Consider the following 288358-nt stretch of genomic DNA (forward strand, 5'->3'; position numbering starts at 1 on the left):
TCAGCGAGAAATGTATCTTAAAGTCGAATGTGATTGTTTACTTATTTTGTATTTATAAATGTCAACGATATCTTTGAAATGTACTCGATAATGAAAGAATATTACATTTCGATAATTCCTGCATTAGGTTTATTTTTGTAATTTAAATTTCATATCGTGTATACTTTTACTTTACTAGCTCTATCTTCATGAAGCAGTATTTAACCCTTTGGCCTATGATATCGTGTCAGATTCGAAATGAATATTTTAATGTGAATTTAACAGACTTAAATATCATTTACCTTCTTTTGTATAAATTGAGTATTACTTTTCTATTGCCAATCGTTAACCTGTGAAATATAGCCTGATAAAGAATCAGTATCATATACTTCCCTTTTTTTAATGAGTTATTAACGATCAAGTAGCTTCATCAAGCACTGTTCCGAAAGAAATCATAGGGACAAGGGGTTAATCATAACATATTTCTAAAATAGGTTACATTATTATTATTATTTTCCATATTATTAGTAAAAAGAATCGTCTACACTGCTCTCTACAAACTAACTATTTCTTAAAATGCATTTCAAATGAAATATCGTAATGATACAGAGTTATCGATGAAAAGATCCAAAAGAAATTCGAGGCTCAAAGTGTTGAAGGCAGTAAATTCCTATAAACGTTCGCATATCTAAATCCAAGCTTAATTGCCCTCGTCTAAATTTCATTTTAGAATTTTTAGACAGTTTTATCGCGTCCGTTCCACCTAATGGGGTTAAATTAAATCGGCGCACGGTAGCCCGCGGAAGACGGATCGTGCGAAAACTGTAACAACGCGCGAACAAGACTTTCACTTACGCGCGAATCCCCCATTATGCAATCGCGGCCGATCTTCCCTTAATTATGGCCCCCAGATCCAACAGCGAGATACAACAAATTACCGGATCTTAATTTTCTTCTTCCTACCGCGCGGGTTTCCTCGATCTTCACGCTGGCGAGGATAAATACGGCGAATGTGAGAATATATCGCGGCCTCTCGGTGAATTTCATCGACGTGTGCGGCAAGAAACCCGTACTTACACGCGGCTACACTGTTTCCATGTACGGCGTTTAATTGCCGGCTGCCGGTGTGCCGAACTGTGAATCGTGATCTACGGAAATTTAAATGGCAGTCGAAAGGCTAAGTAACCATGAAACACCTAGGTACACGAGGAGTTTTTTTTTTTTAATTATTGTTATTACCACGTTCATCCGGTTCTTTCGGAAAACATATAATCTTCGACTTCGAAAGAATAGTTGCATATCGTATTTTCAATTAAATAAGTATTCATTCTAGATACTCATTCGTTTCAATAATAATATTGGAAACAAGGTATAATTTAGTATAATTCGGAGTGAACCTTGTAATCATTATTTTCACGATTATTATATAAAATGGATGTTTGCCGAACAATGAAGCGATATTAGCGTAATTAGACTACATATGGAAGTTCTGTGAATTTTCGCACAATAGAACCGCCTGATAGCGTAATTATCGGACGTTTACATGTAAATTCAAATTTTGTTTATGGCCGCGGAGTTATACCGGTTCTTCCATCGTTAATAAACGATCATCCTCGACAGAAATCGTTACGTTCGATATAAACGATAATCGATTTTTAAGAGACAAACGTTTCAAACGATTGATCCCGACGTTCGAACGGTGCTGCCGAAACAACTACCGACGCGTAAATAATGTTAACCGGACCGCGGTTATTGCTCGTTCGTGTCAAACCAGATTATCCAGAATTCAGAACGCTAGAAGAAATACTCGCTAAAATTTCATGGTATATTCTTTAATGGACGGGATAAATTTCTGTTCGTTTCCAGTTTCTGTCAATTAGACCAAGAAAATCTATATTTACATAAACGTCCGGGGTCTAGTAATGTAAATGAAACGTGTTAGCGATTCAGATGACCGTCGGCCGTAATATTAGATAAATTAGTACGATGGACGAGGCGGGGGAGGGGCGGGGAGGGGCGAAAGATCCACAGGAAGATTCCTAAGCCACCATATTTCCTTGTTTACGATTGAACGCGGTTGAACGAGTATTTTCGCGAGAGATTCTTGGCCGCTGATGCCGAGAATCGGATGGCGTGCTCGGAAGCTCAGGTCAAGGGTATGGTTCCCATAAACCTGTCACTTCTTTTCTGGCACTTGGTTAGGGTGGTTCACCGGGATACTTCTCTCTTCTTTCTCCTTTTTTCTTTCTTTTTTTGTTTTTTATTTTAGATACGCACCACAGTGGGAAAACCTCCGGCTACAAATCATACCCTTTTTTTCTTCCTGCAGGACCACGGCGAAGAAAAATGAAGAGGAAGATTTTTTTCATGATGCATGGTGCTCGTGAAGTTTGTACTTCTTTCGCGGGGAAGTTAATAAACATCTCGCCAGGTGCGTCAGCGGAATCAGATAAATTACTGAGCTTGAAGGATTGCGCATTCTTTCTGTATATCCTTTTTCGTTACCGTGGTTGATCATTTGATTTATTTATCGAGCCACGAATATTTACTTTTCGAAACTCCTGAATCTTTGAATAAAATGACCGAGGGTTGACATACATGCACCTTACATCGGAACCACAAATTTCCGGAGACTATGGAAATTATTAATTCGAGTAATCCCGCTCACCGTTTCACGCGAAAAAACCAACGGAAAACATTCCATCCCCTATCACCGCAACCACACCCCCCATAAAACTCCGCGCTCAATATCTCAGCGTAATTAATTCGCGGCTGACTTATATTATTCACATCTCCGTAACGCTAATTAAATTTACTCAACCTTGGAAACGTAATGAATCGATCCGGACCGATCGACCGGGAAGGGGGAAAAAAGTTGTAATAAATTGTCGACGGAAAGGCCGGCCCGCTAACGAACACGGATACCCGTCGGTCCGCCATGATGGAAATCCGTTAACTCGCGAAAGGCCGAAGACACAAACGATAATAATATCCGTGGCGTGGCGAGTTATCGCGAGCTAGTTTCTCGCGAGGCGAGACCGTGCGTCGGGCTCGCACACACAATCTCATCTTTTAATCGAACGAAACGAGCCGTGAATAATCGATCCGGCTCACGTGATCGGGGAAAAAGGCGGTGAGAGCAATTTTCAGCGCAGCCCGGAGAGGAGGTTCGTTTCTCGAGGGGCCTTCGAGCGACGATAAGTTTATAATAAGATTGTAATTACTTGTTTTAATAAACTCGACGACAAACTGGTTCTCGGGAGCCGCGTCCGTTCGTTCGATCGATCGATCCCGGCGTGCCGGGCTCGGAAACTTCTTATAATGCCCGAGCTATTTCAATTAATTCGATTCAACGCCACGGCTTCGCGTTTCGTTCCGTTTCTCTTTCTTCCACGGTACACCCCAACCTTCCCCCCAGGGGGACGCAAAGGGGGGAGAGTCACGTTTTACGAGCCTCCGCATCGGGTTCGATTCCGTCGTTAACGTCAACCCCCCTTGATCGCCGAGACGAAACAATGATCGATATCGATTTAACGACTGAGCACCGTGGGAGTACGGAATTTAATTTTACCGAAAACTTTCCGGCTCGATCTTGTGCACCCTGTATGGTCGGTGTGTCAATGAATATTTGTTAACACGTCGACTGTCACGGTGGGTGGCTGACGATGACCGGAGCTTCGACATTGTACAATTACAATAAGAAAATTCGTGACGAATGGAAATGTTTGGTATAAGTAGCTGGATAATGGCGCGATATGAGTACTGTGATACCAAGATATTAATGATTATTTCTAATCCAATTCGTCTCTTTTATGAAAGAATGAGTATTGGGATACAAAACGCTCGTAACTAGTGGCAGTCAACGTGTTAAGCATGTATGATAGTATATTATACCAATAAATGTTCCTTTATTGTTACTTACTATCATTTTACTAGGTTGATTTTGATCGATCCGCACGAATATATATTCTAATCGTGTATTTTCGAACCTCTAATTTTTAAGACTCAAACAATCATATTTTCCTAGGGACGATAAGACAAATTGAATAATAAATATCTTGAAACCTAGTGTTAACTACAGAGTGTTCAATAAATGATGTAACAGTATATTTGTAAGCTTTGAAAGAGGTGGTTAATGTCTTTGTCGTCGCAAACTCATATCAATTAATTATCCTTCGAAGCGAGACCATAAAAAGATTTCGTTTCAATAAAATTTTACTCGCGAATAATGTGTTACGTCCTTTTTCGAGTACACGATGTATATACATATTTTTCTCGTGCGTTTAAATGCGTTTCGATAATCAACTTGTTTCACGGATGACCTCTCGATCATGAGAACATTCGCCGGGCAATTAAAGGCGAAAGGAAATCTTCGGGGACCACTTATCCCGTAATGAGTACAGGTACGACGTAATTAATATTGACAGGGGTTCAATAATACAGTCGGGCGCAGGAATAGGCAACTAAATGGAATAACATTTAATAGAATATAATAATAGTTAATTAGAAAACGCTGGTGCTTCATATAAATTAATTCTTCGGATAGATGTAGCCAGTAAATGAAAAATATTTAGCGGGGGGGGGGGGGGGGGGTAATAATCATGCTCGTTTTTCATATCGAAACGAGCTCGTTCGAATGTAAAAAGATATCGTGGCGCGCGGTCGGTTAGCGGACCTGCCATTCGTGTGTTTCCATTCTCGTAACAAAATATTTCTTCATCCTCCATATCCATCTCATTTGCATGCGATTTTTCTTGCGATCGGTAAGATTATCGCCGGCCGGCAACAAGAAAATGATGTTGTTCGTAATTTTCCGCGACGTTATGGAAGTCAGATAAAAATACGTGACGTTCTAAAAATTCTAAATCTAATTAAAGAAGCGAACATATTGATTTTATTCATTATAAAACCGGCCGCGTTCGATGAGTGGCTCGGAATAATCGTGCGCTGCACTCTTGTTTGCGGGCTCCCGAGAAGAAAAAAAAAGGTTTCGTGAAATGTTCTTGAATTAATTAAACGTTACAACGTTATGAATAATTTTAATTACCGTTGACTATTAATATTAATAGGAGTTCGACTATTATCCCGAGCCAACCCCTTCCCCTGTGGCGTCGCGCCGATGACAAATCTGAACGTTTTCGATTTATTTTTAATAAGAAATATCACTTCGTCTATTATCAATCTTTATCCTTCAATGTAAACATAGACACAGAATAAGCGACAAACTCTTTTCTTCCTCTACTAAATTCTTAATAATAAAATCGTTCCGTTTAGCATGTTTATGAGAGAAATCATAGGGAATCAACGGGTTAAATGGAGAACAGTGATTCGAAAATATTCTGGGACGCGAGGATCGCTCACAGTTTCCAACTTTGACAGCGCACTCGCCGTGTTCACGAGCAATGCGGATTTCTTGCGTACGCTTTTTTCATACATCCATAAATAACAAAGATTTACTATCCATTTATGTGCCCCACCCTGCGCGTATATCCTCGTTGACTAAGGCATTACGACATCCCGTAAGAAATACGGTTTTTCCTCCCGTATCTTTCTCGTACAACTAATCATTCTCATTTTCCGTCTTGTTACTGTAGTTTGCATGCTTCTTTACGCGAAGCTACTAACAAGCGTAATAGTTGTTACCCCGCCGGCTCGGTACACATTCCCCGTTGCCGTAATTTACCTATTCCTCGGCGGGAACGTAATCGGCCGGACCTCGTTCCACGTTTAATAAAACAGCGAATGCAAATCATTATTCGAAACGGTATTTATTGCCGTAACCGCGGACGTTCCTTGTACCGTTACCATTCTTTTCGCCTTGCCCCCGAGGAAGATTATCCGCGAAGTCGTTCCCCGGGTCCGAGCAGCCCGAAGAATCCTGCCGACGAACGAACGACGTTTCGAGGAAAAGAATACCGCGATAAATCTCCTGGATCGATGATGGAATTCAATTTACCTGAACATTTGTTTGAAATCGAATGGAACGGCTACGATCAATGAATCTCCCTGGGAATCACCGTTTCCCTCTCCTATCGGGATTTAATTAAACGCTTGATTATTATTGCCTTCGAATAAAACTGGTTGCCTTCTATTGGTACATCGCTATCGGCTGTAATTTAAACAAATCACTCGCTCCGCATTCTACAACACTATCAACGCTCGCGGAAGGCAGTAAAGATGTTATCAGCCGCAGAATCACGGATACATTAAACGAATTTCATCGCCGCAGCAACTGAGACTTTCCTAAAAATTCTCCAGAAGCAAAGTGCGCCTGAGAGTATATTTAAAGACAGTGATGCAGAGAATTCGGTGTACTCGCGTGGAATCGATGGAGAATAAAGAAACCAATTTCTCAAGGATCGAACGGCGATGAGACTTTAAACGTGTCAGTGTAAAAAGGACATGACAACTTTAACTCCTTCGCGGCGAGTGTTGTCCGGCGATCCATCCAAGGATCGTCAGGATGTTGTTAAACGGAAACGCCGGCCGATTTCGCGGCCGGTGTGACGAGCGTCGCGGGGCGCGGGTTGTTATGTATTTACGACGCCCACACACGGTGCGCCAATCTTAGCAGCGTGCGCGCAAACTTTTCTTTTCCCCTCGTCGCAGCGCAGCGTGTCGAATAAATCACCTCGGTTGTCCTTCTGCTTGCCGATCACCAGCGTTCGGCACGTTCGAATTCGAATGCCCGAGGCTATCGTTACGTTGGATACGCGATCGAGGGACTAGTTAGCAGATCTGTGATCTTCGTAGACAATGGATTTGATTGTTATTACTTTGTAGACAATTGTTTGGCATTAGAGTGCTAATGTCGCTGTGAGCGACACTGAAAAATTCTGCAAATACCACGGCCACCAAGGTTTTAAGACGTTGATATACATAGTAACATTTTTATAGACATATTCTGTGAGCTGAAAATTTTTTGTGAAATGAATTTCACTGAAGTGGCAGTTTTCGAAAGAATTTTAGCAATTGCTAATGGCACTCGAAGGGTTAAATTTTATTCTAGTGGTTCAAGTTTTACTTAGTTTTGATGTATTCGAGATGTAACAGTAATATTGATATTTTATTAATCTTTCGCGGAATTGAGTGTTTTTGAATATTCTAAACCTTCAACAGAGGAAGCTAAATTATACATCGAACTCTTGATATTAGATAGAAAGAGAACTGTACGTCGATCTGTTGTTAGTTGAATGATTAAATTACTAATTTGGAGTTTTGCATTATAGAAAAGTTTTGTCGCGAAGTGACATTTGAGTCGCTTAGGAGCCACGCGGTTAAGTCTAGAAAACAAAAATTAAGGAAATTAATGTTTCAGCTTCTGACTGATTATACAACATATCCAGAATCTATGAAAAGAAGAGCTTTATAATCTAGAACAAACAAAGAACTGAGTAAATCCTTTAATAACTAAAAAGAATATTATGTATTCCATTAAAATTTACAAAAACAAAATATTGTTATTATACAGTTTATTCTATTGTTCCCAGAAAGATTGATGTTCATCCGTTTAGATCTAGGAAATCAAATGTTTAAAAATCTATTATTAGGAACCACAATCACATAATTGAATCAATCAAAATCGACTCAAACATTTACCAAATCATGTTTATAAAATTCAATACGAGTCAAACTGACTCGTTCCATAAATCTAGCGTTAATAATCGCAAGATTACAGTAGAAAATGGAACTAGTTTATAAATCAATCCTCAATTTTCAATTAGCAAGTATAAAGATAAAGTTTCCAGACTTCCCATTCAAACTATTGCAACGAAGTCGCTTAATTCAGCGATTGGACTAATTAAAACCCAACAGAATTGCAAAATGGCCACGTCACCAGCGTTACCATACTCGACGGCTCCGACTTGACCCCGACTTGAAGCTCGATCGATTCCGCGGTGCCTACCCCCTTCTCCAGAGGGTCCATTAGGCCACCGGGTGATACACGGCGTGGAAGAATTACCGAGTTCTTCTTCCTGGGCTTTGTGCTGCTCCTTTTCGGTGCTGGTGAATTACGGCCAGGGCCCGGAAAGGGGTGACGGATGGAAGATACAAGAGGTGAATTATGTTTGGTCATCGTTTCCACCGTAGTCTTCTCGGGGGCGTGGTTATTATTCCTTGTTATTTATCGCTTTCGGTATTATGTATCTGATATCATTATTAGTTTAGTGGATTCCATGGCGCTTTGGCTAAGAGAAATTAAGCAGCGAAGGGTGCGGACGCAGATGAATGTGATCTTGATCCTGTGGTAAGTGAAATATCCATGGGATATTTCCAGGAAGGAGGATTTCTTAGATATTATTAGACACTACAGTATATTATCTCCTTGAAACACTTGGGAAATTTGACAGAGAAGAATTGTTAATACCCTGCACATCACTTCGTATATCATCGCTTTCAGTAAGAGAGTCGAGATTAAATTTAAATGTTAACTCTTTGTACTCTAGAGGCGCCTGTTAGTTGCCAAATGATTTGACATAGCAGATCTGTAAAGTTTGATGTTTAATGTTAAACTTCGTATAATGCGACAATATATGAAATATTGGAAGAAAATAGTTTTGCGCGATTTCTCGGCAACTCAATATTGGAAAATATCATCTGCATCTCATTAGAGAATATTGAGTATTTCCAGTGAAAAACTTCTGGAGTGCAAAGGGTTAAGAACTCAAGTATTGAATTAAAAAATGGAAAATATCATAATATTCCAAGCAAGGAGATTATTACATTAATATTCAATGATCTTTTATCATCCACCCATTAATCAGCCGCGAGTAAGTTCAGAAACGCAGACGTAGCACAGATTTCTTACGAAAACAATTACAGTAGAATACGAGAAATCATAATAAAATTAATCGAAGACAAAGAACACTTGATAATTAACACTAGAACCACGTACCAGTCAAAATGGCCGGTTTCGATTTGTTTGATTCGCGATTGCTGATATCTTGAAAGCATTCAATATTCGGAATGATCTTGAAAATATATAGTTTCATTTGAACGCTATAATGAATCTCTGGAGAAATTGAAACTAATCTATTGTTACAATTTTTATAGAGATTGCACATTGGATCGTATTAAATGTTCATTAGTTCTAGTATTAAATGCGTTTCTCACTGTGACACAGTTGACAATATTACCGTAGGTAAATCAACAATAAACCTTTAAAAAATTCGAACAACGTGAATCTCGCGTTGCTCGAGTTAAATACAAAAGAAAGCCATAAATTCAATTCACAAGAAAATTCAAGTGAGCCAACGCCTCCGAAAGTTCTTCAGCGACTCGTAGCATCTCCTCGCATCCAGTCTAAGGCTTCAATTCCTCCGCCAGCCCGCGAGCAGCCGTCAGCGCGTCTTTTTTCGCCGTTAAAGCAATCACCCGACGAGGCTGTCGACGTTTAAACGACCGCGCAGCGTTTTGCTCGGGACGGTTTTTCGCGGATCGTTTTGCTGGCTCCAGATTTTTTTCCGTTTCCCGCGTGTCCGACGCTGCCGGGACAGATTGGGTCGAAGGTGACCGGGGCCGGGTCGCCGCGGGGTTCCGACGGATCGTTTGCCTGTCAACGAGAGGAAACATGCGTGTCGCAGAAGCGACGCCCCGAAACGGAAGACATTTCCCTGAATTGTTCCCACAAGTGTGTATACACGGCGTTCTTTTCCATCTTTCTCCGGGCGCGCTCTTACTGGAGCGTCGCGTCGCGTCGCGTTGTCTGCGCGTTATCGCCGCAACAAGATGGCCTTTATCGTCGCGTCGTCGGTGAAGTACACCTTCCGTCGGTGAGCCGCGAGATAACGGGACGAGTTAAGGGAGAGCCGAAATTTTGTCACCGGTCGGAAACCTTTTCGGCAGCCATCCACCGTCGTAATATTTCAGGGCCCCGTGACGCTTGTATCTCGACGTCCATGGAATTTATTTGTTTATTCAATCGCCACGAATCTCTTTCACCGATTGATAACACGCTGAAAGGAGGACGTCAGGCATGGCGACGGAAAGTGGCTTCCATTTAGGCAGCGGGACGCTACCGTGGCGTTTCTCAAATTCGGGAGAAACTCGCTGGAAATAGAACGCGCTATTGACATTGTACCTTCGAGGGCTCGTGTATTTTGGACACGAAATTGTGTAGGAAAAAAGTACTATACTCCGATTGGTATTTTGAATTGTTCTGTATTCGTAGATTCATCTAATTCTTGAATTTCTTTGACATAGCTGGGAGAACTAATAATCTACTCGATAGAACACTTCTAACACGTTGAATGCCGCACGATTTTGATAATACGCGAAATGAAGGAAATACGACATTAAATTACTTAATTGAATCGCGCTGTTATTATCGCAGGTTTATTTTGCCGAATTTCACCGCATTTATTGACAATACAGTAACGTTTTCAAATATTCATCGTTTAATTGAGGGAATTACAGTAATTTCTCTCGCAACGATTGCATCCAACGTGTTAATGTACAAACAGACATAAGGTACAAAGGTATCTCGCATAAGTCCAGCACGCAGAATTCTAAAAACAAATACGTAACCAAGAATACACGGAGATTCGAACTTCGCGATGATTAATACTTCTTGCCACGCGAGTCTCGCATCAATCCGGCTTCTTTCGGAAGAACTTTCCTACACAGAGCCAGCCGAAATCGGGCGAAATCAAATTAAAGTTGGAAGCGGACAGCTTCTTTGAGGCTGGAAATTCAAAAAATTCCTTGTCCACAAAGGCGCGGGGAGGCAGGAATTCCGCGAACAAAGAGGACACCGCGAAGCGATGCTCTGTATCCTGGCGGATTCCGCGTGTTCAATTTGCCGTAATCGCAAAGTGGATCCCGGAGCAACGGGAGATCGATCGTCGTGAACGGAAGCCGGTCCCATTGACGGCGAGTTCCGGCGGCGGAGATCGCGGAAGACGCCGCGGAATGGCGGCCGGGAAAGAGTGTAGGAGGAGGAATAGGTTTGATCCGCGTGTATCGGGTCTATATTTAGCGCGGCTTACGATCTGTTGATGTCCGTGCGCGCAGCACAAATTCTGCGGATCGATCAGTGGGAGGACGTCAATGACCGGGGGACGACGCGTTCCACGGTAGATCAGGCTCCGCGCGTCGAAAAACAACGATATCATAAGCCCGTGGCCCGGGTTACGACGTGGCGGACAGCCGCCCCTGTGAAAATATTGTTTCAACGGCCGCGGAGGCTTTCCCGGCCGCGGGACCGGTAGGTATTATTCCAGAATAGAGGCTGGCTCGTCTCGTTCGCCTGTCGCGGGACAAATGCGGGATGATCGTGAGTCGATACATTAGGGGTGAGTTCCGAGCTGAGTGTTAGAAGATGTGATTCGACAGGGTTCGGGGTGCAATGCTTTTTGGGCTGGAGATTTATTTTGGATCGATTGGTTGAGTGTTTTTATGTCTTAACGTTGAATCTACTAGATGAGTCAACATTGGTCATTTCTGATTTCTTCGTTTGTAGTGATTAACACTTTGCACTCGAAAGTTTCTTGCTAGAAATATTCAACGTTCTTTGATAAATTGTAGAGGCTGGCTCGTTTCGTTCGCCTGTCGCGGGACAAATGCGGGATGATCGTGAGTCGATACATTAGGGGTGAGTTCCGAGCTGAGTGTTGGAAGATGTGATTCGACGGGGTTCGGGGTGCAATGCTTTTTGGGCTGGAGATTTATTTTGGATCAATTGGTTGAGTGTTTTTATGTCTTAACGTTGAATCTACTAGATGAGTCAACATTGGTCATTTCTGATTTCTTCGTTTGTAGTGATTAACACTTTGCACTCGAAAGTTTCTTGCTAGAAATATTCAACGTTCTTTGATAAATTATAGGGGATGCTTGTTGTGAATAATGTGAATAATTTAATCGATAAATTGAGGGACAATAGTATTTTACTTTGATATTAAACATGAAACCTTATAATTTTACTGTATCAAACCAAGTGGTGACTAAGAGTCACCTTCTGAGTGCAAAGGGTTAAAAAGGTAAAGGATGTTTAAATTACGAATCAATTGAAGTCTTGATAGATGCACTTTTGAGATTGTTATAATTTTGGGAAATCAATTTAACTGCTCGGTAGATTTAGTGTTAATGGTTGGGCATTTTTTAGTACTTGCTTTGTTCACATGGCAATAGAGTGTTGGTTAACGGCTTGATTTCTTGCAATTGTTTCGCGTGATGTGTTATTGATACAATTTTGTAACATTTGAAACAGAGAGAACAACACGCTCGACGAAACAATCGAGTCACCCGGTAGCTCGCTCGAGACATCGAGCGCAGAACCTATTTAATAGATCAATAACTAAACTATGTAACAGTAGCCATTCCTAACCTCCATTGATACCGTACAATTAAACCACAGACGTTCAAGTAAATTTACGTCCTGGACGTATAATTTACAACGTAAGCTAGATGGTCAAATGATTGTTTCACGGAATACTCTTGCCCTACAAACGGATAATGAAGTTTAATTATGTCAAATGAATTTTCTTCAACATAACGCTCGCATAACACAAAATTAATTACAAAGCTATACAAGAGAGTCCAAAATCCGTAAACCGAAACATTTTCAAATTGCACCTTACTCAAACTCCTTAACATATAAAACACCCCCTAATTAACAATCCACCAAAAAAGTGAATTTTTCCCATTTCAGGGAAAAAATTTCCCCTCACGTCCAATCAATTCAAATTCACCAATTATTTAGTCATCGCCGAGCAACAAAGACACCGATGAACGTATTAACGACAAATCCGGTATTAATATCCCGCAGGTCGGATTAAAACCCAGGCCATGAAGCGTTCCGCGTTTCCGCCGCTTCCCAAAGGGAAACTCGAAAAACCGGACCCTCGCGCGACACAGCTGCTAATTAATATAATTAAAGAATAATGGGACACGGAGGACCACCGTAGCGTCGCGTTGCGTCGTTGCCTGTTCCCGTTCCAGATTCCACCCAACAAGGTATTGACGCGGGAATGACGAATGGATGGCGGAACAGGGGCGCGTTCGTTTAACCCGTTAATCCGAAGACGCAAATAATTAATGATCAGCTGCGGGCCGCGCCGTCTCTCGCAGCTGTTGGCATTGCAAAGGAGGATTAACGGTACAAGGGAATCTAATTTGAATGGAATCGGAGGACCTTCGAAATGCCCTTCCTCTACTCCGCATTATGCCATCGTTCTCTTCGGGCCGAGCGTGCCGATCCAGCCTCGAGAGTTACGCCCGTCGGGTCGGTCGATGACTATCGGCTGTCCCACGACCCGTTCTAGGGGTAAATCCGTCCCGGTCATCGCACAGTGGCGTAGGGAAATAGTTGGTGAGACCTTTTCATGAAAAACTGAATAACGAACGCTAGAAATGGGAGAAAATTGGAGAATATCTGCTTGTGCCGATTTTTTCGAATTCGGGTCGGGTTCTCGTGATTTTTTAAATTGTAGGGGATCGAATATGGAGTGCAGATAGTAAGAAAATATTATATTTGGTTTCTTTTGATGGAATTTTCAAAGTTACTGTTAGTTAACAGTGAAATTACAAATAGTAACAGATGTTTCTCTGAGAAACTGATGGAGAGATTGATTTAGCAATTCACAAACTGAATTTTGAATCAATTATGGTTTTAATAGATACACTCTCAGTTTCTGTAGAGGAATTTCGAAAAGTCAATGTAACCGTGTTTACTGTTAAATACGATTCTTTCGTGTACAAGTCAGATGTGGACAATCACAGAAATAAAGCATTTTTAAGATTATTTAGTGGAGAGTGGAATTTCTTTGTTTTTACTATAACATCTCTCTTAGGTATAGGCAAAAGTGTAAACCTCGAGCCACAGAACATCGTGAGTCGCAAATTTTTGAAATATAATCCTACTGTAAGACTTGATTTCGGTTACACTCGATCTGCAATGCGAAAATGCATGCAAAATGATAAAACGATTAATGAGAGTAAAGCTTTGAAAATTTTTGTCGGGTAATCCGACGATCTACATAGACCGCTCTGTTTCAGTGGTTTCACGGTGACCACGGGCGACTGGTCGCCATGCTGTTTATGGTCACCGGAACTATTCGTTTTATCGCCGGCGAAAACCGTTTCCGCCTTGAGCAGCGAGCTTTCCGCTCTTATAGCCCGAGACGTCGACGGCCACAAATCCGGGGGATTTTGATTTTTCCCCGTCCGCTTGACGACGCATAAATAACGAGATTTCTGACGTTGCTTGAAGAATCCTCGCCGCGCTCTTTGCCTTTCCTATTGCATGCCGATCTTCCCCGGGGTAAGTGTAATCGTTTTGGATTTGGAAGACTGTAAGTGGGATGTAATAAAGTGTGTGGGAAGTAATTTCGAAGGTCTAAGATTTTTTTGGAGAGAACATAACTACCGATTCGCCTTTGGTCGTGTTGGGTTTTCATTCTGTCAGTTTCTGTATATTGATACTTAGGTACAATAATCAATATATTATAGTATTCAACCCTTTGCACTCGGAAGCTTTTCACTAGAAACATTCGACATTCTCCGATGAAACATAGACGACCCTATATAAAACGAACTAATGAGAAAACATGTCAATTAAAAAACACAGCAATTTTATATAAATATTTCACATACTGATGCATTATACAAAACTTAATATTATAGACACTTCGTGATTTTGTTACATCAAATCAAATGGTGATAGAGTCACCTCTCGAGTGCAAATGGCTAATATAATAGTAATTAACCCTATTCAATTATAATGCAGCTTCTACATATTGGCCAATATATTAAAAACAATTTCTTACGTACAATTAGATAAATAATCTATAATAATTGAAAGAATACAATTATATTAGAAAATGATTTTTTGTAATAAATATTCTAAAGGACACTAAATTTTGAATATTTATTTCCTCATATTGTATGCACTTTATGCATTTTATGCACTTTAAAATTTCTCGTAAATGCATGAAAAACCGCACTCTACTTATAAGTTACCGCAGGGATAATCTAGTTCGCAGGTATCATCCTAGAGAAAGCTCGGCTCGCAAAGTTCCACCGGTAAATCATCCAGCAGCCGGGAGGCAAGGCGCCGATGAAAAGAAAATTCAATTTACGGTCTGGTATCTTAATATGCGCTTCTGGTAATTTATATAGCAATAGATTATCGTCGCGAAAACGATTAATCTCCCCTCGGTACGAACGCGAGGAGCGATCCGAATGCTCGGACGACCCTTGACACGCCGATAAGGGATGGTCCTCTGGTAACGTTCGTAAGGCATAAATTGACCACACGCGCAAATATAATGAGCGACCAGATAACGGGCAATCGGACTTCGAGCTGGCTTTCCGTCTCTGTCTCGCGTCGCGTTCAACGATACAACGGCGTAACCGTGGAAAAATAACTTGTCCGACGGTCATAAATAAGATCTGTTGAAATGTGACGGGAAAACATGATAGAAAACACAAAGAATAGAAATAAAAATCATTCCGATGAGCAAACGATGCTATACATTCGAAGAAGTTTCTTAATCTTGATCTTGTTTGGAATATGGTCGCATGTTTCTAACGATGACAATAATTTTATTACAATTACTGATAATTAACAACCTATATTTAAGACCCATAATCTATAAAATTCAAAATAAAGAAATACTAAAACAAATATCTAATATTCCTTCTATTTTTAAATATTTCATAACCAAACACGACATAGTTATACGATACAAATTCTATGTTATCACATTAACAATTCGCAGACTTATATACTCAGTGAACATCTGTTCAACGAAAAGAATTCATCTCTCACTCGCTTATAATATTCACGAACCAGCGTAACAGAACTTCGTTTGGAAAACTCTAAATTCGAAGAACTCGCTTCTGTTGCTCATTAGCGGTATAAAAAAACTTTCCGGCCAACTGTGGGGGTGATCACGTTATTCTCCCCGGGCGGCAGTAAAAGTGGCGCGATTATTATGACTGGCCAGATCTGGAGAAAACGACCGGCAATGAGCCGTGTATCCGAGGGAAACCGGGAAACGGTAGCGCGTGCACGCCCGATACGATCTAATGTTAGACAGCCGGGCCAGGGGAAACCGACGAAAACTCCGTTCCCCGCCCACCCCTTTTTTCCGCGCCGCATGGAAAACGTTCTTTCGCTCGACAAACAGTGAGGGCGGCGAACCCCGGGCCCCCGCCCCCGTAAATTAGTTTTCTCAGGCGCAATTAGTCGTCGTCGATCACGGCTCGCCGGGGACGACCGCCGTCGTCTCGCGAAGCGATCGGCTCAGGGCCTTTCGGCAAATCTGCTCGTAAATCGTTCCCTGGAACGCGGCATCTCGGTAAATAATGGAACTCGGGGATCTATTTCTGAAGGGCTGCGGCTTAGAGCGACACGCGCCGCGCAATTTGTAGAGTCTCGGAATGAATCATGATCGAAGCAAGAAGAACGCTGGGGGTGGACTGTTGAGAAGGGTTGAAACACTGTTTCTTAGATTAGTTCTATCGTTTAGGGTGATACGTGTATCTGGTAGCTTCGAGGATCCTCTGGTGATTGGAATATAAGCGTTGTTCATTTCGCCGATGTTTTTTGTGATGATTCTTGTTTTGTTCTTTGGAGAATGTGCTTTGAGATGGAAGTTTTATCGAAACGATGGAGTAAATGTATGTGGATTCTTCTTTGTTCGTTGTTTCTTTAATTGGAATTTATTGGAGGGCTGTTGTAATATTTATAAGGAGATTCTTGTAATCGATTCACGGCGGAAAAGAATTATTGGGGTGTACAGTATATTTTCCCAAGCCACATGCACGCAGCGTGAGATATTTAAAAAAAGAACGGAGGAACATTTCGTGGCCCCAATCATAAACTTTTCAAGTATCGGCCAGAAACGACTGGTCGGATTTATGAGGGTGGCAGACACCAGACTACCCTTTATCCCTCCATCAAGAGCGCTTCCGTTAAACACGCGTGAATTTATCGTTCTGATAAAGTGTATCGTACAGCGAGTCAAAGACGGAACAGAAACTTATGCGCTACCTCCTCGGACAAAGCGACGCAACTCGATAACTAAAGGCATATTTACAAATTCTAAAAATATAGTCACCCAATCTTCACCAAATATTCTCACTATTCAATCATCTTAGCTCCTTCAAATTTAACCCTTTGCCTCACGATTTAATTTCGTAGGTGCATTTGTTAGAACTATTTATCATTAATAACGCACCAGTAAAAGAAAACATTCCATGCTCTATCTACGTCTGGATTCAGTATAAACCATACAAATTGCTAAGAACAACAATATTTCAATCTAAACTTAACACAACTCAGTGACATTTATGTTTGTTAAACCATATTAGAAATGTTCACCCCGTGTCTGACACGATATTGTAAAGCAAAGGGTTAAAAGAGCAGGAAACGCGTTCTCGCGATCGTACAACGCAAAGCAACGCAACTCACTAACGAAATGCATATTTACAAATTCTAAAAATACAATCATCCAATCTTCACCAAATATTCTCGCCATTCAGTCATCCTAACTCCTTCAACTTTAAAACAACACGAAACGCGTACTCGCAATCACACAACGCAAATCCCCAACTCACCTACCCACATCCCAAATATCCTCATCGTCATCCGCATTCGAATAAGCTGCCGCCGCACTGCAGGCGGCAGCCTCTTGAACAATAAGACCCAGTATACGAAAGTAGCACGGACCACCAAAGCAGGAGTCACCGAAAATTCCGCTGGCGGCCGTGAAACATGACGCACGCCGAATTAACCGAGAAGATTAGCGGCGTCGGCGTAGTGGACGGGACAGGACACGCGACTCCCGCGGATGAACAAGATGGCGGCCACGCGACCCGTGTCACCGTTGCGTCGCATCGGTCCCTGGCCGCAATTAGGGAAATCAACGCTCGGGGCCGGTTAGGCGCAACGAGCGAATGACTAACGGAGATCCTTATCATCCGTAGCGGCCACGTAGGGCCGTAAACGTCCGCTGGTTAATATGGTTTGTTTATGGCAGTGATACTCGAGGTGCAGCGGCGGACCATAAATTCGTCGGCGGCGGGGTGGCTGGTCGTGTTTGACCCCCGCGGGCGATGTCTGCGCCGCAGGCAATGACTCACGTTGAACAAGGGGGTAGGTTTACTTAGGTGCCGGGTTAAACGGCGATTTTCGCCGGACGATCCGTAACGTCGTGTAAATACCATCGTACACCGCGCGGAACCGCGGCCGTCTGAGTTTACATTAATTTCCAGCAGCCAGCGAACGCAGGGAAACGTTATAAACAATCCCATCCCGTTTCTCGGCAACTTTTCTGCCCCCCCCCCCCCCCCCCCCCGCCGGCCCGCTCATCGGCAGTCTTTAAGACGGATTTATCTTGCCTAATGGATTCGCCCGGCGGAAAGCGCGAAATTTCGGTATCAACCCTTTGAGGTCTGGACTCGGGAGTATTCTTAGACGATACGCTCCCCTCCTGGCGACCGGCTGTTCGAGCGACTTCGATCCTTGGTTTACGTGGCTTTTTTGGGGATTTGACCTGGGGATGCTTTGCCTTTGGTATTTGGGGGTTATTTTAGCTGATTCTGAAAGCTATTCGGATATTAGGGTATTTTGTTTGTTATTAAATCTGGGAGGATATGGTTGTTTCGTTTTGCTGAGAAGTGAGTACATTCGAGGATTTCTGATATTGGGGAAAGCCGTGTTTTAAGTCTGCGATCGAGTGATTTTAGATGAAAGCAAGGATAGTGTTAGAGGATGTTTTGAAACGTCTATTTTTTCATGTAAATTCTAATATTGTTTGTTACGTAAGTACAGACGCAACGGTTCAAGCTTCAGGGTTCAGGAAGCCCTTTAGTGTTGCAGGAGAATTTAAAAAAGTTTACGCAAGAAAATTAAACAGAAGAGTTTGATCTCGGACGGCAGAAAAAACATTTCAAGAATAGCTACTGCACTCGACGAACGAAACTATCATTCGTGCTTGAAATCGTTTCACGGTCGCGCCTCTTCGCGGTCGGGATACTCTGTTTCGCTCCCAGACGGAAGAATGTAGCCACTTGTTCGAACCACTTAAACAGAAGGGACCGTTTTTTTTTTGTTTTATACAAACTGAAGTGCGGACCTCCGGAGTCTCTGTTTATATTCGGCCATGATTTAAAGCAGGAAATATTTACTCAAGCCTTTCTACATTGAATAAGTATGCGCCTGGTATTTCGCCGATCACAATACAAACATTTTTCTGTTGACTGAACGTCTCCGCGGAAAGCAAACAGTTCAATTCCTTAAAAATATTAGTTACGCGCGCGTAACAAATGCTCAAATCACCGAGACGTTTCGAAGTGCAAATCAAATAGAAAAATCAGTATAAACCACTTACCTTCGGTCATGTTTCGAACACAATGTATTCGAGTTTCCCGCCAGACAATGACGTGGCAACCGCTGTTCAATCGTCACGCAATACATCGATAGTAACTAATAACTCTTAAGGACAGGCTGGGATATTCGGGTGCGAAGAAGAAACGCAAGGAACTTAAATAATAATAAAGTATATTAAAAATCGTATACAATTTTGATTTCAGTATATGTATATATATATATTTATATAACGATATGGTCATCGGTCGTCGGTTATTCGTTAACTACTATGGCAACGTAAAGATTGTACAAAAGACGATCTCGAGGGTCCGCGTGTTTTCAGGGTGAAATGTGAAAATGTAATTAGTAAAAAGAAAGAGAAAAAGAAAGATAGATAGAGAGAGAGAGAGAGAGAGAGAGAGAGAGAGAGAGGGAGGGAGAAAATAAAGACGAGGAAGACATAAAATCCAAACGAGGGAAACGTACAAATCAAAGATCAAAACCAATGAAAACGCGTTTTCAAAGCAACAACAATTATGCGGAAGAACCAAAATCGTAGAAGAAACGCATCGAGAAGCCGGTCAACGTGGGTGAAACCGGAACACACTCGTGTACACACAGTATTTTCAATTTTATTGACAATCATCGTGACAAAAAGTGGCTTACAAATACTCGTTATAAACTCCCTCTCTTCTAAACGTCGCGTTCGTTCGTTGAACCGGGGCCGCGAAATGGCGCGGTTGTAGTCCGCCATTTTCTCTTTACAGTCGCCATATTGTCGGGCGACCGTTCGCTTACCCGCGATCCACCGATCGTCGGCCCGAAACGAACGCGACAACGTCCGTGTTTCTCTTTTAATTCGCTCGCCTGGCGTGATATGTGACACTAAAAAGGTTCTTTTACTTTTCTCACTACTTTACAACATTACACATGTACGTTTCTCGTTTGGCAGGGATTCCCCGTACCCGGGACGCGATACGGCTCGCGGTTTCCGTCTCTTTCATCCCTCCCTCCTCCGCCCGTTCATCTTTCCCGTCGTTTCCTCCGATCCGGTTCTTTTTAAGAATGCTTTTTCCCTCGATTTTTATGCGAGTCCCGCTCGAGGCGGTTAAACATTTCCCAGCCCTCTCGTCGATCCTGTCCCGTCCTCGCCTGTCCGTTAGATCCCCGATCGCGAGTGGAAGGTCCGTAACCGCGGGACGATCGCGTGACCCGATGAAATTTTCGGCGACGCTCGAGAAACAAAAGCAACCGGATACCCTCGTTTCCCGTTCGACTCGTCGAATTTTTAGTCCGATCATTACGGGCGGCCCGACGATCGAGAAATTGCATGCGGAGACGATCCACGGGACCCTGGTGATGTATTTTTCGCGCGGCCGATCCGAAGAATCGTGAGAGATATCGACATCGTTCTCGCGAAACGCGCGCGGGCACGCGCCTCCTCGACGTTATTTATACCTTTTATATTTTCGTATTTATAATATCTGTGATATATTCATATGTACGCATACTTAAATATATATACTTATATATATTTATATTCATTTTATATATACACATATATATTTACGTACTCGACGACGATTCGTGCGTGGCAGTCGACGCTCTCCCCTTCCCGCCGCTGTTCCACCGGAGAACAGCTCCGCGTTCTCTAGATCGCGCGTACACGGACTTTTTTACTCTTTAATATTTTTCTTCTTTTTTTGTTTTTGCTTTTTATCTACGATACTCGGGGTACACTGAATTCATTGTCATTCTACGGCGTGCATGTGTACGGCTGTACGAGGGCGTTCGTTTATGTATGAGTCTTGTGCGTGTGTGCACGGCTTGGGTCCCTCGGTGTCAAAGATGAGGAAAATCCTTTCAGGGACGAATGTGTCTCTTATCCGTTTACCTTTCGAACGATTATCATTTTTAGAAAAGTGTAAATTTATAAAAAGTCGGCTCGTAAAAATGGAAGAGTGTGAACTTTTTAACCTGTTAACCAGGGAAGACGGATTTATTTCGCGTTCTTTCTTCCGGTTTAAGCTTGAGGAATTCTTCGATCTAATTTCATCGTGCTCGTGTGGCTGCAGGATAAATTAGATCGCACTCGTACGTGTCGTGGAGTTTAATCACTATAAACTGTTTCACTCGGCAGTTTCCATTGCACTCGTATGCGTGCTTATACGATCGCTCGATTAACAGGTTAAGCGTAATGTATGAGACGAGTAATAGATGCTCTGTTGATTGGCGGCTCGAACGAGTACTAATGAAGTTTTGCTCATCTTTGTCGGGCAGTCGTGCGAGGTACAAAAAACAGGTGCCGTTTAGAATCTCTGGCGGTATCTATACAGTTTTGAATGCTACGGTTCGAGACGCGTATGTATATACATCGTGTCAAAAAAGTACAGAGACGTCTTTATTTTAACTGTTCTAGTAAGAGGTATTTAAAATTCTTTTTTCCAGAAATTAGTAGGACCGTAAACTATTATGGCGCGGAGTTTGAACTCGATTTGTCGAACAGTTTGTTTATAGCTGTCGATTTTGTCAGTCTACCTCAAGAGTACGATTTTTACCATGTAAACAGATATCAAACAAAGAGTTTGCTTGAAATAGTACACAGAAATCGTCGTTCGAATTTAATTTGTGTCCTAGGAATCGATTTACGGTATTCTGCTTGATGTTTGGGGCATGAGACGTGTCCAAGCGCGACTTTTTCCGAAAGAACTCAGTTCTTTGCAAAGAGTTCACCGGGAACATCGTGCAGTTCACTCGGAATTCCTCTTACAAAGCCAAATGTTTAGTAAAGAGTATTATCTGAGTGTTGTCAGGCGTTTGTTGGAGAACATACGTCGCAAACTACTCGAATTGTGGAAAGTTTTCGTAGATTTTGGACCAGGACAACGCGCCATCTCACAAGCAACCGTTGTAATCGAATTTCTAGCATAAGTGTATTGGCTCGGAAGGGCCTATTTTAAAGGCGACAAAATAAATTTTGACGATAATTGAAAACGTGTGTGTTTATTTAACATGCCCCGGTATGTTTTTGACACAATCTATACGAGTACGTGATATATAAAACGATCAAGGGGCGATTCGATTCGGCAGTAGAAAATTGTTTTCGACGCGAACTGTTGCGTCGTTGCTAACGTACGTGCGCATAACGTTATATATAATATATCACGCTCATTCTGAATGTGCACGCCTCGTGCAAGGGACTCGTGCCGCTGGAAGACAACATGGCGCCCGTTGCTCGGCGTAGTTCTAAATAAAACTTTAAACATTTTGAATATTCGACTAAGAGTTTAACGTCTCATAAGTCTGAAAAATAAGAAGAACCTCAACTAAAATTGATTTAAGAATATACAGAACTTTTTCGTATAAATTAAGAGACACTGATTCTATAGAAGAGAAAGCAAAATTTCTTTCGATTGATAAGTTTAATCGATTTTCTTCTTGCACGAAAGAAAATGAAAAAACTTGTAGCTGTAGAGTGCAAGTTAAGGAGTTATCGAAGTGTACTTCAGAACTAGCAACATCAAACATCGTCAAACGCCATAAAACATCGTCAAACGAACGAAATATTCGAATTTCGACTAAAAGCAGACACCATAACTGTTCTGGCGAGGCTCGAATCCATTGCTCCAAGCGTACGTTGTCGATTCACGCGTTCCTTCGTCCGTGGCAAGACTAGCGGCTCCATCGAAGCTTCCTCTACAGCGACACCGATCGCGAATCGGCGATCGATCGGATCTATCGTTTTTCTTTACACGGCGACACGGGGGTCGAGGGACGACCGATTCTCTCCGAGCTATTCGAGACGAATTGAAAGGCTCCACGGACTACGGTCGAGCAAAGGAAAAGGAACGCGCGTCCACCGCGACCGTTGCGTGCTGTACACCATCGGTAGATTTCGCGCCGATCCCGCGAATCGATATTTTGATGATCGTTCCTCTCCTCCAATGTATTTACAGCGGTTTCACCTAACACCTAAGAGTGATATTTACAGTTACGTCGGCTCCTCCCGAAATCGCTATACAGTTTCGCTCGCTATAAACCGCCGATCGACGACGACGATCCAGCATTCGGGCCGAGCGCGCCAGCGCCCCCCTACGAAAAGGCGCGATCTCGATCATAGAAAAACGAAACGCTCATTCTCTCGACTAGCGACACGACGAATCTAAAAAATAAAAAGGAAATGCAACGGAAAATCGCGCTCGGCGAATGCTGGGTCCCCGACGTCGGCGTGCGAGCATTAAAAAAAAGTTGTGAGAGAAGTCGTGTTTTACACCTATACTCATCAGTTTACGGCTAAGTTAGATAAATAGACGAGACGATACACGTTAGACGGACATGCGGACTGTACGAGAGCTCCGCTACGGTATATAAGTAAGAAAGTGATAGAGAATAGATACGAGTAAAGAGAACTCACACCGTCCATTCGCGCAACCATTCGCTCGTCACCACTTCTAATCGGCGCACTAGATCACATCTCGCTACGGCGCAGCCCCGAGCGTGTTCACGTCCTCGACGCGGCAGTCCTCCATCGCGGTGCGCGCGTGTGGTTCCGTTCGGCGTCTCCTGTCGCCGATCACTCCAAAACCGCGGACACAATCCTTCCGATCACCGATCACAGAAAACTTTCTTCCCAAAATCTCACCGGTCATCGTCGATCAATGAACACACTGGTCTCATCTCGTCGGTCCATTCCTCGGCGTTCAAGGCAGAAACGTAGAAGAAACGGAGCAGCTAACAAGAAGATCCAGCGCTCGAAGCGCGCCTGTCCTGACGCGTCCAAGCGAGTACGTATATTGGTTAATCGAGAAGCACCGTCGCGAGTCTTCAACAGTGTTGAGGAACGTCTTGAACAGCCAGCTAGGTACATCGAAGATACCCAGGGCTCGCGGGTCGAGCGTTCTCGTTCCTGGACGCCGCGACGGTCCCAATCGTTCGGCAAGTTCAGACTTCGGTCGCTTGCGTGTAGGAGGGGGCGAGCCCGTGGGCCGGCGTGAGAGGGCCCGTGGTCGACGCCAGCGACCTCCTCGAGTATATGGTGGCCGCGGAGTGCGGCGTGTGTGGCGCGGTGTGGGGCGCCTGGTGCGGCGTGTGCCTGCGCGAGGCCGAGGCGAAGGGCTAAATGGGCCCGTAGTTGCTAAGGGCGGAAGGCCTCTCCTGCTGCTGCACCGACTGTTGCTGTTGCTGCTGCTGCTGATCGCAGCCAGCGGTGTTCATGTCGCCCCCCGCCGACTGGTGACGTCATACGTGCGAGAGAGGCGGCTGCTTGAGAACGTGATGATGAAGATGATGCTGGGAGGCGCTGGCTACGCTGCCCGGTGGCAGCAGAGCGCTACCTGGCCCCGGTGCCGGCGGGTACGGTACTCCGACACGTCCTACGACGCCCTTGATGCTTGTGCTGCCGATTCCGCCGCTGACGCCGGTCACGCCGGCCACCATACCGGCGCCACCGCCACCGTGGCCGGCGCCTCCGTTCCCGCCGAACAGACGCCTCCACAGGCGTTTCCACGAGTCGACGGTCTTGCCGCTCCAGATCCACACGCCGGACGTGATGCCGACCGCGAGCGCCATGAAGTACTTTAGCATCAGGACGGAGTACAGGGGCCGTTCCCTCGTCCGGCAGGGGCAGGCCAGCGAGGCGAGCCACTCGTTTCGCAACGCTGTCTCGTACATGTGACACGCCAGAACCACCCCGGCTGGCAGAGTGTACAGAACGCTGAACACGCCGATGCGTATCATCAGCTTCTCCAGCTTGTCCGCCTTCGCTCCTGGCTGCCTCTTGATCACCGAACGAATTCTGAACAGACTGACGAATCCCGCCAACAGGAAGCTCGTCCCTAGTAACAGGTACACGAACAAGGGTACCAGTATGAAGGATCGAACGCCATCCGGCGCTACCGTGCAGACTCCAGCTACTGGGTCCCCTGCAACTCCGCCAGCCATGTACGCTGAAACTGTCTGCACCGTGGGCGCTAGCCAGGCTGCTAAATGGAAGTACTGAGAGTACGAGGCGATCGCCTCGTTGCCCCACTTCAGGCCGGCCGCCAGGAACCAAGTGAACGCTAGGATCACCCACCAGACCGAGGACGCCATGCCGAAGAAGTAGATCATTAGGAAGACGGTGACACAGGCCCCAGGTCCCTGGGCCCCGGCCTTCAACGCTGGACCGTCGCACGCGATCTCCTCGTGGCCGAACATGCTCCTGGATAGGTAGCCGATCGACACCACGAAGTAGCACGCCGAGAGGAAGACGATCGGCCTCTCAGGATACTTGAAGCGCTGGGTGTCGATCAGAAACGTGGTGACGGTCACGAGCGTGCTTGCGGCGCACAGGCCGCTCCACAGAGCCAGCCACACGGCCGCGAACTCGCGCTCTTCGAGGGTGAGAAACGCGCCGTGGCACGGCAGGGCGCAGTTCGGTACTCCGGCAATGTCCTGAATGATGTTCCGGGCGATGTTTATCGGCGGCGCCGGAATGGCCCCACTTACGGCCATGCCGGCCAGCCCAGCCCCGTTGCCTATGCTGCCGGTGCTGCTGCCGCTGCTTATCGGTCCCGATAGCACTGTGCCCCCCGCCCCCAGGGGTACGAGGGGTGCTCTGCATCGGCACGCGCAGTCCCTCGTCCTTTCCCCCGGGGGATGCTGGCAGTTTTTTTGATTCTTGCCTGGCTTGCATCGTTGCGGCTGAGTCGTCTTCGACGGTCGAGTTGGTCGAGGCGGCGAGGCTGGTGGCATCGGGGCGCTGCTGGCTGCTCCGCCATTGCTGGACCCTGGTCCAGTGCTACTAGTACGGTTGTCCTGCTCCATGCAGAGATTGTCCGGGTCACCGTGGGTCGGCAGCCTCTCGCAGGCCATTCGTTCTGGCCAGGAGAAGCCGTATTGCTGCATCAGAGGCGCGCAACCCGCTCGCGCTCGCTCGCAGACACTTCGGCAAGCTGGCAAAGGCTTCGTGTACTCCGGCAAGCAGATCGGCGTGTACATGGAGCACAGGAAGAACTTCAGGTCCGGGGAGCATTTGATCTCTACCAATGGCCAGAACTGATGCACCTCCATCCCAGCTTCCTCCTGCGTGTCGTGGTTCAGCTCGTTCGGCATCGCTGTCAGGTTGTAGCCGATTCCGCGGCACATGGGGATCGTGATCTCCTCGCATCTGCCGTTGCCGTTGGTCGCGCCGCTGCTCAACGACGAGTGCCCGCTGCTGCTACCACCCCCGCCGGTGCCACCGGCCACAGCGCTGCTACCCGGGCCCGCCATGCTGCCGGAACTCGAGCCGCTCCCGGGCACTACGCCCACCATCAACGAAGACGAGCCGGAGGACGAAGAGGACGAGGACGAGCCGCTCGACACCGAGCCCACGCTGCTCACTGGACTGATCGCTGACTCGAGTCGGGCGTTCGGCAACGCCGCGAGCAACAACAGGGGTAAGAGCGACGACATTGTCCGGCTTGGTAGCAGCTTCGTCCGTCGAGCGGGTAATCCCATCGTGTGTGACGAGCGGTTTACTCTTGCGTGGCTCGCATCACTCCGATCTGCAACGGAAATGACGTAGGTTCGTTTTTAGAGATTCGTTTGGGAAGCCTGTCGAGATTCTTAAGACAAGGAATTTTTATTTCGCTTTCGATTCTTTTTAAATTCGTCTGGGTGTTTCTGAAGTGATTCATTCGCGAATACGTGTGACATTCGCAAACGAATTTGTTCTTCATGCTTTAGTAATACCTCTATGATCTATGTGCTCAATCAAGATCGAAGGTACCTTAGTACACCACAGAATTACGATACCAATTTCTCATTCACAAAGATAACAAACGCATTCCTCAAAGTTCGCGTAGCGGGAATACAATCACGTTCGACACATAATGCGCTAAAATTAGACAGTGATTAATATCCCCAGCTACTCGCTCGCGCCCATTAAAAAATCGTATACACGTCCTCGCCTCGTTCAAGCATCCAATTACCCACCTATCCTACAGCCTAACTTTCATATCCTCCAATTTTCACGTGCAGCGGGAGAAAGTTTCCAAACAGGTTTTCCTAACCGATACACCCAACAAGTTCCACGAACTCGGCCAATCCTTTCCGCCGAAAAGGAAACAAAATTTCCGAACTTCTGCTCGAAAACCACGGGGCTTCAAAGGAAGGGGTTGAAAAACGAGAGACATGGTAATCTACAAATCCCAGTCGTCCCGGCGACTAAAATACGCAAACCGGAACTGGAGAAGGGAAAAGAATGGCGTCTGGACCCGGCGTCAGGCCCGCTCAATCCTTCCGAGCTCCGAATCGGGACGCGTCCCCGTTCCTGCTGATCCTTTCCTCGCGCGTGTCAATCTTCCCGTCCGGCGGGCAGCCACACACGTAGACCGTGCGTCTACCGTCCTCCTCACGGGCCCGAGACGCATCTCCGCTGCAGCGTAGCGGCTCTTATAAATAGCCCGGCAGCGCGTGTCGGGGTGCTAGCAGTTAACAAACGGTAAAACTAACACTGCCTCCTACAATAACATTTCGCTCCGGTCACGTGTTTTCCGCGGCCCGACTATTATAAGATCCATGACTGTCGTCTCGTGGCTTCCACCCCGCGCCCTCGCCTTCCTCGGCGAACCTTCGTTTTCGCCTGGTATTCGCTCGTCACATATCGCTCTGTAACCCTTTACTAATTCGTTCATCTCTAATGATATCTTGATCTTCCACAGTTGACCAAAACATGGTTACATAGTATCCCTTTAAGATAGTTTTCTTGATTTTCCACTTTAAGAAATGGCTCAACACTAAAACTACCACATGGGTCAAAATGACTGGTTCCGATCTCTTTGTTTCGCAATTATTGGTATCTTAAAAGCATAGAATATTCCAAATGATTTGAAAAATACATACTTGAATACTATAATGTTCGAAGAAACCGAAAATCTATTATTACAATTTGTATAGAGGATACATAGCAGTCGTATTAAATAATCGGTAGTGTTAAAGCTATTTGATTCCACTATAGTTCAACACACCATTTTAATAACTTATTAACCCTATAATGACGAGTAACTCGTAAGGAAGATTTCCAGCTCGGATGAAAATCAGTCTTCCCTATTATCAATAACCAACTATCAACCACAATCCACCACAATCAGTTCAATTCCAATTACAAACTAGCAACAACTAAAGATCATAAAAGATACCATCTTATTGAATCAGCTAAACCCGAATGATCCCAACAAGCAACCAAATTACATTTTACCCAACTCAGTGTCCGGATCGCTCCATCCTCTCTCTTCGTTCGTCTCACTTTTTTTACGTTCCGACGTCTGGAGATCTAGCCAGCGATCTAGCCGGTTGATTTATGCGTGGCCCATTGCCGCATGAACCCAACCGCGCGCCCTTGTTCGTTAAGGTCGCCAGACGTTCGGGCCTCTCTTTCGGCGGCGGCCACTTAACGAACCAGCGAATCGAGCGGTTCGAGAAGTCGGCGGGTGGTTATGCAAATACGGGGCCCGATCTTCCTTTGGTTCTGCTTGTTATATAATGGCGACGCTAGTTTGGCCGGCCGCGGGCCCCCTCCTCCACGCCGGGCCTGCACCGGGCCCCGTTTAATTAGGACCACCGTACGCGGACACGATCGCGTTCACGGTACCCTCTTGGTGCAAGGAGAAATGATTACATTCACGGGGGAACCGTAGACGATCACTGAGAAAGATAGGTGACACTTCGAAGAGAGTTTCTAGTTTCTTCTTTTCGTTCCTCTTTCATCGGTCCTCTCGGTTGATTCACCACGATCATCGATGAAGGAACGTGTTTCCGTACGGTCGGTGGAACGGCTGTGTCGCGTTGGAATTATTATCGAATAGGAACGAAGTCAGAAGTTTATCGTGCAGACGAAGTTGAGACGATAACATTGTGGCAACCTCTGTCGCCCGACGCGACGAAACGGATATGTTGTCCGCCAGTCGGACGGACGATATTGATAAGTATCGAGAATTGAAATTGTAGATGGAAGCGTGCTCTCTGGGTTTCTAGAGTGAATAGGGGACTATGAATGTCGTAAAATGATAATTTCCACGCCAGGGAACATACTGTGATAGAATTCTTAATAACAAATCAATTTCTAATTATATTAACCTTCGAAATGCCATAAAACGTCTACTACACCAAGTTACTCCTACAACCATAAATCGAAAGATATAATCCTACTAGATACAAAATCTCTACATTCCGAAACACTACCAATAATATTCATCGCGAAGTCTATAAGCCTCAACTTGAAATATTACCTTCAATAAAATAAACCTCTCAATACTCCGCGAATCAATAATGAAATCCCTAATTACCTAAAAGCCGAACGTCTAGAATCCGCGTCGCAATAATGGCGGGTCGATCGAAGCCGCGGTCTCGGCCCGCGCAAACGTCTAAAAAGCGGCGAAGAAAGAAGCCTGGAGGAGCAGGGAGAGTCGCGATCCGCAAGTGGGCAGCCGTCTCGAGACGCCGAATGGCCGCGTGCCTCGTCGGCGCTGTTAATGAAGGAGAGGAGGCACAGAAAAAAGCGATTCTTAGCCCGGGACAGCATTCAAGTACTGAACGGGAATTCGATATTCATGGCGGACGCGGCTCGGTAACCGGCCTGAATGCCGGCCGTTTAATCGATCTCTCTCTCCCGGTGGCCGTCGACGACGTCCAGGGGGTAGTTCACCCCCGTGATAATTCCGAGGGACACGTGACTCACGCGCGCGACCCCTCGGATTTACCGGGACAGACCGATGGGAGACGCGTGAGTCTGCAAAGGTGCACCTTTCGGTTAATCGACACGTGGCTAATGGATCCTGTATTTTTCTTCCGTGCCGGCAGCCATTCGCTCACCCTCCGCTGTCGAGGCTCGAGCACCCGGTCGAACTCTCACCCCGCTCCCCCTTTCTTCTGTGTCACGATTCGAGTTTCTTCGTTAGGGGGTTGGAGTCGTGACTTTGTTCGCGGCAGGCTGATGACCCGTGAGATCATTCGAGCTTCCGCAGCTTCGGGTTCATTGAAGTCGAAACTGTCAGGGTGACGATTTAATACATATATATATTTTTTGTTGCAGATTCACCGCGACATTCTAAGAGCGGGATGATTGAGCTGAGTTCCGTGCGTAGGAATGCTTTGGGGTGGAGGATCGTGAATGGAGGTAGCGTTAGGGGATGGTTATTGACCTGACGATTGGATGATTTAGGGGTAGTTGATGTTTCACTTCGCTGTTGGAGCGCCTTTTGTTGACATGTCACTGGAGGTTTAAGCGAGGCCTTTGTGAAATGCGGACTCCTTTGTTTATGATTGACCAATGCTTCGAAGAATTATTGATGTACATTAGATTATTTTTCTTTGTTATATCGTTGACATTGGGAATTGCAGGAGTCACTTTTCTGCTGTCTGTGCTAATATAGAATTTAGTGAATATTTCAGAATATAATAAATTTAATTCCTCGCCCTACAACATCGAGACAGAATCATGAAGATTTCAAATGGAATACAACAAACAAATATTATTCGATTTGTTCGAATGAAACTTACATGTTATTCCTCTATTATCAATGATTACACCTTACAGCACACGTTGACGTAGAATAAGACTGGAATTTTCTCTGACTTTCAATAAATCATTAATAAAGAGGTAGTTAGATCGATCACAGTTCAGAAAGAAGTCATAAAGGGTTAAATATAAACAATGCTTATTACCTCGATTCAAGAATAAGGAAATCGACGCGATTAAAGTGATCGTACGATCATTTCAATTCTTTCAAAAAAAGAAATCCATCGTTATTATTTCTTTATTCATTAATCAGAGGTAGGCAAAGTAATTTCCTACATCTCTAATATTTCACTCGACCCAATGACACACATAAATCGCGGGAAATCGAGGAGGCGCGAGTCGAGGAAACGGATCCGTACGCATCGAGAGGCAGTAAAACGAGCGAAAAATTTTAAGGAAGGCAGTTTCGCGGTAAGACACCCGCGACGGCCGCGTAGGCAGAAAAGAAAAGGGGGCGAAGCAGAATTTACATGCGAGGAGTGTAAATCATAACCCGAACAACGCTGCCAGCGGGTCGCGTATTCCTGGCAGGGGCGAGGCCTTTAAAACTGATTCATTACCCCGACACGATCCATCCTGCGCCTCTTCCTTCCCCTTTCTTTTATTTTTTGAAGACCGGTTACATCCCGCGAAAATGTTCCTTAATGGGAAATTATAGCGCGAGTGGAAAAGGGAAAAAGGCGATCTTGCCACGGCCAGTCACGTAGAAGGAAGCGCTGTGAGACTGGAATAATAATCGTCTGTTCCCGGGACTATTGAGCGTGGCGATGGAACTTTGATACTCTAACTCGAAAGCATTAAACAAGACAGCGTAGAAATTGTCCTTAAATCGATATCAATTCAAAAATATTCGTCTCGACGAATAGATAAAACGAATGGAATTAGATCGGAGACGTTTAAAGACATATCTATTCACTCTTAATTCTCCCTAATCACCCTTTTCCAAAATTAAATTTCGACGAAGCTGAATAATTGAGAAACTGATATTTAAAAATTTTAAATAACGCATCAATTTCTGAAGGTACTTTAAACTAACATTCAATATTACTCATCGAACAATTTTCCAATATCCTACCGAACTCATTTCCGATCTAAACTACTTCGAAGCTACTTCAAAACAACTTCCACTCAACGTCTCAATCGCCCAAAGCGATGCAACGTATCCCAGCCGAAAGACAATTGGAGAACGCCAAAACAACAATCCGAAAGTGAAATACCGAAGTTCCTCGTGTCCAGATTTTCGATTGATGCTGCCCCAGGCCCGTCCGGCGCACCGCGGCTAATTGGGACCGCCTCGCGTTTTCGAGCGCGATAATTTCCCAGCGGTGCGGGCCCCCGGCTCGACGCGTCAACAAGCGGTGCACGTTGTTGTCCGACGATTAACGATCGATCGGTTGTATCGCGCGTGACCGTGTTCCGGTATAAGGCTCTCGCCTGGTCCCGGCATTCGTTCGTAGCCGGATGAATTACGATGACTCGGCCACGTGGCGATTAATAATCGAAAAGGCGTGCACGTACCGCGTGTCTTGCACGGGCAACACGCTCTCGCGATCGGGAGAAGCCGCGCTCGCGCGCGCACGGCTGGGTGTTGGCCGGCGTTGCGAATGTTAATTAAATCGTTCGCGACTCGCGCCAGCCTTTCCACGGGCGTTTCACGGTGAATCGATTCCACGGATCGATAACCGGCCGGTGGAAACGCTTTTCTGTTTCGAGACAGAATGATCTACGGTGAGAAAGAGCGAGCCGAGATATTGACTGCGGGTATATATTTAGGTATTTCCGTTTCGAACGGTCACGTCTGCGCTCTCGCCCGACTTTATATACGCTTGCATCGATTCAGCCGAGCGATAGCTGGAACTTGTGCTTCTGAGAATGTTCATTGTTCTGGTATTTTTGAAAGCTACTCGAGAAATGTTTTCGGGAGAACGTAGAGCCTCGGTTCTATGTAGTAATAGATACTGCGATATGAAGTGCGCTGTTTCAATATAACTTTCGGAGAATTGTTTGGTAATAATTATAGTTCACTCGAGGAGATTGGAGTATGGATAAATTCTTGATGTATCGACTGCCACGAATAACATCAACGTTTTATGTAGGAGTCTGCAGTGAAGATAGAGGAAGAATTATTCATTATCTGATGTGATTTTTATGTTACACTATTATCTAGTTGTCCATGTTACCGATCATTTTTATTCATCAGTTATCTTACAAGTGATAGTTTAGAAGGTGACTCTAATCATCGGTGACCATCGTGGCAGACGTGTTAATTCAAAAGACATTTTCAAACATAGAAAAGGGGAGACGATAAGTTCACCTCCTAAATGCTTCAAGATCAATTTCTAAAAAATATATACTTCCTAACAAAATTCCCATTCAATACTTCTTCTTCCGATTCGTCACACGAATCCAAGCGTATACATCTCCATCAATCAGAGCCATCAATCAGAATTAAAACCCGCTGCAAGTACCCAATTCGCAAGCACAAACTATCTCATCAAGCGTAACGCCGTAATACACCGTGCCAAATATACTCTCCAACACAATCGCGTCCAGTGTCTTCCCGCCAATGCCACGGGAACTCCGACAACCGTCCATCCAAACAAATTGAAAGACGCCCGACAGCGATACGACCCAGTTCGTTACAAGCTCGCGACCAACCCACCCCCAGCCAAGAAGCCGGAGTTTTGATCGCGCGCCGGGCAGGGGGCAATTTGTCGGCGTCAAGGCGGCGAGGGCATAACTCAGAGAGGAACGAGGCTCGTCGACAACGTCGACGGTCCGCGGGCAACGAGGAAAAACCGCGCGAAAGGAGGGAAAGGTTCGAGACGCGTTTGAAGCGGCGCGGTTTGCTCGTCTCTCGTGCCCGGCCGTCGAGAAATTTTTTAATTCCGACACGGCCGACGGTCAAAGGTAACTGGTGGTTCGTTTGCCCGCGGGGCGAAACGAGACGAGAGGAAAAAGCGTCTGCAAGAGAGGCGAGAGCGAAAGAGAGAGAAAGAGAGGAGCTCAAAGAAGAAATCCTGCGCGCGAGGCCCCAAAAGATGCATAAATCAAAGCGGTCGCGGAGATTTATGGCGAGGTATGGATAAGGTACGCCGTCGTGCTCGCTCGTTAGTTGGCAAAACTGACGGCGCTCGGTGTCAGGTTTTATATCAAATCGCGCGTCACCGGCATTAATCATGAATTCACCGAGGTGAACCCCGCGAGAGAGGGTTGCCAGGCCGGTCGGTCGGTCGGTCGGTCGGTCGGTTGGTTGGTCGCTGCAAAATCGCTCATTCTCGCTTTCCATAGCGGCCGATGCACTGCTTCCTGTTGTCTCCACCACTGGTTTATCTCGTTGCGAGCGGGCCGGGGTAAACGCTTTCGAGCTCGCGAGTTGAATGCTAATGCGTTATCCACCAACAGCCATTGAACCGTTTATTGAGGATTGATAATCGATGCCCGGGGATCTCTTAATCGGATTTTCAGCGATAATAGTGATTGCCAGGTTGAATCGGCGAATCGCGTTGAGTAACATAGTTTTATTAGTGCATGGATGCAGTTATTTGAAGAAGATTATAAGGCTACTTTTTAATGGAAGATTGTAAGTCACCGGACAACCTGTTATTGGACGCGTAGTGGTAAGATGTTGATAATTAGAGTGCTGAAAGTCGTAATGGCGTCGTTTAAACGGTTACTTTAGTTGCTGGAAATACAGCAGATGTAAGTTTCGATAAATATAAGGTAGTTAGTGCGCGATTCGATCGTAAAATAGCATCTTCCGTAATGGTTTAGTAACGAACGCGGGAATTATGTATTTTAGGGAGGCAGAGAGATCGCGTAGTTGCTGGCAATTGTTGATTTACGTTGCTGTGATTGTCAGCGTGCCAATTAAAGTTCGCGGACTCTACGAGCATCGGCTCCGGCGCGTTGTCTACGCCGAGACGAACTTGTTAGCGAACAAGTCTCGCTGCGCGCCGCTCGATAATGGAGTCTCGAGGTGTCATTGTTTGTGGCGCGACGGATCAATGGAATTCGGATTCTTATTATTCGCTCGTTAACGCTGTTTCAGGTTTCGGCTCGCTCTTTTTTCTTCCCGTCTTTCCGTCCGCGCGGGGAATCGGGGAAACTGGTTTGGAAAGTTACGATACACGATTGTGGGAGAATAACAGGTGTGACGAGTTCCGTGGGCATTCTTTATCTAATTTAGTGCTTAGCCGCGCACTGAAACGTGTGTTTCACGATTTTGCTTGCATTTGTCTCCTTTTTCTCATTGGTGATCGGTTTTCTCCGAGACATTGCGTGTTGCTTTCGCGAAGAGTGGGTAAAATTAATTTTCAGTTACCATCACAACTCCTAATACGATCGAAGGAATGAAATCGGCGAAATATTCAGAAAACATCTGCATTATATTAAAAATCTTCCAAATCTCCCGAAACCTCCAACATTCAAGTTCCATTCCTTCAAATCCCAAAAACTCTGCTCGTAAATTCCATAGTAAACCGCCACAGCTCGAACTCAGCATTGAAAACAACCCACAGAATTATAAACTCGATTATCCAACCAACTCATCCTCCACCAGCTCAAACACAAGGGACGAAACCCCTCTATGCCATAAACCCGATCCCCAATAAAGAATCGCGCGAAACCCGCCGCACAACTCAACGCAAAAGAAACAACGCTACTCCCGTTCCCTCAAAATCAAAAACCCAATCGCACAATTCACGAGCGGTCCCGTCATTTCCCCGAAGCGGCGCGCGCGCGCGCGGCCGCTCGATCTCCTCCATCGCGGCGGGGCCACTAAAAAGCCAGGACACGCTCGTAAGAATCGTAATTCATCGCGAATAAACACGGGGACAAACGCGCGGAGCGGAGAGCGGAACACACGGGCCCCCGTAAACAGCCGAAATGAATTCCTTCCGAGAAGACCGATCGGTGGCCAGAGGAGGCCGCGTTAATTATAGACGAAACGGCCGCGCCGAATTCGTTTTCCCGTTCGCCGGGACGCGGCGCGGCTCCGGAGGCTGTCGCTACGGAGCGGCTATCGAAATCGGCATCCCGCCGCGTCGTTGCATGATGGATCGAGCGGGGAACAAGCTCCGAGGGGGGAGGATCACCGGGAAAGAGAGATGGCGAGCCGGATGACCTACGGGTTTCGGGGAAGCGCGAATAAATTCTGTTCGCGCCCCGGCCCCCCCGTCGCCATTTTTGTTGCATAAATTATCCCCGGTGCCGCGGGAGGTCCGGCTTCCCCCTCCCTGATAGGGAAAATATTTGCGAGCGTGTCGAGGATAGCTGCCGCGCGCGTGTATCCGGCGACAGAACCAGCCGTCGTTTTATTCCTCGCCTTACGGCCTCTTCCCGGCCGTCTTCATCCCCCTTCCAACGGCCGCTTCGTTCGCTCCGTTCTTTTTTTCGCGTCGCTTCGTTTTCGGGGCTCCGGAGGACCCTGACAGCCCGCACGAGAAATATACGAGCGGAGATATATATTTTTCGGCTCTTTTTTCTCCCCCTCCTTCCGTCTCCGCGGACTCTCTCTCCGGCGCGATGCAGTTGTAAAATGTTCAACAAGATAAGAGCCCGCCGCGCCGGCCCGTTCTCCTTCGCGCCGGCTACCCTATCTGTGTCGGGGGTGTTCCGTGGACGATCGTTATCGGCGCCCGGGTGTCGCCGTGAGATCCTGTTATGCGGCCTTTTAGGAGTGTGTTGGACAGCCTTGTTGCGGACCTGATTTGTTTTTAATACCGGCCGGCTGAATTTGTTGCAATCCTTGTAGCCGAGGCGAGCGAGTTTCGGGAGGAGCGATGAGCTGTGCGGAGATCGTTCGTATCGATGGCTGGGCGGGGTTCGGTTTTGGAGGTTCTCGGGACTCGTGGATTTTTGGGGAATTCGGTAGTTGACGACGCTTCGACGGGGCGAGTGTGGTTTGGTTTTTGTTTGGGATTCGGGGTGGTTGGGGTGAAGAATGGTGTGCTTTATTGGGATTCGGTGTTGCTGTGACGTTAGTGAAATGTCGACTGTGGTGATATTTTATATAGTAACATCTTTCGATTTACTGAAAACTTTGTAATATACAATAATTGTATATCCATTACTCGCAGCGAATGCAAAATACCCAAATAACTCGGAACAATTAAAACTAATAATCGGAAAAGTGAAGGTAGAAAGCTCCCGAACAAGCGTCGCGAAAGCCCTGTCAAACATTCGCGAATCCCGAAAATCCCCGAAAATCCGACAGATCCCGCCGGTGTGACAAAAGCTTCCGATTTATCAGCGTTCGGTAACTCGACTAGCGAAAGGTTAAAAATACGCGAGAGTGCGAAGGGGTTAACAGGCCGGGTCCCCGGGTCAGAAACTCTACACCTCCGCCCGCGATCACGTTTCACGACTATGTTTCAAGTCTACTGTATTAAAAATAACGGGCAACAATAAATTAGCGTGTCAAACGTGCGCGGCTCGTATCGGAAAAGAAACCAGAGCCGGCCGAACGGAGATACTCCGAAGTTCCCGGCGGCCGTTTATCACGAAATATAAAATTCAAGAAAAATCCCTCCGGGGGAATCCCGATCGGGCTAACTCGAGTGGATCATCGGGATTGATCGGGATGAGAGGCACTGACGCGACTCGGCCGGGGCCCGGGGGACGACTCGGTGCGCCGGGAGACAGGTAAAATATGTCCGCTGTCGCTTTAACATTTTACACGGGACGAAGATATACGTCGATGCCCGGGACGGGACGTTACGCGATCGCGAAAGAAACGCGGGCCTCACTGCTCGGGACACGTGTGCACGGCTCGATGAAAAATGTCGTCGCGTTTCTTCCCGTCCTCCCTCGATCGATCGTTCCGCGACGTCGAATCCCGCCGGAAGTCACCGCGAACGGTCCCTCATATCTCCGGAACGACGCGTTCCCAAGGAGAAACCCGGATTCCCCCGGACCGTCCGCCGTACACTCCTTTTTCCTCCGATTCGACGGGACACGATGAAATCTCGTCGAACGTCCCCGTCCCGAGCATCGATCACTTTATAAATCGTTCTTATTGGCCGACGCGGGGCCGTTCTTATGGCTTTAAACGGATGCAACAGATGTCCAAGTTGTTCGAGTAAGAGACGGTTGTCGGTGCTTGATAGTCTAATCTTTGAGCCGAGCGGAAGATATTTTTGGAATTTCAACGGATAGAATTTAAATTGGACCGCATGCGAACGCGGTTGAAATGGGATTGTTGGAGCTCCGTTGTGCTGGGCTCGCGCGTCGGGTCTGGTTTATTTAAATTTAATTGTGTTCCGTGGTAACTTGAAACATTTCTTGATCGCGCGGCTGGAATTCAATTCACGGGATACATTCAATGGAATTGCTGGGGCAAGTTTCTAATTTCATGACTCAAGTTCAAGACGTCGGATAACTCGAGCCCCTGAATTTTTCTCGGGACAGTAAAAGCAACGCGCACTGTAATGTACACCGGGTCCAAGGAGGTTAACATAAAATCGGAGATTTTACATACGTAACTTAGTCAAACAAGTATGATATTCCGTTACGGATACGCTCGGAGGAGCAATAATAGTAAAAGTTTACAGCCGTTTCGCGATACATACGCGCGTATATTTGGAAAAATCGCGTACGAGAATAACGCCGTGTAACCGAAGACATTATTGTAAATAAATTCGAATTTACACCGTGGCTTCGTACAATTTGATTTATTTATATTCGGGGCATGTTGAAAATAAATATCCGCGGATAAAATGATAAATCAACGGACGGACGATTAACGGCGAGCCACAGTTCAATGTTCGAACATTCGAATATATTACACCGCAACCGAATTAATGCTCGTTCGGCCACTGTTAACAAATTTACAATCGTTTATTGTCAACGACGACTAAGTTATACGTATTCATTGCGAACGCAGAAATGAATCAATGTTCATGTACCTTAATCATTTGCAATCCAAAATGTTTCTAGTATTCTACTTTAAAACGTGCTCCAATATTTCATTTAATTATGGTTTAACATGGCACTTGAATTTAGAAACATTTGAAAATGTATTAAAATTATACTTATACATGACACTTGCAATATCAAGAATAATTACAATAAAAATTAGAAAAATATTTAACTATTCAACATAAAGTAATGCCTTCACACTTCCTTTTCCACTTTGTTTTTTACTCAGTAATCAACTACTTTCCCAATTTCTACTATAATTATAATAATTACTTCATACTTTTAACACTTTGTTCCACACCCAACGATCAACAATTTTCCCAATTTCCACTACAATATAATAATTCCTTCCCACTTCATTTCCACTTCATTCTATTTCCATTTATCTTCTCAATCAGAATTACGAACGCTCCAAACTACAATTAGACCGAACCTTTGTCAGACCGAGAAACGAAGTAACGCCCGTTCGATGTGCAAACGCACCGTTGCCCGACGCGCAGCGTCAACCTCGTACGCAACGTAAATCTTTTCATCCACTTCCGCGAAGCTCCATAAACGTGGTCGCGCCGCGTAAACGTTACCGGCACGGCGCGGCGCGGCGCGACGCCGTTAAATACCTGCGCGATTCGAGCAGAAACTCGGTCGCACGCGAACGCGCCGCGCCGCGTCCCCGCCGGGCATTAAACTCACCGAATGGCGCGGCCGCCCGTTTTTTACCGGGTGGTCTCGTAAAATACTCCGCGGAAGCGTGTCGTCGACGCGCGGGCCGCGGCTATTTAGCGATCATTAACGCGATTTGTGTAAACACAAATCACGATCCGCGTTAATAACCGGATATCCGGGTATTAATTAACACTGTCCAGGGGGTGGGCGAGGTGGCGGCTAGAGGGAGAACGGGGTGTGGGCGTCGCGCCGGGCTGTTCCGGTGCGCGACACCGCAGTGGCCCGTAAATTTGAATTAAAACGAACCGAATTACGCGCTGGAATCGCGACTACCGCGCGCCATATCGGCGGAATCAACCCCTGGAAATCTACAGCGCATTGCCGTATGGCTTTTTCGTATCATAAACATGCTCGCCCACTCTAAAACTTGTTGGAATTAAATAGAAAATTGGAAATTTGATTCGCTGTCATTTAATAGTTCCACTTTAGTTGTCCCCTTTGCGCGCGTTTAAATTCCAATTGATTGCAGCATAGTTTTCAATGATTTTACTAAAATTCCAGTTGTTACAACTGCGTTACGTTGGATTTCTGATATTTTTCTGTTCGGTCTCAGCGATCGTGGTACGGAGTAAACATAGTTGTTTCTAGGTCGAAGAGTTGCACGTATAGAATAATTTTTGTATCGATCGAATCTTGATCCGATTGTCCAATTAGCGAGTGAGCGTAGCTGCAGAATCGAGGTGCGGCGGGAATAAAATATTTCTAATCGAATTTGAAGATACCGAATAGGCCAGAAGTAAATGAGGATAACCGGAAAATCGCGGAAAATGGATCGGCGGGATAGAGTCGGTTCGGCGAGCTTATAATTTACGGCGGTCCGTGCGATTTCGCGTCGCGAAAACTGAAAAGAACGGCCAATCCGGTGAATTCCACGTGAGGCAATCGCGCGAGCGATCGATCCGCCGCCCCGCTGATACGGATGGCCGAGTTCCTCGTCCCGCGACAGACGCGGGTATCGATGCTCCGATTAAAATGGCAATCGAAACGGTGAGCTCGGATCCGGTTCAATACGCGCGCGCCCGGCACATTCAACGATTCGGTGCAAGGGATTCGTTGCCGACAGTATCGACAACTATTCGAGCAAATTGGAAGTTCATTTTGATAACTGAGGAATAAAACAAAACAAACACGGCTTGCGCGTTTGGCGAGAGGCTTTCGTTAGTTGCAGAGCAATATTCGGTCATTGCGTTCGTTTTTTTGGTACTGATATATTTTGAACAGAAAGAATTCTATTGTTTGCGTATGCTTTTGCTTCATTTACGTATCGAATATTGATAACAGGATTGGTGCATTTAATGGTTATTCGTTTGCAAAACCTTTTATCTATTTTTTAGATTTCAGATATAGAGTATTTTGATTGCGATGTGTTTTATGTATAGAACGCCATTTGTTTTTAGAATTCTCTTCTTTTCTCCGGGAAGTGTCACTCGATTCACGTACGTCGCGTTCCTGTACGCTCGCGCTTTGTCTATGGTCACGCCACGTATGACTCGGACGCGATTACACCTAGTGGACTCAATTTATTTATCGTATTGACTGACGGCTCGATTAAACCTCGCAAGGCGACACTTAAGTGTCAGCGCTAACAACTACATAACTTCATTACTTGGCGGAGGCGACAATGAGACGCGCTTCCAAGGAGAATATATACGGCCGGATGTGAAGAAACTGAACGACGATCGGGTACGTTTACGAACGGCGAATACTACAATTTCAAGTGACTCATTATCATCTTCCAAAAACAAAGGGTTAATCATCCCCTATAAGACAAATACCAAACAATCTTATAGATACAAATTACAACGAATGTCGACATCCTGGCAAGATGAAATGTTCATATCTGGAAGCCTAAGTGCAGACAAATGATTTAGTTACTCGAACAGTAAGAGATCACGTAGTTTCCTCTTATTCTGTTAATTAAGCAACTGATATAGAATTTAGCTTGATCTGCTGATGGTGTTCGTATATTTCAGAGAATCTTCGTCCGCGAAGTTACATGTACAAACTGCTAAAATCCTCTTGTATCTTCGAACTCTTCATTATACCACATTACACGCGAAAAGTATATCAATCCCAATTTCAAAGCCTACCCCTATTTCCAAAAGGAATATCCTAACCATCCGCAACATCCTCCAACGCGCAACCTACACGATTCTTCTCGATCTCCAAAAAACATGCAAACGATCAAACCGATCGAAAGATTCCCCCGTACAACCCGTTCGCGAAACTGCACCGCGAACGCGTCTGAAAGTCCCAAAGCTGGAATCCGAAGATGCTGAAATCGTCTCTGCCGACTCGTCGGTGGCTGGGAGCCACGTTCTCCGCGTCGAACGTCGAGATCGTATTTCAGCCCGACGTGGGCGAGTATCAGGAATACCTTCCGCGGTTTTTATTAGCCGGTCCATTGGTCGCGGCGCGTAATCGCGCGTTCCGTGTCCACGCGGTGGAAAAAGGAAGGCTCTCTCGCCCGCAGCCGCGCGCATGCCAGCGTCGCCTCCCGTGGCCTGTCCCCCGGAATAAGATATATAGAGTTATTAGCCGTGGCCGCGGGTCGACACTCGGAAACGTATAAAGCGTACTTTATAATCGCATAAAAGGCCCCGTGGTACATCGTTCGCCGCGAACGGCGTATCGCCCCGGGGCTCTAATAAATAGTTCCGGTTATCGGTCCTTTCGCGACTTCAGCTATCTCTCTCTCTCTCTCTCTCTCTCTCTCTCTCTCTCTCTCTCTCTCTCTCTCTCTCTCTCTCTCTCTCTCTCTCTCTCTCCCTCTTCCTCGCTGCCTCTCGCTCTATCCCTCTTTCTCCCCCTCCTTTCACCGTTGCCGAGGCTTTAATAAACTCGTCGAGCAACGGCGAAATCGAGGTTTTCGTATCCGAGGCCATTCTACCGGCGCAGCTCGCTCGGCAATCTTAGAAACGCTGCGATGCAGAGCGACGCGCCTCTTTATGTGATAACGTCTACACCCCCGACCGCCGTGCACCGCCCTCCTCTCCCTTGCCAGGGAGGGTGGACAGGGCGGGCTTGACAATTTTCGTCGAGATATCGCGACTCTATTCGTGTAATATGGAAAGAACCGCGGGAGGGAGGCCGGGAAGACTCGACGCCCGGCAGATGCTCGTGAAGAGGGTGATTTTCAGATACTCTGGGGAAATGTATATGCCTGTATTGTTTCTATCTGCCGTTGCAGGAGGCCGGCTTTCTTTGTAAACGGAGGGTTTGCTGGGAATTATGGTGTGTTTTTTGGTTTCGGGGGTTGGTTAATATTCGGTACCGGGAAATGGGAGTCTTTGGGATTTTATGTTAAGGTGTTTTGGTGTTATTAACATTGGAACTATCGAGCACTTAAACTGACTTCCAGATTTCTTTATAAAACTTATAACTGTTTTTATGAAGATTCCAATTGGTTTATATTTCGGTGTAGGTATTATTAAATCAGCTTCTTTAACGAATTTGCAGAGAATCTGTACCTTCTCAGTAATTGGATAAAAAGAAATCAGGAATGGGTCATTCTGACCGATCTTGTAGTTCTAGTGTTAATTGGTGTGATTAACAACGATGAGTAGTACGTGACAGAATATTTTGTGAAATTGTTTGATCTGAGGGGAGTTCTAAAAGAAAAAATAGAAAATTATTCGACTGCATGGTATCGAATGAGACAACGATTCTCTGTTCAATATCGGAAACTTTTTCACTGAAAAACCGTCCCGTTAATCTCAACAACTACCCCTATCGATCCACTCTTGTGTTCTGCTGCACGCAGCCATATTGGACTCCGATATTAACTACTAACCCTCTGTCTTATAATATCGAGTCAGACTTGTTACGAGGTTTATAAATAGAAACTGATAAACATTAATATTATACGCTCCCATTAACGGCTGACTTCGTATTTTTACATTGTACAATCGATAACGTCTCTATAATTATTATTTAATCCACAGAATAAATACAGTACAGCAATAAACATTCCCTTTGTTTTCCAGCGAACATTTACAATAGAAGTCCTAGAAAAACTGACTTCCGTTCGACAAATCAATTTCATTTAAACGATACGATATTCACGTTCAAATCCCGCGCAAACAGACATCGAATATTGAAAAACAGAACGATTCATTTCCATAAGAAACGACAACCGCCTCTCGTTATTTCTATCAATATTCATTGCACTCCACGAAACGAGCACCGCCAATTTCCAAAATAATGCCGTGCGCACACCCCTCGAGAGCTGCTCGGTAATTGCAGAACAAGAAACCGAAAACCACTCGCCTCGCCGGGGCACGGTAGTCCCAGCGTTAACACCCGAGCCCCGAAATAACGCCAGCCATCAATCTCTCCCGAAAAATCAACATCGATCTTCCCATGAAAAAATCCGTTGACCGCAACCGATGGTTCGTTACGAAGTGGTCCCAGGGGGGGTGGGACGGGGGACGGGGGGGACTCTTTCAAGGAGCTCCTTTATTCATCCTCGCATTCATCCCGGGGTAGTGTTTCGCGATTAACAAGACGGGCCCGGAGGAGAAAGGAAAGAAGGTGGAAGGCTGAACCGCGGCGGCGGCGGTGGTGTCGCGTGATCAGGATGCAGACGAGGGCCCCGTAGAGTAATCGCACACCGGAACACGCAACCGGTATTTTCGGCGGGAACCGTCGACGTTGCTCTCCCCGCAGACCCCCCTTTTGCCAACACCCTAACGAGACGCAGAAAACGGGGCTAACGCGAGAGGTGTCAACTTTAAAGTGGATCCCAATACCACTTCCTGCGCCCGCGGACTCCTCGGGTTTCACCATCGTCGGATTCGTTCGGCCGGACACAAGGAGGGAAGGGGTTGCTGCTCGCCTGCACCTCGAACCTGCGAAGCCGTGCTGAACAGAGGGCGCTGTCCATTCGTTCTCTTTCTTGTTCCCCCGTTCTCTCGTCCGCTGTTTCGCTTTCTTAGTCCGGTGAATATACGACACATTACCCATGCCCAGAACCCGTCCGTAGGTACGTACGTACGTCCGTCCGTCCCTGGTTAGCCTCCTGGACCGTAACACGAATACGTGTTTGTTTTCTCGCGGCGTGAATACGCGCATCAGCCCATTGTCGTATCCAGTTCCACGAGTCGACACCGGATCGCGGCCATGCCGGACCCACTCGCAGAAATAGACGACCGGGATTATTTCGCACCTACCGAGGTGGCATCTATGAGGCGAGAAGTTTGCAAACAACCCTATTCACGAGGCCCGTGTCTAGGAGGAATGAGGAACGGGCTGCTGCGGGGATTTTGAGAATGATTGGATAGACGAGAATGTTGTTTCTCTAGACTCGGTAGCTGAGATTTTTGAGGATTGGATCTTTGGGGATGATACTTTCGGAGTTTCTGGTGTTTCTGTAGTAGTTCTGTAGTGTGGTTGGAATATTATTATTGAGGTAGACTTAGAAATCTTAATTCCTACGATATTACAAAATATTATTCGATAATAACATGTTAGTATTATTCTCATAGACGATCACTCATCGATAGCTTGATCTCCTAATAAATTCTTACGCGGTCGCTATAATTCTTCTAATTATCCAGTGATAATTACTTTCTGCGAACAACTGACAACCTATAATTCCTCGAATAACTTTCATGCACACTATGCTAATCATGCTGCAGAAACACGTGTATTGAATAACGAACGGAGACAAGTCCCGCCGGGTCACGGAATGTTCGAAACTCTCGCGTGCAGCCGAAGAGGATACCAATTTTCCCGTCAAAGGCTGGCATCCGAAGTTAGCGTCCCGGCAAGCGACTGTCATTTCACCGCGAACAATAATCCAGGGGTTAATAGCAGCGGGCTGCCGCGAGGCCAGAAGCGGTTCGCAGCCGCTTTTGTCCTAGCTGGCGAGTTTACAGCTCGCTCTCGTCTAGCTGGGCATGAGTAAACGTGGCCAGGAAAGGATTACAGTGGCCTGTCACGCATATCACTCTCTCCTTCCCTCTCTCTTTCTTCCACAATCTCTCACTCCCTTTCTCTCTCCTTCTTTTTCCATGGTTCCGCTCGTCTCCGCTAGCGCGAGACCGAACGCGTTACCCCTTTCTCCTTGCGAGTACGCTAATTAATTAGAAGTGAATTATGGATTCGCGGGCCCCGTTAATTGGATCCGTCGCTCCTCCCGCGGAAACGACGCCGATGCGTGTCCGCTTCTGCGAGTTTCCTCCTCCTCCTCCTCCTCCTCCTCCTCCGCCGCCTCCTCATCTTGCTGTTCCGTGCCCCCCTTCTTCTCTCTCTCTGCCCCTCCACCACCATCTGGCGAACAAGCCGGGGCCGTGACTCCTTCGGGGCGGATGCGCCAAACGACCCGGTGTACGCTCATAACTCGTCCGCGATATCGACGTTATCGAGCGCCCCTTCGCCGGGGAGAGACCTCTCGCAGGGCCGCATCATCTCGCTGGCACTCGTGAACTTTAGTGTTCCGCCGGATCTGATTCTCTTTTTTATCGCTGAGCGTCAGGTGCTCGCTCGAGTTTCTCGGAGGATTTCGAGTTTTCTCCGGGACGTTTGAATTGAGACAGAAGAGCAGTTGTTGTTGGGTTCTTTTACTGATCAATGTTCTCTGGGTCTTTTTCGGAATGATGGTGTTTTTATTGGTATTGTTGCATTTTAGTGTATTTGAATGTAAATAGAGATAATTTTTGCAGATGATTTGTGTTTGAAAAGTGTAGGGATTCCAAGATTCGATTGCTAAGTCTGTGCTTAAATATTTATTGCATCGGATGCTGGGAACTTTTAAATAGAGTCGTTTGGAAGAACTAAGCAGTAACATCTCGTAAGATTATACCTCTATCATTGGATATCCAATTTCTAAGATGCTACTATTAATTAATAATCAATGAACCAAAGAACTGTCGCAAAATACTAACACCCACATGAAATCGAAAACTGAATCTTCAGAATAGAATCATTAAAATCTCTGAGCAGAACCGCAAACACCCTCACCAACGAAAATCCCCCGAATCCCAAAGAAACTTATCCCCAAACTTCTACTCCTCCGAAAAAAGTCCTCGAGAAGCCCTTCGTTCCGGACACCCTGTATAAGCGCGCAGGACGGCTTAAATGGCCCATACAAGTACCGCAACAAGCCGTTCCAGGAAGCAAAAGGAACGAGGTAGCGGAGCGCGTCCCTGTTGGCCAGGCCTCGATAGAAAGTTCCACCCGTTTTACCTGGTCTCCGCGTTGTGTTCCCTGGCTCTATCCCTATCTCTATCGTTTAGCCGGCGGGGGCAAAGAGGGGGCTAGGGGGCGGGGTGCAGCGACGATGACGCGCGCGCTGGCCAAGTCGTTGGCCACGGCTCCGCTGTTTACTTTTCACGAACGGCCTGCTTGCTCGCTAGCAGGCAAGCAGGCGAGTAAGCAGCAGGCAGGCCAGACAAGCAGGCAAGAGGCGCAGGCGACCCAACCAGGCAAGGTAGGCAACCCAAGGCAAGGCAAGGTAAAGGCGTGCACCGGTCGTCCTCTCGCTCGTATATACTCCAGCGAAACCAGCTCGGAAGATCTGGCCGGTGGTCAGGTAGCGCTCGCTCGCGCGCACGGCTAAGAGAAGGAAGGTCCTGGGCTCTCGACCTCGCCGCGATAGAGGCGAGTTGGGAAGAGTCTCGAGACCGTAAATCATCGTCCCACTCTACCCGGTCTGCTTCGAAGATGACGCATCTGATGGAAAAGGGAGGAAACGAGTAGGAAGGGTGTGCGCGGCGGGAGGAGAAAGGGGGCGAAAAAGGAACACTAGCGAGTGAACGAAGACTCGAAAGAGGAGGAGGAGGAGAAGAAGAAGAAGAAGAAGACGAAGTAGAGGATGAGGAACTAAGGGTATGGGAGAGACGGATCCTCCGCCTCGTTAGACCTCTCCTGCTGGCTCTTATCCGCGACGATCTGTCTCCTGCCCACACGGTTAACCTTGAACCCGGGGTGCGAGAGTCGAACGATGGGTCTCCGGTAACGACACGGCCGAACCGATCTCTCTCCTGGATCCCCCTGTTCCTAGACGTTCGAGCAACAACGCTAGCTCACGGGGGACCAGTTTCGGAAGAACATTCGGCCAAGGTGTTGTCCACATGTGCCCTTAATTAGGAACCCCGACGTGGGCCGATTTACTGCGAGGACATCGGCCGGATCCCTTAATGAGGGGGTGCGCGGAGATAAACGGTCCGCCGTGGATCGTGTTTACAAGCACTTTAAACGGCTCGTTGTCACTTAATTAGGTTCCGCGGGCCGGCGAGCGACGCGCGTACACGCTGGTTCAGGTGGAGTGATGAACGAGCGTGACGTCGCGGAATATTCAGACTGTGAACGCCGATAGACGGACGTTGAATCGGATTGGGAACAATGTTCCGGGGGGAAGCTGGAGCACGATAGATACCGGGAGGACACGATAAATGGAGGCGCGCGCACGCGAGCGCAACCGTGCGGCTTAGAGGCTCCGCCGGAGAGAGTAAACGGCTCCTGAAGCGCGTGGGAAGCGTGGCTCGCGAGACAAATTGCTGAAGTTGTCAAAGGGAATGCGCAGAATCCACGTTCCGCCCGTGAAACCCTCTCCGCGTCTCCCCCCTGTCACTGTTCACCCTCGATTCGACGCCGGCTACAATGGAATTTATTTTCTGATGGCTCTCGGATGCCGCGGGACTTCGTCCCCCGGATTACTGGATGCCATTTCGGGGGAGGGCTAACTATAGTCCGGATCTTGTCGGAGTCCGACGTCTTTTAGGTTGAGCCTTCCCGTTGTTGACCTCTCGCCGCGGGATTTCATGGCTGGCTTTGTGGCAGTTGTTTTATCGTTAATAATTCCTCGGTATGGAGAGGAATTATATGTTTATTACGGGTGTACGCTCGCCGTGAATGTCCGGGGCGCGGGAGTTTAAGACGGAATTAGTGTTCGGTTGATATTAACTGAGGAATATTCAGATTTATTCAATTCCGCGCGGAGTCTTGCGGTCAGTTCGCTAGTAACGTTTTAACGTTTTGGTGATAAAATTTAATCCTCGGAGTATGGGAAATTTTTAAGTTCGGCGGTAATGGACCTGCCACTGAAATATTATTTAACATTATTTGGACATTCGTGGAACGTAAATCTGTCCAATTCTCATCAGTAAATAACTCTTCATAGAATAATCAAAGAACTATCTCCTATATATCAAATAAATAAATACCAATTTTCACAAAGAAGACCTATACCATCTACCTACAGTTAATACATTACTCGAATTAACCCTTCGCACTCGGGAGGCGACTCTCAATCGCTACTTGATTTGACACAGTAAAACTGTATCTGATATTTGATATTGAACTTAGTATAATATCTCGAAACGTGAAAGATTAGAATAAAATAGCTTTCTTCCTCAATACACCTGCGACTTCCCTTGAGATAGTTTCAAAGAATATCGTCTTCGCCTCGTCAAAGAATGTTAAATATTTCTATTGAGAAACTTCCGAGTGCAAAGGGTTAATACTATCCTCCAACAATCTCTCCCTCCAAACCCCTCCGCAAAAACAATCCCAAAAAGACCACCCAAAAAATTGCTCGATAACCAATTCCTGCTTGCAGAATTCCTGAAACCCAACCACCTCGAGAAAACCATTTTCTCCCGGCAAACAAGAAACTTGTCCAAAGAGTAAACCGCGAATCGCAATTTCCACCAGAATTCCCTGGCCGTCACCCAAGAAGTGTCCCCAGGTGGTATCGAGGTAACGGTAAATCGTTTAATTCCCGACCTTCACGGTGAGTTTTTGCCGGCGTCCCGGGGGACCGGGAGGCAGCGCGGCGCGCTGGATCCAGAAGGACGAGAAGAGAGAGGCCGAGAACGGGCGAGCGCCGCGCCGTCGCTCTCGACGCCAATGCAAATCGCTACCGATGCATCACCGGGCTGTCAACCGTTCGTTGCTTCGCGATAAACTTTCCCGCTCGTCCGCTCGAACCGGTAAGGGAGAAAGAGGTCGTGCACGACCGATACGCAAGCCTGGGCCGCGTGTGCTCTAGCACGGCCCGAGCGCAGCAGCAGCGAGCGCAACAAGAGAGCCGCGAAATAAAATTCACGCCGGCGTGAATGGCGGAACAATGGCCTCGTCGGGCCGGCAATGGCCGATCAGTGGCCGCGCGCCGCGAACCGGCCGGGTTAATCACTCGGGGGGGTTAAATTTAGTCCCCAGGCCGAGGCGAATATCCCCCGAGCCCGGATTTATCGGAAAGATTCCGATAATCCGACCCGCCCTATCTGCGTTTCGAAGATTACAATGGCGTACGCCCGTCGAACGTATCCCGAGCCATCGAACCGGGAATCGATTTGTCGTGTGGAATAAATTGGGAACGATTTTTCGACAAAATCGACTCTCCCGAGCGACAATTTTCGTTGATTTTAGTTTCGCACGGGGTTTTATGCAATGGTTTCGTTACGAATTTACAGTGGGACGTTTCTTCGCTTGATTTTTCGGTTATTTCTCTTGGATAGAATCGCTGCGATGATTTTTAAGAGATTTCTGTACGAAATCGATCCTTACAGAAGGATAATTCTTCGTTTTATTCGATTAATGCTTGTCTTTGTAAATGGATTATGTCGATGTTTTTCGAAATGCTTTGTAATGGGAGCTGTTCGCCTTATTTACTTTCGTGTACATTTCCCCTGCAAATCGTCATACCGATAACACGGAGTTTGTCGAGCAAATGTAGCCAGCGTGTCCGACGTGCGCAGAAACAGAAGAGGCCTTGTATTAATATAGAGGTATAGCGATTCTTTATTAAAAAGCTACAAGATAGGGTGCCCTGGGAAAAATAGTAACCGGTTTGTCGCCGATAGAAGCACGTCCAATCGACGATGTTTATCTTATCTGTTTATTCGAGCCGTATTTACTGTTTCAGATGATCAAGGTGGCGTTTCAGCGGATTTGCCCCGAAGGTAGGCAGACAGTAGTTTCAATGAAAACGTACAACATCCATCTTTTCTCCTTATCCTCCCCCTTCCGACACTACACTCTCCTTAAACTTCAACAAATCATTCTCAACCACTCGCAGAAACTCGATTCAAAGAAGAAAACTAACCGAACCTACAATACAAAACAATCGCGAACATCCGAAATTCTTAATTTCAAACTCTCCCCTCAAATGCCAACCAACTGAACCGTTCACAATCTACTCGCAGCTTCCTCTAAAATCGTAAAGCAAACTATCTTATCGCCACAAGCTTCGACTTATCAGCTGCCTCGAATATCAACGCCGCGACTACTACTTTTCCCTTCCTTTAATCGCCTCGGACGTGTGTCCTGGCTCGAATCCTATCGATCCCCCGCGTTCGCAGACGCCGCGCCGCTGATCTTTTACCGGGGATTATTTCGCGCCGACGCTTTCAAGTAAATGCGAGTTTACAGGTAACGCTCGCTCCCTGAAGGAAGATGCTCTCCGGCCCTATTCATCGCGATTGGAAAACGCGGCCCGGCGATGAAAAGCTGATGAAGGCCTCTCTCGCTCCCTTTGCCCCCGGCCGCGCGCGTCGAACTGGATCGCGGCCTTTATTGGACGGGATAATATGGCTAGAGGGACCCCGGACAGAGAAAAAAAGAGAGAGAGAGAGGAAGAGGGGGAGAGTTGGGGCACAAGGCGCACGGTTGTTCCATATTTCCCGGAAAAGTGCTAACGCCGGACCCATCGACCGAACGGGAAACGCTTCCTCGAAATCTGTCGCGATTCCTTTTAATTACGCCGGGATCGATCGAACCCCGGCGAACGTTTAATCCTTTCCCCGATCCCTCCTCCACTGGGCCACCGCCAGTCGCTATCAAACTTTTCTACGACGCTGGAAATGTCGAGTCAGATGCTACCTCGTACGGTCTCAAACGCGATTCGGCGGGGACACCGTCCCTTCCAGCCGGCTCAAGACACCTGTCCAATTAACTCCGTTCTTGGGGGAGTCGGGAATTCCTGGCGCTGCGGGCTTAAGGTAATCGGTCTAGGAAATGCAACGGGAACGATTCCTTTTAGTGTTTTCGGCCGAGTGTGGGAAAGAGACGGGGCGCGTTTCATGTGATAAATTGCGAGGGTTTATAGGGATTTTTATGGAGCTGCTCGCGGGATGTTGGATATTAAAGTTTCGAGACCAGAAATACGATATATGGTTGTCAATGCTTCGCCGCGTGTGGTTCGAAGAAAATGTGTAATATAGACGGAGGAGAAATAGAATTTTAAATAGCTACTGTCTATCCAATAAAACTATTTTCAACGATCCAAATTACTAAGGCCATTCCACCAGTACTAATTCACAAGATCAAACAAGAACTTTCTATCCAATGCAACTCTATGTTCGAAAAGTGCGCCGTCGAGAACAGAAAGAAGTCCAATTTCCATTAAGATCAGCCACCAGACATTCATATTTATTCACTCCAATTTTCAAATATCCGCTACTTGTACAACTCCAAATCGAACAGTCGATAAACGATTCAGCCGCGGAACTCTCGTTCCTCAAGGAAATAAAGTAACCACCCGATCAAGCGAATACAGATCAAATAACCTCAATTCCGCGTCGACTGGCTTACCAAACGGGTCCGTACCGTTGCGGGCCAGCCCCGGCGCGCCCCTTTTTCACCGTCGACGAATTATTCAAATGTAATCGACGCGTATCGATCGCCATCGGCCGCCTAACAAACAAACAACCCGGTCTGCGCCAAGTACGGTGTCTTATCACGAGCCAGAAACGGTAGTCGACCCGTTCCGAGCCGTGCAACTACAACCTAAAAACACCGCTCGGCGGCAAGTACGTCATTATTTTGCGGCTCGCTTAAGGAAACGGTCGGTTTTTCGAAACCGCCCCGGAAAAAAGAACCTGTTTCGCCGACGGTCCGTCTCTCTCTCGCTCCCGTCGCCGCACACCGTCCAGCAGGATACGTATGCAAGCCGCGGCAGGACGCGACCGGAATTTCCTGCGAGAAATTCTTATTTCGCCCCTCGACGCCGACCGGAATCGCGTTTTCCCTCTCTTTCCGTTCCCCTTTCGGTTTCTTTCTATTCCTCCTTCTCCCCACGCGACCTCGGCGAACAGAGGTCCGCCGACCGAGGAGTGTTTAATTGATCCGCGGACAAAGCGTACTCTACCGATCCGTCCCGTTGACCAATAGGGGAGCCACGAGGCCGTTTCTTCTCGAGCCGCTTCTTCTTCTTTGGACCGCTTCGCGGGGAAAACATTAATTAAGACTCTTGTGTTCCGCCGATCGCGTTTCTACGGACCGGATCACGGTTATCACGAACAACCCGTGCCGACGGCGCCCCATACCCCTCGGCTCGAACGTGCTAAACGGATCGGCTGCGCATCGAATGTTCGCGTTCGCGGAATTCGAGCGAGCCTCGAGCTGTAGGGGAGGTCTTCCGATCTGGAATGATCTGGAGGATTTTTCTTTAATGGAATCAATGGAACGAGGGGGAATGGATATCTGCATTGGAATGCGTTTCAGTCTTTGATGATGATTTTGGATGTTGATTAGTGGTTGACAGTTGTGGTATTGATATAGACTGTAGCGTAGTTTTGATGGTTATGTGTAGAGATATTTTTGATACCGGAATTATATTGTTTAAGATTGTTTAAAATATAGACCTGTTAAGTTAAGTGCAATATTTTCCACTTGTACTGTTTTGATTGGATTAATTGGTTGGACGAATATGAATTTTGTAATATTGAGGTAGTTCTAGTTTCCGCTGTTATGGCGGATGTATAGATGCAGAAACATGTATTTAAACATAATCAATTTAATCACTTCCAAGAAGAACCTATGGTTTCTGGGGCAAGGCTAGAAAACTATGCTTCTAGAACACGCTCAACGTTTTGCAAACCGTTTGAAGAGGAATAGTCGACCAGCAATGGCAATCACAACGTGCCTTTTGTTCTGTCGCTCCAAGATATTTTTAGTATTCGGTTCGAAAGGCACTAGTATCACCACTCCATAGGGGTTAACGTGTTGTGCGCGTTCAATGTTTTCATGGAACTTCGAAAACCGAGATCCCTGGTTTATGGGATCGTTCGAGGTCGTAGGAAAAGTTTTACGGGCCCTTCACGGCATCATGATTTTTCGAATGGGTTCTCTCGGTGAGAGGTCTTGGGAGATTTATTCGATTCTTGAATTTTTTAGCGTGAGGATACCCTGGTATCAAGGAATTATTTTTATGGGGATGTTTCGGCAGTATATATCCGGAATTACCGTCTGAGAGTTTTATGAGGAATTCGGAGTACAGAGCTTTAGCAGGGGAATTTTCATTAGTAGTTTCTACGCCGCATATTCGCCCTCGAATTAAACCTATAAATTAAAGCCACGCTAAAATATCTTCACCAGAGACAAATTTTTGTATGACGACCTCATCACTAAACCTTTAATTACATACTTCACATATTAATAATATTTTCCAACTCTAAACAATGACTTTATTACGTGTCACATTCCTAAACATTTGAATCTTTCGCTATAAGACAGAAAAGATACACAATTCCCCTAAGAAATAATTAGAAAACAAATTTAATAAGTCTAAGTCCTCAAAACTCTCAACCCCCAAAAACAGATTTGCTTAGACGATTCTTCACAAAAGGCCATGCGCCGAAAGAATATTTCAATATAAACAAAGCCGGAACAGTTCATTCATATCGGTTCAATGTACGGTATATCCATTACGGTATAAATCGCGGTTTAATCTAAATCCCATTATCAAACGCGAAGTAGTAGTTGAAATTCTCAACCCCTTTCAACCGGAACTCGTTCGTCGAATAAAGTCTAAAGGTTATTGAACGTTAAATAGAATCCCACAATTTCCACAAAGATGAATCCCTCAATCGAGCGGATCGTTCGAGGGATTGGATTCAATGGGGGATGGTATTGATTCGGTGGAGAGAAGGGAAAAAAAGAATTCGAACTGTCGGCAAGGAAATATGCGGTATCCTCGCAGACACCACACGCCGTCGCGAGAAGGGAAGACCCGTCGAGCAAGGGAAAATCTTATGGTGCCGGTGACGACGTTCCTCGTTGGCACACGGTCGATAGGGCCGCCACTCCACCACCACCGTCATTCCGCCCACCATCAGGGCTCCCCTTAGAGAAGCTTTCCGACCGTTGCCAGTGCTATCGACCCAACAGCTTCCCCCGTCGCTAGCTGAACGCAAAATTTTGACCGAAACGGAAAATCTATGGCCACCCAGGAAAAACGTATCAACGACGCCAGCGAACTCTTTTATCCGCGCAGGGGACACCGTTTCCGATTTAAATCCCACTTATAATGCAAATGAGAGGCGAGATTGCCTCTAGGGGGTTGAAATTGTTTTTCTCGATCCCCGCATTAAGATAAAAATATATACCGGTTCATCTGATAAAGATTGAGCGATTGAGGAGCTGCGTGCTATTTAGTGGAATGTTTGAAATTGTTTTGTCTTCGAGGTACTGGGAGGGGGTGAGTTTAAGAGCTGGAATTCTGGAATATGCGAACTTTTATGGGTGTCTTTAGGTGTTTCGTAAGTTTCATTTGGAAGATAAAATCAGTTGTCAGCTCTGTGAATATGATTACCTTGGAGAATTGAGATTAGGTTAAAGAAATTCTTATTATACCTCATATACTGTAACTAAATCAATTGTAATACAGTATCGTCACCAGTGTCACTAGCTATTGTCTCAACTAAAACTGTTCAAACACAAAGGAATGTAATAACAATAAACATTATATTCAAAGACAGAAAACGATGAGATAATCTGCAACATTTTCTTCGCCAACCAAAAACAATTTTACTCCCACCTAAAAAATTTGATCTCAGTAAAGAATTCAACACGTTAGCCGGAGACATCAAGCACCGGGTCAAACACAACTCATATATTATTATGTAATATACTTTAAATAGCTGATCAATTCGAATGAAATTCAATATTGCTCGTGGACATCGATATTCGTATCTATTAACAGATTGCTAATTTTCAGGGAACTGAATTCTGCGGATGGCACTTTTCGAGGTCAACTTATATCACTATACATACAGAAACTCGGGTGTCGTATCGTTGATGTAATATATTTTAAGTAGACAATCAATTCGAATGCAATTCAATATTTCTTTAAATACCGTGGTAATTAGCAAAGTTGCACAGCTAAGTGTCTTCGCATAAAAACGAGATTTCTCGTTACCAGTAGGCAATGTGTTAACGGGTCTCACGTACTCACGAACTGCGTCGTCGTCCACGAGCCTCGCGCAAAGGATCACCATTGAATTTCAAGGATCGGGAAGGCGTCGCGCTTCAAAAGAGCGAAACGCGATCCTCTTCTTTGATACTTCGCGGTTCGTTCTCGAGTTTCACCTTTTCACCGGTTCCGCTTTCGATAATTCTCGCGCGGCGTCCGTCGTCTCAAACAGGCGAAGCTACTTATTTCGAGCGCAGGGGTTTCTCGGAAACCAAAGGCGAAGACAAAGAGGAAGAAGCGCGATACCGGCCGGGTGGGGGGCATGTATTATCGCGGCGCGCGTACTTTTTTCCAAGGATTCCCGCGCGTAACGTGACACCGCTCGGAAAATACCCGCAAGTTTCACCGGGTACTCGTCGACGCTGCCGGCCGACAAAGTGGCCGCGATCCTTATCTCGCCGCGCGTAACCCCTTGCTCGCAGATTCGCCGGCGTATTCGCGAGAACCTTAAAAAGCCCTCGGTAACGTTTAGCAGTTTCGTGTTACCGCGGCCAGAGAAGTTCCAAAATGGCCCGCGGCGCGTGATCGGCCACTTAACAAATACGACTGTTGGAAAGTTTCCTGATCGGGCGCGGTAACGCAAATGTATTAACCCCCTTTCACTCGGAAGTATTTCGTCGGAAAGACTTAACATTCTCTAACTAGACGAAGACGATATTTGTTTAACCCTAATCGGACCACGATATGACTTCGAGTCACATTTGAATTTTTCACTTAAATTTTTTGATTATTTCATATTGCATTGCCAAAAGTTCTTTTGGGCTTTCAAAATTTGACTCCTATAAACAAAAACTATAACATTTTAATCATTTCTTTTATTCTTATAAGCGACTGAGAGTGACGTGGTGGTATGATTCGTAATAAAATAGGTGGTACGATTAGGGTTAAATTAACTCAAAGGAAATTGCGAGTAAATTGAGAAACAAAGCTATTTTAGCCCAACATTACACACCGATGCATTATACACGGTGCAATGTTAAATATCAAATTTTATAGTTTTACTGCATCAAATCAAGTGACAGTGCAGAGGGGCTAATATTCTTATTTTTGAAGCATGAAGTGTTTGTTGTATATATTTATATTATGGGACGAGTATAGAATCTAGTATTATACGTAGTTGGACGTCAGTAAAATTTGTATGTATTTTTAGAAGAAACCAAGGGAAGGAACAAAATGTATAATAGTATGTTATGAGGATGGTACAGTTTCATTTACAGTGAAGGAAGAATACCTATTAGCATTAGGTGACTTCCATAAGCATATTAGTGTAATGAATTTACATATGTACCTATATTAAAATTCATAGGAACGTAAGGAAGCTTAGACTTCATTGGTATTTCCAAATTCATTGAGATGTAAATCGTTGAATAACAATGGCGGATCTAAAATGTTAATCGCATGAGACAATTGCTGATCAAACATCCTGTATTAGAAGCAAAACAGGGTGAAATAAGAAATGTGACATGCATGTCCTGAATTAGTATTCATCCCTTTCTGTTTGTATCTTAAACTAACAAAACCAAACAGAATTAAATACACTTTACATTAACTACAAATTTTATTCACAACAGCATTAATAAAAACAGTACTCGGAAGAATACTTAATGTATACAATAAAACACTTAGCTTATCGTTTGCTGAGCAAACCAATATCAGGAAACCTATACTATACAATTTCTGAGTTCTATTAACTCGACACACGAAACCATACTAAACGTCCACCGATTCAAGACCCAACCCTAAGCCAACTCCGCCACGAGCACATCCGCCCCATAAAAACGAGCTGCCACAATTTTTCCTGAATGAACGCGAGCCCCGGTTTACTCCATTTCTCAGATTTCATTCAGCATCCCCGATCCACGGAAAGATCCAGTTACAACTGCTCGCATTTGGCCGGAAGATCCAGGGACCGTTCCAACAGCCAAACCGAGCTCGCCGGGCAGCGAGCAAGGATCGAGGGATCGGCGAGCGTACCACCGGTTCGCCACAATTTCCATCGCGTGTCCCCGTCGTCGCTGGCGCACAGGAGCCACCGGGTAGACAACAAAGGAACAATTCTTTCCCTTCGGCCGCTATCTCCTTTATTTATCTATCGTTCATTCGTGGAACCGAGCCGAACCGGAGGATTCCCTCCTCCTCCGAAGAGTTACGATCGCCGATCTGGCCAGGATTCACGGAGCTCTCCTGACCTTTCGAAAGGGGACCTAACCCTCTGTCTCCCTCGCTCCTGCCCGCCTCTCCCTTTCCCTGCCTCTCTGTCCCTCTTTCCCCGTGTTCCGATGCAGATTCCAGCCGGGCTTTCTGCTCGAAGCACGGTGGAGAACGAAGGAGAAGAGGAGAGAAAAGAGTTGCGGAAGGTACGGGCGACGGAGAGAAAGAGAAACAGGGAGAAAGGAGTCGAGAAACTGCCGGCAACCGAGACTAGAGGGAGAGCGAGAGAGACGGATGGAGAGGGAGTCGTCTCGCAACTGGTGTTAACTCGCATGGCTCCGGAGAAGACGACCACGACTACGACGACCACGAAGAGAGGAGAGCGAGCACGGCGCGCACGGCCGGCCCGGTCGGCCGGCCATACTCTTTTTTTCTCCTCTCTTCGACCCTTTTGCGGCGCACACCCGTTATGCAGATACATACGTGGTCCGCAAGCAGTATTCCGCGAATCGTGTGCGGCCCACACGGACGGGAGGGGGCAGACACGGCGAACGGGGGCCGCGGGATCGCGCAAATTATGCGGAATTGTGTAACCACGGGATGAAAAGTGGGCCTCGCGCGTAGGAAAGCCGCGTGGGTGGGTAATCGAGGCGAGTGTCGCGAAACCGGGTGAAAAATTTTCACCGGGAGCCTTGTTTCTAACTCCCGATGACGCGACGGGCAACGATCTACCGGTCGGCCGGCCACGGTAAACTGGTCGCGGGTCGTTGCGCGTACACGCTGTTTATGACTTGTAATTTGACGTTTTTCAACGGCATTTCTGGGAAATTCGTCGGTTAGATCCCGTCGGCGGCAGGATTGCGGAATTTGGCGTTGTCGGTATTTAAGTGGACGTGTACCGGGACTGATCGTTAGTGTTGTTTTGGGGATATTATGGTATTGGTAGTATTTAGAGTGAGAATCGAGAGTATTAGAATAACAAGAATACAAGCTTGTTTGTAATTGATGTAATTATATGTAATCCGAGTGATGAATAGAGAATTTAGATTTTTGCTAACATGATACTAATGAAATAGAACATTTAATTAGATTTTAGAGAAACTAGAATCTCTCTTCCAACTTCTATCTTCCCAACATTGTAACGGAACAAATTCAACGATCCAATCGAACTCCCCACGAAAGTTACAAATAACATTCAAAATGAAGGACATAAACTTACAACTCGTGCATAGAACAGTTATTACAAAATCACCGACACACACCTCCACGTTACACACCGAAACCCACCAAACTCTTTCCAGCTCTCGCCTCGCAACGCCGACACCATCCCACCGCTGAAATCGCATTACCAAAGACCGCTGTCCGACGCAACCGCCATGCCCAGTCGCCGATGCAACCGAACACCGAGCACGGCTCATTAAAACGAAATCTCCGACAAACGAACTAATCCCGCCGCGGCCCACTCGGAGAGTCGCGCGCGGCCATCAAGCGGCGATGATCCGCGGGCATCCGAACGAGGCCAACCACGCGAATGAAAGGGAACAGTCTCCGCGTCCGCCGCCCACCGGCGGGCGCCTCGGCCAGCGCGGCGCGGCGCGGCGTCGGCGTCGCGACCTCGCCGAGCAACCGTCTCCGGCGTCGTCGTAGTCGTCGCAATCCCGGTGTCTACACGATGCGTATTTATTGCGTTAATTACAACGCCCCGCTTTTCCCTTGTTACGACGCCCGGCAACCGGTTATTGTGAGGCTCGCATTGGCGAACACGCGGGGGACAAAAAAGGGGCGAAACAGAGACGCAACGGACTGAAGCGCGGGAGTAACGACAGAGGGACAGAGAGATGGCGAGAGTGGGCGGTTGTGTATCGCCACGAGGGTGGAAGCTAGGAGCGGGGGTGTTGAATCGGGGGTAGAGATCTCGCGGTTCTTGTCTAGCCCCGGTGACTCGCGTTCTTTTTTCTTTCTCGCACATCGTCGAAGCATTGTGGTTAAATGAATTATTTTTTAACGAGGCGGCATTATGCTCGCGCCGGCGTTGTTCCTCGCCGTTGTTTCGCGGAAAAACTTGGCGAACGTGTCTCGCTTATACGGGACTTTTTCCCTTCTCCTTTTGCTACCCACCCAACACACGGGCGCACACCCCCGCGGAGTGAACGCCGAGCGCTTTTCATGTCGCGTCAACCTCGCCGGAGCCCAACCCTCTCCCACCACCCCCCCCGTTTCTCCTCTTCGTCTTTCCTTTCCTTTACCAGCAACCACCCCCGCCCCCTGTTCACCGTGCCCGGTTTCTCTACCCTTTCCGGCGAGAGCATAGTCGTTTGCCGGGACCCGCGCTCGCTCGCGCACACAGGGAAAGCGAGAAGAAGCGTATACGCGACACCGTCCCTTTGACTCTTCTCTCTGGTGGGCAGGTGAAACCGTAATCGACGTACGCCAGGCACAACTACCGCCTGTGTTCGCGTTTCCCTCTTCTTCTGCCGACACCCCCCCTTAGCCTGCCCCGCAGTCTCGCGATAGAAGCCCGCAGACGGTGGATTAACCTTTCCCCGACGAAGACGAGCCGAGCGACACCGGGAGACGACGTTCCCATCCCCGCGTAATGAAATCAACGTGTTTCAAGGACGAATGGACCGCGACGAGGAATTAATTGCGGGGGACGCGGACCGGGACGCTAGTAGGAATAGAGTTTACTGGCGATGGAGTGTCTTGCTAGGCGAGAGGGTGGAAATTGATGGTTATTAAAGCTTGTGGAGGTTCTTCGAGTTGACCGGCTTTGAGGATTTTGAGTTGAGATGGGATGGAGATTTTTGTAAATTCGAGCTTTCGAGGTGGTATGGAATTATTGATGCTGCTTTGCTTAGTGTATTGGTAAGTTTGGTGGGATTTGTGGTAGTTGTAGATGTGGGTAGATGTTATGGTATTGAGTAGATTTTAGACTGTTTCGAGTTCGTGGCAATGGAGATGATGCAGCTGATTGATTTTACAATGAAGCGTACAACGGTTGGAATATTGAATTAAAAATAATTCCAGTTTCTCAGGGATCAGAATTACGACTCACCGCGCGATCAATTCAAAATCACGAACGTACTGCTCCGCAGTCCATCCTTCTACACGCGAGTGCAGCGAAATACAACCTCATCGTTGCAGATGATTATGCATAATGCTCAGAATCGTTAAAAAGCCGATACAGGGAGGATAATGAAGGGAATACGGAGACGATGAGAAAAGCTTTCCCTCCATCGAGACGGCTGAATCATAAAAAGTGTCCGTCAAATTGTCTTCAATTAGAGCTCCATCGATGTTGAATAAATTTATAAGCACCGAGGCACCCCCGCGATCGATACCAGGCGGAAGAAGCCGAACGGTTTCAATGGAAAAGGCGATCCACGGACTCAAATGATAATGACGCGAGGCCTCGGTTTTCCCTTTTTCCCCAGTACCCTCCCCCGCCCTATTTTTCCCTATTTCCCCTGCTTACCGCGGACCGTGAGCCGGGATGGGCGCAGTTTTCAAGAACAATCGGTCCGAAGGCACCGGTGTAACCATTGTCCGTTAGTTGAAAGCGTGTCACGGCCTCGAACGCGGCCGTTCCGTTTCCGTTTCGCGCCCTTTCCAAACAATTTTTCTTTTCTTTCATTAAGCGGTCTTTTCACGCTGACTTCGGGAGACAGAACGCAGAAGGCATAAGAAAAGAGAAAGGGAAGAAAGAAGCAAGGGGAAGAAAGAAGGAGAGGGAAAGAGACGGATCCCGACCGTTCACCTTCGCCTTTCATGGGGTTTCACGGGTCGGGGAGTCGCCGAGGGTGGACCAAAAAAGGCCATGGATTCACCGGGAACCCGTTCGCATAATGGGAGCCACCTCCAGATGTAGGTTTACCGGATACTAAAGCGTGGAACGCGGTTTTTTGCCCGGCCCAAGTGGGACGACGCGCGAAACCACGTCGATAATGACTCGGCCGGGTCTATTCGAGCGTGTGCCTCTCTCGATCGCTCGATTCACGATGGAATCATGCCGGTGGAAGAGGGAGGGGTGAAATGAGACGGCGAAACAAGCAGCGCCGGAGTGAAACAGGGGCAAGAAAAAAAAAAGAAGAAACAGAAAGAGATTACAAATAAAAACTAGAAAGTTCAATCAAAGTAACAGGTTACGCGACGAAGATCACGCGCGATCGAGCGATCTCGCCGCTTTCTACCGAAGCTCCGGGAAAAAATTTCTTGACATCGTGTCCCGATCGATGTTAAAGCGTCGTACGGATTCGAGGATCCTCGATACCGGAACCCACCTCGCGGCAGAATGTTCTCCGGCGAGTGGTACCGAAAGAACGGCGACAAAAACCTTCGAATCGAATGTTTCTTGAACTGAGAACTTAATTCCGGACGTCTCGGCCTTGAGGACGCCCGTCCCGCGGATTTTATGGACCGTCGATCTAATAAATTGATTTCGATTTATCGGCCCGATTATTTCCGAACAATCGTGGTTCATTATGGTAACTAGTTTTCTGGATATTAATCGCAACAACAAGAATCCGTCCGTGCGTCGAGAAAAAAGTACGTTCAACTCATTAGGTAGTTTTCGGTGATCCCAATATGATCGGCTACTTATAAATTATTGATAATAAGACTATCCGTTTCATTCCTTCCGTTTCTTTTTCTTCAGTTCCCGTTTCTCCGATTTTCGAACGAGGCCCGCTAATTACCGGCGTATCCTACTCTAATGAATTTAGAGTGTCGGCACAAAAGAATCTCTCCGCATGCATCCCTCGCGTGCTCTCCAGCCGACAAATTAGTACTCGGTGAACGGACCTGGATCGAACTCGGCAACCGATAAACGAAAAAATCGCTCGTCGGTGACTGGATTTCTTTCCGCGCGGAATGTCGGCATTAAATTAATTCTCATGGTTATACGTTACGAAAAAAAGAGAGAGAGAGAGAGAGAGAGAGAGAGAGGAAGAGAGAAATAAAAGAATACGATAAAAAAGCCCCGGGGATTCGCCGCTGTCGGATCGAATTAACTCGAACGCCGGACGGGAGAAGTTAATTTCGCATTTCTACCCGAACATTAATTTTCAATTCATTAAAATCCCGCGGCCGGTATTATTAAAACCGATTGTCCGATTAATTCTGCACTAACAAGCATAATTACAGCGGGGAAAAACAAAAAAATCAATTAGTTAACAGGTATGCGCGCGGCGACAGGCGCGTTTCAATGAAAGCGAACGCATCATCCGGCGTAATTGAATAAAAACCGGAAAGCCGCGGCATCCGCGTCGCCGCCCGTTCTAATCTAGCTAGCGGCGAACAGAGACGAAAAAAAAAAGAAGAAGAACAGACGAAAAGGAAAGAGAGGGGAGACAGAGACGAAGAAAAAATAAAAATAAAAGAGGAATCCCAGTGTCGTTTATCTCCGGGCCTTTTTACGACTATCGTTGCGGCTTCCTTCCTGCCCTGTGTCCCGACGCTCTCGTTAAATTTGCACCAGGCTGCGTGCGCGCGCGACTGCGATATTTGCGGCCGTATATTTTTTCTTCGCCCCGAGACGCTGCGAGCGAGCGTGCGTCCGCGCCGCCGATATTTATACCCCGCGTGTCGTTCGAACGGAAACGCGGGACGATAAATCGCCGCGTTTTCTACGGAATCCTCTATCAGATACTCGCGACCGTCCACGATAAGACTTCGTAGAACCTTAGATTACAACGGCACGCTTGTAAGAACGACGCTCGCGTTCGCTGCCTTCAGGTGAACCCTGAAGTTCTTTCTCGAGTTCCTCTGGATCAATCCTCCGGGACGATAACTGCAGCTTATGTGTACTTTTGTTTCTCTCGCGGGTTATCGTTTGGTCTCTTCAAGCTTGTGGCCTTCGTCGTTGGAATATCGAGACAGCGAGACGAGCTAGATTTTATGAATTATTAATTACTTGGGTTTCATGAGTATACGTTTTGGAAGATTTTGTGTTTGACAAGTTTTCAGGAAGGCATTAATTTTAGTTATTGAGAAATGTGAAATTGAGATGGGTCGTTCGGTGGTTCAGAAAAGATTGAATCATATTTGATAATTCCGCGCGAAATTAGACTTCATTGTGATTTCTTCGTTTCGAACAATCGTTAACAGTGCTAACTCTGCGGAAAAATAGAAAAGGTAACCTATTTAATACACAGTTGCTTCAATACGCCCACTAAAGAAACCAGAAAAGAAAATAGAGGTCCATAAAAGTTCATGTCATCTTGGTTCACCGAGAGTTCAGCGTTCCAGACACAAACGAAAAATCCCTAACCTCTCGTTCACCCCAATTCTTATCAAATCATTTTCCCAATTGATTCCCTTTTATCGCGACCGATTAAGGAGGTCTGTTGTAACCGGCACGATAATCGTCATCGACGCTCGTATTTAGCCGGGTCTGCGGCGAAGAGGAGGGAGGGGAGTTCGATATATCGGGCGCGCTGCGAAAAAGGAGCGAGAATCGCGCGAGAACGGGCCGGTTCTCGCGCCGCCCGGTTGTTTGCGTGAGAAATTACGGGCGGGAAAAGCGTGCGCTGCTGCAAAGGTAAACTAGACGGCACCGAACCGGGACAGCAATAATTAGTCATGTTGCTCGAGCCACGGTCCCCGTTGCCAAGCCAATAAGAAGTCGATCCCCGCAGCCGCTCCTTTCGCGTGATATATCGTTGCCCAGGTGGGTGATGTCTCGGCCGGGGGAAAGAGAGAGGGAAGGGGGACGGAGAAAGAGAGAACCAGCGAAAACTCCTCGCGATCCTTTTGGACGTTTCGCGTCGAGGGTGGAGAACGCGACGAGATGAATACGTTCGGCGTGACTACCTCATTCTTGCCGTTCAACGTTTCGCTGTCTCGCGCGGACCCTTCTTCTTCAACGGCCGATATTTTTATTTCGATTCGGCCAATCAAAGAATTCTTTCGTGACAGGAGCGTTTCGTTTTCGTGCAGTTTTAAATACTCGTTTGTAACGGATGCGTGTCAAGTAAAAATGAACCGTTTGTACTCCAGAAGCATTCCGCCGGAGATACTCGACACTTTCTACGGTGGATGCGGACATTTTCTGAAACTAACTTGAGAAATCGACAAATGGAACAGTTTTTATTCCAATATTTCCGATATTGATGCATTGTACGAAGTTCCACAGTGTTCTACCGAAGGTGTCGCAAGACGCTTTTTGAAATTTTAACTTATAATTGTTTTCTGGGTTTAATCATTTTTCCTCCATTTAATTTCGAACGTTTCCTGTAGTTAATTGCATAATCAGTTTTATGCTTTTATTGGAAATGTCGAAAAGTCAATTCGAAATGTCCAACTAAACTTGGGAAATAATTTTAGGATCAAATTTCAGAAGTGACTTTTGACACTTTCTGTAGAAATAGTATTAATAGTCAATTTTAAGATTAATATCGGATTTTATAATTTGGATGGGTTGAGTCAGTTGGTGACTAAGAGGTGTCTCTGGAGTGCAAAGGGTTAATAGTGTAAAAGGGAATAAAGTATTCTGAATTGCGTATAAAAATGAAGCTATTTGGAAGGGATTGTATTGTTAGTAGTTTCTTTTTTAAAACTAGATTTACGGACGTTGATTCTACAGTTTATTCTACTGTTCATAGAACACTACACGATCGTCTCTATAAATCTTGAAAATTCTATCTTCAAGACATTCGAATATTTTAATGTGCATTCGCATAATTACACGAATCCAAGTCGACTGAGACTGTTACTAAATAACGTTCAAAAAATTCGATATCCATCACATTGGCGGGTTCCGTGGATCTAGTGTTAATTAGGATTTGTTATCGTGTAAAGAGGTTGATATAGTGTACATATTAGTGAGTCATGTTTGAAGATAAATCGTTTTTAAATGAAAAAGATTCAAGGTATTTTCTAGTAGATATTGAATTATGGTACATGAATTTTAAGTACGAGTTGATGAAAAAAGGCAGGAGGAACTGTAATTTATATGAAGATCCACAGTCTGCTAATTAGTGTCCTTTATGCGTACAGATTTGACATTATCTCCGTTTTAAGCATTAATTAAGAATTTCATTCGAAGATACTGGATAATTAATTTACGCTTTATTAAGTTTTAAGGTAAATTTCACGTGTGTAATCTTCGCGTTAACGATAAAATACTGAGATAACAAGCTCGAGCGGAGTGAAAATATTGTAAATTTAATCTGATACCGACGATGGTGCTTAAGATAAGGTGTTAAAGAACCAATTCTTAATTTGTGTGATGTTTCATTACAAACGGTAATCTGGGAACGAGTTGAAGTGACCTGATAGATTGTGTCACGCAATATACTCGAATGCCTATAATGTAATTTCGATGACTGCGGATTCCATGACGGAATCAAATGAAGGATTCTCCAATTCATTAAATAAAACTGAATAATTGTTGAATATATGCTAAAGGATATACTTAATAGAATAGAAACGAGTCAAATAATTTCCCTCGATTGATGGATCAAATTAATTCGGAAAGCCACTCCTGAAATTCAATTTCAATGTTGAAATTTTAATCAAACATGACTAAAAAGGGGTGACTTCCTCTCGAAGCTTCGATTAAATGCCTCAAATTTTAAGCGATGCCATTCTACCGATAGGAAATCTGTATTAATATTATTTCTACTCGAACAACGTTGGCACTCAACGTTCAAACTGTACCAATCGAACGATAAACAGATAATTCTAGATTAGTTTATGTACAAGACGGGGTGAAACGGACGTTTCAAATAATAAACAGCAGATAGGGAGAGATTAAAATTGTGTACAGGAACGAGTGAAATATGTGTTTCAAATAATAAATACCAGATAGTACAAGCCTGGCCCATTGGACAAAACGTATCTGTCAAACAGTACTAGGAGATAACTATGTAGATAGTCAGATTAGGCTGTGTACAAATCAGTCGTAACACAATGTCGGGAGATTACGGAGCTCGTCGTGTTATTTGAGAATCACTAGAAAGGGCTGCTTTCTAAAAAACATGCAACAATTCTAGAAGCATACCAAACCGCTCAACAATTCTATAGAATAATTGAATTACCAACGAAGAAATTCTAACAATAAACTCATTAATCTTCGGTACCTCTTGCTACAGTAACGAAATCTAAACTGCAGGCAAAAATAATACAAGAACGGACTGCGATATATCACCACTTGTCCGCATACTAGAATTCCAAGTTTCCAATCAATTATCTCATTCGCAATAAGTAATACATAAATTCCAACGGCAAACTTCGTTACACTCCCCTTGTAATCGTCCCAATCCATTCCATTCGCTAACACACGTTCCTATGCAAATCGCACGAAGAAGCAAACATTTACAACCGGATACTTAAATCTCCGCTTTCCCGACGTACGTGTATCGAGCGATCATAGTCACGGAGTACAGCTAATTTCCACTGAAAGAATATATTATGCAAACGAGCCACTTTGCAAATCGGTTGCCAGAAGGATCGCTCGAACGGCCGATCCCGCATAAAACCTCGTAAAGCCGCGGGACAAATGCCGAATCAATCTTGTTGCGAGACTAAGAAACGAATCCGTTGCGTCTCGTCTGGTCTCGTTGTTATGTGATACAATGTCTGTCCGCGGTTATTTGCATAAACGTACGCGCGTGGTCCCGTGCAGACGTCGAGGAGAGCGGCCTTGATCGAAGTCCTTATTCGAAACGGAGCTCATCGCGTATGAATAGCAGGTACGCAATTACGAGAGCGCGCAGATGTCATCGGCAAGCAAACTTGACATGTCTCGTTCGCCATGCCGATCGTTCGGTGCCCCGGGACGATAGAGGAGCAACCGGTGCGCTCCAGTTGCCGTGTCGCAACTCGTTTGATGCAACAATGTTACAACTAGACCGCGGAAATCTCTGCAGACGCGCGGTTTTTTGCGCGTGCGACAGTGAGATTATCTTTCCACTCGAATGCTTTTGAAGGAAATATTCAAGACCTTTTTTACTTATTGTTAGCAGAAGTATTGAAGATTTTACTTATTGTTACTAGAAATATTCAAGATTTTTGTTACTTATTGTTAGTAGAAATAATCCAAATTTTTGTTACTTATTGTTACTAGAAATATTCAAGATTTCTGTTATTTATTGTTACTAGAACTATCCAAGATTTCTGTTATTTATTGTTATTAGAACTATCCAAGATTTCTGTTATTTATTGCTACTAGAAATATTCAAGATTTTTGTTACTTATTGTTGGTAGAAACATTCAAGATTATTACTTATAATTTTATTAAATTAACAGTTTATTTTTATTGGAAATATTCAGCATTTTCCGATGAAATGTAGACGATATTCTTTGAAAACATTAAATCACTAAAAAACAAAACTACTTTATTCGAATATTTCACACGTTGACGCATTATACGAAGACTAATATTATACGTAAGACTATAATTTTGCTATATGAAATTAAGTGATTGATAGTCAACTCTCGAGTGCAAAGGATTAAAAGAAAATAGACGCGTTTTGTTTGCAATTTATTATTAAACTCCAATTGGAGTAACGAAGAAATGTTATGCGCACACGGATTTATAGATACCGGAATTCAGATGAAATTTATGTTTTATTTGAAACTGTATTTCATTCGAAATGAAAGAGAATTTATGGGGATGCAGATTTTTGCAAGTTGATTTATAGGAACTGGATATAAAATGAAATTTATGCTTCATGTGGAGTTCCATTAAACGCCAAATAAGGCAAGGAAAATCGATTGGGATGCAGATTTGTGTGCAACAACTCATTGCAGTCAGAATTAAAAGGAAATTCATATATTCTATTTAGAAATCCATAATATCCGGCAAAACTCTATAGCAATGAATTTGAAAAAATTTCGTATTACCCCGCAGAAGATCGTAATCACTGGAGTGACAAAATTCGATTCTTCATCAATCAAAATTCAACGATTAAATAAAATAAAAAAAAATAAAATTCTATTTTAATATTTCATTGTATAACTGCCAGTCAGCGTCATGTATTTCCACGAACTTTTACAGTTCTTTATTTAAAATTTCGGTGCCGTGTCAGTCCAGCAACAAACGATCGACATATTCGATCTCTCCCGCTGTCTCGTTATTTTTACATCGTCAGCCGTGAAGCGGGCCGTGTAAACGTTGACCGAGAAAAATGGGGAAAGTCGTTAGACCGAAAAATCACATGAAAGCGGCGCCACACAGGCATCAACAAAAGAATCTTCCTTCGTTTATTTTCCATATTTTTCGCTCCTTTCTTCGCGCACTAATTGCGCCTCGATTATCGGTGCGCCGCAGTTTATTAATACAGCGACACCCGTCTGACCCCCTGATATCAAATCGCCGTGAATAAATTATAAACCGCGGGCTTGTACTTGATACTTGAGCCCGATCGGCTAAATATAACCCGCGAACGGAATACGTTCAATCGTTTATCGCTGTTTTCTTTTCGACAATCGTACATTTCGCGTTCTCGATAGATTTTATAAAAATGGAGATCTCACTTTGGACCGGATTCAACGTACGACATTGTTCCATCGATCGTCACGCGAAACGTTTGGCAACTGTTTCGAGAAAGACGACGATCGAATCGGAGTAGACGAGTGCAATGGTGATATTCCTAATGTATCTTTATGGAAAATCACAAGTAATTATTGTTGAATCAGTATTGTAGTTAGTTAATTTTGTGTGAATTTTAGATCGTGAGAAGTTTAGCTATCATTGTTACTAGAAATATTCGAGATTTCTGTTATTTATTACTGCTAGAAATATTCTACATTATTGCTAATAAGTTGATTAAATTAATAGTTTATTGTTATTAGAGGTATTCGAAATTTTCCGATCAGATGTAGACGATATTCCGTCGATAGTCTTGGATTTTAGATAATGAGTAATTTAATAGAACTTCTAGATTGGAGATTTTAGTTCGAATAATTAGAACCTTATAATGCTACCTTTTCTCGCTGTTTGTTTATTAATAAAAAATAATGGTTATATATTTGATTCTGAGATACAGATTTAAGAGAATATTCATTGACAATGATTATTCAACAATATTCATTTGTTACCTAGTAACTGTAAACTATTTTAACGGACACTAATTTCAAATTATCAGTCGCATTTACACGCCGCGAGATTTGAAATCAACTTCGCGACATGTCACCGGAAGTGTACTAAACACAGAAAGGGCAAAATCGCCGGATCAAGGTTTCTAAAGAAAGTTCACACATTTTAGCGTGGTTAAAATAGTAAACTAATAACAGAAGATAAGGGACTCGTGAATGCAACACTGAAAGCCATTATGCCGGAGATTTTCTCACGCGACGGAACAATCTGGTGTGAAATCAATGTAAGGCTAAATACGCATTGACAATATCCAGACGTCCAATTACTTAATCGTTCTATGATCTACTATGGTGCGTTCAACGAGACGTGTCGGTTGCAAATAAATGCACGTGATGAGCGTTTAGGTGGAACAAGGTTAAATTCGCAGCCTTGGGATACTGCAAAATAGAAAGTACTCCGATTTGTCCATCAGCATTCGATCTACTACTTGAATAAACATCATGTTACTACGAAACCTTTGCAGTTGCAATCTCGATATGCTGCTAAGACAACGATTTTTAATGCCAATGGTGAACGATTAACATCGCGGAAACGCGATTCACAATGTCCACAATACGAAAATACAGCACTCATTAGTAACACGATATTCTCAGGTCGCTGGAAAGATAATTAACCCTTTGCACTCCGAAGTTTTTCACTAGAAATATTTGAACATTTTCTGATGAGATACAAACGATTTGTGGAACTAACTTGCAAAGAAATCATACGTACATTGAGGAACAAAGTCATTTTATTTCAATGTCTCTTAAATTGATGCGTTATATAAAGTATAATAGTAAATATCAAATTTTATAGTTTTACAGTGTGAAATCAAGTGGAGAGTCACCTCTCAAGTGCAAAGGTTTAATTCTTTTACTTTCTTCTATCTTGTGTTTAATATTCTAAAAAATACAACAATACAATTGTCCCCCAAGCAATTACAAGTTAACACACCAAACGTCACACCACCTCACGTGACAATTGTCAGTATGTCACTGTGTGCTCAAAGGGGTTAATAACACAGACCTCCAAGCGTTTGCTCCTCCCCAACCCCCGTCCAAGCAACCGGCAAACTTCCTCGCTCCGAACGGACAATTCCTCCGCGGAAACTTCCCCCAACATGATTGCGCCTAACAAACTCTCGCATCCAAGAAAACTATCGCGAAGTCCGTGTAACTGGCCCAAGAAAGGGAAGACCGATCCGTCGTGTATCCGGCGGGCCAGAAGGGGAATTGGAAGAAGCGAAGGTCTGTCGCTTCGGCATTCAGAATGCATTCAGAAAAGACCGAACGAATGCGGACGGAGCGAGGCAGCAGCGTGGAGCCAGGGGAACGAAACGAAACGAAACGAAACGAAACGTAAAGGAAACAAAACGAGCCGAAAGAGAGCGTGTGCGCGCGCGGGGTGGCTCGAGCCTTCCTCGCGTGCATGTGTTTCTCGTTGGTCCCTATGCACGAGAGGTACAACGTCGGGGTAGAGAAACTATCTCTCTCTCTCTCTCTCTCTCTCTCCCTGTTCCGTCTCTCTCCTTCCCTTACGCAAGAAAGAAACAGAAAGGAACAAGATACAAGAGAAGAAGACGAAGGAAGCAACAGAAGAAGAAGAAGAGGAGCAGAAGCAAAAGGATGGAAAGGGAAGGAAGCGAGAGGCCGCAAAATATATGCTGCATGCTCTCGTGGATGCTCGTTTGCAGCGTTCCGTGCGCTGGAGGGACGGAGATAATCGCGGCCGGCCGGGCCCCGTCGCGCCGACGAGGATAGAAGAAAAGGAGAACGCGAAAGAACGGTCCGATGGTGGAGTAGGAGGAGGCTGGTCAATGGTAGGCCGGCTATCGGTACACCCTTCTCGAAAACAAAGCCGGATCTCACCTTGATTTATCGCAGAGTGCTGCTGCCGCGTCGTTCGCTGCGCTGCTTGGCCCTCTTTCTCCAGGGTCCGCGCGAAGCCGCCGGGGTGAACTCCCCGGCGAGAATTAATCCATTATCGGCTCCCCCGACGAGAAGAAAAATGAAAATGAAACGCGGCCAGTGCAGCTGGTGCACCAATCCGACACCTCGGATTCTTCAGCTCGGATGACTTGATCAGCTGCCGAAGTGTCTTCTTCAGCCTTCTTCTTCTCCGTTCAGTGTTGCTTCCCGTGTCTCTCGTTTTTATTTATCTTCCCCTTGGACCGGTCAACGGCGAAAGCGGACAGGTTCCCCCGGGATCCGTGTTTTACGCACTCCGGTGTTGCCCGCCACTAAATCAGCCTCCGTATACGCACGTCGAACCGTGAGTCACAGTGAGGCTAAGAGTCGAACGCGCTTGCACACGCCGAGCGGATCACACAACGCGCTGCTGCTGGCTGGTTCTTTCCCTCTTTATGAGTCTGTCTCTGTCCCGCACTCTGCCATCCGCTCCACAACGAGCAGACGGACGGACAGACGCGCACCGACCGGACACGTTTCTCCAAATATTTTCCTTGATGCGCACGCTCCGCTACCGAACCAACACGACCGAACCACCGGTCGTCGCGTCCCTCCTCGCCCACGCAGCAGCGGCTGGAATGAGAGAGAGGGAGGACACCACTCTGCTACTTCTTCTTCTTCGGCTGACGATAACCACACGAGACTACGGAGCGTCGATACCCCGACAAACACGTGCGGCGCGAGAAAACGGGTCACGAACCACCCCCGACGACGGTCGACTACGCACTGACGTGAACACGAACGCCGCGGATCCGACTGACGAATACGAGCCGCGCCAGTGGTGGGGGCAGAGCCTCGGTTAGCTTCGGCATCGCTCGGACCCGACTACGGAGCCTCGTGCCCCCACCACTCCGCTATCGCCAGGTCTACCGGGTACAGGCGGTACGAGGAACGGTAGGATCCTCTCTCGACTCCCCCACCACGGACCCGCGAGAGGACGCGTATTTTCCTACTTCCTCCCTCCCTTGGCCTGGGGTATAACTCCGTCTCCCTTGTTTGGGGCCCGAGCTGATGGTGTTCGGTTCTACGTGCACACCTGTTAGAGAGAGCGCGCCCGCGCTCAAGTACGTGTGTCTGTGCACCGCGAAACGCGCCACCACCTTGGACCCTCGCGCGAGGCGGCCTGTACACGCGCGATGACGTCACGCTGGGCGCCGTGGCGTGGATAACGAGATGGCCCGAGTCTTCCTCGGGACCACCGATCGCTAATTATCGTCCTAGAGGTTTCGCCTCGTTCCGTGACCGGCTTGTTCCTCTTCTTCTCCTTCCTTTTTTTTCCCTCCTCTCCGGCTGCTCGTTTTTTCCCCTTTTCTCTTTCGACTCCCTCTCTCCGTCTGTTCTTTCTCCACCTTCCACTCCTCTTTCTCCGTCGTTCCGTCTGTTTGGATGTCGGTGCGCTGCCGGGCAGACGAAGAAATCGTGCGCGCGGACCCGAGGAGCAGCCAGGGACCTCGGGAGAGGCAAGAGAGTCACCCTTCCCGTGGATTTTCGTTCGACCGCTCGTTCCACGGTGGCATTAACGATGTTTCGTGTAGGTACAGTCACGACCGGTTCCACCGGGAGAGGCTGTCTCCTATCGGGGCCCGGTATCTAGCGACCCGTCCCCGGACACGCCGTCCGACCCCGGACGAACAATTCGTTGTCTTAAGTTTCACGGGGTGTCTTTGGCCGTTTTGGTGCCACGGGTCATTACTGAAATCTGATCGAGACGCGATCATGCTTCTACTTCGGTTCCCAAGTGCGGTGGTCGTTTTTATTTGGTACACGGGGTACAGGGGAAGCCGCGTTAAGCGAAGCTAATTCCGCGTGTAAAACTGAGTCCGACGCGAGGAGTAATATTCTTTCCTAGGGGGATTAGTTTTCGAGGGAATCCGATTCGACGGCATTCGACTTGCGACACCGGTTCGCCTCACTGTCTTCCAGTTTCGAGTTTATGCCGTGGTAATAAGCGGTGCCAGTGTCACCGTAAGTACTAATAGCGCATTCGTTAACGATTTTATCGCTTCGCGGTTAATTTACCGTAGATTCGCGTCGCTCGTTTGGTTACACCCTGTATACAGGGTGTATACGTTAACAAGAGATTCCCCTGTGAATAACAAATATCCAAAGCAGATGAAAGACGAAGTTACAGTGTTCTCTACGCAATAGTCTACATAAACTCTATATTTACACCATACTACAAAAAGAAATTACCCTAAGTTGCTAAAACCATATTAAAGCTATCTAAATTGATTAAACCCACGTATCTTTCATATCGGATATTCTAAATCAATACTCCAAAAATTACAACCGTAAATTCTCTCATCCAATATTAAAACAAACTCGAAACAGTATGAAATGTGTCTTTACAACCCCCAGGGGTTGAACGAAAATAATCCGATCGATCGACGCGAGGTTCCCCGAGGTAAAGGCTCGTATGCCGATGATGTTCGAGGCCGTTCTCAGTTCGAGGCGACGAATTCCGACGTGGACGGTCCCGCGCGCGCAAAAATGAGCGTCGCGGCCGACGTATAAATAACGAAACACCCCCTTGCGAGCGCGGGACGCGGGCCCGGCCGAGAGAGAAAGAGCCTGTGCAATAAATAACGTCGGCGCGGAGCACACCTGCAGCGACAAGGCGTGTCCGATGGACGATGAAGTTTAACGTCCTCCCTTTCCTCGTTTATTTCTCTGCCCAAAGCTATTGCAAGACGCGACGCCAATAAAATGCTAATCGCCCGTTCCTCGTTACCGTCGCGCCGCGCTCGCGCCCGCTGTTCCACCCTCCCATCCTTCTCCACCTCTGCCTCCCCCGCCCCGCTGGAACCCTTTATCGCGATTTGAGATACGAGCGCGTCGTGATCGTCAGCGAGAATTCATCCGGCGACCACTCGTGTTTTCAATGCGCCACGGGATCGAGCGGGGTGGGGCGGGGAAAAAGGAAGAACGGAAACGAAACCGTGCTTTGTTAAGGATGGCTGGAGCTCCCCCCCTTGACCCCGGGCCGCCATTTGTACGGGCTGATTTGAGAAAAGAGTTACAACGGTTGTTCGCGATCGTCGGAGTGAAATCAACGCGGTTGATCAACGGTCCCTCGTTTTCCTAATTTGACCCGTTTTGTATGGAAATGCAGAAGTTGGCTCGTGAGTTGTGCGCTTTTTTATTATTGCTAAATGTAGGTGTTTCGGAAAGCGTGGGGGTGGGGGGACGGGGGGCTTGGCATTTTAATGATCGCTCGTGTTGCGGCGTTTACGATGGTTTCGAGCGTAATTGATTTGAATGGTTATATGTGCAAATACGTGCTAATAACGCGAATGGGTAGGTTGAGTTTGATACGGGGACGCGTAACGATGTGCGTGGAATATTGAAATTGTATGTTTATCGTGACTCGTGAAGTCGAAGTAAAGATAGACGAGGGTTTAAGGAGATCGAGTATGTTTGTGGGCAATAAAACTTTCTTGAAGAAAGTGCGGGCAATCGATGAAAAATTCTGTTTGTTTATCTGGGATCGGTGATTCGGGTGATTTACGATGTATGAAGTGGGATATTGAGAGCCGGAGTCAAACTCGGAGTAAACACACGGCTTTGTTTCCTCTTATCTCGAGATTACTCTGCTGATCTACTATGGGCTATTTTCAGTTTGTTTTAGCGAGTACCTTCGTTGATCGTCTTGTATTTATTGTTCCAAGGAAGATTCGGACACGCTCTTTGAAATGTAAGGATATGTGTGTATTATATTATTGCAAAGAGCAATCGGAGGAATGGAATTTTTAGCAACAGGAGTCCCGTTATTTTCCTCTTGAAGACCGTGAATACGCTTTCCGATGTATTTGCCGTCAAATGAAACTTGAATCACTGACTCAGAAAGTATACCCGGTTTTATAGACCAGGTCAGGACAATAAAAATGGGGCCAGTCGGTTGCTTCCCGGCCGAGTCTTTGAATCGCTTTAAATGGCGGGCAAGTATTTACAGTAAAAGATGGCAGAGTCTTCCAATAAAGTTTGAAGTTTGCGACAAGGATTTTTGTAACCGTTTTCAGCCGGTGTTTTTCTGGGGTGAGTCATCTCGAACACGAACGGAAGACCTATTCGTATTTGGACGAAACTTTCGAATGACGTACGAAAGATAAAGAGATGTTTGTCCGCCTCTTAAAGGATTCATCATTTCAGGCAACTTATAATACTAGACAGTTTTATTGCCGTAACGGCGCTCTCTCGAATAAACTACCCTTTCTATTTATCAACTTTCTCCATCGATCTTGTTCCACAATGTACGAAATATTTTACAAACTTCCATAGAACTTTTGAATGAACGACCGTTATCTACTTCAACACGAACGTAGCGTTCAGCTAGTTACACATACCTCTAATTTTTCGGATTATGAAACCACGAGAGTTGAGTGAAAACTTTCTATGAAACATTCGCAATTTAACAATTTCTATTCGAACCTAAAAGGTAAACACATTACTTTAATATTTAAAAATATAGTCCCTAACTTCATACTGTATAATATTATTTTATAATATCAAATATAATTAAATTCTCCAGAATGTATTTAATATAAATGAAAAACATTTACGTCCATCAGTCAATGGAAAATATTACTTCTAAGAAATAATAATCTAAGATATGATTATTAAGTTACTATTGTTAGTAACTTGAAAATTACTGTTCTTATTAGACAATACGGCAAACGATGTAAATGTAATTAATATTCACAAATCTACAGAGCTGATCGGGCACTCAGATTGTTAACAGGATAGGAAAAGCTGGAATAAAGCCATTCTGAAATAAAAACGTCGAATAATATCACGAAAACTCTCGTCTATCCGGTGTTCTTCACGAACGTGGTCTGTCCCCCCTAGTAAAGCCAGTGTCCTCGGCGTCTCCTCGCACACGAAGGGAGGTTCGAGCCCTTGGGGCCACGGACACTTTCCCTCGGCGCTCCCGCAATAGCCGGGAAAGCGAAGGGTAGCTCTTTTCTCCCCGAGAGGCAGCCAGCCAGTCAGGCAGGCAGCAGCGGTGCATAGGAATGACGAACGACGGAGGATTGGTTCTGATTACGATCTCGCCGTCACCCCAACGTAAGGACCGCGACAATGACGATGACTGTAATTCCGCATACGCACAAGGTGGTCCATTATAATCCTTCGACTGGAATACGTGACGATACAGGGGGCGAGGGGCGAGAGTACCGACGGAAAAATCTGGTTCGATGAAAGTAACCGTGTTTATTAACCCCCGCAGCTGAAAACCTTAATCTAGATTTAATTAACAGTAAGCGTAATATTAAGAGTGGTACGATAAATTCTGTAATTTGCATTGCACACGATTTTGCAATTTATATTGCCCTGGTTCTATCTTTTATAAAGATCTTATTTAAATGTAATTGATATCAATATTAACGTTATATTAATGCAAATTTCGATATTAAAATCGAGTTTGCCACGCAGTAGCACACCGCACGGAACAAGAGTTGCTTCGTCGGTAAATTAATATTACAGAGAACACTATTTTCCGATATTACACGAACTTCCACCGGAAGGTTAAACCTGGCGGAGTTCATTAACTCCGGATGAATACAGCCGCGCCACGGGATTTTCGAAAACTATGCGACTCCGTCTTCGCGCCAGACCTCGATACGATTTATCGAGAGCGATATTAATTAACGGGGTGGTGGAAAGATTCCGCACAATGGCCTCAAGTTCCGCGCGTCGAACTCGAGCAGCCAGAGCGCTGGGACTCCGGCGAGGGGGTTGGGGCCGGCGGACGGGGTGAAAACGAAGAATTCCGCCGTTGTTCCGGCAACAATGGCCGCCTGGAATCCGCCGTCGAACTTAAATTTTAAGAGTCACTGGCACGAATGGACTTACCGACCGCTAAAATGCGAATTTTTTCCTTCGTCCACGGGCCGAGCTGGGCTTACTTTCCGCGCGGCGAATAATTCAAGAGGCCGCGCGCGGGCAGAGGCGAAGGAAGTCGAGGGGACGGCGAAACGGAGACCGATTCCGTCGGGAAGTTCGAACTTTCCTTCGTTTCCCATCGATTCACGGCGATATCGCGTCTACAGCGGATTTTCCCCGCGGAGTTCATTGTGGATCGCAGTCGTTCCGAGGATTCAATTACGTTCTTTCTCATCGGAACCAAGAGGGACGGAGGGGGCGGCGGGAGACGCGAGGTAGGCGTCAAAGCAAAAGTTTCCATAATAACGCCTTTATGCCGATACTTTTCATCCTCGGCAGAAGCCCAAGAAGTTGCGCAAACGAACCTGGACGCGTAAAAGGAAGACGATCGGCGACGAATTTTCTTTTGGCAGACTCGTCCGTTATTCCCAACTTTTGTTCTGTTTAACCCTTATCCACGGTACAGTGACGGTTGCTTTGATGTTTTCTAAATGAAGTTCAATACCGTGATTCGATCGGGGAAACATATTTTGCGAGTATCATGGTATAAAGATGTGTTACATAAAAGTTACCTCCAAATCAAGGCAAATTTGACATGTGAAACTTTGCAATAAAATGATTTCAAATTTAATTCTATAAGAACCTCCAGACTAACATTTTCTGAATATTCTCTTCCCATTCTTCGTAGCGTTGTATTTAGAGAACGGCACACGAAACCCTTTATCGACCAGCTGAACGGCGAGAAAAGGAAGAATAGCGAAGTACTTTAGCCCGAAGGACGGAGCAGTAGCTTCAAAATGAAAATAGCCAAGGGCGAAATAGAAAGAAGACTCGTCGATATAGGGTTCCAAAGCGAAACCACGGTGTCCCCTTGCGAAAGCAGGAGCGGGACGAAGCGGAAGGTGGTTAGGGGTACAATATTTTCCCGTGTTTTTGTCAAAAGCGTGACAGTGGCCGCGCCGGTCCATCGAGATGAAGACCTCAAGGAAACCGGTGTCCACCGGCAGGTCAGGAATATCGGTTCTAGCCACCGGCTGGAAGAAGTTGAAGCGGCGCTCCCCGCGCGCCCGCTCAGGACCCAGCGACACTGTCTTCCGTAACCATTGTTGGGTCACGGTTTGACATTCACGGCGTCCAGGCAGTCTACGTGGTGTCACCGGGGGATTCACGGGGGAGGGCGAGCAATCACAAAGGATCTCGGCACCCTCGAACTTCCTGCGCGCCGCAGGACCTGCTTTAGAAATCCCCCGAAACCAATTTATCTTGAGAATCCCGGGCCTGAGCTAAACGGATTTTCCCTTCGGTGGCATTAGGCGCTTTTATTCGACGTGAAATTAGCTTACGGGCAACCGGGCATGGTCGGTGGATCGATCGCTCGCGAATTACTCGCTCGTTTCCACGGGAGCGCGGCCGGGCGTTCGTCGGGGTTCACCGATCCCGCGAGCGAACGAATCGCGGTTCTAATCGGGCTCCCACGCGCAGCCTGACATCCTTCCTGCCATTATGATTCGTCGTGCGAATGACGATCGCTTCGGAATGGCTCGGTGTTCTCCGATTTGACGGTTCGACGGCTTGGAATCCTACGTTTCTACAGTTTTGCATCGTATGCAGATTTCATACGGTTTCATTTTGCGCTTTCGGGGAACCGAGTGGTTCTGCAGTCCTTCGGTTTTAATGGGATTGTGTATTTTATCTTCGTTAGATTGCTGCTTCGTTTGTTAATAGAGTGACAGTATTCTACGAGATCTTTATCATGATTAGATTATTATTAGATATTCTAGTATTAGCTCTTGTTAGCAACAGTAAAGTATTTTAGCTACTTCGAAAGAATCTCCTCAACACATATTTCTTTTTATTCGTTTCAATATTAGAGAACATAATACCTGTACAATAAAGTGAAAATACTTTCGCTTTGACTCTTGCATAAACAATAACCTCTGCTTCAACAGCCTTCTATACTACAACTTCATTATCTCCTACTGCAATACGTTCAACCCAAAGATTACCAAACCTCCAACGCCACAATCATTCAAGAAACCCCATAAATCCGAACGCCAGGAGAACGATACGCTCAGAACCTGGTCGCCCGTCCTATTCAACCGTAAAAGGATAATCGAGCGTTCAGCGGTAGACTCTGGAAGCGTCTAGATCCAGCCGGAGGCAGATTACGACTTCCTGCAACTTCCTATCTCCTCCCGTCGTGTGTGCGCCGCGTTGTAACGCGGTCGCGTTCCGTGCACGACGCCGGCCGAATCCGACGCAGCCGGGTGGTCGGTAACCAGCAGATAACACCGGTCGTATCGGTGCAGCTCGGAACGGAACGCGATCCAGGTGCATACACAAGAGGCACACTCTCTCCGGCAGCAGCGCGGGCAAGAGAGAAAGAGTCACTGTTTTTAAGCTTTCCATTGTAACGGTTTAACGCTCGAGCGTTCCCGCGGCGTCATTCGTTATCTGCTTATGGCCGGCGATACGTTACGAAAGCGTTCCGCCCGAGAGATGGCGCGGTCCCCGTCGAAGAAAAGCTCGGGTAGGTGGTCGACTTCTCGCCGCGACCGACAAAAATCCTTCGAGATATACGCGGTAGGGCAACTTCGCGTCGCGTTCTCTTACGTTTCGAAACGTCGCCGAGCGAGTCATCCTCTCGGTTCTCGAAAGTCTCCTGGCGAGGAGAGTACGAGGAGAAAGGGGAGCCGGGAGCAGAGAGAAAGAGGATGACTTAAATGACCGATAGACCGACGGCGCCGCGGGGTACCGACCAGTTTTCTGGACAACGCGTTCCCGCTCCGGACGAAAAAAAGAGAGGACGACGCCGGTTACGCGCGTATTTCACTTCGCCGAGCGGAGCTTGCTCCTTTCCGGGACCAGGCTTCCTGTCCATTGTTCGCGGAGATCGCCCCGCTTCGACGGAGTTTGCAAACACACCGCGGGGCGACCTACGGCCGCGAGCCATCGCGCGACGATGATGGACGAGGATCGTTCCCGCCGGAGGTGGACGCGTTGTCGCCCAAGATGGAAAAGGTGGACGCACCGTTTTATCCGTGGGATACGTCGGCCACGTGTATTGACAGCTACACGGGCCAGGGAATAAATTATGAAAATAAATCGTCGCCCGGCCGCAGATGGATTATCTAGCGGGAACACGGCTGACACGCGGAGCTGCGCTGCTCCTTTTCGGGGATTCTAATGTACCGGCCTCTCCTAGCGAAGACAACTGAACGGTTTTTATCTGTGGGCTTTCGGCCCGCGGGCGTATTCAGTTGTTCGGGACTGAAGTTTGACGCGAGGGCATTTTTCTTTGTTCTCGGTGCTGCTGACGGCGTGCTGTTTCGTGGTATTTTCATCTGATAGGGAATATTAACATTTATGATGAAACTTGGGTAGGAACGATTGGGAAACGAGGACTGTGTAGGTTGAAGGTGTTCGTGTGAATGTATTTTGAAATTTCTTGGTACTTCTGACGTTTAAAGTAGAGACTTGCGAAGTTGAAGAGCTATCTTACAACTAACAAAGTTTTCAATGATATTACAATACAAATTATACACATCCACATTACAGGAATTCACCCAACAAGAAGCACAAAATATCACCCCAATAGTGACCACCATATTACAATTTCTAATCCAAAGAAGCGTAATTAACAAAATTCCGAATGAATAATCCACTCCAGACGCGGGCACACTAATTTCGCCCACAACTCCGCGAGGTTCGCCGCGCACCGCGGCGGAACACTAACAGGCTTACAATTAATTTCCAGCCGACGAACCCCTTGCAATTTATAACCTTCTCCGCACCATCTTGGAAGTATTCCACGTGCCCACCCCACCGCCGCGCCCGCCCCTTGTAATTCGTCGCTTCGCCGAAATTATGACGAGTCCCGGAAAATATATTGCGATTCCGTCCGACGCGGATCCTCCATTGAAGCCGACCGGGGAGACTTTTCACGGGGGAGAACTTAATAACGCCATCCCTCTTCCAGGTTCCCGCACCCGCGTATTTTCTCGAAGAGAGACTTCATCCCGCTGTCTGCGAGATTTCCTCCGTGGCGGCGCGCGCTGCGTGTCTGTATCGTCTCCGCCTTTAATCGGAATATTGTTCGATCGGGGAAGTAGCAGGTGGCGGGCAGCGGCGGAGGGGTTAGAAGGGGGGAGCCAGTAAATCGCGGAACAAAAGACAGGGGGATCGGGGCAGGGTACATCTAGAATGCGTTGGGAACGAAGCGGGCGCGGATATCCACGAGGCGCGCGGGTAACCCGAGCCGGGAGGCGGAGAGGCAAGAAGATGCCGGAATGAGATTTAATAAATGCCACAGGCCACAGGTAGGCGACGTCTTAGCACCGCAAAGCCGCCTACGGGGAGTCGGATTTCTTCGGAGTCGCTTCGATAATTCTGACGCGTTCCCGGCCGCGCGCGCTCTCTTAACGAGCCGCGAGTGGGACGTGCATCCATTTTCAATTCGACGTGTGCGTACTGCGGCCGTTTAATGCCGCGAACCATAGCGACGTCCCCCGTGAAAATTAATTACCATTGCGATAAAGCGGGCCACGGGCCTTTGTGCGCTCGTCGCGCAACGAATTCCGGCCGAACGAGATTCCCGCGACGCTGAAAATATTGCTTTGGTATTTCGCTTTTCGGGTAGGAACGAGGATGGAACGGTTGTAGCGATAACGGTGCGAAGATTGAGATTGAATGAGATGTTTCAGTGAATTGGAAGATAGGGGGTAGCTAATCGTTAAGCAGAAGGGAATTGGAAATTGTCGAATTCTAAACTGCTCAAGTGTTTTCAGATGAGAACTTTATAATTATTGGGCTATTTAAAGATAGCGATTTATTCACTAATGGTGTTCACCGAGAAATATTCAACTTTCAAGTTAACAGCATCAAGCAACGTCCTTAAGACCCTCGACAAATACCGAAACGAAAGGAAACAGAATAAACCAGTACCGCGACGTTAGCGCCGCGCCGAATTTCGTATTCGGTGACTTGAACGCGTGGAGGACGTGCGCGCGGTACAAAACGACGCTGCTGAAATTATTCCAATCGCCACGAGGCCGGGCCACCCCTCGCGGTACGTCGCTCAATGTCGCTATTCACGCGCCAGTCGAAAGTCTCGTGCTCGAAAAGAGCTTTAATTCGTCCCCATTTTTATGCAAAGGAGGAGTTCGCCGCGTCCGCTCGGAAAAAGCTGCTTTAATTCCGCCCTCTTTCCAGTTTTCGACATCGTTCGCGTTCCCTCCTCCCCTCCTCTCGTCCGCAGACCCTCCTGTCCTCTCTCCGTCCTTTTTCTATCTTTTATCGGCCAGCCTCCGTATAAAAATACGGATTTAAGCGGACCAACGATCACTTTTGTTCGGGCAGGGCCGGGGTGACGTGACCGCGATATTCGCGTCGAAACACCGAGCCCTCGGCATACCAATGAAATAGAGATCGTTCCGCCGCGCGGCGAACGGTTATCCCGGGAACGGCGCCGGCTCGGTTCCCCATGGGAACTATAAAAATCGTGGGCGAGACGCGTAAGTGGTAAAATGTGGCCGCTTGTAAAAACATCTATTCCACGGGCGCCCGGAGTTTTCGCTGGCGCGGGGCCGCGAACGAGCGCAATTGTATCGCGGCTTTAATAACGATCCTTATCGCGCCGCACGGATTTGTTACGCCTCGAATATTTTGTTTCTCCCCGCGGTGAGAGAGAATTCTTCGGTGTTCCAGTCATTGCTCGGTATCCGTCTTTTATGGTCAGCGCCCGGGGAACGAAATGGGGTTGCAAGCACGCGGTCGCCGGGAGCGAGAGAGATGAACGGGGTAAAAATAGGGTTTGACGGATAAGGTCGATCCACGGCGAAGATAACAATCTGCTACATATCGATTACTCGCGCGACTATTCGGACGTTTATGCTTTTCTCGTAAAATATGAAACGTATGGATATCCCGATAACGGAGCGCAACTGCTATTGCTTGTACGGGTGTAGTGACATTTACAGTTAATATTGCGTCACGGGAATGGTGTGTAACGTTTCCTCGTGCACCGGGGAGTGTTATAATTAAAGCTGGACAGGGACAAGTGTTCCGTATACGCGAGGGATCGTTCTGAAAGTTTTATGTTCTGTTTGTAGCTTCTCGTTATCTTCTGTTTGGATTTTTCAAGTGGAATCGTTCTTTAATCATGTTTCAGGAAAATCAGATTGTAAGTATTATAATTTCACCGTGAATGTTACTTATTTTTAACCGACATCATTCTATAAATCTTACTATAATAAAACATAGAATAAAAATTGAATTTTCATCGCTAGAAACTCACCAAAAAATTTAACTAAACTAAAATTTCACTTTAACTAAAATTCTCGAAACGACAGTTACCAAGGAACTCAACCACCGAGAAACTAAATAAAAAACGAGTTCCCAATTTCAACTTATAAAAACACGGTCCAATGACAACGGCTACCTCTAATGAAACAATTACAATCACCGCAGACTGCACGACACTCACCTTTTCCCATAAGCGATCCTACGTAACACCGGGCAATTGGTAAGTTAAACACAGGGTCCGTCGATCGGTGTCCAGGTCATCCGTTCTGCAAAAAAAGCCAGACAAAGTTCCTCAGGGTTAGAAAACACCGCAGCGGGACAGGGGAAAAAAGACCACCGTGGGGGAAGAGAATTCGGCGGTGGGAAGGGGGGACGCGCTGGGACCCCCCACGGAAGCGGAGGATACGCGAGGCGACGGCCGGTCGCGCGTAATACGAGCGTATCGACGCGTTTCTCTTATAAATACGCGTCGATATACTGCGTGAACCGGACGGGGCCGAGGGTGTGCGGTTACGAAGAGATCTGACACGTCGATAAATTTCCCCGGTGATCACCGGCCGCGACTTTACGGCGAACGAAACAGGCCCGCCGCTGTGCACCGTAATATTCTGTCGAATTTACGGGGAGAAGTGCGTTACGACTTTATTATGGACAAGGGGGCCCCGGTTTATCGTGGCACCAGCCACCAGCGCTCACCATACCGGACGCCATCTCTCTCCATCCCGCTCTCGCTCTCTTTCTCTCCACCCTCCCAACGCCCTCCTTCTTTCTCTCTCTCTCTCTACCACTCCCCGCTCGTGTCTTTGTAAATTCCGGCTTTTTATAATGCTGCCACGGCGTCTAGCGATTATGGGAAAAATTCGCCCGCGGCTGCTGGAACCGTGGTAGCCGTGGGGCCGGTTTAGGGGGGCGCCGCGGCCTGTGCGGCTCGATTCGACCGGGCGGAAACGGGGTGACACAGGGAATTCCTTTGCTAGATATTTAGAACCGTTTATCTGTCCGATGGTAAGATAGCGTTTGCGTATTTCCTTATTATGCTAATATTGGAAGCTTTTTAATGGATTTATTTGAGTTTCGGTACGGTGTTTTTTGTTTTGAGTTTTAGGGGATGATCGTAGCGAAGTACGTGTCGGAGTTTTTGTTATGGATGCTTGTTGTCTTTGGTGTTATGTTTGAGTTGTAGTTTGCAGTTAGTTTTAAGTGGCGCGGAGTACTAGCTTTCCACGATATCTGCGAGTAAAAGTGTATCTTGTAATTAGATTGCGGATTCTTGGGAATTTATAGTGTTTTAGAGTTTCCAGGGAACAGTGAGCCAACGACTTTAATCAACTCTAAAACCACGCATACTTGACTGTAATTACAATAAAATTTTCAGTGTAACGAATAAAATCCTTTTTTCGTCGATGAACAGCCGTGTTAAATTGCGAATTCGCATAAACATCCGCGGAGGTTACTAATCAGGTTCTATAATTGTGTAGAAATCTCCCAGAGGAATAAACATCGAAGAAACCCACATACGTAGCCAGCTCTTTGTGTCGAAACAAAAAAGCAAATTGGCGGAAACGTATTGAGCATTAATAACATATCATTAAATTCCTTTCACTGAGCGTCGCCCATTACACACTTGCTACTTGTAACCTCTGTGCTATTCTTATTACCAGCGTATGTAATAAAATACAATGGTAATAAAAAGACGGAGAGCTTTATCCTCTACCAAGCCCAATCTCATTAACTCCGTCAAGAATACTCTTCTCACACAGAAGCGTAAAAAATGTTTCTCCAGTATCTCCCTACACCTAACAACAACTACTTAACCAAGGAGAAAAACTAATATCTCAAACAATTTCCAAACAACTTCACCCTTTACACTATCATTCTTCCCTCAGTTTATTCTCAACTCTGATTTAATATTTCCACTTTCCATATTTCACATTCAGTATAAACAATTTTCTCCCATTCGTTCAAAGTTCAAACTTCTATCAACAGAACGATGTAGTCACAAAACAATATAATATCAAAATACAAATATATAATACAAAAACAGTATAATAAACAGTGCTTTCACACCAAAGATTACCCTGCTGCAAACGTTTCAACTGCAACAAACTTTTCATCGACAAACAATCGATACCTTCACAAAACCCAACATTCCAATCTCCTTTCTTAACCCTTGCGAACGAAGATTCTTCGAAGTATACCAAACCTTCACCAGATGAAGCCAAATTACAAATAGATTGTTTAAATAATTAAAAACAGGAAACTACGCAACGTTCTCTGGCTGTTTAGCTAATCAAATCATTCGTTTGTCACCTAGTGTTCCAAATATGACAATTTGATGTCGCGAAACGTCGACATTCGTCCGCAAAGGGTGGAAAGCTCAAAAATTTCATCGTCACGAATAAAAGAAGCATTTCCAACGCGCACCCTATCAGCTAAAAGAGACGTTCATTCCTGAAAACGGCGCGCGTGGGCGTCCCGCCGCGTCGCAGTGGATTTTTCGCGGGTCGCGTTCGGTTCGAAAGTCGAGCGGGAGGATTACGCGATCGCGCGGCGTGTAGGCAACCTTTTTATCCGGCCGGCGAACACTGGTAGCAGAATGGGATCGTGAACGGGACGCGTCCGGATCGCGGATGCCGGGTCGAAACGTGCCGCGAACAGAAATCCCCGCATTATTGCACGCACCGTCGCGGCGTGGCGCGGCGCGCGGCGGGCCCCGTGTTTACAGGTACCCGGGGTGTGTACACAGTCGGGCCGCGGTGAGTCAGACGAGATAAATAAAGATAAGAGCCGCGCCGCGCGCGGAGAAAGTATTACTCCGCGTGGATAATGTACAGTTGTGGGTTTAATGAGCGGCTACGTTTCGTATGATTTACAGGAATGCCCAGCCGATCCGAAGAAGGGGTGCCGGGCGGGAAAGTGGAATGAGGAGTGGGGAGCAGGCTGCAGGAATCAACGGGATCAAGCGAGGCGTATCGATGATTTACGCGGATCGAGATTAGGTTCAACGATACGGGGACTACTGTGAAACCGACGTTATGCTCCGTAACACGCGAGCCCGGCCACTTTGGATTTCTATTTTCTATGATTCCAGGAGTTCGCTGATGTTAGAATGATGTCACGTGACCGGTGTACACGTCACGCTGTCCATATTTGAGGTACTGCTTGGGCAAGCCGAGTAACACAGGTACGAGGATAGACTTATTTGGGTCTGTTTGGGGTGAAGAGTTTGGGTTTCAGTGGAGTGGAAGAATCGGAGGTAGATGGAAAGTGCGATAAGAAGCTACTCGGAGGGGTGTTATTTTGTTCAGTTCATTCTCTATGACTTTTTATATTCTTATAATATTCTAAGTGCTACCTTAGCTACCGTATCATCGGACGTTCAGTTTTGTTGTTGGGTAAGAATATAAGTGCATCGTGTAATACGTTAAATTCTAGTAGTTGCTCAACTGTGTCTCTACAAACACGTGCAATTCGCAATTTTCTAATTACTGGTACTGTACGAAATATTGAGGCACTCAGACTCTAGGCAACAGCACGAGTAGATTACCCAATCGACTGAATCTTCCCCGCACCTTGTAAATTTCATCGGATATATTCGAAATACTCGGGTAACCGATGGTTCGAGTACTAACAGCACCAGTCCATACGATTTTTATCGCGTGGACCGAACGGGTCCCTCGCGTTTGGTACAAACGTTGCCCCGTTATTTATGGGCCTCGCGAATATACGGGATGAGAAAGAGAGAGAAGGACCGACGAAGCGCGAGAATTTCCGTGTAAACTCCCGCGTAGCCAATTAAATACACGTGTAACCGTGGCGCGCCTGTTGAATTCGTGTTCGATGGCTCGTCCTCGTGACGCTCGATTTCGGGGCCCCGTTTCCGCGGGGATTAAGAATCGCTCGCGTGTACCCTAATTTACAATGCGGCTTGTCGCCCCCCGCCCCTGCGAGCGCATTTACCTCGTGGTTAATTAATGACCGCGTTATTTAGCGACGGAACGAGAGCCTCGCGTGCCAGCGCCGCGCTCCGTGACGCCCCGAGCGTTTTTCGGGGTGTTATGACGAATGGGCCGCGATACAGTTATCGATAGGCTTCGTTAATAATCAAGCCAAACGTAGTTTCACTTTCGATCTGATAAGGTCGTTTGGCTTGATTAATTGGACGAGTCCGTGCGACGCGGAAGGATCGCGAATGCTTTCGATGCGGAGCCAGGGAAAGTATTGTACGTATTCGTAAGACTCGTAGAAGTTCGATTGGACTTTTTGGATATTAGAAATTGTACATTTATTCCTATGTAGTTCTATTTTTTTTGGAAATGCTTATTTTAATTCGCAAATGTAATCATTTTGTAGTAGCGACATTTATTGGATTGTGTATCGAGCTGATTTCATAGTAAGCGTTCAAATTTCTATTTGCGAGAGGCTAGATACTAAGGGAATCGTTAAATAGAGAAGTTATTATATTACAAACTCTAATTACTCACAGATGGTGCGAATTACGGTGTACTCGTGCGAGTGTTTAAAGTGTGAATCACGTCTGAAGGCAGCACTTAAATTCAGTTATGGAACTTGATTAAATTTATCGATGTATAAGTGTAGATAAGAGCGGAACACCCTGTACGAGCGAAGCAATTCCATCAAAGGAGCGACCGTAGCAAGAACGTGCAAATTGCGACGATAACTCGATTTTCTTGCACGGGCTCGCTTCAGCGTCAACCCATCAGAATGCAGTTTCTCGTTCGAAAGGATACTTGACTTCCGGTAGGCACCGCTTATCTACGACCTCCATTCAGCGGATTAACACTCTCCGGGTACTCATAGAGTAGCCTCGTCGCGCGCAAGCTACACGCTCGAGTGTCAAATGGTTCTACGGATTTTATTTACGTCGACGATAGTACAATTTACAGCGTACCGAGACGAGAGTGGCCAGATAAGAGCTGGCGCAGCGACTCCTGATATTCAAGACCGGAAGCGGGTGAAAGAGTCGCGAGAACAACGAATCGATTCATTCCCTTTGTCGTGTGGTCTCGATTTCGTGGGTATTTCGAGAGCCAGGGGCTTAATGAACATTTTCGTGGCAGGCTAATGGGGATCTGTGAAATGTAGTTCAATCCTTTGTGGTCTTATATCGAGGCAGACTCGATATTTCATTTTATTGCCATAGATATATGTTTGATGAGCGTCCGTAATATTTATCCGTAATACCACTGTGATAACGTGAACAAATAGAATTTCAGTGCTGTAAAAGGTTGTCACCTTGCGTTATTCGATACGATAATGTTATTAGTTTATTATTATTTAATTGATTATTTCGTAACGATATACTATTGAAAAATTGCATAGTTTCAGAAATTATATGAATATCGATTTATATGATCGATTCAACCAATGATAAGGTTCACAATTAAGAAGCTAGGTTCTCAGTTGAAATTCGTAAAAGTGTTTCGTCATGGTTTGCTGTAACCGTGCCGATGAATAACCCATTATTCGTTTTAATAAGGTGTGTAAACGCCGCCTATTTAAATCCGCTATTATCGTTTTCCCCGCCGGCGCTATCTATCAAGAGTTGTCGAGTGTAAAGGGATCTGCGACAATGCGCAGTTCCTCGCGAGCGTTGATGAGGATACATTGTTAAGCGCGAGCGCGTATGTACGGCGAAGGACTTTTCGCTTCCACCTGTTAACGCAATCTCATTAAATGCTGGAGAAACTCGACACGCGAGTATATTTATCGTCCACTCGTAACTTTTGCTCGTAATAATCGACCGATATAAATATATCATATCTGTCCGTATCAGATAAATAATCTGGGAACGGTAATATCAATTAATTTTAACAACGCCAGTACTACTGTTACTCATTATACACTTCAACCGTATTCGGACCCTTACGAACCTACTTAAAGGAAATATTTATTACGGGAATACGTATTTCGCTGTCCCGATGACAATTATGAATTCTATAAAAATCATTCGATGCGATATTATTGTTAAGAATATTGTTGTTGCAAATATTCAAAGTATTGAAAATGTAATTTGATTATAAAAATATAGTACTGTATTAACGTGAGAAAATATTACTATATCATAGTATTACTATAAAAAATAGTATTATACCATGGTATTAATGTAAAAAATATTACTATATTACAATATTACTATAAAAAGTATTACTATATCACAGTATTAGTATAAAAAGTATTATTATACCATAGTAGTAGTATAAAAAATATTTCTATATCACAGCATTAGTATAAAAAGTATTACTATATCATAGTATTACTATAAAAAGTATTACTATATCACAGTATTATTATAAATAGTATTATTATATCACAGTATTACTATAAAAAGTATTACTATATCGCAGTATTAGTATAAAAAATATTATTATACCATAGTAGCAGTATAAAAAATATTTCTATATCACAGCATTAGTATAAAAAGTATTACTATATCATAGTATTACTATAAAAAGTATTACTATATCACAGTATTATTATAAATAGTATTATTATATCACAGTATTACTATAAAAAGTATTACTAAATCACAGTATTAGTATAAAAAATATTATTATACCTTAGTAGTAGTATAAAAAATATTTCTATATCACAGCATTAGTATAAAAAGTATTACTATATCATAGTATTACTATAAAAAGTATTACTATATCACAGTATTATTATAAATAGTATTATTATATCACAGTATTACTATAAAAAGTATTACTATATCACAGTATTAGTATAAAAAATATTATTATACCTTAGTAGTAGTATAAAAAATATTTCTATATCACAGCATTAGTATAAAAAGTATTACTATATCATAGTATTACTATAAAAAGTGTTACTATATCACAGTATTATTATAAATAGTATTATTATATCACAGTATTACTATAAAAAGTATTACTGCGTCACAGTATTCCTATAAAAAATATTCCCATAAAAATAATGCACGTCACATAAATTTGAAAAAGAACCTCAAATAAGTATCCCCGATGCTACATCCAAAACCAAACAAGGTTACTATCATAAACCAATCAAACGAGCCATAATGAATCTTCCAATATAGTCAATCCTCCTGTTATCAGATTCCCCAGAACTTTAAACGACGATCACCGTCGCATAAATTTCGCGGGGTACCGTGATTTCGAGGCAACCCCGACCCTTTCGAGATTTCGTTCTCCACGGTGTGCCAGGATCGATTAAATATAGCTGGGGAAACACGAGCCACGGAATAAAGTGTTACACGACACCATCCGTGGCGCGCACGCAGGTAGAGTCGCAAGGGTTATCCATCTGTCGTAGAAGCGAGGCGAGGGCCCGGGGGTGAACGAAAACGAAAACGGGCCTGTTCTCTCGAAAAGCGGAAACTCGAGAACCCGCGCGCCCTTTAGCGCCTCGCCAGGATCCTCTTTTCGCGTTTTACGAGGCCCTTAACACGTTGGATGTCGTGGGGGTCTCCGATGACCCCTAAATAATCAAATTACTATAATACCATTCTGCTAAACGACAACAGCACGTTTCCCTGTTACAACTAATGTAACATGACGCGATGCAATTAACTAATTTGGCATCACGCTTGTTGCGTTATGTGTAATTAGCCTCGCGAAGTCAACATCAGTTTGAATGTTTTAAAAATGCTGTTGTTTGCTGAATGGTCGAGGATTTATGGAATTATAAAAAACCGTTTGTAGAAAAATATAAATTGTATATTAAAATTTAAGTACCAACGAAGAGAATTATGTACTGATTTACGGACTATTGTATAGTTTATTCTATTGTTCCCAGAAAGATTGACGTTTGTCTGTTTAGAAGGAAATGAAATCTTCAAAAATGTATTATTGAATCATAATCACGTAGTTGAATCAATCAAAAACGACCGAAACATTTACCAAATAATGTTTATAAAATTCAATATGAGTCAAATTGACTCGTTCCGTAAGTCTAGTGTTAAATTGTTCAATTATTTCTTTTAAACCTCTGATCGTAGTAGTAGTTTGAGCCGATTCTTTCAGCTGTTATCAGCGAATTTTAAGTTTCCGGAGAAAAAAAATCCGAAAACTGCCAACGGCCGAAGGGCTGAATCTGCTTGAGGTTACGCGTCCACGCCAGAATGCTTCCCCCGTCCCTCCCCTCTCATCGCCGACCCTCGGTTCGATGCCGTTCAATCTTTTAACGAGCCGGTAAATGATTTTTATGTCTGCCGGGATGCATAATCCGTGGCGTCGCGGACGCCGGGGTAATTGAATGACGGACTCGCCGCGGGACCAGGTCCCCGGAGTTCATTCGATCCGGCGATCGAGTAATGGTACCGTTAAAAAATATTGGTAACGATTATGCGGACGTTTAATGGCGCATTCGCTCGGGGAACTTTTGGGAACGCGGTCGGTTCGTAAAGTAAATACGTGTACTGCACGGCGGCGGCGGCGGCGGCAGTCGTTCGCAAGTGTTGCGTTATATCGGGAGTCAGATAATTATAGTGTAATTTGGATCCGGGTCTTTATGGGCCTACTTTCGTAAAGGACCTTTCGGGAATTATTGAGAAAGTTTGATGATTCTGTTTGATGTTCTTCTGCAGTTCGAGGGATGGAATTGGTTGTGAATTTGTTACTGGGGTTGAGGGGAAATTGGTTTTCTTTGTGTCCGTATTGTTTGGGGAGTCCTGAGGGTTCTGGGACGGTTAATCTATTAATTTATGGTTTCTTTGGTGTATGTACGACAATGGTTAAATATTAATAATGTTGTATAGTAGAGAAGAATTGATGAGTGATATTGAATTAAATTTAATGTTACATTTTTATACGTATAGATAGAAAAAGTGATTGTCAATATTTATTCATATGAATACCTTTGCGTCTAAGAAATACTAGACGTTGAATAAATATCTACCAGTTTACTCCAGTATAATAGGAAGCTAAACAACATTCAATGTAGTTCCATTCCGCGTTTGATTTATTAACGACGACCGAAAGAAACAGCATGTAATTTCAAGTCCCCCGAATTTGTCAGTGAAACGGTAAATTTATTATTACCCGACGCCAACGCTATTCAAATAATCACCAGCTCATAAACACGCATCGCCGGTGTCTGAGATCGAAACAAAATTAAACGGAAGAAGAAGAAGAAGCACCGAGCAATTCGTTTCGCAAACAGCATTTCAATGAAAATGGTACTCTCGAGCACCATCGGGACGCGGATAAATCATTTTCCCATGTACGAACGAGCGAAGTCAGACATCCTATACCTCAGCTCGGTGAGTGCAACGCAAAAACACTCCTCGCCGAGGATGAAAATATCAAGCACGGTATTAGAATTTACAAACACACCGGTCGCCGATGCGTGTACCAGCGATTCATCGTTAAACGAACCGCTAGACACATGCCCGCTGGACGTAGCCACTCGAGGTCCGCGCGGATCCATCATTGGTGGCTCGATCGCATCGTCGAGCGTGATGTTTTACAATGCTGTTTGGCTATCCCATTCACGAGTAGCAGAACGTTCCCTTTGACACGATTGTTTTGACTGCTCGTGAATACGAAACCGTCCCGGTACCCGCCCACGGTTTTTCCTCTCTTCGCCATTTCTCTTTTCTCCCTTTCCTCCTTTCTCACTCCCTCTCTCTCTCTCTCTTTCTCTCCCCGCGTCGCCATGTTCTTTTCTTTTTCCTGGCAAGGGTGACTCGACGATCTTCCTCCTTTTTTCCCTCCATTACCGTTCTTCTACGAAGAGAGAGCTTGGCTTCCGGTTGCCACTCGAAGTCAACGGGCCCCGATGGTCCGCGTTACGACAGAGAAAGGGAGAGAGAGAGGACGCACAATGTCTATTCATCGTCGATCGAAGATGGACGTCGTTTCCCCTTCCAGAGGCTCGTCAGCCCGTCGGAATATGAAAACACCACGGGAATTAAAATAACACTGGCGCGCACCACCCTGCCCCGCGATCTTAAATAATTCATGGGGCTTTTTTCACTCCCGGACCAGGGAACGCCTTCTCGTCCCACCTCCGGCGAAACTACGATCCGGACTCGGTAACATCCTCGGTATAGAGTACACGCGTTACACTAGGTTCGCGGCGGATGGAGGTTAATAGAGTGTCGATCAGATTGATGAAATGCTTTTCTTTGGCGCGTTTCTATTGGATCTGCGATAGTCGCGTGGTTTGTCATGTTTTTAGGGAAACAAGCGAGATGGTTAGTGATTACGAAGGAAGTCTATTATATTACTTGTATTGGTAATCAATTAGTAACCGTACAATGACGAGTGAGACGCGCGATGAAGATTTCTAGACCAATTTAGCAACGATCAATGTTCTTCATTATCCAATCAAAGCAAACTATTTTGCTATTATCAATTTATTATCTTCAACTGAAATTTCCACTTCAAGTAGAACGTTTTGTTGCATTTCTTCCAAGTTCTCGATAGTAAAATGTTACACGAGCTTAGTGAAAGTAAATACGCCAGAAATATATAAATATTTCTAAGCTTAACATTCAACACTGAATTATTTAATTTCATTTCCCAGATGATTAAACTAAATATATGCCCATACTATTTCTGACAAGATACAAGCCACTAATGATACCTAATTACACGAAACAAGAAAACATCGGCGAAATGAATCTCGCGCGTAAGAACCTTGGCTAACTGCACGATCATCTTATTCCGCATTTCGCGGCTCGGATGCGGCGCAGGGACCAAATTATTGCTGGCCCCGCGTCCGGCGTTGGCTTCCTGCCGCTAAAATGCAAAGTAAACGGTTAGGAGGGATTAAACGGCTGCGAACGTCGGAAAATAATCCAAAAGGAGGTTCGGCGAGCTCCATTGTAACTAAGCGTCGCGGCTGGAGATACGGTCAGCTTAACTGCATCGGACACGGAGTCGCTCGAATTCTATTTGTTGGATTAACAGAGCCGGGTCGGCTACTGCTATCGGCTCCAGCTCGTTCCACAGGCGTCGTATAGGTGTGCACACGCGTATCTATACACCGGCGGAATCAATTACCGGCTCGTTGCTTTTCTACCCCGGTGTCCGAGCCGCGGTGATAACCCGCTCGCGAAATTAATTAGACCGATGCCCCGATGAGCGTAGTCCCGCGAGTTACGGCGAAAGTTTACGGAAACGACCGGTTATGACGTGACCGGCGGTCGTAATAATTACTAAGACACACCGTTGAACAAGCAGCTAGCAATTAAGCCCGGTAATTTATGCGGGTTCCAGTGAAAATACCACGGCCGTCACCCGAGACGTCTGAATTAAAGGAATCCGAGGCGCGCGCGCGTCTCGGATCGCATTTGTTGGATCAACTGGATAGTTTTATTCCGTCTTGTATCCTGATCGTGCCCCTTCTCTTTACCTCCCGCCCGCTGTCTCGTATCACGGAGTTTCTCTTCGGGACGGTATACTGGGTGACGGGGAAATAACTGCTGGAACTTGGCAAATGGGGTTTCTGCGAATATAGATTGGTTTATGGAGCGAGGGGTTGGAGGAATATGGAATTTGATTTTATAGTGAATTTGTATGATTTGTTTTGGTTCTTGGTTTTTGTGAAATAAGTAATTTGTAGAAGTTACGTTTGCGTTGATGAATATTTAGATTTGGTTGTAGGTAAATAGTATAGTGTAGCTCGTAAAATAGTCTGCTATTTCTCTGTCACCCCGTATATGATCGGTACAATGAATTATCGACGCTTTCCATTCGCTCGACAGTCATCGAATTTCAAGAATCCAAGGGAAGACTCATTTCAGCAGCCTCGGAATAAGTCATAAGAAGCCTTACAACACTCTATTACACCGGAATTGCTCATAACAAGATACATTTCCGCGCCCACGTTTAAACGCTCCCTCGTCCACCTTCGCCGCGATTCGTCCCGTTATTCCCTGACCGCCTGGTACGCGACCGGCGAAACCACCTATCATTTATCATCTTCCCAGGAATCCTCGAACAATTCAAAAAAACTCGAGAGAAGGATCCCGGACAACTCCGAATAACTCGCAATCAACGTTAAAGTGCCCCGGCCCAAACAAAGACTCGCAGGCTCCCCAACTGAACTACAGGATCGACACCCACGCGCGGTCTGTCGTCCTGAAAACCGGCGAGCTACCAAAACTCCGTTACTTCCCTGTCACCCCGTATACGGCCGGTGGAATCAATTATCGGCGTTTTCCATCTTCGTTGCGGAGGCAACGCGAGCGGGGCTGAACCCGATGCCAGGCATGGATTAAGGGTACAGGGGGATCAACCGAGAGACCAGTGCACGAGAGGGAACCACTTAGATCTGACGCGAGGCCCAGCGGGATACGACGCGATGTCCTGGACAGCCTGGGAGTGTCTAGAGACCGTATGGTCGGATCGTGGGACGAGGAACGAGAGAAAGGGACGCGCGAACGGGGAAAAGAGAGAGTAAGAAGGGACGAGAGAAAGGGACACGACGACGAGCAAGAGAGAGAGAGGAAGACGGAACGAGGGGGAAGGGGCAGAGAAATGGAAAAGGGCTAAAAAAGACGATGCTCGACGGCATCAGCGCTAGAGAGAGACAGCGCGACGGGCCCACGGCGCGCTACGTATATACGCGGACCCGTGTACCTTGTATGCCACACGCTGAGTGACTTATGACGACCGATACGACAGTGGTTCTCATGGCTGACCCGGCCCGGGCCCAAGATGCGGCCGCGCTCGTCATCTCCCGGACGAAAACCGGTTGTTAAGCAAATACCCGGGCTGTCGTGCGTTCCCCGAAACCAATCTCGTTGCCTGCTGATTTTTATGCAGCCGGGATTCGAATAACGCGCTCCATTTCGCATACTTGTTGGGCCCGGGATCGCCCGGCCGCCGTTCGTTATTGGAATTTCGTGTCGGACTGATTGGGACCACGGGAGGGTACAATGTTCTCGAACGGCTCGGCGTCTGGGGAACGACGGTTCTGTGATTAGACATTTGGAAAGTGGTGATTGTGTAATCGGTGTGATTTGGATTGCTCTTTTTTAGGTCGAGGGATGGCTTTTCGGGGGATTATGAAGTGCTGAGGACGGGCTTCTTGGGTGGAACTGGAAAGAGTTATTTGCTGATGAGTATTGAGAAGGGATGTTTATGATGGATGCTTTATGATAGGTGTTTAAATGTAATTTTTTATTATTCTGTTTGTTTACTTTGTTACCGTGTGTTGGTCGGTGTTACTCGAGCAGTGGCGTTGGAAAATTTAGTGGCTGAATAATTAGTTTCTATAATAGGAATCTGGTTTAGATCCGAGTTAGGTGCTATAACATTTAGCAACGATTGCTCTATCATTTTATGAGGTGGTTACTTATTAAAGATTTTATTCGGCCAATAAAATGGACTGTTGAAAGGCTGCTAAGTAAACACAGGCTTCAGAAGTTGACGTACCCACGGGAGGTGGCGAAATCTGAAGAAACGAGAGCGCGCCGCGGTGAACGCGTCCAGTGGAACCAGTTGATAGCCAAAAAAGGGTTGGAAATTGACTCGGCTGTTTTTATCGGGCGTTGCGTAAAGAGTTTGCGCTACGGTATCGGTATTAGTCATTTTCCAATTACGCCCGATAGATTGCCAGGCGAACGTTCACCGTCGCGGTACGTGCTCTCCGTGATTCGCGGTGTTACGACACGCCGCTACAACGTAACGAGCCATGTCCTCCCGCGGTGTCCTTAAATTTCAACGCCGCATGCGGGTCCGGCCACTTGACGTTAACGAGGAGTTACCCCCATCGCCATCAGCCAACAATGTTGCCGCTTCATTGATCGATAATGTTCTTTAACCGTTAAATGATAGGCTGCAGTGTATAGGTACTCGTTTCTTGTTAAACCGTTCTGAATACTTCAGTACTATTGAAGGGCACCCTTCCAAACTCTCTCTCTCTCTCTCTAATCGATAGACTAACCCCTTTTTGTTTTAATATAGAGACACTTATATTATTCGATTGTTGATCTGTATGTAATATAAATTGTATGGATCAATTTAACACAATTGGAATGGAACAAATATTGAAGTTATATCTTATAAACAGTGGATATTCCAATGATATGTTGAATTTTTTTGAAAATAATATACTTCTGGCTTCTAACCGAAGACAATATTAATGCTAAACCTATCAGACGGGTTAAAATGACCTACTCCTGATTTCTTCTTTTCGTAATGATTAAGAACATAACAGAGATTTCTCGGAGAAATTATTCAAGAAATCGATTCAGCAATACCTGGATTGTGAATCAATTAAAGTCTCAATAGATGCACCCTTGAAGTTGCTATAGAGGGATTTTAAAAAGTCAATTTAACTGGTCGGTGGGTTTAGCGTAGAAATTTCCATCAAGTGTATCAGGGAAAAGTAACGAAACAGTGAAGCTCCCAGGTATACCACAGTGACACCCTACGACAGAAGAGAAGATTCTGATCTCACCCTGCGATCCGGTAGGGAACGGTCGTTAGATTCGAGCTGCCAAGGGGAAGAAAAATCGCGAGGCTAACCGAAAAACAAATCTCGATTTGTACCGAAACCTAGCCGAACCGGTGACAACGGTGCCTAGTGTCGACAGAAATTCAACATTCCAAAGGCATCGCCACGGAGAGATCATGGAATCTAGAAGTTCGCTTGTAGATGTTTATCCTACGCCCACATGCTTCTTCCTACCCCCTCCGAACAAGGTGTACCTGTGGTACCTTATCCCGGGGGAACGATCGGTTAACGAGATTAGTTCTCTCGGAACGCATCTGCGAGGGTTGGCCATCGGAGATCGGGTTGACGAAACGCTTCGGATGGGTCGCTGCAGGAAATTTTAATACTTTCTTTTCCCTCATTCAAATGGAATATTCAGTGATAAATAAAGCGAGAATAATAATAGATGATGGGAAGAGAAAAGAAGCGAAGGATAGGCTTCGTCTGGTTATAAAGAACAAAAGCGAACGGTGAAACAGTTGCAACTTCGATTTCCTTTTCGAATTTTTAACGATTAAATGTTTGATTCACGTGTTGCTATTGGTAGATATTTTATCGTTTATAATTTGGAAAGAATGGAGAAATATGATTCTGTGACTGTCGGTTTTCGTAGTGTTTTATTATGAACAATCATCCCTTAAATCTTAGTCAGTAGCGACGCAGAAATTTAGAATAGAGTGATCAAATGGGTTTTATATCGTTCATCGACAGTGATCGAACGATCGTAGGGTTTGCGAATTTTGTGCGTTTCGAGGGAACAAGAGGAGCGTACAATTATTTAAACTTTATTGTTAGGGCGGCTCGCGTTTATTACTCTTGCAAATTTGAGATCCACCGGTGCCGAAGAAGATGACTGATGAACACGCGTTAAAAAGGCGTGTCTCGGGTTTCATAGCGCAGTAAATCGAGCCTCGAATATCGTATGAGCCACCGAGCCACGCGGGCTCTTGACTGACCCTTAGGAATGCAAAATATTACCGAGAAAGAGGGCGCTGCCCCCTTCGACGAACGAAAAGGAGAAGTGGAGCTCGTAAGCTTTCTTTCTTTAACCAGATCGAGACGTATTGTTTCGGGGATTACGAATTTTGTGCAATTCACTCTTTATAATACACTGATGGGTAATGACATCCTGCATTAACGACATAATTTCTCAGTAAAAACGGAATTATTATTAGTGGAAATTTCAATCGATAATGCTCAAACGCTGGAACTGACATGAAAATTTTTAACGATAGTAGCTTCCTATTTTTGTTTAGTTTATAATTAACAATGTTCAGTAACAAGCAAAATTCTTTTGTCTTTTAAGAATTATTCTATAAAGGGTTGAAGGAAATTTGATTTTGTATGACTTCGTACACTGAAAACTGTTCTATAGCCTATAGAAGATTAAAATGGTGAAGTAGCTTTGTTTAAATTTCAACCGAGTATGCCAGAAGACTCGGTATTGTCTTGGAATTCTAGAGATACTCAATAATGGTCCTGTTATCCTCAGCTAATCTCAGTTCCCATTCATTTCGCGAAGCATAACGGGAACCGGATATTTTTAAGAAGATAAAAACAATGCTCAGGATATAATGTTATGGTACGTGACTCAGGATCCGATGACTCTGGTCGAAGATGATACCGAGGATGACGCACGCAAACAGGTAACTCAAATTATTTGTACAAAACCCACTAATGCATTACGAAGCAATAATTGAACACAGGAACGACTATGCACAGTTCCAAAGAACTATAATTACAAGTTCTAAACAATACAAGAATCAACGGTAACTTAAACAATCAATAAAAAGAGCACAAGATTACATTACGATAAAACAGTCTCCCCCATCGTCTGCTCTAAAACAGAAAAAAACTTCATCGAAAGAACAACACGCCAGCGAACTGCTATCAGAGAATATTTATTCTCCTCCGTCGTTGAAGTTTAAAAAATGAACTAATTAAGCCCAAGGTAAGCGCGGAGAAGTCGATGAGAAACTTTTCTCGGCGAAAACTATCCAAGTCTCCCCGACGAAAATGGCCGCGCGTCGAAGATAAGACGGGGGATGTGACGCAACAGGGCGGAGGGGTGGGCATAGGAGAATAAATCGCGGAACACGGGTAACAGTGATTTACTGGCGATAATTCCAGGGAAACGATCGGATTAACGCCGCCGATTCGGTGGATTTATCGGTTGACCGACAGAATTTATTAGCCGCGCGGCCGGTTCCCGGGGTTCTTTCCTACGAGGATCCGCGATACACGTAGATACCGTTAATTAAAGAAGATTATATCCACGTTTTCGATCATTGCGATGCGATGGGGGCCCCCGCCGATATATCCGTGCAAATATAACAGACACGCCCTCCGGAGGCTCGACGCGTCGGCCATCGCTGCGGCCGGGCTGAAAGGCCCGCAATTTATGCGTGTATCTACCTGCGTTAATGCGAGTGATGCTCGTTTATCGATTTTGTAGACGGAGCACCGCTCATCCGACCATCCTACGACTTAATTGGACGACGAATGTAGAGACGGCAGGTTCGTAACCCGATTGTTCAACGAAACGTCCACTCGTATTTTATTTCTTGTTACCGGCTTCGTCCAGCCCCTTGATTGTATTTCCGTCGTTTCGTTCCTGTTGCGCGACGCTCGCGAGACTTTTCGATCGAACGGACAGTAATCGGCAGTCGCTCGTCCCATTTTTCAGGCAATAATGAACAATCCCCGAGGGGATCTTTCCCTTGGATTTGAATATTACCGATCGCGATCAATTAACTTCGACTTTGATCATTGGTATAACGTGGCCTTTATCCGTAGCGCATTTTTCGTTCTTAAATTTTGACGTGTCCAATACAAATAATCGAATTCCATATTATTTGATAAGCTGTAATCTATTTTCGAGATGTCTCGCTGGTATAATGGCATCGACTTCGAGTTCATTCGGCAGAGATATTTCCTGTAAATCTACATTTATCGAGGAGAATGTCACCGAGTATCCAGCTATAAATATCCCAGTCGTAAAGCCTGCGTCGTTTATCAGAAATTCCATAAAATTTATCAAACCTCTTTTACCTTTTACTGTACACTGTATAGACTCCTGCATTTCAATCTCGCCCATTTCCATCGTCGGTCGCTGTTTCGCGGAAAACCGCAGTAACAATTAAATTTAATGTCCTTCGCTCGTTAGGGGAGTCCCACAGTCAGTGTCTTTCATTAAACGAGGAAATCGGATTTTATGCATTTCTAGCGTGTTCGTATTCGTAAGGCCCAGAATGGTTATACGCCTGATAGCCTTCGAGCCTACTGAGATTTCCGATTCAATCACATTTTCGTTGTTCATTTCTCATAGACCCTTTGAATTCCAGAAAACCACACGAAACCTGTCCCCTCTTTCCGAATAGCCTTTCAAACCTGCTGGCGAACTGAATCCATCTAAACTATTCCAATTGATTAGCACCCTACTAAAATCTACAAAACTCCCAGTTGCAATTCTCCCGGAGCACACCGCGAAAATCCGAAGCACCCACAATCCCCAGTTACCAAGTATCAATCGCGAAACCTAAAAAACCTGCTTCCACGCCCATAATTGAAACTCCTCTGAACAAGGATAAACCCGAAAGCGTGCAGCGGGCAACGAACCGCCTCTGCAAACACGATCATCCCCATAATCACAAAACTCGAAAAGCCGAGTAAGATCCCAGGGCACGAGATTTCCGATCGACGGTTCCCGGGTCGAAACGATCCACCGCGTTCTCCTCGGCAATTATTCCTGCCGATAATTCCCACCTGCGAGTTTCCAGGGGCGGATGGTCGCACGTCAGGCCTCTGGCTGGTAGCCAGCAGCTCGCAGACTCGACTCGAAATCCTTGAAACGATTTCTTCGTAATGGAAGGGCGTCGTCGCGCGATCGACCGTGGCTGATTGAGCGTCGATCGGTGAACGATGCGTGCGTGTACTCGTGCGTGCGCGCGTGCGTACGTGCTTGCGTGCGTGTCCCCCTCCACGTCCCTGTACGCGTGTAACGGCCGGTCGCGGCCGCGTGTGGGAGGAAAATGCGCGAACGTGTAAAAAGAAAGCTCGGGCCGGTAACGAGTGTCACGGGCATGGGGGATCGGGTTACGGGGATAAGGGGGCTGCCGGTGGTTCGCCACTTTCCGGGGCACTTGTGGTTCTTCGTTCACACCTCGACCCTCCTCGGTTAGCCGGGAGGACGGCCCTCTCTCTCTTCTCTGCTCGCGAGACGACGCGCGAACAGCGAAAAAAGAAGAAATCCACTGGCGGAGGAAGACAGAGGTAGGGCTTGCGGTCGGCTGGATGGAAGGAAGGAAAAAGAGGAGAGAGGAAGAATGAGAATTTATCGCGGCCAATGGCGTAGGCAGTGACACAGCCGAGGCCCGTGAAACGCGACCGGTTACACGCCGCGCCGCGCGGACGAGTCTATTAACGATTTTGGTAGCATATAAAGGACTTTCCGCCGTTTTATTTCCACGTCACGAGCCCGCGATTTCGACGACTACCGGCTGCTCGGACGGAACGGGATTGGCCGGGGGGTGGGAGGAGCGCGGAGCGGAGGATAAACAGAACGAATTTATCGCGTACAATGGTCCCTCCGCGCGCGATTCCGAAATTCAAACGGCGTCGCTCGTATTTTTTCCATAACGAGCCACGGTGTCGTCGCATATAAACGATTCCGTTGCGCGGGCATCCACGGGAACATCGATCGACGTTTAGCCCCGCGCGTACCCGCCGGTTTTCGAGGGCTCGCGGAGGGTTAACGGTTCATCGAACTTTCTGCTCGTGTATTCCGGTTACGTTGCACGTTTTAGCGTTGTTTTCTTTGTTTTTTTTTTTTTTTCGAATCGCCCCTGGATCGTACTCTTTCGGGATTGTTTTATAGACTTCCCGTTCGCGCAACTTTTCGATCGAGCTGTAGAGGCCGCGCAAGGATCCCTGTAGCGGGGGTGTGTCTTGGAGCTTCGGAACTTTAATTGCTTGTACACTTATTTCGTTTTGTTCGGTTTACCGTTCCGCGATTGTTAAGGGATCGCGAAATCGAGAGTCTAGCCCCGAAGTTGCGCGGATCGCAACGGCGGAACGCGCGAGTGGGCGCCGGACGCGGTAAGTTTATAAAATTTATTAGGGAACTTTCGTTACACCCTCCTGGAACAATGGTACATACAATGCTCGCAGACGCCGTAATTCGTGATAACAAAGTGCGGCCCGGCCGTAAGTTTTCGGCGCATGACAATAGTTGCGGCAATTAAATGTTAGGCGGTTTGCCCTTTAAGCACGGCTGAGCGACTTCAACGGACTGTTAACATTTAGACCTCGAGCTGAGTGTTTTAACGGCGTTCTTCGAGAACGGTTTGCCGCACTATGACGCGTGTTAATCATTCATTCCTCCTATTAAGCCCACGGCTTCGCTATCAAATCGATTTCACACAGCTCTGCAGTTCATTACTATTCCACACATTGTTTAAAAGAATCACATACAGAAACTATAATAATTCAATGTCCGTTAGTAGACTCCAAATCCTTTCTAACTTCAACCATATCCCCGCCATTTTGAGATCTCCAATTTCACACCAAACCTAATCAAAATCACCCAATGCAACATTTAAAATATCCAAAGCAATATACCTTCTCACAACCAACCGACGCAACTCCAAAAACTAGCAAACATCCCGGACTCAACAAAACCGAAACAAAAACCCCGACATCCCAAGTAATTTCCCTGAACAAATACATTCGCATAAAAGCCTGATCCCATCATCCCGGCCAACCGTGGCCACAAGCCGAACGAGTATCCCCGCGTACGCGGGGCCGCAATCGAAACCCTCAACCGCAAAGTCGAGCCCGAGGAGCGAGCAGCGAGCGTCACCGTTTCCCAGAGAAAAGACTGCGAGATCAAGGGCCGTCGGATTCATCGCGCTGAACACGGTGTCTCGGTGGAATCGATGACCCCAGGCGACGGGTCAGTGGAAAGACAGAGGTTAGAAAGCGGCCGGCCGGGAGACTCGGTAAGAAGCGTGCGGCGTCGCTGATGGAAAAGGAGCCGCCGTGGGCTAAGTGAAATGGCGCGTGCCCGGTGAATTTTACGGCGCGTTAGTTACGGGTCCTCCCTGTCCGCTACCTTGCGCGCACCCCCTGTCCTCTCCCAGCTCTGTCTCTCTCGCAGCTTTCCGCGTTCTTGCCGGGGCCGGTTTCGTTCGTGGCCGTTCCCAACGGGTCCGCATTATCCGTGGCCGAGCGGCCGTGCAGGAATTATAATCTCCGCTTCCGCGCGCGGTGGCTCGGCCGCGCGCGATAAATCACCTGGCCGAGGACTCTCCAGGCGAAAGAAATCTTTTCGGTGCGAACGACGGAGGGAACGGGGGGACGGTCGTCTGCGAAGGCTCAACCCGACCGGTGGGGAGAATTAATTTATCATTCAGCGAAAAAATATATAACCGAGTCGCCGCGCCGCGCCGCGCGCCGGGCCACGGGCATGTACAATTTAAAAAGCCCTCGCCATAAATCGCGCGGTCTCATTTACCGCGGCCGACCCGCGAGGATATTACGAATATAAGGAAAGAGGGATGGTCGGACGACGGGCGGAGGGGAAGCGGTTGATGCCGGAAGAGGGGACCGGGAGGAAGCCGGACTGGTTCAATGCGCACAAAGAGAGGAAACGTTCTGAAATTTCTTCTGTGATGCCACGGCGAGAGAGAGAGAGCGCGCGCGGGGCTTACCTCGCCGGTAACGAGCTCAAAGTTGGTAACGACGCCTTGTTACCTTTGTATCAACTCGAAAATTAAATTCCCCGCTTGCGCCGGCCGCGAGCGGCCTCTATGAAACCGGACGGAATTGCGCCCTCGAATTCTCGAGTGAGCGAACTAGACGGACGGGGATGCGGCGCGTCCGCCGCGCGAGAGGCTTTTCAAGAGACTCACGCGTTCGGGACTTATAGCGGGGTAGTGTTTAGGTCGAGATGCAGGGGGTGGATCGTGTTTTCTACGGCTTCTGTGCGTGTTTTTGGCTACGCGAGCCTTTCGTTCGGTGCGCTAGAGCTTTTGATTGGATTTCTTTTGGATTCGAGGATCCATTCAATCTTGTGGCGTGCTTGGAGCACTGGAAATAAAAGAATTTCGAAAGGTTTAGAACTGATAAACCAATCTCACTAACAATCCCCAGTGCAATCACTGAAATCCGAATTCCCTAAACCTTCGTCTCAACGCCGAAACGAAACTGAAAGTCAAGCGTCGTGCGGAGGGTGTTAAAACAGCCAACAGATACCATCAGACCACACATACGCCGAGGACCTTCTCGCGTCACTGAAACTATTTGTAATTCTCCTTGATTTTTCCGTCGGCCATAAAATCGTCATTCTCGACAACCAATATACATATTCGAAACGAACGGGAGGACAGAGCGCGAGGGAACGATACGAAAAAACGAACAACCGTTCGTGCATAGTGTGACGCGAATCTCGAAGAACAGGGCGGGTGGTGGTGGTGCGGAGACACCCGGAGGAAAGGGGAAAGATGGACGTTTTATTATTTTATTGCGGCACCGCGAACGGGCCTGCTCGCCGAGCTACGAGACAATGAAGCGCGTGACGGGCATATAAATAATGCCAATTTATCCTCGGTTACGAGATACCTATCGCTTGCGTGGCAGCTACCAAGCACGACGGGGTACCCGTCGCTGGACAGGACACGATCGGACCTCGCGGAACAATCCTCCGGGTACCCCCTTCCGCCGCCCCCTGCTTCTTCCGCGGCCACCCGACGCCGGGGATCCGGTATACGTATAAAATGGAAGTGGGCTGGAATATTCACTCACGGCTTGCACGCCGTACCAGGCTTATTTCCGACTTCGTTTTGCTCCACGGCCGTTCTCCCCGGTCTTATCCTCCTTTTTGCTGGCAGATACATTAATTCAATCAGGGTTAACTCGATGTCCGGGCCGACCCGAGGCTCGGTACGGAGTTTCGCGGCCTCGTTAAAGAACGGAAAATACTCGGCCGGGCTCCCTTTGTTTCACGTTTCCCCCGACTTTTTTTTTCTCGTTTCACCTTTTTCTTCTCCTCGTCGCGAGATTCTCTATCGCCCAACAATTTGCTACGGGGAATTGAACTATCGGAAGGATTGGCGGTCGATGCGTCGGGGGTGTGGTTCTGTTTGTCCGGAACTGTCCGATGAATGGAAGATTGCCTGCGGCCGATCCGGACGGGCGCGTGCACGCGTCCCGTCCGCGGGACTCGTTGCACGGAGAAAGTACGGAGATTTCGAGGTCTTGATTGGACGTGCTGGGTGTCCCGGTTTTTTTTTTCTTGGCTGTTGCACTCGTGAATTGGGGTCCGATAATTTTTCAATAATGGCTTTGATTATGTATTCGGGGATAATACACGGTTGGCATGGTCGTTAAACGAGCGTCGGACTTTTTATCTTTTTAGTGCGGAATTATCGTTTGACAGTGTTAATTTTGAGAAATATTTTGGAAAAGTATCGGACACTTTTCGCTTGTTTCAAGCTATAAAATATACTAACAAATTTTGATAAGTAGGACATCTAAAAATTGGCTACATCATTTCTAATTGACAAATAAATTTCTTTAATTCTTTCTATAGAACTTTCCATTGACCGATAAAATACCGAATTTCACGGTTTATAAAACCGAGTGAGAGATCGTTAATCGATGACTCTAATACCCGCTAGGAACAGTCGACGAAGCCGTCACAGCCTCGAAATCCCCGTTGACAAGTGGTCCGTACGAAACAGGATCGATCGTGTTTTGACAACGGCCGATTCGTCACTGGGAGGATTTGGCCGTCTTTTATCCAAACATTGATGACCGATTAATCTTCCTCACCTCTCGTTTTTAAGGACAGGGGACGATATTAGTTTCTCCGGACGATAACTCGGAGGTCGGTTAATCCTGAATAAGAGCGCTCCGTTGAATCGTCGCGACGGTCCCACGGTTCCACGTAGCAGCATGCAAAGTGACAAACACGAGGGCTGAAATCTTTACGAACAGGAAAACCCGTAATCCTCTTTCGAAGGAACAAACGTGTTACTCGGGGAATGGGTTCGACGTGACGAGGCAGAGCCGACTGTTTACGGGGAGAAAGATGCGAGGGCTGATTCGCCTTTACGCATCAAAAATCTAAATCTCCCACAGCTACGCACATACCCACCCTCGTCTACGTTTATTTTCACCGTTTCCTTCCGTGACTAAATAAATACTCGACTTCGAGGTTCCCTCAATTTCCAAGGAGATGAATTTTTCCGCGATTCTCCCGTTCTTGACTTTTTGCGTCTCTCTCCTTTCTATACTTTTTATCGCAGGCTACATCCTGAGACGGGGGAAAAAATATTTACGAAGGAGTTGGGAGTGTGGTCTAACTTCGTAATAATATATTTTCCTTTCTTCCTCGCTTCTGTCTTTTGTTTTTGACTAACTGCGTCTAGGTTAAGCTCGGGGGTAACGTTCCCTCGGCGAAACTACCTCTTGCGAGGAATATTCTTCTGACTATTTAATTTTCTAATTAATTCATGTTTATCTTCTCGTTTTGTTTTATACGTTAAATTGTATCTTGAAAAATTCAAATTATACTGCACAAGAAAGAAAACTAAAACATTTAACACTGACTTCTTGCTACTTTTATTCCATGATTTCCCTAACAAATATTCTACCTTCAAACAAACAATCAAACAAGCAAATACAAAAACTCATAAAAATCAGCAATACCTTGTCAGTAAAGTACATAATTCCAAATTTTTCTGAAGTACCAGGTGAATTCTACACCATAGAAGGAACGCTTTCACATTTCCTTCGCCAGTTCTTTAAAACAAGCAAACAAGAAATCAGCTAGCAATCAGGAGTCCAATCAAGCCTCCGTAAATTACTCGAGGTGTAATATATCCCGACACCTATCCGTACGTCACACGTCGCCCATTAATTTGGCCGAATAAGAGACGATCGGACAACGCCAATCGACAGGTTTGCCGATCCTCTCCAGGCCAATCAAGATCAGAGGAGGCACTCGGGTCATCAAGCCTCTGCTGTGATTGCCGCAAACAGTAATTCGCATTCAAGGGGCGTCGGTCCGGCGTCGTACGAGATCGCAGCTCGTGTCCACCGCGTCTCCCCCGTCACCATTGCCGTCGCCGTCGCCAGGCATCGAAAAACCCGGGGAAAATCGTAGGAAACATTCCGTGCGGTACCGTGACCGAAGGTATTTCGTGGACCCGAACTTGTCGCGCAGCATACGAAAAAGGGGGGCCGGCTACGTACGTCGACTACTAATTATTCGGCCATGCAAACCCGAGGAACTGCCGTCGGTGCACGCGAGGACGACGAGGTAAGGAGGCGGGGGGCGAACGCAAACAGAGAAGGAGGAAAGTGCCGGGAGAAAAAAAGAGGGAAAGTCGAAAACGTCGAAAGAAACTTGAGTAAGGACGGATCGGCAAGAAGAATTAAGATTAAAACGAAGGGGAATGGAGGGGGTAGGTCGAAGCTGACTGAATAATGTCCACGGAGAAAGTGGACGGAACGAGTAAAAACGGCCCGGGAATTTGCATGAGAATGGGGAGGGTGAGTTAACCCTTGCTTGGACGAGGCTGTTCATTCTGGAGCTCCGGTGTTTCAAATTTTCTATTTTGAAAATCGACGTTCGGAGTGGTTTAATAGAATTTTTGGAATAATTAGAATTGTCTCTATTACGTGTCACATAATAGAATATTTATAATAGGGATTCTAGAGCGTGAAATATAATACGACACAGAAATTAGTGAAAAACATGAATGAATTCAGAACAAAGCACACGGGGCGGTGCAAAGGGAACAAAGGAAGAAATTCAAAACGGCAGGGAAACGTTCGAATGACCCTAAACGAAAAAGTAATGCTAAGAACTGACGTGGAACTCCAAAATTAACCCTCGACCAACACGAAAGAGTACCTCTCGCGAGACTTCCCAAAAACAAGGGTGGCATTCGCGGGAGTAAGCGAAAAGAAAACGTCGGTACGAAGAAAACCGTGGAGACAGAAACGGTGAATAAAATCGGCCAAGGACACTCTTCAAAAAACAGCGGAAGAAATTCAAAACCCGCGGGAAGGGTTGGAATGAGGACAAATTTGAAGGTAATATTGAGGAAGCGAGGGAGCGGATCCGGGTAAATTAAAGAACGAATTAAAACCGAAAGAGGAGCTCGAGACGAACGAAGGAAAGTCACCGTCTAGAGGGTGGCTTCGAAGGAAGGAGGACAGCTTGATGTTGGGCACACGCGGGGAAAAAAAGGTGGCCTAAGGGGGGTTGAGCGAGCAAAAGAGCCTAGCGTACAGAGGCCGGCAACTAGGAAGACAGGAAAGCGGGGACGGAGAGGGCGGAGGAAGAAAAGGAAAAGGGAGAAAAAACCGTGGGCGAACGGTAGAGAATTTGCATGAAAATACAGAAAGTTTCGAAGAGCGTTTCCCTTAGACGAGTTCACTCGCGGCGGCGGCGGCGGCACATAGCGGGGCGCGGCGCGTGTGGTATATACAGAGCGTTTCACGCGAGCCGCGACTACGGGTCCACAAAGGCGGCGTAGGAGCTTTTCTGTGAACTCCTGGCGCATTCCGATATGTATATAAGGCGGGAGAGAGTTTTTTAACGAGCACGGACCACGGCTCGCGCGCCGTTTGCTCGCTTTATGTGCACGCGTGTGTGCGCTCCAGCTACCCGCTCCGCTCGCTACCGGTAATGGCGCTACCGGCGATATTACTCCTCGCGCCCTTCCTGGATTTCTGATCGCGCTAACCTTTCCCTACCCCGGACACGGACGTTTCGCTGGGAACTATCGGCCGGCCTAGCGCCGGCAATTATTTTGTCACGCGAGAAACGCTCGCGCAATTAGCGGAATGGAAACCGCTTGTATTAAACTGGAGCTCTCGGCCGCCTGTGATTGCCTCGTACCGGGGCGGAGCGGATGTTGCTGAAATCGGGATTGGTGTAAACACTTGATCCGACTGAAATTTTAATTGTGTTTGCTGGTTTATTTGATCGTTTTAGGGCTGATATTATGTTTGAGGGTAAATCGGTGGCTTTTGTGTTACATTGAATTTTTGATATTGTTTTGTTGTTGTTTCATTTGACTGTTTAAGCGGAAGGTGTTTTAATCTTCGAGGTTCTGTCGACAATGTCTGTTTTATTAGTCGGCTTCATCGGGAAAATGAATTCTTTCTATGATTTATGGTTGTTCGTGAAATTACTGTGAAACCGGTAGTCGTTTATGTCGGTTTCAAGCAAATAAGCCGCAACGATAAATGCATTTCGCAATAAATTTACTGAATTTCTCGACGTCACACGAGCGTTATACGATATACCGGAATTTTAACGCATCGGCCGCCGCAACGCGAAACACGATTAGATTATTGTGCATCATCAAAGCTCTCGCCCCCGCCGAAGGCGCAAAGAGCCGCATTGTAGCTCATTTCCGCAAACGCGCGCCGAGCGAAATTAAACAGATGGGGTGGGGTTCATTTTAAAATTGACTTGCAGAGCGCTGCGCTTATCAGCCCATTATCAGTTGGTTCACGACGTTTACAATAGCCGAGCACGGCAACCACCTCATTTACGCTGCGTGTACCGCCGAAAAGTATTCACGGTAATATCTCTTCGCCCCCTCGGCCATTGTGCCACCCCCGCTGCGCAACATTGTATTTGTAATTCTGCGGGCGCTCACGTTTAATCATCCCTGCTGCACACAATTCCTGTATTACCCTAGCCGACGAAATTTCTATTATATTAACTGCTCGGGCCACTATATTATTCGTTTGTACAATCGGTTTAACAAGTTCAGCGTCAGGCGAAGAAAACTCGGGACTGTTATCATGAAAACTACCCTTCCGCTCTCGCGATTCACCTTTCAACAAATCTGCTCTTCACGCATAGTTAATTAACCGCGAACAATTGCAGCGTGTACAATCGAAGAACTTCTGTTAAGTTCGAGAATAAGAAAAATATCATTTACAGAAAATTCTCCTAACTACGTTTTATTGCATTGATGCGAATACTAGATTTTAAACCTTTTTTAAAAATTTACTTCAGCTTTGTAACATCTTATCAATTGTTGAAGATATTAATAAGTACAACTATTCTTACGTTTCCTTATGGGAGGAAGTTTCGATTAAGAAATTCCGAGACACCCGTTACGAGTATCTTTCAGCCATCGAGTCCACCTAAAGACGACTCGGAGGCCTGGAGGAATCTAATTTCAATATTTATGAATGTATATACCCAGATGGACGTCTGTCGATGATAATAAAATCACACGTGCTACAATCGTGTGTCAATTCGCCCGACGAGTTTCTCGTCGTAAATCCATTCCACAAAAACCTTTCGACTACTCGGCCATAAGATTGAAACGGTCACACGGAAATGGACGTACCCGTGTCCCGGCGAGTTAACGCCGCACACTTTATTTAAGCCTTACTTAACACCCTGGATGTAGGAACTCGCGGCTGCACCAGCATCGATACATCGAAATCGTGTCCTAAATGTCCTAACCACACTTTCTAGGTCAGCCGGTGCATCCGTCCACATTCCGCTGGCTGATCGTAATTAAAAGAAATTCCGGAAACGTAATGGACTGTGCTCTTATCTCGATCCAAACAGCATTCCAGGTGTACCTATCTAACTCCGAACACTTTATTTCTCGCGAGGGGCGTGTTTCTCAATAAGAGAGCCGTTCACTTGTCAGTGATTAACTGCTCGAAATGGCAAGTCAAATATTTTATGAAATTATACGCATATTTATACGAAGAAACTATCGAATGCTGTACCAATAAGATTTAGTAACATTCCGAAACTAGAGTCAGTCACTTTGATGTATTAACGACTAAATTAGAGAGCCAACTCGATTTATACAAAATTCCTAACTGTCCAAGGTCCGATTATTCGCTAGAAATATCCGATTAACCCCTAATCTTACAATATCCTTCGTTCTAATGCTCGTCCAATTTATTATACCATCTCCAAGCAAAATACTGGTTTCTTATAAACACTATCTATCTATGTTATCCATCTATTATACTATCTTATCACACGATATATCATTTACTACATTGTCAATCATTCCCAAAACCACAAAGAAATTGTGTTCATCGAAGAAACTTTATTCCAAATAAAACAAACCCTGAATACTATAAAATATTTGTTCAGCTTTCTCTATCACGATGAATACAATATTAATTTACATAAACTTATTTCAAAGATCTTGACCAAGTGGTTAACCCGATCTCGTTGATCCACGGGATCCAAGGAGGTGAGTTTCGGGCGAGGTGTGTAGCGTGTATGTCTTTTTCTTTCATTTTCTCGGCGAACCCGTGAGAGAAAACGCCCGGGGAAGATAGCGACGGACCTGCTCCTTGGATTTAAGGAAAAACGATTGCACGCCAGATGGATGGATGCGGGGGTAAGCGACGCAAAGGCTGTAGCCAGCCGTTCTCCATGCACGCAACGAGGGTGAGCCGACGCAGCCTGAGTAATATACATTCATCCCTAGACAAGATGGATGTGGCGAGTACGGACAAAAGTACAGACAGCTTTATTCCCCCCCCCCCCTGCCCCGGACCGTCGCTCACTACACTCACCGTCTCCCACCTGTTCCGTTACATTCGAGTGTTTGTGTACTCGCGGTATTATTAGGTTGTATGCGAGTACACGGAGACTACTCTGAGTGAAATCTCTTTGCAACATCATTGTGTTTGCATTGAATGTCATGGTGAGTCGTTTAGATGCGTCATGTGAAATTATTTGTTAATTCTTTGGGTGGAATGATTTAAATAAGGGTCGTTTAATAAGCAGATTGTGGGATTTGGAAATGTGATAATTAAATTTTCATTGGGATATGAATGTCATTTTGAGATTTTTGGATGCAATGTGTGGTATTTGGTGATGTGACTTAGAAAGTGTTAACGGAGTTAATTAGAATATTGTAAAATATGATAGTTTGAAATTAGTAAGATGTGGTTTTGAGTAGTAATTATTGTATAGGAATTTTTAAAAGTAAGTTTTAGTTTGATATGTTGATTACAGGATGTAGATGTTAAACTGATTAATCAGTATTGTTATTGCTTCACACTTAGGAGTATGGTAACGAATAAATATGTTACAAGTGATTTAAAGCGGTTGGAGTCACCCTATATATGGACTTGTGAAACTTTATGAGAAATCAGCATTTCTTGAGGCGATTTATAAAGACGGGACTTAAATGGAAATTTAATTTCTCCTCTAAAAAGAAATTTATTTCTTCTCTTAAGAATTTTAATCAGCTGGGCATAAAAGCGTCCTTAAATTCTCCTGAAATTTTCTCTATTTTATACTTCACGCACTGGTGTTTGTCGTGCACTTAAATTCAGAAAATGCATCGTCTCGGTAAATATTATTCGATGATTTTTTTTCTTTTCCCTGTGAGATCGTGTTATCAGATTTCACATGAAAATTAAAAATTTGTTTCATTACTGTGAGGGTATATTATTGTAAAGATCGAGACCTCCATATCATTTAAGAAGTGTTAAGGGAGTAAGGAAATCTTAAAGACTCGGTGGTCGAGGTCGTTAAAGCACAGGTGGCCATTACATGAATCTGGAAGAGCTCAGGTTCAAGTCTGCAAAGTTTGGATTTTCCAATTTTTCTAACGTAGAATTCTTTCGTATATTATCATGTTAATTGGAGAAAATATTAGTTCAATTTGAATTATGTTACAATAATAATAATTCAAATAAATGTTTATTCGATTAGTAGTTTAAAAGTAAATCTGTTGTATTACCGTGTTAATAATACATAAGAATGTCCATAATCATGTATCACAAAACTTCCCTCGGTTACAATTCAAAATTTAAAAATTCTGAGATAATTAATTAAACTATTTAAACAATAAATTTGTATTCGATCAATTCAAATTGTAGAATATGAATGAATGTCAAACGGGACATTCAAATATGACTAAGTAGTTGGATAGAGTAGTTGTTTGTTCATAGGAACAAATGCTTGAATAATAATCATACATACTAGATACAATTAGTAAGTTTTGAACTCGACACGATTCAAATAAATAATTCAATATTCAAATTATATACTTCTAGTAGTTGGTGGAAATGCCTTAATCAAAAAAGTTGTTAAATCTAAATCAAATACTCAAGCCGATACTTCAAAAACTAAAAAACCCTTCTAAATAAAAGAACTCTCCGAATATTGACAATTACCTGCTACAATTCAAATTTCAAATATTTCTACCAGTCATTCAATAATCCCATACTCGAACTAATTCCGCAGATTGTTCGAACTTTATCTACAGCCCGAGCAGAGATCACGGTCGATTGGTTCGCAGAATTTCCACGAAGGGCATAGGAAAGCGTCGCGCCGCGTCGCGTGCACTGGCACCGTAACTCAACCGGGGGGTACGTTCGGCTCGTTTGTCCCGAAGGGTGGAGAACCGTGAAGAGGAGACATCGATTATCGCAAACGCGACCGGCCACTGGAATTTTCAAACGTCTGGCCTTTCTCCCGATTGTTTTCCGCTTCGGTTCAACTGTTTCTGTCGACTCTTGATACTATCCCGTCGAAAAGCGAAGGGGGAGAGAAAGAGAGAAAGAGAGAGAGGTCATATAAAAAGAGGGAAAAAGAAAGAAGAAACGCGAGTAGCTGAGAAAAGTTCGAGAGAGAAAGAGATAGAGAGAGGAAGGGGATGGAAGATCGGCTCGAAGAAAGGCTCAAGCGGATTCCGTGGCTGAGTGGACGGCGAACGGCCGATATTACACCCCCCGGCGGTAATTCGTATCGAGTTTTCCCGTGCCCGGGACGGGCAACTCGATCGGAAATGCGATCAGGATGGCGAAAGTAATTTTCGGACGATCGAAGCGCGTCCGTGCCGCGGGCTGATCCCCGCGATAAGGAATACCGCCGTGTGCGCTGTGTACAGGGTGTCGGCCGTAAAATTTATACCGAAACGCTCGCGCGGCCGTTCCGTCCATGGTTATACGTGTCTACCCCACCGGAGGCCTCGCCCGCATCCAGCCCACGGGAAGAGGGAAACGCTCTCTCCGGCTTTGATCGGAATTGCCAATTTACTCCCGATATTAATCGTCCCTGTCGTCGATGCCTCCCCCCTTTGTTTGGGGAAAGGGAGTAAGAATTTGTAACGAGGCCTGTCTGCCGGCGTTTCTTCGACTTCTGACTCACTGTGCTTGGGAAATACTTGTAAAGAATATTTATGGGAGTTCGCGTGGCTGACTCGCAAATGAATTCCGTGAAATTGATGGCCAGGCCCGTGGAACTTTATGCAAATCTGCGTTTTCGTGGGAGAAATCGAGGAACGAAGAGTCAAGCTGTACTGTATTACGTCAACTGTGGAGTCTTGTCGATTTTCTTTTAAATATGAAGTTTGCGTTACCGTGCATTAATGAATAGAAATGGAAATATTATTACTGACTTCAACGAAGAATCAAATGCACTTCAATACCATTCTGTATTGTTAAAGTTTCTGTAGTTTCTGAATAGATAATATAAACAAACGCAACATAAATCTACAATATACATACATCTATTATTCCAAAACTCAACGGCGAATCTACACCTACCGAAGGTAGAATCGAAAACATTTGAAACAAAATATATCTCCTATAACAAGCATACACAGGGTTGCAACTCCCGAAAGCACGATCGTCCGATCCCTCATCGATGTTCCCATCGACGAGCCAGAAAGCCAGAATTAAAACTGTCCCTGAAATTCGCTCGTTTCTCCAACCGCCGTCCATTTTTGTCTACGTGGAATACTTTTGCTCGGTGATATTATAGCGCAGCGACATATTGGGTGACAGCCACCGCGCACTAATCAGAAGCATTCCCCGGCCGACAAATGGCAATTTAACGCTGTCGACCGTCTCGGTCGATATTCGAGCGACCCTTTGACCGTCGACGTTAATGCACGGCCGGCCCTTTATTTCCGGCTGTCACCCCGGCCCCGACGATACGCTCGACGTCGTTCAGTCCGAAGCGGTCGGACGTGGGTGCCCACCAACCCGGTGCATGAGCCGCGCGGCTATACATCGCTGAAAAGGACCACGCCTCCTAGCCAAAGGATTTAATTACGAATTAATTGTGATTCACAGGCGGCCGGCTAATTCTGCCGGCAGGTAATTGCGCCGGCTAGATACCCCGCTTTCGCGCCGTACACCTGTCCCGTTCTCCTTTTCGCCCTTTGTAAACTACGCGCGCCCCCGCCGCCCTTTTATCTCGCCAATCGACCCCGCGCGCGTCGTGCTAACCCGACCACCCACTGCCCCATCCCCCTCGCGATCAACGAGGGTTCACGGCTGCTTACTGTTGCGAACGTCAAGATAGTCGCGACGAGTTCTACTTTGAATCGGGGATTACGCGGCCAGACACGGCTGTTCCAACCCTCTTAGATTCAGATACGCGATCTGTTGTACATTTACGGCGTAATAATTGCTGACTGCGCTGCGTGACGCTGAATCGCTGCCGCGACAACCCCCGCGCGGATGTTCGTGTGCATTAAGCGCCGTTGCTTGTGGATAATGTTATGCGCGGAGGTATCGAGTCGGACGAAATGTCTTTGCGGCTCCTCGGTTGGTCTTGTGTTATCGGTGGATCTATGTTGGAGCTTTTAATGGACTTGTTCTGGTTATATAGTTGTTTCTTTGAGTGTAACAGAATTAATGAAATGTAGTAACTTAACGGCGATTATTGTAATATTTAAAAATCAAACTAAAAGATACTTCTTGGAAGACGTTTTCATCTAACTTTTTGCAACATGGAAAGGATATTCGAAGGAAGGTGTTTCCGAGATTGATCTTGGGAACGAGTGTACGTCAACGTGTTATGGTTGTAAAAATGATATAAGATTCCTGAAAAAACTTCTGTGAAATAAGGATCAGGGAAGAATTTAAATATATGTTTTAGAAGGGTTGTAGAAAGGTGAAGTAACTACAGTTTCAACGAACCGAAACGCAAGCTGAATGAAAAATCTAGTTTCTCGGAGTCACAACGGCTAAACTACAAGCACGTTGACTTCGAGGCACGGCTTACCAGCGGCCGTTCAAAATGGCTTCCCAGGGGAACCACACTCCGCTGAGCCGCACTGCTCAGAACGTAATGAACCAAAACACTTCCAGCCAATTACGCGTAAAGTGTTTCCAATATTCGGAACAGTTTCCTCTCCCAGAGCTCGTCGAATTTACCAACAAGCTATTCGAAATTCGTCTGGCGTAACCTACCGATACCTGTATCGAATATTAAGCCACGGAAATCGCATTCGCTAACGGATGGACATTCGATCGCATCGAATCCCGTCGCAGCGTCGCCGTATGGGAAAAGGGTTGCAGTCGGCGCGCCCTTCGGTGCGTTGTTTGCGAGTCAAACGGGTGCATATGCGTTTTTCGGCGTTCAATGCGTCGTAACGAGCGCGCAGTCTGTGCTGTTTTTTCCTGCCGCCGAATTAACACATTGAACGTCAAAGTGTAAAATTAAGGCTGACCCATAGGGCAACGAATTTTTATGTTTAAAAATTTGTTTCTTTTGAAAATGGTAAATGTCCGGCAAATATAGTGTAGCCAAGAAATATGAGGTTCATCCAACACACAAAACAATTTTTAATTCCTATACAACGCTGTATTTCCTATATAATCAAATCATAATAACATAAAGAATTTTTGCATTTAAATTACTGCCACCATCATCCAACGCGTCATTCGTTCTTCACGAAAAGGTTACTAATAACTTATAAAAAATACATTAAGCATTCTCTACTCGGTAATACACTTGACAATCCAACCGTGACAATCTCGAAACCGAAGCGTCAAATAAAAAAATATTCTACACTCTACGTAGTTCCTCATATAGAATATTCTGAATTCAGAAGGAAGCACCCTGTCCAACACACGTGGCGTTCAATACGTTAACCAGCAATCGGTCGGCTGGAACGAGACCTCGAAGCAGAATAATCGTGAAATAATGCGCGGGTGGCGCGGACACATTGTCATGAACGCGCGCGGTCCCGGCCAGGTGTCCCGGGGACTCAGCCGGGCTGGGACAATGGTGGCCCGACGGATAACGGAGTTTAATGAAGCGGGACCGCCACTTAGAAACGTCGCGTAGCTTCGACGCGACAGTGTGTCCGATTCAAAGCGGCTCGTTACGAGGGGGGCGATCCGTGACGAGCCGGCGGGGGTGAGTTTGCGTTCGCTTCCCTTCGGACAAAGAGGGACGCCGTTCTATTCCCTCGCCGCGCCGCGTCGGCCGGGGCGAGTCTCCCGATAAGATGCTTTTCTATCGCCGCGAGACCGAACCGGACGGCCCGTGTATACTAAACAGACGGGGGAGAACGAGAAACTAGGCGCGTCGAATCGATCTGCCCGGTATTTAGCCGCGGCGATGCGTTTGCCAGATATTGGGACGGGCCGCACACCTTGTGGGCAAATATGCGTTGGAATTATTAGCGGGCCGAGTGTGTTTATGCGTCCACGGTTGACGGGGAAATCGATGTTATGAGGTATTGGAGAATTTTTGTGATAATTAACGTCTGGCAGTGTAATATTCCCGCTGAATGCTGTTTATTAGAGGATGGAATGTCTGATATTTAGAGGACTGCTTCAGATGTTGGATGAGATTTTTAATGAGAAATATTGATCGAGACTCGAGACTGTTCGTTGTAAAATTATCTTGTCAGGAGTTCTGTAGGAATGAATTATTATGAAGTTTGATTTTGGATTGAATTCAAGTTTTATTTAATAGATCAGGCTATTTATATGATGTTCTAATCTTCGGAAGGTACCATTATAAAGGTTGAATAAGACTAAATTACAATTTGATTCGAGAATTTAGCTGGACTTTCAATGACTCCCTCCAATCCCCACCAACCATAGTCTACTACATATTACTGGACTCCAATCTCGCTACTCCAGCTACTAATCCCAGCACACCGGCAATCCCCGAAATCACTAAATCAATTCCCCTGACCGAAATCACAGTCCGAGCTTGCCAGCAGCTACGTCAATCGTTTCCCAACACCGGCGATAACACCTGCAGAGTTCCTTATCAAAATTTCTACGCACGGCGTGCCTCTTACCTGATTGCCGGTCCCGATTAGCTCGCAGTAAATCGTCGCGCGCGCGTGTCTTCCAGCAGTACCAAGTCCCTCAACCCGAGTCCCGTCAACAACAAGGGAATCCCGACATAGTCACGATTTATGGCACCGATAAAAGCTCCGATTCACCACGCGGAAATACCAGTCGGCAGCGTCTGTTCTCGCCACCTGCGATCTAACGATCCATCAGCCGCAAAAACGATCCTCCTCCCGGAAAACTTGCACTGGCCAGCCTCAGTCCGTCGCGCTACGTTTCTCCATCGAACTTCACCTCCCAATAATCCTCACTAACACTTCGGCAAACAGTCACGTCGGTCTCTCAGGCGATAGTCCCCACTGGGTTCAGTCAACCCTCTAACATCCCCAATTCGCAGGAATGCACCGGTACAATAGTGCACGGACACCTCTGTTTTACTGAAGCGAAACCTGTCCAACTGTTGTCTCGTTAAGCAGAATCTGTTTTCAATTTCGAGACTCGTCAGCTCCGAAACTCGGTGCGCGGTTCGGTTCCGGAAGAGTTTCGGGGCGCGTCGGCCGGGTTGCCGGTCTCGAAGGCGCGCGAGAAATGCACGCTCCGCCCGGCGGCGCTCGCTTTTATCGACGCTCGCGAGAAGTGCGCGTGTTCGCGCGCGCAAGCGTACACCCGTCTACGTCTCTTTCTCCCTCTACCAGCCGCCCGCGCCACCCAGGCCTCTCGTTTTCGCTTTTCAGTCCTCCCCCTCCAACGACGCCGCTTTCGCGCGGCTGTTAGGTATACGAGGGTGTGCGTGCCGATGCTGAGAGTGCCGGGAGCGTGTGCCGCAACCCCGTGTGCACGGCGAAACACGCGCACACTCCGCCGCGGCCACGGCGACGACGGCGGAACGCAACCGCCGATAAAGACGCGTCGCATCGCCTGTACGCGACTGCCCCTTTCGCGCGGATGCTTTTCTTTCATCGCCTCCGCGCCATCGATCCTGTGCCGCCCGCGACTTCCGACCTTTCCCAAGTCGCGGCCACCGCCGCACACTGCTCCCGATCCGCCCGCCTCCCGGCGTTCTGATGGATGGAACGTCGACGGGGCTCGAACAACGGCCGGAAAACCGTTTCCACCCTGCCGACCAATCGAAGACGCCTCGCTCACTCGCTTCCGCGTCCCTCCTTTGTGCCCCCGTGACGCGGAAGTGTTGCTTTTTCATGCGTTCTTGTACTGACGTTTGGAAAAGTATTTTGCCGGATTGTGGGAGATCGCTGGCACTTTGGTTGATGCAATTTTGTGGTAAACGTACTGGAATTTCGTTGGGCTTGTTTTGTAGCGGGATGCTTCTGGGTTTAGAGTTTCCAGGTTATCTTCTTGTGAAAATATTTGTACTGTACTTTTTCTTATGAGATTATGGAAATTCAAGTGCGTTTAAAATGGCTGGCAAATTTGTATGTAAATAAGTGTGCTTTTTTGGGTTCGGGGAAGATGTTTAGGGTGTGGATTTTTTTGTGCATGGATGGGGGATGAGTTTTCCGATTGAAAGTGTCCGGAGAGTATTGAGTTGAATTATTTTTAGGGTGGTTTCGTAATTTGTCGAAATTCGCTGGTGAAATTTGTTCGGTACAGAATATTCAGAGCAACTGTCAAGCGAGGGAATTATTTTCTCATTTGTGCATTCACTGTGAGGTGGAGGTAATTACATTTTTTATCTGTGAGCGCCACGTATACTGGATTGGGTTTATTTAGCGATAGTTTGCTGATTCGTTACCCTTTCCCTGACAGCTCAATTATTTCGTTATACAGCATTCAGCGTGATTCTCTCTTGTTAACATTTCATGTAAGATTGTTACTAGTGCAGAGTTGATTTCATTTAAGGGTAGTTCACCAACTTCCTGTGGTTTCCCTAATAGTAAAACTCTATGTATCATTACGAAAAGCAAAAACATCGTCTGACCCTCCACTATCCATTACAAAGACCACGCTATTTCTAACCAAAACATTCCTCTTTTATTATTACTCATTCTTTACATTACTAATCACCCTGTCAACAAAATTCCAAACGTCAAACAAGAGCAACCACCATCTTGACACCCAGCATAAAACATCAAAACCAACAAAATTAAACCAGAAGCTACAACAGCCAAAAAGAACAATTCCAGCGAAAGCGTGAAGAACGTTTAAAAATGACATCTACCAACCCGCAACGATACAGCGATAATTCTCGTTTATCACTCTCCCTTCTGTAAACCTCTTCTCGATTTCGGTAGCGTGTGACTTGCCGCCACGAGCAAAGCGCGGTATCAACCGCGCAAGAAGCCGCCGCCAACGCACAGCGCTGCGACACAGGCGTACCCGTTGTACAAATGTTTGCGATTGCTCGATTAAAACCTCGAGCGAAGTGTGTTTGCTAGCCGTGTTAAGCCGACGAAAGAAGAACCTCGCCGCTTACGTCGGGGGCAATTAAAATATTCAAGCGGCACCGATTGAAACGCACTCCGCGCGGCCCAATATTATCATTCCGTTTCCCATTATTCCGACGATACACGAAATGAGCCCTGTGGCGATCGAACAGCGGCCGTCACTTCCGAGTCAAACCTCCCTCTCATCCCTTCCACTCTCTCTCTCTCTCTCTCTCTCTCTGTCCATTGAAAAAATTTACGGTTCGTTTTCCGAGCAATAATCAAGCGGCCACGTGACGCTGCAACGCTGCTGCGAATTATCTCTTAACCCTTGATGAATTGATATTGGCTCGAGTGTTTTGCCGCGCTTTTTTTCCACCCCCTCCGCTCCCCGTCCCTCGTTCGACCATCCGTCGTGTCGCCGTTGAATATGCAATTGATTACACGGCCGATCGGAGGGCCCCCGCGCTCCGCGTTTCAATGGCCGCGATTAATTCCGATTCCGCGGAGTATCGCGGCCCGGCCGGCCGTGTGTTCGATTTAACATATTTGATCGATACCGACTGGCCCGCTCGATTATTCACCGGCGCAACGGCCGCGGAATTATCATCCCGTTACCGCGGCGAATTTAATTGGCCCTCCGGCTACCGGAAACCGTTCTCTCCGTTTCTCTGGCTCTCTTTTTCCGCGTCGCTCGACGCGGGGGATGAACAAAAAAATGCCCCGCGTTCGGTCCAGGTGTGAACGTGCTGTTCGGCCGAGCGCACGCGAAAGAATTTATGCCCTGTTTACGCGGCGGCAACGATTTCGGTGTCGTGTTAGTTGAATATTTATACGCGGTCTTAATTGTGGCGTCGGAACGCGCGGCGGGCTGGAATATTTCTGTTTGCGATTTGCGAAGTTGCCGGAGCTTCTCATTTCGCCACGGGGATTTACCGCGTTTTTGATTGTCGGGAGGGTAATAGGGGATGGTGGTTTTCGGAGAAGTATTTATATATTTATGGAAGAATATATCTGGTGGTGAGTGTCTGTCGTGTTTAGTTTGAGATAGTGACATTGGGTGAATGGTTTTGAATGAGTATTTAATAGGTTTGAGAGGGTGTGTAAAGTATTGAGTCGAATTTCGTGGTAGCTCCTGAAATTGGCGTGTAATGGGGAGAATAAATTTGAGAGTGCGAGGGTTTTTCTTGTCTTCTCCGCTGGATAGAATTGTAAGTGATTGTAACGAGGTTGCGTCACTCTTGCCTCCTACCCTTTCCGACCACGTATTATTATGTAAATGGTAGTAGACATTTTGAGAACGTAATGCAGGGTGTGGAGATTGCGAGATACTTGTAATATAATAGACATTTTATATTGGAATAAGTTTCGCAGTAACTCTTAAGTGTTACATCTGACCTATAATTATTCGTTTTATCTAAATCACCATTTTTTCTTGCTATCCCATAATCACTATTGTTTCCGACAGAAACATGTTAATTATTACACAGACAGCATTATACTTATTATCATCATGCAATGTAAAGTAATAAAATATTAGAGAGACCGCCACAGCTCAGAATCTTTCAACAAACATAAATTCATCAGCTAACAATACCTGCCGATCAAATCTATAGGGCTGAGTTATAGATATTATAGTTATTATCATCACGCAATGTAGAGTAACAAAGTATTCAAGAGACCGACACGGACAAGAATCTTTCAACAAACATAAATTCATCAGCCAGTAATATTTGCCGATCAACCCTATAAGGCAGAATACCTCGGTTTACTAGACAATGTTAATAATCACTTCTGATAGGGAATGACAGTTTAATTGCCACGTGTGCGCGATGTTCGACCCGATGCGAACGGAAAAAGAATGGAGAAGAGAGAAATCTGTTCGCGAGACAGGGCCTGGACTTTCTCAGTATCGCGTTAGATTGAATATGGTACGCGGACTTAATCGCGTGCTCGGGCAAGTCCCGGCGCACGTCACGTTGACCTGGAACACGCGAAGCGGGGACGGACCGTACACGCCGTGGGCTTAATCCCGCGAAATCTCGTCCTGTCTTGTAACACTGATTGACCAGACGTCCTCGCAAAAACGAGTCGGATGTAATTAAGATATTAATAACTCGCCGAGAGGCGGGCGCGACCCGTCGCCGTAACCGACGACGAGGCTCTCCCGTCGAACGATCAGCCGTTGATCGGATCTACATCAGCCGACCTTGAGTCGAGATACCGCAGGTTCCAGAGGCAGATCGAATCGAGATGACCGCGTGTTTGTTTCGCGCCTCGCGACAGAAATTTCACTTAAAATGTTCGGCTGATCGCGAACGGTCACGTGAGACGTTGCTGCGTTGATTCGTATCCTAATCGAATTAGTCGCAGTTGTTCGCGTTTTATCTTTCCCCATTGTTAGGTATAGAACATTAATTGCTGTTCCTTGGGTTATCCGCTTCCGATCGCTTGCCACTTCGCGATGCGAGGCGTTTGTGTGAACCCTTTAGGCACGGTTTCGTGAAACAGAAGGTTGATAAGGGATGATCGAAGGTGGACGTTTTTGGCTATGGTTGGAAGTGAATGATTTTAGAATATTTGAGAATATCTTTTAACATGTGATGAGTTTATCTTGAGGATTTTGCATTGAATTATTTTGATGGCGGATCGCAGTGTGTTCGGTGACTACCGATGTTTGATATTTGAAATTATTCTTCTTGGAAGACTATTACCGTGTTATTAACTGTTTTTATGTTTAGTGGCTACTGATACTTTATTAACGAGTAAAAACAGGAATAAACTGAATCGAAGTTTCCTTTATTATAATAATAAAGAATACTTTCTTCTGCTACAGAAGATAGTGAGGTATCTCTTTTACTTCTTCACATTTTACTTTGTGATAGGCATTGATGCTATTCTCGTCGACAAAGTGTCAAATTTGCATGAAAATTGTATACATTATTCTTATGGTGCACTGAATTATATATAATAATGAATTGACACTGTTCGTGCCTGCTGAAATCGGTGATTTCCGGCGACACGCTAAATACTGATGAAGCAGGTAAAAGGCAACATGTTATTACGGCAAAATGGCACCTGCGTGCTACAGAATATCAATTTTTTTCGAAAATTGTTGCCCAGTCGTGAATCATGTAACGGGTAAGATACTAGATACTGTGTAGTATGGCAGGTTCGCACGGAATAAGCATACGGAAAGTTATTAACAAGTTGCATTCCATGTATAACAAGTTCTGGCTTTTAAATTTCATTTCATTTTCTCAAATTGCCGATACAGTTAATCTCTCAATTCTACGTTTACTTCGTTCCAATTTCATTCGCCAAACATTAAGGCAACACTTGTTGCTGAAACGGTGCTCAGGAATCCAACGAATGAAAAAAATTGAAGTCATTAACTCTTAACGGAGCAATGTCGCTATATAAATAGCATGGCACTTTTACTTACTGTGCCCAATGCTGTGTACATGGCAGTAAAAATCATTTTATTATTTTCATCATTATCATTGTTGTACTGTTTACAATTAACACGTTAAGTATCGTGCTACAACACCTCTGTGAATTTGTTTCCGTCTGTTATCTACGTTACCGTATTTATTGGCGATAAATAAACTTGAAATACTTTCAGTCAGTTAAGCGTTAATATTCTTGGTATAACTATCGCTGCACTTAACACGCTGACGCTCACTTCGAAATCAGTGATGGGCGACAAAAGCAATTTTTTCTTTTTTAATTAGTTCATTCTTAGGGAGTTCGATCAAGATTTCATACCTTCAGAATAATATTACTATATAATTCCTATTTATTAGACTTACTGTACCGAACAACATCGAACTACTCCCAACTACGACAGTTTTCAATAAAAGGAAAAAGAATTAACTTCCAAAGCTTCTAATCACGGGCTGAAATTGAGCAATTCGTAGAACTATAAATTAACAAACACTTTCAGCCCTGCTTCCCCGAACCGTCTCCGGCTTTCAAGCAACAACAGAGAGCCAGAGCGGGAGGGGTATTCCCGGTAAGGCATTAAGGGACGAAGTAATTTTTCAATTCGAGTGCAGTTGCACATATTTCAGCGCGGTAACGCGGGCGTCCGGGCGCGGCGGCCCCCATTTAACGCGATAACCGTGAGCATTCGGCGGTAACATTCCTTTCAGCGACAGGCATCATCGCTGGCACCGTGGGCACCGTGGCGAGCGCCGCTGAAACTTAGGGCCTCGGTATCTGCTTAGACGCGTGAGTGTAGCGGACCGTCTACTATATTACCGCGACTAATGGTAATGACGCTCGTAATTCTCGGCGATAGTGGCGGGAGCAGGGGTCGAAGGGAAACGTGTCCGTGGCCCGATACCAAATGAGTTATACCTTCGGCGCAGGTACTTAGCCCCCGATGTTCGGTATCGGCGCGGACGAAGAGCGCAGTGAATCACGCGAGGGGGTGGCAACGGGAATTGAAACGAGAAATAAAGGGTAGGTTCGACCGCAGTCGAAGAAAAGAACGGCGCACCGGTGTACAAAGCGAACGGAACGATAGGGAGGGTTTGTTTCGAGATTTACCCCTTTAGTGTCGCTCTCCGGCAACCTCAATGGAAAATCGTTTATTTATCTTTCACTGTTTTCCTCTTTGCAGTTGTCTTGTGATTCAATACAAAGAGAGATGTCTTAAGATTCTCCCCCCATAAGGTCTCGATTATGTAAGAAAGAACAGATACCGATGAGTAGATACTATAGTAAGAATACTACCGAGGCCAATCAACGAGGGGAAAGACAAAGTATCTAACTATCTACTACCCTCTATCGTCATATCGCCAAAACTCCAAGTTACAAGGGAACTATCGTATTCCTGGTTGTCCCCGATCGCGTGACACCCACTAAATGGAAACAAAGACGAAGTCACTTCCCGACTTCCTACCGTCCCGGGTCTCCCCTAAATGGCGCTACGCTAACGAGACGAAATCCGTGCGCGGGGCATTCCCGCGGCGATAAACGCCTGTAAATGCTTCCTCCGTCCACTTGGTCTTCTCGCGTGCAGTATCGCGCGTGTCTCTGTTTCGTCGCGTGAGCGACCAGGAAGAGGAACGTAACGTCCGAGCCGCGTGCACAATAGAGGCCCGGGGCCGCCACCGCCGCCGCCGACGCCGGTGCAACGCGCGGCCAGAGGGTTGCAGGTAGAAAAGGAAACGGGAGATAAGCCGTGCGCGCGAACCGTCCTGATGAATAGCTCGTGAATCGGCATTGAAATCGTACGTGACCATTGTCCGGGGAACGGGGTAGGGGCACGCTTGTATCGACTTCGCCGGCTTGCGCCGGCCCGACCGGTATTGTCGTAAAAATCTGCACATGAAATTAATAACCTCGCTCGGTGGGGGCGTAGCCGGCGGCAGGTGGGGAACGGAGGGAACCGGTGGATCTTGTTTTCGAAAGCTCGTTACTCCGCTCCGGTGAAATAGTGGCCGACGATTATCCGCGAAATTGAAACAACCGCATGAATAATGCATCGTAACCGCGGTAAAATGTAAACGGCAGAATCATCCCCATATTTTTCTTCTATTCCGCGGCGCGCGCAACGATCGGCGCCGCGTTAACACCGGTGGATGATTACGAGACGGATTTACTGGACGGGGAGCCGAGTCTCGTGAATCATCGGGGCTTGTTCGATTGATAATTTCGTTCCCGAGAGTTATTATTCGGCCATGTTATTTATTGCCTTTCTTGCGTTCCACTTGGCGAAGAATACTTCGTCTTCATCGGCTAAGTGGACGAGGCATGAGTTACGTGTTCCTTCAGCGAGTGCGATGCGCATTCCTTCGATTATTTAGTGGAGTGATTTAGCCCGCGTTAATTATGCATGCTGATAGCGGTATGAATCAATGGTGCCATTATGATGCGAGCTTGTTGCGACGGGCTGGGCGCGTTTCGGAGAGACGAAGATTGAGGACCGGCGTGTTGAGGGCTCGTTATGCGTATACAGAAATCTAGTAATTCTTTTTGAACCGCTATTGCATTTCGCGAGTAACAGTTGGTTAATGACGAAGTTATTTCAGAGAATGATCACCTTATATGCAGTTAAATAAATAATATATGTATATGCATAAGGTACGGCTAACATGGTGCTATGAATATCTACAGAGACTGATGATTAACTTAGAGGATATTGAAGTTTGCAGTATTCATATGATATCAATAATGTATAGGGTGCACGCTTTAGGATGGTTTACCTGAACACACCTCGCTGGCATGTTTCAAATAGAGTATCCAGCTCAAAGAATCTCGCTAATAAAAATCCAACCATCTCAGAGGACAACGCGGAAACAGGGATGGGGTCGCCTCTACACCTCTTTCTCTGAAGTCATGAAAGTACACAAGCATCACTTTCCGGCTCCGGCGGTATCTCGGTGAGGAGACAATTTCCCATGTTTTTCCGGGGATGTTTTCAAGTTCACCGCATAAAAGGATCAAGAGTCAATAGTAGATTAATTATTAGAGGCGGTGCGGGCGGCCTCTTACTTTGTGGCATAATACACGGGTCAAACGAGAGCTCGTAAAACCAACGAACCTTTCCCGACCCGGCAACCTTTTCTCCGTCGTCGTACGCGCACATCTATACACGCGGCCGCGCGGACGCGGTCCTTCTGGCTAGATGCATCATGTGGAGCATCTTGTTCTTCATCTCGGTGACGGTGCTCGTCCACCCCTCCAGCCCTTTTTCCTCTTTCTTTACCGTTCCTGCTCACGAGAGGCTCGCCCTTTTCCATCCGCATAGAGCCCGGCAACTTTATGCTCTCCATCTCTCTCTGTACCTCCCGGTCCTCCGTCAGTTCCACACACACACACACACACACACACATACACCCTTTATCTTTCGCCTCTCTCTCCCTCTTTCACTCGACTTTTTTTTTTCGAAGCTCGAAGAAGAAAAAAAAGAAGACCAAGAAGAGTACCGCCGAGGTAATCAAAGGGGTAGGTGTATATTCGTGGGTACTTTGCCCCCACCGCGCAGCGCCCACCGCCCTCGAAACGCCCCGGTGGCTCTCGAGGTACACGAGGAACACGCGGGAGCGTTGCCGAACAATCGTTTCGGGAGCTTTGAAGTTTCCTCGGCTACACGCCCCCGCCTGCCGGTTGTGTTCCATCAGCCGGTCGCGTACTCGCTAAGGGGACCCGAACGCGTATGGTGTGGGGCACGCTCGTGACACACACGATGGCAGTGGGGGGACCGCGGTGCGAGCCAGGGGGAGGGAAATAGGTCCTGACTCTCCACCCACGTACAACGATAATGTCGTCGAACGTTCGCTTTCTCTTCGCCGACAAAGAGCGAAAGAGACGCCGCTGCTCGTTGGGATGCTGGGTGGGGCACGCTATATCGTCAGGGGGTGGGCAGAGTAATCGTGTCCCCCCGGGTGGGGGGTTTGGAGGACGGATGTATAAGGGGCTAATTACAGTATTTTTCCCTCGGAGTTTCGCACGATGGTCATCGTGTTTGGATGGTACCTGCTTTGATTTATCCCTTCACGGTGTCTTTTACGAGAGGAAGAGAGAGGAAGAAAGAGAGAGAAAGAGAGAGAGACTTGGCCGGGGCTTTGTGACGCGTCACGATCACCGGTACACCACTCGCGCGCTGTCTTCTGTGTCGTTGGGGCTAATCAACCAAAAAGAAGGCTCTTCTTCCTCCTTTTATCTCCGTCGCACGCGCTCTCTCGTCACCGTCGTTTTCGTTCGCCTCGAACTTCCCTCCGCCCCTTTCGAGCAACCGCCACCGCGTAGACAGCGGCCTGTGTCTCACCCCATCGGGCCGCGTTTCTTTCGCGGCCGTGCCGCGAGAAGCCTTTGGCTCCCGATGCCGCGTATGCAGAAAACATCGCGGAAGTGCCCACTCATTGTCCCGGAGTGGCAGTCGAGTGCAGCTTTGCCGACGACGGGGTAATTAGTTCGTATTATACTTTGTGACATCGCCGGGGTCGGCCAATGAAGCCGAAGAGGATCCTCCCTTTCCGTTCTGTCTTTCTCTCTGTCTCTCTCATACTCTGCTTCCCACTCTCTCTCTCTTTCCCTCTAGAGCGTATCCGCTTGTTCGTTCGCTAGCTACCCTCCCATCGCCGCCCGCTTCGCTCCTCTTCGAATCCAATTACGATTTCGGTCCCCGAGCATCCTCTTCCTGCATCGGATGGTGGACGTTCCGCGTGCCTGCGCGGATGAAACTTTCCCGCTATGGGCATCCCCATTCCGCTGGCTCGTTCTCTGGCTCTCGAGGGGCTGCGGAGTCGATGTTTTCGAGCAGTCTTTTGGAATTTGGTTTTTGCAAGGATTGAATGAACTTGAGAATACTCGTGCGCGTGTTCGTGAACAGAATTATTCGAAGTTGACCGTGGCTGGAGAATTCTTCATTGTGACGAATGTGCATTCAATCTTCATTTTTTATAAATTTGAGATTAACGTGATTTCGTATAAATACTCAGCGTCTGAGCGAAAGAATGATTAAACTTCTCATTTTCGAAACTTTTGCAATTAAAAACTTGGCGTGTTCCTCGCTAACTTCTTTCAGGAAAAGAATATACGAACATTCGAAACATAGGTCACAAAAATTTCAGGAAACAACGTAAAGAACAGAGAAAAAACGTCAAAGAAAATGGAAAAAGAGGAAATCCGTTTTTTCAACCCTCTAGACAAGAGGACCCCCTTAACAGCTCTTCTCCGTTCGATCTATATTTCATCGGCGAGTAGGTTGGAGAGGCAAGAAGGACGATCCAGTGCGCTAGGTTGACCGTGCCGAAGCCTCTTTGTAAACGGAAGATCGTCGAGCACGCCGGGGCACAACGTACGCGTGCTCGAGTATAAAGAGGCCGCCCCCGGGGGTTACAAACATCCTCGATGCTTCCACAAGCCCGGTCCTATCTTTTTGCGGCCGTTCAACGGCTTGTATATACTTTGTAACGAAATTCATCGGCGAGCATCGGCGGAACGCTGCTCTCAGGGGGTCGGGCGCGACTGGGGGCTGGAAAATTCGCAGAGAGCCGGCCGCGCTATTGGCTTTTCCGTGACGGTGGCCTCTCGTTAGCGACGAATCGGATCGGACACACGAGCGGCGCAGCGCTCAAAGACATCGCGCGGCATAATTTTCCGTCAGAGAGCACACTTCTCGCTTCGTTGACCACGGATTCGAAAATTTCCCGAGAGCCACACTTCTGTTCTCTTCTGTCCGCTCTGTTTGCCGTCGCGGAACGAGTCACCGGGTCGTCGATGAAACGACGGCGAAAGGCAGAAGCAAGGAAACAGAGGGCGGAACGAAAAAGAAAAACCCGGGGCGAGAACTTGGAGACGACGATCGAAGCGAATCGAGGACGAAGAAACACGGGAACACGGTCTAAGAAACGTCCGGGAAAAAGTATATTCTCTACGTGTATCTCTTGTTCGCTGCCTGTCAGCCGTCTCGCCCCCTCTTTTTTGCGGTTCTTTTTTGGAACGCGCGCTACTCGCGACGCACCCCCGCGTTATGAGCCATCCAGCTGAAAATGGCGTCTTGCGGACGTCCGTGAGAAATATTGTGAGATATGTCGGAACGGAGGGAGAGAGGCAGAGGCGAAGAAACGTGGGTCGAAGGGCGAGCGTGAATCCCATCGTCTGGCATGGTTTTTTTGTCCTCCGGAGACTCGGAACGTGATATGTGAACGGATGAAATCGGTGCCGGTTAAAAATAGGAATTACTGTGTTCTTGGAGAATGTGTTGCGACGTTTCTCTGATAGTTTGATTTGAGGTGAAGTAATTTCAGTTTGAAGAGCTGATCTATGTTATAGTATTATTTATATTGATTATCTCAATAAATGAATACTAATAATAATTACTATTATACAATGTTGTATAATATACACCTATTTCTTCACTCGTGTCATTCGTGACTCGCAAAAAAGGGCTTTCCATCTTTACAAAATACTCCCGCTGAACATAATAAAACGAAACGTTATAATAACGACAGAGTATTACACAAGTACATATTCATATTTTCGTACGCCGCGAACGAGTTAATGATCGACAAGCGTGTGCAGCGACGCACACGAGTCGCCGACCGAAACATTTAGTAGCCGGACGACAAATATTGGTACACGATACAATTCTCGCTCTCCACTCGATGTTTCCGGCGCAAGTATCAATGTGTAATTACCTCGAACAATTTCGCGACAACAACTCGGGAACTGTTTGTGATGGCGTTGCTTTGAGTCCCGGCCGCGAAACGCGGTTGGAATTGAAGTGTGCCCGGGCCGCGTTTCAAGAACTGCCAGACCCGGGGGCCACGACCGCTGTGTTTTCATTAATTCCGGAATAAAACGGCGCCGGATTTAAATTTACTTTTTAACGACGCAACTTTTCCCAACGCCCCCTCCCGTTCCGGGGAAATTTGTTTGAAAATTCGGGTCGTAGGAAATCGGAGCACGAGAGAGGACGCGGCGCAAACGAATACCCGATCGCTCGAATGATTTATTCAGTCGCGCAGATGTCGGTTCCGTCGAGTTTGGTAGGAAAAACTAGAAAAAGGATAAAAACGGGAAAACCAGCGCGCGAAAGAGCAAGAGGGGAATAAATGGAACGGGCGATCGCGAGGAATCAATTCGAGTAACCAAACAAACGGATGATTTTTTCCTCGCTTTCCCCGTACGAACGCGGCGGTTGAACCGTGTAGCGACTTCGCGTCGTTCCGCTGTAACTTCGACGAACGTCACGAACCGTCGACGGACGCCGCGCGACGACGGACTTTCAGACTATTGGAATTTACACGACCCCTTCAGGTGCACGCGATTGTTTCAAGGGAGAAAAAGAGGTGGAGTCGGAGGGAACGGGTCGACCGGTGAAAATGTTGGTTAGTTTCTGCTGCGTAGGCTCGCGAGCTCATTTACCCTCGATGCTCGCGCTCGCGCGCACTCGCGCTGGGGGTTGGGAAACGAGAAACTAGCGAGCGAAAGACCGATGCTCTGCTCCAGATGCTGCTTCAGCAATTTTCACGTTCGCCCCGCAATTGGATACGTAGACGAGCCGTAGGTTAAGTTTGCGTATTAGTGGTACGCGAAACAGATGTAGTGCGGTGTGCAAATGGGGAAGAAGAGGCTTCTGGATCCCCATAAAATCGTCTGTACGGGCCGGCCGCCGTGCCGCGCCGGCAGCTGTCGAGGTGGCTACGGCCAAATTAACAGGTCGGACGAAAATTGAATGCGACTACCCTTTGCCTCGCGAATTTCCAAATGGATCCGGTTTAAAGGAGATACGCGTCGCTCCGCTACGCGCCGGATACTTGCTGGTACATTGACCAACACGTGTCCATTTAATCCTGCTTGGCCGCTTTAGCGTGCTAGCAATTTTAGGGTGAATCTTAGTTTCAGTACTCACCGGTATACAAAGAATATTTATATAAATGTACATTTGCCGAAGGTAGAGTCTAAAAAGTGAGAATGAAATCTATTTCTTTTATAGTGAGTTTCATTGTCGGGATAATAATATATTGCCTGAAATTTTAACGAAATCCTTTGTTTAACTGTGTCTTATGCATTTATGATACTATACGCAGAAGACTTGGTCACTGACTGCTCAGAGACTTAGTCACAGTTCAAACGGTAATAATTGAAAGATAAATTTGGCCGTCCGAATGTGATCCTCTCTCGTTAGCGCGGTTAATAACAGGCGACCGGAAAGTTTGCCCTCACAATTCACGGACACCCAGTATATCCAAGAATGGAGGACGCGTTGCATTCGCAACAGCAGCGAGTGTCGAGTGGCGTTCCGTTTATCCATCGTCGCTCTTCCCGCGGATGCATTAAATTCCCACACTGATACGCGTCTCGGTGGAAGCAATGCCGGTAGCAGGACGCCGCGCGCCGTGCACGACGACAGGGACACGACGTCGTCGTCGTCGACGACGAAGACGATGGCGGCGGTGCTTTGAGGGCGCGGAGTGCCGCACTCGACGTGTCATACGGCGCCCTCTAACACTGGCGTAGTACTCTCTCGAATTATTTTGACCGTTCTTTGTCGCGTTCGATACCTCGTGAAGTTCTTTCCCTTGGGATACGCGACGATCGATCAACCCTTTAACACGTTTAGTGTTACGGTAGTTATTACTGGCGTTAGAACATTTTTTACAATTGATTTTAGTGAGATGAAAGTTTTCTGATAAATACTAATATTAGTAACACGAATAACTAGAATAACTAATATTCTTTTAACAACATCCTCGTCAATCGACAGTATTAAATTCAGTATCACTGACCTTTCTTTGCTAAGCATTTATATATTTCATGCATCAACTTCGTAAACTAAATTCTCCAATCAAGGGAGAAGGTGATAAAAATCAGTTGAATCATTCCAACGTTAATACGCGAAAACCATCAGCAATGAAAATCAACCCTCCATACACCTTTCCACTCCATAAATTGCGCCAAGCAAATTTCCTCTGACAGCGCGCAAGGTGTTAACAATATCAACAGCCTCCGTAGCAAGCGTAAGTAAAACATGTTTCCCGTGTATTCCGTTCAGAAATTACGTAATCCCGTATCTTTCCATTATCCCCGAACGAGAGGGAGGGGGAAGGACGGGAGCGAAGCGGCGGAAGAAAAAAGGCGAAGAAAAGGAAGAAGGAGAAAGTCATCGGAAGCTACGCCAATGGGAGCCTAGCCGGCAATAGCGCGAGTCGGCGTCGGCGACGGGGATGGCTTCCGCCCTCTTCTCCTCACCCTTCTTTCCTTAGCGCTGCCACCCTTGGCTGCTGCCCCCGGTGAGCCCGGCACAGGGCAGAGTCGTACTACTTTGATCGCCACTCAAACATTTTCGCTACCCCGGCTGCGCTCGCTAGGCTCCTGGTGTTACGGGGAACGGGGCTCCGGTGCCTTGCCACCAACTAATTACAGTGCGGATCAAAGAATTCATCGACGCGGCCGTCGAGTCTCGAACACCGGCTACGCGGGGCGAGTGTGTGCGCGCGCGGGCATCGTGCATGCGCCGATGCTAGAGGAAAAGAATGGCGCAAGAAGGGCGCGAAAGGGTGAGAGCCCGCCCGGAGAGAGAGCCCGCGGACCCTTGCGCTCTCTTTACGCGCGCCGTGCCGAGGTACGACTCCGATGCGACTGAATATTCTTCGACACGTTGTTTCCGTTTTCTAAAGTCGCCAGGTAGCTCAACGAACTCATCAGCTAAGGCTGATGTCTCGACCCCGGTTCTTTGTTACTCTTATGCGGCCAAGATATTCTCGTTTGTTGAGATGAAAGTAGTGTAATATTTTTGCATGATTTCTTTTTATTTTTGAAAATTGGTGTAGAGATGTTTATACATGGAGTCAAGTTTTGTTAAATTTTAGGAGAGCTTAAGAAATGAAGTCTCTAGATTGATGACATAGGGGTTGAAGTGGTTTAGAAATTTTTAAGGATTGAGAACTATTTTTGGGAGCAATCACTCCTTGGAAGTCATTCGTTTATGAAATTTATCGTAATTTGGATAATGTGATTATTAATATTCGTGAATTATCGAAAGTCAACTTATGACTGAAGGATGCTGCACTTTAAGAGTCTTTGGTGTGATGAATTAGTACTTTCAGTATTGTCGGTTGATAAAATTTGTAAGAAAGTGTTTGAGAACTTTGCTTATTTACGAAGAGGATGTTTTTGACTGTTTAAGTTATATGCGAACTCGATTTTTGTAAGAGGATAGAGCGTGCACGTGGAAGTTCCTACGAACATAAGATGAAGTCACTCGAAGAGGTGATACTGTAAAAACTTTCGGGGTACTAGAAGTTTTGGATACCAGCCCCATGTAGTTTGCTGCGCCTTAAAGTTTCATTAGGATGTAGGTAATTTCATCAGGGCTGACATGATACAGGTATGGGGAAACTTTGAATTCGCCCAAGTGTTTAGGGGTTGAAAACTTGAGGTTCCTTGTCGTACTTCAAGCTCCAACTTTCGGAAAATTGTGAAGATAAAAGAACTCCCTAATTGAAAGGCATTAAGTTTAATACGTCCCTTGGAACGTACAATCTCAGCCAAAAAGTAGCACTATTTAAAGAAGATTAATATTTTCAGTTCAACCCTCGAACGAACAATTGTAGTAGCAGTAATTCCTTCAGGATTTCAAAGTTTAAATATAAAATACAATTAACTACGAAGAACCACAAAATAATTCAAAATAGACATGCCTTCGATGAGTTAAAAAATTAACACAATTCCTGCCGAATACACACGGTGGTGCAATTATATTGGCCGCCGGCGTATGGTAACCGAACTAGAGTCGTCAGAGACATGTTCAATAAACGTGAGCCGGGTAGGAAATCCGTTTCAAGAAGTCAGGGATGAAGGAAGGAGGGCGAGTACGGCAAGTAGGTGTATGCACGCGCGTGTACACGAGCGATTTTATGCTCGCCAACCCTCTTTCCGCGCGGCGTAAACCCTCAGACACGAGAGGGAGGCGGGATGGGATTGCACTTTCAGACGTGAATTTTCACGAAGCGAATAAAGCGTGTTAAAGCCCGTGTTTTCGTGACGCTTGCTCGCCGCCACGCTCGAGTAATATCTTAATCCTCTTACACGAGAGAATGGTAACCCAAACTCCGAACGGTCGGCGCGGAAAAATGGGGCGGAAGGATGAGTTAAGCTCGGCCGGGATACGCGATCTCAGGATCCATGTGGTCCGCGGCCAATCTGATTTCGATCTGATAATACAACGTGAGCTGCTTCCTAACGAAACTTTATCTCGTTTGTTTTTAATTTATTCGAGGTTTGCCGAGCGAGTTGTCGGGCGTATTCTGATTTGGCAATTTAAATATTCTAGTTACCATAATATTTGTAATTGTATTCTTCTCAATGAGAAAATGATTGTGATGACAAGTGGCAGTATATTTTTCACTCGCTACTCGATACCATCTGAAATAACAACTCCTTTATATACACTGTATACATTCAGTACCTATACTGAATACCTATATCTCACTTATTTAACTCGTTATTTAATAACTTGTTAGAATTCCATTACTAACCAAGGACTTTATTTGATTAAACGCACTAGAACAGCAGATCAAGCAACCTAGCAACTATCCTCAAACAAGCAATCATTATCCAAGTTCCCCGAAGATCCACAGGATCGCGTAGAAAGAATGAAACACCTAATTCCGACACTCGTGAAAAAAACTTCATCCGGTACGATATTGAACTTTCCTCGCTACGGCATCATCTCCCATTGCGCGAGGCATTCGAGCAAAGAGTAAGTAATAACTCAGCGGGCGGCAATCAAACTTCGTAATTCGACAGCATTAAAGATTCATGGTTCACGTGTCCCGCGGCCAGAGCGATTCGAAACCGCAGACGTGAGAAGAAGTTAGATCATCTTAGATAAAACTGGACGAGGGTTGTCGCGTTTTGATTGAACACCGGTGGCTACGTTGCCAACAGGAATCAGCATGACAAAGGGCGTTTGAAGGAACTGTGGCGGTCGGAGCGTGTACACACGTCCGTGCCCGCACACGAATTTTGTGTTCGAGAGTGTACGTTGCAGTCCGAGGGCGAAAAAGGGTGTGTGGCCAGCGAAATCTGTCACCCGGATGTCAATCAATATTTCGAGGGGTCCCGAACGCCCCCTGAACCCCCTTTTTCTCGGTTTCCCTTGTTCGGAACCCCTCCCGGCGCCGTGTGTTCCGCTGCGGACGCGGCGCGTACGCAGATCAACGGACCGAATCCGAGTGAGGTTCGTTTCGCAAGGCCCCCTCTCCGTGTCTCTCGCTTTCCACCCCCTTCGCCGGTGATTAATTTCCACTAGGAAATTAATCAGACGGAAAGAATTTGTCGTGCGTGGACGCAACGCGCAATGATCCCGACGGCAGATGGGAAGACAACGCCGGATTAAAGCGTATGACGCCCGGGCCTCCTTTAATTTACGACACCCACCGCCGCCATTACCAACGTTTCATAAATCACCGGGGCCGGCCGCTGCGCGCCACGGTATCGAGTTTACGGTAGTTCATTTGTTAGTTACGATTGGTGCTTACACCCCGCGGGCATGTACCCGCCTCGCGTTATAATTCATCGCGGCACCGACTTCGCGTGATTTTAGGACTTCTCCTCCGGTATCTGCGGCTTCTGGTTTCCCGGTGTTATTTTTCTTTATGCGAAGGGTGAACGGTTGCAGATTCGAGCTTAAGATGTCTTCGTTAATTCTAGTGACTTGAGATTTTATGTTTCCGAGGGAAGATTTGTTTTTAATTAGATATATGAAACGGAGGTATTTATAGACGACTGGTATATTTTATTTATTATATCATTTAACGACAGATTATCTTTGACGAAAATGAGTATCATTGATATTACTATAAATAAAAATTACTACAAAAGAAAACACCCGATCAACACCTCCCACAAAACGCCGATACGAACGACGAAAACAAAAGCACATCCAACGCCATTGAAAACCTCTCATCATTCCGAATCCGCGAGCTCCTGAAGACACGAAATAACACTCCAATCCCATTACCCTATTTCATAATTGATTCAGACCGCACCGGTCTCAATCAACCAGCGCCGAAGATCGATTCCCCAGGACCAGTTCGCCGGTAGCCGGCGATCATCTTCACGTAAACGTCCGCCCCTAACCCTCACGCTTCCTTCGGCGACGTCGAAAGCCAGTTTAAACGATCGACAAGCGGCCGGCGATCGATCAGCGGGGTCCGAGCACTTTCGAGAGCGTGCACGGAATAATTACGACACAGATGTTACGGGCGTTCCGTGCGGAAGGAGAGAATTCGACGCGAAGTTGGAGGGGCGGGGCGGGTTTCAGGGGTTGTTGGAGGGCGAGGCAGTCGGTAATTCTCGAATTATATACATAGGAACCCCATGCCCGGCTCTATGTTGTCCCAGTCATCCCGGCTCAGCCGCGACGTCGTCATAACCGTTAACGTTATCTGTGCCGCAGAATATTGCGAGCGAGAGGGTGGCGGTCCCTGGGTTGGACGGACGTATCCTCGCTGCAGAGGAACACGGGGGGCGCGTTCGCCGTCTCCACGTCTGTCCCCTCCGTCCCCGCTCCGCCGTCGGCCACCCCCTTCGTGCATGTCCCTCAAAATAGAGTTACAAACTGTAACTACGTTTCGGTGCATTAATGCCGCGTAGGAGCGTGGGTCGTGCACCGGTGCCCGTCGCCGTCGGAATTCGTGCGGTGCGCGCTCCAACGAATCGATCGCGGTTACATCGCCGTTCGAGCAGGGGGATGAAGCTCGCAGGGCAACGAAGGGCACCGGCTTTCTCTCTCCCGGACGGAACCATCGGCCGCTTTACATATAAAATCACCCGCTCCCGTGTGTATCGTTTCCTTATCGCCGCTGCATCGGATCGCGGATCGGGGAATTAGATGGGGCGGTCGGTGAACGGCGGTTCATCCGAACAAAAGGTGTTGCATGTGTGAGAGAGAATTTGCTGGTTCGAGGGATTATTTTTGGAGATTCGGTGTAATGCGGGGACTGTTTGGAATTGGAGTTTCCCGGCGAGTTCGTGTTTCTGTAAATGATGGTTAGTCGAGAACGAAGAAGGGAAGAGAATATTATGATATCGTTATGAGAGCAATGATTTGTTTAATTCAGCCTACAGACTGTATTGTAAATGAACGTAATCGTGCCTGAATACGGGAATGCCTTTGGAAAGATTAAATTTCGATGCGCGTTGTAATTACATTAATTAATGATAAAATACCGGACAGAGATGAATGTTAAACGCATTTCTTTCGAGCGTATGAGTCGATGCATTGAAACTGTCGACGAGAATAATTCCAGCAGGATAATGACGGAAGGTGATTCAACGACGGAAACTTTGCATAAGCTTCGCATTGAGCCACTTTCCTGTTAAAAAGTACTGTGGCACGGGATGACCGATATTTCTACATTAATTCTGCTCCTCCCGCCGGCAGCGGGAAAGGAGGGTGGATATTGGCTCTGGAAGCGCAAACACGCCAATGACGCGTGTATCAGTACCAATATATCCGTCTTACACTTTTTCCAGCAGTTTTCCCTTTCGGCCCTATATTACGCGCACGGGAAAAGGGATGAGGATCGCCGGAGAATCGCGAAACTGGGAGCGCAGGCAACGAGCGCTGCGGGAACGGATAGGCGGGGGTTGGAGTCGGGACGGGAGCCAGAGAAAATTAACCCGTCGCGAGCGCACTCCAGTCGAGGCAAAAGAAAACACGCTAGTGAAATATAAAGGATACTCGAGACACTGTAATCGAGTTATATCTCGTAATCCCTTTCCTCGGCCGTCTCGCGGCTCGAGGATGCGCATCAATGCGATTCCACGTTCCGCGGGATCGCTGCTAGGAATCCGGATCTGCGGAAAAAACGCGTCGTTGTTCAACTATGGTCCGCGACCGGCTCTCCTCGAACTATTCAAATTAATGCGAAACTAATTTCGCCTCGAACAACCCCGCCGAATGCACACGCGAGCCTCAGCCGGTACGCGGCTCATTTACATTACAATATTTTGTAATTAGCTGCCTCCTATTCGGGAACGATGTTAAAAGTTTGCGATGCGCTTCACTGGCCCGCCACGCTTTTAAGTAATTCCTTTATCTTTTTCCCCTGTTCCTTTGAATTTATAATATCGAACAGGGAAAAGGTTTCGCATTGCTCAAGACGGTCCGGAAGCAAGTTACGCTTTATTAAATTCTCCTTTGCTGAAGCGGTTGCTGATTTTATTCAACGTTCTTGCGTCGCGGAGCTATTTTGTTGTAATGTTTATTCTTGTCAAAGCTAGTGGTAAATTTATTTTTGTTAGCATCCAGTAAGCCTCTACATGTATTTAGAGGGAAAAAATGGAATTGCACTGTTAGAGAGGTATGCAGTAGCTATTGTTTCATTAACATCTTGGCAATGTTGGATTCTCCGCGGTAATGGTACATCAATCGAAAGGGTTAAATATTCCAGTTCAACGCATTATTGCAGGAAAGCGAATATCAAGCGAATATCCGATCAATTCTTGATCAGTGTAATTCATTCGAGTGAAAAGTACAATTACAGTGGCAGCGGCGCCGCGATTATGATTGCTAAAATCGAGAATGTGAAACGTACCAGCGGATGAATGGACAACGGCTCGAATCAATCGAAAAATCCAATAACATCGGGATACTGCGAAAACAGATATACCAGCAGCGCCCGCAATTATGCAGCGCGCACTATCCGTGGATGGAAAATCGAAACGGGGGCTGATCCCGAGCCGGAAATATAATTTTCAGCGGTGTTCGACGCGCCACTCGTTCTATTCTCAGCCTGCAGCCCTTGATATCTCGCGACTCGATGCACAGTATTTTCGATTCTGCCGCAAACGAGATAACTTCCATCGCAACATCGGCGAACGAATAAAAAGGCTTCTCGAAAAAAAAATGTCCCCGATCCCCGATGCGTTTTATTTACCTCGACCACCAAAATTTCCATTGCTCCCAATAATACAACGAGCGTTTCAAATCGGATTCCCACTAAACACTTATTTCGTATTTATAGAAAATTTACAACAAAATTCCACTGCACACGAGAAATACTCAAAGTACACTTTCCACAATATTCGTTACAAAGTACCATTTTCCGTTTGAATTCTACTTCCTCAATCATAATCTTGAAACCCCGAATTTGCATAAAAATCCGCACTGCAGCCATGCCTATGAAAATTCCCGAGTTAAGATCATACACCTGGAAACTTCGAGATCGCGTGCTCCGCGGCATTGTCCGAATCGAAAGCATTGGCGGCAGTTCATCGGGGAGTCGATGGTAACGCCGAATGCGAACGAAACGCGAACGTTCCGCGGCGTAACGATCCGCGGCCATGCCTTAATAACACGGTACGCGGCCGTGCAAGTCCAAGGCCGAGATGCCGGGAGCCGAAAAGATAATCTCGCGCGACCGCGGTGTCTGTGAAAAAGAGCGTTTCCGCCGAGACAGTGATTATGTTAATCGTCACGGTGTTCCAGGTATTGATAACGGTACGCCGCGACGGCGGACAAGGGATCCGTGCACCTTGCAACAGATTATAACCCGGCTAACTCGATGGTAAATAGAAACCTCGCGCGATAACGAGGCTCCGCGCGCGTTTCGCTGCGGAGGTTTCGTTCCTCCCAGGTGAATTATCAGCGTGCCACGACGTTGCCTGGGTCTGCGCCGCGCCGCGCCGCGCAACTCGCTCGCTCGCTTCCCAGGACGATCCGGAGAGAACCTGTTTATCGAAACCGTTTAGTTGGAAGCGGTAATTCTTGCCGGGCATTAATTGTAATTATACACCGGACGCTAATTGCACGTTATTAGATGCCGGAGTGCCTAGCAAACATGCCCCGGTGCCTCTCCGCGCAGCTGTCCGCCTGATGTGCTAACTCAAGACATCAAGCTGAACTGGTGAACCAGCTCGTCAACTACTTTCGCGGGGTAGAGAACGTTCCCTGCAGATGCGAACGATCCTCGGAGCTGATGTTCTGGAATCTTGGTCCCGGGATCTTGATGGAAGCTTAACACGATCATCTCGGGTATTTATTTTGCCTCGAGTTGGTAGATCGAGTATTTGATGAGGATGGTTGCGCGAAAAATGTGGAAACCTGCAGTACTTAACCGGTAGAAAAATGTTGATGCACAAACAGAATTTTATGAAACTGCAAGGAATTCTAACGATCAGCTACGGTCGCTATGGCTAGGCTACGAGTACTTGATACTTGATACTTATTTACTCTACCCTCTGCTGCAAGTTTGTTTTACTGTAAAGTATTTTAAATTAGGTTGCTGGAAGGGAAGTTAACCATAAGCTTCGCGATATGAACTCGAGAACGTGCGACCGAAGGAAGGCGAGAGTCATCATCGGTGCAACGACCCTGTTTGCATTCCGAAACGGCGACTCGCGCTCCGGGGAAGCGCTATCTGACCCTATCTGCCGGACTTCCGTTTGCGAAAGCTTGCGGTTGTCTTTTTCGCGGTTGTGCACCGTACGAATCGCGTTACGGGCCGGCGCAGACGCAACAGATAAGAAAGGAAATCGCGCCGGACAAAGACATGTCGCGCAAACACACGCTCGAACGATTCTCGCGAGCAACGGGGCCGATGATTGCTCCTCCGGAGGAGGGCAATTGAAGATGTGACAACGGCTGGACGCTTCTGAATCATGTCACACGTCAAATGAATGCTCGGAAACTGTCAACCGGCCCAATTACGTCTTCATACCAATGGCCGATCTCCAACCGGCGACCCGACGGGTGTTACGGTTGTCCCACGCGTACTACACGCCGGACAAAGCGAGCCAGCGACTTGACAGGTTCGATCTAAGCGTTGAAAATTATCCGATCGGTTTATCACACGACTGTATCAACCGACGTTCGACGTCATAACGGGCTCCCGTGTGGGTGTACATGTCGTTCGGTGTCCGCCAGACGCGGTCCAGTGACACATAGAAGCAATTTTATCTCCCTCTGAAAAGCTGATTGCGATACGGGCTCGACGTTGCACCGTGAGATTGCGACCCGAACTGTCCTACTAGCGCGGTTTGTCTATCCTTGCGCCGCACGATCCGGTCGTCCAATTAACGCGTATTTCTACGGGAGGAAACACTCACTGACCGGATGATTTACGCGGCGACGAGGGATTGTTGGTCAGTGGTACGGAACTCGTGTATAGATATTCATGAGGAAGCTAAAACGCAGCATTTTTCAAGGAGGAAAACGGTGTTTCTGTAGATTATAAATTTCTCCATTTAATCCTTGACACGTCACATTTATAAATCGTGTAATTTTAATTAGATACTACTTTTTCGAAGAAATCGGCATTTATCATCTCTGTTGGATAACGAATATCTAACTAGATTGTCACATAGGCACCTCAAACGTTCTATACCGCTCTCTTCATTGCATTTCCATAATAATTTAGTAATAATTACACACTAGCTCTAAAAAGAAATTGAATTTTCCAGGTAAACGAGTTCACGATATATCATTCCGCATTCAAGACTAACTTTTCCACGCAGAATCGCACCCTTCCCGTTCGAGACACCAGTCGCAGCTCGTATATAATCACCAAGCGTCCGCGACAAATAAATAGCCTACGCAACTTTCTCTTACCAGGAAGGAACTCCTCCGGCCGCACATTCAGAACACGAAAACTGTCGTAGGGGCGTGGTTGCGAGGCGGACGATAGCTCTCGGTGAAAATGAAATTACCACGCGAACCCGGCAGTGTCATTGATACCAGCCGTTGCCGGCTTGTTTGATCGATGTGCCATAAGGTTCCAATTTGCATAGGCCGTTTACAACAAAATTGCAGCCGGACCCGTGGCCCGACCGCTTTGTAACCACTGGGTACGGCCGTGTTACACCGTAACGGTAGTACTCGCGGTGTCTTGGTCCGGTCCCGCTGGCAAACAGCGGCCGGGCCTCGGACGTCCCGTTAGAATATTATAAAATTACCACTTAACACGACACTTTACGAACATGCGCTTACGACACACCGTACATCTTAATTTACGCGTCCGCCTGGCGCGCAGCCACCGGGCTGGACGGCGGCGGAATTCACGGAACTGCTCATTTTCTACGACGATCACGAACCAGCAGCGTCACGGGGGGCGGCGACAGGGAAGGAGGACTACCGGTCGAAATTTATTCCAGCTCACGGATCTACCGATAATTGTTCGCTCCCGAGACCCGTAGCCCACGAGTGTTTTCCTGCACGCAGCCGCCTCGTTCCAGCCGGAATCACTCGAACGACCGTGTCGAAACCCAGCCACATGGAATTCCAAATTTCTCCGGGAACTTCGCGCACGACGGGAAACCATCGACACTCAACGGCTCTGGTTACGATCGCGCGACACTCGCGGAGTGAAATTCGGCTAGTGATTATTTTAGTATCCTTCCGGTGAACTGGGATGTTTGGAGATTGTAGGTTTTTGAGTGGATTGTTTGGGCTTTAGTTTAGGTAGACTGGAGTTGAAGATAATATATTCACTTGAACACTGAAACTATCGAGCAGTTAAATTGAGTTCGGGAAATCTCGATGTAGGAACTGTAAGAGTGCATCTATCGAGACTTGAATTGTTTTAGAATTCAGTTTGCGTATTGTTATGTCAATTTCTTTGGTAATTTCTCAGAGAAACATATATCTTTTCAATAATTGTAAGAAGAAGACACTAGGAATGTGTCATTTTGACCCGTTTGGTGGCTTTAGTGTTAATGAAGATTGTATTATTTTTATAATAAAAGAGTTGAATTATTCAAATTTATCGAATGTTAAAATATATTTTGGATTTTAAGATATCTTATGTGGTACGGAACTTGTCTAAATATGAAATCATTACGTGAAATTCGTAGATCATTTGTCTGTTTCGAAAAACATGGATTGAAGAATGGAATGATACTGCAAATATTTGTGTGAATAAGAGATAATGAACGTTTGTTTAGATTGTTTAAAAGTATAGAACTGGAGGACAGAAGGTTCGTTCTCTTCTGTTTCCGAGCAATAGATGAATGGAAAGTATCACGGAGCGAGGCGTTGGTATCTGTTAACCCGCAGGTCACCCTGTTCAAGTTTTAGGAAGCCATTTTTTTCCTCAATGGCGTGATTAACAAGAGGAAATGCCGTCTATTGGCTGAGTGACGCGCGAGTAAAGATCAAATGAATGCAGGAATCTAGAACGAAGGCTCGTTAATAAGTGATTCATGTTTTCTAATGGACCGACATTTGTACTGACGCGAGCAATCAAATCGATGATGGATGATCCGGCTGCGTTCATTGTCTGCTGCTCATGTTCGCGAGTTCTCCTCGGAATAATTGCATTAAAATATTCATTATCGGGAATAAGTCGTGGGGCTTGCTGCGTCATTTGCATAGAACTCTCGTGTTCTATGAATATATTCAGTACAAGATGTCTGAATGACTTCCTGCTACGAAGCTATTTGTTAGGAGAATTTCAACCTGGAAAGTTTCAAGCTTCAATCTATCAATTATTGAATTGACCCATAATGTTGTTCAAATCTTTATATCAGCATGAAATGCATCTTATTTTCAGTGCAATATTATATTCGCCATTCAATTCGATGACTTCCTTTAATCTCTTGCTGTTGTTTTTTGAATATTTTACAAAATTACCTTCACATAAAGATACAGAAACGTCCCATGAAAATTATCTTCAATAACAGTGATCAGATATCTACCAAATTAACATCCAAGTAAAGTTATGAGTCCATTGAATATTTATTTCTCTAGCAAATCATACGCTACCATGAATATTATTCTCGAATATCCCATTCTGCGGTATTAATTATCGTACGCGCAGAATTTGCGGTTATAATAAAGCAATTATTTAAAAGATCCTACGTAGCGACAAGAAGAAAATTCAAAATGATAAATCGCAGCTTTTTAGCATTCCTGTAGTGTCCAGCCGGTGTACCCACCATGGCAGTCAATCTTTCATGCAAATGTAGTTCGAGGGCTTGACATAAACGACGGACACTTTCGACCAAGGAGATCCTGTAGTCGATCAAGCTGGAATCATGCATGTATCACGACGATACACGCATAGCAGATGCGACGAAACCTCTTACAGAAAAATCTTCCGAAATCTTTTTTCCTCGTTTACATAAATACAACTCGAAACAGATTGATTCTGTTCGAAAACGTTACAAAGAATTAATCTTCGATTGATATCTCTGTTTCCTCGTTGGCTATATTTTTACAAAACACTATAGGGAGGACTACTGGCGTGTGGAATCCCAGGGAATGGATGACGGGGGACGGACGGATGTTGACCTCCCTTACCAGACGCGTGCGAGACGCCAATGAAAAAACATGGAGGCGGTGGCATCTCTTCGGGGAAGCGAACGCCAGACGAATAAGTAACACGATTCGAAAAATCGGAAATGATAAATCGTCTGCTTGATAGAAATGCGAATATGATCGCTTAGTAGTACCTGGAACGTGGAAATTATCGATTGATTTGTTCCAGCTTCGAAGAAACATGAAGTGTGAAAGATATCTTCTCAAATTTATAATAAACAGAAATCTGTAAGAACATGAATAGGAAATGTTAATCCCTAATCTATATTATTTACCTTGTTTCTAAGCCTATAAGTATTACTTTACTGTTAATAACGTTCCATTGAAAAGAATTACCTTAAGAAGACAATTCTATGAACTGATGCGGATTAAGTACCATCATTAATACGTTCAGTGTCACGTGTACCATATATACGCGCCAATTTTTATAAGAAAATATTTTTAAGGGACACATTACGTTACAAAGCGGCATAAAAGAACAATATCAAAATATATAAAAATTACCAAAAACTTGAATATAAGTTAATATCTTATTTAAAAGAATATAATCGAAATTTCCGTGGCACGGAACGTGTTAAATGAATAGAACAGTATCTATAGCCCGTACTTTAAGGGACACGAGACACATCAGTTACAGACTAACTACACACTCTGTCAAAATCTGTTCGCACCGGTGACATTTATGTGCTCTAAGTAGGCTGGGGAATTATCGTGACTGTCAGTGTATCTCGGGACACCTTTTTCGAAAACCGTGTTGCAGCTACTAGGTAGGTCACGTGGCCTGTCCTAGAGGACTATAGAAGCGTGTGACAGGTCGTGGTTCCGTCAACCGTTTCCGACGAGCGATAAATCGGCCGTTAAACGCTCGTAAAACTCGCACCCCGCAAGCGCCACTTGTCGCCACCGTCGGGGAACTGGGGTTGTTTTGGGCGATGGCTCATCTTCGAGATTCCTATAGCCCTGTTAGGATGTACTAAATTAACGGCGCCACCCGTCGTGCGTTCACCACGCTTCCCGCGTCCACGAGGGACCCGTGAAAATGGCGGCGGAAAGAAGCCGAGACTGATACCTTTCGTTTATGGGAGGGTGAACTCGGTCGTTTGATCGAGTTTACGATAATGGGTGGTAAATCGTTTGATGAGGCTGGGGTGCGGCACTCATATTATAAGGATGTTTTGGTATTACCGTTATACGGCCGCGGTATTACGCGTATGGCACGTCAACGGTGCATTTCAATCTTTAGGGGTAATGATTTAGTAGCTAGTGTTAATCCAATCGAATCGTTTGGGGGTTTAATGTACATAGTGCTGCGTGGGGTGGTTTATTGAGTTAGCAAGATTACTTCGAGACTATTATTTCAGGAATATATACTTATCCAAATATAGAACACAATGAAACATCAATTTTGAAGTTCACACTCCACTTTGAAAGTCCTTGGTCCATTTTTCAACCTATACAACTGACATCTTGTCATATAAAGAAAGTTTCTCATAAAAAGAATGTTTTTCCATTAATCTAGTAATTGATCATGATATTATATTATTAAACAATACTTCCTTTGTAATACTGTTCTATTTTCACCCTCTTCGATAACGCCGTCACGTTTCGTCGTAAACGCGAGCTCCCCCAACGCGCCAAAACCTACACGAGCGTCTAAGAACAAAAAAATTCAACTACCCAATCGTCTCACAAAGTTAAACAGCAAACGTTGCCAAAAGGAGAGAAGTTACGTTAGCAACGACTCACCGACCGGCGGGCGTGCGCCGTGACTAGTTTCCCGATGATCGCGCGATCACCTTCGCGCGCCGTTTCCCCGCGGGGAAGAATAATCCCGGTAACGAGCGCGTATTCGATCGAGCGGGTTTCAGGGGCCTCTTCAGCGCGGCGAATTACGCCGGTACCAATCGGCGCGGAATTTTGATAGACGGCGCCGGCGTGTTCGTATTCTCCGTCGATACGTTCGCGCGGGGACAAACCTCTTTGCGCATCCGGGCAACCGGGGTTGCTCTCGGTTATGACAGCCGGCGAGCACTATGGGATCCTCGAGCGCGTGAGACTGAACAGCCGGTGGAATCGTGCCCGCAAGACACTCTAGACGCCTAAAGCACTCCACACCGCCCACGGACCCAATGAATTGACATTTCGCGGCGTATCTGCTGACGACGCGTCAGGTTTTTGCTCGGCCTCTTACTCGACGGTGGCCGCGTTCGAATTTCGCTGATCACGTGACGAGGCACCGGGTTTCGTGGAATTTATAGCGTCCGATGAACCAGAGGTTATCCGTTTTCAAACGTACAAGAGTTTATTTCAAGCTGCGAGAAGGTAATATATTCGGTCTCAGAATTCTCCTACCATTCTCACTTCGATTTTTCTTTCAACGTTATATTTCATTTGACCTAACCAAGTTATTAATACTCGAGTAGGAGATTCCAAAGAGGGAACCGGAAATTGAACTAAACTGTTACCTAAAGAAACGAGCTTAATTTCTTGCTAAATAGTACTTTACGATGAGACATTGATCATTACAAACTTTTAAATGACACCTGTTATGTCTTGGAGACTGTCAATTCAACTTAAAAATTACCGACGATTAACGTCTCATTAACAATTGGGGCCGACAAGTAGCCTTGCTTATTGCTAGTCTCCACGATCTACCGATGCAAAGATTCTAGATTCTTATGCAAATTATCATGCAACAAATTCTCCGAGCGAAGCGTGACCTTTGCCCGAGCAAGTTATTTATCTTACTCCAAAATGTCTACCCAGGACCTCTCACGTGTCCCTCGCTTAAGCCCGCGGGTTTATCTTGCGTGGCGTATCTAAGTCAGTAGCAAGCTGCAGAATCGCTTTATTCCCACGATAAATCGGCGTCTAACCGCGGATCTCGAATGAATGCGGCGAGCCCGGGTATCGTCGACGATATTATTGTATGAAAACGCGGCCGCGGATTGCGTCGAGGCTTTTCCGTGTACACATCGGCGAGCGCAGCGCTGCGCCGCGCTGCCGCCGCCGCCGCCGGCCAGATTCTGGGAGTCCATTAAAAGATCAGACTGTTCCCGTGCCGCGCGCATTAAATTCCGATTCATTCTTCAAAGAGCTGACCCAAATGCGCGGCAGCACGCCCCGCGTTTATCGTTCCCCTTTCAATCATGGATTCTTTGAGCGGGCTAAGTGATACACGAACGTCGAACTTACTTCCTGAATATTGGATGCGCTTCTCCACGCATCCGGGAACGTATACATAAATCATAAGGCGGTTCGATTCGATTATTTGAAACACCGAGGTGATACGTTTCGTGGATACCCCAAGACAATGTGGAGTAAATTGGAACTCGAGGAGATCGGCTCGAAGATTGCTTGCTCGTTTCTTTTGGATCCGAATGAAATATTTTTCTGGTTTCCGGGTCTTCGGGTTTTTCGATACTATTCTTTGGGTACCGAAGACGAATGTACATGTACTCTTTTATACGGATCATCCTGTCTATTAGACTAATTTCTGTTTAACACAGAAGCCTCTTATCGAGGAGATTTTACCGAATTAAAGTGTAAAAGTCCTGAAATTATGAGTTCGGTGTTTCGCGGGAAATCGTGGATTTGAGCGACTTAATAGGAAGCATAGAAGAATTAATAATATTACCGAAGATAAAAGAATTTAAAGTTAATATTTATAAAATTGTCGAAACTGAGGGAGTCTTCTCTTTATTAAAATCGTATCGATTATGGACAGATATCAATCCATTCGCCTAAAGAACAATATTGAATACTCCCCAAACACACGACAATACACAGATAAAGCTTAAAATCAACGTATCTACTAATTCCATTTAGAAGAGAATCCCAACCGCAATCGTTTCTCCAAAATAAAGAATCTTTCTCGTCCAAGCAAAGAATACACAACGAAACACTAAAAGTCAATTTAAAAGTAAAAAGTTCCATCGCGTTTCACAAAGCCGGCATTGTTAATCGGAATCAAACGCATAAACATCCTTAGCCGAGCGATCGCCAAACAAACCGGCGGGCTCGCCTATTAGGAATCCGCGTGGCAGAATTACGATTCGGCGAGCGGCGTTAGTCGCTAGGGAGGCGCGCGCGTGAACCGCGGCAGCGTTCAATCGTACGTATCCAAATATTGGTCCATTACTGGATCATAATGCTCCCTCGCCCGCCGTATCAAACTCCCGTTCCGGCCTCCGGAGAGTTTGCCCAGGGATGAATAAGGTAGGATCGTATGTACACGGTGCTCGAAACTGCATTCTGATCTAGGCCACGTTTCCTTTTGTGTCCTGTTATCGGCCCTTGCACCTCGCAACAATAGGGGCCTCCCGGTAACATTGCGCCCGGGCGGTTCAACTTCTCTGTTAACCGGCGCAACGTCAAACTATTCGTTTACGCGCGTCCCGCAGCCACCGCTGAATTGCCATTCCGCGGGCGAAAATCGTAAAAATTTCTTACCCCGCGGTCCGCGTGCGTGAGCGCGCTTTACGACACTCGACGGAAGCGAACAAGTCCTCTTCTTCCATTTACAATAATATACCGAGAGATATCCGTGTCCTTTCAATGTACCGTCCCACTACGCCCCCTCCCGCCCCCGAGCGTCTCTTACCGCTAGCTCCCTTTCTCCTTCAACGTACGGGAATATCGAGTCTCGGCAACAGTCGCTTTCCTGCCCCCTTTCCAGCACTATCCGCTCTACATAGCTCCCATTTCCTACCGTTCTCTATAATATCGCGCGCTCCATATCACCGGTGCTTTCTACGTTATGGAACTGTCATCTGGCTCGAAAAGAATTTCTCTGATACGGAAGCACCAATGAAGACCCCGAGTTATTGCTTAGCGATAGCGCGCCGAGATTTTGCATGTTTCGCGTGAACCGATTTAGATTAATTGGAGTGGACGGAACAGAGGTTCGATCAGATATTTCAGATGCGGCGCGGAATAATGAATTGCAACGATTGGATCGTGCGGGTTGGTTGGAACGTGAAGATTTTTGGGGATGCTTCGGGGCTGGTGTTGATTTAAATTCGAATTTGAGCTTCTTTGAAAGTAATGGTTTGGAAATTGAAATTTCGGGTAGTGTACTTTACGAGTAGTTTGTGGAGATATTTTTAGTTAGTTGCAGTGAGATAATTGCGTTCGAAATGACAGGTGAACTTTTGGTCGTACCAGAAATTGTGAAGTAGCGATCAGGAACTGAAAAGTGACTGAAATAGGAAATCTCGTGTTATGACGATGATAAAGTGCGAGCAAAATAGAAAATCTTATCTAACAATGGTCCAAAGATTCTGTGTGAAATAAGGAAATCTTTTGAAGTACGATATTTCTTTTTACATTAGAGATCTATGTTCAAACTAATATCAACAATCCTATAATCCAAGATTATATTATAACTTAAGAAGTCAACTGAGTATCTTCAACAATTTGAAATAGTATAATATTCACATTTTCCCATAATTAATCTTCAATATATTTCGATTCTCGGTATCGACATTGTTCAAGGGAAAAGCCTGGAGTGCGCGGCCATCGATCGACAACGATCAATACCGTCCAGTCGCAAATCAGTGGCTCGTCACGGTCTCGAACGAATTGGCTCGAAAATGAATAAGGTGACACGTACACACGCAGGCTCAGGTCGTATTCCAATTGAGGTCTCCCGTAGCCGTATTATTGATTTCCGCCCTTTGTGTCGCGTGATCAAGAAAATTGCCGTCGCGCTGCCGAGGAAGCACATCAATGCCGGGAAACGAGCCTGGATAGAGGTGGGGGATGGCGGTACACCTACCCCTAGACTGGCAATGCACCATCCTATGCCGATAGAGTAACTGCGCCCAGCAAGTCTCCCAGCGAGGCAGTTCAGCCTTTACCAGCTTCTCGTTTTCATTACCTAATAATTGACAATCGGCCAGCCGTTTGAACAGTCAATTTTCAATGAGACCATTACAATCGACTTATGGATCGTTAAAGGTGATCAACGATAGAGACAGTTGAAGACGAACAGCTGGGAATATGTTAATCAATTACCTTACTTCTGAATGGATAATAAAAATAAGAGAAATTATAAAAGTTTCTATAAACCACGTTTTGAATATTCTATTTAAAATTGCATTAGAGTATTAGTAGGTTTTTGGTAGATTTGTAATTCTTCCTTCTGTTTTGTTTAGAAAATGAAATTCATGATTGTATTTGGAATATTGTTTTTTTTACTGAATCTTCGCAGAATTTTTATAAGCAGGAAGTTAACATTGTAATTACTATATTAATGAAACCGTAGAAACTGAATAAGCTGGCTTACAGATTACCACGCGCCGGAGACTTCAGCTTGCAAATAACTTGTTTAAATAGAAAACTTATCAGACCGACCAATGGGCTTCTCCATTATATTTAGTACGAAGAAGGTACCATGTTCACAGTACACCATGCGAGCAACTCCATGCATGTTAAACATCGTACACTATACGATTTAAAGAGGGCAATCTCCGCGAAGCAGAATGTTCATCAAAGTTAAGGGTCCCGAGGCAAAGAGCTATCGAGCGATATACAAACGTTTAACGAGAACGTAAAAATCGATCGTAAAAGATTATTATCCCAAAACGCTAACGATTCGTTAGTATATCACCGATCATCCCGATGGAACCGATAATGAATTCCGGGGCATGATCAAACTTCGATCGATTAAGACCATACCCGAGTAACCGTCGTTACGAAAACCCTTCGAAAAAAGCTTTTATTAATCGTTTTATCGAGCGAAATTCCGGCTGGCGAAAAGTTCCGGTACGCGCAGTCGTTGGAATAATTACAGGCTGGACCCGGTAGCCGTCCCCTATTCCGGCCAGCGCGCAGCGAAGCCGCCAATTTAAATAAGATGATCATGTAATAAGCCGTTTCGTATCGACAGGTCCCGTCGTGCACGATCTCCAGGAAACTAACCGTCGCGGGGAGACGGCCGCCGCGTCACAGGCAAATCGACAGCGGCAACTAGAGTCAGTCGAGACAGGAGGGGGTTGGTCGACGGTCGTTCTGGCGGGAGGCAGGAGAGGAAAAAGAGAAAGAGAAAACAGAACGCGCCGTCCCGTGGGATCTGTTGGGCATTGTTGAGGGGGTTGTTTGGTTCGTCGCCCGTCGTTCGAGGGCGCCACCGTTTTCCCTCTCTCGCACACCTCATCCCCTAACGCCGTCCACGTCCCCTCGACGCCACCTCTGTCCATTCCTCTTGGTGGTGCGGGAAGGTGAGGGGTACCTTTCCCATTGAGGGAAGGGGGATTGGCACGGGTCTGTCACTTGGTGATGGATGATTCTACCCCAACGCGATCAATTCGCCCACAGCGCGCTGTACATGCCCCGGGGGGGGTGAAATTCACCCTACGCCACGAGTCGCGGCGAGTTTCCGATCCGACCTACCGGAAAGACGAGCTCCTTCAGAGGAACGCGCCGGTGGAAAAATTGCGAGTTTATCTGGGCGAAATGGCTTGCTCCCTTGGAGTTTGGGGTGTGATGTTTTCGCTGAAATGGGAATTGGTGCTTGCGTCCTTTGGCAATTCGGAACGACGTTGAGTTGAAGTTTCTGTTTTAATCGTTTGGTACTTAAGTTCAGTGTGGGTGTTTTGTTATTGAATTAATTGTTGAGTGATCGCTCGTGATATGTTTTTTAGGAGGTTGTTTATAGACATTTATGATTGCTGAACTTTTGACTGGATCTTTTAGATACGAGTTGCTATTGTTAGTTCTAACTATGAAGCTTTAAAGATCTAACCCTTAAAACAAAGAAATTTCATCCTCTCATACATAAGTTTCCATTTCCACCTATCGAACACCTATCAATAAATCATTCTATAAAGAGTTGAACACCGAAGGATCATTTCACTTATCAGCCCTCGAAGTCAACAAAACCCTCCGAACAAGTGATTCCTCGCAATTCCCGCAGCATCGCCGACCAGTCAACAAAAACCACCTTCATTTTTCACTAGTCCCGTCCATCGGGCGCGACGCGAGTCATTTTTCAAAAGGGAATCGACGGCGTGTTTGCGGCTCACGGATGCGAGAATCATAAGGCTGCGTAGCGCAGATAGCATACACAAGGGGGGCGGCGTTGGTTACGCGTGTATCGACTCCGGGCTGGGTTGAAACCGTCGGAACCGGGTAGTAGATCCAATAGCCGGGCGGCGCGATAACGGCGAGGCCTGGTTCCCGTCAATGCTGAAAATGCTAATGATAACGATTCATCTTTTCAGCGGGGGCGGGAACCCCGTCTTCCGTGGCGACGCGGGGCCGCCTTCTCCGACCGGTCGGTCGCTCCGAGGCGCAATCTAATTTGCATAGTAAATTTTAATCAATCTAACCGCGATGCCGTGCCGTGTAGACACACGCGGCCGTACACGCGCGGCGACGACGGCGGTGGCGGCGGCGGCGGGAACGCGTCGCGTCGATGTGTGTATTCCCCGCGCGCGCGGTAACGCGGCGAGGCCGAGCGCACGATCCGGCGAGGTCGGGAGCTTGCGCTCACCACCCCGTAATTACTTTCCTCTGCCGGTGCACGTCAATTCAAATTGCTTTCGAATTACCTAACGCTGCGCGGAGGGACAGAGCCGAAGCGATAGGAGAAGCAGGCACACGGGGAACGAGCGAGAGAGACAGGTGCAGCGTGTGCGCGCGTGTACAGGGAAGAGAAAGAGGCAAGAGGGAGGAGAACGGGAGAAGAAAAACTCGTGGACTCCACGGGGGAAAATGGTAGCGAGAAACAGCGACGGAGGGATGGAAGGAGGAGAGAAAACGACGAGGCCTCTCTTCTGTATCCACGATTCTCCTCCTTCTCCCATCTCCTGGTCGTAACAAGCTCGAGAATTACTCGGGCGACGTTATGTTCCTGGTTACATAGCCAGGGGCGTTTAGTTCATCGGAGCTGTTGCCACCGCCGCCGACGCCGCCGACCCGTCTAAAGAACTGAAACGACGGTTCTTCGGATTATCGTTGCGCGACAAAAGATAACGGCGCTTATCGCGCCGAAAGGGGGAGAAAAATTCTCTGGAAATGCGCTCGGGCTCGCTGGCGAGCACTCTCGCTGTGTCTCTCTTTCTCTTCGTCTCTCCCCACGGTGTACTCTCGCGAGCCGGCGAACCTGGCGCATTGTTCGGCCACGAGTCTCTCTGGCTTACGACACGCCAACTATTCCGAGTGGCTCACGGCTAACCGGATTTATTGTAGGCAAACGTTCCGCGTCGCCGATAACTCGTATTTGTGTGTTCTTTTCTTCTCCGAGCGACGGAACTCGGCGTTTCGATTCTTCGTCTTTCTTTTAAGGTTCCTACCGCGACGCCTTGAATCGTCGATGACACTGCCGATTCTTATCGGCGTGGAGGATTGCCCCGCAAATCCTGCTACCTCGAGCTTTTCCCCGTGATTATCGAGTGATAACGCGAGTTCATTCTTTTACGGTGGTTACGTAAGTCTCGCCGCGCCTGTTATCGCGGCGGTAATTGTTTCGTAGTAATAATAGCCGGGTCTGATTAATTGGCCTGCCAGTAAGGTCGCCTGGTTCTACTTGTTACTGTCGCTGAGCGATTTCTTTTTCAGGCGGGTTCTAAATGTCGATTGATCGGGTCTTTAAAAGAACATTTATGATATTTATGGGCTTTGTGCGAAGTGTAGATAAACGTGTAAGTATTATATATCGGTTTGAAATGATATACTGTGGTAATAATATTTTATTGAGAATAGTGCTTCGATTTTTTACTTATAACGGGTTAAGAATTAACTGGTAATTGTGGCTATTTTATATTTTTGTTCAATTTTTAATCTTTTTTGTTAAGGTGGGATTTATATGAGCGAATGTATCATCTGTATTATATCAGTGTTTTTTATTTATTACCCCAAAAACGTATAAATCTTCATAAACTTCCCCTTCTAGTCATTACTCACGAGCCTTAATTAACCACAAAATCCTCTTATATGAAAAATTCCACCCTACACGAATTCCCTTCTAATATTATTAAAACACGCGAGGTCTGATAACACTAATTTTTGGATCATAATTCTGACACCCAGCAATGATAACGTTATCACAGAGCAAATCAATTCTCTGACTTCTCACAAACGTATCAACAATTAACTTATTTTCCGTCAATAAGAAGTTTCAAAGGTAGTAAATAAGTCTTCGCACCTGATCCCACGCAAAAACTTCAAATCATCCGCGTAATTCCACCAACAATCCAATACCACCAGCTCAAACACCATAATTTCTAAAAGCATTATATCTCAGTCCTGTTAACAAGTGAATAACGATTCCTCGTTGCCACGCGTTGCCAAGTCTCCATTGTCCCCGGCATAAACCGTTCATAAGGAAATGGTCATTCCACCCCCACCCTCCTAGCCACGAATCCCAACTCTATCCAACCGTCAAAGCACGAGGGTTGGTTTCGCGTTCGCGTGATATCGGAGTTATTCCAGATCGATTGTCCGTTTACACGAAATTACGGCTACCCGGGAACAGCGAAGGAAACGAGAGGGGAAAAAAAAGCACCGAAAAGCACCGAAGAAGAACGGCAACGTCTCGAGCCGCGATCCGGCCAATTAAGCCGCCGCTTAATTGTCATCGTACCTCGTTGCACCCCTATAGGCCATCATCGGACCCGACGCTACTTATTCTGCCACCGTTACGGTCCTAACGACAGCTGCAGCTCAGGGAAAAAACAGTCTGGTGCACGTCGAAATTTTAATAGCGCTCCAGCCGCAAATCAGAGATCTCCTAGTGCTTAACGGACAATTGAAACTCGCGCAATCGAATCGAACGACTGCACCGCAACTACTCGAAAGCATTGAAAAACAGAGAAAGAAGGAAGACAAACGGAAATAAAAGAACGCCGCAAACGTGCCTTTCAAAACGATCCTCTCATCCAATGCGCAAAGAAGGTATAAATAACAAGCTGCAAGTTACTCACCATTAAAAAAAAAAGTGTACCGAGTTACGCGACTAGGTCCTCTACTATTTTCGCTACCAATCACCGTACGGGGATTCACCAGTCCGATTTCACCGGCTGATCGGAGCGCACACAACCGCGAGACAAGCGAATTCAACGGTAACGCGCCGCGCGGGGGGACCGGACACTCGAAGACTCTTCGCCACCGGCACTTTTGACGGCCACGGGTTCGTTCGTGGTGCGTGCGTGTACGCGTCTCTACGTGTGTATACACGCCTATCTATCTATACGTGTCGGTTAACCTTGAAAAGGCAACCCGGTTGCGACGATACGCGAGGCTGTTTTGGGTGGCGTGCTGGTGCAGCGGGAGCGCGACTCCGGTTACGCCTCCTCGTGACTGCCACGCGAACCATGGAAATCGATAGAATGACCCCGCGGCACATGCGTGCATCGCGTCCCCCTCGCCGCTACGCGGAGACCCGCGTACACCCGGACCCTAGCAGCGGACACAGACGCGGGGACCGGCGAAAGGAGACGGGGAAGACGATCGCGCCGGGCTGCGAGGACGGGAAGCGAGGAAGATGAAGAAGAAGAAGGGTACTAGACGTCTCTCCCCCGAAGTAATGGGAATTTCTTTTCCATTTTCCGTCCCTCTTTTTTTCCCAAGTCTTTCGCCACTGTCTCCGTCCCCTCGAACCGCGCCCCCAACCCCCGTGTCATCCCCCGCACTCGGGACGCCCTCGCGAGCCGCGTCTCTTCTTCGGCGGGCACCGCGCACCGCCTAACAAAGGCTAAGGAGGTCTAGGAGGAGAGGAGCCGAGTTTATCTTGCCGATGAAAATGGCCGTGCCGGTTGCTACCTAATCGTCAAAGTGGTCCGAACCGATGAGCAAGGCTATCGCGGACAACAACAGAGCCACCGGAGGCTCCTCTTTGAAATTTTTCAATTTTCTTCCAACCCCCGTTCCGCGGTACGCTGTTCGACTGTTCTCGCGTGAGCTTCTCTTTCTGGGTGGTTATTGGGATCGTTACGCATTGTCGGCAGGTTACTCCAGGTCGCTGAGGATCAGTAGGTTCGACACAGTGTAAGCTTTCACGCACTTGGTCACGGAGATTGAGAATATTTGGAAGACTCTTGGGCGACTCGATGATCAGTGTGACGAACGTGTGTTGAATCATTCATTTTTTGGTCACTTGATTGAATCTCTAGTTTATAATTGTCCTTAATGCACTGTTACGAGAATCTCGAGCACTTAGCGGATCACTTACTCTGTCTAATGGTAAGAATTATATATTATTTTATATCGCTATTCTTTCGTTACAGTATTATCTAGTTACTTCCATCATCAAATATTTTTATCCGACATCAGCTTACACAATTGTTTTCGAGCAATTCGAAGGAAGGAATAATTAGTCTAATGAGCTTGATTTATTTCACGCTTCCGAGGCACCGTGAGAAAAAGAGCACTTCATAGGAATGATTTTCGAGGGCAGAGGAGAGTTCGCGCCTAGCTCGCGTTTACCTTTCACGCGACTAAACCGAGCGGATCGGAGGCAAGCATAATTCCGAAACTTATTCTCAGGTAATTAAACGCGACGCGGACAAACGTTCTCGGGCAAAGAAGAGGAATTGCCAGGGCGGTGGGTAGTGCCTAGCCTGTCGCCCGAGGGAGGAACGTGAAGTTTAAATGTAAGACAAACACGGATAAACCTGGCTGGATAAGGTCCAAGAAATTTATCGTTTGGAATGGCTAGCTTGGCCGGCTCGCTGGAGCTTGTAAATTCAACCCCCGATAAATCCGGACGTACACAACGGTAAATTTTCATAAGGGTGGTGAACTACGGATCGCGGGGTTCTTTCGGTATCAGTCACCCGGCTGCGGACCACTGGATCATACCTCGCCGGCAGGCGAACGGATTGTCGCGTAGGTAAATGTTTTAACGGGTCTTTTGTTTGTCCGCCTCTTGGCGCGACGCTGATGCGCGATCGTTAATTCAGTAAACTGATAATAACCGAGTTCCAGCCGTTTGCCAATCACATTTAAAGCTGACATTTATAGGAACAATAATTCTAATGAAAGTTTTCGTGGACCGAATGATGGATACATTTCAAGCAATTATTCACGTGGCATTACTGTAAAACTATATTAGCTACTTACAATTATTTTCAAATAAATATTATTCTCAATGGCAAAGAATACATCATTACAGCTAAAAATCTTAACAATGTAATCAGAGATTCCAAAGTAAAAGAAAAATATTCAAGATCCGTGAAATAGTAAATGAATTTCGTTTAGCTGGTAATTAACAATACCAGCTAAAAGACAAAGTGTTTTCGGTAAGGTCGCCTTAAGTAAGTGGTTAATTTAACTTCAAAGATAGCGGCGAAGGCAGCGTAATCTATTCAAAGATGGAGTCTCGAGTAATCCTTGTATATCGGTTAGTCGCATTAAATGATAACGTGCTGCGGCGTGCGAGGGGGTGGGATGGGGGTGTGTATAGAGGAACCTCTTCACTGCGGGAAAGTTTTTCAAGAGGGGGGAACGAGTAACCGTGAAATGTGCAGAAAGGTAGGATGTACGACATCGGAAGACGTGCGGCGTCAAAGGGGAAGGGACTAAAGGAGAAAGAGCAGGACGCTTGGAGCAGAGCCAGCCTGCATTTTGGAATAGGCAGGGATGCTGCGAGTCCTTGCCAGAAAGAGATTTTGCATCATGGCTTTAAGCTCCGGAAGCGTAATGGCGTGGAATCGGGTACGCTAGTAAAATTCTCGATGGGAACGCTCTCGTATAATATCCAGTTCGTTCTCGGTTGTCTCGTTTTTTACCCCGTGAAAGAACGAGACTGGACTGAGTTACGTCGTAAAAGTCCATTCTCTGGACGCTACTTCCGAGTAGTTTCCTTACGATTAAATACGACGCTCGCTATTAATCGGCGTCCATTTTTCCTGGCCCTAGATCGTCGAGTGCAATTAATCAGGAGGAGAACTCCGCCGAAGCTTCATTAGTGGTTTTTCATTCTTGATTTAATAGTCGTTTGTACCTTTCATTGGAAGACCTTTGCGCCTTGGTTTATTGTTTCTACGTTTGAGAAGTTTTATTATTATTGGGGTATAGAATAATTGTTTAGGAAGGTCTCGCTTAATGTAGAAAACTAGAGTTTCTTTGATTCAATAACTCATGGTTTCTTTAAGATTGAAGACTTAATGATGCAACTATCGATATAAATATCTGCTCCAATTACTTTATTTCATTCGAAATGCGAAGTTCATTTAATATGACAATTCACGTGTTTCGAGAGCAGGGTTGAAGTTTTCTTTTGACTTTGGTTAATTTTTAATATTGCGATCACGCGTTAAAAATTATTTTTTCGAGCAACATTATTTTGATAAATTGAATATTCCTAAATACTCGTTAATTTCTGTTCCTACAGGAACATCATCTACGGAAGTGTGTGGAACGTCGTTTTATCGTTGATAAAAAAAATATTCCTCCTCGTAATAGGAATTTACATAGTCCAGAATAAAATGGAGAAACTTAGCGCGACAGCTCTACAGCCGTGTTTACTACACGGTATTAAAAGTTTGAACCGGAAACGGGCCAAGTTTCCCCGTCTTTTACTCGCGATGAAACGTACTACCCGAAGCAATCCAGTTTAAGGGAATACCGTATATACGAGTATCTGGGTTACAATCCCTGTAAAAGTGGTACGTAAATATTTTCGCAGACGCGATAGAACTCCGGTCTTTGAACGACGTATAGAAATTCCTAGTATTCTTTCGTACGAAAGCCGATTGTTGAAGGAACGCTTTAGAACCAATGGATTCTGTCTCCTTTTGAAAGCTCACAATGATAGATTCGCTTTTGCTTCACTTGCACAAAGGCGTTACCTCTTTTCAACACTTTTGTGCCGATGTGTTCATTGCGTTCTCGGTGCACTGCGGCACACTTTCTGTTACTTTAAAATTATATTGCCTTGTATACAATTACAACTAGGATATTAATATTCTTTTTCGTATAATTATATTCATTTCTCTAAACTATTCTTATTTTTACTCACTTCGAATCTTTTAACGTGACATCTATGTCTTAAAATTCCAAGAGTTCCAAAAAAATAAAAATGTTACTATACTGCTAACAGATGGCTTCTTTTGTTATTTGAGAAACTAGTTAAAAAGTATGAAGACTAGATATTTATACAGTTACCTATAACATTCTTTAATCCATGGAACACAATTTACCATCATCATTCAGCTACGTGTGTTGACTTCGACTTCTTATCTTCATCCTTTGATTACATTCATAAGACTAAGGCTAACTGTTAACCTTAACAATTCCCTGTAACAAAAAGAAATTACAAATTAATAGTACGAATAAATTTCCTATAGGAATCCAATTATGCATTCTTAACCTTGCAAAATACGCCAAAGGTGATTGAACCAAGAAGCGATCAAACAATTCCGGACAGTAATGCATATAAAACTGCCAGTATCGAGCCACGTGCATAATGGAATTTGCCATAGAAGAGTAAACGCGGCAGAAGAACAGTCAGACGAAAGGAATTGGCCGCGTGGCGACGGTCGACGGTAGTGATGGGCTTGACACCAGTGTTCCCCGTGAGTTTTAACACTAAAACCACCGAGCAGTTAAATTGACTTTTGGAACCTCTCTTTAGAAACTTCAAGACTGCATCTATTGAGACTTTAATCGATTTATAATTCAGTCTGTCTATTGCTAAATCAATTTCTCTAATAACTTGCCAGAGAAACATCTGTTATCTTCTTAATAATTGCGAAATAAAGAAATCAGGAATAGATCATTTTGAACCGTCTGGTAATTTTAGTGTTAAACAGTGAAGTATTTGGTACCACAAAGTACCAATTTAGAATATATGAAAATCAGAAAATTTAGGCACTCCGTATCGTCACTCGATGCATAGAACATAAACACAACAACTGACCAATGTCGATATCGCACGAAATAAAACATAAAAATCTCAATTCTAACCAGAACTAAGAATAATAATATCCAAAACAACGGATACACGACAACGAAAACAAACGTGCTATAAAGTAACACGAACAACAAATATACAAGAAATAACAAAAAAAGATACAAAACATAACAAAATAGTTTATCGATGCCTCATCCAGAAACACAAGATATCGATCCCACGAAGTCTATCATTCATGTATCAATCGCATCATTCAATCATCCACCATTCACACATCCATACTATCGGTATCCACGCATGCACGCACACTCTTGACACCGTAACATCTAACAGCAAGGTATCGTGACTTGAACAGTATCATTTCCCATCACTAGATCCAACATCGTTGCGCACCGTTCTAAAAGGAAACCGTGTGTCCTATGACCGGTATAATTTCTTTCTGCGCTCCTTATCGCTTTTCCAATATGCCCGGCAGATGCTACCGTTCCTCTGATAAGATGACCGTGCTCGAGTGCCCGAGCGCGCCAGGGTATGGGAGATCGATCGCGTGGCCGATTCTGCTTTTGAAGGAGCCGGCGTTAACCTCGTACGGGCTCCTCGAACCGCCGCGATACGCTCCCATTCCGCGGGGCTGTGTGCACGCGTGCATGTGCGAGGGTGTAGCGGGCTGCGATCGTGTGCGTCGCCAGTGCAAAAGGGGGCCAAAGGCGTTCTCTATCGCGACGGGTGTTGCCATGACACCATGGAACCTCCACCCCGCTTCTAAATCTTTCCCTTCCCCCGCTGTGTCCCTCGGGTTCCACGCCTCCTCTCTCCCTTGTACACACACCCCCGTTGGCCAACTACAATTTCTTGCTTCAAATTTGCCGGAATCACTCGTAAAACACCACGGCCACGCGCGATCCGCGCTCGCAACGCGCGGGGTTTACTGCACCGACGCGTTCTTCGAAGCTTTTCAGCGTCGATGAGGTCCATCGGGCTATGGGGTTTCGAATCGATTTGAGATATCATTGAAGAATTGTGTTTCAGACTCTTTTGTTCGTGCGAAATTCTCTTTTATTGAGGGGTTGTTATAAGAAAGTGGGAAGAAAGGAATTGGATTAGTTTCCTTTCATTCGTTGTTGAGAAGCAGGAATGAGCAATTATTTAGAAGATTGAATTGATGCTTTTATTATGAGGAATGCGACTTGTGTTTATAAACTAAGAACAGTTTTTCAGGAGCATAATGTTTTTTTCATATTCTATAGGAGAGAATATATTTTTAATAATGTTGCAGTATGTTAGTTTGAAAAGTTTTCTTTCAGTCAGACTTTTTTGGAGAGGACCACCAATTATGTCGTATAATATTGATAGTGATTTAAAGTATAATATACGAGGAATGAATTCTAAGTGCTCGACTAGGTTCGACCTATTTTAATAGATGATTTTATGGAATATTCATTGTTACCCTAGTTTCGGCGACTGACACGCTCAGTTTCGATTAATTTTGAAAGAGCTATCAGCGTCAGGTTTTGTCAGGGAACAGTTCGATCGATCGGCACGATCATGAAATATACATAAGCCCGGGAATCGGTTGGGGGAAGAATTTTTTAGCACGCCGAAACGGATGTAGACAAACGTCGTAATTATATATGATCATAGGAAAATCAGCCGAGCCGAAAATTCGGTAAACCATGCAGCGAACCGTTTCTTCTTGTTCCGTGAAGAATCACTTCGAGGGGGTGAAATCAACCCTCAAAGTTTCTACGTTTCTTGAATGTAATTTCGTAACGGTACGAGGTAGAGGAAGAAATGCGAAAACTTCGGGGGTTGATGTCACCCCTCAAAGTGATTTTCCTTCGGAAAAATGGTCCTCTCACACTTCGTCATGTTGCACGTGCAAACTAAGTTTCCTCGACGCTAGAGACACCAAGCTATTCAAACTGATTTATATAAAAATACTTAATCTCTCATAATTAGAGACTGTTAATTTCTATGATAATGATAATCACAGTACATTATTGACTTAGATAATAATATCTAAAAATTTCACAACAACAGTTTCTTCAGTAATAGTAAAACAAGAAACCAGCCTTGACATCAATTTTTTCAAATTTCCAATATCTCTTAACAAAACTTCCTCGATTTAAACATTCTTAAATACAGTTAGATACATTAAAAAATTTAATCGAGCACTCTCCATCGAAAAATAGAATGTTCAATGCCAGATAGAAGTCTGGTAAACACATAATTTTTAATGTTATTAGCGTACCAGATTCCGTTTCAATGTCAAAACCATTTTTGTTGCCATTTCGAAATCGAATATCGAGCCGAGCAGACAATCAACCGGCAGGTAATTGCATCAATTTGACTTTCGCGTCACTTTCGAAGGGGCGGAGACTGGTTTCGAAAGCGGATTTTTGCGCTACGCAGACGACCCGGCGTGATCCCCCTGCGGCTGGCTGCGCGGAGGGTATTTTGTCTTCCGTCAGCACTCGGGCGAATTTCGAATTTCGGATATATGCAGGAGTCAGACGCCGGCCCGCGCCTAGGAAAATCTGAATTGCAAATCTGGACGCAATTAAAAGTGTATCGCGCGGGAGTCGCAGGCCAACCAGCCGGTGTGCGGGCCCGTCAGGGGTCGAATCCGCAATTAAGGCGAAACATTATATAACGATCGCTGTCGAGGGGTCGGGAGACCAGCCTCTGCGACTCTTGTCCGCAGAAATTAGCGCTCGCTTAAAAATCGCGACACAGGCAATTAATCGCGGGCTCCGTGCAGCGCAGTGCGCGCGGAAACGAACTCCCGTGTCGCCTGGTGCGACACCAGATTCCTGATACAATCCTCTTACCCTTTATGGCCACTTTCCTTATTCTTACTTTCACGTGGCGACGATTTCTCCGCTGTGTTCGATTTCTCTTTTTCCTTCCGTGGAAACACGTGAGATTATCTACGATCGAATTTTTTCGGAAAATTTGCACCGTGTTCGCTGTGAAGTTAATGGCTGAAGCGAAGCTTTTTGATATTGATGGTGATTGCGATAATTGGTTTCTGATATCTTTAACGGTGCTACTGCTTCTTTCGTAAAGTTAACATTCTTCTTTCGAGAATGTTAGGAAAACACTGTTTAATCCGTAATATGTATTTTAATTTTGATTAAGACTTTCTAAAAGAAAAAAAATTTTTCTAACTTAACGTGTGAAGTTACAAATTATCATGTTGAACTTCATAGATCAAGGTTCCAGAATGAAATATTTTTGGGAATAAAGCTAAATTCCCTATTCAGTCTGTTCAAACAAAGTTTACTGAAAGAAATGTCCACGAGGAAGTATTCGTACAACGTACTTCAATAATATAATATTTCTAAACTAGTGACTTGATTAAACAAGCGACAAGATGCAGATTAAATTGCAAACCTATCGATCAGGGATTACTTCTCCCGCCAAATTACACTTGTAAATGAATAAATTAAACTTGTAGATCACAGCGACGAAACCAACGGTTACCTAAGGACACCGATTTTACGTAACTAAATAACCACCCTTACCCGGTGACGTAACTGGCAGCAGCAGCAGCGGCGCTCAAAGATGCCAACTATAAACTGCAATTTACTTTAGCACCGTTAATTGCGTCCGGCACAGTGTGCCGCGAAACAAACTCTCCCGGCTGGATTTATGCCGCTATAAATATGAGGCTTATGATGTGACTCAACCGAGCGATGAATTTCATTAGCGCGGAAAATTTTCGGTAAGCCGACGTTAATCTGGGGCTACGTGTCGGGTTAGCTTTAACCGGATATAGGGACGTCGGAGATCGATCGATAACGCGAAATGCAAAAGCCGGTCGTGGCCGATATCAAGCTTGCGGGAAAAATAGAAATTTTTGATAGAGTTGCATGATTAACCGTTTCCCTCGCTTTCAAAACATTCGAGGTCGATAATCTACCTTATGAAAACTGATGAAAATGAAAAAGGTGAAATTTACAGTTCGTTTATTAATTTATTTTAAAGTTTTAAATTATAACGTAATTACGATTTTGTAATAATTGTCGATCAACTTAATGAACTGAAACATTTGTTTCGTTTGAATTTGATAGTGTTACATGATTCAATTGTAAGAAATCAACCCTTCAAAGTATTACTCTATTACACTGATGAAAATGATGCGACACGTGTCCCTTTATTATACTTTTCAATCATTCTCATTTGCCAGTGTAACTCCAGTTACCAGCTGCTGAAGTTTTATTTTAAGACACCAGTCTGGAGTATGTTAATCGCGCCGGCACTCATCAAAGAGGGAGTAAATTCGTGGCAGCCAATTAAGATCGATCGCGAATGTTCGCGGAGGGCCGAAATAATTGAGGAAAACTCGATTCCCGTACACGGTGATCGTGGTTTCGGGCTCGTCCTGAAACTCGGCTTCTGTTCAGCCACTGTGTCCCGCTAGCCTGATTCACATTTTACCCTCCGTCGCAATTTAATGGGTCCCTTTTAATTAAACTTTCGTACCTCCAGCACAGCCCCGACCATCCGTTCGTTTGTTCTCCGAAAAGTGGCCGCACTCGCGTAAAATTGTATACTATTAAATTATTTAAATTGCACTCGGCATTTGGATCTTTCCGGGCCCATTTTTCCTTGCGGCTGGCCACTGCACCGTCCAGCTGCCCAATAATTATTGGCATTTTTCCCGCGGAACCGAGTCACGCAATCAATTCGGCAACCACGTCACGACTCTGTGCACGGTGCGTGTACAGGGTAAAGCGGATGTGAGAAGCGTGCACGAAAAAATTCGTCGAAAATGTAGAATAATGTTCTTCCATCTGGGATCCCTCGTTTTACGAAACGAATGTTAAAAATGTATGGAACGCGTACAATCGGCGAGAAGTTATTCTACATGAAAAAAACATGGAGTAGAATTTTTCTACCTGACATCTCGTTTACGAGGGAATTTGAAAATTCGAATTCACGTGCACAGTGGATATTCAAGCTTGATTTTCATCGAAAAGGAGAAAATTAAAGAATTCCATTGTTTATTTTAAATTTATTTTTACAAGTGAAATTATATATATCTTTTTAGTTTGAGCCACTGGACAAGACACCCAGCATGTAACGGGTTTCCGAAAAACGGAACGCATATCAACGGGAGAAAAGGGAAACGGATTGGCTGATGAGAGAGAATCATCATGATGGGAATTTGAAAATTCGAATTCACGTGCACAGTAGATATTCAAGCTTGATTTTCATCGAAAAGGAGAAAATTAAAAAATTCTGTTCTTTATTTCAAATTTATTTTTGCAAGTGAAATTATGTATATCTTTTTAGTTTGAACCACTGGAGATGACACTCAGTATGTAACGGAATGATTTTCGAAAAACGGGACGCATCGCGAGAGGAGAAAAGAGAAACGGACTGGCCGATGAGAGGGAATCATCGTGATGGGAAAAATGCGTGCCCTTTCCAGCCCAGCGCATCATATACCGGCCGTTATCGAATGTACATCGTTGTTGAAAGGCCGGGCCGGAAGCGTCGGGACTCGTATTTTCGGCAGGGCGATTTTTCAGCGATGCGTAATTTTCGAATAAAATTCTGCCACCAATTGAATCCGCTGCAAAAATGCGCAATGAATTTTCGCCGATTGCGATTTATCGTACGGTGCTCGGTTTTTAAACGGGCGATGCCGGGAATAAAGGGATTGAAAGCGGCGAACGAATTATTTTCCTTTTTTTATCGTCCACGGTAAATAAAATCGACTCTGTGATTTAGATACCACGGATTACTATACGCTTTTGTTCGAATTGTTCAGGTACCAATAATAAATGCAGCGATACGAGCAAGATTGATTCATATGACACATCCCTTTGTCCTTCAATTCTGCGGAAACTCTTTAAATCCATACTTTCAATAGTGTGTTTATTACACAAATATACAGATTACTTTAATACTAGATTTTAATACCTGAAAATCAATATTAATTAAGAAATATATGTATACTAATGTTGAGCGTATATTATTTCCAGTTATTAACACATTGAGTACTAGATATTTTTCAGAAAACTCAATTGGGCGAAACCAACGTATATATATATGTATAACTCAAATATCATATTGCTATGTAGTATATTTTAAATATATAATCAATTTTGATGAAATGTAATATATTTTTAAATGCTGTGGTAATTAAAGAACTTACATACCTAACTGTCATTCGATTTCGTTTCCGAAATATTTACCTGAGGATTCCTTGAAAATTGTACAAAGATTGCACGATCATCATTTTTTACATTCCATATCGTATCTAAACGTCCGCGGAGGACATATTTCATGCCAGGAAATTGTTTAACAGCTTTGATTAGCAGTTTTCCAGCCGCGTTCACTGAAGATAAAACGAACAAAAATGATTACCGTGACAAATGTGTTTTCCACATTATTCTGCTGCGAGCGAAGCGCGTATTCGTATGGCGCGCGTGAAACGTGTGTCACGGTCTTTGTTTACGGCTCATTTCCGCAAAGTTTATACGAGTGGAATAAAGTGCGACGCGCACACTCACGTGTTTACGGGTGCAGGTGACGATCGCTAGACGATGTTCCTGACAGGTTTATGACGAGGCCGGAAAATAATTCGCGTTCCCGGATCGGCTTCATCGAGCCGTTTATTATTCCAGCCGTGTTTCCGTGACAGACTGGCGAATAAAGGCGATCCCTGAATACGTTTTTAGACTGCGAATCGAACTCAAAGCTGCTCGTGTTCTTTCCCAACTCCGATGGAAATCTTGGTGGTGAATTAAATCACTATTCAATCCGCTCCCGGCTTAATTAAAGTATCGATAAAAGTGAGGAAACGATATCCTCATCCCCACATTTTCCGCCACAATTAGCAGCGAAGGAGCGGGTAATAACGCCATGTGTTTTCAAATTAAATATCAAACTTTTTCTAACAAACTCAAAGTTTCGTGAGTTTAGTTAAAATAGCGTGGCACCCGCATGAAAAGACTTTTAAGAGAAACTTGGAAACCGTCAGAGTTTCAAAGAATAATACAAGAATATAGAACATCTTTTCATTTATAAAATCATCGTCGAAGAAATTAATTTGAAAATTTTAAACGAAGCGAACGAAATTTTAAATGAAAAACTGCATCAAATATTTTTTTTAAAGCACAATAGTAATAACTTTAGGTTAACTTCTCCAGAGATACAATTTTTTGTATTCAGCTTCCTCTCACGAACCAAATGGTAACACCTGTTTCAACTCCACAATCTCAGTCGTCAATTCACATGTGTAATTTGTACTAAGTCCAACGAAGGGTTAGTCAATTTTTTCCTAATATGCTCTATAATGTTGACACACGGGAGACAAGTTTAAAAATCCGTCGGACGACTTTCCAACCAAAAAACAGGAGCCCCGATTAACACGAAACGTTAGACGAACGGTAGTAACCGAAAACCGAGAAACACATGTTCGATTCTCACCGGATCGTTTTTTCGTCGTTGATAAACACCCGATACGTGTCCGGGGCGCATGGTGGCAGTAAACATTTGTCGACAAACAAAATCCGTATGGCACGGCCGCGGTATTAATTTCAACGGTGCAACGCGGTGTCTGCACGATGTTCCGCTAGAAACTGCGAAATTGTAGTTACGGCGGAGTCTAGGAAAATTGAATTACCTTAACACTTAAAGTACTTCATACCGGCAATAACGCGGACAGCTTACGAGGCTCGTAATGGCGTCGCGGAACGCGCACGATATTCCCGTGTTCGAATTTCAGGTTCTAATCTAATTACAGGTAAGCTACAAGCGTTCCGTTCGTTCGCAACTAATTAAGCGGTAACGCGGCGCAAGATTATTCATGATTTGTATTTCATGCGTTTCGAGCACGTAACAGCAACGATTTCTTTCACAATTACCCTGGAATTATTTTGTCACTGATCGTTTCCTGGGAACAAGGCAAACCTCCGTATTCATCTACTTTTTACTTCAACGCGTTGAATGTCGCATGATTTTCATTGAGCAAAATACACGAAACAGAAGAAATATAATATTAAATCTTTCAATTGAATTGGATTGTTATGATCGTATGTTCATCTAGCTGAATTTTAGTACAGCAATATTTATAATATAGAAATGTTTTCATACAATGAAATTGAATGAACTGTAGTAATACGAGTTGGTTGCTCACCGATGACCACCATGACATTCAACGTGTTAACCCTTTGCCGGCGAAGAATCTTTGAAATCTACAAAACCTTCAGCAGATGAAGCTAATATGAAGTAGCTAGTTATATACGAATCGCTTAAACAATAGAAAGAAAGGAAACTACGCGCTGATCTCTTGTTGTTTGAGCAATTAAATCATTTGTTTGCGACTTAGTCTTCCAAACACGAAAATTTCATCTCACCGAAGTGTCGACATTCGTCCGCAAAGGGTTAAACATTGATTTCTAAACAATAGCTAGCAGAAAAATAATATTTACCTCGAACCCACAGAATTAATATCATTTTCACTAAGTTCCGTCGGATCCCTCTACCAACACGACACTGTACAAGCATTAATCGAATTAATAACCGTGGATGCAGAAAAGAAACCCGCCCGGATCGAGCGAACACAATTTCATCGCCGGGATCTTGATAATTCGCTCAAGAGGAAATCACTCGGCCCTACTTAGGCCCGGTTCGACGGGCAACGGACATTATCGCGCAATGAAAGCGATTTCCGCGCCGACGGAGGCCCGTTCCGCTCGTCGGCGGCAAAGAAATTAGAATTCCTGCTGGAAAATCAGGAAAGATTATCGTCGCTGAGGCCCGGTTCCCTTGGCGGAGGAAAGAAACGAAAGGCGAAAGAGGGGGTGGAAAAGAGCGCGCGCAGGGGGTGAGCCGGCTGGTTGGGCGAGCGTGCGGACGGGCGGTCGGCTCGTAGAACGAGGGAAATAGGCACCTAACTTTGTCGCGTCTTTTTGCGAAAGGCAAAGGGCACGGGTCTGAATATATTAACGAAGCCGCGCGCGCTTTGACGCACACACACGGGGCCGCGGCCGCGTAATTTTTAATTACTAAAAAGAACCATGGCCTCCGACGGTCTTCTTCTCGCGTATTCACGGATACCGTTCGCGCCGCATGTATTTATCGCGACTTGCCTTTAAAAAAAAAAAAAAAAACATACGAGCGAACACATATGCACGGCTCGCTCGATTTTTTCACGCGATTCGCCTGTCGAACGCGCGCGGCCCTCTCTGCTTCCGGCTGTCTGCGCGCGCGATAATCAAAACGGGGCCGCGGCTTGAATGCGGCTCCGACCAACCCCCTCCACCCTGCCACCTCCCGACGACCGCCATACCCGTTCGCCGAATACCGTAATTGATGCAGCTAATTCATCATGTCGCTGGCCCGAACACGTTCAAACACCCGGCCGTGGAAATAACGGTCCGCTGACGGTGTTTTTTCTTGTTCGGTGTCCGCGAGCGGTCTCGTTCGCGCCTCGGCAAGCGCGAATATCGGAAACCATCCGCGTTAATGAACCATGACGGTGGACGAGATTGTGGCACCGTCGATTCCCGTGTTATTCCCGGGATATTCCTTTTTTTCGCCGCTTTCCACCGGCCGGAAAGCTTTTTTCTTTTCAACGTTATGGAAATTGACGGGGGCAGCGGCAACGCGGGTTGGAAACGCCGCGATGATAGCGACTGACGGTAGGAATTATTTGTAGTTTGAATTTGGTTATTTTTCGCATTTCCGTGTTGCAGCCGTTGGTCCTTGGGTTTTTTGAGGAGTGATTCGTCAGTGTTCTGTGTTCTTGGGGAGGGCTGGAAGGGATTTGATCTTCCGAGAGCTGTTCGAAGAGTTCTAGTGATCATTTAAGGGAAGATTGTCTTGGTGATGCTTCGAAGATCGTTAGAAAAGTTTTAATGATTCTTGAAAGTACCGTAACTTGATTAAGTTTTCGAGAATTTCGTATTTTAAACTATCTTCCTATGGAAACTTTTATAATTGTATAGATGTATAGCTTAGATATGAATTAGAAATATTCTACATGGTGCTTTAAAATAAAAGCTTTTATGGAATTCAGTGCTGTATCTGTTTTCATGTTGACCAAATAGAACTCGTTGCGCAAGAAATAAAGCTGCATTTGGACTTCTTTTTCGTTGACCGATGTCCAGAATTGGATACGTTCGTAAACAACCACGGTCCAACGCCGAAACACACGTCTCCGACTGAAAACACAGAAACAATCTCCGAGACTGGGAGAGTCTGATGAAACAAGTTTCTCCCAATACACTTTTTCCTATAATTCACTCAAGTCCCTTTGTTACACCGTTTCACCGGAGCCGAACAATTTCTCCTCTGTTTGTATACCCTCCGATGAAAGTTTTCCTTCCTGCCTTAAAATTCCACATAAAAGCCCGGCATCCATCGATCCGTCACGGCCTCTCTTCCCCGATTGTCCCTTTTTTTATCCTCCTTTTCGACGCCGCGGCCCCTGACGCGAAATCGATTATGAAAATACGGGGGGAGCTCGAAGAAAAGCTTGCCACGTCAAACATCAAGCCCAGAAATGAATGTCTTGCGAGTCGTTCTCGCTTCTGACTTCTTACTCGCGGAACCGGGATGGCTTCCTTCGAAATCATACTTTCCCCTTTTATACAGAAAACTTCCATTCGGATTTACATTTCATAATTAACGTGTACATTATATTTGCAAATCACATTCCTCTGTAAACGCGGAAACACATAACCAAGCCGCAATATAGCTCTGAGCTAACCAGAGATTCAGGTTAAGGGCGAGCAAAAATTTCAAGCTTTTAATTAACATAACCCTTTGAGTCAAAACCGACATCTCTTCCCGCGTCCGTTCTACTTTACATTACAAGAACCCGGCTTCCCACCGGAAAGCCAGTTAAAACAGAGCAAAATGGAAAATACGGACTGAACGTTCGGCGCAGTTCACCTATATCGCATCGGCCCCCGATCGCCCCGATTCATATGTGCCGTGTAACATAATACCGACGCGGCTTTATTTGCGGAGTGTGTCAGAAAAGCCCTCGGAGATTTCGTCTTTCATATCGTGTCCCTGTACACTGGCCCTCGCGAATGCAATATACTCGCCGTAGGAAAAGGAGAGAGCGTGTAAGGGAGCCGGCGAACCGAAGGCGGAAACTGTAATTCAAAGTGGCGGAGCGAGGGCGGGGCCCGCGAACAAATAAGGAAAAGGTATTAAATTCGTTTCATTCTTCGGGGGCAAAGACGCCGATAGCAGGGGAAGGACGGAAAGAGGGAAAAACAGAGAGGAGAAGAAGGCTCGTGGCACTGGAAAAATTTACATCGTCGCGGAATATCTTGAAGAACCTTTTCCGTCGGTCCTGTGTTCCTCTGCGCGCCCCACCCCCGGAGAGGGGGGGCGCAGGCGTGTACGTGAACGTACACGAGCGCCGCTGCAACCCTTTGCCCTGGCGCTCTTGCTTTAATTTCAAACAGCGTGCCGGTAATTCCCGCATCACGGGCCTGAAAAGTCTGAACCGTGAAATGTCTCTTTCCTTCTTTCACCCGCGGGTCTTTCATCCCTTTCCGTTCCTCGTGCGCCCCGTCCGCCGCCCCTTTCGCCGCCCCCAGTTTCCCGACGCCGTTGCACGGCAGGCAGATCTTGAAAATTCACAGTTCCGGTGTCGAAGAGAGAATTCTCGCAAGGCAACGGTGGATTAAGGGATTAAAGGATGCGTGCCCGGGCTTTGACGTTCTCGTTTCTCACTTCTCTCAGCGTTTTACGACAGGAGCATCGCTTTCCAAATACCCTTTTTTCTTCGCCACCGCCGCTCCCGCACGCCTCCTACCGTGTGTCACTGCTCCTTCCCTCCCGCCACGTTTGGACCTATCCCTCGTAACACGCGACACCCCCTCTTTATTTTCCCCTTTGAGCCTCTTTCTCTCGAATTGACATTGCTCATTTCGCGTTAATGTTCGAAAACGAAGCGGTCGCGCTGCCAGGTGCGCGTCCCGCGTTTGTGCGGTACTGTACTGTTCACTTTATGCCGAATTCTTTGGCGTAAAGTCACGGGATGATGTACGTTTTTGAAACGTGAAACTTTTAATTAGTGAGGTAATGGCACTGACTATTTGAATGGGGAAATCCGAGGTGTGAAGAATGAAACTTTTATGGTTGCCAGTTCCGTTATGGCAGTCTCACAAGAGAAAACGGACGAATGACTCGTGTACATCCTTATTTTAATATGATAGAATTTCTTCTTTACAAGAATAATCTTCAAGATATTTAGCTGCGATTGATATGTTTAAATTATTTCGATTGGAAATTCGGTACTTCGTATAGATCTAGTGGGTTAACGCATTGAGGTATAGCGCAACGGTCGATAAAAAGATCGGCGATCGAAGGGACGATTCCATTTGGGACGGAAGAGACACGGCAAAGGCAAAGGGAAACGGTTGCTAATCACACCAGGCGGACGCGAAAGGAATTGCAGATTCACAAACACGCGATCACCGGTCCTCTCGTTTCGACGTCTCTGTGCGGCCACGGTCGCGCCAATAAGCCGGCATTGTTCAAGGCGCCGCTTGTAAAACGGATCCTTCCCCGTGCCCGGACCATTTCAATAGGATTAATCAATTCCCGATCGAGTGGCCGGCGATTTGCAAGGTTTTTGATAGCGAAGTGTCTTCGCTGCTGTGACGATTCTTACGCAGAATCCTCCAGCTAACAACCCCCGGCCTCTTTCCATTGCAATAATTACCTCTGTTAACTAACAGCGGCGGCCCGTCGAACGATCCAATCAGCGAGTTCGGGTCACTGAGACGTTATTATGAATACGCCTCCTGTACAGAGAAACGCGTCTTCTGATCAAAGAATGGGAACGGGACCAAAGGAAGACGCGGCTTTATCGGCGAACCGTCGCTTAGTCGAACGCTTAATTGCAGCCGTGTAGTTACGAGGCCTTAGGCGTCTTTCGCAAAGGGCTTCGGGTTTACCCTTTCTCGAGCTGGTTCTGTAACTGTGATTAAGAAAATTAGTCCGAGAACGATTTTATTCGAGTGTGAACTCGTTCACTTAGCATTCAATAATTTAGTACTTCATCAAGTGTCTCCGTATCTTTAAAAAATATCTAATTTCTCTATTCGTTGATTTATCAAATTTTCCAATGTCTTTCATTTATACAGACGAAGCTCCAGGAAAATAAGGCACGAGAATTAAACTATCAGTCACGATAGCAACGCCGCGTCTACGTACTAACGAAAAAATCTTCCAATCTCCGCGAACACGGTTTTACTTCCAATTCCACCGAAACCATCAGATCCACCGCAGAATTACCAAGCACGCGTTAAACGGCGCCGCGCCGAAGTGCGCAGCATCTGATTTCGCAATCAGAAAATCCCGGAGCGAAGTTCCGCGGACCGAACGTTACAATCCGGCGGCCGGGAAAAGGGTGAAAAAAGCATCTCGCCGCAGTTTCCCGGGCGAAATTCGCTCCGGCAGGCCGGAGGCAAAGGTGAGAAAGTTAACCGGGAGATAATTACCGAACTGATCCAGTCAGCCCAGCGACGCGAACTCGTATTAACGGTCGGTTGGCTAAATACCTGGCATTGTCGGGCGCGGGCCCGGGGTACGTGTGCGAATGTACGTGCACGGCTCGTATTACAATCTGCGGTCGCCGGATAGTGGTAGATGTGGGATCCAATCGGGACATTGCCTTGGGGCAACACGGGATCCCCTCGATCGAGGAGGCGTCAGTCGTGAACCGTTTCATTGGTTCCCGGCGCACACTCGCCGGCGCGCCGCTGTGTGCGTGCGTGCACGTGTGCCACGATTCACGCGGATCGATGCCACGAATCCGCGCGAGAAGCCGTCGGCCGTTATCGAGCGCCGCGTTTTAATCAGTTTATTAAATACACCGGTTCCACGAGCGTTAAACGGTTCCTTATCGCGATCGAACTTGGTCGGACTCGAATGGGCCTGACCGGGTTACGGGGACGCGATAAACGCGTTTGATCGATGAGCTCGTAAAAGATGATCGAGACCAGGCCGATTCTGAGCGCCAACGAAGCGTAAATACGAGCGACAGGCCGCGGCCAACTTTGACGCGATGAATATGAATGAGCGTGACCCGCGGGCCACGGTGTCCCCGCGGTCTTGAAATTGCGCCCGGTGAAATTCGAGCGGCCGCGTCCATCTCTCGGAACCAGCCCCGCAACCCCTACGGGCGAGGGTGCTTGTCGAACGGCGAATACCTCCGCGGATATGCCAAATCGAATGTGACATTATAATGGAAGCGGCATTAGTGGTTTTACCGGGCCGGCTCGATCGAGACGGGCCTGCGCGCCCGGGGAAAAGCGCCGCAGGAAATTGCGGCCACCGGAGGGGCGAAGTCAAAAATTCAAGTTTTCGTGTTAGAATACTGCGGTTACTGACTTGGTACTAGGTAGTTTCCCCATTGGGAAATAGGCGAATAAGCTTTCTTTGACGTGGTCAGAGGTTGTCCTATAGATATTGTGCGGTTCTCGCGTATTGCTATTTCTATATTGTACTCGTTGTTGGAGTATCCAAAAATAATTATTACTTTTAATTGGAAACTAAATATGATCATTTAATTGTACTCCTTGTTTATATATCCACTTTTATATACACTATCATTATCTATAACCTTTCGCCATCTTCTTGGTAAATTTTCGATTCCTACCTTATAAAAATCTGCTGGTTGTATTAACAAATATGTTTAGACGTAAGTCTCGACTTTATTGTAGTAATGATATTATTTGCCACACGTGGCAAAGTCCACAGTTTATTTACAATATTTATGCTGACAACGACACCCTCGCTGCAAAGGCGTCTCACTGTATTCGCCCTCGGTTAACTTTTATAAGACTGAGGAATGTGATTTAAAATAAACGCCGTTTATTCGTATAATAGTATATAAGGGACCTTGATAATGGGACATACTCTCCGAAGCATACAGAAATTCGACTTTATACAATTCTGTATAAATAAATTCTGTTTCCCTGTTTATAACATTGGAATCGAAACGTAAATTACTCTTTACTTGAAATTAACCTGGAAAAGTTTGCAAAGTCCGCGAGCGAACGAACTTCGCTGAAGAGAGAAAATAAAAACTGGAGGAACGATCTTGATCACTGTCCCGCGTAGTCTCGTGGATTTTATCGGTGTATCTCGGGACTACTCGTGCCCCTTCTTATCAGGGACCCGAATGAGCAGGGATATCTTGTCTCCGCGGCGGCGGCAGCGGCGAGACACTCGCCCCTTGAATTATGCATTTTAAAAGTTTCGCGACCCGGGACACCCCGCGTTTGGGAAGGAAAGCGAGAAATGAAGATAAATGGAACGCGGTCGAGATAATAGCTGCGCCGCTCGAAAGCGTTGCGCAGTTTTCGTTGGACCGGCGACTTTGATACGGAAAAGTAGTTTGGAAGTCTCGCGGACTTTTAGAGATCCTTCAGCAGTCGCGATGAAAATGAAATAGTACGGATTATGTATGGGGTGCGAAGGGAAGGGGGAGAATTAATTTTTATTTGAGTTCTTGGTTTTGTGATTCTTTGAGTAGATTGCTGGACGAAATCTTTTCGTTTTATTTGAGAAGCTTCGATGGATACGACTTCGAATTTCTTAATCTTAAACTGAAGAGTAGTTTCCATCACTTTAACTTAAACAAACAAGAATAAGGAAAAATTTATATTTCTTATTGGATATTCTATATTCTCCATTGAACTACGAATATATTTATTTATTCACAGCATTAACTCTATTATCACAATACCTCAACTACATTAAGACTAAAACTACGAAACGGGTCATAATGATTCCTGATTTCTCCTGTTTGCAATTATTAAAAAGATGACAGATGTTTCTCCAAGCAATTAGTAAATAAATTGATTTATCAACACGCAAACTGAATTGCAAATCAATTAAAGTCGCAATAAATGCACTGTTAGAGTTTCTATAGACGAATTTCAAAAACCCAATTTAACTGCTCGGTAGTTTCAGCGTTGAAAAAGAACTTAATTCATCTTCCGATCAATCGAACACAATATCCCCCACTATCCATCAGTTGTACAAAAAAAGGAACACATGAAATTCGCCCAATTACTCCGTGTATTTTCAAAATCGGATCGCAAGAGCACATAAGCGTAGGGTGGGAAAACTGTCGGAAACGGTAAAATCGATAACGAACGACGATTTCGCGGAGGAGCATGAGAAAAACACAAAACACCGAGTGGAATATCGAAGTATTAAGAAGAGAATAAACGTCCCCCATTACCCCCGCCGGTGATCGTCAATTGTGTCGGCATTCAGCGTCAGTACCGCGGCGGCGCGCACGAAATCGACAAGAAATAACGATCTTGTAGACACAATGCGTCGACGAGAGGGCCCCTGAAAATTCTTCGCTCTCCCCTTCGATAATTGGTCGCCGCGGGTGGCGAACTCGCTCTTCGTTAACGTGCCCCGAAATGGTCGTTACACGTTTCGACGGTTCGAGGACCGATTCCCGTGGATCGGGACGGGACGATTCGGTTTGCCGGAACAGTTGCCGTTGACGATCGGCGGCCCCGATTTTCCCGGCAGTCTGATGACATCAGGCCGACAATCGAATCGAACGCGAAACACAGAGTTGGTCGCGGGCCGTGACAGCGAAGGGGAGAAGCAGCGCCGCACGTGTGAGCAGTCACAAATTAAAAGAAAGCAATAAGAGTCACTTTAGCCGGAGACGATTGAAGCTGCGGGGCCGGGTCAGGGGCGAATTTCACAAAAATCCAATTGCCGCTGCTGGAACCAAATGACTCATTTGTCGCTCGATTCGTTCCGACGGACTAATCCTGTCGATCACTCGCGCGCGATAAATTCTTTCGTACGAGGTGCGACGGATGGGGATCAGAGGGATTGTCAGTGAATCGAGAGTATATTTTTATGCAGATTTCTATGTGATTCTGTGCACGATTTGTTTGTCCTGCCGGGGGTTCGATTGGAGGAAGATGGAAGTCTCGTGAATCTTTGTTTACCTCAAACAGAACTGCACGAGAAAGATGATAGTTTCCATATGTTTGAAAATGAATTGCTCGCAACATGAAATATCAAACCGGAGGTTTCGGCGTGAAAAGTTAAGTTGAGAATAAAATGAAATTTCGATTTCGTGTTCTTTCTTTTTGGGAACATCAAATATGAATATTTGCGGGGCGTGCGAGCTACATGCGCGGTGAAATATTCAAGCCTCATTTCCTCGATGGTGGTTTCAAATGAAAAACTTTCATTCAACACTCCTAATTCACATCCCAAACTTTCAAACGAATTTGCTTTGAAACAATATCCTAAACGATGAAATTGAATCCTACAATTCGAACTCACTTTTTTATGTGAAATGCCCATCACTATTGCACACCAGTTACAGGACACCCTTTATAAAACCCACACCCCGTCCGCAAGATTGAGAAGCCAGAGAAGCGTGTTCGATAAACGTTCACAATAAGTGATAGAAAGAACCGAAGTTACCAACGGCGAAATAATGGGCAGTAACATAACTTAATACACCCATGGCCGCGCAATCTCCATACGGAAGAGCATAAAACTACCTTGTTCGTCATTTTTACGATACCGTCGGACGCGCCGCTAGCTGCCAGCAGCTAACTGCATAAAATCTTCATACCGAATGCCATTCCCCTTTGTTCCCGGGGATAAGGCGCGACGCTAGAGGTCCCTATTTTTGCCCGGTCGATGCATGTCGTTGCATTATTTCAGAACCCGGTTCGCCGTCCCGCCATTATGAATAATGAAACGCGTAACTGTTCTTAAAGATAGTTACGGCGGAGAAAAGAATCAGGGGTAATAGATAAATCTCGCGAGAAAATTTATGGAACGATCCGCATAATTCTCGACGCGGAACGGAAGCTCAGGTCCCGGAGGATCAACGCGTGTTGTCGATAAATGTACGCAGTACGGGTCAAAGTTCCCTCCGCCGTGGCTTTAAACCGACCGACCGATCGCGGCCGTTATTTCATTGCGGCCATCAATATCCTTTTTTCCTGGAGTGCGTGTCACCCCGGAAGACTGACAACCGGCCGGTGACGAGGAGAGAAAAAACGCCGGAGCCAGTGGCTCGTCTACGTTCGCGCGAGTTTCCATTGTCGTGAAACGTTCGTTCCCGTGTCTCCCGTGTCCCTCTTTCTACCTTTCTCTCTCTCTCTCTCTTTCTCTCTCTTCCTCCCCGTTCCCCCCATTGACAGTTCGAACAGAGGCGAAGTGTCGACGATGGTCGGGGCGCCGATTCGAATCTCGTACTCAAACGCGGACTCCATTCATGGGAGCATAATGGGCTACGAAGGAGAATGGAGGGACCACGCACGTGCGTGTGTGTTTGTCTGCGTTTGCACGAGTGTCCGTGTCGGTGCGCGTGAACACGGCGTGACAGTGCGAGCTTTTGCACAGCCTCGGCGCGGGATAGGTCCTGCAGACACAGCGCGTCGACGTCCACTGACGTGGCTGTTCGCGGCAAAAACGGAAACCCCGCCGTTGATACACGCCGCCGTTGAATTTCCCGTTCGCGTCTCCGATAAATCCTTTATTAACTGTCGAGCGAGCAACTTACGGCCGGAAGCTGGCCGGATCGAGTTTTCGTCGTTGCCCCGACGCCACGAGTATCGATGCCTCCGCATTGAGCTCGACGCCAGCTACACGTCGCCGACGGTGGACGTCTAACCGTACTTGAACGCGCGGAAAATGGAGTACAATGTGGACGCTGGCGAGGGAGCGTGATATTCGGGACATCATCGCGATTTCGAAATTAGAAACGATCGGGGAATGTGAAAGTCGAGGTTAACTGTTTTTTTTTCAGAAGGAGATTGAGTGATTCGATGCAGTGTGTTGGTTAGTTTGGAGATGGTAGACTAAAAGGAAGCTTTGGGAAATGATCTGTGGTGTGGATAGATGATATTGATAAGATTTTTCTGTTCTACATTTGGAATTTTTCTTATTTTAATACCTGAATAAAACAAATTGAATACTTTCATTGTTTCTCCCCCTACTTTCCAGAAGAATACCACTCCGCGAATGGTAAACAAATCACCCCGACGTATTTAAACGCGAGCGATGCGAATCATCGCGCAACTCAATTTCAAAAATCCGTTGTTATCGTATCGTTCCGGCGATTCCTCGTCGGGAAATTAATGCGACAGAAACAGTTAAATCAAGCAAACACTTCGTCCCGGTATAAAAAATGTCCGGCGTCAACGGTTGAACGGTACCCCATCCCCGTCGTTCCGTTACAATCACCATCGGCAATATTTTCCCCGTCCCACAGGTCGGCCGGTAATGAAATAAAATTCCATAACCCCGTAAAATTAATATCAATTTTTTTCCTTCTCGGTCCGCGACGCGGTGCGGCGCGGTACGGCGCGGCGCGTCGAAATGAATTCATAACCGTCCAGTTTATAACGAATTTACGCCTGATCGGTTTATTTCGCCGCGCGCCGAGCGCATCGAATCGTCCGCATATAAATTCTCAGCCCGAAACGGCGGGGCATAAATTCGCGGGGGCGGTTTAAACGTTCGCGTTACAACCGGCTGATTTACGGAGCGCTGATAAATTTTCGGCGGCTGTGTTCCGCGTCAACTTCCACCGAAATATTCCGAACGCCTATTACACGCCGTGACGCGATCGTTCGCGTGGACGTGTTTGTTGCACGGAGGACAAACGGGGGATGGTCGGATAAAAACTGAGACGCGGATAGGAAAAAACAGAGATAGAGAGAGATGGAGAGAGAGAGAGAGAGAGAGAGAGAGAGAGAGAGAGAGAGAGAGAGAGAGAGAGAGAGAGAGAAGGAGAGAGAAGGACGAAGGGCGTAGGGGTGGCAGGATAGGGGTGAGCTAAGCTACTTTTCTGATGGGCGGACGGCGCGCGACACGCACGGTCCGTCCGCCCGTGGAAACGGCACAAAGTGGACGGTTTCTGAAAAGATAATGGAGCGGACGGGATACGTGAATGTAAGTGGAGTCGCAGGAAAGCGTGTCGAGCATTGTTCCGCGTATTACACATTCCCTGTGTCGCGTCTTTAGAAGAAGAAAAGAAAAAAAACGACGAAGGAGGCGAAGAGGAGAGAGGAGAAAAGAGAAGAGAGAAGAAACCCCTTCGCCCCTCCTGTGAGGCAGATAGGTTGTGTACACGACGGAAGGTCCGCAATACACCGTCGGTTTCCTTTTCCTACGTAGTGCCTCTCTCTCCTAACCGTGACGCCACGCCGGCAGTTTTGTGTTTACACCCACGCGAAAACTGTTGAGGGATGACGCCGCGTCGGGGGTCGACGCGGCACAAGGTGAATAGGATGCGCCGAGTTCTCCCGGTTCGCCTGCCGCCTAACTGCTCGAAGGAAAAAGCGAGTGGCCTGAACACGGGCATCCGCGGATCCCGATTCACCCCTGGAATAGAGATAGCGAGCGAGCCCCTCGACGAGCCGGGAACAAGCTTTTATCGTTCGCTGATACTGCGACGCGTGCTCCGGGATAAATGAATTAGAGATCGACAAGGGGTGGGGGGACGTGTATCGTTTCCGGCTTGGAGGAAACTTCCTCTGAAGTTTATCTGTCCCTCTCCAGCTGAGGCTCGAGATCTTTTTAAATGCTCCGCCTCGGCCGGGAGCGGCTCGTCGAGCTTAAATCGAAGACTGTATCTTCCGTTCTCCGCGAACCGTTTCGGGAAAGCAGGTTTTTCTTCTTTGGTGCTTTCAGAGCGGGATAAAGCGACGAGCAAGATGCGCAGCCTCTTTTTTCATTCTGGATTGCTTCTGATCTCGCCGGGACACGAGCGACCGAAGTGGATATTTCGTGAATGGCTCCCGGGGAAAGAAATAACGGATTACGGGGTCGACGCGGATTAATTTAGGTTCTTGTAAAATTGCACACGTGAAATTACGGGGATCCGGGGTAGGACAGCAGTTTGTCTGGAGTGTTTTACGAGACTGCACGTGTGCACGGAGGAAGTGTGGAATATTTTCTGCGACGCGAAGTTGCTGGATATTTAATATACTAATTTGAAGCCTTCGTGCCTTGAATGCGCTTTAAGCTACGAATCGCAGTGAGATTTATTGTCCGAGCCTTCAGTGTCGACGTGGAATGCAAATGTACTACGGCTGGGCTTGTGTTTAACTAGCGCATAATGATATTCCAAAGGACGTTATTTTTTCACTTTCTAAACATTATAAAGTCAAATTTCGAAGGAGCTATAACTATCAACATGTTTGCCAATATTCATGCATCTTTTTCTGCAATACTACTTCGAATTCATAAACCAGTTAAAGACTAAAACAAAATTGACACGTTGACTGCCAGGTGGTCACCGATAACCAGAGTTTCCAAACTGCTTCAGAACAATTGCAATAAGGAAACTGACGTGGAATAAAAATATTCGTTAACACAAGCAGTTACATAATACTGTAACACGAGTACTATGATACCCAAAAAGCAATAATTATTTCTAATACCGTTCATTACAAAAGAATAAGTAGCACCGTACAAAACAGTCGAAGTTCTTATGGCAGTCAACGTGTTAATAAACCCCAGCGTCCAATACCTTAATCGCTGAAACGCTCCGATCACTAACAATTTAAACAAAAACCGAACGAAATGCGGCTCTCTCGAATTTAACCGAGCCTCCGTTAATTAAAGAACCCGCGATCGGTAGTCTGCGAGCTGGAATTATCCGCTGGCGTCGCGGCCGCGCGATTTCCTCAGCCGTGGGGAACGAATCCCGACGGCTCGGGCCGATTATTAATCCCGCCTCTAGTCAACGACAATGGCGTCACTAATAATTACTGTTCACAATTGATATTGAGCCGCGGCGTCAATGTGCCCGCGGACTCGCGGACCGTGCAGTTTTCCATAGATCCCGCGGGCTCCTTTCAAGGCGGAACCATGGCCGGGCCGGGCACAAAAGGGGACGGAATGAAAGTAGTTTACAGAAATGCTTCCTTCCTCAGGGTCAATTTACGCGAAACAGCGACGGGCGCGGGCGACCACCGTCCGCCCCCGTCGACCCCCGCAGACCGAGGCCTTTATTCATAGTTGGCGAAATGAGATTCGCTCGGAGGAAGAAATTCTTTCGTCTGTGACACCGTTGCGCGAATAAGAAGCAACCCTCCCCGGTCGGTTCAGTCGTCCGCGTTAATTAAATGCCCATTTTATACCACGATAATTAATTCGCGTCTTCCTACAATCTCGTCCTGTGCTGGTTATACAAGTAACGTAGCCGTCCTACCGAAAAATCGAACGGCTGAAGCGCAAGAAGGCTTCGTCCCGAGAATAATTCTTCTTTGACTTCCTCCTAACAAGTATGTAACAGGCGAGAACCCACGGAGAATCGTGTGTTTACAAAATCTGGTCTTGCATGATGTAGACAAGGAACATTTCTATTTATCTGATGAACTGAATAGTTGAATCTCGAGAATGTTTCACAGTTGTTTGCTTCACAGCTTCGGTATTAGCAAAGAGAACATCCATTGCAGTGTTGATAAAACTTATTAGGTACGGGAGAAAGTTCGTGCGGTTTTCTTGTTGGAAATTAATGGAGCATCGATTTCAATTGGCATTTATAACTTAATACATAAAATTAGCGTTAGCGACAAATTACGTTTATGCTGCTGGCATGAAATAAAATAAAGTTCTTTTACAAAAACGTTCTGCATTTACATTTTGATTCCTGGTACCTAATACTTAAGACACCTTTCTTCGACGCTGCGATAATCGCATAATTGTAGCTGTTCAATCCATATAGCGGATCTAATAAATAGCTTACTCATTAGTCCTCCTACTTTCACTGAAACATATCAAAGAAATAAATATGCTCTTTACAAGCAGGCGACAGACAGGAAAACATGGTTTCCTTAAAATCCTGTCTCGCTCAATCAACACAAGTAACATTCCCAACCATCCGAAAAATGGAACGATCGAACCGCGAGAAAGAATGTCGCGAGAATATTTCTCTCCCAATTCCAGCGGGCGAGAGAACACGGAAAATCGGAATGACACGCCGTTCATGTGACTCCTCTTCCGCGTCACGCCTGTTCCCGACGTTCCCGCCGCGACGGACGGCGCGTTCCGTTCGTCGAAAATACGATTTCGCGCCGTTGAAACTCTCTCGCCCCGTCGAATTATACCGCGCATCGGCGCCTGCTATCGATCATCCCCGCACTCTGCGTCCATCGCCGATCGATTTTTCCCTGTACCGGCGACAATTTGTAAGATCGACCGGGCCAACGTTTCGGCCGGGTTGAAAATTCGCGAAGGCAATTTCGCCCCGTGTTTAGACCGACGCGGGGCGGTCGGGGCCGCGGGAGTGGTTGTTTGCAGTGGTCGACTGCGAAATTTCAATTACGCGTGTACCAGGGCTGATTCGATTATCGGGTACCGGCTTGATTACCGATTCAATTGTTGCAACGAATGCGCCGAGGAATTTGTTCCTGTTTGCACTAAAGCGCGGGGCCGACTGCATCTATTATGCATCGCGATCCTCGGACCCGAGGTTGTTCGCACTCGCTGACACCTTTCCCCGTATTATAGCTTGTCGCGTCGCTCTGTCCCGCGTAATTTCCTCCTCCCTCGTTCGGAGTCTCTTTTCGCCCCCGTTTTCCGGGGCCCTGTCCAATTTCCCCCAGAAAACTACGTTGGAATTCATTTCTCCGGCAAGTTTTATTCTCTTCCCGGGGGTTCCCGATGCGTCGTATTTCCGAGGGCGTTAAACGACATAATGCGGCAATTTCGTTAGGCGCTACGCCAGCGCGCGAGATTTCACGGAGGTGCGAATGGCGGCCGGCCCGCTCTTATCGTGGAGGGTCGTTAAGCGATCTTTCGCCGATTATTACCGGCGGACCGGGGAGGGATTCCATTTCAATGGCGAAAAACCGGCTGAATAATGACGGCCAGGAAATCTGCGACTCGTCCGCCCGGAAGAGACACTTCAGCGTGATGATGTGTGCCACATTATGGCGGGGATTGCGAACGACACGACGGTAACAGCGAATTTTCCGCGGCCCCGGTGCTGCGGGATGATCGACGAAATGAGACAGTTTTCTGGGGGCGGGGGATAAGAGGAGGAAATTTCTGCGATTGGTTCGCGTGGAACTGTATCGATTCGAACGAAGGCGAACGTTTTCTTAATGGCTATGGTGTCGGGGATGGAAGCTTGCTTTGGCTTAGGAGAATTAATTGGATTGTTTATTAGAATTAGAATTTTTGCATTATTGTAGTGATAATGAAAGTTGTAAGAAATTTACTTATTTTAGTCAACTCCTATTCGTTCTTGATTTTTTATGGATTGGAAGTTTATGTCTTACTTTATTTCGTATTTTATATAATAATGTGTTTCTAGTATCTTTGTTTAATGTAAATGGATAAAAATCAACAACGTTGAATTGGAAGTACCGATGCAGAAAATAAAGTTTATTAATGGACGATATAGAAAGTTAGATTTATCGATGTACGAATCGTTCGATCGATAAATCGATCGTTACACCAGCGATCGATACTACAGCTGCGGGGCAACATGTCTGCCTTACCATCAACCGGGCCTTCAGGAAGTTTTACCATGGATCAATAAATCTTGAACCTACTCCTGACGCAACCCAGTAATTTATCATTTTCATCGCGTAACGCAGCGATACCGGAGGAACAAGTTAAATGAGAAACATAGAAAGTTAAAGCACATCCCAGTGGAATAGCCGCTACAACCGACATTACAAATTCCATGCAGACCCCGGCCAGATTCCAGGATAATTGTGCTCAGGGATCGAAATATGGACACCGGCGTGGCACCATTCTCGATGAAATGCAATTTTAAAGAAAATTTCTCCATCTACAACTAAAGCCTTCCCTTTTTGGGTATTTTGTAAGTCGCATCAGGTGGCAGGTAATATTCTTCCACAGCCGTTTTAATATTTACCAGAGCCACACCGACGCTTTAAGAAGCAGCAGTTTTTGCAAAATTACCAGAACGCTCGGAAGATTTCCCTTTAAAAAGGAAACTGAGTTTCCTAAAACTTAGTAAAAAGATTTTCCTCGTAAGAAAGTTGATAATGGATGTAATTAAGTCTTCTCCCGTTAATATTTAATAATATCCTCTGACTATTACTTTAATATTTAACTTCGTACAATTACAATTTTAAAGTCCATCTGCCAAAAATCTTACACTCCCTTAAGCACTGTCTACACCGTGAAAACCATCCAAGAAATTTTCCAAACAACTTCCAATCCCAAGTAACTTCGCCGTCACGCGAAGATCCCCGACCGAAACCTACGGAAACAATAATTTTCCGGGCCCACGCATACACATCAAACACGTGCACCCGGTCCGTTAAGGGTTGATCCTTATTGGGCGCGTTGTTTCCGCGGTAAGCCGGGCAGCCGCACGTCGGAGCCATCGCCATGAAATTGAACTGAAAATACAATCTGCCAGCAGCAGTAACGGAAACCGGAGTTCAAGCGTCTAAATCGCGACGTGATCCGGTGGAAACTCCAAGAGAAATCACGTCGGATCCGGCGACAGAAACGCGGAAAAGGCTGGCAGAGGGGTCGAAGAGTTGGTGCGGGAAGAGGCTGAGCGTGCACAGCGACGCAAATAAAAGGACGATCTCATTTTGCCGGGGAAAACTAGGGAGCAACTGCATTGCGGCAATATCGTGCGACCGAGCAAAACCACGGCAACTCCGGTGTGTGTCTCGAAAACAAGGGGCGGGAGGGGGGCGGAAAGAAAAAGGCACGGGAACGAAGATAAAGAGAGAGAGGGTTGTAGTAGACAAGAGGCAGAGCTAGCAAGTGGGTCTTGCCTTTGGTGCGATTTAAGGGGAACAAAGGGTGGAATGTGGATAAACGGAGCTGCTGGACGAAGGGCGGAAAACCGTCCACTGGAGGACAAGGGGGAGGGGAGAATATCGGCGAAGTAGACGAAGCATTCGTTGCTAGCTGGAATGAGGCAGCGCGCCCGATGTATCCTTTTTGATCGTGCGATCGGTGCTCCAGAGAGGATCTGGCAACAACGGCTCGACGAGGAAGAGGAGGAGGAGTGATCTTGCAGGAGCATTGGCCACGCGAGAACGCGAAGAAAGGATGGAATCGACGTAGGCGGGAAGAGGTCCGAGCACACCTGAGCCTCGCCAGAGGGACGGAGAGAGAGAGGAGAGCCAGGAGGAAGGGTACGCGCGGCGACGGGACAGGGAGGCAGGCCTGGTCCAGCTCTCGTAAAACTCGTCTCGTACTCGAGAAATAGCTCGCGGTGAACTTGGAAACTTCCGGCCCGAAACCGAGCGCAGCTCTCTCGGCTTTTCCCCGTGTATTTCTTTTCTTTTCTTCTCTCCTCTCCCGGTCCCGTCCGTTTTCTCTTCTCGTCGGGTCCTCGATGTGTGCTCGCGGTGGATCTCGCGGGACTACGTTTGTGTTGTAGAACAACGGTGAGGAACGCCCGGCCGGAGCGTTCGCGTTCGCGTCGACACACAGGGAACTTCGGTGGAAACAATGTGCCGGCCCGTGGGAGCTCAGGACTATTTGTGAATCGACTGAAAATGCAGCGTCTCGCGTGCGGAGACCACAATACTCGTCCACGTGTGCCACGGATACCGCGCGCGCCGTTTCGGCTCGCTTAGTCACCGCGCTCGAATATATTCCTCCTCGGCTGGCCTTTCCTCACCGCGTCTGGCTTCGAAGGTGAGAGATCCTCTGTGTGCCCCGCGACGAGCGTCTTCTCCTCGTAAACAAGATTCTACCTGACCGCGACGCGCGCGGATCGTTCCATGCGTCGTGCTCCGAAACTCGCTGCCAGTCGAGTGTGTTTGTTTATTCGCGAAACGATATCGAGCGGCTCTCGATTCGGGCAAATTCAAAACAAACGTTGCCAGTCAGCAGCGTCCGCGGTCGAGGATCTAGCGCGCGCGCGCGCAAGCGAGCGAGCGCGGACACCGGTTCGGCGTCCAGTTCGCAGCCGATTTTTGGTCAAGTACGTCGCTTCGAATGAATCTCGGTATCCGTTGACGAGTTTTCGGCGGTCGCGATCGATGATCGCCGCGAGACTGAACGGCTGAAATTATAATGTTACTCGCCTCGCGATTCCCGGTGAAAAAGTCTGTTTGGGGCGGGACGAAGCGAGAATCGTTTGGCCGCGACACACGGGCCGTTCGACGAATTTTTTACGGCCGCGACTTGCTCAACCAGCGGACAAACAAAACCTTCGCTCGGCTACGGATGGCTTTTTAATCGAATCACTGCGTCGGAATGCGAGATGCAACTGTGCCGGTGGTAGACGCAGGCGGATTGTGGGGAAAAGAGGAAGCGAGCAAATGACCGGCGATCGCGATTCCCTCCCCCGCGAGCGACGCGCGGCGCGTTCGAAAACTACAAAACCCGAACTAATTAAAAGGGAATCAGCCAGCCGCCGTGACACAAAATCTACGGCATCGATCGACCGACTGCGTTCACGCGAGAGCAAGAGGCAGAGGGTGGGACGTAGTAGCGGAGAGGAGAGGGAGCGAGAGAGAGAGGCCGTGTCGCGACGTGGTGCAAATCAAATATTAATCGTGCAATTAGCGCCGATTGTACGTTAATCGGTTTTGCTTTTTTTTCTCGCCCTCGCCTCGCCGCGACTCGCCTATCGCGCACCCCGGTCGCCCTCCGGAAAATGTTCGAGACGATGACACGCGTCCGCCATTCACGGCTGGCGGCTGTCATCAGTCATGGGTTCACTTCTGTTTGCGGCCTCGTTAATATCGGATTAACGCTTATTGCTTCGGCTACCGACCGGCGGGCTGGCTTGTTCGTTCGTTCGTTCGTTCGGGGCACGGCTATTAGAAAATCAAAAGAGTCCTCGTACGCGACGGAATTGCTTAGAGACAATTGTTGAATTAATGCGACGGGCGTTATGGTTCGCGAGGAACTCGCTGGGCGGATTATGTTGTCAGATGTTGCTTTGAAACGAGTGCAATGCGGGGTATTGAGGAATTAATTTGAAATTATTTTGTCAATTTTTGTAGGGGGTAAAAGGAACAAGAAAATAGAACGTTTCGAGGAGCAAATTCCTAGGCAATGTATTTTTTTAAATATCTGTATGAAATTTTGCGTAGTATCTAGATATTGCAATGATTTAACTACATGCATGTTACTCTGAAACTTATGCAATAAAAATTACAGTAAAATTGATAAAAATTGAAGGCATGCAACTAATCTTAAACAGAGAATCTTTATTTGAAAACTGGCATTGATGTCTAAACAAAGTTCTGCTGCACAATTCAAGTGAACCCTAATGAATTCACATCTCTAGGTTAAAAAGATCAACAAACCACTCTGCACGATCAACCTTTATAACTCTCTAAAACAAACTCACAACAATATTTTCACCACTTATATTATTTCTAAACATTCTACGCATAATCCTCGATTAACATATTCTTTCATTTCAAACGCAGTTGGTGATTATCAATAAAAACGCGATGGGAACCAGGGCCGTCGCAGTGGGCGCGTCACCAGGTGCAGCGGGGGTATCTGGCGAGGCTGGTTTAGCCGGTGTGCCAAGACTCCTGGAGGACCTGGCTCGACTTTCGGAGGACAAAGATACAGCTGACATCGCCTTTCTGCTAGGCCGGGACGAGACGCCGGTCTACGCTCACAGAATTATACTGCAGGCGAGGTCAGTATTCACCGGTTCGAATCGTTCCATCCATCAAACCCAGAACATCTCGAGCCAACCACGAATTAATTATATTTACCATACGAAGAACGTCTTCCCTCCGCGAGTACCCACGATAAAACAAACAATATTATTCTCACTTCAAATCGATATCCCCCCTCGTCCCGCGGGACATCGGCGTCGCAAGAATAACAAGCGATCCCAGAAATTTTATTAAAACTACACGATTCGAGCACACCGTGGGACCGGATTAATTGTTAATCCGCATATTTAATGAACCAACCTCACGAAGGTATACGTTCAACGTTCTCCTCGGAGACAGCTCCCGAAAAGCGTGAACGCGCGACAAATCACGCGGAAGATTAACGCCGGGAGAGAAACTCGCGTATTTCCCGCGCGAAAAACGCGGAAGACACGTCGAAAAAATATTCAACGGGAAAGCCAGCGCGCCGCGCAGACAATGGGCGGCCGCCACTTCCGGAAAATGGAGAATTAACGCTGGAACGCGGAATACATTCCCGCGGTTCTCGTCGCGATGCTCCTTTTCTTCTCGTCGCGGCCCCGATGAGACAGGGGAAACGCCGGGCGTGTAACTCGCGTACGCTTAACGAACCGAGAGGAGTCCGCGGTTCGAAAATATCCGTTCGGCTCGCGAAGAAAACCCGGTCTCGCTGAAAAATCCCGTGGAACTTGCCGCGCGCGGTAACCGCGTTACGAAACTTTTCTCTCCGGGAGAAGCCTGCCGGCGGAAGAGGTAGGGGTTAACTTTTCCCCGGGAATTGCGGGCGAGGCCGACGGCGGGGAAATGATAACTTCGTTAAAATCTTGAAGTCACCGGGCGCACTTATACATAATTCACCCGCTCCGGCGGCGCGCGGGCTAGGGCTGGGGGTTGGGACGCGGCAGCGAAAGAAAGGAGCCGCGGCCCCGAAGCGGATTCGTCGCTGCCGCGAAACAATGTTCGAGCCGGCGCGTGTTAAATAGGCGAATTCCTGGCTAGCGAGGAGGCTTCGCAGGTTCTTCGCAAGGATCGCGAAGTTGTCGAAGTTTCGGCTGGGATAAGCGGCTCAGCTCGGGCCACCGATGAATTTTAATTAAGAGGCTCGCCGATTGTTACGGCGAAATGAATCGATCGAACGTTCTAATTAGTTGGACAATAAGGGGGAGAGACGCGAGTGGTCCTCGTCGCTGATTCGCTCCTGGATTCAGGACCAATTTTCAACCGACGAATTCTAATTGTTGTAAGAAAAGGGGGCGCGGGCATTAGAGGTGCCCCTCGCCGGCGTCGACGAATACCGACGACATTCCGACCGAGACGGAACGGGGCCGATGCTAATTGTAAAGTCAATTACGATATTCCCGTGAAACCCTTTTGATATCGGCGCAGGAGGGAACGCTCGGTCCTTTTGTCGTCCGCCGTCTCTCTTTCTCTCTTCGTCTTTCTCTCTCTCTCTCCGTGTCCCATTCCCGTGTCGACACCGGCCCGCGGAAAATTAAGTTACGCATGCTCGTGACAGGCGTCCGCAGGAGAAACGAATGGACAATACGCGACCGCACTCAAAACTCTACGCGGCGCTCTCCAGTCCGGTGAAAATCCTGACAAAGAGTCGCGAGCCCCGTCCAACCCCCGCCCTTAACCCCTTGTAATCCTTGTCATTTCGAAACGCCGCGGAAACGAGAACGACGCCGCTCAACGGCAGAAAGAAATTGAAAAACAAGCCCGAGCTTCGACTATTCGATGGCACTTTAAAACGCGGCCCCCACGTCGCGCGGTGTCCTCTGTTGTGCGGCTCGAGATGAATTCATCGCGCTTGGTGCGCTTGCAACCCTACGCGCGCGAATTTTTGTGTAGCTCGCGTTAATCTGAACGAGATTGAAAATCTCGTTAATCCCTTTGTAATGTCCTTAGTGTTTGTGTAATACGGTTTTCGTGTTCGGCTAGTTTAAAAGGGATAGCGAACCTTCAGATTCTATAGGACAAAACAAAATAACGAGGACGATGAGAGATTAATATCAGCCAATAGCGAGGCGCGAGTAACGTCTCCGCCTCTCTTTCGACGCTGACCTGCCTCACGCGGGTTTCTATTGGCGGATCGATGTGGCTCCGAGAAATTATAAAACATTGGTAACCTGAAAACTGAGCCCGAAATCTCGTCGTTTCATTTCAGTCTGTAGAACTCCTTGAAATATCTATACATCGTTAAAACACTATACACTCCTGTGTTCATATAACTAAACAAGTGCCTAGACCATTTTATAATTCTTCGATAAAATTTCACACCCACGTTTACAAACATTTTTTCTCTCATCTACGCGTACATAGTACAAAAACCAAGTTTATTCAGTAAAAAAAACTAGAACACCCTCTGCACGGACGTTATAGAATTTTCCCCAATAATATTTTCGGGATATCACCGGCGGCGAAACCTACAGCGAACCTGTTAGCTAGGATCCGATAATGGAGTGCGGCGAGAATCGGGCGTCGTTTCGCAGGCACGGGAAACAAGGAGGTGTGACGCGAATTTGAGCCCCGTGCACCGGAAGTGGAGGCGGTTTTTGCGCGGAAATCGACGGAGCCGCTATATAATCGCACGCTTGGTCGTTAGTAGCGGAGCCTGCGGCGACATTCAACCCTTGCCGCCGTGAAACCAGGCAGCCGCGACCCTCGTTTCCCTGCGCCACTAGCCCCCTACCCCTAACATCCTCTTTCCGCGTCGAGCTCGTGAACCTACGTTACCACCCCCGTGACACCTCGTCGTCACACCAGACGCGCGCGCGGCTTGCCCTATTCTTTCCTCGGCGTCACTCGCTGATATTTGGTTTTCTTTGATTCCGTGGCAGGCGTTCGCCCGTGATTAGGGAAAAGCTTCTCTCCGCGCGCCTCCCATACTCTTTTCCCCGCCGCCCCGTGACCCCTGCCCCGCTCCTCTCTCCGTCTACGATCCTTATCCAACCGTTGACTTTCTTGCTCGCCCAGCTTCCTCTTACCACTTATCGCGACGAGGCATCCGGTGCCTTTATCTTTCTACTTAAAATTTTGTTCCGCGATGGCAAACGCCGCGGCGCATCGGCAGCGTCCTCCTCTTCCTCTGCGCGGAGAACCGGTGTACACGGCGCGGGTTATCCCCGTGAGTTCAAAGATAAATTTTTATGAAAATCGTTTGAAGTACAGCCGGAGATTACACGCCGCGATACTCGAACATTTTTCCCCTCTAATTTGTAGAAATAAACGCGGGAGAACTATAGCTTTGATATTATGCGCAGCGCCGCGTGTCGTTACCAAACTGCACCACGGCGAGAGCGTAAAAGTCGAGCTTTTTCGGTCTGTTAAAAGTAGAGGCAACGCGCAACCGCATCTGTATACACGCTCCTCTCCAACCCCCGCACCCTCCGCCGTCCCCGCGCTCAGCCTGTACTAGCGCGCGATGGTGTTTTTAATTTTTTTGAGCACTAGTTTTCCTCTGTCGACTCGGCAACCATGTTTCGGTGGCTCGGCCCACGATTTTTCCAACCTTCCCGCGCCTCTCTGTCGACGAAGCCGAGCGTTTGTTAACGCGTCGGTTATAATATCAAAGCAGCGCGCCCGGTGCATGCCTTTTCCATTTGCGCTCGCTCTTTGACGGATTTTCTTTTGATTCGATACGAGACCCTCGCGGCCCCTACCGCGGCCGCGCTTTCGACTTTCCTGCGACTCTCCGTGCCCAGGCATCGCGAAATCTTTCCGCCCCGTCGTCGCGGTTAGTGGTATTAGAAACCATTGTCGTTTTATGCAGGCCCACTCTGTCTCTCTCCCTCTCTCTCTCTCCTTTTCTGTGAACGAGAAAGGATCCATTTAAGGGTTTGTCCGCTTTTTCCCGCCTACAACCCTGCCTTCTTCAACCGCCGCTTTTCTTTCCGCCCGTGAATGTTTCTTTCCTCTAGAACGAGTTTAATATTTCCGCCAGAATCTCTTCTCTATCCCACATACCCCGTTGAAACAACGATTTTCCTCGTGCCTTACAGAGCACACCCCTTTGCCGCGTAATCTCGAATCAGACTCCCGGCGAACCGAGTTTAATGAAGACGCGCATTACTCTGTTAGTCAAAGAGAAATATTTTATTCCGTTTATGAATATTTAACCTCCAAGGTAAACCGGCTTCCATAACGAATTTACGCGGAGTAACTAGTGCTTCAAGCGGCGAGAGTGTGATTCTACATGAAAAAATCAGCGGCAAATGTACAAGATAATTTTTTTCAGGTAAAATCTCATTTTCGAGGAACTCGAGGTTAAATATTTCTGGAGTGCCTATCCGCTTAGTTAACTTCAACCTGTTTGAAACTGAACTTTCTCGAAAACGAAGTTCGAAACGAGAAACCGTTATCTTACGTTCTTCCCCGATTCCTTTCGCGGGAAATCTGCTAGGTGATCGTGGACCGAACAGCAGTAGGTATATAGGATATCTCTGAGTAATCACACACGTGCGGGAAGGAAAAACTATTTCCAAGGATTGCATCACGGTTCTCAGGTATAAAGTAAAGGGGGCGGCGCTCGTTTCAGGGACTTGTCGATGTTAAAAGCCTCCCTTTTGTGTATCTAGCCGCGCGGCGGTAGGAAACGGTGTAGGGCAGAAGAGGCGAGATCGAATGTTCTCCCAATGGGTCATGGGGGATCCGTTTCCAGCTCGGGGTGCCAGAAAAGATTCGCTCTACCGAGTGGGTAGCCAAGCTCGGGTGCGGCCGTAGGGATAGAGGGTGCGAAGTGACTTTTTTTTTTTCGAAGGTCGCCATTAAGTTTCTAGAGGAACGAAAACCAAAGCCCGGCCGCGTACGTACGCGAGCACGCTCTCGGTGGCAACGGAGCTTCCTGACGAAGTCAATTAAGCCCTTTTGTAACAAGAAACACTGGCAGAAGTGGGAGCGCGCCGGTGACGAAAGGCGAAGTGGTGGGTGTTCGTTAGAAGGGCCACGCAGACAAGTCGGATTTGCGACTATCGTCGCGGCACCGCGCGACGCTCTTCTCCCGTTGTTGCCAGCGGCGTTCTTTATCGTGGCAATTAACGTCCTTCAAAAACCAATACCCTTTCCGATTGATTTTCCTAGGTGCAAGAATTTCACCGCGGCCAAGAGGATCGGGACGCCGGGAAATCCCACGCCCGTACGTATGCCGCACGCACATCCGGAAACCTTCCGCCAGTTTATTCATTACATTTACACGGGAAAGGTAAATAGTTTTGTTCAGATTCGTTTGTAATGTTTACAGTATTCGTTGAGATAAAAAGTACCATTGTAGCTTTCAAACTAAGGGGTGAATATTTTAATGAAATTATTGTGTTAGAAAATCTATGGTTTTAACAGGAATTGGAATGTAGTAGCCATGTTTACTTCCAGATGGAAATTTTATCGTTTTTACCTGGGATGTTAGGCTTATAAATTTACTTTGTTATAGGTATGTTGTGATAAATATTGTAATCTACTGATTATAGATTATATTTTAGGAGTAACTAACTTTATGTTTCTTATGATTTTTGTGAAATTTTTCTTTCATCCCTGTAGTTTCAAAGATATTAAACGGTTGCAGTAATCGTCTGCTCGCGAATAAAACATCACCGATGAAAGTTTCACGTGGCCCCTTCAAAGATGCGACCGAGATTCAACCAGTAACTTTTCTGTAGATCATGCTACAGGACAGTGGCATCTTTGAGATGCTGGGACTCGCCCAAGAATTCGGAGTTGAGGAACTTTGGAGAAGTTGCGAGGAACACGTCTCTGCCACTCTCAGCCCTGGAAATGCGTGTGCTCTTTTGACTGCAGCCCTAGATGCTCAAGACCGAATCCCCGGTAAGTTATTCATGGCATCCTGTTAAAAGTTCGAGCATCAAACAATTCCTATTGTCGAAGTTGCCGATTCGGTTTCCTTCGAGAAACGTCACGCGTGAAACTTGAACTATTTGCTGTATACTGGCTTCAATGGTTATATACGTCAAATGTTAAAAGTTCCTTGAGTTTCTTAATATAAAATCGTTTTTAAACATGCTACGGTAAGTACAATTGTGTAGATCTTCCTTTTCGACATTTACTTGCACGTTACTTTGTTGTTTCTTTCAATAGTTATTGAAAAAAAATAATCAATTTTCTTAGGTCAAAAGGTATGTTTTTCTTAACAAGGAGACGTTAATGTAAATATTTTATTTAAATTTAAAAAGCATCCTTGAACTACAAACGCTTAGTTACCGACAGTTCCATTCGTGGTTGGCATGCTTGCCACTGAAGCAGCACATTATAGGGAGATTTTCCATTATCATTGTTACCAAAGATGCCAACATTCAAACATTTGTCCCTATAGATCTATTTCTAGATGTTAGCATATCTACAGAGAAGATTCTATCCTTAATGTCTCTCTAATTTTTCCCTTTCTGATAAATTTTCTGCCTTGAAACTTCTCTCGAGACTCGGGGCTGAGCTTTTTAAGTACGTAGCGACTAGTAACTGAAAATACAGTTGGTACCACAAAGACGCCACATCTTCCGGCGTCCGGCGTTTACAAAGCACGCGTTTATCGAGCGTTGCCTTCTGAATTTTTGAAAAACCACAATAAAAATGTCGTATAAGGGACCGCAGAAAGTTCAAAAGGTGATGGTACAGCCCATCAACCTTATATTCCGGTACCTTCAAAACCGTTCGCGTGTGCAAGTTTGGTTGTTCGAGAATATCAACCTTCGCATTGAGGGACACATCGTCGGTTTTGACGAATACATGAATTTGGTATTGGACGACGCTGAGGAGTATCATTTGAAGACGAAAAACAGGAAACCACTGGGACGTATTATGCTCAAAGGCGACAATATAACATTAATACAAAATACGAATCCAGGGGCAAATTAAATTTCGCCGAAGATCCTAACCTCATGGGACATTTTCGAGATAACAACAAACGTATTTTTTGATGTCTCGTGTGAACATCACGCGCGTGAACTGTATATGAGACAGAAGTGATGTCAAAGAACATTAGCCGAGGACAATGTTGACACCTTTAATGCTGTACTTGTGATGCGCGAGGATTAGGATGAAAAATGACAAATTGATTAGTACAAATTGTCACTGACTGTCGCTGTCATTTGAAAATGATAATATTGTTCAGTAATGAAGTTGTAATTAGTTTCTACATTTCAAGGAATCTAGGAAATTTGTACTTTAGGAACTATTTCAAGAAATAACTACGATGCTCGTTCTGTTTACACAGACAATATCAAACTGTATTCCATTTTGTACTATTGTTTATCCTCTGTAACAACTGTAGCTGTAAATAATTCATGATAAAACAGTTATTGTAAGACATGTGGAATTGACCTGTGCTTAATAAATATTTTTGAACTATAGTGTATGTCTCGATGATAATAATTTAATACATCTCCTAAATAAATGTTGTAAATGTAAGTATATAAGTAGTTCCCTAGTTGTAAAATCTAAGAGGACTGCACAATAAAACAACTATATATAATTCGAAGGCTGCTGTAATAACATGATAATAGAAAATTAAATAAATAATTATAACGATATTTCCTTATCACAGGTGGTAAGGGTGCTTGTTCATCCTTCATCGAAAGATGCTTTGCATTCATCGGTGAAAATGCTGTGGACACAGTTAAAACAACAGCGTTCTGTAACCTTCCAAAGGATGCTTTGGTCAAGCTGATATCTTCAGACTACTTGGGCCTGGAGGAAGAGGATGTGTGGAGGGCGGTTCTGAATTGGGCTAAATATCAGGTTCTTTCTTCATCAGAATTCTATTCCGTTTCCGAGTACTTTGAATCCCTTGAATTCCAAGAAGGCTTTTGCACTCTGAGCACGCCGTATGTCGTGTAAGGTCTCAGACCCTATGTCGCATACGATTATTACCGGGTCCTTGGGTCCTTAGGTTCTTGGATCGGAATTTAGAATTACGAGTTAAGGAACGCTTAACCGTACGGACCACGCTCCTAGGCAGGGGTGACGCAGCCTACGCAACACTGGACAGAGGAGGAACGTGTGAGGGTTTGCCAACATTTATCGGGGGTGATAAATCATGTACGGCTGCTGCTAATCGACAGCCAGGTGTTCGCGGAGGAAGTAGAGCCGACTGGAGCAGTGCCAATAGAGCTATCCTTGGAGAGGTACGAATTTTTCAATCCCGATCGATCAAGCGGCTCAAAATTCCTAAGGTACGGTTTGCCGGGAAATGGTCTCTTTCTCGGAGGCTTTCGATCTTTACGTTTTGTTTTAGGTATAGGTATGCAGCGTTGCCGAACAAATACGCGGAGATTTGTGCAGACAAACGGCTTCAGCCGAGAGTCAGCCCATTTCTCTTCCCTGGATCGCAAATCCTCTCTCGTGATAAGATGGGCTTCCAGCGTCTACTGAACCAGTGGTATGGATCACCAAAACAGAGCTGGCGCTTAGTGTACCGGTAGGTTTAACTTGTAGTTCCAGCTAACATATAGTTGTTTGTAGGGAATTTAACCCCCTGCCGTACAATAACGAGTCAGACTCAATCTTGTTCATTCCTTACGGATCAAAACGAAGAACTATTTTGCTGTTATCAATGTATTATCTTCAAATGAAATTTCCACTTAAAGTAGAACAGAAAATTTTGTTACACTGCTTCTAAATTGTCGACAGTAAGATGCTACACGAGCTCAGTAGCGAAAGCAAATAATACAGCAATGGGTTAAAATAGTCTAATTAAATAATTTGATAATTTTTGGCTTTTGCAACAATGTCTGTGGAAACCGTTTGACATTCGATTACGACCTCCTTGAAGAATTTCTTTAAAAATGTCTCATTCTATATGGCAATAGGATAACATTCTACGTATTGATGTCTTTCAGAGCCTCTAGTCATGGTTACTCGGCAACATCGTTTCACCGGCACTGCGATGGAGTTTGTCCAACATACGTAATTGCACTGGTATGTAATTTCATTTTTTATGTTATTTTTTCCTCAAATTTTGAGCAATTTAAAGTTGTTGTTTGATGGAATTCAGAATAGAAAATTCTTGAATGTTTTAGGGAACTAGAGGAGAAATTTGTGGTGGTTTCAGTGATGCACCCTGGGGCAAAACAAATGCTAAGGGACATTACATTTTCTCAGAGAAAGCTTTTCTGTTCACCTTGACAAACAATCAAGATGTACCTCCCACAAAGTATGATATTGTGAAGAAACCATTTGCCATTTGCTATCATCCAGAGTAAGAATTGTTTTTTTATTTAGTCTAAGTAAAATGGAATGTAACAGATGTAATTAAATGTCTAATTCTCTTTCAGTATTGGACCAATTTTTGGCGCAGGAGCTGATCTCCTCATTTCTAGTAATTGCAATGTGAATATGGAAAGTTATAGTAATCTTCCTCACAGTTATGATGGAGAACACGCTTCCAACACTGTCCTCATGGGTGACTATCATTTTTCTGTGGTGGACTATGAAGTATTCACTCCCAATCATCCAGTTCCCAAATCCACTCACTAAGAAATATATAAATATCTTTCCTTTCATAAGTTTGTACATATATAACTGCATGAGTACAACATGAGATGGAAATGTATTATTAAGAATGGAAATACAAAAGTGCAATTTATTGTTCAGTTTAAAATTGAACTAACATTTCAATGTGCACAAGGGATAATTAGCAAAAATATAATTATTATACTTATTAAAATAAATATAGAAGAAAAACTATCTATCTTTGTAATTGGATTTACCATTCTCTAACTGACCGATAAGTGAACGCATGTGAATTTGTAAATTGCTTGATCGGCAAATTGGTTATGTATGCGTTAACGTGCAAATGATCGAAATCGACCGATATTGGCTTCCAATTAAGGATTTGGCTCTGAACGGGATTAAAGTATGCCAAACAAACGCTCGTGTGCCGCATAACAAGTGGAAGGAGATGGTTCGGCACACAGACCGGTTCCCAAGAGGCTTGTTAAATCACGTGTTAAATTGTGAACAGATGTCTTGGAAATCTAATCTGTATTACAGCGACGCGCTCGAAAGTAAACGTGAAATGTGAAAATCCACGGAAAAATGCGAACTACTGAATACGCATTAGTACCGCCAAAGGCGCCGGTGACACGGATGTACGTTCGACAAGTAACGCCATGCCTATTCCACTTACCGTACGCCAAAATTTCAGTGTTTCGCCAGAAAAAACGCACGGCAACTGATCGTGCGTGCACTAATTAAGTATTTCGAACAGAAAACAAGGAAAATCGAGAGGAAGAATCGTTCGGCGCTTTCTTTTAAATTGTCATGTAAAATTCTCTCTTACCTTCCGCGCGCCATGTTCTCCTGGTACGACCAGATACTTCTCCGCCGATTTAAACGACGATTCACGAGTACAGACATCGAAATCGTTCACGGAATTAGAATAATTATAATTATCTTTCGTTTTACTTTCTTTTTGTAATGATTAGTTACTCGATAAATTAGAAAAATTATTCGAACAGACAGCCATTACACGTCGATTAGAAGCCGTTGGTTACAAGAGATTTCGACTTGAAATTAAATGAATACCGATGATTGGAAACTTTTGAAAACATTAACGATAAGAACTTGAGTAATAATGAATCGATTGATGTCACTTGAATACACTAAACTTTGATAAATAACGAATATTTTTGTAAAAAATCTAGAGCACAATGCACTTGCTTTAAATTACTTGCAAAACTAACTGACGGTTACGCGTCGTTTCTGCGCATGCGTCTGCGCATATCTTTTCCGCGAGATCTGCACATTGATCATGTCTCATTTAAATTCAAATTTCACGAAACGATGAATACACGTTTTAATAAAAATATTGTTTCATGTTTAATCTTGTTTGCATGCACTCGTGAACAAAAGGAATTTATTCATCGTATGTGTTAAGTGTGATCCTTTCATTCAACTATCTTTCGTTCTTCTTTCTATTCTTTATTTATATTAAATTGGTCCTGAACATTGATTGCGTCTCTTTAAAACGAAACCTCTGATAATTATATTTAAATACAACAATTAAAATTGAAAATGTATCTAAGGTTTTTGTATAAAAATTAACATATTTATTTCTCATTTTTGTTCCAATTATTCATCAAATATCAACATCCACTAAATTCCGCGAACATCAGAAATTTTAAAATCTAACGGCCGATTTGATTTTCGCATTATAATCGAAATCCGAATGGACTGTAATTCTAAAAAAAATTTCTTTTCCTCATTTCTCTCGAAATTTATATAAGAAATAGTCGACATGATACGTCTGCCTAGTTTCGCGCGTTAACTAGTTCAGCGTGGCAGTGTGTGGCTTCCGTAATTCTAATGAATCGCTAATCCTACAATTTAATGGTCGATGCGTTACAGGTGTGCGCTGAAGTCTCAACGTGCGTCGGTTTCTTGGCCAGCCTAGATGTCGATACGTGTGATTCCAAATCATTCCCGAGCAAGGCACAAAAGATCGATGGGTTTGTACTTTACTTGCAGGATAGCGTGGCTTCGTAATCGTCCGTCGGTCTAAAAAAGAGTTTATAGCAACGTGTACGCCGAGATTCGTATTTAATGTATAATTATACTTCTATTTTTAATTCGCAAAGTGTGGTCGGTGATCGATTTATAAAATTATTTAAAAACAACGAAATATACTGCTCAGGATAATTCGGGGATCGTTTTATTATGTGCATGATAATCAATATCCGATAGACTTACTGCTTAATATATACTAATTTTTTCTACGTTCGAAGATCTTCTGATTACTCTGAACAGTGTAATTCATTAACCTATGTACAAGTAAGTACTGGCCCGGGTCCCGTTCGCACGTTCGCCTATTAAATACATACAATTTAATCGCTAATAGAGATACTTTTTTACGAATCAAATGTCCTACGATGTCCCCGCACTCGCCAATGGGACATAATTAAATAGTGTACAACCTATAATTGCACGTTTTCGAAGTCTATGTCCGCGATCAACAATAATCAATCCAAAACATAAAATACTGGCCATTTCATTGACTACCTCGTTAACAAAGTGGCTAAACCAAACAGTATGTGTATAGAAAACCAGTAACAGTAATCGTCGTTGCGCCGGGACGCTGGAAACGAGGGAAAACACGATCAACCTCGTCGATAACACGTTGAACGCGGATATTCCGTTGTCATTGCTTTATACTTAGGTGTTTTTGTAAACAAGAGTGACAACGAAAAAACTATGCTCTTGTTTAAAATTGTTTTGAAAGGCACCAAGTTCACGACGATATACTTTTTTTAATGTTATAGTTTATAAAATATTGGCCTTCGAATTTCAAGTGTCCCCGGAGACCGAAGCCGCGCTCAACGTGTTAAACCAAACGCTCTCGGGAAACATACGCTTGCTAATTATTTACAAATTCTATACACAGGCTTATCAGCTTCTTCGCATAACGATGCTCTACGGACCTCAATCTTGCATCGTTTTATCCGGCTGCTTCCACATAAACAGTTTCCAATGAAATTCGTAATGATAACTAGCTACAGAGTATGACGTTGATTTGCATCCGTCATTTCTTCCAGAAGAACACCCAGTGTATTCTTCGTTGCGCCGAAATTGTCATAGGACACTCTTCTCAAGTCTTCTGCCGCCTCGGCGCTAACATTTCAGGGACCGGAGAGGGTCGTCGTCTTCGTGGCGTGTCTTGCTGCTCGTGCTAAAAGCAAATCTGTGTTCGACGAGTCCTAGTCCCAGGCGGCGCGGGTTTGAAGAGGCGGGAAAAGTATCGTCCGCTTTACAAGTAGAATGCGTCTGGGCCGGCAAAAGTAATAGGAATTTCACCGAAAATTCCCGCGGCTCCTGGTATTCGCGCGGACAATGATGGATTCCAAGGGCGAGGCCTATCGGGGATCGCCCCGCGGTTCCCGTATCGGCGGAGATTCCTGGGAATCACGGGAATGGGCTCGCTGGGACAAAAGAGCAGAGAAGAGGCGGCGGATCGGTCGCAGCGACGCGACGGAGGCGTTTACATTGGCAGGCGTCGAACGCTTGTAAGATAAAGCGGCTGGCAACGTTCTACACGTGTACCGCCGGTTTGTAACGCACGTTCCGAACACGTGCACCCCGCAGTTTGACGTGTTTATCAAGGCGCGATGCGCTGCGCTGCCCTCTTCTCCGCTTGCAGCGTGAGCGCGTCACCGGCTCCATCGCGCGATCGCCGCTAGAGAGAACCGACTCGCGCGTGATCGTTAATTAAACCGGAGGACTCTCGTTAAAGTCGATTGGCTTTTGCGCAACAGCCGGCCATCGATCGGCGACTCGCGATCCCCGCGCTGTGATTACCCGGAATTAAGACGTTAATCCTTCATTCTTCCCTCGACCGGTCGCGGCTATTTACGCGGGACCGTGCGGATCACGTTTAACGATTCGGCACGAATGATTTGTCGCTGAGATCCCGCGCGACGGTCGCCGCGATTCTCCCGCCCCTCCGCCTATGAGCAATTCCAGCTCAACCGGAATGCAATTAACGATATATATATATATACCGGCGGTGCTGTTCTGGGAATCTCGGTCGACCATCGAGAGTCTTCTAATTGACGTTCGATGATCGGCAACGCGGAGGGGATACGGAAAACGTAATTGATTACAATATCAAGTATTCGATCTCGTGCGCGCCCTATTTGGAAAACAGGCGGCTTTCTTTCGGGCCGACTGCTTTCTGCTTTTGTAGAAACAAAGTTATGAATGTAAACGCACCGCTGGGTCTCTTACGAGGGTTCGAATGTGAATGCTCGCTGAATCTCTTACGAGAATTTAAATATCAACTCCCAGATGGGGTTCATGCGAGATAGAGAATGTGGGTTCGATTGGTTCCCTTACGAAAATTCAATTTTTCTTATACAAGAAAGAGAACGTAGATTCTCAATTCCAACTTTTACGAGAATTTACATAGGAACTCCCAGATAGGGGTTCATACGGGATAGCGAATGTGGGTTCGATTGGTTCTCTTACGAGTATTCAATTTTTCTCATACAAGAAAAAGAATTTGGATTCTCAATTACTTCTTTCACGAGAATTTCAATATGAACTCCTAAATGAGGTTCATGCTGGATAGCGAATGCGGGTTCGATTGGTTCCCTTACGAGAATTCAATTCTTCTCACATCAGAAAGAGAACGTGGATTCTCAATTTCATCTTTCACAAGAATTTAAATATGAACTCCCAGATGGGGTTCATACGGGATAGCGAATGTGGATTCGATTGGTTCTCTTACGAGAATTCAATTTTTCTCATACAAGAAAGAGAACGTGGATTCTCAATTTTATCTTTTACGAAAATTTAAATAGGAACTCCCTGATGGGGATTATGCTGGATAGCGAATGTGGGTTCGATTGGTTCCCCTATGAAAATTCAATTCTTCTCATATAATAAAAAAGAACGTGGATTCTCAATTGCTTCTTTCGTGAGAATTTCAATATGAACTCCCAAATAGGGTTCATGTTGGATAGCGAATGTGGGTTCGATTGCTTCTCTTACGAGAATTTAATTCTTCTCATATAAGAAAGAGAATTTGGATTCTCAATTGCTTCTTTCACGAGAATTTAAATATGAACTCCAAGATGGGATTCATACGAGATAGCGAATGTGGGTTCGATTGGTTCCCTTACGAGAATTCAATTCTTCTCATATAAGAAAGAGAATTTGGATTCTCAATTGCGTCTTTTATGAGAATTTAAATATAAACTCCCACCTGGGGTTCATTCGTGGAAGCGAGTGTGGATTCTTAATTAGTGTCCTTTTGAGAACCTAAATTCGAACTCCCGACTGAGGTATATACAAGGCAGCGACTGTGGGCTATCAATTATTTAAATCCGAACTCTCGGCCGGGGTTCATATGACGAAGCGAATGTGAGCTCAATTAGTTTTCTTACGAGAATTCAATTCTTCTTATATAAGAAATAGAACGTGGGTTCTCAATTGTATCTTTTACGAGAATTTAAATATAAACTCTGAGCTTGGGTTCATACGTGGAAGCTAATGTGGATTCTTAATTGGTCTTACGAGAACCTAAATTCGAACTCCCGATTGAGGTTCATACGAGGCAGCAACTGTGGACTCTCAATTGTTTCTCTCACGCGAACTGAAATCCGAACTCCCGGCCGGGGTTCATACGGGGAAGCGAATGTGGATTCTCTATTGTTTCCCTTACGATATGGTAATTCTTATATAAGGAGGGAAACGGGGATTTCCAATTGTACCTTCTACGAGAATTTAAATTCGAACTGCCGGCTGAGGTTCAGACGAGGAAGCGAATATGGGTTCTTAACTAGTTTTCTTTCAAGACCTAAAACAAGGGCATCGTTAAATGTTCCTTCTCTAGGATCTTATTGTTAAGTCAATCGGAGCGGGCTTCTTTTTTCGCGGCGGACTGCCCGTATCACTCATGTTTCCCATATTCATTTCATCGTCTTCGTCGAAATCCTCCTTCGCGGGGGAGGTCAATTGCTTCATTGACAGGTCCATCGGATTATCCTGCGGCGGTGGACTGTCCGGTTCAAGTTCCGGGCTGTAGGCCGGAGAATCATCTTCAGAGTGCTTCGTGGATCCTGAAGGACTCTCTGTGTTTGACTGTTGGCTCTTCAGCACCGCGTCTAAGTAAAATCTTTTAGTACTCGCGTCATCAGTTTCTGCGTTTGGGGAGGACGTTCGCACCGTGGTTTGCACGTTTTGATTGTGAGCGTAACTGTCGTTATTGTTATTGTACTCGCATGATTCCTTGTTTTCAATTTCGAGCATCGTGTTGGTGGTGGTTGTTGCCGAAGCAAACACATTAGGCACTTCTTCGATCACTGGTGAGTGATGCATGAGGCTCGTAGGGTGGTTATGTACCAAAGGGTGAGGGTTGCCGTGAGGTGGATACAGATGATATGGAGAGAACATATTGAGATTCGGTGGTGGCAGGAAGGCTGGAGGTAAAAGGGGCATTCCGCCCAGGTGGAATCCTAGAGGCAAGTTCGTCATCATCTCCTTGCTCAGCGCCGACAAGTCAGCCACGGAGGGTTGCAAATGGGAATGCAATGGCCGGTATCCTGGATGTCCCGAGTACGTCGCTCGTCTTTCCGACATCTCTATCGAACTGTCGCTGTTGTGTGATTCAGGCGAACTGATACTAGGCGATGTTGAAATCTTGTAGTCGTCTATGCCTAGCATCAGAACTTCGTCCTTCCGTTGCCCAATATGCATACCTAAAGGCGGGCTTATAGGTTTGAGTTGTGGCTGGAGTAACGGTTGAGTAAGCATGCTCGACTGATAATGTTGCTGCTGATGTTGATGCTGCTGCTGTTGTTGCTCTTGAAGAAGACAGTGTATTTTAAACCAGTTCGATCTGCGACCGTACCTCGAACCAGACTTGGACATGCCGACCAGGAGACACTTCCTGAGCCGGCACGCCTTGCAAGTTGTTCGATTTTTCTTGTTGATCACGCACTCGCCGCCATTCTTGCAGTCCGAGATGCTACTCAGGTTGTTGTAAGATCTCCCGAAGAACGACTGTAACAAATCAAGAACACGGTTCGTTATTGCTAATGCGGTAATTAAGGTGACATCGTTCCACGGAGAGGGACACAGTTTACTAGCGCTTTAGATGTAAATTGAGAGCTCAAACGTTCAGCAAAAGACCCGGCAGCGGCGAAACGCGTGACGGGTACACGGAGACGAGCAACCGCCAAGCCGCGCCGCGCCGGGTTGGTAATAGCGGCCCGCTCTCGTTGCGTCTCATTCATGTCGCGGGCCGGTGTGGGCGCGTGCGGCCTACTGTGCCCGCGCTAATTGCCCAAATGGTGCAATTCCATGATTCCGACACCGGCGCGGTGTGGCTTTCGTGTTCTCCGTCGCGGAGAGTCCCCTTTCATTCGCATAAATTCCCACGTCATTCGCCTCGAGCCGCGTTCCGCCGCGAAATCAATTGCGCGCTCCACCGAAAAATACCTCTCATTCCATCGGAGGGCATTACGATCGCCCAGGCGGCTATCCTAAACTAGATAAGACTGAGAAATCTCAATGCGCAATATATTACGAAACCCCCGCGCGATTTAAGACCCAGTTTCCTTTATAACAGGCATCGCCGGGGAACCGGCCCCGATGGAGTTCACGCGCGCTATGCGTTTAGCGGCCCTCGTACGGCCGCTCCGGAACACCTACAGCTTCCTGTGCAACCCGGCCGGAAAATTCTGCCCTTCGCCGGCTAATGACCGGGCTTTTGGAGGACGGAGACAGGAGTAACGCGTGGTCGCGCGCGCGTTCGCTTTCGCTTTTTCTACTCGTACGCGCGGCTATATTATTAATCGTTTCTGGTTCGTTTGTCCTGAAAACGAGCTCTTCCTGCGGCCCAGTGGTCCCGATGCGCGGCATGCGTCGCGGGGGCCCACGGGCCCCGCCATCGCGTTCCACTTGTTCCTGTCGCGTCGTTCGCCGGCGTTGTCGTTCTCGTCTTGCTCGCGTTTCGAATGTCTTCAAACATCGGGCCCGGGGCCGAGAGAAGCGGCAGGGCAACACGCGCGTCGCGCGACTCTACAGAAGCGATGACACAATCGAGAAAATGCCACTGTTATTACGTATCTCGGATGGGTTGACTCCGTCTCCCTTCTTCCTAGCCGGTCGCGCGGCACACGCTCCACGGATTATGCAAACGGGCGCAACAACAGCGCTACGAAGCCTCGGCGCACCGGTTGCCTTTTCGCAGTCGAACCTTCCAGCGATTGTTACGGTTTCCTTTCGAAAACTCTGACCCGCCGATAAATAGACCGGCTAATTACGCCACGGTGAACTTTCCTGGTGCAAAGAAACGTGTCTCTCTGACTCACGTCGCGGACGGCGGAAAAAATCACGCGGAAAAAACCGGACCGCGGGCAACACGAAATTCCCCTCGCCATCTTGATCATGCGGATAATGAACCGTTGTATCGATTTTCTGGCTTTTTACTTTAAATTGTGGCGCGATTCGACAAATCGCTGGATCGAGGGCTCCACGGTTCCAGTCAAGGACTCGAACCGGCGACGACGCAGCGGCTCGCGCGTTCTTCGAGTTTCACCTTTACGATGGTACTTTAATCGTGGGACAGATCTACGGGAAGACATTGCAGGCCGTGCTCGAGCAGCACGTGTGCGCGTTTCGTCAATTCGCTCGTACGGGGAGCCCTGGTTCGAGGCGGTGCTTCCGGCGCTTCGCACTTGTCTGCCACAATTGTTTCCGCCCTAGTTCACCATTACGTCACCTCGACATTGTTTCGTTTCGTTATTTTCGTTTTCAGGCCCATCGTAGCATGTCAGCTCCCCCTTGCTCGTCTCGCTGCCTCTCCCCCTCCTCTGCCCGCTGCATTGTGCGGCCCCGTTCCTCTTTACGCTCCACTCGCGGCCCGTACGAGTCACGGAACGCGATGTATTACGAATTCGATTGCGAATGAAGCTTCGGATACTTCGAGATTGACTTTGGGAGGAAATGGTTTTTAACCGTATTAAGTCCTGAGATATCGTAAATATGTCATTTCTTTTTATTGGGAGATCGAAAAGGAGAATTTATTGTCATTTATTATGTGAGAATTGATATGCTCAGAATTGCTATTGGAGGATTCTACTTTATTCGACGATAATATGAATCCTAAAGGAAGATGCAGGAACTAAGTTGTCGTGTAAATAGATGAATCAGTTAATGCGTTTAAGGTTATTGTGTTTCTGTACTGAACCCGAACCCAAAGTCAACCTCTCGCAATAATTGCCCACCGTTCCAATCTAAATAGGATTACTTTCGGAACTTCAGTTGACACGCATGCCTAGTCAAACGTTTAACCTCGGCCACGAAGCATTTCGTGAAAGCGATCAGTGTTGACGAAACTGCGGAAAAGATCGCCGCGAGCAGCCCGCAGAACGCGAAAGAAACTAGCAAGAAAAATACAAGAAAGAGCATTTTTTCCAGACTGGATCGCCTTACTACGATACTTTAAATCTATCCGGTGATTGCGTTTCGCTGTCGTTCCATTCATCCGACTCCACGCAACCGATCGTCCGAAAAGGGCAAATAAACCCGTAGGATTTTCCTCGCAATCGATCTAGCAAACGTATCCAACCAGCGAAATAAACTTACCTTGCAGCCCTCGCAGGTGAACGCTCCGAAGTGGAAGCCGGCCGCGGGCTCACCGCACACCTTGCATTGTTGGTTCATCTGCAACAGAAGATAATGGCTTTGTCTGAATTCGGTTTGCGCGGTACTAAACGCGCCCGCACTAGTCCCGTGGTCGAGGGCCAAGCAGGCGTTCTTCGAGGATTCGTCATTCGTCGGACGATTATGAGCTTCCGTTCCGGTGGATGACGAAACCGAGGGAAAAGAAAAACTGGCTCGCGGGGAAGGGCGAGCGGTGCGGCGTCGCGTAACGTCAAAGCATATTTCTACGGTTCGACAAAATCACAATGCAGGCGTTATCGTGCGGCCGTAGAGCCGATCGCGCGATTGGGAAAGAGAAGAACCGGGTTGCGCAATGTCGGCGGTACGCGCGAATCGCTGGATCGTGGCAAAGCGGTGCGTGTTACGTTCAACGAGCGGAAAACCCTCGGCGCACTTGCTTCTCCCCCGCTACACGCCCTGGGCCCGATTCCTTTCGCCTTCTTTGGCCACTCGTCCGGAAAACAGATCGCGCGTTCTAGTTTTCACACCTCGCCGATTTTATTCCACCGTGTCCTCCCCCGTCGTCCATTTTGCGCAACGTTCTCGAGGATGCCGAAAATCGAATGGGGAGAAGGGGCGCTCTCGAGGAGCCGATCGGTCGTGAAACTACTCGACGATACAGTTTTTACGACCGCCTCTGCACCGAGAATTCTAATGAGGCCCTGGAATATGGGACAATAGTACTGACCCACATACGTAGCCCGAGGGTACGCCGTGTCACCTGCGGCGACTTTCATACATGACAGACTGTCGCTAAATGGGAAAGTAAATCTCAGCTAATGGAAGAGACATCGATTGTTTGATCAACGGAGTCTCTCTTTCCTGACCTACACCCCACAGTCGTTGACTCTTCTCATTCGCGGACGATCGGTGCCGCGGCGTGCCTACGCATACTTTTAATTCCGCGTTCGATTCCTTTTTCTGTTTCTCTGCATTCCTTTTTTCCCGCTCGGTCTTGGAGAAATAAGTTGGAAAGTTATTCTACGTAGTGAACATTAATACGATGATCGTTTGTGGAATTAAGGATGCATCCAGTGGGGTTCACTTCATTTCGGAGTCCAGTGTAACGTATCACTGTGATAGCTTGATAGAATCAGCTTCTGAGAAATGGGTTTCTAATCTTCTTGCTTCGAAATTTCTTCTTTCGTCAAATCATTAATAAGAGAGTAATCTTTTCAAACGCGATCAGAGCGTAAAATGAGGTTTAAGACGATGTAGTAAAATGAAGAATACGAAGAACATTGTTGCTCGGCATCTTCTATTGAAAATTGATATCCCAGAGATAATCTTGCAAAACTGATATCCTCTTCATCTTCCTACGAAGTAAGTCATTCTTCACGTCCACGTAGCATTATCCGAAACGTTCGAAGCTATCGCCAGTTCCCAAACGAAGACGAAGAAAGAGAAAAGATTATGGCAACGCGATTGCTTCAACAGTATTTTCGAATCGAGCGGAAAAACTGGCGTATCCGTGCGATGAGGCAATGGTCGCGGTTTGCTCGGTGGACCTCGACGGATTGCCCCGACGCGGCGCGAAATCGAGCGTTGCCGTGAGGTGGAAAGAGAGAGCGTCGGTTAATTGAATTTAAATGACGACGTATTCTCGTTAAATACTGCCCGAGGGCTCGGTTGATATTTCAAGTGGGGGAGAGAGAGGAGAATCTCTCCCTAGCGTCTGGTTTGGGCTCGGCCCAGGAGGGATTGTTCATCGCGCTATTAATTACCGATAGATGTTGGCGTGTCGATAGTCGTGGCAACGACGACAACGACGACCACGACGATAGTACGCGCCCGGCGTATCGCAACCTGCACTGATTGCAGGTGTGCATCCGGCGAGCCATTCAGGGGGTGCCTGCATGCTCGAGCGTGTTTCACGTCGACGCGGTTGCAACGTGCTTTAAAGCCATATTGTTACGGTTGCGTGTCGCAACGCGTACGCGTACCGGTGATACCGTGGAGTTTACCGGCTTAATAGAATCGACGACGCGCAAAAGAATGATAGATGATTCAATGTTCCCGCCGGCCGAGCTCCCCCTTCCCCCACCCCGCTAATAAATGACTTTTAATTACGGCCTCTCCGCGGGCACAATAAAACGGTTGATTAATTAACCCCGCGCATCGTTCGCGCCGACGGCCCGTGTTTAGGAGTTACTTAACGGGACGCGCGGCCTCCGCGTCGCTAATGATCGTAAAATATTGGGACGATAATTATTTCTAATAAATCCCGGCGATTCCCGCGACCGTTCTGCGATCGATCATCGCTCGGCGAAGAAAAGTGAATCCCGACGGAGAAAGTCGGGCATTCTTTACGCGAACGGTCTTCGATTCTCCTCCTGGTGGGACGACAGTCGATCGATGGATTTTCCTGCGATTTCGAACGTAACGATCATCGTCGCCGGCCGATCGCCACGAGGCCGCCGTTCGAACCGTGTGAATCGCAACGACTCCGGTCGGCTCGTTACTTTCAGCGACTCGATCGGCTCTCCCCCGCCCTCGCCGCGGCTCTCCTCGATCGTCGGCCGATTCCTCGGAAAAAGACACTCGGCGGGGACGGGCGAAGCTCTCCAAGGTGCAACCGCGCGAGCACGCTCCTCAAAGGGATCAATCCGAGTTCCTACGTTCCCGGGCAACGGTGATTGTCCTCCTTTCTAGAGCTGACCTTCTCGATAAAGACACTTACCGGCGCAGCTGATCTTCCGCTTTCAGAAAAGAATGGGCACCCACGATCCGCGACGCTCCCGAGACGGTCGGGACGGACCTCTCGCTGCGATCTGGGTCTTCTCGATCGGATACCTCGAAATCGCCGGATTCTTCGCTCGTCGTTTCTGCATGCGCGTGAAAGTCCCGCGTTGATCACGGCGGAACTATTTTAAATGACCGACGCCTCGTTACTTTCGTCGCGGCACCCGGGGGGGGGGGGGGGGGGACAACAACACGCCTACGGAATTTTTCCGCCTCGTTTTTTTCTTCCTTTTTTTCGGTCGCCCCCCCTCCGCCGTGGAAATCGGTGCAGTTCCGTTTCCGAGCGAGATCCCGGATCACGCTTCTTTACGACCAACGTCGTTAAAAGGTTTCGCTGTTTCTTCGCTGGTTTTATCCTGCGCGGGCGCTGTTTCGGCGATTGTAAAAAAAAGGTTCGCAGCCGATCTTCTTCGTCCGTGCGCGGAACCGTTACACGCCTTTTTATTGGTGAAAAATGACTCGGGATCTCTAGTTTCTTCGCAGCAGTAAAGCGCTGGAACTTACCGACCCGGGCCACATTTGCAACGTGGGCCACACGGACAGGTCACTTTTTAACTGCTCTCCTCTTGGCTGCAATTATCTGCGACAATTTGTAATAAAAAATAGCGGTCCCTCGGTGCGACACTTCTTGACAGTACAGTCGACGTCATCCGCAGTGTTTTCCTCTTGTGAACTTTGAGGTTCTTCGTCTTCGGATGATATCCTCATTCCCGCCGACCTGGATCGTTTTACCCTCCGGCGAAAGTATGCTGGAAACTTCGTGGCTTCGTTGTTTCTTAGTATCGTCTTCGAATGAATCTTCATAGCACTTCATAAGTGGATCGGAATCTTCAGAATGTGTGAAGTGCAGGTATATCGAACGTAGTTTCCGGACTGCAGATTATTATGGTTTCAGATCTTACAAAGATCTCCGTAAAGCTATCAGGTAGAGACCTCTGTTCTCGAGAATCCTCATCAAAGGATTTCACTCTTCCCCTTAGTCCGTGAAACTTATTCGCGTAGAAAATATAATTGTACATTGCTGTGGTTTCGCAATCCCTAACTGCAAAATCTAAATTCGCGTGAAGTTCTCTAGCCTAATTAATCGCCGTAACAAATCTCACGTTTCAGTTGCAATACGATCAAATAAATCGCCTCGATTCTATTAGATTTTCTAAGTACCGGCGCGATAATGTACGCGTTAAACCATAGATCATTCGTACAGGCTCGTTCCCAACACCCTGCGGCCTCATCTTCGCAAAGCAAAACGCGATCCAGTTAGCAGAGAACAGCTTCCGGTCTTTCGAAACGGACCGCCGTTCCGCAACGCGCGCTCCGGCGCGGCGATCGGCCTTCGCGCCGATGCAACGGTGGACCGTTTGTTTCCGATGCTATTATTCCGTCGCTCCTCGATAACCCGATTCAGATTCGTATCTGACAATCGCGCAACGCGTCCGACACGCGCGAAACGGGAACGCGACGCCTGCATTTCCCGCGAGCCGACCCGTCCGCGCGTGTGTCCACGCCGGCGAGTCGCCCGCACACGATCGTGTCCTGACACACGGACCATTTCGTAACGCATAATTTCTCGTTCTATTAATACCGCCATATTAATTATCCCGGACTTTAAACCCGCGACGATGTAAATCCTTTAATGGATTCCGGCGTACGCTAATACTTGATTGCTCCCTGAGAACATTTCGCTCGTTATCGTCGCGGATCGGCGCAGATACGACCGGCCCCCGTTCGCCGTTTAATGAATTAAATAATTAGCCGTAATCGCGACGGGCGGACGACCTCGCGGCGGCGTTATCGCTCGATCCTCCCGCGGTATCGTCGGGATCTCGTCGAACCGTGACGGTTTTCGCGCTCCGTTGTCATGATCAACGACAAAGAAATCGGTCGGCTCGACGCGCTCAAATTACGACACGCACGCCGTCCTTCGCCGCTTCTGCTCGCTCGTAGGTGTACGCGATTCAGCTCTATTTATCCGACGAAACAAACGCCGTGCGCGGTGCGGAGGCTGAACGTAATTGATTATCGGCCGCTAGTCGCGATCCACTTAACGTTCGCCGTGTCACCGTTTCAATTAACCTCGATGAGAAAATTACACCGGTTGAAACCGCGATCGCTAGATTCGGCGGCTTGCTTGCAACGCTCTTTACAAAAATCGATTTATTATACCTTTTTTAGTCACTGTGGTCTAACTTCTAAAGTTCTTCGATCATCAGCGATGGTGCATAACGTGTTCCTGTCCTCCAGAAAAATCCACTTTCCAACACATAACCACCGTATCCTTCCACGGAACCGTCACCAACCGATTTCAGTGGCACTTTGACCGACCGGCTGTAGCCACCGGTGCGTCGGGTACTGTCAGTGCCTTGAAAGTCGAGAAAATCAAGCGGTCACTGGCGAAACAAACTAACCAAACAACACAGGTCGTAACGTGGCCCACTATTTCAGTCAACAACCGGGCGCCGTGCGTGGTACATCCGGTGCGCGGGAAAAGTCGAAACAATGCTCACTATACAACGAACGTCACTTTGGGTCACCGAGCAGTTTATTGTACGGAAAACACGAGTAAATCCCGCTGTCCGCCTTTGGTATCCTCCCGACAGGCCCAAGTGTCTCTACTGGATGATCGGAGTACACTGACAGCGGAAAAACGAACGAGTCCCTTCATGCCGGCCGGATAACGGAAGGATGATCGGTAAGAAGAAGAACGAACATGAAGAAGATTCTTGACGCGGCGATGACCGTTAGGTGAATGACTTTGGAAGGCGAGGGTGTCCACGTCGATTCTTGAATCACCCCCCACCGCTGATTATTTTCTGCGGTCCCACTTCGTTCGCTCGATCGGCCGCTCGGTTCGCTCGTTCGTTCGTTCGTTCGTTCGTTCGTTCGTTCGTTCGTCCGTTCGTTTGTTTGCACACTCACTCGCTTGTTCGTTCGTTTGTTCCTTCGTTCGCTCGTTCGTTCGTGCGCCTGCTAGGCTCGTGCGCTCTCGTAAGTATACTTCGAATGGGCCTTATGGGCACACTGTGCGTCGGATCAGCGGAGAAGCGTGCAGGGTCCATCCGCGGCACAGGTGGGCCGCGGGTCCTGTCGTACCTTTGGTGGGGGGTCCTGCCGGACGACCGGAGGGATCCTCTCGGGCGCCGGGAGGGGGGCACAAGGGAGGGGCCTCACCGCGGTACCCTCTCTTCGCCTCCCTTCCTCCACCTATGGTCCGGACCTCCTACCCTCGGCGATCTCGTGGACCTACGAGACACGGGTTTGCGCGCTGACGGTATCGATAAGGATCCTGCGGTTTCGAGAACCTTTTCTCTCTCCCTCTCTCTCCTTCTTTCTCGTCTCCGTTTATCCTGCCTCCCGCCCCTCACACGCCCGACCGTTAAGACGCCGGTGACTCGAATCGACGGTAGGATCTTTGCGGTAGCGAGTATTGAATTCTTTTTTATGATCGCGCTGGATTTAGGAATCGCTTATGTAAGAGTGTTTTTAAGGAGATTACCTCCCCACAGAATGAAGGATTAAACGTTTGTGTAGGATACGATTCCGTCCTTCCGTGTTTTCGTTTTCTGCCGTTTGGCGACGTCTTAGATCCGTGGTTCTTAATCCGGGGTGCGCGCGAAGTTTCTGTAGTTTCTATGGAAATACAATGAAAAGCCATCAATCGGTTAAATGCGAGTGTTGATTTGCGCGGGTCTCTTTGAAAAAAGGTGTCCACTTCAGAAGTATTATTATGAATAAACCACAACCATGTAACTATTAAATATTACGATATTGTTTTGTATGTATGAATATATTACCTTACAATAAATGTAATTTCCTACACACAGAAATAAAACTACATATTTCAAGGGGGTATGGAAACTTGTTTATAGACTCAAGGGAATGCCGATCACCACAAAGGTTACGAACCGCTGCTTAAAAGACCGATGTGTTTATAGCACGAGTTCCGTTCTTCTATTTGAAGTCGACTATGTTTTGATACAGTTTCTATTCGATGTAGAAAACGGTTATGCCTTTTATTTACATTTACCAGCTGTGTGTCAGTTTTTGTAATTAATCGTTTCGAATTAGTGGAAAGTTTGCAAACAATTCTTCTATAACGTCTCACGTACATTCATTCCGTTCTTTGCATGACGAGTCAAAATATCACACGAAGGCTCAGACACGAAATGCGTCCCTGAAAACGACATGTTCAAGGCGAGAGCGAATTAAGCTTAATTACAGGTTAATCTCGCGTGTTCGCACTGTTCGTGGTCAGGTTTTTTTAGCAAAGCGCGGTATAAAGTGTTTAGTGTTAGTCATGGCACAGGTCAGTGCTAAAATTAGTTTAAAGAAATACCCCGTACTTGTGCAGAGTAACACAATTCCCGTCGCGTGTCCTTGAGGATCCAACCACGGCTGCCCGTAGATCATAGAGATCTTAATGATCGATAACAGCTTTGGGGTTTGTGTTGGTGATATATGAACGCGTGTTCCAGGCATTCCTCGCCGCCTTTCATTTCTTCTATTTTAGTATAACACGAAATGTTTCTTGGCTTCTTCCCCCGGGGAACGGAAACGTTCTTTCGAATATTAAACTAATTCACAAGCACTTCGGGAAAGGGGCACTTTCACCCCAAGCTGATTACTGACAACCGCTTTTATGAGTGGCGGGTTTTACCGACTCGCAACGGAACTGTAATTAACTAAATGGAGATAACGGAACGATAATTAGAACAGTGTTATCAGTTTGCTTTCACGCTGACTATTATGTTTTCCTTATGTTCTTCATAGATTTTCCGGAAAAATTCGAAACAATTAGTTTGTGTTATTGTTCTTTTCTGTAAAATGCTAACGCTTAAATCTAAATTGAAAATAGTGCGAAACAATTAATCTGTGTTATTATTCTTTTGAGCAAAACGCAACGTTAGAAGCAATTAATGTATATTATTGTTCTTTTCTGTAAAACGCTAACGCTTAAACCTACATTAAAAATGAATAAATTTTTATTTAATTCTATTGTTGCATAATATTTAATATCTAATCACATGATAGAGTAAATCGTGAAGAGATGGTCCACCTTTTTTTAAAGAATTATTGCATAATAAGTAGCATTGAGATAGAAAAAAGTAGTTTTTCTTTGTCTTTATTTGAGAATCTTCTGATATGTGGAAGCATCTATACCTGAAACACACTTTCTCGAACAAAACTTAATCCTAGCGTATCATTTTGACAAAACATCAAAAACTATTTGAATAATACAGGTAAATGTCCTCTGAGCGGTAGAAAAAGTTTTAATCCAAATCGACCGATTTGAACATATGAATATTTACATATTTCTGTTCCTTTCTTTCCACACGAGTTCACTATTTGCTTGGCCGAGACATGTCCGATCCTGAGTATTTGTCTTTATGACCAGGAATATTATCGGATTTTATAGGAAAAGTCCCCGCTTTACCAGTAAAAAAAGGTTTACGTTGCGGTAACCTCCGTAAGTTCAACGGTTCCTGGGCAAAGGGGAGAGGGTTACGTTTCAGCACGGGACAATAGTAAGGCGTTATTATGCTTTGTCCGAAAAAGGACAACAATGTCGTAAAATGATGATGGTGGCCATCGAATCTCTTAATCGCCCTTCGGCTTTACGGTCGAGATTAGCTCTAATTAAAAAGCATGGCGGCCGCTCTCAGGGACCCCGTAAACACGCACCGTTATAAAAACTGTCTCAAAAATTCCTACGATTTCCGAAGCCACGAATTTTTACGACACACCTTTTTGCTAATCTTTATGAGCGCAAAGTGCTGTCCAGAGGATCCTCGTGGGACGCTTAAAAAAGAATCATCCGAATGCACACACAAGCGCATATTCAACCACTCGGGCAAGGGAATAAAAGGAAAACCAAGGAGAGAGTGGCCTGCACTCTGATGCAATAATATACCTAACGCTAGAAACGGTTTTTTCGTTTTTCCTTTTGTGCTGACCGCCGTTTAGGAAGTGTCCGTTAAGTCTTATCGACCGCTTCAACCACCTTGGTCCCCGGGGAAAGAGGGTAACGTGTTCGGTTTGTTGCGAGCGTGTCGTGTAGCGTTCTATCATGAATAACAATGTCCATTAACGTTAACACGGCACCATTCCCGCTTGAAAAATTGGGGATCACGCTTTCGTTTCATCGGGCAGACACGTCTCCCGGTAGGAAAGAGATCCTTTCAGGCCTCGAGGGGGGAAATTAGCCTATACCCTAATTCCTAAAGAACCCGGAGACCCGAGAATAAGCGCCGGTACACGCGAGAGAAGCTGCGGAAACCTCCGTGTGTTTCGAGGCGTCCGTAATCACATCGTTGAAAAGTAATTGCGCTCTCGCCGACCTCTCTGCAACATTGTGTCTTGAACGGCTGCGACCCCGGAGGACTCGGTCCTGATGGCGGCTCCGGATCCTCTCGCGGGAAGACCAACGCGACCGCGCTAATCGCGAATGCAACGTTCGTCGCACAGGTGGCGCCACGCGCACCAACTTCGAGCCGCTCGCGTTTGACACACGACCCCCATTCAAATGGGCTAATTAGAGACTTTTATCTTTTTTCTTCCGCGTCGTGCCGATCGCGTTTCCGTCCGCTCGCTACGGGATCTTCGACGATGCGGCAAAAACCAATCCACTTCGACAAGCTTCCAGCCAATCAATTAAGAAAACGAGACCACGGAATGCAAGTTCGCGCCTTGCAATTATCTGATACTCGCCATCTGCTGGATCAATAGAATAATTAATTTACTGAACGATTGTCCTTGGCAGATTAATTAAACTTGTTTATGCACTCCATTGATCGTTTCTTGAGCGATAAATTTATCGAAGAGATAACGCGTTTATAAATATAGATAATCAATAGCGATACGTTATCACGAATGAGGATATTGGTGGATTTCTGCAGATTTTAAGAAAAGTTCATCAAGTTGGCTCGTTGGTCTAGGGGTATGATTCTCGCTTCGGGTGCGAGAGGTCCCGGGTTCAAATCCCGGACGAGCCCGTGGAAGTTCTTTACTTTTACTTTTTGCGATCTCACACTTTCACGTTGGACAACTGAAATTTTATTTAGTAATATACTGTGAGCTATGAAAGTGCCAGAGGCGTTCATTTTTGTGTTCTCCTAACGGCATACTTTTGTGCAACGTAGAACCTCCTTCGTCCTTTTCAACGTCATTCTTTTTACTGTCGTTTCAATGATTCTCCTTTTTCTTTTCCTGAATAGTCCCGGTTGGTGATACAGCCAGAAACACGAGCGAACGTGTGTTCCTCGTTGTCACTGTCGTCTAAGATAATTAATGAGAGTACAACGTCTCGTTTCTGAAGACTCCGACGCAGGCTAAAGAATCACGGAGTTTCGTGTACGCACACGAAACACCGTGGGACCATAAAAGTCGTCGGATCGTCTGACAGGGGCGGCCGATGAAAGGATACAGAATCAGCACCGTTTAATCAATAAAATCGATCACGCCTTCGCAGGACAGCTCGCGCAGCCGGCGCGGCGCGGCGCGAAGTTGGACAATGGGTGCTGAAAGTGTAGGCCACACGTAGAGAAAAATAAATTAACGACTTGGCCCTAATTGCACGTTCAAAATTTTATGGCCGGGCCCGTCGTACACACGAGTACGAAACACGCGGCTCGCCTCGCCGTGGCGCGGACCGTGTCTGGGGCGGAGGAGGGAGTGCTGTAATTACTTTGAGCGTGTTCGCGATAAAAAATCGGACTGAAACGGTGCCTTTATTAATTACGTATTACTTAATCACCCGACCGAAAAAAAGGCGTAAAGAATGAAAGCGCATCCTGGTTTCTTTCGCGAGACCGTCTGGCCTGGACCGATGAAAGAGCCCACGAGCCAAAATAGCTGTGTCTGGACTACGGCTGGCTCGTCGCCGGCGTCGTGGCCCCGATCGCCCGTACATTTTTGGCCAAACGTTCACTTTTAGAAGCGACGACGGCCCCTTTTCGCGCACGTCAACCGTTCATCCTTGCGTAACCAGCGCGCACATATTTTTTTTTTCTTCTCCTACTTCTCGTCGGCTGGCGCGCGTCCGCCTGTCAAATGTCGAAACGTTTTCGCCCCGAATTAACTACGATTGTGCGGGATTCGCGGGGCCAACCGGTGCACAATAGCGACGGGTTCGAGGTTGTTCCCCCGCGAGATTGTTTATACAGTAAATAAAACTAGAGAACCCGTGATTCGTTGCAAAACGGATGAATTGCGAAATCATGGACGAGCCGCGATCCGTTGTGTCGCCATCGAGCAACGTCCGTGTGCCCCCTTATCTCACGCGACGTACGCCGTTTATCGCGGAGCAAGGGGGCAAGCGGGGCGGAGGCGAAAAGGGAATAGATTTTTATAGGATCGTTAGTAGCCGTGTTTCTCGTAAAACGTCGGTCCGCCGATTTTATCGTCGCGCGATATTCGGCCGGCCGCCGAATCGACATTTATAATGAACCGACCTTCGTAAAAATCCTTCGAACTCTACGAACGCGCCGCGGCGGGGGCAATAAAACGAGTTTCGGGGACGCGGTACGTTTATTTCCGTCACTACGTCAGAGAAAGGATCGTCCCGATGGGCCACGCACCGGGATGCCGCGCGTTGATTATCTCGTGGACATCTGACACGCGATCGGGGCCGAATCGGGACGCGATCGTTTTAGAACTCGCGTCATCGTTAACACGTTCACTGCCACGGGAATCTTAAGCGTTTTGTGCATTAGTTATTCAGTCGTAGCGAAGATAAATGGAGACAATTATTAATTATTTATTTATTTAATGCCATACGAATTCAAACGTTAAGCTATCCATTCGCTGTAATAACGAAATCAAACGAAATGGAAGTGTGATCACTTTTCACGAGCCGTTACCGGTGAAAATATCGCAAATTGCTAGTGTATCTGTACCTTATGCGTTACGATGTTGGCCAGAGCTTCGTTTACTCGTCGAACACGGAATTTCTTGCGTCTCTAAGGAACTTTTTTTTTCATTCCCCGTATCGCACGCTGAGTGAGACTTATGGGGATTTTAAACTGGATTCAATGAATATTAATATCGTTCCGCGGGATTCGAAATGAAATATTTTATACGATTCTTTCTTATCCGAGGAGTTTATTAATATTAAAATTATAATAGTGGGTGTGGTTTTGAATAAATCGTGGGACAGGGGTTGAGAAGGTTAATGCTGCAACTGATTTGTTTCTCATTGACTCCTTAAGTATCAACCCCTCAGTTCAATTTTAACGAGATATCGGGATACTAAGGTATTTTACTGAAATATTAAAATTTGATCCATCAATAATCTCTAAATTTGAAATAATTAAATTCTTTCGTTACTCGAGCCTTAAGAGTTTAATCTAGTAAAAATCATATTATCAACGTTACATTATAAATTACAGAACTTACGTATACTTTATAAAACTATATACCAATTTATTTATTTCAGATTTCAAAAATTCAAATTCTAATTTAAAGTTCTACATTTGTACAGTTGAGTCGTTTCTCATTTCATTGTGTCCAGAGATTGTAAAGATTCCTACATTGAGTTTCTAGAATGCGACGCACACAGACGCGACCGCATGTTCGTTATTGCACGTACACAGGTTATACAGGTGCAGGTGCACCTACGTACGAGGGAGCTGCTTGTGGTCACTCAGTCGCTTCGCGGCCACCTCTTTCAATTACCCGGGTCAGCTCGAGGTCGATGTCGTTTATGCGCTTTTGAAGGCCCTGCAACTGGCGAGCAGATTATGCAGCGATAAAATATTGACGCGTTTGCGTTAAACGGTTTTTTACCGACGCAAAATCCTCCCTTTATCATGTTAATGGTAGCTGTGTCTCGCAGATTAACTTTGCCTTAAACTCCCCGGTGATTTTTAGAAAATCCGAAACTTCGGCATTCCCTAAGAAACATATTCCATGTAGCGAGCAGACGTTTAAATCATCGACCGCGTCGATTTTTCGATAATAAAATCGGGAATTCCACCCTCGTTCACTTTTCGGGTTTACTCGTTCGAAATGAACATTCGTAATCGCATTTTATTATCGCACATGTTACTAAAGACTTATGAAATATTACGTTTCCTTAATGAAACTTTAATATCAATTCCACGTAAGGTTAAGAATATCGAACAGCCAATTATTTAACCCCCGCATTCCCTTCGTTTAATAACTATATCCGTGTTTTTCTTATGGAACCATTAAAGTTAAAACCGCATCAACGAAATGTGACAATTTACAAGCATGTTTAAACGTACGAAAAGTAATGGCGTATAATTTATTCGCAAACTGTCATTAAGACAAATGATAATGTACTAAAATATACTACAGGAATGAATATAAATAAAAACAGTCATTTCGGCTAGGAACATGATCGTTGCCTCAAACAATTAATTGAACAAAGAGCCCCAGAAAATTCCATCGAACCAAAAACGCACCGGCATCACTCAGAGTTTCCACGAAAATCAATCGCTTTGTTTTTCACTGCTCCAGGTAGGTATATTCGCCGCTTTTAGGAGTCTGTCCGGCATCCACGCGTTCCTTTCGCTGTTTAGAGAGACGGACCTGCTAATCAGTACGGTAAACATAGCACTCTAGTTTCGGATTTTTCGGAGTACACCGGAGTAGTCAGAAATAGACAAACAGGGAGCGCCGTTCGAAAGAAGCCGACCGAGCGATGCAGGGAGAGGGCAGGCAAAAAAAGAAACGAACGATACGAAAACACAGGTAACCATCAATGTTTCATGTCGTTCGGATAAAACTTTATTTATATAACATCAACGAATAAATAATTAATCATTATTCTATTATTTGTTATTTAAGTTACTCGTTGCTCACGTAAGAAACCTGTATTCATTATTTACTATTTATCATTTCTTATTTCTCATTTACTAATTCGATAGACAGTAAGACAATGTTATTTACGTTTCTCACATTATTATACAGTATTAAGCGAAGGTTATTCAAAATATCGAAAATAACGAATAAATTCAATTTATTTATTACTCGTGAATATTGAATATATTAATGATTCGATATTCGCAAATGACAATGACGTTGAATTTATTCGTTATTTTGAGGAACTTTTGCCCAACACTGGTAACCGTTTTCTCGCGTTACTTTCACCCCGGGTCCTTCGTGTTCGCGCACATTCCTCCGAGCTATATTGTGTCAGGAGTTTAATTAAAGATGGTCCCAGGGAAGGATTCCCGTGGAAGTTTCTACGAGACGTAGGATAAAAGGTCCATTCGCACAAGAAGACGTAGCGAGATCAGGAATAACCAGCCGCGAGCCGCGTGTCCGTGCACTGTCTTTAAAACACACACGAGAGGATTTTTCCGTGCCTGGCCACGGACTCGTTACATCTTCTGCATAAACGGACGTTAACCCCTTGCCTTCTAATAACGAGAAAGACTCGGCGTTGAAGGTTTCAAACTGGATTTAATAAACGCGAATGGTATTTCAGCGTTGCTCAAGTTGAAGCGAAATACTACGATGATATTCTTAATATTTAACCTTCGGGGGCGAACGCACACTTACAATGTGTTCGCTTTCCTCGTGGAACATTTCCAATGTGAACTCTTGCTATCGGTGATGCTTACAACATTAATTTCAAACTTCTTTCGCGTTGGTTTTGAAAATGGTACAATTTCTTTGGACAAAATTCTGAAACATAGATTTGTGTATTCTGCAAAATAATTATTGATACGACGATTTAGAATTGATCGATGAGCTGTTTCGATGGTTATAGTATTCGAATAACAAATTCGATAAACAACATTCAAATATAGTAAGGTCCAACTTCGTTAATGTCGCATTTGTAAACGGCAGTTCATCAAGTTTCGTTTGAATTCCTCGCGATCGTTATTGCGCCGCGAAAGAGTCAAAACAAAGTTCAAGGAAAACCGCGAAAAGGAAATGATCGCCGCGCGCGTTCGATTTATGCAAACAGGATCGCCGTAGGTTCCGCCGGTGCCCGGGTCATTAAACACCGTAAAAAACGTTGCTTATTGACACGAGGGTTAAAACCCGCTGCCAGATAATATCGGCTAAAAGGCCCGTGGCGCGAGGACTTTGGCATCGAGTTTAATCAACATAAATATTATTCAGTTCAGAATCGGTTGAAGGATAATGCGATTTTATGGTTATGAATATTTCACCATTACGCGATATTTACAGTAACTCGCGGCGCGGCGAGTGGCCCCGTAGCCAGGAAGAAGACCGAAGGGTTAAAATAACTCTGATCGCGGCGAGGAAAATTCATAAGGCGAAGGGGTTAAGCCTGCGTGTAATCTTGGCCCCGGCGAAAATTTCTCCTTGATATTAGCCGGTCGGTCAAAGGAGCACCGGCTCGTTCGTTAACTGTAGAGAGGAAGACAGGGATGGACGGAGAAGGAGAGAGACATCTTGTAGCCGGTCGACGGGGGAAACAAACACGGGAAGAATGAGCCGGGTAGCTAATTTGGCTGTAGATGTCTCGAGGGGTAATCCGGTCGATATGCTCTCGGAGCTTGAAACGGAACGAGAAGAGGTTTTCTCTCGATCCTAGCCGAGGTGCGTGGACGAGGTAATGTGGGAGAGGTCGGCGCGGGTCGGCCGGGGTCGCGCGCGAGCCACGCATGCCGGAATACAGGGTGCTCGTAAAGTCCCGATTAGAGAAGACGACGACCGTCCGCGGTGCCTGCGTTTGTCCGTGCGCTATGTTTCTCGGCCGCCGAGGTTGCGCTGTGTGCATCCGCCGCGAACAGTTGATAGGATTCTCGGAGTTCCAGGTAATATCGGGGAGTGTGTACGTCTTGGTGCGGCGCGGGGCGCGGGACCGGGCCCCGCAGGATCGATACGGCCCGGGGTTTCCAGCGTGGCGGGGACCCCGGGGTTAAACGTCGAACGTATCTCAACACCGGCGAAGGGAAGTCGACGAACGCGCGTGTAATAAGTGTACGGGAGAGCGGCCGCGCTAGGGGCACTGGGTACGACTCGCCAGTTTTGTGATTTACGCAAAGTAATCCCATTACGGGGCCCGTCGCTCGTTAACGTCACTCGCGCATCTCTACGAGGTTGAACGACGGTACCGGGGTGAACGCACGTTATCCGGACGAAATCTTGACGAATGATACGGTGAACGATAGTTCTTTCCCCGTTCTTTTCCCTCGGTTCGCTGTAAAAGGAAAAATCGTGGGGGTGGGGGACGGGTTCGCCGGGGATTGTGGGATTTCGCTTCGTACGCGATTCGCAGTTGTTTCAGGGAATGTATGGAGTATTTAGCGTAAGGATTTCGTTATTTTTATTAGTATACTTAGAACAATATTGACGTTTCGATGTTATTAGAAAAATGAGGCATCTACGTGGAGGTTTTCAACTTGTATTGTCTCTGTTTTATGAATATATTTTTCATGAATGATAATCACAAATTTCATACCTCTGTGATAACGAATGCACCATCCGTTGCGAAAAAAGAAGTCAACGGTTCAAGTGTGAAAAAGTAGTACGCGCGAAGAGTTCAGAGAAAATGGAACGGACTTTGAGCAGTAAATCTCTTCTCACGGACATCGAACGGCAAGTTGTTCGGCAATATTGGCGAAAGCGGCCGAAAAAGGTGCGGAGGTGGTCACGGAACGACGACGCAGCGTAAGTGGAACACTAATTGTGCTCTCTTTTCGTCGATTGTGGTGTGGCAGCGTCGATGAAATGTATTTGACAATATTAAATGGTCACAGTTTGACCGGCGAAAAAAGTGATGTAGATATTTTCTTGTCGAACTGTGGCACAGAGATTTGCAGCACCGGTGCTCGGCGAACGAGGTCGTGGGGAACGAGGTCGTAGAACCCTTGTCTGAAACTCGGGCGATGATTGAATAACGTTAATAACAGCTTCGGCAGCTGTAACTGCGCCGGTTGGCCCAGCGTACACCTCGTAACTTAGAGTGCGAAAGAATCGTCGGGATGCTACGGAGTCAACGCTCACGGTCGTTTTTACACCTTCCTACCGCGACGCGGCGTTCATTCGCGCGCCGAGATCGCCGGGAAACAGGTGGCACTCCCTCTAAACGCGATAAAAATATACACGCCGTAACGATTTAAACGATAAAAATCACGGAGATACGGCGTAGCCTGGTGTTAAACGTTGGGAGGTTTAACAGCAGTATCTACCCGTTTAATTTGCCGTATGCGCGCGAACGGTCGCCGATACGGGTTACAATGTCGTGCTCGATGGGGTTCGAGAGTTTACTGGAGAACCATGTACAGGGTGGCCGTGAATTCGACGAGGAAAATTTATTCGAAAGTCTACAACTTTTCGAAACTTTCAGCCTTTTGGAAGTTCACTTCTGCGGTATCTTTATATAACGTTACCTTATTCTTCCCTTTTGGGAAACATTGATCTAAGAACAAATTTGTTCCAATGTTGCTCTGGATAATTGTATTACAATCGTACAATAAGCAAATAAATGAAAAACTCCATCGTCAAGGGTATTATTCAAAGTTTTCAAAGCTCTAATATCCATTCCACCCTAAAAACTTGAAATAGACGATTACCACCAATGAACCGGTGCAGAGAGCTTAACCGACAAAATCGCGAACACACTGTAGGTGGGATAGGAAAGCCGTAGCCGCCTGAATTTCCAAGCGGCGCACCGTAACGTTTGGTAATGGTGATGGGACACGACAGCCGGGAAAAGCGTCTCTGTCACGTAGGTTAATATTTAGCCAGGCATCTGGGAAAACAAAGTGAAAGGAGTACGCACCATCATCATCATCATCATCCTTCGGCGATCTTACACGACAACGCTAGGAGCCTGTGCACATAGTTATATGGCCTATGAATCACGTAGCCCGCGATGCCCACAACCCGTGCCTGTGAGAGAGCTAATTGAAACTTTTATTCGTAATTACGCTTCCCCGACGGCTTTTTTTCTTAACACGCTTCACGGCTTATCCTTGTGGCTAATCCCCGCCCGGCCGCAGTGTATTTCATCGGTTTACAAAATACCGTCCGCGTCCGAGAGTCGGTACGCCTTAAAATAACGCCTGACACGTCCGCCTGGTGTATCCAACACTCTGGAATTACTTCGTACATTTTACTGGTACTTCTGCCGCGAATAATGAGTATTCGCTCAACGCTCGGTCTTGGCGATACCCGATTTTACAGCTTCGACGCCGAAAGCCACCAGGATTAGATCAGACGTGATTAGCGTCACGATTTTTCAACGGTGAACAGTTTTCCAGCCGACCGTCCCATAATAACCGTACACGCCGGCAGAGTATCGGAATCGGCTCGTAACGAGTCTCGTTTGGCTGCTTCTCACCGGCCCGTCCCGATTCCCTCGCTGTTTGAGTAACTGTTTACAACCGCGACGATTTTAAATCAATTTCACGCCCACCGACGCTCCCTGATTAATCGAGTGATTAATTAATAAAGGGACGGCACGGACTCAACTGATTCGACTGTCAATATTGACCCGTCGATTGGTCTCGATCCTTAACCGATCGACTCGGCACTGAGAATAGCCGATGAAGTAAGCTGTTTGAAATTGATAGTATAATGAACCTTTCATTGAAATTATCTAAAATTTCGATCGTGTAAAGGAATCATTTATTAATATCAGGGCTTCGGGTTAGAATACTTAACAGATGATAATTATTTCTTCTCATAATATCAATAACCTGTAACCACTATCAACCCACTGCAAATACACTATCTATAATCACTCAGTCGAAAAAAAATTCATTTCATTTCCCCCAACTACAATCGACGATTACAACCCCAGTCCTCCCAAACTGCCCCATAGCAAATCTACATAAACTCCGGTATCCCACTAATAAACCACTCGGCATGGTATAACCCAACTTGAACCGCATTAGCCGATATCCCGCGTTTCGTCCGCTCGACCGCAGCCAAGCCGAACACGCATACATCAAGCCCGCAACGCGCGCGCTCAAGGCTTCCCCCAGCAACCCCCGTGAGGTCTTCATCGGCCGGCTCGCGACATTGAGGGATACTCGCCTCTGCACCTATCCGGTAGGCCGGCTTGAGGGATCGCCTCGGCGCAAAAGCGAATCAGAGCCGATGCTAATCACTCGGCGCGCCGCGGCAACCAAAGATTACATTATCCGCGCGAAAAATAAAAGTAGCCCCGGCTACTCCGCCGGCTTTCATTAGCATACGCTCGCTGCCGGACCCCCATTCGCGCGTACGCCACGTCATTAGCCCTGAGACGCGATTAATAATTGCTCCGGACGTTTAACAGTCGATGCTTACTTCTTCATCGTGCGTGTACGCGCCTCGGCCCTCCCAGTTCGCATCCCCTCGTCGCCCCGTGCCGCGGGTTGCAGCGTTAGTTAGGCCCGCGAATAATCGTCGGTAATTAGACCGTGGAATCCAGGCATGTTTATCACCCACGACGAGATTATATCCCGGTCGTTTAACGTCCCGCGCCGCTCCGGCCGCGCCGGTCTTCTTCTATTTTCTTTCCGTTCCGGGGCCCCCGACATTTTCATTACGGCTGACATTATATTTCACTCCGCGGTTGAACCGGCCGCGGCCGGCCGGCCGGCTGGCCGGCTCCGCGTATATTCCAATTGAGATGGATCGGCCCGCGCCGGCAGCCTGTAAACGGCTTTTGTAACGTGATTGATGCGGCAACGCGCGCGTTTCTCGGAAAGCCGTTCCGCGTTATTAGACGCGTAGGTCCCGATACCACAATGGCGGCGTGGTAGGGGGACTTATCGGCGGACCGGGTTGGCCGGTGACTTCGCGTCCGGGATAATTAATAAATTCACGTGTACACGCGCGACGAATCGAACAACGCCGGAGAGCACGCGCGCGCAAGTAATTACATCAGGCCTTTGGTTTTATCGAGGATATCGAGGGATCGGCAGGAGGATGGAGGAGGGAGGACGCGATGGATCCCGGAGTCGGGAATTACGTCGCTGTTGAATGTACGCGCGTTTGATCATCGCCGGAACCATATTATTATTATTAAGCTTCTCTCTCTCTGTCTTTCTTTCTCTGTCCTTCTCCCTCTCTTCCTCTCTCTCTCTCTCTTTCCCGATACGATGCGCCGCGCGTCGACGTGGTAGCGCCTTTGTAAAGGCGTCTGGTTTCTCAATTACCCGGTTGCGTAACTCTTAATTACGATGCCGCTCGGCCCGCGATAATTCGTTACAATGTATGTTCGTTCTTTGATGCAACTGCCACTTACGTACACGCGAGAACACGTGTACCGGGGCCGAATTTCGCGGAGGACCTTTGCGCGCCGTCCTTGGCACGCTGCGAGGATGAACCCGGTCCCCATTATTCGAGTTGAATAGTTGGAATTAAGGAATGGCATTGTGGCCTGTGTATGGAGACGTTGACGGTAAAAATTGGTTTGTTGGTAACTCGTGCGAGGTTCGCTGGTATTGCAAGCTTTGAGGATTTGAATATTGGGATGCGGTGAATAGGATTTATTTCGGGGCACTATTCATTGGTAATTGAATGTTTGCTTTTGACGAAGGTACCCTTGATGTTTTGTATCAGCGAGGAGGCTCGTTTTAATGAATGGGAGATTGTAAATTGGTACCCTTGCTACTGGAACTTGGAATTTACAAGGTGTAGGTAATAAACGTATTATACTGTTTTCTGGTCCAATTATAATTAACTTTCTTCGCTAATTGGTTTACGTATTGTAGGATGACGCGTCAAGATAATTAAGTTAGTTTTCGAGATGATAAAGGTACAATCTACGTCGACGGTTGGTACCCTCATAAATCGTCCCCGAAAAGAATAGTGTCCATTTATGGTCTTTCCAGTTTCATGGAACTTTCGAGCGTTTCCCTTTTGTCAATATGATTTCATTTTCGCTAATGTCCGCGTCAGACGAGTGGAGATTAAATTTCAGTTCTGGATTAACTTCTGCCCTCTTCACAGCTGAACGATATTTTATCCGATTACAAGTGTCTTACTGTTCTTCTCGCCGCTTTACGGCTGGAATTTCAATACACACGGGGAAAACATACAAACGGTAAGCTTCGATTATCGGTAGAACGGATTTCTAATTTCGTACTTTAACTTCTATATGTCGAGCAATTCGAGCCCCTGAATTTCTTCGAGGCAGTAAAAGTAATGTATCTCGGGATATGCGCGGGGTCCGATGGAATTAAACGAGGTCCCGTTATCTCGCAAATATGGGAGCAGACTGTTCGTACCACAGGAAATGGACCACGGACCTTAGAAAGACGCTCGCGCAGGTCCTTAACCCGTAGAATCCCGGGAAATTCATCCTATTTCGAATCATTTGAACCTCGTGCGCTTTCCTCGATTTTACGGGTGTGTTTTTAACAAACATTACCATTAAATACGGTTTCGTACAGCAGTATCCTCAGATTTTTTCCATTAGATTCGCCATCGGTTAACTAGATATTTAACCATTCGAAGCGATAACAGTAAAAATGAATGCATCCGGGGTATTAATATTAACAGCGCGGGCATTATACCGATTCCTCGGGATGAGCAGCTGTCGGTTGATCGTTTGATGATGCCCGGGGTACGCGGGACACGTCTGTCGAGATTACCATGAAGCGCTGCTTTCGCGGGACGGAGAATCGCCGGAGAATTCATAAATTACCGGAGCCAGCGCGGCATTTATTAAATTCCTGCCGAGCATATTTTATCTGTATCATCGTGGCCGACCGCGGGACAGGTAAACACCCGATGATATAATATCGTCGGCCACGAAAAGGTCCATTTGCTGAACCGTTAGCCGATAGGCGCGGCGTCGCCTCGCGTCGCGTCGTTGCCTTTATAAACGCGACTCGTCTCGCCTTTCTCCTCCACGAAACGGCGTTTTAATTATTACCCGGCGCGTTAACCCCTCGCGAACCCGCGGCCACGCACCTGCATCGACGCGCGTGCCCCCCTTGCGTGGGCGTGCGCGAATCTCCGGCACCGAGGAGATGCATCCGCCGAGATTTCACTCGACACAATTTCCCGTAACGCGATTTTATCGGCGGACTTTTATCGTCGCGGATAGCGCCGGGAAAATGGACGGACGCCGCCGCCTCGGCTATCCCCGACGTTCCTGCGAATGTATCCTTTTCATTACACACTCGCGGGAACCTCTGTCCGTGTTTCGTTATTTATTGTAATTAGACTGCGGATCCTTATGCAAATGTAAACTTGCTGACAATATCGAAGATCGGGTTTCCTGTAAAATGGAAATCCGCTTGAGGTTTCTTACACCGTCGGCGGTAGCTTTCGAAACTTATGTGAGTTCCTAGCCTAATTTTATTTAACCTTCGGAATTCCAGACGCTACGCGGTTGTAAAATCGTTTCAATTGAAGTTAGATTTACTTAGTAACACTTATATCAATTTGTTTATTAATATACATAGTAGAATATATATTACGTATTTATTTCGAACGTCGAATTGACATTAACACAAACATAAACTACCAAATGAACCCGACTTCGCACAAGCGACTCATCGCACAAACTCCAAACCGAAACCTTCATCGCTCCGAAGTCAGAGGCGCCAATTACCCAACGGGAAGCCGGAAATAAATCTTCCCAGAAGAATAGTCCAGCAGCCGGTTGGCCGCGCAACAATAAAATAACAATTTAAACCGGTCTCCAATTACAACCGCGGCTCTTATCCCCGGGGGCAAATAAAGGATCTCCTCGCGCGTTTCCAAACTCCCGTCTTACGTCGTAACGGCGCGGGGATCTCGAGGCGAGTCTCGTGTAACGTGACGAGGCAACCGTCCGGTTTCCTGCCGGCAATTACACGATCATTGAATCCACTAACCGTCGACTATGTTAAACAGGTCTCGAATAAACGCCCACACGGTTGCGAATCGCGGCTTGCGCATACGACCGACGACACCTTCCGAATCGCCTTCGTTCCTGTTACCGGCTAGAGAAAGGACTTACCCGGCCAACCTTCCAGCAGGCACCAAGATGCAATTCGAATACGCCGGTACAAGTAGCGGATTTCGATTCCACGGTGTCATTTATTACAAGAGATCCCCTTTTTTCCACGAGGATAACCGTCCTCGGAGGTATATAACATGCCCAGACTTTAGCTCGACCCGGGCCAGGTTCAACCCAGCCCCGAGGCTCAGCTTGAAAATGGTAGCGGCTGAATGGAGGCGATCCGGACATGAGCTTGTTCGTTCCCGAAAGAAGTCCGCGACCGCAGAACACGGTGGTCCGTGCCGATGCAAATGCAAATGAGCCACGCCGGCCCATATAGCGGGCGTGCATAGTGGGTCACATTAATCACCCCGGGGCCCGCCGGCCAAATCACTCGCTTTTTAGACCCTTCTGCCTCTCCCCCCTCCGCTCGCGCTGTTCCACGGACTCCCTTTAACCTAGCCAGGGCTTTCGCCGGCCTCCACCAGCGTGGATCCGCAGTGTCGCAAATATTATCGCGAACCCGGGATTCTGTACGACCGGTTTCTCTCCCGCCATCCCTTTTTTCGCGAGATAATGGCAACGGGCTTAAAACGACGACGACAGGCACCGGGACCACGGGGCCTCGGTCGTCTCCACGAAAATACTTTGTCTTCTGTCTCCCCCCTCCGCCCCCCTACGCCCGGCTGTTTTGTAACTATTTGTTTCGGCCCCGTTCACGAATTCCTGCCACCCCCGTCCGCGCCCCGCCGGGATTCCGCTGGGAATACTTCACCCGAGCCACGAGCGATCTGCTTGGTTCTTGTCAGACCTAGAATGTCCGAGGATGTTTATGCGTTTCGTGGGGACTCTTAATTCTGCGGAGTTGATTTCGAGGTTGATGTGTGCGTGGGATTGTGATCGATCGTGAAGTTTGATCCGGGGATTTAGAATAGCGACGGTCGAAATGAGATTGATGTTACTTAATTCGATTGTTTGGCATGTTCGGAGATTTGGAGTTGGTTTTAGAAGTAGATTATAATTTTGATGGAGTGCGTTTTATTTATTGCTTGTTCGGTTATTTTATTGGAGATTGAATGTAACATACGTTGGCAAGAAAAGAATGTTTCAGGTATAAAGAAAATAATGCCTCAATTTTCAGTGGAAAATTGATGTACGTCGTTTCCGATCTCACCGATTCAATTCATCTAACGATACATCCTCGCAGGCATGTTTTGCGGTTTTACGTACCATCGATTAGATCAGATGATAAATGATATTCAGCGAAGATACAGTGGTCTTAGCAGGTATTCCAATTCGATATCAATCTAAATAATCGCGGGGAATTCCCTGTGAAATGATTAACTCACCTCCAATTTGAATGTAATAACCTGTAAACCGCAGATCTTCACGGAAAATCAACACTTCTGATAATAAGAACTTCAATACTAAAATTATAATACGATCCGTTCCGCAGCCTATAATAATTTGTTAAAAATCAAAGCAACAATTTTCTTTATTTACTAGAAAAATCCTACTCACATTCCTCGACTCGCGTTTATTATCAACCATTCGAAATTTAATAATGAAATATTACAGTGTATCAAATTTCACATGTTTATCAAGCGTTTTCATATTAATTAACATTGACGAATTTCCTTTGCCTTGTAATATTGCTTTAACGAGCGGAGTCCATCAACTGATTGTTATCCAAGATGATGCCATAATCAATCTTGCATTTCTAGGTCGGTAAGGCAATCAACTCGGGCTACGAAAGTCGGCAAGGTGTTCATTCTATTCTTAAACCTCGTCTTCGGTTGTACATACTCGTAGGACCGTATTCGGCGCCACTTAAGCGCCGACAAACTTATCCGTAACTGCTCCGCGGTTCTCCTTAGCTTCTCGTGGATACTGGCCGAGCGGGGTTAGCAACGTATCGAGAGCAAACGACTCTTCCGGAAGGCTTATATGGCAGAGAGTTAAGTACGGACTCGAACAGTCAGGAATAACTCTCGAGAATGGGCCCTGCGGTAAGTACGTATCGAGGAGGAGACTCGCTGGAAATCAGGAGAGAAGAAAATGACTCTTTAACGAAGCAATAACGTAAGTAAAGAAAGGTTATAGACTCGTAAGTGGCCACTCGGGACGGCAAATGAAAGCCTCCCCGCCTAACGGTCCGTTTCGAGCTTTCAATTGCTGAATCGGAAAATCATTCTTCGCCAATAGCTCCTGCATTGGACGTGACAGTTACATTAGGCAAACAAATAGATTTTATTTGATATGAATCAAATTAAGTCTCGTAAGTTTTGTAAATGATAACCTTGAAACAAGGAAAGCAAAATTATTCAGTTATATTCAACACGTATCGATAATGAACAAAGAAGATAGAAAGTTAATAAAAATATATATTACAATATCCAAGATGAGAAAGGAAACAGGAACAATAGTTCAACCATACTTTCTGAAATTCGTGTAATAGGTTAGAAATGAAGGTCAGCCAAGGTCATTAAGGATAGAGCGCAAAGAAAAACGAAGACTTGGAAGAATGCCTTTAATGTCGATTACCGTTACGAGGCTTCGAAGGTATTCCAGCGGAAACCGATTTTTCCACGGTGATATTAAAGACACAGACGACGCTGATGATAATCCGATCAGTGGGGTGCCGGCGATGATCCCGCGTTCGCGCACGCGCGGCGTTTGAACCCGCGCGGCGCGCATTGTCCGCGGTCGTGGCTGTCGATTACAACATCCAATCTTTCATTAGCCGAATAGGATGTTGTGAAACCGTGATTGAAACGATGCCGGGGCCTGAAAACGGATGAACAAATATGATTAAGATAACATTCGTCGGCGGCGCGCACGTTTATTGGATTCCCAATAGAATAAAGTAAACAGACGTAATGCCTGCCGCGCGGTGAGTTACGATTACGCAGCGGAGAAGTTTCCCAAGAGGATTATTACTATGAGAGGAAGGTGGTGCGCGTGATTGAATTTGTCCGTCGGAACGCCGATATACCCGGCTTGGAAGCTAGAAAGGCTTAATTTCGTGGCGAGTCCTTGAACGATCAACCGTAATCTAACAGACAATGATTTAGAGCCGTGCGACTGCGGTCGCGAAAACGGTGGAAGTAAGTAGGTGACCGTCACGGCCGAAACTGCGGCGCGAATCCATGGCTGAGAGGTAGAGAGAGAGAGAGAGAGCGAGAGAGGGAGAGAGGGAGAGAGAAGAAAAAAATAGTCACGGACTTCCAGGACTTCCGACCGAGAACGCCCACGACGATTAAACGAGAACATCTAGCACCCGGACGCTACGTAATGGTAATTGCATTATGCAACCTTGGCATCTTTGCCCTGGAAATGAATTGAATCACCGAGACTGGAGAGAACGTAAATGAGTTCTCACTTTTAATTGGGACGTCGCCGGTGGAACCGTGTTGTTCACATCTATGTAACCGTTCCTTTTTTGTTCTTGAATAATTGGTAGAAAGCGAATTAAGTAGACTTTGATCTTAGCGATGCAATTAACGGATGCTTCGAATAAGCGCGATTGAATTTTTATTGTACGTTTAAGACTATGCGGATTACGCCGTGCGAAAGGATACGCGAGGAAAGTGAGGAAAGTGTGCGTCGAGGTAATAATATTTTTATATTACTCGAGGAATCTCGCAATTAACGAAAGAAATTTGTTCCGTATTTTATTCGAACTGGTTTTGAATTTAGTTGGGGCGTTGTTTATCAAAGACGAAGCATAGATAGGGATAATAATCTACATAGGCGAGTTGTTCAATCTCGAATTTTCGAATTATAACGACTATCAATCCTGACTTTGCAGGACGTCGTATATACATTCGCTGAAATGCGTCATTTGGCTGCGTCGATAAGAAGCGTGCAAACATTTTAACCTTTTCATGGGAAAAGTGCAGCCGCGTACAGTATATTTTTTATACCCGTGATCAATGTTGGCGTCGGTCAAGCTTGATTCCCGCTGGATTCCTGTCGGTCAACACGGTGTCGGTGAAATCTTCGTAATTTCCGTAGAGCTTGATTACGTCGCGGTAAGTTATCGCCGCGATATGGTAATTAATGAACGGCAATTTCGGTAACTCAATCCTGTAAATTCGTTTGGACAAAGAAATAGCTAATGGCCGCCGGTCTCTTTCGGGCATACGAAATTCCGTGGGAATATTTATGAACATCGCACACGCTCGTCTCGATAATCCCGTTCGATACGGAATCCTTGGGGTTCGATGTAAACGTAATATATTAGCTCGGATAACAGCCACGGTGATAAATGTTACGGTATGTCGTCTTCATCGCGACGGAGGATGGTTTAATAATTTAAAGACTAGTCACGGACATCGGCGTCGCAATAACGATTGCGTAAGACCGCCGCGTCGTCGTTCGGCTCTCTGTATTTATTGACGGAGCCGTGGCAGGAGTGTCATTACGAGGAGGAATCAGGTTCATACAAGTAACAAGTGAACCTGCTCGTTCGGGGAAGTTTATTACTGGTATAATAAACTGCTATTTTGAATTAGTTTGTCGTTGAACATTCGCTGGAAACCTCGCTCTAATGCTCGAACAACCTAAAACACGAGGAGGAAACGTAGATCTTATCCGTTCGTTACTTTTACTCTGAACATCAATTAGATTCCCTCGTTCTACTTATTCTGGTACCATTCACAAATACTTATGAAGTTGATCTTCGCTTCGGTAGCAACGTTACAACTAAATATCGTTTCACTCGATCTTCAAAGAAAACTCGATTCTAAATATGACTTTTAACGCAAGGGAATCATTAAGCAACACGAGAAATCCAGCGTGACGTAAAAATACGTCATCGGCAGCGGGCGCGTTAAACAGAGCAAGTGAGCCGAACTTTTTGCCGAACGGATCCATTACCATCAGTAATGAACACCCATAACTTGAACAATAACAGCACCGTGCGGATTCTGTCGAAGTCGAAAAAACCGGGACGTCCCGAGGGAATATAGACCAGTGCAGGGCGCCAAAGGGGAAAAGAAATCGGGCAGTCCGTGAGAGAGAATCTTCTAGCGACCAGAGCAGAAGAAGAAGAAGAAGAAGACGAAGAAAAAAGAGAAGAAGGAGCACGGTCGCGGTAGCAATCGACAGACCCGTCATTAAAAATCAGTTAACCTCGCAATTACCGTGCGAGTCCGAGCCTATTAAGTGCGCGTAATCGGAAGAGACTTTTTTGGAATAATCGTTAGCAGCGAGCGAAAACGGGAGGACGTAAGAAAGAAAGGAAGAAAGAGAGAGAGAGAGAGAAAAGAGAGAGAGAGAGAGGAAGGGAAAGAGCGGTGAAACGAGCACTCGTAGGACTCGCAATCAGATCTGCGACTATTAAGGTGGAAAGGAGCGCTTTGTTTCGCCTGCGAGGCGAATGGGAATAATGGGGACGATGCTACGGATTCTTTACGGAAAGGGACACCCGAGAAATATGTGCGATACCGCGTCTTGAATGGGAAGCCGGCGAACTTCGGCAGCTCGGGAGACGCGTATCGGCGGTTAACGTAACGCCGGTACGTTTATGGAACTAAAAGATGGGAATGGAAGCTAATAGCCCCCGGACCGATCGATTTTCTGCTCTTTTATCGGCGTTTTATGGTAATCATTTTTCTGTAAAAGGGGATCCGCTAAATTATATAATCAGCCTCGTTTCGAAAGCCACGAACGAAATGAATAGCGACCGGCCGTAGCTCCCGTCGCTGGCCCAAAATCATTTGATGCGCTCGTTCCTCCGCGTTATAATAAAGATTCACACTCGTGACGAGAATTTAACGTCCTCGAATCTCGTTCGTCGCGTATATACAATCAAAATTCAAGGTGAGTGCCTCCTCGGACGACTCGTAAAGATGTAACTGCCTGTTCGCGCAAAATGGAACGTATTCCTTAACGTCGCCGAGATTTCGCATTGAAAGCGAACCAGAACGCACATGAACGCGCTTCAACTCTAGGTTTTCGCCAACTTCATATCGCAACGCGGCTATCCTCTTTACCAAAACGAGACGCCGTCATAAATGTCCGCGCGGTTCGAGGATTGTCCGCCAGAAATGGCCACGTTCCACGTAACGCAGCGCGTTGTAGATAACCAAAAGAGGATTCTAGGATCGACGCGTGCGTTCGCCGAGTCGTAAATAAAATTGCGAAGTGGTTAGATTAATCTGAATCGCGGGGAGAACCTAATAAACTCTCTTTGGTAAAATGGTACCCGCCGATACTGTTTATCGACACGCGATTCGTACCGCGCTCGCGGTTCCACGCTGTCGCGCGTGGGCTCGACAGCGTCACAGGAAATGATTCTCAACTTTTTCCATCGTTCCTGATGATACACTGAGATCGTCGCATCGACGGTTATCAAGAGATAAGTGCGACGGTCCCCGCGAGCAAGCCGGATCGCCGCGGAGGAAGGAGACCGGCAACAATGCAACGGAAATCGCTCCTAATACGTTGACACCCATGCACGTTATTACCTTAATGCTCCTCGTTGGCCCTGGCTAGGGTCTTTCGGTCCCAATGGGCCATTCAGACCGGCAGAAGAGGCCCGAAATCCGGTCGCCGGAATGAGCCATTGTGTCGCGCGAGCAGAACGCCAGAGTCCGCTCAACAAAAGAGTCTCTCGCTGCTACCGTGCGAATGTTGCAACTCACGACAATCGTTGCAACGATGCAACCGGCGACACCGATGCCCCGTAGGAGATCGCGCGACCCTTGTTTTTCGGGTGTCTTCTTGCCGGTATGCAAAGTGGTCAAGTGGCCCTATTCACGCGCGGACCCACGGAGCTTGACCCCTATTGGAGCAGCGACCGCTTAGGCGAAGATTGTTTGGACGGGTTACGGTGAAAAACAATGGAGCGATTTGCGCGTGTTGCAGACAACAAAGTTGAATAGATCGAGTGGCCGGTGAAGGGTGGCGACAGCCGTTTCCACTGGAGTGATTTACGCTGAGGTCAACGCAGATGCAGGCAACATTGTAGACTTCATATTGCAAGAATTGTATGCCACTGGCTTAATACATTCGCAGTATCAATATAGCAAATACATTTATAGATTAAATCAACGCTTGCCAATAATTACTCTCTAACAGATCGTTTAAACCCTACATAGAAACCCATAGAAAGTAATTTACCCAGCCTTCAACGAAACATTTCATTTCTGCCCAGCTAATTATCTCTCTCTTCTATTTCTTCCCATCGTATCCAATAAACTCCGTTCTATTTCCAGTCTACAACTGAAAACCTTAAAACCGTCGCTCCTCGGGAAAAGGAAACATTGCAACTAGGAGCGTGTAGCAGGTTCTATAAAAAGATTCAACTGCATATCAGAGCTCGGACGGCGGGCTTAATGAAGAACGATGCCGGGGCCGTTAATAAAAAGCTGCTATGACGTGCCCGGGCACAATTAATAAGCGTATGATAACCGGCGTCCGGCAAAAATCGGGACGTTTACGAGATGTCCCTCGGGTTCCCGCGGCTCGTCTCCGTTTAATGCATCAAAGTTGCGCTGGGCCGGCCCCCGGTCTCGCGGCGGGGACGGTGCGGCAAGGGCGAGGGGGGACGGCCGCGTTATTAACGTCAGTACACCGGGGCTGGCAATAAAACGAATTTCGTACACACGTACGTCAGAGTCAGCCGGCGGTATGCAAATGCCGGATGGGAGGTATAAAGCGGCCGAACGATAAAATAAATCGTTCCGGGCGCACGCGATTCGGTGCAGCATCGCCGCGGTTCTGCAGCGCGCGCAGCTACGCGGCGTTCGATATACATTTAAACGACATAGTAGTCGCACGATGAAACTTTATGGACGCTATTAAGCGGCGGGCACCGACGGAAGAAGCCGGAAAGTGGAAGGAAGAGGGAGCGAGAGAGATCGGGGCCGATAAAGACGTTGTCAGGAGGCAGCGAGGCACCCTCCCTTTTTAGGGGATCGCTTCGAGGGCCGACCTGGAGGACTTAAAGGCTCTCCCTCCTTTGACTGTCGAAAAATGATGGTTCCGAGAGTTTTTTGGGAATGGCACTGGTAAACATATCAAAGTTAAGGCTGGTAGGTTCTCTTATTCGGTCTTGGAGAATGTAAGGGAATTCTTTTATGCGTGAATAACGGCTTCTGTGATTTAGTGGTTTCGTTAGAATGCGTTCGGAAGGGACTTGTATATTTTGTATAATATTTTAGAATTATAGTTAGGAATGAATAAATATATGCTGTTCGTATGTTTATAAAAATGTCTTTAGATTCTGTACAAAGTTGACAAAATCGCGTGAAAGGAAATGACGAATTTTTAGATGAAACTTTGATGTTTTGCTAATTTACATGCATCAAGATGAATTGTGTTAAAAATATCCCTATAATCGGCGAAGAATGCAGTCACTCCGAAAACTCGCTCGAAGATTTCGTCGGTCTAACTTCTAGATTTCCCGAGTTTTTAAGAGAATTCTTGCACGTGACTGTCCTAAACGGATCATAGTTTAATAATATGTAAAAAGATCGATTTTTTTCAGCTGGAACCACGTTAAGCCTTAGGCCCGTTCGCGTCCTAGCGCCTTGGTGGACGTTAGTCAGGATTAGAAGGGTTCTCGGGCGCCTCCGACAACGAAATTCGTTAACGCGAGGATGTATTCACCACCCGGGGGAAAAAAGAAAGGGAACGGCGGGAATAGAATGGCGGGAGTGAGAGAGCCCGGAGGTCGGCTCGTGAAAAGACGAACGAAAGGACGCGCGGCGCATTCCGAGAGATCGAAAGGAAGCCACGAGGAGAAATATTTAGGGCTCGTCAGTATAATCACGCCGTTGGAAGATATATTTTATTGCCTGCTCCGGGAGTACCGTACAGTCACCGAGAACTAGCTGCTGGCAGGTGCAACCGGTGCTCTCTGAACCTGCAGCCTCCGCCAGATAAAAAGCGTGTGATCCATTCAGTCTTTTACTCTGTATCTTTGTTGAAACTTGCGCCTAGGGATATAACTGATTAGATAACGGGAGGAGATTAATAATAGTAATAACACCGGGGATAAATTATAAATAATTAGTAGTAATAATAATAAGGATGAATGATAAGTAATTGGTAGTAATAACAAGGATAAATGATAAATAATTAGCGGTAATAATAATAAGGATAAATTACGGGTAATTAGTGGTAATAATAATGAAGATAAATTAGAAATAATTAATAGGAGTAATAATAAGGAGAAGTTGTAAAATATAAAGGTTTCAAATTGAATCTGACAAATGTAAATATCGCATTGGATTTTTAGCAATCGTACTGTGGTAAGTACCATTTCTCTCTTATCGGCGTTCAGTGTTCGGGATAAACGTGGACTTGCAGTGAAAGCAGAATTCCAGTCTCTTCTGATAATTTATTAACGATGAAATAATTCTGTTGAGTGCAGTTGCGAAAGAAATCGTGAGTCAAGGGGTTAAGGCGATTGGTCGAAGAAAGATTAATGAGGTGGATGTATCTTTTCCAGGGATCTCTGTATGAGATATTAATTTTTCGGATGTTAACCCATTCGATTCGTTCAAACATTCGAGATTGTCCCTGTCATCAATTATATACTTGTTTTATCGCGTATAGGTACAAATGTACCAAAAGCTTAATATTTTAATTATTCACGAAAGATAAATGGCATTCACTGATCAATGCGCTCGAAATGCAATTAAAAAGTGCAACACTTGATAACAGCCACAGTTTATGAGCGTTTTATTTTTCTGTCGGGAGATACGTTGAGCAAAGGTTGGAGAATACTTTTTTTCAAAGGGCAAAAGTCATCCGTTTGTCCCCCATCGCAGAATTAATGCCCTCCGAAGGATTTGTGGTGCAGCGTGTCTTCTTTATTTTGACTGAGAAATATTTATAACTATATTTTTACCCCGGCCGTAATCCCTCACGTTAAATCCGATTCAGGTCACTTTATGCAAAGCAGGTTTTGCATAGCATTTGACGCGACGACACGCATAAGGACGATGGGACATGAGACGGTAATTCGTACGTGACGAATCGCTCGAATACCGATTTTTATCGTCAACTAGCAGTTACATATTATTCTTTCTCGCATACCGATGTATCTACATCGGCACACCTGGAATTGATGTTCCTAGAACGAAAATAAAGAAACGAAACGGCACATTTGCAAGCGTCGCGTAGAAAAATGTTACCGATTCGTTCGTCGCGGATAAATATCCGTAAAATTTATCTTGCAAAATGTCCAAATGAATAAGAATTCATTAGAGAATTAATAGAGATATTTTAAATTGACGCGAGCAAAAGAATCGAAAGAAAAACCGAAGCAAAACGTCGGAACAAGCTCGCAAAACAATTTCCCTTTCCTCCCTGTGCGTCGTAAACGTCCCTAGAATCCACATTAAAGCGAAACGTTAAAGTCCGAAGTGATTAACGTCGACGCGTCTCCGAATAATATTATAATAACAGTATTACATCCGATTGAATGGTCAACGGACGCGTATTAATGGCGCTATTCGATTACGCGTCGCGAAACGTTGTAATTACTCTCGAGTGTGCCGGTCGAACGCGCGCGCCGCGGAATCGGTTGTTCATCAATCTATCGGTGAGAATCTATTAGCTCGCGGACGTCGTATTTGCATGGGGAATAAGCGACGGGGTCGCCGGCTCACGACGAGCGACGAGAGTCCCGGAGAAAGTCGAAAAAACGTACGCGCCGTGGAATACAGTCCTGTCTCGAAACGTACTTACGTACTGGCATTATCTACGAAACTTGATGCCTAATGAGGGAGAGATCGCGATAATCGAAAGATACACAGTCCTCTCTAATACCCGTTGGCACATAATGTTTCAGTATCATTCGAATCATTACAGAGAATTACGATGAAAACAACATTCAGAGTGTTTGTAACGACTAGAATTTTTAGACATTAATGGACATTAATTACACATTCGGTACACTTTATTTTATTATTGCTACAGACATAGATGTTCGTATACTAAAATTTCCTAGAAATCGGAACTTCAAAAATACAGAATAACAATATATATAATCTCATCGATCATTATCGTATTTTCATAACGAATCATACCACGATGGGACTCTTAGTCATTTATGAGAATAAAACGAATGATTAAAATGTTATTGTTTTTGTTTATAGAGCCCAAACTTTAAAAATCCAAAAAAACTTTTGGAAATGCAATATGAAATGATCAAAAAATTTAAGTAAACAGTTCAAATGTGACTCAAAGTGATATCTTGGTCCGACTAGGGTTAATAATCTACTTTCCATACAATATGCAACCAATTCAAATAAATCCTTTCAATATCCTCCCAGGCAACAACAAATACCCGTACTCCACGAATTCTCCAAAAGGATTCCTCACCGTTCAATCAACCTTTCCAAAGATACCAGTCTGCTTCTACGAACATACTGTAAATTCCACGACAAGGGGCCTCAGTGCCACGACCGTTTCCCGAGCACAAGAAAGAGGAGATCGCGGACAAGTGCGACGGAATCCTGGCACTGCTAGATGACCGGTTAAAGGTCCAGATCCGCGGCGAATAAAGGCCGTCCGGAGAGCGAGCGGAGAAACTAGTTTCGTCCAGCTTTGTCCCTTTCGTTTTCACGGCCACCCTCCGCGAGGCATCCTCTCGCGAGCCGCGCCGTTTCGACCGCAAAACTCGTCCCGGACTTCGCCGCCGCTAATCGACTTAGGCTCGGGTAAGTATATCCCGTGAGTAATATCACCACATTAACCCCCGGTGCCCGTCGGTGCGCACGCATAAATAGAATCGTCGTTCGGGGCCCCGGTCCGCGGGCGCAAAAGGGGGTTAATATAAATGGCGCGGTGCTCGCGAGGGGTCAAGCTCCCCCCGACGCTAGATTGATACTTTACGCGATCGCGGCCTAGGTATCCTGCAACACGTACGCACGTACGTGCACGGTGCACGCGTGTGGTCCGCGGAAACGAGGATAGGGAGGCCGGGGGAGGATTGTCAGGGGGTAACGCGTTACCCATACGCCGCGACGATGAGTAATTGATTTTAAAGTGCGCGACACTTTATGCTTGATTCGCGAATTACACGCTATTCACGCCACTTCGCTGCCGCGTGCACGCGAGAACGGAGCGAGGATTTATTGGAGATGAATCGGGGAGGAGCTGGGATCAATGTTTCACCCTCGGGGAGCGCGTGTCTTCGAAGCCCAGCTATTGAAGAAATTGGCGTTGCGTGTTGGGTTTTATTGAAATTTATTAATTAGCGTTATTGTTCTTGATTGCGAACAGGGTTTACTTTGTAGACATTTCTATGGGGAGTTAAGGAGATTGAAATATTTGGTTTGTCCGGGAGTAGTTGCTTTTGTCTTTCTTATTGAAATTATTGTGACGTATTGTTGATGATTTATTTGAGATTTTGGGAAGAATTAGTACAGTCGATTATAAGTAGAAGGTACAGTTTCGCGAAGAAATTGTTCAATACACATTCAAACAAACCATCCTTTCTCCATGTTCCACAGCCGCAAGATAATAGTCGTTATTATTTAAGCACACCATTAGAAAGTCCAGGACAACGTTCGTTCGTGCGTATTCAAATAATTCGCCGCGGCATGGGGCACGTCTCAATTACAGGTACCAGCGGTGACCCGTCCGGCTTCCAGCCGTGCCGGGGACCACCTTGAAGACGTCGTTAGGAAATGTCACAAATTGGTCTAATTAGCGATCCCATTTGTCCGGTAACGAGGACGGATCGCGTGCAATTAGCTTTTTGATCCGAACCGAGAGACCCTCGGTCGCTCGGGCATTCGATGCGGTCGCAAGAAACGTCGCAGGTGTGTAGCTTGCATCCAGATCGCGTCGTGACACAATAATTCGACCAGAGAAAGTGTATCAAAAAAAAAGGGGAATCACCGGGCGACCATCGAACACGGATCCGTCGCGCGTCGATGTGTCTGTCGCGGAAAAATGTTGACGATTATCCGTTAGAAAGGTGAGAATCGGCTGGTTCCGTGAGCCAAATGACAAAGCCGGCTCGTTAGTCGCTTTCATTCGGCTGGCTCGTTAGCGGAATTTGACGATTTGAGGCACGTAGATCCGAACGAAACGCTCGCGCCTGTTTACCTGCCGCGCGTGTTTCCTTGAGGCCGGCCTTTTACGTAATCCTCCCACGCGGGGAACTGGCGCGGCGCGGCGCAAACGAGTTTCGGACGGAATTACTCGTCGGGCAGATGTGTCCGAGAATTATTGTTCGCCTCATGTGTATCAACTACGCCGGTGTCGGATGATTCATAGATTTCTTACGGCGCGGCTGCCTGGCTGGCTTGCTCGCTCGCTTGCTTGCTTGGCTTTCCTGCCGGCCGTCCCACATCCGTATCCACCACGCGCGGATGTAAAATTGCGCGCGGAGGAAACACGGTGTGGCAATCGTTTCGCGGGCGCCTTCGCGAGGATTACCTCGCGCGGCTGACTTACCCTGCAATACCGCGCTCCTCGGACGAAATATCGTGCTCACCTGCTATTCAACAGGATAATGTCGCTGGATATTGCGACGGCCGTGTCCTCGCGTAACCTAGAATAAATCGATGTCAACGTTACGAGAATGTTGCGCGGCATTGTGGGTTGGACATGCACGATGGTAGAGCTGAATATCATTTCAGTGGTTCGTTGAACATTGTTATTTTGAGAAATCGTTTTGTATGAAATTTCTATTCGTAGAATTAGTCTATCTGTTATTAATATCGTATAGTGTGTTCTTTATAATTGAATATGACTTTTAAAAGTCTTCAATTAGTTTCTATTATGATGATCTTATATTTTAATTGTTATTAGAACGCAGTTTGGTCAATTTTCAAAAATTGTGACTGGGCGTGTCCCAGATCTCTTTCGGAGAATCGGATGGTTTCCGAGTTGTCTTAGGATATTAAATACTAAATGTGGATCATCGTTGACTGCGTCGTTACGGTTTGATTGGCGGGTACCGAGTTCTGTATGGTAATTTAGGTGCCGTAGGAAACATTGTCAGTTTATGTACGCGGTACGACGAAGACGACGTCGAAGCCGACCCCGACGCGGAGGATCCTGAGACAATGGGCGGCCGATTGCGCAAGATCTCCTTCCGCTGCCGGGGCACACTGTGTTCTCCCGTGCACGAGCCACGGATAGTGTCGCAATCCTGGCAAAGACAGGATGTCGACGAGGCTGCTTGGGGCACGGTTCTATGCCCATGCCGATCCTGATTCCGTTTGGACATCCTTTTGGCCGACGTCCTCCTTCCACTTTCAATTGCGTCGTTCCCCGTAAACTTCTATTCTCTGGCACCTTGGCGACGCTGACACCGTCGCGAGGAGAATCTTCTTTCAGATTATAGTTACAGAGTTTCTGTCGATGAATGAGAATTATCTCCCGTTAATCTCGTAATATCTGTGAGTTTGGAAACTACGCGAAGACGATAATTATGAGTAACATGGGTTAAGTTGTACAAGGTTAATTATCCATCGCAGAATTGATACTTGATCCGTTTCGTCGTTAAAATACTTTGTGGTACTATTTTAGTTTCTTTAGGGCTGGTTCTTTGTGAATATGCAAGCCGAAAGTCGAGAGCAACAAATGTACCGTCCCGCTGATCTTTTCAATTACCGATTCCCTGAATTATACTCATTCGACAATAGAGAGACACGCGAGGTAGGTCAGTGCGAGCGGGAACAATGGCGTACCGTGCGAGAAACAGAGATAGAGACCATCTCGCTCCACCATTAACAAATCTGCAATCGTTAATAACTCTAAAACGAATACTACCACACAATGTTTGCACCCTAAACTTCCACTTTGAATTACCACGAAGAACCACCCCTCAAATTCTCTTCCATCAGTTGAAAACCCTACACATTCATACACGAAATTAATGAATCTTAATCAATGCTCCAGAAAACAGCAAAGTGAACTTCAAGCTCCAGCATTCTTTAATAGCATCGGAAAGCAAACCTTCATTCATTAATCATTCAAAAATGGAGACCAAACCACAATGCTGCATCCCAAACTTCCACCTGAAATGATCGCAAAGAATCATCCCTTAAATCGTCTGTCACCTATCGAAAACTCTATCCAAACGTACACCGAGCCGGCGAATCTTAATCGATCCTCCGGGAAACAGGAAAGCGAACATTCGACGATAAGGGGAGTCAGAACAGCGTAGTCTCCGTCCTAGATACGGTTCTAGTCACGGCATGGTGCGCGCGTTCCTCTTACCTGGACCAATCGCGGGCGGCTTCCTCGGTCGTCGCGCCGGCCGGCTACCGGAAGCAAAGGCGGCAGGGACGGCAGAGGCGGGGTGTGTAAAGAGGCTGCGTTTCCGGCGACGGAATCGGCAAGGACGAGCCGGGACCTCGCGCCAGATGCATCCTTCGCTGCACAAGCAGCTAGCGGTTTCTTTCACGAGCGGCGCGGCGGGCAGACCAGCGCAGCGGCATCGCGCCGCTGGAAAACGGAACTTCGCGGCTCGTGCACACGGGTACCCGTGCGACCTGTCGTGACGATGCGCTCCTAACAATACGGATAATGCGGATTTTCGTAACGCTCCGAAACGGGGTCGCGCAAGATAAATTGACTGACGAATACCGGCGAGCCGACTCCTTCCAGCTCCGGCGGAGCGAGCGCGTGCGCGTGCGTTTACCAAAGGAAATGCTCGTAAAAGACAAAAGCGTGGTACCTATTGCGCGATCCCGCGCCACCAGCCACTCGTTATTCATCAATTACACCTTCCACGCGACGATAAGATCCGAGCGATCGTGGCTGATTAGGGTACGACGGTTACGTGTGCCCCTTAGCCGGACGCATTCGCGTTCGAGGGATCGGAGTAAACAGATTTTATTAGGCGATGAAATTACCCAGCGGGATTAGAAGGTGCTTCGAGCTAAGATCCAATTACATCGATCGTAAATATTCGGATATTTATCGAACGAGATGTTGATTTACAGAGCTGCTCGTGCATTACAGAGGGTATTGCAGAAGTTTCATCCAAAGGCCGGCGGATTCAAGTAGATTGAATTTAGGTAAATAGATGGATCAATCAATCACTGTGTAAATACCTCTCAAACATCAATTAAACGGGAAAATAATTGCACAACTTGGACTTTCTAATTCTGCTATCTTCATTGTTAAATCCTCGTCCGAACGTTTTTCATGTCGGTTACAATACGACACCTATAATTTTATATATAATTCGATAAAATGAATACAATAGCTCGTATTACACGAATTTATTGACCGTTGCATATGTATGCGGGACAACCTCGCCAGCCAGTGAGATTTGAAATATTAGACGAGACATTCGACGGTCCCTCCCCCGGGGGACGAAATATTGTTTCAACGGAGACAGGGATCATTGTAGAGGTGGGTCCGCTAACTCACGTATGTTAAGACCTGGTAAGCGCATATGCTCGTTCAGCCCGCGCTAATGAAGTAGACCAGACACGGGCAAGAAGCGGCCCCCGGTACTGCACTACCGGGGCGTGGCCGCATACATGAATACGAAAAACGTGGCCTCGGAACGAGTGCACGGCTCGTTCCAGGTCTGTCAAAAACGCCGGGCATAAGAGATTCCCTCGCGCCACCTCTGCGGCGATAGGCCAAAGAAAAGCTACTGGACGTCTCCTACACGGGGGTGAAGAAAAAGAGAATGCGAGTCGCATTTACGAGCGGTCATCCGGTGCCCCTCTTAACGAGCCCAAAACGCGCGATGAATAATTTGTGGAAGCACGCCTCCGCTCGGAAGTCCCAGCGTTTTTACACGACGCTCGCCTCCCGGACGATAAACCCGGGACTCGATAAGTGCTCGATCTGGCATCGACGGTACCTTAATTTATTTCACCTTTATTGCGGGTTACTTTATTTATTACTTTATTACTTTATCACTTTACGACGATTATTGTTTCGGGTAAACTGGGTTAGGTTTAACACTCGGCAATAGGGATGCTGTTCTTTGCTTTGTGTTCTGGATGATGGTTCCTAGGGTCTTGGGTATTGTTGTAACGTGTACCATTTTCGAGGATGAACGAATCGTTCGGGATAGGTTAGGTTAGGTCTGAGGTTGTTAGCAGTGAGATTATGTCGCATTTTCCTGGATAATCGATAGATTTCTTTTGATATTCCTACGGTTTGTTCTATTTTTAGGAGTGAATGACAAGCATTCTCACGACTGTTACCTGAAAACCGGGACTGCGGCCGAGCACTAATCGTGCAGTGTTGTTGATTGTAAATCGAGGTAGGATTTAAGACGAGCTCTTGTTCGTCATGTCTAGAAGAGAATTGTGCGATCGAACGAACAAGAGATCCGAGCTTTCGAACAATCTAAACAAATAGACGAATAAAGGATGATTTATCAGTTTAGTTGTTTCAGTTTCTCGGACTAAAACGAGGCTAACCACGATATATTTTGGAACATACTTATTCAATAAGTTACAATAATCTATTGCCCTCTAGTAAATTATGACTTGAAGTATGTCATGTTTAGTCTTGTTTCAATCAGAATAATCTCACAAACGCTTTAATAATAGTTTCATTTACAAAGAAGCCCTTATAAAAAGAAGTTCTCTCATTGCATTAATATTGCCTCACCGATATCTACCATCACTGAACAACGTATCATATTACAGCCGCTCGACCATCGAGCTTCGCAGATTGCCGAGGAAACTCGCCCGGTGGGGATGAATACCGGGCACTAATTCTGTAGATCGCACCGGGTAAGCACTAATCGCGGGAATACGGTATGCGTGAATCTAGGTCAGGTTTGCGTTAGCAGGAAAATCATTCCGCGTTTCAACGGCTGCTTATCACACGAATTTTAATATTATTGCACCTCATTCCTTCTCGCGGAATGAAAAAGAATGCTGGTTAGGAAATGTCAGCTACTTTTCAAGATAAATTTCGCGCACGGAAAGTCACGCGGGAGCACGTGTGTGTCGACAGAATGTTGTATAACGAGTCAATTATATAAAGACAAACATTTATCTGCGCTGAGGAGGGGGAGAAGGGGGCACAATCGTCCACATTGTAGCACGCAGCGCGATCATTGATCGGATAATCCGATATTAATAATTGCCGTTTTACGATCTTTCGTCACAGTTCATCGCGTCACGCTTTCCTTCGACCGCTGCGTTGTATCCGCGTTTCGTATGCCGATTGCGCCGGCCCCGGCGCACTTTCACCGATTTATTACTCCGTTGGAAATAATTAGGAGGCCCCCGCCGCGTCAATGTCTCCGCGGTGGTTCTAATTGCTCGCGGCGGGCAAAGGGAAGTGGCCTGGCGATTGGAACTTTATTTTAAAGCTCGGATATTTTCTAACCGCGGAATGCGGCGAGTACCAGTAAATCCGCTGGCCCCGGTGGAAAAGTATAAAATCGGATAGCCCGTTTGAGACACCGCGTCGCGAAACGATGCGTAAATCAAACGGCGGATAGGTTTACGATAGGTCGCAGCCGGGCACACCGACGTATACTCTTGTTAGCCTGGCAAATTAGAAGCATCGTAACGGGGGTCGCCCGTCACAGCCGCGTTTCACTGCAATTAAACCGGGAACACCTGCCGTCTCTGTGTTCGCGTAAATGTAACAAAAAGATCCGCGCGTTCGGAAAGGCAATCGCGGCTACGATTCACCGCGGCTGCCGGCCATTCCTACGCGTAGTACGGGAGAACTCCACTTACTTCGAGTAAGATACAAAGCCCTTATCTCAATTAATTCTTTTCTCGTCGAGTGTTTTATTTACTTGTCGGTTTTTTACTTTTAAACGATCTCCTCCCTTTAGCGATACTTTGTTCAAAAGTTGTTTGAAATTCACTATACTTACAAATACTATATTATTATAACGTATATCTTCATATTATCACTATCAATTCAGAAATAAAAACATTTCCATCTAAAACATAAGTTTCTGTTCTGTAGTAGCAATACTATCCGTCCCCTTCATCCCAAAATTTACATTTCCTTAATATTCTCAAGAAAAACATTCTCTATATAAAAAGCTTAACCCTTTGCACTCGAGACGCGATCCTTACTCACCACCTGATTCCACGCAGTAAAACTATGAAATTTGATATTTAATGTATCTCGTATAACGCATCAATTCGAGAAATATTGAAGTAAAATAGCTTTGTTCCTGAATGTACGTATTCCTCTTCGAGTTAGTTTCACAAAGTATCGTATTTATCTCATTAGAGAACGTTCAAATATTTCTAGTGAAAAACCTGCGAGTGCAAAGGATTAAATGATATCATCCTAGAAAGAGATTTCCGTGTTCTCGCCACTTTAATCTCGTGCGATGCTAGCTGGCACGTATCGCGCGTGCCGCTCGTGATCGAGGATGAAGGGACCGAGGACTGGATCGCGATCCGGCATATATTCGTTTCTTTTCGGTGGACGGTGCTCGGGGTGGAGGGGCGGGTCGAATCGGGACACGGCATGCCAGGCATGCCGTCGTGTCGAGCCGGAGATTAATGGTGCTTTAATAACGTTAATTGAAGCCCTTAGAAGAATCGATACGGCGCCGATCGGACCGGTATCGTTTCGAGATACCGATCGATCTTATGATAAATAGTCAGCGGCACTGCGGGCGACCGCTCCGACGCCTTCGCCCTCGAATGAGCACCGATCGGGAACTCTTGCCCTTCCATTTCAACTCTTTCTTTTATTCGCCGGCCACGGAGAGCCCTCCGATCCCCTTTTCATCCTAAGTATCCACCTACAAAGAATCCGGCGCGCCGTTGATCCCTTTGTATCCGTGATCGGCCGTTTCCGCGTAGACTCGCTCCGAAATTAACCCCTTTAAAGCCAAATTACGGGGGTTGTTCCGGAGTGAATGGAGAGTTACTCGGTCATTTTCGAGGATTGAAATAGATCTGATTGACATTCATGATGAATGGAGAAGTGGCTGAACCGTGTTTTGACAGTGAGTGCGACTTTGTGGTAGGGACTATAGTTAATCGGATCCGAAGTGATCAGTCTCGCTTATAGATGATCGAATAAGTCGTGTTTCACTATTCGCATTCTATAAAGTACAAATCCAACTCGCAATCGTTAAGAAACAAGAAACTTTATAAAAACGCCAGGTTTCGCATAGCCCTTGCTGCCCTCTTATGAATCAATATTCCACACTCCGTGAACTTGTAACCCGCATAATTACAAATCTTCGTCAGAGTCGAAACCCTGCTCGAGCCGGAGCACCGACCGTCGAACGGCATCCACGAACCGCCTCCGTTCTCGCGTGAGAATCAAAAAGCGGAGAAGATCACGGGCGCCGAAGAAGCCGTCCCGACATTTGCGTGACAGACCGAAAACTGTATTGCATAAATAATCGCAGCAAAGAGGAGGCAGGGATCCACCGTGGATGGTCCCGGCGATCCAGGACGAGCGCAGTTAGCCGCGATACGAAACACCGCCGAGTCACGGAACGCGTAATCCTTTCTATCTAGATAAAAGGAGAGACGAGTCGGCGCGCAACAAGGGAGCACCAGCTAGCTGGCTCGTTCGCTCGCGCGATTCGGATTGGCGAAGTGTCAGCCCGCGACCATGACCCGTCGGCAATAAAGCAGCCAACAATAGACAATGCCGGTCCCATGCTCCACATACGCAAACCAGAGTAGGCACGCGCAAACGTTATCCGTGTGCGTTCAACACGGGCGAAAGACAAGCGGCGCAGGAATAGAGGTGCGTGAAGAACACGCGCGTGCTGGTCGCGATGTTCCGTGCGCTGCCCGGCTCGGGACAAAAGTGTTGTCGCTAATTGTCATGGCGCAACCGTGCATTGTCCGCGGATTAATCGTCATGAGAAAACGTCGAGGATCGCGTTGCCATTGTTGGCCGACTGGCAACAACTAGCTGGCTGGGGAGGGCGGGCGGTTGAACAGCCGAGTCAGTCAGTCAGTCAGTCAGTCAGTCAGTCAGTCAGTCAGTCAGCTAGGCAGCCCAGTTGAGCTTTCGTTGCAAGTGTTACACGGCCTTTTACAATTCGGTGTGCGAAAGTAACATGCTGGATAGACAAGGGATAGGTGGGTAGGTGGTGGGTAGGCAGATAGATGGACGCCACGGGTAGATAGGTGTGCTACGTAGGCAGCTGCTCCTCCCTGCGTCGTCGTGCTCTTTCCGCGACTGTCGCACGTGCGTGTGCCTACTTACCCGCTCGCGTGTGCAGGCTTGAAATCAATTCCGAGGGACGCCGAGAGGGGGCAGAACTATTCGGGCCCGAGTTTCCATCGATTGTCTTTTGTTCCGAGAATTACTCGGTCGAACCGCGTCGGCCCGACTCGAGATCGTTGTCGGCGTGAAAATTACAGCACACCGCGCGCCGCTGACAGATTGACAGTAGGCGCGATAGGTAACGCCGTGTCGGCCGGCTGTGGGACACTCGTTACGTCTATATCGAGACCGGCAACCCGCGATTGCAAAAGTCTCCCGGGGTTAGAGGATTTCTTTTTCCGTTCGTTCCTATCGGCGGATCGATACCGCCGCTCGACGGTTGCTTTATTCAATTAGGCTGGGAATTTTAATCAGCTTCTACCCGCGGCGATCGGTGTGGGCCGCGACGCCGATATTGTCTACGCTACCGTGTCGCCGCGATGAGTAATTCAGGCGTGCGTCGGGGATACTGAGTTTACCAACAAACGGCGGAGCGCGGTATTTACTTGGAATTGAAAAGATGAGACATGTCGGGAAATGATTATTGGATGGGCTTGATGCTTTTTTAGGAAGCTAGGAATGAATGATATTTAGAGTTTAATCTTGAGGCCAATGTATTTAGGAAACATTAGTGTGAAGTAATATTTATATAATATCTGAATACTTCTATATAAGAGGGAAGATTAATTTAACCCTGTGCACTCGAGAGGTACCTCAGTCACTGCTTGATTTCACACAATAACATCATAGAATTAAATATTGAATATTAATCTTCGCATAATGCATCGCATCATCAGATATTGAAATACAATAGTTTCGTCCTTTAATTCATGCGCGAATTACCATCAACCTTGTTCCAAAGAAATATTGCCTATCACCAGAAAACGCGAAGTATTTCAATGAAAAACTTTCTCGAGCAAAGGGATAATCCTATTTATTTCGAATTCCACGAATGAAACATATTCAGTGAACCATTTCTAGAACACTGAAAGGTACCATTGTCCCTCACCTGCCTGAAAAGTTCAAAGAATCCGAGCAATTAACCAATTAATGGAGTATGCGGGACAGCGCGAGTGGTGGTACCAAAAGGAACACTCAGTCATCGGTTTTCGGTGGGTAATGAAAGGAACGGTCGGTTATATGGGGCTGCCTCGTGCCACCCACGCGAGGGGCTTTTCACGCCTCTGACGCGACTAGTTTCTTTGCCGGGGCACCGAAAGCCGTCGACGGTGTTGGCCCTTCGGATATCTCGGTCATGACAGATAACACAATGGCTCTAATACGGCGCACTGTGAAAAGGGTAAAGAGGTACCCACGATGACGGCGCCGATGAATGGTGGCCCCAAGAGCGAGACGGACCAAGGAAGAGAGAGAACGAGGCAGCGAGGGGGGGCTGCACCTATCTTATCGGATCTCCTTCGAGTTGCGGCGCAGCGAGCAACTCTTTGACAGTGGTGCCCATTGTTCCACGTGATCTCCTCGACCTGCTCGTTTTCAGCCCGTGATCCGAACCTCTTGCGTGCGATTTCCTCCTCGATTCCTCTCGAACGGACGAATTTTTACCGGGCAGCCTCGTAACGAAAGGTCGCCGACAAGATGGCTCTTTGACGGACCGTTAGAAATCTTTAGATCGCGAAAGCGACGTGACTTTTTACCGAGCCGCCATGCAAATCAGTTTAACGGAGTCCCTACGAAGAGGAATCGAACCTGTAACAGTGATATATTTCGATTGGTAGAGACTGTAATGATAATTGGACCTTTAACTAATTCAAAGAAATGATTGTTACTGGTCTGGGTTAAGTTGTCGTGTGTCACGGTTATTAAGCGCTAAATGATTCATTTGTGGAATGGTAAAGAAGTAATTAGTAATTAGTAAGAACCGCAGAGTGGCTTGAAACAGATGAATATTTATTAAGTTTGTAAGGAATGCGTGTACTTAGTCCGTTTATGGCATCGCAAACTTTTCAAGTTAATTACCGATGCAGACCCTGCGTTCCAGAAAAGAATACACGCTCGACGTCCCAAAACTCTTTCAAACTACGAACAATAAGAGCCGGAACACTAAAAATGGTTCCGAAATCGCGCCCTTTTTCAATGGAACGAATCAAGGTACCCCCGCGCGGCGAACCGCTGCACTTGACAGAAGAGGATCATTGTCTCGCGCGTCGACCGGGTAAGAATGGCCGGTACACACACCCACGTGCCCGTCTTTTTCCCTTCCCTGGGGGTTCCCTTTGTGGAAAATAAGGCGCGCGCGACCAAATACGTGCCGGTTGCCCAACAACGCGTTGAATAACAAACACCGCGCGGCGCACCGTGACGGATTAGAGGCTCGTCCAATTGTATCTTCCAGGTGAACCCTTTGTACACCCAAAGTTTTTCACTGGAGACACCCATCATTTTCCGATGAGATGCACACATGTTGTTCACAACTAACTTAAATTCAAAGCTAAATATCGAATTCCAAATTTCCTAATTTTTCTGTATTCAATCAAGCCTTTAGACTTAGGGTTAACTTCTCCGCCGATCGTCGCTACAAACACACTGTCGCATAGATACCAGCTACCCGATTCGCGAAAAAGAAGATGCCCGGGCGGGTATCGCTATCGAAAGCGAAAAGTGAACGCCTTCGATCGCAAGTATAATAGAACGCCTCCGTGGCAGTGCATCATCGGCGCTGAATGACTTAATAAAAGAATCTCGATTACGCCAGTCAGGGATTCCAAGCGTCGCGGGCGAGCGAACAAAGGGGCGACCGACGCCTCCCCCCTTCTGCCCCCTGTGCGATGCCCGTCGTTGCGCTTCGTTCGGCGAGCGACAGGCCTTATCCTCTTCCCCTCCCACTGCTACGCGAAAGAGAGAACAGAGGTGCGAGAAAAGGCCTTTCGTGGCCAGCTAATGGCACGGATTTATGTGGGTTAGGGCGTCGACTCTCCGTATGCAAGAAAATCTCACTTGCTTCAGCGGTGAGGCACAACCGTGACTCATACGCGTCTGCCCACCTAATCCGGTGCCCGCTTGCTCGGTTAAACACCGCGCCGGGATGAAGCGGGTCTCGGCGCAGCGAGAGGGGCAGGGAGGACCTGACAGAGAGGAGGAAGAGGCACAATGAAACGGGCGAGAACGACAAGTTGGACGCGAAATACAATGCGGGCGTGGGTCCTGGCGGCAGGCAACGCGGCCAACGAGGCGAATCTCGCGGCCTTTTTTCCCTCTGTTCCTTCCTTTCCCTGCGCTTCCCTTTCTCTGTCTGTCTTTTTTCTTCGCGCACACATACTGTCGTCGCGCGCGACTCTAATCCGAGAATACCCGAGATCTCCTACACTTTTCCTTTCGTCCGGACGTGCCGGCGGCGTGTCGTGTCGCGGCAGAACGAGGATGTCTTGTGCAAGTATCCCGACCTAGCCTAGCTCGTCGCGGAGACGCGCTTCGCGCCCTCGTTAACTTCGAGCGCGGAAAGCTCGCCGCGGACCTTGAAACCGTTTTCCAACCGTCGAGATCGAGACCTGCCGCTCTCTCGCTGCTCGCCAGAGCGAGGCGAAAAACCCGCGCCGCTATTCTTGGGGAACGGGCCCCGCGCGCGGCCTTTTAGACGCCGCGGCGCGGCGGCTTCGACGGCCTCGGAGCGCATGGCTTTTCGTAGCGTGTGCTCGCCACGCCGTGTAATTTATTGTAAACGACCCGTTGTATTCGACCGTTCTGTTTACTTTGAAGGGGACTCGGGTTTAATTAGCGAAGCGTGACTCGCTTAATTGGATGGATCTGATTTCGGTGATGGTTGTTTATGTACCGGGATCGTTAACGGATGATCTCTGGCCGTTCGGTGATTTTGCACGGTGATCTTTGTGTGACGGAGTTGGTTCGTTGGTACGGTATTGAAATATCGTTATTGGCAGGCAGGTGTTAACGCACTGACCTTTTGTTTTATGGTGTTTCAGGGTTCATAAGTGTTGGTTTATTTATTTCTCTGTACTTTTTTATAATTCTCCGTGCTTTCTATTGGTCAATATGGGGCGAGTAATATTCATATTTAATAAAATATTGTAGCTGAGGAATAATGTAGGTTGACTGTGATACACTTTCATGTCTCAGATTTTATATAAATTGATTTATTTGTTATAATTTCTTAATGCGATCGGTAGTGGTTAATCTATGCTTTGAAGGAGTAAACATGAAGTTTAAATATAACATAAATTGCAAATTCAATAATGAAAAGCATAAAATACTAGTCTAGACGGAGGAGACTGATTTCAGCGCCGCTCTGGAGACTTTAACGCGTGGCAAGGAAACTACACCGCGCTCAGCGCGTTAATCTCAAAGACTGAAGGGTCCCGAGCTAACTATATAATTACAACGTACTAGAAAATATGTTATATCTCTCTAGAATACTAACAAAACGTTTATAATGCACAAGATTAAATATTTCTGAATAAAATTACTAAAGACAAAGAATTACATGCCTCGGTAAATTTCTCAGTCTCAACAAATTGTTTCACAGTATTACAAAATTTATTCATCAAGCAGCGATCGCAATCAAATAAATCATTTTACACTGTTGCCAATACGGATGGTCGAAGGAACGACGATCACATATAAAATCCGCGGCGACGATTGATTTAATCGCGAAGAGCGCCGTCCAATCTGCCTTAGCGTTATTTATTAATATCGACGCCACGTTTATCGTCCTTATCGTAACCGGCATGCGCACCGTATAATACGGCCGCCGGTTATACGCCGATCGCCGTGTTACAGCGTGTACACCCAAGAATGCAGGTAGTATACACAACTCGGGCACCGTCGCTCGTGATTTACGATTAGGTAGTCCAGAAATCGACAGTACATAGCCAATAAGAAGAAAATAAATGCTCGCAACAAGGCCTGGCGGGCACGATCTACGACTAAGTAAGCTGATACGCTCCCGTGAGCGAGTTCGATCCGGCAGGTTCTCTACGAAACACGGCGACGTGACCTTCGTGGTGAGAGATGCATCTGCGACGGCCGGCGGAAAGAGGAGGAGAGGGTAGCAGAAACTTATCCGATCGGGAGTGACGAGAAATTTAACCGGCTCCGGTACGAATCCGATCGTCGTCCGTGGATCGTCGATGCAAATGCAACGGGTCTCGGTCGATTAACGATAACATTAAGTCAAACATCGTAAAACGCGACGCCGGCACGGCGAGAATAGAAAAAAAGAAGAACGAGAAGGAACGGGGAAGGAATAAAAGAGGCCGAGGGGAAAAAGCGAAAACGGACAGAAGATTGCTCGAGTAAACGTGACCGGGAACGAAGCGAAACGGCACGAGAAAAAGGAGATTAAAAAACCGAACAAACAAACAGAAAAAAGAAGGAATTCTCGGCCGGACCGGCCTTTCCCATCGCGCGGTCGCAATAAAACCCGAAAATGAAAGCTCGAAGTGATTCGTTCGTAGGGCAAACACGAAAGTGCCCTAAGCTTCTATCTTATCCGCTCCTACCTGTCCGGGCGTATCCTGATTTTACGACCCCTGCCGTGCCACGAGGTAGGGGTAAGCGGCGCGGGAGAAGGCACCTGTTTCGGCACAAATGCTACGGTTGCATGGGGGAAAGGTGATCATCGTCCATTGTCGGACGGTGTGCTTAGGACGCGTTTTTAGGCGATCACAAGCGCCGACCGCGGAAATTGGCCTTTAAACGGTGTTAGACGGTGTTTACCGGCTGGAAGGCCCGTGTAGATCCGGCGTACGGTGCGACGCAACCGTGTCGGCTTCTGCATTCCTGCAATCCGCTTTAAGTGGCGAGCATACGCCCGGACACTGATGATACTTTATTGGTCGCGCACCTTAGAGTTGCGCCGGGCCGATGATTCGCTAAAATTTCATCCTCGGCAAACAAACCTTAGGAACCGTTTTTCGGTTTTATTGTATAAAACTCAGGGGAATCGTACCGGGAAACGTCTCCGGCGACGACACCGTCGAAAAACACCGCGGCCCGTCCGCCCGTGAGAAATCACGGAGGCGACACCTTTGAACAATGGCCGGCCCCGGCACCCACGCGTTATTCGACGTGATATCGTTGGCGTCGACCGTAACTGTCCTGGAAGGTTCGTCATAAACTGTAACGAGCTACCGTGCACGGTGATATTTATGGCCGCGTAAAACGGAAATTTTACATCGTTCGTCGTCGTTATACTTTTCAATCGCGCGAGAGGCTTATTAGAGGGATCTGTCTCTCGCGCCTAGGATGATATACACTGATACCCCGAACGCGCCGGTCCGCGTGAATTATTGCCGGTTTCCAGGCTTGTTTCTTTTAAGGCTGCACTAAATCACCGGCTATTACCCTACCTTGCGTTTAATGTAACTGTTTAGTAATTGTATCGCAGTGGAATCTTATTATCATATTCACGGCGTGATTTGTGTGCGGCCACGGGATAGTCAATGTCCTCCTGTTCCGAGGGCTGCTCGTTTCTCGGCGTATAGGAGATTGAAATTTCCGATTTTATCGGAACACTGCGATTTATATACACAAATTACTTCTCTTACGTATCGTGGAATATTTCCTTCCTTTCTATTCTCTTTCCTATTCTCTATTCTAAGTACAATATTACTCACCTATTACCAGTTTCACTACTTCCTCCTCATTACAAGCATAAAAATACAAAACTCGATGCAAACTAATTTCTCGCAACATCCCCTCCATCTCTTCAATATAAAAATTATGAAATCCAAACATGTGTCCAACATTTCTCTACAGTCATCCATCAAAATTGCATTAGCTCAACAAACACAGTCACCCCCCACCGAAATCTACTAAAAACTCGTCCCTCCTAAAGTTCAGCCAACCACCGATTCCCGTCACTCCGGATTCCGGAGTGGCGGAGCGTCGACACGCGCGTTAAATCGGTTATCATACGGTAGTATCCGCGATGGAATTCCTGGTCGCGCGTGTGCGCGCCGCGCCGAGCCGCGTCGCGTGTTTTGATCGTGCATCAGCAGATGACACTTGCCGCCCCGGTCACGCACAAACTATATTCGTCTCAGCGTCACGGGAGCGACGACGGGCTCGCCCGGTGACCGGCGGCCGGTTTCGCCGTGTAACGACGCACACACCGGGGCGTCCGGCCGGCCCCGAGGGTGAAGACACTTCAGGGTCAGACATCTGCGCATCGATATGAGGACCTCGTATAACGCTCGCACCGGCTCATACTTATGTTACGCTTAACCGACCACCGCCTCTTGGCACTCAGGCATGTCCGTGATATTTTTTCCAATACACGACCGCCCGTATTAATTGGTAATTGCGGAAGCTGTTACGCTGGCTAACGACGCACCGGGGCCCCGCGCGTCGTTTCTTGCGCGCGCGAGCGAGCGCGAGGCTTTAACCGCGTGCCTCGCGTCGCTTGACCCCGCGCCGCCGCTCGAATCTGATTGGAACGCGAAAAAAAGTTGCCCGAGAGCCACGGAAAAATTCTTGCGAAATTGTTCTACACCCGGATACGTTGGTTTGCAACAGTATCGCGGCCGATTCGTTCTGCCGCGAGAGCGAGTGTTTTTAATTGGAAAACAGAACTTGGGTAGATCGAATCTTGTCCGTCGGGTATTTTCCGATTTAATCGCGTTTCCATTTGCTCAAAGCCGTTACGTGATACTTGTATATTCCCAGTATGTTTTGAGGTTACGTTCGGGAATTAGAAGACCGTAAGGAAACCGTTATTATTGTAGTTGTTCCTACGTCTTCCTACGTGTAGATTAATTAAAGACCCCGATAGCGTTAACGCTGAACGATCGATGGAAAGAATTCGATCGCTTCGCTCAATGATATTTCGCATGGAATAAATTGATCTTCGGATGATAATAACGGCTTAAGTAATTCAGCCAGAGAAAGAGATTACGTAGTTAGGGGTCGTTTTCGAGAGATACGGTCGCGTGAAGATAAGCGAAACGGTGGATACCGATCCTCAATTTCGCTGGGGGAACATTGTAGGCAAAAGTACCTTCATCCGAGCGGACATTATCGGTAATAGGATTGCCGAGCGCTTATCCGATAAAGGTCCATTAGGCTGGGTTTCCGGTGTCGGCGGGAACCGGTCCTAGGAAACGCCGAGAAAATTCGAAACGCATTTTCTCCTAGCTCGCTGTTATTCGCCGGGTGGCATATTTTTCTTGAACCGAGTCACGGGAGCAACTCGACCGCGGGAGGAAATCGCGGAGGCAGACGCATTGTCATGTGCGGCTGGTACTCCTGGATATGCAGACTCGCATCACGTCTAGAACCCATAGTTAAGAGTTAGAAGCCCACACGGTAGCGAACATTGTTATTCAAATCAGGCATTGTCTCTCGGCCGGCAGATGCTAATTTTTCGGTCCCCGGTTATTACACGCTCGGCCGTTTCTAATGCGTTCGGATGTAGAGCGGGGCCCGTAAACACTCGCGGCCCTTCTACGACGATCGAGTTTCTTTCGCGGCCGTTAACGCGCGCCGACGCCTCTCTTGCGAACGGATTTCACCGGTGCAACTTCGCCGTCCCGTGTAACCGGGTGATTGATACCGCGCCCGCTGCACCCCGCCCTCCTACATAATTATGACGTTCCGATTTTAACCAGAAACAAAGGAATCGTTCGTTACGCGTTATCCGACTTTCTCCTGGCTGGGCTGCTCGGCCGCGAGCTTCGTTGCCGCGGCCTCTCCGAGCGCTGTAATCTTGTCAGCGATGAAAGTTTGTTAACCCTTAACTTGCAGCTGGCCTCGGACCGATGGCGAATTGTAAATTAACGCTAAAACGTAAACAGCAACATGAATTATCTGTAATTTGAAATGATTGAACGTTATATCGTAACTGGAAGGTATACGGAGTTCCGACGTTATAAGTCACGCGTGAAAGTTAATGCAGATTAAATCGAAATTTTGAGCGATTTAATCGATCGTCCGTGGCGCTGATTCCTTGTCTTCGGATTGCTTTAAGTGGGTGCCTGCTAAAGATATTTGATTGTTATTAGTTTGGTTACATGATGGAGACTACTATTTTATGGTTGTTATGAATCCATGCTTATCTTAACTTGCAAACACGGGGAGAACGAGTTTACTCGTCGGTCGTTTACGACCCTACGACTCCATTACGTTCTTATTTATACAATCGATAGTTCTTGTTTTATTGACATTTGTGGTTTCAAAATCTTGACAGTATTCGCTACGCTTGTCTTCGGTGTTTGCGCTCGAGAGCGTACTTGAGTCATTAGTTCGAGACTAAATACCAGTGACGAGAGGTATAATAGAATGAAACTAATCGAACAGATTTAACGATATATTTACTCGAGTCTGTTTGATATGTTTGCAAGTCTGTGTAAATATTATGGCTTACATTTCGACTACCAATATTATCGAATCTTACAATTACAAATCACTCAACCAAACTTCAACCATTTGAAAAACATTTCTATATTCTAGACGATCCTATCTACTACAGTGACACCCAAAACAAAATTAACAATAACCCAATTCAATGAAACACTCTAATCTCACGTTCCCTTCATTCCGTATATTTTAAATCCACAAAACCAATTCATTCAACGTAACACGTTAAATGCCATAGTCAGCAGCAATCCTCAACCAAATTACTATAGTTTACTCAATTAAACGACGATCATTCGAAAACGTTTCTATATTACAAACAATGCTTCCCAATACAGTGACATTCAGCTAGATAATACGCAACAATAATAATTCAATTCAATCAAATGATCGTATATTAACACTAGAATCACCAGGTTCAAAATGACCCATTCCTAAATTCTTTTTACAACTATTAAAGAAACAATAGATCCCTCTCTAAGAAATTTCCAAAGAAATTGTTTCGCCAATACGTAAACTAAGCTTTGAATTATCGAAGTCTCGATCTTGTTTCTATAAAAAAATCTCGAGAAATAAACTTGCATGTAGTTCCACTGTTAATAATTCCCATTTCGTACAGTTTGCTTTATAAAGTAACGCGGCGTTCGTGTCGAACACTCCCACCTCCCAGCCAGTCGAAATAAACAGTCAGCCCCTCCCAACGACCGTTCCAGCTGGCAGAAAAATTTCGCCCGGTTGCATCGTTCGGATTCGCGTCGCAGTGGAACGGTGGCGCCGATCGAGCCGGGTAACGTACGTGTCAAGCGTAACACGCTCCGGCGCGGTGCGCTGTGGGATATTTTCGAAGGCGAACGATAGAGACATAAAGAAGGGACGTGCGACATCCTGCCCCGCGGGCGGCCATTGGCGAGGTATAAATCATCCGCGCGAGGGATTGCATTTCAATGCCCCAGGCTGGATAAGTACCGGGGCCCGGGTCCGCGCGTAGACGGGGCCCGCGAGGCCGCCGATGCTAGCCTGTCCCAGCCGCGCGCGCTTTTATGCGCGGCTGCGCGGCGACACTCTGCCACCGGCCCGCAACCCCTCGTTACAGATGCAGGGAGCGCGTATCCGGCAAGCCTCCGGGAGGGCCCCGGCTCTCGGAAACTCGGGGCCCCCGTTCGGACCCCGCCTTTTTCTTCTGCGCCCCGTCCGTCCTCTGCTTTCCGTTCATCGATAAGGCTGACTCACCTATCGATACGCGAGGAAATCGCCGGGCACGAAGCGGCGCCCCGTTCACTTTGCAACCAGACGATAGCCTCTTAGCAGTTTCAGTGATGAACGCGGTGATCCTGGTTCTACTGTTCGGACCAGGTTAAGTTTTGGAAATATTTGAACACATTGAACGCCGGCTAAATTTCGGCCACTAGAAACGCGAGCGTCGGTGATTATATTGATACATTTTTAAACATCGATCGAACTTCTAACTTACGAAAGAGAATGAGGAATTCGATTTTGTAAATTTTACTTTGGATTTGTGTTGTACGTATCGAAAATGTTACGTGAACGCAGGATTAGCGATTAAACGAGGGACTAAAATATTTTGTTAAACTCGAAGAGAAATCGCACATGCATTGAGGAACAAAGGTATTTTATTTAAATATCTCTTAAACTGATACATTATACAGAATATAATATTAAATGTCAAATTTTATAGTTTTACTGCATGAAATCGAGTGCTGAGTGAGAGTCACCTCTCGAGTGCAAAGGGTTAAAAGCGAATGTAGGTGTATCGACACCAGGCTGTTGGTATTTAATACTAGGTTTTCGGATCTCGTCAATTTGACGCACAGTGAATCTCATAAACATTGTTTAATAAATGTTCACGTCGATATTTGATTGATTGTAATAACTCGAATCTATACTTTAATTGTCTGACTTTAAACTCCTAATTTATAAAATCTAAACGAACGAACATTAATATTTCTGAGTCGATTCGAACAAACTTTAGGATAAATGTCCGTCAACCTAGTGTTGACCATTTGCGGACAAAGATTGTTTGAAGTATACGAAACGCGCGGATTCTGCGAAGTTAGACATTGAATGTTTAAATAGTAGAAAACAAGGGAACTATGCAGTGTTTTCTTTCTGCTTCAATAGTTACATCATTCGTTTGCAACTTGGTATTTCAATTATGAAAGTTTGATCTCGACGAAGTGTCGACATTCGTCCTCGACGTCAGTCTTATTCATAGGTGTGCTTGTTTCTCAAGATATTTTTAAAATAGATTATATTATTATGTTATTTTCGATATTGTTAGTAAGAAGAATCGTTCACACAGCTCTCTACAAACTATATATCTTTTAAAGTGCATTTCAAATAAACTATCGCAATAATACAGAGTTATCGAGGAAAAAATGCAGAAGAAACTCGAAGTGCAACTGAATCTTCATTTCACTGATAAAACCAAGTACGAAAGAAAAGGTCCGTTCTCGTATCTTTGTTGCCTATGTACAAATGCAATTTTTAAATTTTCGTCCCGTTTTAATGAAAAGCAGAGCAAATAGAGCTTCGCCTATAACGGATTAACGGTTGAGCAATTCATTATAGTCTCTTGCGGAAAAGGTTCGTGTTCGTTTACTTGTTTTCGATCTTTTGTTCGTTGCCTAAAAGAAAAAGACAAGCGCGATCACGCCTAATCAAACATCCAGGCGCACCTGCCGTACCCCTGACCCAGGCTGCGATTTTTTCTATCGGATGGAAACCGACGTGTTACAGTCTAACGGGGATATCGACGCTCCGCACGCACCTGTTCGCTTCGACTTTAGCGAAAGATAATGGTCGGATGCGTTTAAGCGAGGAAGTGGTCGATCGTCTGTCGGATTAGGATAATTAATTCGGATAGACTGGGAGGAGTGATTTTATCTTCCCTCGGGGGTTGAATTTTGAGCGACTTTATCAGGCTTCGAGATTCAGAGATTCTTTTATTATAAAAGGCACATAGGTTTCCGAATGTTTTAGATTAGTAATTAATTGCACTGAATGATTAAAGATATGACGGATTTAAAGGTTTCTAATGTTCCTTGAAGAGAGGATAATTGTATGAACGTTTCCGGTGGAAAATAAACTTCGATATTTACTTCTGTGTCGTTTTTCTAATAGCGTACTCAAGATAAATAGATGAATTACCTAAACCTAAGCAAGATCTAGTTTAGCGTCAAATAAAATGATTGGATGGTTACATTTTTCGACGATAAAATCAATTTTAAGATCGTACGTTAATCTATTTTATAAGACTTTGAAATTTTATCCCTTATTTTCATCGCCCTGTAGAGATTAGTCGGGACGAAGGAAAGATACGGATTCGGGATCCGATTTTTTTAAATGCTAATTAAATTTTTACGGTCATTAATAATGAATGTTAACGGATTAAATTTGAAAGGAACGATGGAAGGCTGAATTGGAGCGAGTTTTATTCCCCACTTTCACATAATAAGGAAGACAATAATTGTCGGATTCTGGCTCGGGGGAAGGCAGCAATTACCCGGATAATTAAACTAAGAGATCGACTTGAAATTCAATTACCTGTTTCCCCGTAAGGAAACAATCTTCGATACAGATTAAATAAATTTTAAGGAAGCGTAACCGCGGAGCCTGTGCCTCGCTCCGGTTGTAGATACGGTTGTATCCTATCTCGATTATTGATTCGCTTTATCTGAATGGGAAATTCGAGGCTGCCCGTCGATCTGCGTAATTGAATCTACATTCGATCGATTCACAGTGTTATCTAAACACTATAAAAGACTATTTAGCTTTAGACGTACGAAATACCATTAACTCCGTCCGAACGTTCTAAAATCATAAAGATTTAATCGATGAGAGTGCAACGTACGTTTTTAAGACTCGTTTCTTATTACTCAGACACATCAGCCTATTCCTCTAACTATAGCTCTATAAATTTACATTTTCGGTTCTTAACGTACAGCCGTTCCTTTCATACAATTGTAAAACTGCACACGTATCCACGAATACTTCAAATCAAATCAAACTTCAAAAACACCCATACACAATATCTCCACCAAATTTCAATAAAAATCATATATTGAATTTCTAAATCTTTACCATGCACTATACTCCGATTCATTTTACCTTTCTTCTCCACAGTCAAAATGCTTTTGTCCCAAGTAAAATAAAAACGACACTAAGAACAACAATGTAAAGACTGGTTTGCGTTTGATTTAACATTTTGAACTACCCTTTCAGTACCCTTTGTTCTGCCTTTATTCTCCGCGATCAAAACACTTTTGTCGCAAGTAAAATAAGCGAAAGTAAAAACAATATGAAGTCTGTGCCAGGCCTGATCGGAACACCGGATCAAGAGTCGCTCGATCATTGGACGGCGGTTATGACGTTCTTCTCTTTCTCTCCCGATATGATGATCGGATCAGTAGATCGTCGCGAGGCGCGGTTAATACCCGGTTCGTTCTTCTGATCCGCGCGCGTGGAACGGCCGATAAACGAGCGGCGCGGTTCGCGGCCAATGGCATAAATCTCGGTTCGCGCGGCACGTATGTGCGTGCGGTACGAGCCACGCACTGGGCGTGTCGCACGCAACGCCTGGCACGTGGATAGCTGGATACGCATCGACGGGTTCTCTCGCGCTCGCACGAATCGCGCTCACCCGGCCGCCACGCTGATATGCAAACCGCTGCATTGCGCGCGTTCGCGCGTATTCCGTTGCACCGCGTCGCGTGCGCCCATCCGTGAACGAGGAATTCGAAAGAAAGGAAACACTTTTCGAGGATCGTGCAACGAGATACCGAGGTTCTTTTGTTTATGATTTGTAGATTTGTACAGCGTATCGCCTTCACTCTGATATAGTGGATGCATGGATGAATCATCGCGTTGCGGCGAGCTTACGAGATTAGCGGATTGATATGTAGAGTAGGTTCGAGGTTTGTGTATCAGGTGTCTCGGTGTTATGGTAGAATATATTTTGTAGAGGGTTTCAGAGAGTAATTGTACGAAGTTTGTGAAGTTCTAGGTTGATAGAGAGAGGGATTAATGGATTATTATGATGTTAGGGGATGAAGCAGATGAGGATGACTAGATTTTACGGTAGCGTGTTTTTCATATGGTTCTAAAGAAGTATAGAATATGTACTGCAGGAAGTCGAGATCGATTAAAGACAGGATGGATGGAAGTTAAGAATAAAACGTTAAGGGGATGAAATGGAGACTAATGTTGAAGTTTCATGGATACATGTTCTTTTCTATGAAAAAATAACTGTGATAAATTAGATTCTGCACCGTTGAAGATTATTTAAGGTCCAGAAATTATAAAAGAACTCGCCCGGAGATCTTAATTAGGATATAGATCAGCCAGGGTTTAATGTTCTCCGACGAATGTGTTTCTTTGCCCGTCGTTATCGTCGCTTCTTCATTGTCATGCGGGAGCGAACGTGTTTCGCGTCAGCAAGGCTCGTTGCACGCGAAAGATCATACACCGGCAGGCATCTGGTTAAGAACGGAGCGCGCAGAAGCGTATACGAGGGGTGCGTAATGCAGCTCTTCGTGCCAGGGGACGTGACCAGACGCGGAGCGTCCTGTGTCGATGAAGAAGAGGCACTGGACTCGCATGAGTCAGTCTCTTAGAATGTATGGTGGCGTCGTGGCCGACCGCCGCCATGAGAATACCAAACGAGCGCACGTGAAAAAAGAGGGATGTGGCGAAAGAAGATACCGCGATGACGGTTCGCGATTTTAATGCGAGTTTTCCGACCTTCCGATCGGTTTCGAGTGAATTCCACCGGTTCACGCGTGAAAATTCTCTTGAATCTTCGAGGATCGCCTAGGATTCGCGTTAAACGGGTTTCTGTCGCTTAACGATTGATATTATTCGCTTCCTTTTCGTGCCGAAGAAAATGGATTTCAATTTGTGGACGAAACAGAGGACACTTTCACTGAATCGTGGACACTGTGATCAGCTGAACGGTTATCATCGTGGTCGCCTCGCATGAGGTTTTCCGGAAACATATTGCGGTCAACGATCGGCGAGCCGGAGCGCCATTATGATGAGACAATACCGGCGAAGCGGACCGTGGTCGCGGGTCGCCGGGTGAATTATTAGTTGACAGGTAACACTAGAAGATTTGTGTTTTGTGAATATGCAATGCACATGGTAGGTTCTATAGGGTTTTTTGAAAAAGTGTTAGTTTTGATATTATATTCTTTGATCAATAATAGTAATAGGAAGGGTGGTTTCAGCCCTTAAATTTTCGGTATTGAGGTCAAACATATTATTTTTGTCTGTTCTATAAACCTTCAAAGTTTCATCTAAACTGCAGTCGAACTTTCCGCCATTTTCCCTTGTAAAAGGGTAGCTTACCAAGACCATTTACAAAATATTAATTATTAATTATTCCTTTATAATATTTTATTCCACAGTTATGACTATTACTCGTTCCTTTCAAGTTGAACTAAGATATCCTCCGATTAATAATATTAATATTCAACCTTTAAAGTAAACGTAGAATTATTATAAAGGTAAACTTGTTTTTCCATCCAGTATACTATTGACAAGGCAACTCCGATGTGAGCAATTGTGAAAGAAACTGTATGGCAACGCGTAAATATCATTACCATTAAGTCTAAGTCTAATTAATATGCTCACGGCTGAACGAACAATCTAACCGAGGATCATGTATTTACTCTAACAAGCCAGTCTTTAAAATTTGAAACGGAATTCCCGTGAGTCGCGTCGGTTGCATCGGATCGAGCGTGGGTCGGTTCTCTCTTTCGCCGTTTCAACATTCGCGAGAAATAAAAATGAATTAAGATTACACGTCGCGTCGGTGGATCATCATCGCCTCGCGATTGGCTTCGCCTGATAGTTCAGCAACACTGTGATATTTCAGACAAGTCGGCAACAATCTTGCAACAATCTATCTGTGACGCCTGAAAAATCCGATGTGATTTGCGAATGTCTAACGCAGCCCCGACGGATTTGAAGTGTATAATTTTGCAGTCAGTCGGACGAAACATTTGACTCCGTGTCTACTCGTTCCTCGAATGGAAAACACAGTACCCGAACGTTTACAAAATACTTAAATGTTAGGATTAATAATGTGGTCGTATCCCGCGCGGCACGTTCGTGAGCGCAGCTGTCGTTTCGATGACTTTAATGCTCGGTAATGGTATCATTCCCGCGTTAGAGACACCGTTTGATTAATTTAATGGATCGGTGAACTCTGTACCTCTCCTGTAACATCTAGAAAGTCACTGAATCGTTTACAGTTCATCGGCTTGTACGGTGTACCAGTGACATAGAAAGATTCAGCCTAGTCTCGATAATTTCAGTGACCTTACACTCGTTGCTTTAAAATTAAAAATCCCTCTAAATGAGAAAATAACAAATTATTACCACCGACAATTGTAGACATTATCGTAACACAAAATCTACAATTAAAAGGAAATTTCGTTCAATTCTTCTTAGTCTCCAGTAAACAACGTTCAATGCAGAACGAACATTTTCGACATCCAAAGAATTCATCTTAAGAGTTGAAACGCTCCAGGTAGCTTCAGTATTCATAACACCCCTTCGAATACTCCGAATTCCACAATTAGAATCGAACAGCTCGCTGACTGGATTGCGGCAATCCGACATACTCGTGACTCGCGGTGACAAGCGTTTATTAAGCGGAGAGACATTTTGAGCGACTCAATTAGGTCGGATCGAAGGAATTCTTTTCTTTCTTTATTTTCAACGTATCCTTCTCGGCAAACCGAGAAAATGGCCGCGGCGCGGGCGCTAAAACGCACACACGCGGCGCAATAAATTATTCCCTGCTAAAAGTGTGCTCGCGTAATAAATCCCGAGTATCGATTATTCCAACGTGGGTATCACCGCTCCTATTATAGACCGTCTATCTCACGTTTCGTAACATCATCGATGGAATGTGCTAATTAGTTCGAACGACGACCTCGCGTTCATGCGTCGCTTTCGTGCGGGGATTTAATTGCGGCGACCCATAGGTGCGCGGATTTCAAAAAAGAAAAGTGGAGCGGTCGTGTGCACGCGCGGGAGAAGGACGGGGAACGCGTGCAGGAAAAAATCAACGCGGAATAGTATGTTTGTTAATTAACCGAATGTATCGATCATCGTTAGAGCAGGAGGCTCTGATAGCTCGATATTGAACGTGTCGACCCTGGCACCTCGAGCCACGCACGACTCCGCGCGGATTCGATTTCGTAATCGACATCTTGAACTTTTACACGAAGACACACGATCGCCGGTCGCGGGAAATGAAAATAAGGCAATGATGCCGTCGTGTTACTCGCGGTGCACTTTCTCGTACTATTACTCGTCTGACTTCTAATTCCTATTTCTAGGATTTTTCGTTGCGTCGTAGAAATCATTTTCCATGTTTTTGTTCGTATTTTAGATGAGATTTAAATGAAGGTATTTTCAACTTCTCGGTTGATCGACCTGCGTTTTTAACACTAGAACCACTAGATGGATTAAGATGAACCATTTCTCATTTCTTATTTCACAATTATTGAAAGCATACAAATAGTTCTTCAAGAAATGATTAAAATAGATTATTTATTAATATGTATATTAAAATATAACTCAATTGATATCTTAAAGAACGGACTTGTATGGTTTCTATACAGAAATGTTTAAAAATCAATTAAAGTGCTCGGCGGTTCTGAAGTTATTTGTTTTTATGAATGGAGGAACGCGTAATTTTTCCATTATGCATTCAGAATAATTGGATTTCACGAACGACGCAGGAGGAAAGAGTTACAGATCAAACTTTTTGAATCCTCTCCGCCGCCGTGCAACACGTATAAACATCGACAGTCGTAAATTTCGAAGATGGGCAAGAAAACGTCATCGGCAGTAAACGCTTTAACACGCCCGCGTGTCCGGCGGTAAGCGGATAAGAAAACGAAAAAACTCGGCGAATGATGATGAATACGAATGATGGCGCGTATACACTCGTCGTTCCCGGTTAACACGTTGACTGCCACGGTGGTCACCGATGACCGGAGCTTCCAAATTGCTTCAGGACGATTGCAATCAAAGAATTCATGCGGAATAAAAATATTTAGTAACATAAGTAGATAAACAGTAGTCTAATAACAGAGCGAACAGCTTGAAATTTTGGTACCCTTCCACATTTGTCGCGTTTCATAAATAATAGTCTAATACTACGATACCGAGTCCTTAATAATTATTTCTAATACCATTTGCCTTCGTTACGAAAGAATAAGTTACTCTACGAAACGCTCGAAATTTTCGTGACGTGTTAATAGGTTAATACTAACTACCGAGCATTCAATACGATCGACATGTGATCCTCATGAAAATGGTAACAGATTTTTCTCGGTCTCTTCAGATATTGATAGTATTCAAGTGAAACTACTTTCCAAATCATTTCGGATATTTCATATTTCTAAAATACCAGTAAATACGGAATAAGAAAATTGAAAGCAGACATGTTTACTGACACGGTAGTTCTAGCGTTAATGGAGAACGGTGTCCAATAGGGACCTCGGACGTCGAGAATGGTGACACTCAATTAAAGACGTTCCCAAGGGGGCCCGCGGCACCAGCCGGATTAACAGGTGGATTAAGTTTCTAAATGGCTTCCTCCCACGGTCCGCTTGCTCTCTTAGAAGCGACGCGTGTTTCGATTTTTCCAGCGCGCGACGCATCGCGCGCGGGACCGTGGGATATGCGCGAGCGTGCGCCATTAAGCGCGGCGACCGGTCCGCGCGCGTCGCGTCCGGCGAAAATGAAATGTAAATATAGATGTGTCGCATTACGCTCCGGCCCGTGTATAATTGCCCACGATCCGAGTTTGAAGTCAATGAAATTCACGATCGGCGGTACCCCGATGACGCGCATGTATATTCAGGACCGTTTATGCAAAGCGGCATCAATAAATATGCAACGATGTAAATGTCAGATATTTGTAGCGCGTTTATGGCCGCGCGACGACCGCGCCGCGCCACCTTCGACGGTTTTCCGACTTGCACGGACAATTGTGTTCTGCCGCGGGATACCCATGGGAACGGGTGACCGATGATAATCTGGAAAATCAGGTGTATTATCGCTTAATAATTTAACACGGTTCCCTTTAGTCAATAACTTCTTGAATTAATAATCGTTTCTGTCGGAATGATGTTATTTACTTGCGATTGTCTCTTCTGTATATCTTCCTTCGTTGTTGATACAGGAAATTTCATACGGAACTTCTGTCGTTTTGAATTTTGAAAAATACGAAGAGCTTTCTATCTGAAGCATGAAACTTGTATTTCTAATATTAACCGAGGATTAAGTGTACAAAGATATTACTAAACCGAGTAATAAAGGAATTCGAAATGTTAGGATCAAACTTTTGGAAAAATTCAGCCTTTAAGTGCTGTACACTTTGACATACCCGAGACCGATCTGCAAACATTCATTTCCTCTACTACGAGAGTACAGATGAAATTCTTAAAATTCCGAGTCTCGCGGGGAGCACCCGCATCGAGCATTTCTCAGGTGATTTCAACGCGTGGTAATGGTACCATCGCGGATCTCGGGGCCCATAAAAATTCCACCAGCCTCCCCGGAGGGGGAGAAGGAGAAAAAAGGAAAAGAACAGCGACCGTATTCGTTAAACTGCGCGAGAGAATCGTTTCCTCCAGTTTTTGTCCAGCTCCACTTTCTTCCTTTCTTCGAATCCGGCTCGACGAGGCAGATCCATCTTCCCGCAGACAGAAGCTACGTCACCGTGGACGTAATGGAAATTCAAATTTATTCTCGCTGCCATTTGCGCGGGACGGTTCATTAGCACGGTCCGCGTTGAACAGCCCGCGTCTTTAACTACCTGGACGGGGCCGGCGCGGCGATAATTTAATTATTACGTTAGATTTGCTAATTCGTCTCGAGGGGGTGGTGCCCGCTTCCCGAGACCGCTTTTTCCTGGGGGTGGTTTAAGTAATGAGCAACAGGCTCCTCCTCTCTTCGACGGAATTCACTCGAGAGGCACCCGGCCTGCCTCGCCAACGTTTCTCGCGCTTGCCATTTCCACCGTGGACCTAGCACAACCCTCTGCCGCGTTTTTGCCGCCGGCATTAACATCCCCGATCGAATAAACTATCGATTATCCAATTGATTGCGGTCGATCCTCGCTCGACACGCCCATCCGCTAAATTTGCCTGTTTTTTTCGGTTTCGTGTTGCCATTAGGCCCACCGCCGTTAATAAAATTAACGAGGGATGAAATTTTTGTATCCCACGTCTGAAATACTGCCTCGAAAGGGGTAAGTTTTTATTACGCCGTGCTCGTGGCTTTTTATTTTGCTCCACATCGATTCCTGCTTGTACTTATGTAATATTTATGAGCGTTTCGGCGAGGGGAGGGAGGGATCGTGAGCTTATTCTTCAGCGTGTGGAAGCTGAGGAAAAAATGGTGTGGAGTTTGACTTACTTTGTTAGCGGGTATGGTGTGCGTTGTGCTATTCGTCGTTTGATAAAGAAAATAGAGAAAGAGAGAACGATTTTGTGTCTTTCATTGCAATAATAATGTAAAGTCTAAAATAATTTGTCTAGTGATTAGAAAATTAACTCTTCGTGAGATTTTCATTAAGAAGACCAATACTTGAAGTGATAATTTCAAATGTATGCAGATTAATAGTTATAATCCCGCAATTTTTCAAGCACCTTATATATTACTCTGAAATTAGACGTTAATCAAGAACAAGTACACCCGTCGTTACTCAATACTATCTTCGGCCGACTTTTAATTGCTTCATCTATTAACTTAGAAATTCTTGCATTGAATTATATCATTATATTCTTGGGAATGTAAATTTAATTACAGCTCACCGATAATAACTCGCGTCGGATCGTCATTATTTCCTTTTACTTGTGTCCCCGAGGTTGTTCATGATCGACAAGTCACCCCGTTAACGTGTTTACAGTTCAGACATTACTCCGCACATCCTGATCAAAAAATTCGAATTTCTTCCTCATTAAATGTTCAATCTAAAATCTTTGCACATTAGCGTACACAATCTACTAAGAATTATTCGATCCTCCTGACTCTTTCGTCGAGCAATAGAATTATCTGCTGTTACGTAGACTACTAGCCCATAAATATCTAAACACTCTGACATTATCAAACACCCGTAAATGTAAGGTCACCGTTCAAATCAAATGTTCCCGTAATGTTTCGATGACATTAATTCTATCGATCGTTTAATTCGAAAGTGATGCTGACATAAGTATTTTAATAACGTCAAATTAAGTGTCCAAATGCAGGGTAGCGAACGTGCGATCGGTGCACGGACTAGCAACACGGTGTTCATCAAAGCGAGCCCGTAACGTAACAGCTGCGCTAGACACGGTGCTCCGGTGTCTCGCGCTCGGAATATGTATATCGTTATTTCATAATGGCCCGCGGGTGGTGGCGCGGGGCCCGTCGCGCATATCATCGGGGCGAGTTGCGAAAGAAAATTGGCCGGCCTCGTGGCTCGCGTATGCCGCGGGAAACGAAACGTTTTGACGCGTGCAACTGGCCGATCGACCTGGTTACCATTACTGTAGTCTCTCGCCAGCAGACGCGTTTTTTGCCTTTCAATGATATTCATGTTACATTGATTATTGAAACTCACACTTTCTATTATTAATATTACACGCAGAATCATCCCTATTATTTTTCGAAACTGTATTTATATTCATTTTAACACTAAAACTACCAGACGGGTCTAAATGACCTATTCCTAACGTCTTCTTCTCGCAATTATTAAAAAGATAACAGATGTTTCTCTAAGGAATGATTAAAGAAATTGATTGAGCACCATGCAAACTGAAATGTGAATCAATTGAAGTCTCAACAGATGTACTCTTGGAGTATTTATAGAGAAATTTGGAAAAGTCAATTGCTCGGTGGTTTTAGTGTTAACCCTTTGCATTCGAGAGGCGCCTTAAAGTCGCCACCTTCGACGCAGCAAACTTATACAATTTTCAATTTAATATTAAACCCTGTGTACTGTATCAACACATAAAACATCGAAGTAAAGTAGTTCTGTTTCTTAATTTATATAAGATAATCAATTGTGTTAGTTGCGAAAAATATCGTTAATACTTAGTCAGAAAGTAATGAATATTTTTAATGAAAAATATTGTCGAGTGTAAAGGGTTAATTATATGAAATGTATGATTATGTATAGTTAATGTTTTAAAGCGTTATCCTATGTTATGGGGAGATGATAGTCAAGAGTGATTGAATTTAGAAATTAAGTTTGTTCTCTAATTATTACAGCTTCGCGTTCTAGATAAAAAGCGACAGGTTCCTGTCGAAAGGATTAAAAATCATCGTGAACGACTTACTGTGCTTACAACGGAGACGCTACTGTAAATTGTGACGCGATACCTGGCCTAGCTACATATGTGAAACCTTTGGGCCTGACAAAAATTAATTATAACATGGACGATTGATTAATGACCAGATAAACATCAGCTTTCGGCCCTTCCTCATGAATTATTCAAGGCACATCCGCTTCAATTTCTATATGAGACGTTTACAAGTAATAACTCAGTCGCGTATTACTGTAATTATTTCAAATGCGCGGCGTGCAGAGTCTGATTTATTTACTCTGCGCGCATGCGACAACCCTGCTCGATGCTCTCTCCACTGATATGTATATTCAACACTTGTGCTTTGATTTTTGGATCGGAGAATCGTTGACGATATATCGATTCGTTTATCCAGTTCTGTGTTAGTGAATTTATTCCTTTGCGTTGTGAATGTGAGATCATAGATTCGGCATATCCCGTGTCTATTAAATTTCCTTAACCATTGTATGCAATGAAAGAACAATACAGTTATGGAATGAATAATACGATGATCAGTTCAACCGTTGCAATCAAATCAAAGGTGAAGACTATTCAGTTCTCGTATTTACTTCAAGCATAAAAAAACTCAACATTTGACTATATTAGTTAATCTAATGTAGTTCTTATATTAATTAAATATTTCCTTAACCCTCTAGAATCATCTAATATAACAGCAACAATATCACTTCCAAATATTCCATCCATAACGGTGAAATTTAGCCAAGTATTTACGTAACTGAAAGAAAAGTAAAGATTCCTCGACAAACGCATTGTTTCCCAAACGCATGCACCGGCAGCATTATCGCGGGTCACTAATGACCCAGCTTTGTTTATCAGACCCCCAGACAGTTAACAGAAACACACAAAACAACAAAGGTCGACGCGACACGCGAACAAGTGTGTGAACGTTGACGTTGGAACGCGGTCGCGCGCAGCGATTCGCGATGAAAACAACGTGTGTCGTCGGTGGCAATTAACCGTGCGCGCTGGAAAACTCTGAAAGTTGCGAAAAAAAAAAAACTGCGCGAGCCAACGGGAGGGAGGCGGCATAGACAGTCGTCCGTGTCGGTGGACGTCGACGACCGTCACGGAAGGAGGGCGTCACGCACACGCGTGTGCACGATTGTGTCACAGATGTCATAATCTTACGTAATTGGGAGCCATCGTCGGGCATTTGTAAGCCGCACGCATGCGAGAGCGAGCCCCGGCCGCGTATAGTACGCACAGCAATTTGCTTTGATTCGATATTGTAAATTTGTGCCGCGGGAAAAGTGACGTCCCACGTTGGGAAAGCGGCGATAACAATATTAATGAATGGTGCGCAGGTGAACATTACCCTCGCGATTTTTCAGACAATACAATTTTACACGTAAATGATTGTTTGTAATCGGGAGTGCATAAGTGCGCGTAGCGGTAGCCTTAAATGCGATTCAATTAAGAAAGCAAATGAATATTTGGTTTGTATTAGAATTTCAATGAAAATGGTACTTTATGGTGCCCGTGGAACGTACGAGCTTCAATTAGGCTCGCTTAAAATCTGATTAATGAAAATTAGGAGACTTTTAACATAATTTTAACGCTAGATAAAGATAATCTAAAGTCCGTTGCGTATTTATTAAACGGATAATAAGCAGGGATGTAAACTATTCCGGCGATGAAATCGCTGTTCAATTTTCAAGTCATCGCTCGGATCTAAAGGAAATCTCGTCGCGCGGTGAAAGAAGGTGGAAAGGATCGTATCTTGCGCAGACGTCTCGCATCGCCGGATGCGCGTGTGCCTCCCTCGCTTCCGGTCGCAAGGCAGCTTAGGCTCATTGCCATGCTCGCCGCCACGCCCGCCCCCGGAATATGAAAACAAAATCATATTCTTTGTCCGTGGCCTACCGATGAGCTCTTTTATTTCTACCGTTCGGTGTCGATGATTTTCCTCGAGTCTTTACAACCCACTAATTTTTATTTTCATTTTAACAGTACTCATTGTGCAACGTTTAGTTAACATAACGCTTAGTGTAACACATTGTTCTTTTACAATCGAATAGATGGTTAATCGTTAAAACTGATTTTTTCTTTTCCAGTTTTCTATTTTAAAATTCTCATTATATTTGTTAGTAATAGAATAGTTATTAGAATGAAATATTCGGTAATTTAATTTTTGATACAAAATATCCCGTTCTTCCCTTTCATGTTTAGAAAAGAGATCCAATGAAGTTCATAGTGGAAAGAGACAGGGAACACGATGAGACATTTGACTAGCGTAACTCTCGACTGCAAAATACCTGCAAAATCCTCCGGCAATCTAAACTGCAACATTTCTGCGGGCGGTTTGCGTAATCGGCACCGACATTCCATAGGTGGAGAGGATCAGTGCTCACGTTCTACGGGCGTAAAGTATGAAGTTTTTTTGATCCGATAGTGCAAAGAAGCGATGCCCTTTGCCAGCGTCGACGACCGGCCCAGTCGGTGAGTTCTATCAGGGCAAACACGGTTTCTCAAGATCGCTCGTTAGCCCAGCAAAACCCACAGACCCGTAATTGCCTTGATCGTACGTTAGTTAGCTTAATAACTTTGCATTATAAATGTATTAACCTCGCATCCAATTATGTCCGTTGCAGACCCTTTGCTCAGGATTGCGAGATGAGGCGATTAATAACACCGTGCGCCGATTAAAAATTCGACCACTGGCGGAAGCTATAAAGTTTGAAGCTGTGAGGAATATGGATTTTATCTGATCTTGTTAACATTTTATGAATCAAGAATAAAAGCTTTTGTTTCCTGATCCTTTTAGGCCTCGCCTTATCTCGGGCAATAAACTCTTAACTATTGCCCGTCTGGTCTAAACACTTATCGTCGTCGAAATTAATGCCTGCGTCCTGACAATGAATCGGTGTCGCACGTGATGAAGCGGCATGGAATTCCAGGCGAAGCTACCAGTTGACTCGTAAAGTCTGCGAGCTCGTGCAGCGAAAGCGTTTAAAAGTAGATTTCGTTCAAAGTTACCGGCATGTTGCAACCCGTAGTAATTCCAGTGAGGACGAAATCGTGGTTTCCGCGTCACTGCATCGAAAGTGTGCAACATTGCTCCGCGACAGAGCCCCGGATGCCGCCACGAATGTTTCCCGCAATTTGCAATCATGAACGCCCAGTGCACGCGATGCGCATCTGGTGCATTCAAACGTCACGCTCTCCGGTGATTTTAACGCCTGTCAGTGCGGCATCGCGGCTCTTACCGGCGCAACCGAGCGGAACAAAGCTGTTCAACTTTTCTTCGATTTTCTAATCGATTTCACACCTACGTCGGAATCATCGAAACACCGTCGGTTCTACGGTGGCCGAGGTTCGAGGAAGAAAATAGATTTCAGAACATGCCGGTGCAATCTTTCATCCCGACTCGAATCTGTCGCCGCCCTTTGATTAATTCCTCGACAAATTGCTTTTATCACACGAACCGGTTGGTTTCCATGTTTACCGTCTACTCGTAGTTACCATCGTTCAAACGAGCTTCCTGAGAAAATTATTCCACCCCTCGAGACGCACCTAATAATTATTCGTCATTAGGAAGTCACTGAAGTACGACTGTTACTTGTATCGTCTTATCTCATTACGGTCGCGATCTAAATAAGGACCTCGCGATTCGTGAAAACACTAATAGGTACTAATTGCCCTCGCAAGCTTCATGCTGATTATAAACTGAACTAATTATCTATGAGTATGTTTATACTTTGCACACCGTGAAGTGTACAGTAATACTTTCGATTGATAGGCCGCTTCCCGGCAGCCGGCTTTCCCTCGTAAACTTAAAGATTGTTTGACGAAATGAAGATTTCGTTGCGGTGATCGGGATCCAGACGCTCACCGATCGGTCTCGCGTGTTGGGGGTGATTCACGCCGGTTCTCTTCGACGTCCAACGAGATCCGGATACACGCCGGGCAAGACGGTGATTTCGTTATGTAAGCAACCGGAGAGAGAGAAAATACCGTGCTTCTTGCAATTAGTGTTACCAATAGAAGACTACTTCGATCGCGTGCCACGAAACGAACCGAGCAATTCTTATTGCTACAATATAACAATTGCGCCGACCGCGGGGAACGACCGTAGGATGCGTGTTGCAATTCCCCTTGATACGTGCATCCGTTGCTTGAACTTTTCCAATCAACCGTTTACCGCCGGATTCGTGTAAAAGAAACTTTTTTCTCCCATTCCACCGCGGGACCGATCTTGCTTCACGGAGAATGGAAGCTCTGTCACGATCCCCTGGAAAAAGTCCGAGATTCGGCCCCCGATTTGGTCCATCAAACTTGGTTATTTCGAATTTTTTGGGAATTAATTTGAACAAAAGATTCTATGGTGTCTCTGTTATAAAGCAGCTTTCGAAAATAATTTACTAGGTATAGATCAATTTTATTCGAATAAATTACTAAACTATACAATTTTGAATTTCATAATACATATTTCTATACTACGGCAGAATAATATGAAAAGATAGACAGTGTGATCAAACATCTCAACTTTCAAACGTTCAAACTCATTCGAATGATTAATATTAGTTTATTAATCAAAATAATCAAGATCAATCCCGATGAATCTTCTTTAAAAAATGAACGACAAAATGGAACGAAGAAATTGAACGATCCCTTCCCGAAGGAGTTCACTCTTCTGAAAATGTTCACGTCTGCGCGCAACAGTCGAAAAGAGAGGTCCTACTGCCGGCATTGAAAGTCAGCGGGAGGATGCGGCTACCGTGCACGCATAATATGTAAATGTGTCGCGTCTCGGCCGGACTACCAGACCGATTTGCGCTCCGTATGAGAGACGGTATTAGAAGAGTCACAGTAACACGGTGACACACGCGCGTTGGGTTCGTGCACGATTTATCTGGTGGGTCGTCGCGCGTCGAAAGAGCTTCACGTGCACCGTGCATCACTTCTTAGACGTTGGAGGGGGATGAACGCTCGAAATCGACGCGCTACTCGGCAGATCCGAGTGATAGATCTCCCGAGCGAGGTGAAATATACACGGTGTAACGTGTGCTTCGCACGAACCGGTCGACTCGTTCTGTCTGGGATCATCGTGTGCTCACGGTGATTTGAATGGATTTCCTGTCCTCGCTTTCGGGGAAACGGTGGAAGTACTTTGCATGTCTATGTGACGGAGCTTTTTATTGACTAAAAATAACCGAGGATAGGGATGGAAGGATTGGAATTAGCGTGTAGTGTTGCTAAATGCTCCTGCAAGTAATGTCTTGCCTTCTAAAATTCAATTGAAATGTCATTTCTTGAGAAGTTTAAAGCAAAAAAGAATATTTCTTTGTCTAGCAGACTTTATTATTTTGGAGGAAGAAAGGTACAGAATTTATGAAGTTATAGATGATAGAAATTGGGAATATTCAATACTTTCGTATATTTCAACGTTAACAAACTACTAAATTCCTATCAACTTAGAAATCTCTTCCCCAACAAATCACCGACAAAATACTTCTCGCATTCCCTCAGCCATTCTCCTCGATCAGAATAAAAGCTCTCCTAATCCAACCTGGCGCGCTCATCTCCTATGCGCGATATGCAAAACGCGCTGAACCCGGTGTACGAAGAAAGATCATTCTCATAGAACAGTCCGGCGAGCAAAAGGAAATCTCTCCGTGGGGCCCCACTTCATTACCAATTGTCTATAAAAATATCCGGTTGCATAAACATCCGCGCGCCGGGCCTCGCCGAATAATTATTCAACATGAGCCGGCCGATGCTAATTCCGGGGACGAGCTCGTACAAGGAAAAGTTCTTTATTTCTCGGAGTTAAAGCACAGCGACGGAAGAAAGAACCGGCAATATACTCCGCGACGTCGTACCCGAGGGGAACATTTAAATTCGAGTATCGTTATGCGCTTCGTGGCGCCAGCTTCTCCGAACGTTGGTGGTGTCGTCAGGGCCGTAAGGAGGGCCGTGAGAGAAAAAACAAAGGGGGTTTCCTTAAGGCGCGTAGCCACCTGTCACGGGTGTCGGTGAGAGGATCCAAAGACCGGTGGCAAACTCTCCGTAACGATTCCTCGCCTCCGGTCTCCGCGCCTTCTTTTTCGTCGGTTCCTCGCTCCGGCGTCCCCCCTCCCGCGTGACCGGCCGCCCGCTCGTCCTACCGTTTTCACGGCGCATTCAGCGGAAATATTAAAATGCCCCGGCTGGTCCTGCACATGACAATAAGCTCTTCGCGCTCCGGACGTGCTCTGGATACCGGGCGTTCGCTCTTAAACTACCATCCGCGTACACACGAACGCAGGACCGAGCCGTCGCGTCTCCATTCTTCTTCCACCGGGTACCATTCCACCACGACCATAATTCGTCGGGGTGTCCCGGAGGATTGAAATGCACGCGGTGCGCATCCTGTCCGGGAAAATTCAAATGAGCCATGCCCCCGGCGGCCATCGCGCCGGCCGAACCGGGAGATTTGGAAATCCGCTCGGCCAACGTTCTGACGGATGGCCGCGCGGGACGCGTTGGCCATGTCCGAGAACGAGATACCCGCGATAAATATCCGGACGGGGCCGTGGAGTCGATGGGCTCTGCTGTAGGTGGATGAGAAGGTTTTCGAACTTGGTAGATTTGAAATTGGAGGACGGGGAGAATTATTTTTGGAAATTGGCAGATTTGAAAATGGAAAATGGAAAGTTGGATTTTGCTTGTTTGAAGGTTGTAAGCGGCTTTTACGCGTCGAGTATTGTGGGAAGTGTGGCTTAAGGTATTGTGCTGTAAATATTTCTCATTTTCTTTTATTTCGTGATTAATAATTGTTTAACGTAAAAGAAGATATGGTGATTTCTCTTCGAGTGAAGGAATAATCGATTAAAAAGGAGATCACAGAATGAAATTGGTCACTTCTAATCGAAAACAATCACAGCCTAGTATGATCGGAATATAGAATTAAATACGAACGATAGATCGTCGTGTTACATTAATTTATTAAATCACTTGTCGTTGCAACGTACATATTTATTCCTTAGTTAATCGCGCTCGCGCGCGTGTTGCACGTTCCGTTCGCATTTCGGCGGCTCCACGCTCGTAGGCGCCATTTTGAGCGGGAGGCACCTGTTTAAAACTACCGGTTTCCCAGAAGTTTTTTGCGGCGAACAGAACACGGCTGGATTCGGGTCGTTTGCATAACCCGGTATCTGAAACAAAAGTAGGGGACCCGTGGGCTGTGCGAAGGCTAATGGTACCCGCAATGACAGTGTTGGGGTAAATTACACTCACGCGTGGAATCGCATAGATTTCGCGGTCGCCGATTGACAAAGATTGTCTGCGGATTCCCCCCTCGGTCCGCGTTCACCTCCGTCAAACGGCAGTCCTCACGTTCCTTAGCTGGTCATTAGTGGGTTACGTTTCGTCTCAAGCTATCCATTTAGTTCCGACGGTGCTCGTTAAATACAGGATAGAATCAAGGACGTTGCTCGTGCCATTCAGATCGAAAGCGTCCGATGTCTTTGATACCTGACGATGAAAAAACGAATCGATGTTTGGACGGATGCAGGTTGAAGATCGCTTAGTTTTTGGCTCTTTAATCGATGGGTAATCAGTTTTTTATATATTACACGATTTTCATCGAATTTTAGAGATTATGTATATAATGTAACTATAATAATGTAGTCGTTCAATTTCCAAGAGCTGCACAGGTAGACGCAGCGACTCCAATGCGTGGGCAAATTAGCGAACACTTACTGTCACGTTTGTCCCAGCATTCTGCACGAACCGACGCACTCGTTTATAGAAATTTTGAACGCACTCGACCAAGGAATCCGCTTGTTTTATTTTCTGATACTTCTCATCAGCAGCTTTCCAAGTCGAATCGGTGATCACCGACTTCAGGCATGACTCATTCGGTTTCGTCAGGACTGCTGACGGAGGTTGCACTGACAAACCTTTTGTCAGTGGCTGATCACTCCTACATATGGAATATTATAATTAGGAATCACAGAAAAATGACAAATGTTTCTTCCCGAATTTGAAAACAGAAAATGGCGAAAAATAGTATTTCAATTTTGAATGAATTTGAAGTCAATCATCCTCTGGAATCTCGCACAGCACTCGCGGGATATCTTAAATTCCTCAAGATCAAATGAAACATTTGCTTCTCACACGATCTATTCAATAAATTCTCTGAAATCTTCACAGACCTGGTTTGTACATATTGACGTACGCAGATCGCTGCTAACAGACACAGCGCGTACATCGGATTCCTCGGCGAAGGAGCGGTCATAATCGATCGTTGTCTTCCTCGAATCTCCCCGGGAGTTTCCTTCGAAACTGTAATTAGAAATTGAAAATTCACGAAAATTTTAACGCGGAAACGGTCTGTTCCGTGGCCGAATGGGTGTGTCGCGGGTTTCGTTTGTCAGAAAAAGCGACTGCCTACCTACGATCGATATCCACGGCTCGCCGTATCCAGCTCGATCCTCGGATCGCCCTGCCGCGAGTCCTTCGTGAGAATCGGCCGCTATGATTTTCCCATTACATTACCGGGCGGTGGCAGAACGATCGCGAATGGGAGCGCGTGTGAAAAATCGAACGGCCGCACACCTCCGACGAGGCGTGTTACGAAACATCGATCGATATTAAAACGATCCCAATGGATCCGGCCCCGCTAATGACAGAGGGGGAAAACGGCGGCATTATCGTATCACGTTTTTAACGAGTTCCGAGATTACAGTTGAAAGCGTACCGCTACGAGTAATTACGCGCCGGTACATAAATGTTCGATTATTTTGTTCGGCGAGCTTCGCCCAGCTTCCTTGCCTTTCACTTTTCCGCGTTTAAAAGTCACATCTCTAAATAATTCGTCTTCTCCGATGTTTGAATCTGTGTAGGTACGTGTACGATGTGAATGTAGACTCGAAGCGTATCGCCGTCGTTGTTCCTGGATTATTCGATGCCCGATTGCGTGTTGTTAATAATAATACTTTCAAGTGTAACGCGTATTACACGAACGAAAGAGAATTGAAATGATGGCTCTTAGCGGCAATGAAAAACAAAAGGCAAGAATCAATAATAATAGTTTCAATGTCGTTTTTGAATTATTAACCATTAAGTATCCGCCAATAGCGACGCGAGAATCGGATCTGACTCCACCTACAGCGCGGCACTGACCTGCATCACGCGAGATGTTATTGATACGTCACAGCTCAGAGAGACTTTACAAATTTCCAGAAACGATATTGTCTTTCGATTGATACAATTTAAAAGAATATACATTTCATTATATTCAGTACCTTACGTTACAAGCTTAAATTAAATTTACCCTTGATTAATCCTCAAAAATGAAAATTAAGTTGTCACCGATCATTCGTGAATCGTTCACTTTTTAAACCTTCCATTTCCCTGAGTTCAGCAGTCGCATCCCCGAATATTCTTTTTTCTACTTTGATCCGGAGGTAGACGGTGGGAAACAGTAGATTCGTAGTGTACGGGTGATCCCATGGTTGCCAGCCTGTTTGCTCCATTTAGAGGAACGTTTCAGTTTCACAGGGCGTTCGCATTATCCGCGGAAATTGGTTCTAGCGAACGCGAGGTCAGGGAAGACCCGGCCGACGCAAGGATCGCGTGCAGGACCGACTACTCATCTACACTCACGTATTAAACATAAGTGCCACTTACCTATGCCCGAGCCTCACGAGCCGCGAGCATCTCCGACTTCTTCTTCTTCTTTTTCCCCCTCGTCCCTTTCTCTCGTCTCCTTTCGCCTCTCTTCCCTTCTTCCACGGTTTCGTTGTTGCTGATCCCTTGGCTGCCCTTGTTGCCGGGCTCCGTTATCCTTCCGTTCTTTCTCGCGGTCCGTCTGTCTTTCCTCGTGGCGATTCCCGCGAAAAACAGGCTCCCGGTGCAACGCGAAGGGCAACCGTTCCCTGCTTATGTATAATCGTCAGTCTTCCGTAACGTGGAACCGACGCGGGCACGCAACGGTCCGTCGAAGGGGTTCTAATTGTGATGGTCGAGATGTGGAACGCAGCTTTTGATCCCAGGGCGAATTGGGAAGTTGAAGGAACTCCCGGAGATGGGATTAAGTTTTGGAGTGATTACTTTGATGGGCTACCGGTTGCTAAATTCTAACCTTCCGTGGGCAAAGAAGTCTTCAACGAGTATATATTTTGCTTCTGGAAAGGTAAAATTAGAAGATCGTCCCAAGTTTAACGCAGATTAAGGTTTTTGCTTGACTTCTAACGTCAAGAATCTCTTAATCGACGAAATAAATTGTTCCGTACTCCAGTTTTCATAGAACAATCTACAAAAGCAGAGATTTCCTACAAAAATCCACAGTAATCACTTCTCAAAGGTAGTATTCACTCCGCTATAAAACCGTATGACTTTTTATTAACTCCTGATAACCAGACTCCCCAAAGCACTTAAGCTCCTAAGCGACTAAAAATCACAATCAATCCCCGACCGATCCCCGGGCCACTGATCAGCCCGATTCAGCGCACATCACCGGTTTCGCATTACAAGTAAGTAGCGTGGGAACCGGCGAACCGATCGACCCCTAAAACTCCGTCTCCGATCCCGCGATATAGCGGTTCGACGGCTGGCCATCATTCCCAGGTGTTTTAGAAACGGTTATTGCGCCGCTAAAGTGCTACAAAATTGCACGCGCGTCCGTGATCGCCGGCTCGATCCGTCGAAAAGCGAACGGGGATGGCTCGGCCCGGTCAGAGGCGTCGGAGTACGTGAACCATAGCTCCCAACGATCCTGGTGGATAAGTTACCGTTCGATCTCGACGCGGGACCGTGGCGGAGCACGGATCGGGGGAGGGGCGCGTCCGCGGATGGCTCATTTTCACCTGGGGATTACCTTTGGCACACAATCATCCGCCATTAAGCCGGTCTGCAAAAATCCCGAGAAACAGCGGAATATCCCTTTACACGGGGCCAGAAAGGAGGCTGCCATAACCCGTCCGCCGCGCGTCCGTCGGGTATATCACGAACAGCCCCGTGATCTCGCGGCATGATCTTTCAAGATCGGGAGTAAGGAAGATGGACGGAGGCGGAACGATGGAGCGAGATGGAAGGAGAAAATGAGAGACGACGGGATATGGTAGGAATAAAGGGCGGGATGGAGCGGGACGAAGGGGAGCATGGAAAAGAGAAAGAGAGAGAGAGAGAGAGGGAGAGAGAGAGAGTGAGTGGGAGAGCGCAACGAGTGCTAGATCTCGAGCAACGATCGGAGATCATCTTCCCTCTTCGACCGGTCCCTCGTCCTCGATCCTAGGAGGCAGGCGGCGGGGGCGAAAAGTACGAAGCTGTACGCTGGCGTCGCTCCCGCCGCCGCCATTATCAAATTATTCACTCACACCGAGCGCCATCTATCTTCGGGCAGCGCGATCGTAACGTGTTATTATTTGATCCTCACTTTGTTAGCGATCTGACTCTAACAGCCCCGCGATATGTACCTGGTAGATCCTGCTCGGTGATCTGGAGTACTTCTCACGATCTCGCGCCGGCAGCCTCCGACGAGCGACGCTTCGCT

The 288358-nt window shown here is 46.1% G+C and overlaps 5 protein-coding genes, 2 long non-coding RNA genes and 1 other non-coding gene across 18 annotated transcripts; 5 read left to right on the forward strand and 3 right to left on the reverse strand.

The window, feature by feature from the left end:
- Positions 1–19469: 19469 nt before the first annotated feature.
- On the reverse strand, positions 19470–201931 carry fz2 (frizzled 2). 7 transcript variants are annotated; one of them, XM_076372517.1, is made up of 4 exons: positions 201536–201931; positions 161907–162003; positions 84239–84323; positions 19470–26820 (listed from the first exon to the last, which is right to left on the reverse strand). In XM_076372517.1, exons 3-4 carry the CDS (start codon positions 84246–84248, stop codon positions 24533–24535), a joined length of 2298 nt encoding a protein of 765 aa, XP_076228632.1. In that variant the 5' UTR covers positions 84249–84323; positions 161907–162003; positions 201536–201931; the 3' UTR covers positions 19470–24532. The 7 variants fall into 7 exon arrangements, with proteins under 7 accessions (XP_076228632.1, XP_076228633.1, XP_076228631.1 ...); XM_076372518.1 differs by having other exon boundaries at positions 161872–162003; XM_076372516.1 differs by lacking the exons at positions 161907–162003; positions 201536–201931 and adding an exon at positions 157689–158029.
- Positions 160217–162315, forward strand: LOC143175127 (uncharacterized). Its single transcript, XR_012999784.1, has 3 exons — positions 160217–160419; positions 161099–161372; positions 162054–162315. It is a non-coding gene; the product is annotated as an uncharacterized LOC143175127 (long non-coding RNA).
- Positions 188487–201518, forward strand: LOC116426259 (BTB/POZ domain-containing protein 9). 5 transcript variants are annotated; one of them, XM_031974960.2, is made up of 11 exons: positions 189407–189566; positions 190597–190645; positions 191029–191249; positions 196330–196450; positions 196902–197067; positions 198800–198993; positions 199210–199427; positions 199490–199672; positions 200094–200172; positions 200274–200452; positions 200529–201516. In XM_031974960.2, the coding sequence occupies exons 3-11, from the start codon at positions 191053–191055 to the stop codon at positions 200728–200730; spliced, it is 1539 nt and encodes a 512-aa protein (XP_031830820.1). In that variant the 5' UTR covers positions 189407–189566; positions 190597–190645; positions 191029–191052; the 3' UTR covers positions 200731–201516. The 5 variants fall into 5 exon arrangements, with proteins under 5 accessions (XP_076228637.1, XP_031830820.1, XP_031830823.1 ...); XM_031974963.2 differs by having other exon boundaries at positions 199210–199379; positions 200529–201046; XM_031974961.2 differs by having other exon boundaries at positions 189551–189590; positions 200529–201517.
- Positions 197654–198605, forward strand: LOC116426261 (Small ribonucleoprotein particle protein SmE). Its single transcript, XM_031974964.2, has one exon. The coding sequence runs from the start codon at positions 197827–197829 to the stop codon at positions 198109–198111; it is 285 nt and encodes a 94-aa protein (XP_031830824.1). The 5' UTR covers positions 197654–197826; the 3' UTR covers positions 198112–198605.
- Positions 201932–202179: 248 nt separating the features above from the next.
- LOC116426220 (knirps-related protein) lies at positions 202180–217100 on the reverse strand. The gene is made up of 4 exons (XM_031974870.2): positions 216954–217100; positions 215326–216789; positions 210343–210420; positions 202180–207753 (listed from the first exon to the last, which is right to left on the reverse strand). The coding sequence occupies exons 3-4, from the start codon at positions 210418–210420 to the stop codon at positions 206581–206583; spliced, it is 1251 nt and encodes a 416-aa protein (XP_031830730.1). The 5' UTR covers positions 215326–216789; positions 216954–217100; the 3' UTR covers positions 202180–206580.
- A 2979-nt stretch (positions 217101–220079) lies between these two features.
- On the forward strand, positions 220080–220151 carry TRNAP-CGG (transfer RNA proline (anticodon CGG)). Its single transcript has one exon. It is a non-coding gene; the product is annotated as a tRNA-Pro (tRNA).
- Positions 220152–278066: 57915 nt separating this feature from the next.
- On the forward strand, positions 278067–279574 carry LOC143175169 (uncharacterized). The gene is made up of 3 exons (XR_012999882.1): positions 278067–278175; positions 279049–279318; positions 279471–279574. It is a non-coding gene; the product is annotated as an uncharacterized LOC143175169 (long non-coding RNA).
- Positions 279575–284232: 4658 nt separating this feature from the next.
- Positions 284233–285100, reverse strand: LOC116426387 (uncharacterized). The gene is made up of 3 exons (XM_031975243.2): positions 285018–285100; positions 284563–284785; positions 284233–284334 (listed from the first exon to the last, which is right to left on the reverse strand). The coding sequence occupies exons 1-3, from the start codon at positions 285098–285100 to the stop codon at positions 284233–284235; spliced, it is 408 nt and encodes a 135-aa protein (XP_031831103.1).
- Between the last annotated feature and the right edge of the window lie 3258 nt (positions 285101–288358).

Source organism: Nomia melanderi, chromosome 12 (assembly GCF_051020985.1).
Source record: "Nomia melanderi isolate GNS246 chromosome 12, iyNomMela1, whole genome shotgun sequence".
Taxonomy (NCBI): Eukaryota; Metazoa; Arthropoda; class Insecta; order Hymenoptera; family Halictidae; genus Nomia; species Nomia melanderi.

Bases quoted from the DNA above. Each gene is read 5' to 3' on its own strand.
- LOC116426387 (XM_031975243.2), bottom strand. From the start codon at position 285,100: ATGACCGCTCCTTCGCCGAGGAATCCGATGTACGCGCTGTGTCTGTTA. The intron at 284,786-285,017 runs GTCTGTGAAGAT...TTCCATATGTAG, and splicing joins CGTCAATATGTACAAACCAG to GAGTGATCAGCCACTGACAA. The intron at 284,335-284,562 runs GTAAGTGTTCGC...TTTCATCGTCAG, and splicing joins ATGCTGGGACAAACGTGACA to GTATCAAAGACATCGGACGC.
- LOC116426259 (XM_076372522.1), top strand. From the start codon at position 191,053: ATGGGAACCAGGGCCGTCGCAGTGGGCGCGTCACCAGGTGCAGCGGGG. The intron at 199,428-199,489 runs GTACGGTTTGCC...GTTTTGTTTTAG, and splicing joins AGCGGCTCAAAATTCCTAAG to GTATAGGTATGCAGCGTTGC. The intron at 199,673-200,093 runs GTAGGTTTAACT...GATGTCTTTCAG, and splicing joins AGCTGGCGCTTAGTGTACCG to AGCCTCTAGTCATGGTTACT.
- LOC116426220 (XM_031974870.2), bottom strand. From the start codon at position 210,420: ATGAACCAACAATGCAAGGTGTGCGGTGAGCCCGCGGCCGGCTTCCAC. The intron at 207,754-210,342 runs GTAAGTTTATTT...GATTTGTTACAG, and splicing joins TCACCTGCGAGGGCTGCAAG to TCGTTCTTCGGGAGATCTTA.
- LOC116426261 (XM_031974964.2), top strand. From the start codon at position 197,827: ATGTCGTATAAGGGACCGCAGAAAGTTCAAAAGGTGATGGTACAGCCC.